Raw genomic sequence first — 234,488 nt, 5'->3', positions numbered from 1 at the left:
TGAGCAAGTCCCACCTGGCTAGTCCCAACCCCAGCCCCCATAAACTTGTTTCAGAGCAATAGTCTTTGAGCAGGTGAGGCCCAGGACTGGTAGATAGTGTTAGCATAGGGACCTGAAGTCTTCCCACCTGCCCACCTCCTTTCCCTGGAGGGTGTCCCCCCTCCCCCATCTCCTATGTTGCTTACGGGTGTGGGTCCTTTGGGGATAGTGGGGGAAGATGCAGAGGCCTTAGGGAGGGGAAGCCTCCAGCTTGTCCCAGTGGTATTAGATGGCTGAGACCCCCTTCTTGGCCTGGGTACCCGGAACTGGAAGAAGACTCTGACAGCCGAATCTTCGTGCCTTCTCAGGCTGAGGGCCTCAGAGGCTTCTGTGTGTAAAGCAGCGTGTGGGAGCCCCTGCCAACATGTCTTGGGCCCAGTCCCCCCGGGAGAGCCCCATTGTCAGTGGGTGGTTCATGCTGTGCTCTGACCATGGCCAGAGCCTTGCCCCAGAAGGAGGACTTGAGTGTCATGGCCAAGGCACTCACATCCCCCAGCTCACAGTGGACCCTGGGACAGGTTGGCCAACAGTTAACCTGCAAAGGCCAGGGATTCCCAGGGATGAGGACGGGGGGACACAGCTATAGCCCAAACCCAGCAGGGCCCTGACAGCGTCTTCCCCAAGGAAGGGTAGTACGTGTGTTGCGCAACATGTGTATGTGGGTGCACGCATGCAAGCTTGCACACACACACTCACGCCTAGTTCAGTGGCCTGGCCCTCCAGCTGAGCCCCTGGGGAGAGGTGAGTTTTTTAAGTCCCCTTTCCTTGAGGTTGTAACATCTGGAATCAAGTGTCAGCGCCAGTACTGCTGGATGCGCCCCTCTTTCTGTAACTGTAGTTTTTATAAAGGGTCTTCATCCAGGTCAGTCATGTGTCCTCTGCCGACATGTCCTCGTCAAGACCCCAGGGCTCGCTCTTGTAATAATGGCCACACTGATCAGTCTCATCTTCTGAAGAAGAAAAGGGAAAGTGTTGCTTCATATTTCCACTAAAAATATATCTGTTGGAGAAAAAAATTAACAATAAAGATTTTTAATAGCTTGGTGTGTGAGTTGATTTCTCTCACAGAGGCGGGCACCCTGACTGGTGTCTTTGCATTGCTTGACATCTGCTTCTGGTGGCCCCAAGGAGGTCCACGGTGGTGATGAGAACACCTGAGTTCAATGGCTGGCTGAGAGCTGGATGGGAGCTAGGGGTTTGGAAGAACTCCCAGGCGTGTCCGGCCCAGCTAATGGGTGCTTAGGAGGTTGGTCCCCTGTTTGTCCTAAAGATTCTGAGTATCATCCCAGAAGGGGTGGGGTTAGTTATCTCTAGGGGCGACCTCACCCTTCCATGCTCTTGAACAGACACACTGAGCACCCCATGTGGGTTTGGAGACCATCACAGACACCCCAAAACCCTCATGTGACAGCAGTGGCCTTAGAATGCTTGTAACAAGAGTCCAAAATAATATTCTTTCAGTCTTCCTGTTGGTGCTTGGCTGTATATTCAAGTTTGGAAGCCGAAGTCATTTCTGTTTTAGGAATTTTTGCTTTGGTAGCATTTTTTAGGATTTTTCATTTCCACCCTGCACAATCCCACTTTAAGTCTTCACTGCTTGGCTGCTTACGTGGACTCCCTGTTTGGATTTCCTTTTCAAAGAGTTTCACTGGGTTCTCGATGTGATGGGGTTTATAGGATATGGGGGTGCACAATCAAAATCACCGAATCTTGATGTTGGAAGAGATGTTGGAGGTCATCTAGCAGCCCATCCAGTGGCCAAATGGCTGAGTCCCCTCTGGAACGTCTCCGAATAGAGTTTGTCCAGCCTTTGCTTGAATACTCTCTAGGACTGGGGAACTAACTGCCTCACAAGTTAACCCGTTCCTTGTCCAGGTAATTTTATATTGAGTTGGTCTGCCTTTTGCCATAACATCCCTGTCCAGAAAGGAGTTTATAGGTATTGACGGAAAAACAAAAACAAAAGATAGCTGTGTTAGCAAAAAAAATTAAATAGAGACACATGTTCAAGAGCCCAGCCCACCTTAGGTAAATTTTGTGTAGATTCCTTCTCCCGTCAGTGTTCTGAGTGACACTGTTGGTTGTAGTTAATCTAGTTAATCGGCTCTTCTAAGCTGGGCCACTGGGCAGAGGACAAGGAGCTGGCTGGCCCTGATCTTACCTGCCCAGCGCACCCCCGCCCCTCCCCAGCAGAGAGCCTGTAACAGAAACCAGGAAGGAGGAAGGTTGCTCCCAGAGCTGTCTAACCTGTCAGGTCTCTAATGAGAATTAGGTCATGTAAGATGAGAAAAGGACACTCCAGCAGGCGAAGGGAAAGCATTTGACAGCACAGGCTGGGTCTTCCAGGGTCCCTCAGCCCACACAAGCAGGCAGCATTCTGGGTTTGCTTTCCCAGGTATAGGTGTGGGTCCAGTAATGACCCCAATGGGCAGGATTGGGAGTCAGAGGCAGCTGGGGGTCAGGCTGAGCTTGGGGGAGACCTGGAACAGGCAGGGAGGGAGGCAGAGCACCCCGTCTTTTGTTGGTGTAACCCAGGCCTGGGGAAGGGGAGGCTGAGAATGAATGAAGCGCTTCTCTCTGTCCCTGCAGGTGAATAGCAGCTGTGAGTCCAGCCTTTGAACAGAGCCCTTTGTATGAGGGAAATGATCTCCTCCACGGGGCCTGGGAGTAGGAAGAGGGCAAAAATCGACTTCCGAGGAGGGGGGGCACTCCATGGTGCCCCAGGGGATCCCACCGCACCTGTCCCTCCTGAAAAGGTGGGTTCTCTCCAGCTGCTCCTGGCCATCTGCCTCTTTCCCAGAGGATGAAAGAGGCCCAAGCAAAACTGAGACCACATGTAGAAATCCCTGGGCTGTCCAATGGAGGAATTTTCTCTTCTAAGCAATGTCTGGGTGCTTGAGAGATTTGGGGAGTGATGGGAGTGTGTGACGACCAATCCTAACGAAAAGTCCTAATCAGAGGACGAGGGCAGAGAAATGCTTTCTGGATCTCTGTCACTGTATTGCCTTTACCTTTCCTGTTGATATTGGGACTATCTCCCTCATCAATGGGGTAGACTTCCCAGGCTGGTAGGAACTTCCCAGGCTTCCCAGTGGGGCCTTCCCTTCCCTGGGGCAGGGAAGTTGGGAGCTGTTGACACTGGAGCTGAACCACACCCTGCCCGCTCCACCCTGCCTGGGCCTCTTCCGGAGTGTCTAGAGAAGGTGGATTGTGTACAACAGATGGCCGCCTTGTTGGCACACCTGGGAGAACCCAGCCACACCCTCCACAGCCCAGGAGATGACTTCAGACCAGAGTCTGAGTCTCTGAGGTTTTCTGCCTCCCGCCCTTGGCCTTGACTGTGTTCTTCTGTAGAAGGAGGTGCATTTTCACAAACATCTTTTTATACAGGTGTCTCCCATGTCTGGAAACGCTGGTAGTGTAGTGCTACGGCTGCTAACCAAAGGGTTGGCAGTTTGAATCCACCAGGCGCTCCTTGGAAACTCTATGGGGCAGTTCTACTCTGTCCTATAGGGTCGCTATGAGTCGGAATCGACTCGACAGCACTGGGTTTTTGGTTTTTGGTCTCCCATGTCTGAGACGTGGTTAAGCTTTTCTCTGCCCAGTTTTAATAGCATAACTAATGAGCTACTTGTGTACAAGCTCTACCTCTTCATACACGTCATCCTCAGAAATGTATGAAATATTTTATTGTCCCTGTTTTGCAGTTAAGGACAGAGGGGTTAAATAGTTTGCTAAGGGTCAGCAAGTTTCAGCTAGAATTTGAACCAAGGTTGTCTGACCCCAGAGTCCATTCTTCTAACCACTTCCACTTTTGACAGGGGTGGGCGGAGTGGGGGATTAATCCTGCAGTCACTAAGCCACCCAGTAGAAGGCCAGTGACACAGAGGCCCCTTCACCCCAGTCCCTCATTTGGCTGATCTGTCAAAGCCGAGACCACTCAATGTTTGAGCCTGTTCTCCAAGGCTGCCCATGTCTGGCTGTTGTCGTTAGGTGTCATAGAGTCGATTCGGAATCATAGCAACCCCATGTGACAGAGTAGAGTTTCCTTGGCTGTAATCCTTAGAGGAACAGATCACCAGGTCTTTCTCCCTCAGAGCCTCTGGGTGGGTTTGAACTGCCAACCTTTCGGTTAGCAGCTGAGTTCTTAACCATTGTACCACCAGGGCTCCTTTTGTAATGGTTAGTCTTGAAAATCCTTTGGGGCAGTTCTACTCTGTCACATGGGATTGCTATCAGTTGAGATTGACTCAAGGGCACGTAACAACAATACTTTCTTTACAGAATTAGGCCTTTCTTCCAAGGCACCAGTGGGTGGGTTTGAACCCCCAACATTTCATTGCCGAGTGCTTAACTGTCTCGCTACCCGGGCTCCTTTGTCTGGCTATAGTAGGTTGTTGACAAGTATTTGTCACTTAAGTCCTGTGCTGGGCCCTTATTCCAGTCCTCATCTCCAGGTTGCTCTCAGCCTCTTTACAAAACTGTCTCCCACCAATTTACATTCCTGGTCCGGTACCCCTGCACCTCCCCTGAACACCAATCCTGACTCCCGCTCCTCACCCTTCATGCCCCTCTGATGCCCACCCAAGCACACCTGACAGTTCCCTTCCAGGCTAGGCTAGTGTCTAGGACTGCTATAACAGAAGTACCACAAGTGGATGGCTTCGGCGAAGAGAAATTTATTCTCTCAGTTCTAGGAGGCCAGAAATCCGAATTCAGGGCACCAGCTACAGGTGAAAGCTTTCTCACTCTGTCAGCTCTGGAGGAAGGTCCTTGTCATCAATCTTCCCTGGTCTAGGACCTTCTCAGTAAAAGGACCCTGGGTCCAAAGGATGAGCTCTGCTCCTGGCACTACTTTCTTAGTGGCATGAGTTCCCCCTGTTTCTCTGCTTGCTTCTCTCTTTTATATCTTGAAAGAGATTGATTTAAGACACAACCTAATCTTGTAGTTTGAGTCCTGCCTCATTAACATAAATGCCACTAATCCCACCTCATTAACATCATAGAGGTAGTATTTACAGCACATTGGAAAATCACATCGGATGACAAAATGCTGGACAATCACACAATACTGGGAATCATAGACTAGCCACATTTTTTGGGAAGGACACAATTCAATCCAAAACAGCTGGTTTTTCTAGAATAAGTTCCTCTTCCACTTTACTCCTGCCTACACCTCTTGTCAGCATCTGGCAGTCACACCTGTCCCCAAGTGAGGTCAGCAAAAGCACAGAATCTGGGGCCTAAAGTCCAGGGTCAGAGCCCCGCCTCACTACTGAGACCTCTGTGCCCTTGGGCAGGACTCAGCCTTACTTTTCTCATCTGTAAAATGGGAATAATAATAAAACCTTTGATAAACTACACAAAAATGTTTTGAATCCAATAAAGCCCTAAAGCAAATATTCTCTCTCAACCTCAGTTTATACTTTGTACTCTCACAGTATAAATCTGTCTATCCCCATGGGTGGGGACGGGGGAGACATGAAGGTTTAGAGCCAGAACTCTGGAGTCAGATTGGCAACCCAGACTGAAGCCTAGATCTGCCTCTCAGCAGCTGTGTGACTTGGGGCAAATTATCTAACTTACTGAAACATGGAAGACATAAGAGCATCTACTCCATGGGTAGTTGTGAAAATTAATGAGATAATGCGTATGACAAGCTGAGCACAATGACTGCACACAGTAGGTGGTCAGAACATATGGTCATCCTTAAGCCATTGTGATGGGTGTCCCCAGGCCCCATCCTCTCTGCTGATAAGTCATTCAGAGCAATGGCCTGTCTGCAGCTCTTTGGGTGTGGTGAGGAGCACAGCCCCAGGTCCAATTAGGTGCTTATTAAATGCTTCTTTGATGAAGATGAAAGAGCTGAGATGATCCCTTGATAGAAGCCAAGGCAAGGCTGCCGCCTGCTCCCCACCTCCACCTCTGAGCCTGTCCCTCAGCTAAGCAGCTTTGCCGTGGGGGAAGGGTGTTCATTGGAGCAGGGTCCCTCAGCCTTCTTCCCCAGAACCTTCCAAGGGGAGGGAAGGCCCCCAGATGGATTTTGTCAGGCTGGGCGGTAGGGAGGGGCCACGGCAGAGCCTGGGGGTGGGAGTCCTGTCTTCCCCGGGCCCTCCTGCTTGCCTGGTGCTTAGACTCCAAATAGAATCAGAGCCAGCCAGGGAAGGGGATAAAATTAAATCCTTGATCATGATCAAGTGTTCAAAAAATAATCACAGCCAGTGACTCCTTCCCACTGCAGCCTGCTCTGCCTCACAGCAAACAGGAGGAGGAGGAGGAGAAGGGAGCTGCTGTGCCAGAGTGCCCAGCACCCCTCCCTCCCCGCCTACCCTCCCCTCATTGTGCTGGTCCCAGGCTAGAACCAGAGGGTTCCCGCTACTCCAGTCCCACCCTGGGATGGAAAGGCGAGGGAGGTGGAGGCTCACAGAGGGTGAAGACTCATATGGGGAGTCTCATGGAGCTGGAACAAAGCCCCTGTCTGCCTTGTGGGGTGGCTGCTAAGTTGCGGGGGGGACCTTGCCCAAGGAGGCAGGTCCTAGACTCTGGGCTCGATGGGGAATTGCACAGACCTGGGTTCGAATGCAGATTCTATAATAGTGGGCAAGTCACTCAATGTCACTGAGCCTGTTTCTTAATCTGGAACAGGGGAATAATAACGGCACCTCCCTTGTTGGTTGTTGTCTGGATTCAATGTCTGAGGGCCAGAATTGGCAGGCCAAGGGTGAGAGGGTGTGGAGGAGGGTTGTGGAGGGAGCAGCCTGCTTCAGTTCAAGCAATACAGGATGTATACAGGTTTCAGTGGAGCTTCCAGACTAAGACTAGGAAGAAAGCCCTGGCAATCTACTTCTAAAAGTTAGCCAGTGAAAACCCTCAATCAAACAAACTATTGTCTGACATAGTGCTGGAAGATGAGCCACTAGGTCAGAAGTCACTCAAGATACACAGTGGCCACAACAATGGACTCAAGCATACCAACAATCGTGAAGATAGCACAGAACTGGGCAAGATTTCATTCTGTTTTACATGGGGTCACCATGAGTCAGAGCCAACTGTACAGTAGCTAGCAACAACAACATTGTCTGGAGAGAATTTCAAAACAATAAAACCGAGAAAAGGTCTGGTTTGCTTTTTATTATCTCCGTGCACCTGCCAATCCTAGCCACAGGTTAAGGGCGGACTGCTGTGGGATGCCCCCAACCTTTAACCTCCCCTTTAGGCAGGAAGCCAGGCTGCTGCCTCCCCTCACAGTCCCACCTGCTGCTTCTGAGCAGAGAGTAGATCACAGAGGTGGGCTGGGGCCTGAGAGAAAGCCCAGTGTGGGAGGCCCAGCTCCCTACAGCTCCAGCTTAAGGGGGGACACAGTGGTTGGAAAGCCCGCCTCCCATGGCAATGGGTGCTGCCAGACCCCAGACCTGGCTCTGATATGCCTAAGTGCCACCGTCTGCAGAATGGGGAGTGGCCATATCTCCCCACTTTAGGGCACAGGCTGCTCCCTGGGCCCAATCTTGGAAGGGGCCGACCTGCCTAGGGGCAGCCCCTGAGGGAGATGTGAGGCTCTTGTGTCTGGGCAGGGCTGAGCTTGGGATTCCAGGAGGCCTATGGTGCTGCCAGGAATGAGGACTGAGGTGTACCTTGGCCAACAAGCTAAGGAAGCTGAGAGGAAATAATGAGGAGGTAAAAATAGCCCTTTGTTGACCATATGCTGGCACATCCTTGAGTGTCCTTGTGTGAAAGAATACCGACCACCCTGAGAAGAAAGCCAGCAAGGCCCAGGCCTGTTGAGGGGAACTAGGGCTACATGGGGAAGGGACCTGGCTGAAGCACCCCATCTGGAAGCAGAGGGGTCCTAGGGCCTGGGTGTGGTGGCCTCACCTTCTGCTGTTTCCACAGACCTTTCCACCCCCAGCAGTGCCCAAGGCAGCCTCCCCAGGTGGCCTCAGCTGGGCTGAACTGGCCTGAGGTGGCCACTCCCGGTGAGGCCACTTTGCTATCTGAGAAAGCCTGTCCCCAGACCCAGCCCAGGGGAGGTCTATGGCAGGCCAGCAGGGGTGTGGCTGTCCTTACCCACCGCTCACTTCTTACCCACACTGCTCCTGCCTAGCGTGCCCCATTGGGAATTTGTCTGGGAGGGGGGTGGGAAACAGGTGGTCTGGCATCCCAGGGGAAGCTGCTCCCCCAGCCTGTGGGCCACGGTGGTCTGTGGACTTTCCTTTGACTGAATTCCCACACCCCATCTGGAATAGCTGCGGCTGCACCTTGGGAGAGGCAGTGTGGACTCTGGCCCCTCAGGGTTTCTATCCAGAACCTTCTTATCTCTCACAGATCCACCCATCTCATGTTCACATTGTCTCAAAAGTGAGCCCTGAGTCATCTGGCTGGCACCTAAGTCTTCTCTGGACTCCCCAAGAATTAACCTGGCCTGGGCAAATCGGACCTACTATGAGCCAGTCTAGGGAGCAGAGGTGAGAAGACACACCCTGCCCTACGGTCCCTGAGGCTGAAGAAGAGACTGACTTAAAAACAGCCACCAACAATGCAGTGCTTGTGGGAAAGGAAAACGCTCATCACATGAGGGGTTGTCAAGACCTGGGCTCGTATGAGGGGGCTGAGGGGTGTCCCTCAAGGCTGCTGCACCTGCCCATGGTGGGCATCATTTTCCCTGCCTTGTCATGTGAGTTGTCAGGGAGGCCAGGGCAGTGGGGGGAGTGCCTGTGGTTCATGATGGGGGAAGGGGCACTGGCTCCTGGCTCTTCCCCAGCAGCCAGAGGACAGGACAGGCTGGAGGACCCCAGGAAGCTCTTCAGAACCGCACAGGAGGAGACAATGGTTGGAGGGTGATTTGTTGGGACAAGCCCTGGAAGTCAGGCTAGAGCCTGACTTGAGCCAACACCCCCACCATGGCCACCCCCCAGCCTGACCTGGTGAAATTCCTGCTGACGCTGTTCAGATGGGCAGCTGCCAAATCGAGTTTGGGCTTGCTCTTTCCACCCCCTCCACAGACTGCACAATCTATTCAGGGCTCTAAACACTTGTCCCTGGGGAGAGATGAGGGGAGAGAAAAGGGTGTCCTAGTTCTCCAGGGGGTTCATCCTGGCCCTCTGAGTGGGTGCTGGGGGATGAGCTAGTACTCCTCTGTGGAGGGGACTGAAAGGCTTAGGAGATTAAGCTCTTACAGGTCATTAGGCAGAAGAGGAGGATGAGGTGGGGTAGGGGGCATTGCAGAGAGTGAGCACTGGACGAGGAGCCAGGGGTCTGAGTTCTCTAGCCCACCCTGCCACTAACCTTGAGTAAGTCCACTAACATGGGGTCTGACCATTCCATGTGTCTCACCACCTTCCACGTGCATATGCCCATGCAGACAATTGTGTTGAGGAGTTCAGGTGAAGAAGGTTGGTGAGGGATGAGGTGGCAGCTGGAAGGGCAGAGAGATCAAGGCCCACTTATCCGTGCCCACCTGTCCCTCAGTCTGACTTGTGTGGCCCAGATATGGCTGCTAGACAAGATGCAGCCAATATTCCAGGCCCCATGTTTCATGAATCACCTCCCTCAGGAAGTCAATTCCCCTTCTGGAAAACAGGGGTAGTGGCAGTATGGGAGTCATTAGTGCTGTTCCCTAAATATTTCCAGCTCTTTACTTTCTGGGCAGAGTCCCCAGGTGGTGCAAATGGTTAACACACTCAACTGCTAACTCAGGTTCACCCAGAAGCACACCAGAAGAAAGTCCTGGCCATCTACTTCCCAAAAAATCAGCCACTGAAAACTTTATGGAGCATAGTTCTACTCTGACAACATGGGGTCGCCATGGGTTGGAATAGACTTGACAGCAGCTGGTGGTGGTTGCAGTGTTCCAGCGGTGGTTGCCCTGTCAGCCTGGACCCTGTCAGAGCCCCCAGCCAGTCCATAAGTGAGGAAGAAACTGTGTTGTTTGATGCCCTGAGGGTCTGTTGTTTCTGCAGCATGAGCCTCTTCTGACCGCACGGGTTGGACCAGTGATGTCTCAAGCCTGTGAAGTCGTGGCATTGAGACCCTTGCTGTATCAGAGAACCATCTGCTCGGCCATAGCTCAAGGGCTTCTCTGCAAGGTTGGTGCTTGCTTTTCTGGTACCTGAGGCAACAACACAGGAAAGCCTGCCCAGTCCCCACCCTGATCCCCCACAAGGCAGCGGCTGACCATTACACCTAGGATAAAATCTTAGCTCCTTACTGTACACCTTATTGTTACACCACAACAAAAATCCTCACAACTGGGCCAATAAGCAGCAGCATGATAAACAGAGCAAAGACTGAAGTTGTCAAGGATTTCATTTTACTTGGATCAAGAATCAACACCCACGGCAACAGCAGTCAAGAATCAAGTGTTGTATTGCGTTGGTCAAATCTGCTGCAAGAGACCTTTTTAAGTGTTAAAAAGCAAAGATGTCACCTTGATGACTAAGGTGAGCCTGACCCAAGTCGTGCTATTTTCAATTGCCTGATATACATGTGAAAGCTGAACAATGAAAAAGGAAGACCGAAGAAGAATTGATGCATTTGAATTATGGTGTTGCCGAAAAATATTGAATATAGTATGGACTGCCAGAAGAACCCCCACGTGTCCGTCAGTTTGTCATACTGTGGGGGCTTGCATGTTGCTGTGATGCTGGAAGCTATGCCACCGGTATTCAGGTACCAGCAGGGTCCCCCATGGAGGACAGGTTTCAGCTAAGCTTCCAGACTAAGACAGACTAGGAAGGACCCAACACTCTACTTCTGAAAAGTATTAGCCAGTGAAAACCTTATGAATAGCAGTGGAGCATTGTCTGATATAGTGCTGGAAGATGAGCCCCCCACATTGAAAGGCACTCAAAAGATGACTGGGGAAGAGCTGCCTCCTCAAAGTAGAGTCAACCTTAATGACATGGATGGAGTAAAGCCTTTGGGACCTTCATTTGCTGATGTGGCACAAGTCAAAATGAGAAGAAACAGCTTCAAACATCCATTAATAATCAGAACCTGGAATGTATGAATCTAGGAAAATTAGAAATCATCAAAAATGAAATGGAACTCATAAACATCGATATCCTAGGCATTTGTGAACTGAAATGGACTGGTATTGGCCATTTTGAATTGGACAATCATATAGCCTACTATGCTGGGAATGATAACTTGAAAAGAGGAATGGCGTTGCATTCATCGTCAAAAAGAACATTTCAAGATCTATCCTGAAGTACAACGCTGTCAGTGATAGGATAATATCCATACACCTACAAGGAAGACGAGTTAATACGACTATTATTCAAATATACACACCAACCACTAGGGCCAAAGACGAAGAAAGAGAAGATTTTTATCAGCTGCTGGAGTCTGAAATTGATCGAAGATGCAGTCAAGATGCATTGATAATTACTGGCGATTTTAATGCGAAAGTTGGAAACAAAGAAGAAGGATCAGTAGTTGGAAAATATGGCCTTGGTGATAGAAACAATGCTGGAGATCAAATGATAGAATTTTGCAAGACCAATGACTTCTTCACTGCAAATACCTTCTTTCACCAACATAAACGGCGGCTATACACATGGACCTCGCCAGATGGAGCACACAGAAATCAAATTGGACTACATCTGTGTAGACAGACGATGGAAAAGCTCAATATCATCAGTCAGAACAAGGCCAGGGGCCAACTGTGGAACAGACCATCAATTGCTCATATGCATGTTCAAGCTGAAACTAAGAAAATCAGAGCAAGCCCACAAGAGGCAAAGTATGACCTTGAGTACATCCCACCTGAATTTAGAGAACATCTGAAGAATAGATTTGACGCAGTGAACACTAGTGACTGAAGACCAGATGAGTTGTGGAATGACATCAAGGACATCATCCATGAAGAAAGCAAGAGGTCATTGAAAAGACAGGAAAGAAAGAAAAGACCAAGATGGATGTCGAAGGAGACTCTGAAACTTGCTCTCAAACGTCGAGCAGCTAAAGCAAAAGGAAGAATTGATGAAATAAAAGAACTGAACAGAAGATTTCAAAGGGCGGCTCAAGAAGACAAAGTAAAGTATTTTAATGATATGTGCCAAGAGCTGGAAATGGAAAACCAAAAGGGAAGAACAGGCTCAGTGTTTATCAAGTTGAAAGAACTGAAGAAAAAATTCGAGCCTCGAGTTGCAATAGTGAAGGATTCTATGGGGAAAATATTAAATGACGCAGAAAGCATCAAAAGAAGATGGAAGGAATACACAGAGTCATTATACCAAAGAGAATTGGTCGATGTTCAACCATTTCAAGAGGTGGCATATGATCAGGAACCGATGGTACTGGAGGAAGAAGTCCAAGCTGCTCTGAAGGCCCCACTGGCGAAAAACAAGGCTCCAGGAATTGACGGAATATCAATTGAGATGTTTCAACAAATGGATGCAGTGCTGGAGGTGCTCACTCGCCTATGCCAAGAAATATGGAAGACAGCTTCCTGCCCAACTGACTGGAAGAGATCCATATTTACGCCTAGTCCCAAGAAAGGTGATCCAACTGAATGTGGAAATTATAGAACAATATCATTAATATCACACGCAAGCAAAATTTTGCTGAAGATCATTCAAAAATGGCTGCAGCAGTATATCGACAGGGAACTGCCAGAAATTCAGGCCAGTTTCAGAAGAGGACGTGGAACCAGGGATATCATTGCTGATGTCAGATGGATCCTGGCTGAAAGCAGAGAGTACCAGAAGGATGTTTACCTGTGTTTTATTGACTGTGCAAAGGCATTTGACTGTGTGGATCATAACAATTTATGGATAACATTGGGAAGAATGGGAATTCCAGAACACTTAATTGTGCTCATGAGGAACCTTTACATAGATCAAGAGGCAGTTGTTCAGACAGAACAAGGGGATACTGATTAGTTTAAAGTCAGGAATACACCAGGGTTGTATTCTTTCACCATACCTATTCAATCTGTATGCTGAGTAAATAATCTGAGAAGCTGTACTACATGAAGAAGAACGGGGCATCAGGATTGGAGGAAGACTCATTAACAACCTGCATTATGCAGATGACACAACCTTGCTTGCTGAAAGTGAAGAGGACTTGAAGCACGTACTAATGAAGATCAAAGACCACTGCCTTCAGTATGGATTGCACCTCAACATAAAGAACAGAAAGTCCTCACAACTGGACCAATGAGCAACTTCATGATAAACAGAGAAAAGATTGAAGTTGTCAAGGATTTCATTTTACTTGGATCCACAATCAACATCCGTGGAAGCAGCAGTCAAGAAATCAAAAGATGCATTGCATTGGGTAAATCTGCTGCAAAGGACTTCTTTAAAGTGATGAAGAGCAAAGATGTCACCTTGAAGACTAAGGTGCGCCTGACCCAAGCCATGGTATTTTCAATTGCATCATATGCATGTGAAAGCTGGGCAATGAATAAGGAAGACCGAAGAAGAATTGATGCCTTTGAATTGTGGTGTTGGTGAAGAATATTAAATATACCATGGACTGCCAGAAGGATGAATAAATGAATAAATGAATAAATCTGTCTTGGAAGAAGTAGAACCAGAATGCTCCTTAGAAGCAAGGATGGCGAGACTGTGTCTTACATACTTTGGACATGTTGTCAGGAGGGATCAGTATCTGGAGAAGGACATCATGCTTGGCAAAGTACTGGGTCAGTGGAAAAGAGGAAGACCCTCAACGAGGTGGATTGACACGGTGGCTGCAACAATGGGCTCAAGGATAACAACGATTGTAATGATGGCGCAGGACCAGGCAGTGTTTTGTTGTGTTGTGCATAGGGTCACTATGAGTCGGAGCTGACTCGACGGCACCTAACAACAACAACAACAACAAAGCCAGAAGAACAAAATAATTCTGTTTTGTAAGAAGTACAGCCAGAGTGCCCCTTAGAAACAAGGATGGTGAGACTTTGTGTCACTTATTTTGGACCTATTATCAGGAAGGACCAATCCCTGGGAAAGGACATCCTGCTTGGTAGAGGGTCAGTGAAAAAGAGGAAGACACTCAAGGAGATGGATTGACACAGTGGCTTTAATAATTGGCTCAAACATACCTACTATTATAAGGATGGTGCAGGACCAGGCAACGTTTCCTTTCTGCTATACATGGGGTCACTATAAGTCAGAACCAACTTGACAGCACCTAATAACAACTATCGTGCATGGCCCAAGGCCCAAATGACCTGGATCCTGCTAATCTCAGCTTCATCTCCTACCTCTCCCTCCCTGCCACTGGCCTCCTTTTGTTCCCTGAACATGCCAAACTCATTCCCACCTTGAGGCCTTTGCACTGTCTGTTTCCTCTGCCTAGAATGCTCTCACTATATGCCTAAATCCTTCTCCATTTCATTTTCAGACATCAGCTCAAATGTCACCTCCTCAAAGAATCTTCACTGACTTCCCCTATTTTCGTTTCCACCCCATCACTCTATACTCCATTTTCCTGTTTATTGAAATTATGACTATTATTAATTGAAATTACTTTGAAATTACCTTATTTATTAATATCTTTGTTTTTGCCTTGGTCCTCCCACTGGAATGTAAGCTGATTGGGAGCAGAGACCTCGTCTGGCTTCTTCATGGCTGTGTCTCCAGAACCTGACACACTGTGGGCTCTCGGTAAAGACGTGTTAGATGGATGAAGAAACTTGACCTTGAACGACTCCTCTGCTGTGCCCCTACGTGACCCAGAGGTACAGAGACCCTATTTTCAGAACCAAAATTGTGCTGACAAAAAGGAAACCTGGGGCCAAGGAGAAGAGTGTGCCCCTTCTGTTTCAGAGGCTGAGAGCCTCAGGTGAAGTTTTAGTGAGCCTGGCACCTGTGTAATGACCCATGCCCAAGCCCTGCTGGGCCTGTCTTGATCCCAGATTGATTCTGAGCCAATGAAGGGGCTTGGGGACTTGTATTGTCAGGCCTGTGGTTTGCAGGCAGCAGAATCCCAATTCTAACTGGCTCACACAGCTGGGGAAACTCACAGAATTAAGGTGATTGCTGCAAGAAACAGGCCTTCAGGCACTGGAACTGGGGACTCTGTGCTTTCACTCTCTTCCTTCAGATCTGTTTTCACCTCTGCTTGTGTCTGCATTGCTTTGCCTGTTGGCCTCATCATTTCCTGTCACAGGCTGGCCTTCCTCTCCTGTGGTAGAATACAATTCCTGGCAACTTCTGTGGAAAGAAAGCTTCTTTGCCCCAGTGCCCCAAACAATCCCTGCCTGGGTGGTGTGCTGCCCACTGGACCAATCACAGTTGCTGGGAATTTAGCCATATTCCCTCATGGCTAGGGTGGGACAGGCTATTGAGAGTGACAAGCCACACAGAGGGAGAGTGGTGGTGCCTAAAGGGAAGGATGCTATGTGGTCAGAGACAAGATGTCTACCATGGGATTCTGGTCCTGACCAAGTCCCAGAATGAGAAATTCACAGTAACACCAACCCTGGGTCTCAGTCAGCTTCCCGTGGGGCTGGGGACCCTCCCATTGAGATTAAAACCAGAGTTTCCTTCTTCCTCATGTTTTCCTGTTTTTGCCATCTTAGAGCAGCACCATGGTCCACACACACACACACACACACAAAGACACAGTATTCAATGAAGGCTGGAAAATGCTGCACACTGTACTCTTTCTTTTGGGGAGTAACACTATATTAAAGGTTCTGAGAAGTCCTGCAATAAAGACATCTATCATTAGCCATCTAGTGCTGCTATAACAGAAATACCACAAGTGGATGGCTTTAACAAAGAGAAATCTATTCTCCCACAGTCTAGGAGGCTAAAAGTCCAAATTCAGGGCATCCTCTCTAAGGGCAGGCTTTCTCTCTGTCAGTTCTGGGGGAAGGTCCTTATTATCGGTCTTCCCTTAGTCTAGGAGTTTCTCAGCACAGGGACCCCAGGTCCAAAGGACATGCTTTGCTCCTGGCACTGCTTTCTTGGTGGTAGGAGGTCCCGGAGTCTCTCTGCTACCTCAATCTTAAAAGAGATTGATTTAAGACACAATCTAATCTTATAGATTGGGTCCTGCCTCATTAGCATAACTGCTGCTAATCTCACCTCACATCATACCCATTGCTAACCAAGCCCGTTGCCGTCAAGTCGATTCTGATTCATAGCGACCCTATAGGACAGAGTTGAACTGCCCCATATGGTTTCCAGGGAGCTCCTGGTGAATTTGAATTGCGAACTTTTTGGTTAGCTGCTGTAGTTCTTAACCACTACACCATCAGGGTTTTCTATTGACATCATAGAGGCACGATTTATAACAGGTAGGAAAATCACATCAGGTGACAAAACGATGGACAATCACACAATACTGGGATTCATGGACTAGCCAAGTTGACAGACTTTTTTTGGGGGGGGGGGGATACAATTCAGTCCATGACAACATCCTTTTCATTTAGCTTTTCCCTAAACTTTTTGTTTTTTAAACATTGCCACGGACCAACCTGTGAGAACTGCCTGCTGCAAGGGAAGAGCACTGGATAGAAAATGAGAAGTCCTGGTCGAAGTCCGAGCTCTGCCTATTGCTGGTGGTTTGACTTCTCTCATGAAAGGGGTGGTAATACTAACTGTCCCTCCCCATAGGGCTGATGTAAGTGTGGAATGAGAAGGTGTATTTGATAAATGCTGAAAAGCACTACGCAGATAGATGCCTGACAACTACAACTACAGTCGCCTGGAAAACAATATATACCCTGTGTTATGGGTTGAATTGTGTCCCCTCAAAATACGTATTAGAATCCCAACCCCTATACCTGTGGATGTAATCTAATCTAATGTAATCAATCAATCAGTTGAGGTCATACCAGTGCCTGGTATATCCTAAACCTTATCACTTCTGACTTATATAAAGAACAACATTGGGTAGATGTTCTTCAGAATACCTGCCTGCTTTAGTCAGTCAGGAGCCCTGGTGGCACAGTGATTAAGAGCTTAGCTGCTAACCAAAACACCAGCAGTTTGAATCCACCAGCTGCTCCCTGGAAACCCTGTGGGGCAGTTCTACTGTGTCCTATAGGGTCACTATGAGTCGAAATTGACTCGGTGGCAATGGGTTTTTTATATACACAGAGGGAAGATAAACTCTGTCTGATGACAGCTACTGGAAACTGAAATAGACAAAGAAGGACCTCCCCCTAGAACCACACCCCGAATTCGGACTTCTAGTCTCCTGAACTGTGAGCACATACTTTTCTGTTCTTTAAAGCCACCCGCTTGTGGTGTTTCTGTTACAGCAGCGCAAGTAAACTAAGAACCCTGTTTACCTCATGAGGTAGGTAACCCTCAGTTATAGGATTATGGGGATGACAAAGAGGAAGCAAATGATGAAGCCAGGCTCGGCAGAGCCAGGGGACTTATTAGAGATGAGGGCAGAGACAGGGAGGAATTCCAGCCTCAGTGCCATGGAGAATGAAAGCTGAGGGGCCAGGAGGACCGAGGCGACACTGGTGGACAGGGAGGAGCCTGGAGCGGAGGGAGGTGCTGAAGAGCCATTACGACTGCTGCTGAAGCCTCTCTGGTGCCTCCCCCAGCCTCCCTTGTCCCACCTGCCTCTCCTCCAGTTACCTGGTGGGCTCTACCCAGGAAAGGAGGCCCATTCTCCTTAGTAGGCATTCTCCATCTCACAAGTCCAATTCCCTGTCCGAAAGCACGTGGACTGTGGCCTGCTGGAAGAGAGAGCGAGCCCATAATATTGCTAATTGTCCCTATACCAGATCTGCAATTAATATGGCATGGGAACAAAGAGCAAATGTACGAATAGCACATAATTAGACTTAAACTGCACCCTCGGCAGAGCTGTGCCACCAAGCTCTGCTGTTTATGCTCCTTTTCAAATTAGCAAAGACGAGCAAATTAACACGTTTCCCCCTTCACCCAGCTTGAAGAGGAGCCATAGGGGTGGGGGACAGGGGGGCCCCCTGCTGGGATCCAGTCCAGGGCCAGGCACCCAGGCCTGGCCTTCGGAGTTGTGGTCAGGATGAGGGTGCCGAAGGGCCTCTTAGCTTCCAGCCACAGGAGTGAGGAATTCAGACCTTTCTGGAAGCCCTGATACCCGCCCAAGGTGGCACAGAGGCTGGTAATGGTGCTTATGGATGCTTTGTGCTCTGCAGCATGGCGTGACTCACCCAGGTGGGCCTATTATGGGCCCTGAGGCAGGTCTGGGCTGGGTTTGGAGTATCCATACTCCATGCTGCAACCTCACCACCTCCATCTTGTAGAGGAGGTCAAGTCCAGACCCCTGGCAGCAGACCCCTGGACAAGGGCACCTCTTCCTTCTGCCTCCCTCAGCCCGCTGGCCAGCTGGCCTCGTGTCTCTGAGGCTTGGGCACAGGCTCTGGTGCCCACCCAGCTGTACTTGTCTCCTTTCACTGGCGGACGCCCTGTTGCAGGCCAAAGGCTGCTGTGAGCTTTATAAGCAGTGACCTTGGCCCAGCACGGGTGCCAGGCAGAGCCCCTCCCTGACCCCTCATGTGCATGGAGCCCCTTTCCTTTGGCCTGTCCATCCACCTTTTCCTCCAGCTCCCTGGCCTTGCTGAAGCCCCCTGGAGGGGCTGAGCCTCCAGCTGGCAGCTCAGACGCACTCACCTAGCCATTTATCAGGGTCCTAACTAGGCCTGTGTTGGCAGGGGGCCAGGGCGGGAGCAGATTAATGCACTACCCTCCTTGGTTGGCCTTCCCTCCCTCCCTCCAGGCTGCAGGATGTCCCCACCTCTCCTGGCCTGGGTGCAGGGTGCGAGGCCTGTCTTGCTCCAACGCTTCCTTGCAATTTGCCTCCCTACCCTTTCCAGGCCACTGGAAGCCTCCCCCTGGCTCCTACTAAGCCAACACCAGAAGCAAGGCTCATTGAGAATTTCTCTGGCCCTATCTGGCTCTAGAAGATTGTCTTCCTCGGACAGCAGCCTCCTCATTTGCATCCCCTAAATCAATGCCCTCAGGTGATCAAAGCGCAAAGCACAACTGCTTCAATGGGGCTGCTGAACCAGGGGACTGAGAGAAGGGAGAGAAGGCAAGGATCACCCCCCTACTTCCTGCTGCCCCTGGAAACCCAAGGGGAGCTGGAAACAGGAGGCCCTTGGAGGCACCGGCAGTGGGGCACCACAGGGCAGGAGCAGAAGTTCCTCCCGAGGTGAGTGGTCCCTTCTCCCAGCTTCTGCTGCAGGCTGGACAGAGAATGGGGCAGGCCAGTCCTCGGCCAGCAAAGTTTGCTGGGATGCACTGGGGCCCTGGGCCAAGGCCATGGAAGGGGAAGCTCTGGGAGGAAGGCTCCTAGTTTGGCTTTCTAGTGAGTTCAAGGACTGTGTCCTCAAAACCCCAAAACCAAACCCATTGCCATCCAGTTGATTCTGACTCATAACAACCTTATAAGACAGAGTAGAACTGCCCCATAGGGTTTCCAAGGTTGTAATCTTTACAGAAGCAGACTGCCACATCTTTCTCCTGCAGAGCTGCTGGTGGATTCAAACTGCCGATCTTTTGGTTAGCAGCCCAGCACTTAACCACTGTGTCACCAGGTTCTTAAAGAATCAGCAGGATTTAGGCAGATGGAGGAGGAGGGTTAGTCATCAGCCCTGACCATGCTATGCCTTTATAGGGATGACCCACATGGTCCTAGCTATAACAATAAAACGATAGCCACCATTTATTGAGCACTCAAGTTGTGCCCCACCACCTGTCTGTCAGTTTGCCCTACTATGTTGCTGTGATCCTGGAAGCTATGCATGCTATCAGGGTTTCAAATACCAGCAAGGTTCACCCATGGTGGACAGGCTTCAGTCAAGCTTCCAGACTGAGACAGACTAGGAAGAAAGGCCTGGCTATCTACTTCTGCAAATTAGCCAATGAAAACCTTATGGATCACAATAGAACATGGTCCGACTCACTTGCTTTGGGCATGTTATCAGGAAAGATCAAGTGCTGGAGGAGGACACCATGTTTGATGAAGCAGAGGGAAAGTAAGGGTAAGAGAGACCCTCGGTGAGATGATTGGTACAACAGCCACAATGATGAACTCAAACATGCTGGTGATTATGAAGATGATGCAGGGCTGGGCAGCGTTTCGTTCTTCGTCCTGTTGTACATAAGGTCACCATGAGTTGGAGTCTACTTGACAACAGCTATCTATCCACCCATCCATCCATCTATCCATCCATCCAGGAGCGCTGGTGGTGCAACAGTTAAGCGCTTGACTGCTAACCAAAAGGTCGGCGGTTTCAACACACCCTGCAGCTCCTCAGGGGGAAAAAGCCTAGTAATCTGCTTCCATAAAGATTAAAGATTTACACCCTAGGAAATCCTATGGGACAGTTCTAATCTGTCATGTGGGGTCGCTGTGAGTTGGAACGCAATAGGCTTGACAGCACATAACTACTACATCTGTCTTTCTATCCAATCCATCCTTCCTTCCTTCCTTCCTTCCTTCCTTCCTTCCTTCCTTCCTTCCTTCCTTCCTTCCTTCCTTCCTTCCTTCCTTCCTTCCTTCCTTCCTTCCTTCCTTCCTTCCTTCCTTCCTTCCTTCCTTCCTTCCTTCCTTCCTTCCTTCCTTCCTTCCTTCCTTCCTTCCTTCCTTCCTTCCTTCCTTCCTTCCTTCCTTCCTTCCTTCCTTCCTTCCTTCCTTCCTATCTATCATGTATCTAATCTACCTACCTACCTATCTATCTATCTATCACGATGTGCCAGGCACAGTGCTAAGCAGATTCCACACATTATTACATTTAATCCACATGGCAACCCTATGAGACATGTGTCATTATTATCTCCATTTCATAGATGGGGAAACAGTGAGGAATACCCTCTTTGTCAGGAGTGGCAGAGTCAGGGTTAAATGAGAGAAGGCTCAAAGAAGGGTTAAAAATCAAAAAACCAAACCCATTGCCATCTAGTTGATCCCAACTCATAGTGACCCTGTAGGACAGAGTAGAGCTGTCCCATATAGTTTCCAAGGAGTGCCTGGTGGATTCAAACTACTGACCAAAAGGTCAGCAGCCATTGCTCTTAACCACTATGCCACCAGGGTTTCCCAAGAAGGGTTAGTGACCTGAAAAGTGCTGTGCGAAGGGGAGGGTGTTCGAGGGCCTGATCCTGTCTGGGATGATGGGGCAGCCTTAGCGAGCCCCACCCTTACAAAGAAGGTGCCTTCTGGGGACCCTTTGGTATGAGATGAGGGTTTCTGGCTCTTGTTCAGGGCACTTGCTTCCCCTCATTGCTCCATCCTCATATTTTGACTCAATTGCAACCACCCAGTATAACGTGAGCTCTCAGAGCTGGAGGTGGTATCTGACAGGGAAAATGCCAATGTGGAGACCAGCCAAGCTCTTCTTCCACCTTGATGCCTCTCTGAATTCTTATGGCTTTGCAGAAATTTTCAGAGCAATTTTTAGGAGACACAGTAAGGTCATGGGTAGGTACTTCAGACCCATGAACCCAGAGAAATCTGGGTTCAAATCCTGACTACCACTTAGCTGTTTGACCTTGGGTAAATTACTTAACCTCTCTCAGCCCCAGCATCCTCCTCTCTCAAAGAAGGATAATGATTGTATTCATTGCATGGGATTGCAGCCAAATATTGCATGAGATGGAATCAGACACCGCATGTAGAATGCTTCATTCAGGGCTGTGGCTGTTCTGTGCCCGCGAGTTGATTCTGATTCATAGCAATCCTCTAGGTCAGAGTGGAACTGCCCCATGGGGTTTTCTAGGCTGTAATCTTCACGGGAGCAGATTGCCAGGTCTTTTCTCCTGTTCATTCAGGGCTGGCCCACAGCCAACACTCAATATGTGAGCCATGCTTGTTATTTCTTTATCTCTGGGGGCTGATTAATCCCTGCTATGCAGATGAGGAGGAAAAAAAAAAAAAAAGAGGGAGAGAGAGATCCCCAAACCATTAAATGAATTGCAGTCTTGAAAGGACCAGAAATTCTGAAGACTGGCTCTTGATTTTTATCGGAGGCTGCTGACTGAGGGAATGTCAAGGTCGGGGAAGAAGTACAAAGAAGCCTGAGGAACTGCCTCTGAGGCCTGGCTCTGCTACGTCTAAGCTGGACGGCCTTGACTAGTCCCTCAACTCCTCTGAACTCCTGTTTCCCATCAGTTAAATGGGGGTACATGAAAACTCCTGCCCACGAGGTTGTTGCTGCGAGGTCCAAGCAGGTAGAGGTGCCCTTTGAAAAGGGGAGTGTGCTGAACAAATGCCAACTCTGAAGTGTGATCTGAAAGGAGAAAGTAAATCATCTCCTTAGATTCTTCAAAGTGCTCCATCATCATCACCACCATTAGTGGAGCATCTACTATGGGACCTGGTGGCGCAGTAGCTAAGAGCTTGGCTGCTAACCAAAAGGTCGGCAGTTCGAATCCACCAGCTGCTTCTTGGAAACCCTATGGGGCAGTTCTACTCTGTTCTATAGAGTTGCTCTGAGTTGGAATCGACGTGACAGCAGTGGGTTTTTTGTTTACTACATGGCAGTGCTACACCCTTTACACGCATTTTCTCATTTCATCCTGACAATAATCTAAAGGGAGGTATTATGATTATTATACCTATTTGACAGATGAGGAAAGTAAAACTTAGGGTAATGAGATTGATTTTTTTTCTGCTAGCAACTACAGCCTAGCTCCATCTGAATCAAGATCATATTAGTAAGGCCTACCTCCTTTTTTAAAATATACACTTGAATATAGAAAAATTGCACAGAAAGCACAGAGAGTTCTGTATATCTCCTCTGCTTCCTGTGCACAATTTCTCCTATTATTAACATCTTGCATTAATGTGGTACATCTGTTACAACTGAACAAATCTTGATACATTATTATCAACTAAAGTCCATAGTTTACATCAGGGTTTACTCTTGGTGTCCTACAGTCATATGGGTTTTTGACAAATGCATAATGCCATGTGTCCACCATTATAGTATCGTGCAGAACAGTTCCACTGTCCGTAAAATGTCCTGTGCTTCGCATACTCGTCCCTCCCCACTCCCCCAATCCCCTAATAACCACTGATTTTTTTTTACTGTCCCTATAGCTTTGCCTTTTCCAGAATGTCATGTAATTGGAATCATACTAAGGTTGTTTTTAAAACCACTTTACCCCACTACCTCCCTTCAGTCCAGGAAATATGATGGAGCTATAGATAGAACCGGAAAACCTGGTGGCGCAGTGGTTAAGAGCTCACCTGCTAACCAAGAGGTTGGCCGTACGAATCCACCAGGGGTTCCCTGGAAGCCCTGTGAGGCACTTCTACTCTGTCCTATAGGGTCGCTATGAGTCAGAATTGACTCGATGGCAACAGGTGTGGGTGAGTGTGGATAGAATCCAGCTCTCCTAACTCTAAATTTGGCACTGTTTCCACCGTGCCCACACCTACGCTGCCCATCTCTTGGCTGGCCATGTCTCCTCTGCAGTGCTGGGGAGCTGTGCCTGTTTCTACCCTAGCCTTTCCCTCCTCTCTTGCTCCTTCCTGGAAACCCAGCTCAGTCCTTTTCATCTGGGTGTTGTGTGTGGACAGGTCACATCACGTTTGGCTTATGCATCCTCAGAGGGTAGGGACCCCATTTGTTGTGTGTGGTGGGTAGTGCATGGGGGTGTTGTATAATCCCCGCCGTGCCCTCCCCATGTCACCCCCTCCCCTCCACCACACACAGAAGTGAGTGGCTAATGTACCCCCTCAGCTGCCCATCCAAAGAGGGGAAAAGGATGTGCTGTGTGTTACCTTTGGTTTTGCAGTGAATGAGAATTTAAGTCAGAACCCCCAATCTTGTTCCACCTTTAGGGGTGCAGAAGTGAGCTGCCTGGCTTCTGCGGAAAGATGAGATTTTCCTTCCTTGGAGATGTTCACCAGCCGGAGATAGCTGATGCTTCATGTGTGGGAATCCAAGAGCTCTTTTGCAAATAGAGAGCCACAGAAATTGTGAGAGAGAGTCCAAAACAAATCCACAGATCCACCTTGATTCCCAGAGACCACAGGAATGCCCCTTCCTAAGTCAGGGTCTCTGTCACTGCCAGAGTAACATAAAGCTTCCGGGCACAGACAATAATGAATAATAATAGCTAATGTGGCTATCATTGCTGATGTCAGACAGATTCTGGCCGAAAGCAGAGAATACCAGAAGGATATTTACCTGTGTTTTATTGCCTATGTAAAGCCATTTGACTGGGCGGATCATAACAAATTATGGATAACATTGCGAAGAATGGGCATTTCAGAACTCTTGTGCTCATGTGGAACCTGTACATAGATCAACAGTCATTCGAACAGAACAAGGGAATACTGCGTGATTTAAAGTCAGGAAATGTGTGCATCAGGGTTGTATCCTTTCACCATATCTATTCAGTCTGTATGCTGAGCAAATAACCCAAGAAACTGGACTCTGTGAAGAAGAACGGGGCATCAAGATTGGAGGAAGACTCATTAACAACCTGCATTATGCTGATGACACAACCTTCCTTGCTGAAAGTGAAGAGGACTTGAAGCACTTACTGATGAAGATCAAAGCCCACACGGCCTTTAGTATGGATTGCACCTCAACATGAAGAAAACAAAAATCCTCACAACTGGATGGATAAGTGACATCATGATAAACGGAGAAAAAATTGAAGTTGTTAAGGATTTTATTTTACTTGGATCAAGAATCAAAACTCATGGTAGCAGCAGTCAAGAAATCAAAAGACGCATTGCGTTAGGTAAATTTGCTGCAAAAGACCTCTTTAAAGCGTTGAAAAGCAAAGATGTCACCTTGAAGACTAGGGTGTGCCTGACCCAAGCCATGGTGTTATCAGTCGCCTCATATACATGTGAAAACTGAACAGTGAATAAGGAAGACCGGAAAAGAATTGATGCTTTTGAATCGTAGTGTTGGCGAAGAATATTGAATATACCACGGACTGCCAAAAAAATGAATAAATCTGTCTGGGAAGAAGTACAACCAGAATGCTCCTGAGAAGTAAGGATGGTGAGGCTTTGTCTTACATACTTTGGACATGTTATTAGGAGAGATCAGTCTCTGGAGAAGGACATCAAGCATGGTAAAGTAGAGGATCAGTGAAAAAGAGGAAGACCCTCAAGGAGATGGATTGACACAGTGGCTACTGCGATGGGCTCAAGCATAACAACGACTGTGAGGATGACACAGGACCTGGCAGTGTTTCCTTCTGTTGTACACAGGGTTGCTATAAGTTGGAACTAACTTCATGGCACCTAACAACAACAACGTTGGCTAGCGCTTGCTTACAATGACAGGCGCTGTGTGTTCCCTGCTTTGAGTGCATTGGCTCATTTGTTCCTCACCCAGCGAGGAGGGCACTGACTTTACCTTCATTTTACCAGTGGAGGTACTGCTATCAGAGAGGTTAAGCACAGCATTGGAAAGTGGCAGGACCGGCAAAAATACAAAGAAGCTCACCGCAGCATGCTTTGTAACAGCAGAAGACTGAAAACAACCCATCCATAGATAAACAGACAGGCAGACAGACAAAGAGCTGCTGTCGAGTCACTCCAACTCATGGCAACCTTACGTACAACAGAATGTAACATTGCTCAGTCCCGCATCATCTTCACAATTGCCAGCATGTTCAAGTCCATAGTTACAGCTATGGTGCCAGTTCATTTCAGCAAGGGTCTCCCATGCACTTGCTGGCCGTCATGATGTCCTCCTCCAGCGATTTACCCCTCCTAATGTTGTCTATGTCCAAAGCAAGAGAATCGGAGCATGTTCTGTTCTGTTGTGATCCATAAGGTTTTCATTGGCTAATTTTTGGAAGATTGCCAGGCCTTTCTTTCTAACCTGTCTTAGTTTGGAAGCTCCACTAAAACCTGTCCACCATGGGTGACCCTGCTGGTATTTGAAATACCAGTGGCATAGCTTCCAGCATCATAGCAAACGTGCAAGTCAGCATAGTATGACAAACTAATACATGGTGGTAGAACCCATAAATAGGGGGAAATATCCATCAATAGGGGACTGATTAAATAAAGCCTGGTATCTCCACAACTGGAATGCTATTGTGTAAAGGATGAAAACGATGTATAGTACGATGGAGTGAACTTCAGAACATTTTGTTAAGTGAAAAAAGCAAGATGTGAATAGTAGGTGTAATATGCTGCCTTTTATCTAAGTAAGGAAGAGGAATATGTAAAAATATTTGCTTGTATTAAAAACAAAAACAACAGTACAGGAAACATCCTAAACGTCCACCAATGGATGAATGGATAAACAAGATGTGGTCCATCCATACAATGGAATATTACTCAGCCATAAAGGGAGAAATGAAGTCCCGATACGTGCTACAACATAGATGAGTCTCAAAAACATTATGCTGAGTGAAGGAAGCCGGACACAAAAAGTCCCATATTGTATGATTCCATTTATCCAGAATAAGTAAACCCATAGAGACAGAAAGCAGGTTGGTGGTTGCCAGGGGGTGGGGGAGGGAGGAATGGAGAGCAACTGCTTAATAGGTACAGGGTTTTCTTTTGGGGTGATGACAATGTTTTGAAACTAGATAGAGTCGGTAGTTGTCCACTATTATAAATATATTAAATGCCACTGAATTATACCCTTTAAAACAGTAAATTTAATGTCATGTGGATTTCACCTCAACTTAAAAAAATGAGGGAAAAAAACCACACAATGGAAGAATAAGCTGAAACAAATAAAAATGATAACCTATAAGGACAGAGAGAAAATAGGAAAGGGCACAGGGATGGTACTAGACTTCTCTGAGCACTTTGTTTTCTAGATTTACTTTGGAAGCATACAAATATTTAATGTCATTATAAAATTAAATTGAAATTTTTCAAAAAGGAAGTGGATACAGGTAGGTTTGAACCCAGGTCTGTCCATCATCCTTTTTGTTGTTGTTACCTGCCATTACGTTGGCCCCGACTCATGGCGACTCCATGCACAAAAGAATGAGACACTGCCTGGTCCTGCACCATCCCCATGATTGGTTGTAGATTAGACCGTTGTGATCCACAGGGTTTTCATTGGCTGATTTTCAGAAGTAGATCTCCAGGCCTTTCTTCCTAGTCCATCTTTTTCTGGAAGGTCCAATGAAATCTGTTTAGCATCATAGCAACATGCAGATGGGTGGTAGCTGCACATGAGGCACCTTGGCCAGGAATCCAACCCAGGTCTACCACATGGAAGGTGAGAATTCTACCACTGAGCCACCGCATTTGCCTCCTATTAATTATCCCTTCTAAATACCCTGGTGGCATAGTGGTTAAGAGCTGTGGCTGCTAAGCAAAAGGTCAGCAGTTCGAATCCACCAGGCACTCCTTAGAAACCCTATGGGGCAGTTCTACTCTGTCCTATATAGTCGCTATGAGTTGGAATCGACTCGATGGCAATGTTTTTTTTTTTGTTGTTGTTGTTGTCGTTAATAGTCATGGAGTGACCTGGTCTGGCCACCAGAAAACAGAAACGGGGCCAGACCTTGTACCTTTTGGGGCTCCAGGGCTGTGGTTTTAGTACTTTAAAAATTCATTGCTGTCGAGTTGATTTGGACTCATAGTGACCCTATAGGACAGAGTAGAACTGACCCATAGGGTTTCCAAGGCTGTAATCTTTACAAAAAACAACCTGCCACATATGCCTCCCGAGCAGCGCCTGGTGGGTTCAAACCAACCTTTTAGTCAGCAGCAGAGCACTTTAACCATTGTGCCACCAGGGCTCCTTAAGTACTTTACAAAAATGAAAAAGGATCAAACCTGTTGCCCCCGGGTCATTTCTGACTCATAGCAATCCTAAAGGACAGAGTAGAACTGCCCCACAGGGTTTCCAAGGAGCACCTGGTGGATTTGAACTGCCAAACTCACGGTTAGCAGCCATAGCTCTTAACCACTACACCACCAGGGTTTCTTTAGTACTTTAAGGAGTTTCTTATCAGCTACTTTCATCAACAGTCTCATAACATTCTCCCACGGCAGTCCTAAAGTGGGTCTTACCCCAAGCGCATGGTTAGGAGAGCGTCTGTAATGACTGCTTACCTGCCTCCGGCTCAGTTCCATGAGCACTTAGTGCACACTGTGCAAAACGGTAATAACACGCCCACCTGAGAGCGGCTCCACATGGTTGGCAAAGAGCTTTTCAGCACGCAATCTCATTTCATCCTCGGCAACTCTGGAACTGGGAAATCGTGTCCCAGAGGAGGAACTCGAAGCTGGGTGAGAACAGTCTCCCATGACCTGGTACAGCCACAGAACGGCAAGCCGGGGCTTGAAACCCCATCTCCTGACATTGGTGGGGCAGGCTGGCTCCAAAGCATTGGATCCCGTGTGGGGCCTTTTTGATGTCTGGGGGGTACTTTCACACACAAGGCAAAGGCATATTTGGAGCTCCCATGGACATGACATTGCATTTCAGGTTTCCTTCTTTCTAGCAATGATCTCTTGAGCAAAATTTACATTGTTCTCGCTTATAGGAACAGGCAAATGCATGGAGACCACAGTTTATTAGCGGTTACCAGGAGTGCAAGGGAGGGGGAAAGGAGAGCCATTGCTTAGGGGGCACTGAGTTTCTGCCAATCGTGCTGGAATCCTTTGGAAAAGGATAGCGGTGACGGTTGCGCCACATGATGAATGTAATCAATGTCACTGAACTGTGCGTGTAAAAACTGCTCAATTGGCAGCGGTTTTGTTACATGTATTTTTTAACTACCAGAAAAAAGTACAAAAGCAAAAAAAAAAAAAAAATCATCGCTCTCATCTGTAAAACAGGGACTATAAGAAGTTCCGGCTGCTGGAGGCATAAATGATAGATCATGTATTTAACACAGCTGTTGTTGTTAGTTGCCATCGAGTTGATTCTGACTCATGGTGACCCCATGTGCACAGGGTAGAACTGCTCCATGGAGTTTTTAAGGCTGTGACTTCTCAGAAGCAGATTGCCAGGCCTGTCTTCTGAGGCACCTCTGGATAGGTTCGAACTGCCAACATTTTGGCTAGTAGTAGAACACTTAACAATTTGTGCCACCCAAACAAAAGAAAACAAAACCCCAAACCCATTGCTGTCGAGTCGATTCTGACTCATTGTGACCTAGAACTGGTCCACGGGGCTTCCAAGGCTGAAATCTTTACAGAAGCAGCCTGTTACATCTTTTTCCTGCAGAGCAGCTATTGGGTTCAAACTGCTTACCTTGTGGTTAGCAGCTGAGCTCTTTAACCACTGCGCCACCTAGGCACTCCTATTTAGCACACTACAGAGGTTGCTGTTATAAGACCCACCCTCAAAAGGTGCAGCGTTCTGAAAAATCTCCTTGTGTCCTTCCCACCTACTGCCTCAGCTCGGTTGATATGTGTTCAAAAATTCCATCTTCCTTGCCCAATGGACAAAGCCACCTCCTGTCCCGTGTCTGTGTTCTCCTAAGTGAGCTGACACTCCTCAGCGCCTAGTTCAGCTCCTTGAAGAAGCTAACCACGGCATGAAGTCCAGATCGATCCCCACCTCAGGGCCATCTTGAGGATTAACTACTGCGTCACATACAGACCTTTGAAAAGTGCCAATATGGCCGAGGCTGTTGTCAGGAGGATGGCATCCTCAGTTCCCCAGCTTCCCTCGCTTCCAGGATGCTGCAGCTGAGCTCTGCAGCTGGGCGAACTCTCAAGGGGGCAAAATCACAGCGTGTGCAGGTTGCATGGAGCGCGCCAGCCAGCTGTCTGCCCCACCTGCAGCTGAACCTTTTTGATCTCTTTGTTTCCTTAAGGGACAGCCAGGCTGAGGAGATAAGGGGATTCAGATTTCAGACACCAAGGTTTTATTTGTGCTTTTAATAGAACCGAATATATTTCAATTTTCTCTCTGGACTCAAAATACAGTTCTGAGATTATACCTTCCTGATTTTATGTTTTGTAAATCTAGAAGGTCCATGAAAACCTACAGGGAACACTGTTTTTCCATCTAGGTATGATCTCTATAAGAGACTAACTAACATAGCAGTTCATTTAGTTCATCACCGAACATTTACTGAGTACGTAGTAGGTGTTCAATAAATGCATTTGGCTGCTAACCAAAAGGTTGGGGATTCGTACCCACCCAGTGGCTCTGTGAGATAAAGACCTGGCAATCCGCTCCCATGGGGTAGTTTTACTTTGTCACATGGGGTTGCTTTGAGTCAGAATCAACTCGAGTCACCTAACAACTACACTATGTATTCACCAGTATAGCAGAAGCTCAGAAGGCTACTAGCCCTGAGAGAAAAAGAGAAACCACCATATATTCGGCACCTACAGTATACCAGGCTCTGTGAGGCACTTTAATGCCTCATGTAATTATCACTAGTCTAGGAAGTAGGTGTCAGTATCCCATTTCACAGATGAAGAAATTCAGAAAGTTCCATAACTTGTCCAAGGTCATTTGTAGTATTGGGAGCCGTAATTCTAGTTTAGTCCTGTCTGATGGTCCTTTCCACTAGAACACAGTGGGGAGAAAAAGGTGCACACGTGGAATAGTTAGCACAAGGCAGCAGATTAGAAAGCCTGCGCTGTGAGGTATAAGAGTTGGTGGGTATCAGTGCAGGAGGGCCTGCTAGTCAGGACTTTCTGAAGGAGGTAGCCCAGGGATGAGCCTTAAGGACTTAAGGCTCAGAGGAGGGGTGAGGGTGGATGTGCTATGATGCTGGCCCTGGGTAGGAGAACTAGAGCTAAGATGGAGGTGAAACCTTAGGTCCTGAGGTTACCTGGGTGGGGCCCGGGGCTGACAGCTTGGGAGCTCTGCGGAGCTGTCTGAACCAGAGAGAGGCTGCCAGCAGCCAATGGTTTATGTGTCAGGGAGGGACAGTAGCAACACTCAGGGAGGGTGACTCCCACATCCTTGGCTGGAAGGAGTGGTGGGACACAGTCTAGAGATGGCAGGGACCTCAGGTGAAGTCCAACCAAGGACATTCTAGTGTCCGGCCAGCATGGAGAGTTGAAGGACAGAGGTTATCTTGGGGGACAAAGGACAGAGAGGGGCATAGTCAATTATACGACTGCTTTGAAACTCCCCTTGGGTCACATCACATAACTACTTCCTATTGCTTGCCAGCTCAAGTCCAAATACCTCATCCTATCATTTAAGGAACCTCACAATCTGGCCTCAATCTACCTTTTTGGGATCCTTGCCCACTACTCTTCTAAATAAGTCCTCTCCCCTACCAAAGGAGTGACTCATTCTCCTCACAGCCTCCAAGGCTGCCCACTCCTCTCCACTGACCCCCACCCCCAAGCTCTCCCGAGAGCCCACCAGCCAGCTGAGCTCTTACTGCAAACGTAGCCCTTGGCACTTGGCAGTGAGTCACCTTTGATATTTTCCAGCACAGTGGCATAATTAACATTTTATTGTTATTTAACTTTTTGCTGTAGGTGTCTCATCTCCCTAATGAGATGTCCTCCACGGCTGATTCTTCTTTTTACAGTAGTCGTCTCAATTGGGGAAGTCATATGTCTCTCTGACTTAGTTTCTTCATCTGCAAAATGGAGCCAATAACATGGTCTCATGTGGCACAGTGCCCGGCACACAGAGTTTATCTGTTAGCCAGTCCTTTCCTCTAGTGTGGGGCTGTGGCCCCTGCCAGGGTTCGAGATCACCAGCTGAGAGAAGGGGGTGCCCCAGAACGGAAGAAAAGGAGAGGACCCCATATTTCTGCAGGGATCCATCAGAAGGGCCCTCCTTCATCTAGTTGGATCTCCTCATTTCTAAGGGCCGTGAGCATCACACTTAAGATTGGTTAGAAAGACAGTACCTTTAAAAAGCCAGAATCGGATTTCTTAAGCAAATGGAGAAATCTTCGAGTTGCAAATTGAGGACGGACGCCTGGGAACACGCAACCCCCTCCCGGGCTGGTACCACCGCGGCACGTGCTGCGCAGCCCTTAACTGTTTAGCCTGTCACGCTGCCCTCTTCCCCTTGAACATCTTGCACCACCCCGAGTGTTACCTCTTATCACCTCCACTAGGCACAAGAGGACACCGAGAATCTGGGAGGCAAGGACTTGCTGGAAGTCAGACAGGGTGCTGGCGCTCAAGGGCCCTGGGCTGCATAGCGCTGCCCTGGGGTGGGGCTGGGGAAGAAGTCCTTCACATGAGAGAAGCGAAACTTGGGCTCCAAGGTGCCACTCGCTTGGCCTCTGGAGCCTGGGAACGCGCCTGGGGACGAGGAGTGGTGCACTCCGGCTGCGCGGGGTCAGGGCGTACACAGATCGCGGGGAGCCAACCTCCGGCGCATCCCCCGCGGGCGCGCGCGCTCTCCTGGTTCTGCCAGCCGGTTCGGAGGCGCGAGTTCCCCGGCCTGTCGCGCGCCCGCGCCCCCCACGCGCCTCGCACCGCCCTCCGCGCGCTCCCGGGCCCACCGAGCGCACGCGCCCGTCCCCGCCGCGCCCGCGCCCCTGCGCCCCGCCCGCGCCTCGCGCCGCCTCCCGCGCGCTCCCGGGCCCGCCGCGCGTCTCTCGCTCCCCGCCCCTCCCGCCGCACCCCGCCCCCGGCCGGGTACCCTCGCCGGACCCGAGAGAGAGCGGCGCCGCCATCTTAGTTGCTGCCGCTGCCTCCAGCGAAGCGCTGCCTGCGCGGCGGAGGAGGGAGGGCGCCCGCGGCCGGAGCGCGCGGCCCAGCGTCACGGCGGCGGCGGCTCCTCCTCGGACCCCGGTGCTCGCCGCAGCGCCAAGCAGCCGGCCTCGGGGCGCGATAGCCCCGCTCTGCGCCCCGCGTGCGTCTCTGCCGCTCCCGCCTCGGGCCGGCCGAGGCGCAGGGAGCCCGAGCGATGCTGCGCCGCTCCTCGCCCGCGCGGGCCCCGGCTGCCTGGCTGCTGCTGGCCGGGCTGCTGTGCGGAGGCGGGGTCTGGGCCTCACGAGGTAAGCTGTCGGGTCGGGGCGCGGGGTCTCTGGTCGGGGCGCGGGGGTCCCGGTCAGGGCGCGGGGGTCCCGGTCGGGGCGCAGGAGGCCGCGGGCGCGCGCTGCACCGCCTCGGGAAAGCCGGGTTCGGTCCCGGGCGGCGCACCAAGGCTTGGGCCGCCCCTTTTGCGGCCCCGGGAGGTGGCCGTGCGGGATCGTGGGGGCGTGCGGACGGGCCGAGGGGTCCTCTGCAGCGCACGAACTCGGAGATGCACCCCGGGGTGCGATGCTCGGTACGTGCGTTGTGTGCTGAGAGGTGCAGCGGGGCGGTGGGGGCACGCACAGTTTTTGTGTGTGCTTACATAAGAACCCACTCCTCCGCATCCTTTCCCAAGACCCCGAGTCCCGGCTGCTGCGCGGCGGACACTGCACCGTTTCCCCTGGCCATCTCCCCCCAGGGGCCTTTAAACGTCTGTTTCCAAACGAACAGTGGCGGCAACTTCTTGCTCCCCTCGCCCCTCCTTGCACCCTGAGGTCAAATTGTGTGTGTTGGAAATCTCCGTCTCCCCCGCCCTCGACGCCTTGGTGCAGTTTTTCTGACGGTAATTAGATCGTGCAGGAGCTTAGCTGGCCTCAACAGAAACGAGAAACGAATCCCCGCGGTGATTTCTTAGGGTTGTAGGACCGACATTATTTTGTAGTTACATGGCAAAAAAGATTCCTTGGTGAATTGATTACTTATTTTACCTTCACGACTTGACCGTTTAAACGTTACATGATTTCTGATATTGATTGATCTTGCCAACCACAAGCTTACGCATTGCAGATACAGGCTTCTGAATGGATCTTGGAATCGTAAACATTTTCCTTGGCCTTAGGAGCAAAGTAATCTAGGTGTAGTCTATAGAGTATTTGAATCTAGTCTTATGATTTTTTTTTTTTAATGAAGTGTGTGTGTGTGGGGGGGAGTTTTGACAGAAGTCTCGATGAGCCCGTCAGCATTTCAATTTAGCAATTTAAAATTCTCTTTTCTCCTCTTTGGCACGACATTGTTGAGCCAAGTATGGTGTCCACAAATTAAAGGGCAGAAGAGGCAAAATGCACCTTTTGTTCCATATTCTTTTCTTAACATGGAGGATGATAAGCTTTGAAACTTCATTCATATCTTTGTAAAATCCTGTTGACTGTGTGGGATTCAGATCTCATTCACTAAGTATCTAATTGTGCTCAATTTACAATTTGCTTTTTAAAAGTTACATCAAGCTAAATTAGAAATGTTCTCTCAGATGTGAGATGGAGATCTGAAAGTCTGTATAGCCAAAAAAAAAAAAAACACACCAAAAAACAAAAACCCACAGTATGTGTCAAAGTTTTGCTTGTCTTGGGGAAAACCCACCCATCTTTTAGTATGTGCTTGGTTTTGTATTTTGGAAACAGTTCAAGTATATTTAGTTTAGTCGATGATAACATTTCATGTTAAAATCCTTGTTTTCTTAAGTTTGTCCATTCAGTCACATTTGCTATTCATTATTGAATTACTTTGTGCACTTAAATAGCATGAATTTCAACTATAAATACTTTCATTATGCTGAACTGAGAAATCTTACGTGAAAGATGCGTTTGAGTATTGAGTCCTTCGTAATTTCCTAACTTTCTCTAAGCTTTTCTTGGTGCAGTTATAGTACTTCAGGATTCTTAGACTTCAAAATAAAAACACATTTTAAACATCACTTATTCTGTTGCATTTGTTTTTCAGCTTGCAAATTAGAATATGTCTCACTAATATTACATGAGATGCTAATAAAGTGATAACATTTTGAATAAAAAATGAATTTTTTATTTAAATAATACCATTTGTGGAGATATTTTGTATGGGCTCATTTTAAGTGATGATTGTTTCAACTAATATTTGAATTTTTTTTATTGCTGCAAAGAAGTATGCCATTATGAACTGCTCTTCATACTCCAGTTACCTCTTATAATTATTAATGGGATAAAAATCACATACAAACTGCTGGAGAGAATGATAGACTTTGCGACATAAATTGTATTTTGGCTCTTAAGTAGTTGTTTTATGGAGAACCCCAAATTTCCCTTTAGTAGTTCTGATAGTACCAAAACCAAAAAACCCGCTGCTGTCGAGTTGCGTCCAACTCATGGCGACCCTATAGGACCCTATAGGACCGAGGAGAACTGCCCCGTAGGGTTTCCAAGGCTGTAAATCTTTACGGAAGCAGATTGCATGCACATCTTTCTCCCAAGGAGCTGCTGGTGGGTTTGAACCACTGACCTTTTGGTTAGCAGCTAGTGCTTTAACTACTGTGTCACCAGGGCTGTAATAGTAGTAGTAGTTCTCAAAAAACAAAGGTCAAGTAAAGCAAACTGTTTGGAGAGAGAGGCTTGGCATGTGTTCGTCCCTGATGGCCTTCTCTTTAGGCTGCCTGCTTTTTCTTCATTGAGTTAATGATCAGGAAATAGAAGTTCAAGTACAGGAAATAGGAACCTGCCCTTCCCTGCTCCAGTTTTTCTTTTTCCCACATGCTTTGTTACTTACGTTTTGTCTCCCCTTACTAGAACAGACCTCTCAAGGTGGAAGGGTTTTGGTCTGTTTTGTATACAGGTGTATCCTATCAGCCCAGCTGTCTTAGTTATCTAGTGCTGCTGTAACAGAAATACCACAAGCGGGTGGCTTTGACAAACAGAAATTTCTTTTCTTACAGTGTAGGAGGCTGGAAGTGTGAATTTCAGGGCACCAGGTCTAGGGGAAGGCTCTCTCTCTTTTTCCCTCTACTGTGGGAGAAGGTCCTTGTCTGTTTTCAGTTTCTGTTCCCAGGTTCCTTGTGGATCATGTGATATGTATCTTCCCCTCCATGCTTGCTTGCTTAATCTGCTTTTTTGTATCTCAAAAAAACAGATTGATTTAAAAGACACCCTACACTAATACTTCCACATTAGCACAACAAAGAAAACTCATTCCCAAATGGGATTATAACCACAGGGATAGGGTTCAGGATTTACACCACCTATTTCTGGGGGACACAGTTTATAACACCAGCCATGCCAGGCACACAGTATTTGCTGTGTGATTGAATGAATGGATGGCTATAACTGTGTTTCAGTTTAGGCAACATAGTATTTTTACATCCTAAAATTCACCTGACAGATAAATGTTAGATACTAAAAAACCATTACGGGCCTAGAGTATTAACAAACTTCACCTCTGCAGCACGGATATGGGACTTCATCAGTAGATAATTTCCCAAGACTCCATTCTATTGATTGCAATGTTGGGGGATTTTAGATCATAAAAATCTGTATCTTTAAAGACTATAGCTCTGTGGGTACCATTCTGGGTCCATTAAAAAAAAAAAAAAAAAACTTGTAATTCCCAGTTTTCTTGGAAAATGGTTCCTTGTCACCTTGTTTTCCAGAGGCAACCTTGAGGAAAAAGCCATTTGAATATAGACTTCAGTATTACACTTAATCTAGCCTTTTTATTGCTGAAAATAAATATCATTTTACATAAGAGCTATAACCCCCAAGAAGCAATAAAATATTACAAATTCTGCATATATTCCAGGTCAAGAACTGTAAAAATCGAGGAACTGAAACTGTCAGTTAACTGGAAATCGTCTTTTGACTGCATGATTCTGTTAGGAGAAAAAGCCTAAAACCAGTTTCATAGGAATTCTTTTTCCTTCTTTCTCTTTTTTTTTAAATTGTACTTTAGATGAAGGTTTACAGAACAAACTAGTTTCTCATTAAACAGTACATGTATAATTTTATGACATTGGTTAACAACCCCACGACACGTCAACACTCTCCCATCTCGACCTTGGGTTCCCTATTACCAGCTTTCTTGACCCCTCCTGCCTTCTAGTTCTTGGCCCCTCCTACCTTCTAGTCCTTGCCCCTGGACTGTTGTGCCCCTTTAATTTTGTTTTGTTTTATGGGCCTGTCTAATCTTTGGCTGAAGGTGAACCTCAAGAGTGACTTCATTACTGAGCTAAAAGGGTGTTCTGGGGCCATACTCTCAGGGTTTCTCCAGTCTCTTGTCAGGCCAGTAAGTCTGGTCTTTCATTGTGAGTTAGAATTTTGTTCTAGGTTTTTCCTCCAGCTTTGTCCAGGACTTTCTCTTGTGATCCCTGTGAGAGCAGTCAGTGGTGATAACCGGGGACCATCTAGTTGTACTGGACTCAGTCTGGTGGAGGCTGTGGTAGATGTGGTCCATTAGTTCTTTGGACTAATCTTTCCCTTTATCTTTAGTTTTCTTCATTCTCCCTTGCTCCTGAAGGGGCAAGACCAGTGGAGTATCTTAGATGGCTGCTCATGGGAGGAATTATTATACAAAATGAAGGTTTAGGATCTCATGTCATGTATTATCTGTGTTAGTACTACTTAATTATTGAGCCACTCCCCCCAAAAAAACCTCAACTAATATTTCAGTTTCAGATATGAGGAATATGAGCAGTAAATGAAATTTATATAAAATATGATGAAATTTTTTTTTTTACACTGAAGTTAGGAATACTGTAATTTCATGACACTAGTCTCAGGACTTGGTTAAGTTTTATTGAATAAATTCTCAATGTTTAAAAGGAGGATCTTGAGATATACGGTAAGATCTTAAAACATGAAAAAAAGATTGAATTGTTTTTATTATTGCCTTTTTAAGACAGGAAAATGTAATTTTCGAGTAGAGTTCATTTATAAGGTTTGACGCAAAACAAACCCATTGCTATCAAGTCGGTTCTGACTCCTGGGGACCCCATGTGATAGAGAGTAGAACTGTGCTTCATGGTTTTCTTGACTGTAATCTTTATGGAAACAGAGCTGCAGGATGGGTTTGAACCCACCAACCTTGAGGCTAGTAGGTGAGCACAAAGTTTTCGAGCCACCAGGGCTGCCTGAAAGAAAATAGATCTGATTGTTCTGAAAATCATCGATCGATTTGATTGGAGCAGAGTTGTTTGAAGAAATGAGCCTTGATAAATAAATTTAAAATGTTGATTTGCTGTAAAGTAGATTTTAGTGGAACTTCAAGAGTGTGGATTCAAGATGGTGGAACTGATTTATGCAACGCATGTTTTTGCACAGTTACACACACTCAGAAGTGCCATTTTGATTCCAGAAGAGGCTCTTCATAGGCCAGAGAGGGGAGCACTCAAACGCTGACGGTTTCTCTTCACTGTGTGTCAATTAAAATTTTTCACAATATCTGCTGCTGAGGCTTTTTTTATTTTTAAAGATTCTTGGCAAAGTAACTAAATTTAGAACATTTAAAAAATCTAAACATATCTGAAAGTTAACTTCCTTGCATTCCAGAACCCCAGTAAGAGGTTCTGTGGTAGCATGGTAAAGGAAGACTCGTATTTTTCTTTTTTACCTTTTTGGTCAAATTTGAATATTACCTTTCAGCCTTCTGCCTTGGACCAGCCTGATTCTCTTGTGACAACATCTTCTATTGAGTTGGCCACTTTTCAAGTCTACCTTGAACTCGTTGTTTAGGACAAAGGAAAATATCCACTCTTTTTTTTTAAAAGAAAAAATAAAAATTTTATTGAAATATAATTCACATACCAAAAAATTCACCCTATCGCAGTATACAATTCAGTGGCTTTTAGTATATTCACAAGGTTGTGTAACCACGACCACTATCTAGTTCTGGAGCATTTTTATCACTCCAAAAAGAAACCACATACCCATTAGTACTCAGTCCTATTTCCAGCTCCCCCAGCCCTAGGCAACTACTCATCTGCTTTCTGTCCCTATGGGTTTGCCAGTTTTGTACATTTCATGTAGGTGGTATCATACGCTTTGAGGCCTTTTTTGACTGACTTCTTTCTCCTAGCGTAATGTTTTCAAGGCTCATCCGTGTTTTAGCATTTATCAGTATTTCATTTGAATGTACATGTTTCGTGGCTGAATAATATTCCTTTGTATGGATATACCCCATGTTAGGGGTTGAACTGTGTCCCCCCCAAAATAGATGTTTTAAATTGTAACCTCTGTGCCTTTGGTTATAATCCCATTTGGGAACGGGTTGTCTCTGTTAGATTAATGAGACAGGGTTAGCATAGGGTCTGTCTTGAGTCAATCTCTTTTGAGATATTGCTGTTTAGGTGCCATGGAGTCAGTTCCAACTTGTAGCGACCTCATGTACAACAGAACAAAACACTGTCCGGTCCTGTGCCATCCTCACAATCTTGCTATGTTTGAACCCACTGTTGTAGCCACTGTGTCGGTCCATCTTGTTGACGGTTGTCATAGTCATCTAGTGCTCCTATAACAGAAATACCACAAGTGGATGGCTTTAGCAAAGAGAAATTTATTCTCTCACAGTCCAGTAGGCTACAAGTCCGAATTCAGGGCACTGGCTCCAGGGGAAGGCTTTCTCTGTCAGCTCTGGGGGAAGGTCCTTGTCATCAGTGTTCCCTCGGTCTGGGAGCATCTCAGCACAGGAACCTCAGGTCCAAAGGATGCACTCTGCTCCCGGTGCTGCCTTCTTGGTGTTATCAGGTCCCCCTGTCTCTCTGCTTGCTTCTCTCTTTTATATCTCGAAGAGATTGGCTTAAGACACTATCTAATCTTGTATATCTCATCAGTGTAACTGCCACTAATCCATCTCATTTCATCATAGTGATAGGATTTACAACACATAGGGAAATCACACAAAATGGACAATCACACAATGTTGGGACTCATGGCCCAGCTAATTTGACACATATTTTGGGGGGACACAGTTCAATCCATGACAAGGGTCTTCCTCTTTTTTGCTGACTCTTTACTTTACCAAGCATGATGTCCTTCTTCAGGGACTGATCCCTGCTGATAACACGTCCAAAGTACATGTTTTGAGATATAAGATAAACAAGTAAGCGGACAAGCAGAGATGAGGGAAGAGAGCTGCCAGGCCACATGAAGATAGCCCAGAAGCCAGTGACAAGGACCTTTCTCCACAGCCAACAGAGAGAGAAAGCCTTCCCCTATAACCGGCACCCTGAATTCAGACTTTAGCCTCCTACTAGCTGTGAGAAAATAGTAAGTTTCTGTTTGTGTATTTGTGTTACGCGGCACTAGATAACTGAGACACCCCGTTTTGTTTATTCACTCATTAGTTAATGGTCATTTGGGTTGCTTCCACTAGTGACTGTTATGAATAATGCTGCCGTGAACATTTGTGTGCAAGTCTTTGTGTGGGCATATGTCTTCAATTCTCTTGTGTTTCTATACCTAGGAGTGGATTTGCTGGGTCATGTGGTAACTCTGTGTTTAACCTTTTGTGGAACTGCCAGGTTGTTTTCCAAAGTCACTGCACCATTCTACATCTACTCTTGACCACCATAATCACCCATGGGAGCATCTTTCTAATCAGATAATGGGAGTCCCTGCGTGGTGCAAATGATTAAGCACTTAATTACTAGCCAAAAGGTCGATGATTGGAACCCACTCAGAGACGCCTCATAATACAAGCCTGGCGATCTGCTTCTGAAAGGTCCCAGCTTTGAATACCCTATGGAGCAGTTTTACTCTGCACACTTGGAGTCGTCGTGAGTCCAGATCAACTTGATGGCAACTAACAACAACATATTTCACAGTTGTCTAGCAGTTTTCTCATTAGAGTTTTAAGTTGCTGATTTTTTTCCTGTTCTAGAGGCAACTGACGTTTGATTCAACCAATTTCTTCCTTCGCATTATCTCCTATATTATTTCTATCCAGGATCTCAGACTTAGAGCTGAAAGGAACTTTGAAAGGGCTGCTTTCTACTCAAGTAGACTTCCCTGAAAAACAGTTGTTTCTTCACACCATCCCTGACAAGTGATTGCACAACCTCTGTTTGAACTTTTCTAGTGCTGGGGCACTTGCTAGCTCACGAAGCAACCCTTTTCTTAAAAACAGTAAGTTGAGACTTTGAGCTGTTTTTCCTGGAAACCCTGGTGGTGTAGTGCGTAAGTGCTGTGGCTGCTAACCAAAAGGTCAGCAGTTCAGATCCACCAGGCGCTCCTTGGAAACTATATGGGGCAGTTCTACTCTGTCCTGTAGGGTCACTATGAGTCGGAATCTACTGGACGGCAATGAGTCCTTAGGTTAGGATTGAACTTCATCAGTCCTTCCAAATCTTTCTGGGCATCTAGCCCCGCATCTTAGTTTTTTACCACCACTGAGAGGGTGGAGGTCCCTGGGCACTGCAGGTGGTTTGCACTCGACTGCTAACCTAAAGGTTGGCAGTTTAAACCTACCCAGCAGTGTTGCAGAAGAAGGGCCTGGCAATCTGCTTCCGTAAAGGTTGAAAAACCCATTGCTGTTGAGTCAATCCCAACTCATAGCAACCCTGTAGGATAGAGTAGAACTGCCTCATGGGGTCCCAAGGCTGTAAAGCTTTACGGAAGCAGACTCATGTCTTTTCTCCCACAGAGCAGCTGGTGGGTTCAAACTGCTGACCTTTTGGGTAGCAGCCAAGCACTTAACCATTGCACCACCAGGGCTCCTCTCCATAAAGATTACAGCCAAGAAAACCTTATGGAGTGCAGGTCTCCTCTTAACACATGGGGTTGCCATGAATCAGAATTGACTGGAAGGCAGTGGGTTGGGTTTTGAGATAAGCTGAGAACATTCATGGTTGGAATCTGAGGGATGAACAGGCTGTAACCTCAGTGGTGGGGACAACCTCCCAGACAGAGTAAGTATCTACGCTTAACTTTATGAAAGGAACTGGAAAAAATACTAGACCCTTTAACGCCAAGTAGTTTAGAACATGACATTTCCTTCTTCATTAAATTTTTGTTACGCTAATTGGCTAAAAATGTGCTTTGCTATTTTGTCTAGTCCTTTGATTTTATTTTTTAATTAACTTTGTTATTTACCTGATCTTCAATCATACTGTAAAACCTTAGAAATACATCTTTAGATTCAAATGAATTTTAAAACTCAGTACAAATGAATGTCATGTTTATTTAACACTTAAAGTGTAACGAAGACATATTTGCCCTGAGCTCTTCCTAATATTAAAAAAAATTTTTTTTTGTATAACATACAGTACTTTCATTTTAAGGACCACTTAGAAAAAATGAAATGTCATGAATGTAAGTTGAAGAAATGTGAAATTTTAGAATGATTTGCATGAGGTTGCCTATTAAGTGGCTTTTAAAGAACTTAATTTATTACATCTGAAATGCAGAATCCAGTTCCGTTTGATTTTGCATATTTCAAATGATGAGCATTGACGGGATTGGCTGTGTAGTTCACAGGGCCAGGTACAAAATGGAAATATGGGGCTCCTTGTTCAAATGTATTGAATATTTCAAGATGGCAACAGAGCATTAAGCCAAGCTGGTTCTGAATATTGATACATTTCTATGACAGAAGGTTGATAGAATACCGGCTAGCCCCGAGAGTTTGGGTAGACTCGTCTGCCCTCAGGGTCGCCTTTTAGATGAACTAGCTGGCACACAGCCCTCCTTAGAGGTACCACCTGCTGATGCCCTATCTGCTGCTGGAGATCCCACCTTTTATCGTCTCTGGCCTAAGGGTGGAGTCTGTGCTCACGTCTATTACTGTATCAAACCAAAACCAAACCTGCTGCCATTGAGTCGATTCTGACTCATAGTGACCCTATAGGACACAGCAGAACTGTCCCATAGGGTTTCCAAGGATTCGAACTGCCAGCCTTTTGGTTAGCAGCTGTAGCTCTTAACTGCTGTGCCTCCAAGGGTTTCCTTACTATCCCTAGCAACTAGCAAGAAGAGTGGACTAAGGTACCTGGGTGATGGAAATGGTTAAGTACTGGACTGTTAACTGAAAGGTTGGCAGTTCGAACTCACCCAAAGGTGCCTTGGAAGGCAGGCCTGGTGATCTGCTTCTGAAAGCTCACAGCCTTTGAAGCAGTTCTACTGTCCATAAGATTAGTTGACTGGACAGCAACTAACAACAACGACATACTAAATTCACAGTGACGTTTGTTAAATGAACAGAGGACAATGAAAGCAAGCTGAGGCTAATTGAGCAATAGGGTCCTTTATGAGTTAGGGGATTAAAGCCTTTGCGTGAAGCAGATTGTGTTAACTTTTAAAACACCTTGACTAATTTATGCCAGTTTCCTGTTACTTAAGGTAGTAGTAACAAGGATAACAGAAATAATTAAAATTCTTGGGTAATTCCTAATCCTTTTTTTTTTTTTGCCATGCATTTCAGACCTTAGTATTTAGTAAGTCACAAAATGCACTGATTTGAATTTAATTTTCTGTTTAGGCCTCCCTCACTTAGGGCTAAAATCAGAAAGGATCAGTGGGATGACTGAAAGGTGGGCAGCTGCTGTTCTCAGTAAATACGTGAGCACCTCCATTCCTGGTGCTGTGCCAACGGTAGGGGGCCTTGATAGTCCTCAGACTGCATCCTAAAGCATTGACTTAGCCATCTTCCTGACCTTGCTTTTGAATTGTTCGTAAATACTCATTAACATCTGTTCATGATCCCTGTATCAAGCATTTTCATCTGGCAGGGGTTTAAAAAAATCCAAGGCCAAGTATACGAGAGCCCGTTCTTTTTTTTTTTTTTTTCGTTAATAGTATTTCATTGTGTTTTCAGTGAAAGTTCACCCATAAATTAGGTTCCCATTTGACAATTCCTGTAGGAGTTGTTCAGTGACATTAGTTACATTTTTTCACAATGTATCAACATTGTCATTAATTGTGTTCTGGTTCTGTTTCCGGGACCCCCCCCCCGCCCCGTCTTCTCATTTTTGCTTTGGCTTTGGAGTAATTGTTGACTAAGAACCTTTTCATGCTTAACAAAGAGAGGCATCTTCTAAACATTATCCAAGAAGACCTAGTGGCACAGACGGTTAAGCGCGTGGCTGCTAACTGAAAGGCTGGTGGTTCAGACCCACCCAGTGGCTGTTGGGGAGAGAGACCTGGTGATCTGCTTCCGTAAAGATTACAGCCAAGGAAGTCCTATGGGGCAGTTCTGCTTTGTCACATGGGGTCACTATGAGTTGGAATCAGCTCGATGGCACCTGACAGCAGCAACAACAGTTTTCCAAAACTTTAGAATAGAAAATAAATAAGAATAGAAAATAAATACTAATATACTTTTTAATCTGAAATCTGACATTGTTAAGCCTCTTCTAAACTGCATTTCATTTTACTGGGATCCACAATCACAATGCTGGTGGAAGCAGCAGTCAAGAAATCAAATGACATTGGGCATTGGGCAAATCTGCTACAAAACCAAAAACAAAACAAAACCCAAACCCATTGCCCTTATAGGACAGAGTAGAACTGCTCCATGGGGTTTCCAAGGAGTGGCTGGTGAATTCGAACTGCTGACCTTTTAGTTAGCAGCTGAGTTCTTAACCACTGTGCCACCAGGGGTCCACTTTAAAGTGTTCAAAAGCAAAGATGTCACTTTGAGGACCAAGGTGCCCCTGACCCAAGCCATGGTATTTTCAGTTGCCTCATATGCATGAGAAAACTGGGAAATGGATAAGGAAGACTGAAGAAGAATTGATATATTTGAATTATGGTGTTGGTGAAGAATATTGAATATACCAAAAGAATGAACAAATCTGTCTTGGAAGAAATACTGCCAGAATGCTCCTTGGAAGCGAGGATGGTGAGACTTTGTCTTACTTACTTTGGGCATGTTATCAGGAGGGACCAGTCCCTGGAGAAGGACATTATGTTTGGTAAAGTAGAGGGTCAGCAAAAAAGAGGAAGACTCTCAATGAGATGGATTGACACAGTGGCTGCAAAGATGGGCTCAAGCATGCAGTGATTGTAAGGGTGGCACAGGACTGGGCAGTGTTTCGTCCTGTTGTACACAGGGTTGCTATGAGCCGGAACTGACTTGCCTGCACCTAACAACAACAACAAACTGGCACATGTACCACTTGTATAGTTTCAGAACGTAGCTTTTTTCCCCCCTTAAACGGTGATTTCAACCAGTACTATTAGTATTTCCTTGAATGAAATAGTGTTTTAGATAGGTCATTAATGCTAGTGATTAATACATGTTTGCTTATTCAATTGAGAAAGCTTACTACATTTTTTTCCTAGAACTATCCTGTCTGAGTATTCTTAGAAGGTTTGAGATACTTATCACCACTTAAACAAAGTAATGCTTATGACAAGAGGGTCTGACCAAACTCTCTGTCTTTGTTGCATTTGTGTTCCTTCACATTAAGCATGTCTTTGAGGTCCTTGGGTGGCACAAATGGTTTTCACTCAACTACTAACCTAAAGGTTAACAATTTGAACCCACCCAGCAGTGCTAAGAAGAAAGACCTGGCAATTGGCTTCTGTAAAGATTACAGCCCAGAAAACCCCATGGAGCAGTTTTACTGTGCACAGATAGGGTTGCCACAAGTTGGAATCAACTCGACGGCAGTGGGTTTGGTGTTTTGTGTTTTTTTAGACTGTTGTTAGGGTCATAGGACTAAGAGAAGTGACCCAAGGAGAAAGCAGAGAGGGACACGGGGAGTGTGTTAAATGAGAGATTCCAGGTGGGTGTGTGTGGCAGTTGAGACTTGAGGGAGATCGGTGGAAATGTGAGGACCAAGGCCAGGCATTTGAGTTGGTAATGAAGAGGTTGTTGATGATTTTAGGGATACGCTGTGCAGAGTAGCTTGGGGAGGAGCAGACTGCAGAGACTGAGGAGTGAAATCATCTGGGGCTGAGTATGGAAAATGGCAAAATGTCAAGTGGGCAAGAGTCCTGAGGGCTGGTCAGGGCTGTTCAGAGCATCTACCGGAGGGAGCCCAGGCTGGGTGGTGGGCGTGGGATGTGGCTGTTGGCCACGTGCTGTGATTTCGCAGGGAGGCTCTGGGAGGCGTCGGGGCCACAGTGACAGCATGGGGCCAGGGGTCCAAGCCCTTGGGGAGAACTAAGTATGGGGTTCTTTTTACCCCTCAGCTTGGGTTGCATGTGCCAGCTCTCCCCCTGCCTTATCTTGCTGTGTTTTCATGATTGTTTCCTGGGATGTAGAGCCATCTCTGGTTCCCAGATGATCAACAATGGCAACTCATATTATTGATCAAGAGTTGAAGTTGAACTCAAATTGGATTTTCCTATAGAAACATTGTTATAACCTGTTTATGTCCCAAAGGTAACCCGTAGTAACCCATACCAAAACAAAACAATTAAAAAAAAACCATTGCTGTGGAGTTGATTTCGACTCATAGTGACCCTATAGGACAGAGTAGAACTGCCCCATAGAGTTTCCAAGGAGCACCTGGTGGATTCAAACTGTTGACCTTTTGGTTAGCAGCCGTAGCTGAACCACTACACCACCAGGGTTTCCACAGTAACCCATAGCAAGTGGAAATAGGGCAAATTTGCAGTAAAACACACTCCACTATTGAAGAATACGGCATGAGGATGGGAGGAAGACTCATAACCTACGATATACAGATGACACAGCCTTGCTTGCTGAAAGCGAAGAGGACTTGAAGCATTTACTGATGAAAATCAAAGACTATAGCCTTCAGTATGGATTACACTTAAACATAAAGAAAATAAAGTCCTCACAACTGGGCCAATAAGCAACATCATGATAAACAGAAAATATTGAAGTTGTCAAGGATTCCACTTTACTTGGATCCACAATTGAGGCCTATGGAAGCAGCAGTCAGGAAATCAAACACCATATTGCATTGGGCAGATCTGCTGCAAGAGGCCTCTTTAAAGTGTTAAAAAGCAAAGATGTCATCTTGAGGACTAAGGTGCACTTGACCCAAGCTTGGTATTTTCAGTTGCCTCATATGCATGTGAAAGCTGGACAGTGAATAAGGAAGACCAAAAAAGAATTGATGCATTTGGATTATGGTGTTGGCAAAGAATATTGAATATACCACAGACTGCCAAAAGAAAGAACAAATCTGACTTGGAAGAAGTACAGCCAGAATGTTCCTTAGAAGTGAGGATGGTGAGACTTTGCCTCACTTACTTTGGACAGTCTCTGGAGACCAGAGGGACCAGTCTCTGGAGAAAGACATCATGCTTAGTAAAGCAGACAGTCAGAGAAAGAGAGGATGACTCTCAACGAGATGGATTGACACAGTGGCTGCAACAGTGGGCTCAAACATAGCAATGATTGTGAGGATGGCGCAGGACCAGGCAGTTTTTCATTCTGTTGTATATAGGGTCACTATGAGTTGGAGCCAACTTGATGGCACCTAACAAAAACAATGTGATAAGTTGATCTCTAAGGTAGAGATTAACCCATGTGCTCCATGGGTTAATAGGTGCGATGTGGAAAAAGGGGTCTCTTGGTCACCTAAGTTGGGGAAACGCAGTTAAACAGGTTTCGTAACTGCAGGACTTCTCAAAGCCTTTAGTGTGCTAACATGTGCTGAGGAATTCCTGGGTGGGTATAAACAACATTTACCCAACTCACTCAACCATGGAATCTTTTTTCCTGGAGCATCTTGTGGCACCAGTGTTCCAGAGAACACACTGAGGGAATGCTGCTCTTACTGAAAGAAAAAAAAAAAAAGAGTTAAAATGACCTAAAATACTGCCTCTTGGAAATCATTTGTCTTAACACTTTCATGTATTATCTGTATAGATGTTTCCCTTGTAAAAATTTATCTACATAGTCAGAGTTTTTAAAAAAAATTCAAAAAACCAAATGAGATCATACTGTATAGGGTGTCCTGTAACTTTCATGTAATGCCATTCATTCAGCAAACATTTGTACCAGGTATGGTGTGTGTAGCAACCCATTAGGGATCTGTTGTCCTGTGTTGTCGAGTTGATTTTGATGAGCAGTGCCCCATAGGACAGAGTAGAACTGCCCCACAGGATTTCCAAGGCTTTATAGGGGAAACCCTGGTGGTATAGTGGTTAACTGCTAACCAAAGGGTTGGCAGTTCAGATCCACCAGGCACTCCTTGGAAACTCTATGGGGCAGTGCTAGTCTGTCCTGTAGGGTTACTATGAGTCAGAATCAACTCGATGGCACTGGGTTTTGGCTTAATCTTTATAGGAGTATATTGCGAGGTCTTTTCTCCTGTGGAGCCGCAGGTGGGCTTGAACCCCAACCTTTCTGTTAGTGGCCAAGTGCCTAACTGTTGCGCAACCAGGGCTCCCTACGGGGATCTACCGTAATCTACTTAGCAAGTCCTTTAGGGCAGCAGCTCCCAAACTGGTTGTAACTCCTGTGCTCTCAAGAATTACTGAGGACCCCAAGAGAGTTAGTGCTTATGTGGGTCATATCTATCAATCTTTATTAGAAGTTAAAGCTGAGAACCTATTAAAAATTTAATTATTAATTTATTTAAAATAGTAATAAACTCATTGCATGCTACCTTAAATAACATATTTTATGAAAAAATGAGTAGATTTTTCCAAACAAAAAACTAGTAAGCAGAGTGACATCGTTTTACATCTTTGCAAATCTCTTTAATGGATTTGCAAAGATGTAAAACATTTAGCAACACCCTGAATGCTGGATTCTGCTTTCAGGATGTTGCTATATGTTGTTTGGTTGAAGATGTGAAGAAAATTTAGCCTCACACAGATGTGTAGTTGGAAAAGGAAGCGCCTCATGGATTCCCTGAAAGGGTCCTGGGGGTTCCCAGGGTTGCTCAGACCACACTTTGATTACTGCTGCTCTGGGGCGGCAGTTGGTCTCAATACCATTGGGGGATGTGTCATAAGTAATTCGTTTCTAAATAATCGTTGGAGTAGCAAAGGAAAGCTCGCAAATGATTTACTTAAAAATGTAATGGAAATTAGAGTGAATCTGACTTATCCCCACAATTCTCTCCCTCATCTGCACTGTCGCTGGCTTAGAGGGAGAGATACAGCTCTCAGGTCTGGGATTGCCTATGATGTCCAGCAAACACCGCTGTCCCCCAGTGAGGGGGCTTTACAGATGGGCAGTTAGTATTGACCCATGGTGTGTGTGGAATCAGGAGTTCTGTGTGCTTGAGGGTTGTTACTTGGGCTTCCTTTTTATTTTTACTGTTGGACATGTTTTAAATAAGGGGAGGGCAAGGATGGGTGAAAAAAGTAGAAGTAAATAGTAAAATGAGATTTATTTGGGCTTATTCTTTGGTATGTACTTTTTCACCTTATTAATCTTCTTAGAATGAGATCTAGAAAAAAAATCATGGCTAATGTTTTTAAAAAGTTTCAATACTTAAAAAAGGATAGTCCCACCTTTTTTTTTTTTGTTGTTGCAAGGTGGCCTTTTTGAGATCTTTAAGTGGCTGACTTTGTTGTAAAATGGTTCTAGAACTACCATGATAGAAGGAATTTATGCTGCTGTTTGCTTTATTTTCCTGAAAAATCTTTTGGGGTTCTGTCAGAATCTGGCTTTGCCCCTGGAATATGTTTTGCGTGAGCGTGCACCTACCCTTGTCTGTCTTGGTAGAGAAAGGTTGAAGAGCGCTGTTCTAGGGCATTTTGTTTGTTTGCTTGGGCATTACCCTTGATTACCAGTAGTTCAGTTCTTGACTATAGTCCATAAATCCAGTTTCCCCTTGAGAGGACACGTAATCCTTCCTCCTCTTTTATGACAGAGTCCTTTATTTTTAAAATCTGGCAACTCATTTTCCTACTTCAGTAATCTCTGATTATTTGTACATTATTGCATTATGATGTTAAACATTGTTTTAACCCTCATATTGAAAAAGTCTGATAATCTATTGGAAATCTAAGCTTCATAATTATATAGGGAGAATTCTAGAAATGGAAAGGACTTCAGAAATCCTTTAGCTCAGTTAGTCCATCTTAGAGAAGAGGCAGCAGTGAAGTTGTTACTGCTGGTAGCTCTGCTGTTTGTGTAGCTCAGAAAATGAAAGGTGGGAAGAAGTCCAAGAGAGTGTCTTTAACTCCTTTTTTTTTTTGTAGTAAATATTATCTGGAAAACGTAAATTTGGATGACTTGTTACCTACCTTTTCGTGTGCAGTTGAGTCAGAAAAGTACATTATAAATGCAAAATTGGAGTTGAGTTTTAAAAAATTCTGAAGAAAGCACATTTTATTAAAATTTATTTTTAGTTTTGAAGTGCTTTTTTATCTGAACATCTCAGAGAAATTTACACAATATGCTCAAATCATAGTTACAGAGTTGACAAGAGCCTTAGAAATTATCTAGAGCAATGTTTGACGTCTGAATCCTCTCTCTTGACAATGGTTAGACAGTCTCTGCTGGAACTTGTCTAATCAGGTGGCTCCTTTCATTCTGGAAGGCGGCCTTCTTTGTCAGAAAGTTCTTTGTCCTAGTTCTATCACTGGGTCCTCACAGAGTAAGTTTTGGCCCTGTGGGGGTATACTGGACTAGTTAAAGCATGGACTCTGGAGCTAAACTGTTTGTGTTCAAATCCCCGCTCTGCTACTCACTAGCTGTGTGATCTGGATGGGTTACTTCATCTCTCTGTGCCTCAGTTTCTTCATCTGTGAAATGAAGATAATAAGACTATCTACTTCATAGGGTCGTTATGAGGATTAAACAAATTTTGTAAAGTTTTAGAACACTTTATAGTAAGCATTATGTGCCTGCTGTTTTATTAACTCAGTTCCTTATAACTTTTTAAAAGGATTTAAAGAGTTAGTTACCTTGTCATCCCTTCTGCCCAAACCAGCCTTTTGCATTTCAAAGCTAAGAATCCTCTGTTCCTTCCATATTCTTCATGTGTCCTTATTTCCAAAATCTCTGCCAGCCAGCCTGATTTCTTTCTTCTTGGCTTCCTCCGAGGTGTGCCTATTGCCTTTCAGATAGGGCAGGAGGTCTGGTAGAGTCCCCCATGGGAATGTGGAGTTAGAGTGATGTGGGGCAAGTGCTCCCTGTTTTAGCACTTCAGCAGCTTTGTCACACCAATTCTATTTAACCCAACCCCAAGTCTTTCTGTCCCCTCCACATACTGATTCTTAACCATGCTTCTCATCTTTGAACTTGGTGTTTTCATCCTCAGTGAAAGTCTACTCATTATCTTCATTACACTCTGTCTTGCTGCATTTGGCCTTCCATTCCATTCTGTCAAGTAATTTTGACATTTTGAATTATGACAAATTTTGAATTCCGACTGCATAGTCCATCAAATGTGCTGTTCATTCTAGCTTTGTGTAACTCTCAAATTTGAAGTGACTGTAGAAGAGACCAACCAAGTATGGAGCCCTTTGAAAGGTTACCAGAGACTTTGTTCCGTGTTCCCACAGGTTCATTTCCCATTGACACCTATTGTAAATCCACCCATGTTTATTCTTATCCAGTTCACCATTTACCATCTTGGTCTTAACCCAAAGGAAATCCAGAGAGGCCTTGCAAAATGCCTTGCCAGTTCAGTGCACCATTTTTAGAGTTTCAAGTGAGTAAAAATTTTTATTATTGTTGTTGTTGTTGTTAGGTGCTGTCGAGTCGGTTCCGACTCATAGTGACCCTATGCACAACAGAACAAAACACTGCCTGGTCCTGAGCCATCCTTACAATTGTTGTTATACTTGAGCTCATTGTTGCAGCCACTGTGTCAATCCACCTCATTGAGGGTCTTCCTCTTTTCCGCTGACCCTGTACTCTGCCAAGCATGATGTCCTTCTCCAGGGACTGATCCCTCCTAACAACATGTCCAAAGTATGTAAGATGCAGTCTTGCCATCCTTGCCTCTAAGGAGCATTCTGGCTGTACTTCTTTCAAGACAGATTTGTTCATTCCTTTCGCAGTCCACGGTATATTCAATATTCTTTGCCAATACCACAATTCAAAGGCGTCAACTCTTCTTCGGCCTTCCTTATTCATTGTCCAGCTTTCACATGCATATGATGCGATTGAAAATACCATGGCTTGGGTCAGGCACACCTTAGTCTTCACGGTGACGTATTTGTTCTTCAACACTTTAAAGAGGTCCTTTGCAGCAGATTTGCCCAATGCAGTGCGTCTTTTGATTTCTTGACCGCTGCTTCCATGGCTGTTGATTGTGGATCCAAGTAAAATGAAATCCTTGACGACTTCAATCTTTTCTCTGTTTATCATAATGTTGCTCATTGGTCCCATTGTTAGGAATTTTGTTTTGTACTTTCGATGAAGGTTTATAGAAGAAACTAGTTTCTCATTAAACAGTTAGTACGCTTACTGTTTTATGACATTGGTTAACAATCCCACAACACGTTAACTCTCCCTTCTTGACCTTGGGTTCTGTATTACCAGCTTTCCTGTCCCCTTCTGCCTTCTCATCCTTGTCCCTGGGCTGGTGTGCCCCTGTAGTCTTGTTTTGTTTTATGGGCCTGTCTAATCTTTGACTGAACGGTGAACCTTGGGAGTGACTTTATTACTGAGCCAAAAGGGTGTCTGGGGGCTATATTCTCAGGTTTTCTCCAGTCTCTGTCAGGCCAGTAAGTCTGATCTTTTTTTGTGAGTTAGAATTTTGTTCTTCATTTTTCTCCAGCTCTGTCTGGGACCCTCTATTGTGATCCCTGTCAGAGCAGTCGGTGGTAGACAGGCACCATCTAGCTCTACTGGACTTGGTCTGGTGGAGGCCATGGTAGATGTGGTCCACTAGTCCTTTGAACTGATCTTTCCTCAACTGAGTAAAATTTTTAACGTGGTGCTTGGCACTTAATCATAGCTGCTGTTTTTCTTCCAGCTTTCCCAATAACCATCTCAGAAGAGAAAATATTTAAATAACCTGTTCTGATGAATAATGCCACCTGCTCTTTGTGATTGCTTTTCCTTCTCTAAAGGCACCAAAAACCAGTGTAGAATTTGCCCATGACTAGTGTCAAGCTCCCTGATCCATAATTTACAATATCCATCTTCTTCTCTTTTTAAAAATACCAATATTTATATGCTTAGCAGACCCCTTAAAGATCACCCATAGTGAAGGTTAGCAGTACTGTCTATAAGTTTTCTCAGTGCCCTGGGTTTTAAAACACCTGAAATAACTTAGGGGAATTTTGTCCTTGTCTTTTTTCTCCATGTCCTCACCAACCTTGGGTTTTAGTTCTCTCATCATTGTGTTGATTCTGCTCTTTCTGATAAAAAATAAATGTGCTTCTTGAGAGACTCAGTGACAAAATAAGATTGAGCTATTTTACTTTCTGCATTTATTGTAAAAACATTCTAACATTTATTTTCTAAATAATGTAAGAATTCTGCTTTAAAACATTTATCTTGCTATTGTTAGTATTGTAGGAAGGTAAGTAAGGCGCAAAAGTAGGGACTCAAGGACAGAATCTTGATTTTTTTTTCTGGCTATATCATGGATTTACTAGATAATTCTAGTCAATTTACGACATGTCTTAGTTATCTAGTGCTACTATAACAGAAATACCACAAGTGGATGGCTTCAACAAAGAGATATTTATTCTCTCACAGTCCAGTAGGCTACAAGTTCAAATTCAGGGCGTCAGCTCCAGGGGAAGGCTTTCTCTCTCTGTTGGCTCTGGAAGAAGGATCTTGTTATCAGTCTTCCCTTGGTCTAGGAGCTTCTCCATGCAGGAACCTCCAGTCCAAAGGACACGCTGTGCTCCTGGCACTGCTTTCTTTGCGGTATGAGGTCCCCATGTCTCTCTCCTCACTTCTCTCTTTTATGTCTCAAAAGATATTGGTTTAAGATACTATGTAATCTTGTAGATCTCATCAATATAACTGCCACTAATCCATTTCATTACATCATAGTGATAGGATTTACAACACATAGGGAAATCACATCAGGTGACAGAATGGTAGACAGTCATACAATAGTGGGAATCATGACCTAGCCAAGTTGACAGATATTTTTGGGGGACACAATTCAATCCATGACACAAGGGGACTTTGGGGAGCCACTGCTAAGAACTTTGCGTTCATAATGAATGTCAGCAGGTCTTGAGTAGTGTTTTTTGACCTGTTTTGAAACTATATGTGATGAAGTTTTCCATTGTATGTGAAGGTCAGGAGACTAAAAAAAACACATGCACACACACAGAACTAGGAAATTACCATTGGGCTATTATGTTACCATTCAGGACAGCGCCCTGTCCTATTTTAATTCAAGACAAATGTGATAATGATAAGAAATAAAAGGGCAAACCTGGCCTGAATTTTCTGATAACGTTACAAAATAGGAAATTTAAGGCAATCATGGCTTGGAGTTTGTTGCATAACTGGATTTCTGATTGACTTGCGTTGTCAGAATTAATTGATAAACGAATGCGTACAAACCAGTCGATTTGAAGTGTTCTAATAGTGGTTTGTCATGTTGAGGACGAAGGTGCACCTGACCCAAGCCATGGTATTTTCAGTCGCCTCATATTCATACAAAAGCTGGACAATGAAGACCAAAGAAGATTTGATGCCTTTGAATTATGTTGTTGGTGAAGAATGTTGAATATATCATGGACTGCCAGAAGAACAAACAAATCTGTCTTGGAAGAAATACAGCCAGAATGCTCCTTAGAAGCGAGGATGGCAAGACTTTGTCTCATGTATTTTAGACATGTTATCAGGAGGGACCAGTCCCCGGAGAAGGACATTATGCTTGGTAAAGTAGAGGGTCAGCAAAAAAGAGGAAGACCCTCAACAAAATGGATTGACACGGTGGCTGCAATGATGGGCTCAAACATAGCAACGATTGTGAGGACGGTGAAGGGCCGGGTAGTGTTTCGTTCTGTTGTACATATGGTTGCTATGAGTCGAAGCTGACTGGACGGCACCCAACAGCAACAACAAAAACAACAATAGTGGTTTGGCAGTGGATCGGTTCCTGCTGTGCTATGTATTTAATTCTATACAAACTGCATAAAAAAAAAAAAAAAATTCTGAATGATTTTCCAGGGCCGGCTTTTTGATGAAGGTAGCCAGACACATGTAAGAGATGAACCAAGAGACACTAAATGACTCTGTTGAAGAAGTGCTTTCCTCTATTTTGCCTGATGCCTGCATTTCTTACCTTAGTTTCTACTTTTATATTAAATAATGGGAGTTGGTAAAATGACACGACAGTGTTTTATCACATTGGTTAACAATCCCAAGGGGAGGAGAGAGAATCAAGATTATTAGCCCAAGGCTGATTGCTATGAGGTAGAGGTCAGACATACTTCCACCCTCTAACCTTTTTACCAATGTTGATACCAACCATCCCTCCCACAGCAGCTTACTTCTCTGCTGGGTTTGATGATTCATTGCAATGACCACACAGAACTCAGACTATACTTACAGTTACGGGATTTATTAAGAAGTAACAGGCTACAGATCAGGATCAGGAGTGACTCAGGATATAGTTCTTTGGTCAGGACAGCTTCTTGGCGATGCACACAGGTAGGCCTCTCTCGGCTCTTGGCCCCTCGGTCCCTCAGGCTCTTGGCCTGGCCTCTGCCTTTCTTGGGCAAGTGTTACAAAGCTCTTAAAAAACCCATTCCTGTTGAGTTGATTCTGACTCATAGTGACCCTATAGGACCGAGTAGACCTGCCCCTGTAGCGTTTCTAAGGAGCAACTAGAGGATTCGAACTGCCAAACTTTTGGTTAGCAGCCAGGCCCTTAAGCACTGTGCCACCAGGACCCTACAAAACTCTTAAGCTCTGCCAGTAAGTGCCCAAAGGCACCCCACTCGCTGTTAAGCCTCAGCCAGTAATCCTCAGCCTGAAGCCACTCAGCTCTCTTGCTCCATGGGCCAGGAAGCCCACTGTGCTATCTCACACCAGTCTCCTGGTTCTGCTGCCATTTCTCTGCTGCTGCCTCTCACTGTCTCTCTCCATCTCCTGAGTCTAGGGGGTTCTCAGCTCAGGGACCCTGGGTGCAAAGGACGCGCCCTGCTCCCGGCTCTTCTTCTTGATGGTAGTGAGGTCCCCTCTTTCCACTTCTGGGATTGGATCTCTTTAATCCTAGCAGGATGGCAAAACCAACCAACCCCCTTATTAGGGTTCCTTACACCTTATTTGCATGGTCCCACTCCTGCAATGGTTCCATGCACCTTATTTGCATTCTTAACAGGCTTTCCAATCCCTTGGTGGGTCACAAACACTTTATGTGCATAGTCACTCACACCCAATTATTGTGTGGGAGTCACAAAGACTGTAGTCAGAAGGGCCATGTTAGGTAATTCACTGAACCGCAGTGTTCTTTTCAGAATGCAAATGTGGGTATCTTAAGTCATTGTCATTCATTAGTACTCAACTCAGATTGGTTTCTCAGATTAGCTGGCCTAAAGTCTTAGCAGGAGGTGAAGAAATGGAAAGTTGGAGCAGATAAGTTTTTTTTTAATTAAAAAAAATGTTTTTTTCATCAGAACACATACAGGAAAACATACACCAATTCAACAATTTCTACAATACAATTCAGTGGCATTGATTATATTCTTCAGGCTGTCACCATTAACTCACTGTCCCCTAAACTTCTTATCTAACCTTTCAAGTTGTTGTTGTCAAATGACCCCATATAGATAATAATTCAAAAGAGCACAATGCTCAAGGTAGACATTCTTTACTAATTAAGCTAAGCTGGTTTCAAGAGCTCTGGTGGTGCAGCATTTAAGTATTCAGCTGCTAAGCAAAAGAATGGTCGTTCGAACCCACCGGCAACTCCGTGGGAGAGGAGACCTGGCTATCTGCTTTCATAAAGATTACAGCCTAAGAAATTCTGTGGGTTTCCTATAGAGTCGTTTATGAGTTGAAATTGACTTGATGGCAGTGGGTTTGGTTTTTGATATAGCATTGTTTGGTTTAAAGATGACTTCAGGGATAATAATTTCAGTTAAAGGTTTAAAGATTACTTCAGGGGATAATTTCACTTGAAGGTTTAAAGATTAGCTCAGGGCAGTAGTTTTGGAGAGGGAGTCATCCAGCCTCAGTGACTCCAGAAGACCTGGATTCTGTGAGAATTTGAAATTCTTTTCCACATTTCTCCCCCTTTTGATCAAAGTTCTTTCATAGAATCTTTGATCAAATTGTTCAGTAACGGTAGCTGGGCACCATCCAGTTCTTCTGGTCTCATGGCAAAGGAGGCAGTTGTTCATGGAGGCAATCAGACAAACATTCCTCTTCCTTCTCTGATTCCTGAGTCTTCCTCTGCTGCTCCAGGCAAATAGAGACCAATTGTTACACCTTGGATGGCTGTGGAGCAGATAATTTTTGATTTGATGCTGAAGAAGAGGCCAAGAAAATCTGGAAGTTTATACTGATGGGGTGTAGGGGGCATATAGATAGGAAACCCTGGTCTGTGGGGGGAAGAACTAGAAACAGAAAGGCAGTGTGGTCACACTGAAGATAAACATCATGCGTTACTATGCCTGTGAGAAGTTCTTTGAATTACACTTTGGAGAATTAATAGCCATGCATGAGCTGATTTTTACTTGAGGGCCCTGGTACTAAAACAAAAGCAAGGGCCAGTGGCCGTAGCTGGTACCAGTTAGGGCTAAGTATTCTAGAAGAGCAAAGTCAAAGACACGTCTCTCCCAGAGTAGCTGTCTAAGTGGGAGAAAGCACCCAGACAGCAAAAAATGGTCTAGGAGAGTAAAAGTGAAAATTGATGAGTCAGCTGATACCCGCACTCCTCTCAGAGAGTGCTCTCTAGTACATGGGCCTCTGTTCACAAGCCTCCGACTCCGTCGGGGAGTGCGTCAGAATCTCCTAGCAAATGTTCCAAACCAGACCTGCTGGAGCCCCACACCCGGCTGCCTGTCTCACATTCCGGGGTGGGGCTAGGCGGTGGTTTGACAAGGATGTCTAGAGGATTCAGCCTTGTACCCTGGTTAGGGACTGTTGCCGTAGTTGGTGAATTGAGGTGTATTTGCTCTCTGGGGGTTCAATCTCCTCTGTCAGGATACTGAATTCTGAAATAATTCTATTCAGTGTTCACAAATGAACAGCCACCTGAGGAAAACTCATAGGCCCCTGGAACCTGACCCCAGCGCCGGTCTACACTGGTCAGAGGAGACCCCAAGTTCCCGTGGGTGGCTGGCCTACAATGGAGCTTTTCTTCCAGGCACCCATCTTCATACATCACCTCTGGGGGATTCTGGGATCCAGGCCAGGCACTTCCTCTGTTCCCAGGGACACTGTAGCCAAGGGCACAACTCTCGGCTCCAGTGCTGCTGTGGGGGAGGGTATCGCTCACCAGGACCCAAGAGGAATCCTGTGACCCTGAGAGCTTCCATCGGAGCTTCCCCCATGTTACAGCCAAGAAGCTGAGGGGGCCCCCTTATTTCCTGAAGTTTAAGGACTGCCTTCCCGGCCCACCTGGCCTGTCACCTTGGGACCTCTAAAAAGTCGTGCAAAAGGTTTCGCAGTTAGAAATTTCGTGTGTTGCAACTGGACGTGAGGGTCCAGTACTGGAGCAGCTGCCACATCACATTTGTGACATTAAAGAGAGGCTCTCAGTTAATATGTGTGATAGTTGTTTATGAATATAGGCTTTACTATTAGATTTGCTAGTTAACTGTCCGGATTGTTAATTTTATGGGGCCAATCTTAACATTAAGGAGCCCTGGTGGCGCAACGGTCAAGCACTTGGCTGCTAACTGGAAAGCTGGCAGTTCGAACCCACCCAGCAGCTCCACAGAAGAAGGTGATCTGCTCCCGTAAACCTTATAGCTTAGAAAACCCTATTGGGAAATTCTCTTCTGTCACTTGGGATCACTGTGAGTCAAAATCGATTCCACAGCACCGAACAAGCAACAACAGTCTTAACATTGAGTAAAGAAGAATTTGATTAGAAAATTAATAGACTTCTGCACTTCACGCTAGTGAAATGCTTTTAGTTGCTGACTAGAAGAGTTTGTGAATGTGGTATTAAGGTACTTTGGGATATGTAAATATAACCTTTTATGAAAATCTGCACGGTGGAAAAATGAGGTAATGGATTACCGAAGGTTAGATCTTTTAAATAGATGCATTTAAAAATTGTTGGAAACTTCTTTAAGAGGTACACATTTCCTGATAAATAGTGAATAAAATATGTTGAATGCTCTTGCTGGCTTAGGGTCAGTTATTATACTGTGCTGTAGGGACTTGTCTTAGTTTCCTGGTGCTGTTGTAATAGAAATAACCACAAGTAGGTAGCTTTAAAAAGCAGATTTATTTTGTTACAGTTGAGGAGGCCAGAAGTCCGAATTCAGGGCACTGGCTACAGGGGAAGGCTCTGTCTGGGTTGACACTGGGGGAAGATCCTTGTCTCTTTCAGCTTCTGTAACCCCTGTGTTATGCGGCGCTGACTTATGCTGGTACAGAATGCGCGGCGGTATATGACTGTGGGCGTATGTGCCCAGACCGAGTTCGGGTGACGTGTGTGAGCCTATTCCTGTGACCAGCTGTAGGGGTGCCACTGGGCGTGTCCATCCCCTCCTTGGCAAGTTGCGTGTGTGTGGAGCGAAGACACCCCTCCTTGGTGTTCCTCAGGTGGCATCTATCTTCCCCCCATTTGTGCTTGCTTCTTTGGCTAATTTGCTTTTTCATAACTCAGAAGTGATTAGGTTTAGGACACACCTTACACTTACATAACCTCATTAAGGTAACAAAGAAAATGCTATGTTTTAGGATACCAGTGCATATTGTGTTGTTACTGTTAGGTGCCTTCAAGTCGATTTAGACTCACAGTGACTCCACCTGACAGAGTAGAACTGCCCCATGGGGTTGTCTAGGCTATAAACTATATGGGAGAAGATTGCCAGGTCTTTGTCCTGCAGAGCTACTAGGTGAGTTCAGACCACCAGTTCTTTTTTTTTTAATATATAATAATTTTTATTGAGCTTTAAGTGAACGTTTACAAATCAAGTCAGTCTGTCACATATAAGCTTATATACACCTTACTCCTTACTCCCACTTACTCTCCCCCTAATGAGTCAGCCCTTCCAGTCTCTCCTTTCGTGACAATTTTGCCAGTTTCTAACCTTCTCTACCCTCCCATCTCCCTTCCAGACAGGAGATGCCAACACAGTCTCAAGTGTCCACCTGATACAAGTAGCTCACTCTTCATCATCATCTCTCTCCTACCCATTGTCCAGTCCCTTCCATGTCTGATGAGTTGTCTTCGGGAATGGTTCCTGTCCTGGGCCAACAGAAGGTTTGGGGACCATGACCGCCGGGATTCCTCTAGTCTCAGTCAGACCATTAAGTCTGGTCTTTTTATGAGAATTTGGGGTCTGCATCCCACTGATCTCCTGCTCCCTCAGGGGTTCTCTGTTGTGCTCCCTGTCAGGGCAGTCATCGGTTGTGGCCAGACACCATCTAGTTCTTCTGGTCTCAGGATGATGTAAGTCTCTGGTTCATGTGGCCCTTTCTGTCTCTTGGGCTCATAGTTATTGTGTGACCTTGGTGTTCTTCATTCTCCTTTGATCCAGGTGGGTTGTCAGGCCACCAGTTCTTTGGTTAGCAGCTGAGCGCTCAACTGTTGCACCACCAGGACTCCTTAACATAATTTGGGGGGGACACAGGTCACTTCAGAACAGTGGTACGTGCACAGGGCAAATCTGCTCAGATTCCTAAAGAGAATATACCTGGCGCTTGTTTTAAAGAAAAAAAAAAAAAAAAACCTGATTCCTTCATTCTGCCCATCCATCCATTCATCTTCCTTTTCATCTTTCTCATAATAGTGGAGAAAAAATGTTAAGTAACATAACCTCTTGGGTAGTGTAATAAAGATGCCCATCTATAAAATTAAGTAGAGAATCAATGTTGGGAGGCAGCCCTCGTGGAGGGTTTTTGTTTGTTTATTCTCAGTAAAAAGCATCTTTTTGTCTTTATCGCTTGTGCCTCTCAGCGTTACTGAAAGCATACACTGTCATTTTAGCTTCAAATTTACTTCCTCGTTACTTACAGCTTATCTGTGTCACTAGCTATAAGCCCTCTAAAAAAACGCAGCAGTGTTGCACCTTATTTGAATTTCTTCTCTGACAGAAAAGTCTCCGTGAACCGTTAAGATACTGCTGCTAGAGACCACCAGATACGAAGTAAAATTTTGGTACCATGAGCATACAAGAAATGTAGTTTTACAACTTGATTTCTAGTTACCTTGAGGTGCTGCACGAAGAGGGTCAGTTAATAAGAGACTTCACTGTATGTTTTTTCTAGATACCTTTGTTGTGTTGGTGGTAGATGGTAACAAAACACTTGTCATTTCAGTAATCTTCACGTGTACATTTCGGCGACATTAAATATGATTACCGTGTTGTTCAGCCATCACCATTCACTGTGTGTTTTAGAACAGTGATTTTTGCCTGCACTGGTTTCTGCAGGTGTCTGAAGCACCTGAATCTCCTGCCAAGTGTTGTGTGTTTGTGCATTGTTTTCCTGGGAGGAGGTTCGTGGCTTTCATTAGATTTCTCAGAAGATCTTGTGATCTAAAAATGTTGTGAATGTTGCTTTAGAAGGTCCTTATCCTTTATGCCAAACCAGTACCAAACCCACTGCCACTGAGTCAATTCTGGCTCATAGTGACCCTTTAAAACAAATCTTCAATTATTTATCTTTTAGATTTGAGGATGCTGTATTTAAGCTGGAACCCTGGTGGCATAGTGGTTAAGTGTTCAGCTGCTAACCAATAGATCAGCAGTTCGAATCCACCAGCCCCTCCTTGGAAACTTTATGGGGCAGTTCTACTGTGTTCTGCATGGCCACGATGAGTTGGAATCGACTTGAGGGGAATAGGTTCGGTTTTTATTTTTGGTTATATTTAAGCCAGATGTAATAGCAAAAACATTAACTCCACTCAGTCTTTTTTTTTTTTTTTAGTTCTAATTTTTATAAAAGCACATTGTGATGATCACACCCTATTTTCTCAAAACAGCATTGTTATTGGGGTTGTATCTTGCCTAATCACATAGCTAATTGCTTTAGAAAACCAGTCTTAATGGTAAGCAAACTCAGGCATATATCATGCCTAGCTTGCAGTCGGTACACAATGAATACATGTTGTATTTGATATTGAAAATACAAAACTTGAATAAACTCAAACCAGTAGAACTTTCGGATCAAAACAGAAGTTAATTAAAATATATATTGACCAAAATTAAAAAGTAACAATGATTGGCAAAGTTGTGGAAACACCTAAAGCAATTATTGTTTAAGGGTAAGCAACGATTTTAAGTTTGTCTTTCATAGCCGTGGAATTCAGGTTGGAAAACACAAATTTAACTATACAGAAATGTATATTAGATTAAATTATTTGATATAATGAGATAAGTATTATGGATATTTGAATAGTAAATAATTGTGAATTTTTTACGTGATAATGACATGGTTGGTTTTAAAAAGACTCGTTTTAGAGAGGTACAGTATTTATGGAAGAAATTACATGATGTCTGGGATTTGTTTCAAAATAATTGAAATTGGGGGAGGGAACGGGAATGCATAAGTCAAACAAGATTAGCCACCTGTAACAGTAATTCTAGTGGTTGTGTGATGGGTATGTGGGTTCATTATTCTGTCTACATTTGCATATGTTATAAAATTTACATTAAGAAAAAGTAACTTGTTTGGGATTTGGAAGAATAACTAGAAGGCTCCTTTTAAGCTTTAAAAAGTTGGATTTGTACAAAGTGTGGTATTGTTCCCTAAGAATTACTTTACCAGTATTTTAACATATATAACATAACCTCCATACATGGTCCCTCCGCCTTTCTTTCCTTCTTCCCATCCATCTACTCTGTGGTACTGTTGATTCACCAGTGTTTCCTAGCACCTAGAAGACTACTTGGGCTCAGTAAAGGTGGATGGATGGATGGGAAGAAGGAAAGGAAGGGAGAAGGAAAAAAGAAAAAAAAGACAGAAACCCGTTCCCTGGCTTCTCCTCAGCCCTGTTGACCCTTCCTGGCTTTCAGTCCAGGAGGGCGTGGCTGCCCCATCAGCCGTCTGCAGTAGGAGCCTCCTAAACTGCAGCCTTCATTCAGCCTTGACCCCTCCTTTCTCATCGTGGCCTGCAGAGGGTTCTTCTGAGAACACAGGGCAAGCCTCTCCCCTTCTTCTGTTCCCTCAGTGGCTTCCCTTTGCATTTAGAGTGCAATTCAGAGTTCATTGAAGGGCCTCCAAGGCTCGGTGGCAGCTTACTCTTGCTTGCTTTTTCCGTCTCATCTGTGGATGTCCCCCCTACATTCATTTTGTTTCCTGCCAGCCTGAAAAATCATCAGTTTCTGAGCTTGGTTGAGGACCAGCCAACACCTGAGCGACAGCTCTCCCTGGTGGGGGGGTTGGGTAGTGCATGCCTTCACCAAGGGGCCCATTCCAGTGAGAGCATCCCACCTTCCAGGCAGATAACCATTCTCACTTTTCAGAAAATGTCAGTACTTATGCATAGTGTGGTATGTGATAGTACATGCTAGGCAAATGCTTGTAAGTGAAAAGTGAATAAATACAAGAAAGGTTTCACCCAGCCATTAAAAAGAGTAGTTGCTTGTTTAAGGACTTATTTTACCCTAAAATGGGAATTTTACTTAAAAATTAGCTTTACATTGATATAATGCACATAAATGATAAAATTGGATGTTTTGATGTGGAGAACATTAGTTTTCCTTAAAGAGGTGGCTCTAAGCCTGGTTCCCAAAGTAGGGGGGCGGGTTGCCTCCCAAGGAATATTGAACAATGTCCGGAGACATTTTTGGTTGTCACAATGCTGGGGGGGGGGAGGGGAATGGGCGTGCTACTGATGTCTGCTGGGTAGAATCCTGAGATACCGCTAAGCCTGCAGTGCACAGGAGAGTCCCCACAGCAAAAAAATATACCTAGCCCAGAATATCAGTAATGCTGAGGTTGAGAAACTCAGATCTAAATAATAACTAATATAGACAGGCTTTTCAAACACTTCAGAATTAAATTTATTTGGGATTGTAATGAAGGTGCCTTTAAACTTGTGCTCACAAAATTTGCCTGGAAATTCTTTGGAAATCTTCAGAAAAAAAAATTATTCTTAGAATAATTAAAAAAATATGTTTTACAAAGTCGGAGGAAACTGGTGCTGTATTAGCCAAAACTATTTCTAGGAGTAACCTCAGCTGCAAAGGAGAGTTAGTGTGTATAAATATCATGCTGTGTTACTTTGGTTAGTGAAAAAGTTTCCTCTTTTGTTAAAGTGCCAGGGTTTTTTTTTTTTTTTAAACTATGAGAGTATCTCTCTGCTATAACACTGGTTCTCTCTTTTCTTTTGCTAAATACAAGGGATAAAATAAGGTCTCAGTGGAGCCTGAAAACTGTGGGGATTTCCTTTAGCTGTAGGGTGTGTATTTAGGAAGATGGTGATGTTAAGGTCGTCATGGGAATGAGTCCTTAAGCCTCCTGAGTCTCCTTAACTCTGGTTTTCTGCCCTCAGAGTTATTTCTAAAACACAGCTCCTGTTTATGATTAATTAATCACCAGTATTTACTGAGCATCTGTGTGGCAGACATATAGCGGGCCCTTCATTTATCCTACTACTTAGAGTCCTCACCACAAGCCGGTGAGGTGGGGACCGTTTCCCAGGTTACAGTCGCAGAAACAGGTGTAGGTGGTTAAATGATGTGTTGCATCACAAAGCCAGTCAGACAGAAGCACCATTTGTATACTCTGTCTGATTTCAGGGTCCCTGCCTTTTCTGCCATACCACACCAAGTGTTTCAAATTTGCAGCGGCTTCCCATTCTCGACAGAATTAAGAATACTTCTTGGTGTGGCTTAAAAAAGGGATGCTTACCATGTGCCCCAAGTTACAGGTCAGGCCCCCTTTCCAGCTGTACCTCCTTATACCTTTGCAGCAATAAATCGTGGTCTTGCTAGTCCCAGAATGGGCCATATGCTTTTTTTTTTTTTAAATAATTTTTACCGTGCTTTAAGTGAAAGTTTACAAATCAAGTCAGTCTCTCACATAAAAACTTATATACACCTTGCTACACACTCCCAATTACTCTCTCTCTAATGAAACAGCCTGTTCTCTCCCTCCACTCTCTCTTTTTGTGTCCGTTTCGCTAGCTTCTAACCCCCTCCACCCTCTCATCTCCCCTCCAGGCAGGAGATGCCAACATACTCTCAAGTGTCTACCTGATCCAAGAAGCTCACTCCTCACCAGCATCCCTCTCCAACCCATTGTCCAGTCCAATCCATGTCTCAAGAGTTGGCTTCGGGAATGGTTCCTGTCCTGGGGCAACAGAAGGTCTGGAGGCAGTGACCACTGGGGCCCTTCCAGTCTCAGTCAGACCATTAAGTCTTGTCTTTTTATGACAATTTGAGGTCTGCATCCCACTGCTCTGCTGCTTCCTCAGAGGTTCTCTGTTGTGTTCCCTGTCAGAGCAGTCATCGGTTGTAGCCAGGCACCATCTAGTTATTCTGCTCTCAGGGTGATGTAGTCTTTCCTTCATGTGGCCCTTTCTGTCTCTTGGGCTCGTAATTACCTTGTGTCCTTGGTGTTCTTCTCCTTTGATCCAGGTGGGTTGAGACCAATTGATGCATCTTAGATGGCTGCTTGCTAACGTTTAAGACCCCAGACGCCACGCTTCAAAGTGGGATGCAGAATGTTTTCTTAATAGATTTTATTATGCCAATTGACTTAGATGTCCCCTGAAATCATGGTCCCCAAACCCCTGCCCCTGTTACACTGGCCTTTGAAGCATTCAGTTTATTCAGGAAACTTCTTTGCTTTTGGTTTAGTACAGTTGTGCAGACCTCCCCTGTATTGTGTGTTGTCTTTCCCTTCACCTAAAGTAGTTCTTATCTACCAACTAGTTAGTGAATACCCCTTTCCCACCCTCCCACCCTCTCACCTCCTGTAACCACAAAAGAATGTTTTCTTCTCAGTTTAAACTATTTCTCAAGTCCTTATAATAGTGGTCTTGTACAATATTTTCCTTTTGCAACTGACTAATTTTACTGAGCATAATGCCTTCCAGGTTCTTCCATGTTATGAAAGGTTTCACAGATTCTTCACGGTTCTTTATCAATGTGTAGTATTCCACTGTGTGAATATACCATAATTTATTTATTCATTCATTTGTTGATGGGCACCATGGTTGCTTCCATCTTTTTGCTGTTGTAAACAGTGCTGCAATAAACATGGGTGTGCATATATCTGTTTGTGTAAAGGCTCTTGTTTCTCTAGGATATATTCCGAGGAATGGGATTGCTGGATCGTATGGTAGTTCTATTTCTAGCTTTTTAAGGAACGCCAGATCGGTTTCCAAAGTGGTTGTACCATTTTACATTCCCACCAGCAGTGTGTAAGTGTTTCATTCTCTGCACAGCCTCTCCAACATTTATTATTTTGTGTTTTTTGGATTAATGCCAGCCTTGGAGTGAGATGAAATCTCATTGTAATTTTGATCTGCATTTATCTAATGGCTAATGATCGTGAACATTTCCTCATGTATCTGTTAGCTACCTGAATGTCTTTTTCAGTCAAATGTCTATTCATATCTTTTGCCCATTTTTTAATAGGCTTATTTGTCTTTTTGTAGTTGAGTTTTTGCAGCATCACATAGATTTTAGAGATCAGATGCTGACCGGAAATGTCATGGCTAAAAACTTTTTCCCAGTCTGTAGGTAGTCTTTTTACTCTCTTGGTGAAGTCTTTGGATGAGCATAGGTGTTTGATTTTTAGGAGCTCTCAGTTATCTAGTTTTTCTTCTGCATTCTTAATAATGTTTTGTATACTGTTTGTGCCATGTATTAGGGCTCCTAACGTCCCTATTTTTCTCTCCATGATCTTTATCGTTTTAGATTTTATATTTAGGTCTTTGATCCATTATGAGCTCGTTTCTGTGCGTGGAGTGAGGTATGGGTCTTGTTTCATTTTTTTGCAGATGGATATCCAATTACGTCAGTACCATTTGTTAAAAAGACTGCCTTTTCCGCATTTAACTGTTTTGGTGCCTTTGTCAAATATCAGCTGCTCATATGTGGATGGATTTATGTCTGAATTCTCAATTCTGTTCCATTGGTCTATGTATCTGTTGTACCAGTACCAGGCTGTTTTGACTACTGTGGCGGTATAATAGGTTCTAAAATCAGATAAAGTAAGGCCTCCCACTTTGTTCTTCTTTTTCAGTAATGCCTTATTTATCCGGGGCCTCTTTCCCTTCCATATGAAGTTGGTGATTTGTTTCTCCATCTCATTAAAGAATGTCATTGGGATTTGGATTGGAATTGCATTAAATGTATAGATCACTTTTGGTAGAATAGACATTTTTGTAATGTTAAGTCTTCCTATCCATGAGCAAGGTACGTTTTTCCACTTATGTAAATCTCTTTTGGTTTCTTGCAGAAGTGTTACTTTTATACCTTTGTACTTTATGTCTTGTTTTTATTCTGTTTAAAGTACTTCGTCACGCTCAAGAAAACCTCAGTTACCCTTCTAAGAACACCCTCATGCGGTACTTCTGGTGGTCCCTAGAGCTGTTCTCATATACTTCCGGACCTCTCTTCCAGACACATGGTAGAATTGTGCTTCCCCTCCCGTTGAATTTGAGTGGGGCCGGGTGACAGTTCTGGCCAGTGAGTTATGATCCAGAGTGACTGGTGTCCCTTCTGAGTGGATGGCATTGCTCACTGGGAAATGCTCTCACTCTTTGTCTTTGGCATGAGGAATGGCTGCTCTGTCAATCTGGTCCCTGTGTGACTCCAGTGAGCCAGTCCCCCTCCAGCCCACGATGGACATGAGTCAGGAGTAAGATACAAACCTTTGATGCAGGAAATTCATTTGGAATGTAGACAGTTGTTGATATGTTTGTGTTCTCTGATAGGTTGTGACTTGAGCTCCCAACAGCCCAGTGCCTTGCAGCGTGCCTTATCATTTGTCAGAACAAACTAAAAGTTAGTAGCTATTTGAAGCTAAAAGAATTCTTGGCATTAAGTTGGTTTGAAAGGCCAGGAATGTCTTATTCCAGTATAAGACTTTATGGCCAGGAGAGGACTTAGAGAGTCCATGAGATTATATACCTTCTTATATTTTGGTTTTGGACCTATATGAATATTTTACTGATTCCATTTTTTTTTTTCTTGAGAAAAAACATAGTCAACTTGATATTTTAAGCTTGTATAGTTTAAAACACTCAATGAGTATCATCTTTTAGCAAAGGGCCAGGTAACACGGATTACATTCTTCTCCTTTAGTAACCCAAACCAAACCCATTGCTGTGGTGTCAATTCCAACTCATAGTCACCCTATAGGACAGAATAGAACTACCCCATAGGTTTCCAAGGCTGTAATCTTTACGGAGGCAGACTGCCACATCTTTCTCCCATGGAGCAGCTGTGAGTTCGAACCACTGACCTTTTGCTTAGCAGGGAAGCAGTTAACCACTGCACCACAGGGATAAAGATTTAGGTTCTTAATCGAAGCCTGGTAGCTTGGAGCATGCAATGAAAGGTGCTTATTGCCACCTAGAGGCCAAAACAAAACAAAACAAACCCAAACCTGTTGGTGTCCAGTTATTCCGACTCATTGTGACCCTATCTTTTGATGGACCAAGGTTAAAAATTCAATCTGCAAACGATACATGTAACGTCATCTGGGATTTACCAGGCATATAAAATTCAGTTTTAGAAACTGATTTTAATTAAAAAAACAAAAAACAAACCCACTGCTGTCAAGTCGATTCCAACTCATAGCGACCCTATAGGACAGAGTAGAACTACCTGATAGAGTTTCCAAGGAGTGCGTGGCAGATTTGAATTGCCGACCTCTTGGTTAGCAGCTGTAGCACGTAACCACTACGCCACTAGGTTTTCCCAACTTGTAGGTGAATAAATCTGAAGGGAACTGTTTGTGGTACTGGATTGCCATCAAGGCTACAATAGCCTCAGAGTTAGCCTGCAAGCTCCGGAGCCAACCTGCCGGGTCCTGTGTGACCTGGGTAAGGGCCCAACCTGTCTTTAGCCCACAGACTTCAGTTGTGCTAGGAGACACAAGTTTATACTTAACACTGAAGTTGACCGTTGTATTCTTTTAATCTTGTTATTTAAATCCGTGACAATTTCTAATGATCAAAATCTACCATCACAACAAAAAAAAAACTAATCATATCCTAAAGTCATAGATGTGTATCCTAGATATAGGATCACTGGTAGTGCAGTGAGTAAAGCATTCGACTGCTAACCAAAAGGTCGTAGGTTCGAACTTACCAGCTGCTCTGCGGGAGAAAGATGTAGCCATTTGTTTCCATAAAGATTATAACCTTGCAGACCCTACGGGGCAGTTCTGTTCTGTCCGATAGGGTCGCTGTGAATCGGAACTGACTCCGCTGCAGTGGGTTTCATTTTTTTTTAAATCCCAGATACATCCTCCACTTACAGAAGGTCTGGTTGCCAGCTTTGCTATTCCATTATTTTAAGTGAATGATACACCATTTAAAATTTAGTAGATCTTTGAGTCTGGTTAGGGTTTATGGTTTTTATGGGCTGGAGTGTGACAAAATGAGACAGGTATAGACCCTCAACATAGACAACACTTTCCTGGACTTCTAGTTGGTAGTTTCTGTCTTTATTTGGGATTTTTTTTTTTTTTTTAATGACTACAGAAACATCAGTCACGTTGTTTCTATAAATGTTTTATAATGCAAATTGAATGTGATGAAATATTAAAAATACCATTCATTAAATATTCAAAATTTCAGTCTTTGGAACTAACCAGACCTCTTCAATCTACTGCCAGCTTAAAGAAGCAATTTAGAAATTCTGAATTATAAAATGAGAATGCTGGGGAAAAAATAAAATGGCTGGGATTATGGCTATAAAATTCCTTTTCTCCTTGAGCCATCAGCCATTTTTAGCTGCAGGCCTTTCCATTAGGGTAGCAGAAATAAAATGGTATTTTAAAACTCCATTACATCTGTAACTCCCGGCAGTATTCCAGCCAGAATAATAGCATGGTTTATTTAAAAAGATACCTGGGATGGATGCTGAGTTTTAGCAGTGAGGTAAAGAGTTCAGCCTGATCGCCAATGAAATTATCTTTTGTGTTCAGTGGAACCATCTGAGAATAAAGGCTGAATGAACAAAGGGTTTGTAAGGCTCAGGCAGCCAGCTCCACCGGTTAACATGTCACTGTTTATCGTGGTCATGGGGAGTTTCTAAAGGGGAGGGACAGGTATGCCACGAGGACCTGGATTCTCCTCTTTACCACCTCTCCTGTCCCAGGAGGGGAGAAGATGTGTTTCAGAGGCACTTTTAATTTTTGATCTCTGTGCTCGGGGTTTGATTTCATGGTAGGTTCTTCCATAATCTAACCATAACTTACCTTTTCCAGACATCTCTCTCAGTGTTTTGGTTCACCCACAGTGTGCCTCTGGATTTTCTAGCCTCCTGGTTTGGAGCATCTACCTGCCACAAATAAACAAAAATCAAAACACCTTCCCAGTGTCTAAAGTCCCATGTCATGCCCGTCTTTCAGTTCTGAACTCAAAAGCTGCCTTCTCTGTGGGAGAATTTCATATTCGTACTATGTGTTGTCGTAAAGGAGCCCTGGTGGTACAGTGGTTAAGTGCTTGGCTGCTAACTGAAAGGTCAGCCTTTCTAACCAACTAGCTACTCCGCGGAGAAAGATATGGCAGTCTGTTTCCATAAAGATTATAACCTTAGAATACCAATGGGGCAGTTCTCCTCTGCCCCATAGGGTCACTATGAGTCAGAATTGACTTGATGGCAATGGGTTTCTTTGTTTTAATGTTGTTGATATTAGCTGCCATCTAGTCAGCCACTGACTCTTGGCGACCCCCCTGCACAGTGGAACAAAACTCTGCCCAGTGCTGCTCCATCCCCATGGTCAGTTGCAGATGGGACCTTTGTGATCCACAGGGTTTTTACTGGCTGAATTTTAGAAGCAGATCTCCATGCCTTTCTTCATAGTCTTAGTCTGGAAGTTCCACTGAAACCTGTTCAGCAGCATAGCAACCCACAAGCCTTCAATGACGGACAGGTGGTGTCTGTACACGAGGAGCATTGGTCGGGAATCAAACCCAAGTCTGCCACGTTGCAGGCGAGAATTCTACCACTGAACCATCAATGCCTCTTGTACTATATAAGGTTCTTTATGTACTCATTCATTTACCAAATAGATTTGAGCAATTATGTGCCAAGCACAGTTCTAGGTATTGGGAATTAACCGAGAACCAAAAGGTCACACCCCCACAGAGCCTGTGTTTTCAGGTGCAAATGTGTGTGAGGGAGGAGAAATAATACCACCACATTTTGGCATTTACCAAATGCTGGGTACTGTTCTAAGTATTTTACATATTGACTGAGTTAATCACACAACAGCCTATGAGGTGGGTACTTTATTTTCTGCATTTTACAGATGAGGAAACTTTGAGGCCCAGAGAGCAAGTCATGTAGCATCCTCAAGGTCACAGGCTGGTCTGGGTAGTCCGGCTTCAGAGTTCGGGGCTCATGCCGCCTCCTTCTTTCCTCTCCTCACTGCATGTGGTGAACAGCAGAGTAGACAGGCTGCGTGATGGTAAAGAAAAGGACAGGAGCAAGGGCAGAGAGAGCAGCAGGTTGTCCTCCTTGGAGGAGTGAACCATCGAGCAGCGATCTGGAGTGAGTCTCCTGAGGCCCTTCCAGGGGCTCCGAGAGGACAAGCTGTTTTAGTGATATTAAGACATTATTTGCCTTTTCTTACCAGTGGAGTTTTCTAGAGGCTACATGCCAAGTGATGTGCAGCACATTGACTGCTGGAGCAGATGTAAAACGATTTGCAGAAATATAAAACACTGCCACTCTTCTCACTAAACTCAGGGAAAATATAGTTATTTTCATAAAAATATTTATGTTAACATATAATGGGTTTGTTTTTTAAAATGAGTGAGTAAATATTAATGTATTTCTTGGTCTTAATTTCCAATACAGTAAATACTGATAGATAACAACCCACATAAACAGAAGACCACAGCTGTTTGAGAACTGCTGTTCTGGGCGATTCCCTCTGGCTGCTGTGTGGAGCCTCAGTGTAGGAGGGCAAGAATGAAAACGGGGGTCAGTTACTTGGCTTTTGTAGTCGAGGTGAGCAGCAGAGAGGACGAAAAGTGGCTGGATCTGGATTGTTTTGAAAGTGAAGACAAGAGGGTTTGCTCTTGGCTTGCTCGTGTTTTGTGCAAATGACTGGTGAACATGTTACTAATAAGAAAGATGGCAGCTTTGCTCTGGCCTTTTTTTCCTCGCAAATGGAGGCCTTTACATGCCTCTGATTTAGGATTTTAGCTGCGAGCTCGCTGCTCCCATACTGTGCCCTGTTGGAGTAGTTGCCAGGCGAGGCCAGGTACTGCTGATCTTCACATTTTCCTCTCATTGTGTAATAGTCATTAACAGAGTAGCAAATAAGTATTATCACGTCATGGTGGTGGTTCTTAGTGTCAGGTTGGCTCTGACTTATGGCAGCCCCACATATAACAGAACGAAATGTTGCCTGGGCATGTTTGAGTCCATTACTTTGGCTGTTGTGTCAATCCAGCTCATTGAGGGTTTTCCTTGTTTTCAGTGTCCCTCACCTTGACCAAACTTGATGCCGTTTTCTGCCGATTGGTCTTTCCTGATGACACATTCAAAGTAAATGAGTAGAAATCTTGCCATCCTGCTAAGAAACATTCTGGTTATATTTCATGTCATGATAGCATTGTATTAAAGAAGGCATATTTATATTTTGTGTTAGATATGTCCAGATTGATTTACACTTACAGAAAATACCACCATATACTTGGAAATAAAAATTTCATATCACTCGTTTTAATCTTTCTGAATCAGTTTAATTGAGTATCCTGAGGTTATAATGTGAGCTGTTAACAATCTTCAGGTGTAAAAAGAAATAGAAAAGGTTTGAGCTGTGAGGCAGAGCCCAGAATATGCCAGTGGAGATAGGAAGCTCAGGGAGGGAGGGAGTATCTCTGAGTTAGTATCCAGGGGAGTTCCAGGCATGTGAGCACGGCTCCAGACAAAGCAGAATGGACAGGAGCTAGAAATTTATTTTATCATGTGAATGACCTAAGTAGATGCCAGATCAGCAGTTCTTACCTTAAGAACTTAGGTAGCAGTTCTAATGCCCAGTAGAGAAGGAGAAAAAAATTGCTTCTCCAGTGGTGTATGCTCACCCCCATGTTGAGAGCAATGGTGTCTCTGGATTTCAAGTGAGGAAATTGAGAATAAGAGATCAATGAACTTGCTCAAGGCCACACTAAAAATAGCGGGAAACTGGAATTGGATCCCAGGTCAGCCTGACTCCAGAGTGGGTATTCTTAAGCACTGTTTTAAATTAAGTTTTTTAGAACTTTGCATTTACCTTATTTTTATGCAAATAACGGGCATGTTAAATGTTTTTGTCAACCACACAGCTCCTTCATGCGTTATTTTCCTGGGTATGCTAGGTGCTTTATATGTGTGGGTGTTTTATTTATGTGGGCATGCTATTTGCAAAAATATGATAGTTTATTAATTTTACATTAAAATATCTACTTCGAACTTTTTTAAAATTTTTGTTGGTAATGTTAATTTAATAATAAGGTAATATCTGTTGTAAAAGAAATGACATATTTTTCTTTGTAACTTTTCTGTTTACAGATAATTTGAGTTTATCTATAGCCATCCATCTTTTTGTCTTTCTCTCGATTTCTAGTGCAATTTATTTCTTATTTCTGGTTGCTTCACAGGCTCAAATAATTTCTCTACTACCAACTTTAGAATTTTATCCCATTTGGGCCTTGATACCAAACTTGGCAACAAAAATACAAGACTAAATGGGAGTTTTATTTTAATCATATAAATGGACAGATATTTTTCTTAAAAAATAGTTATAAATTTAAAATAATAATTCTGACCTTGTGTATTTTGTCTTTTTTTTTTTTTTTCCCACCAACGCAGTTAACAAGCATAAGCCATGGCTTGAACCCACCTATCATGGTATCATTACAGAAAATGATAACACAGTGCTCCTTGACCCCCCGCTGATCGCCGTGGATAAAGATGCACCTATGCACTTCGCAGGTACAAACATGGTTTTTATTTACTCTTGTTAAATTTGGACTGGATGGGAAGCACTTCATAGACCCCGTTTGTATCATTTCTGAACTTTCTGAAAATGTCTTGATAGCAAAGTGTTATCTGTGGCTCCTGTGTGCCAGATTTTTTCCTATTAATTTTAATAGTTGAGACACTTGACCAGAAAAGCTGGTTCTTGTAGGTAAAAGACAAAACATTTAATTGCCTCTTTATACTCCTTGTCTTGATGGAGCCAGGTGGATGATGTCTAGATCAGTGTGTCTCACACTTGAGTGTGTACACAGATCACCTAGGGAGCTGGTTAAGATGCAGATTCACTAAGTCTGGGGGGACCTGAGACTCTGCATTTCTAACCTGCTCCCAGGTGATGCTGATGCTGCTGGTCCATGGGCTGCACCTGAGCGATGAGGCTCTAGATAATTAGGGCTTGAGATTTTGCTTGCACTGCCTAGACTTCAGGTATCTGAAAAGACTTTTTTGAAAATGTTGAGCAGTCTTTCTAGAGGAATCCTTTTGCCTTAGGTTTTACTTCCAATAAATTTTAGCCTGAGTTACTTTGTAAGATTGTAGTACCTAAGTCTTTTAATAGAGTTAAATCTCTAGGATTGCTTTGGAGATTTTCGTAATAACCATCTACTTTGCTAAATTGTAATAGTACTTTCCAGATCAAAACTGTTCTCACACTTGACATTCACATCAAACGTCCATATTTGTTTCCTTAACTGATGACTGCTGAACTCTTTATTTGCGTCAGACTTAGAATTGACATTGTAAAATTAAGTTTTAAAGAGCAGTTTTTGCCTGATAGTTTCCCAGAATAAAACTTCTCCTGTGAAATGAAGAGTGTGTTTTGTTTGCCTAGGGAGAAATAAGAAAAATTGGATTAACTTACATAAATGACATCATACATTAATTTTACTATAGCTAATCAAAGGAAATGAGTGTGGGGTTATTTCTGAGGAGTTACTTAAACAAATTTGTGCTTCATTATGTTCAAGTGCCACATCATATTTTCAGAAAAGTAACCTGAAAATTAGTGTGTGCTGTTCAAGTCAGTGATGGAGACAGACTTTTCCAATTAGTGTTACTTATTCAATCATTTCTGGAGAAAAACCCCATTAGATGGACTGCAGAGGAAGCCCTGCGTGCTGTGAACACACACGTACTCTATTAGTAGCTGAGGTGATTTGTGGTTTTCCCTCAGATTTGAAACCATTTTTAGCGTTGCATACTGGTTTCCTCTGTCCTAACTAGGTTTTTCAGTGTCTGTGTATGACCCCATACTTGGTTATTATGTAGTTCCTCCTTATGAGTGTGATGTTTAATGCTGTATAGATCATTATAAAGGATTATCTACGTTGTATTTTTCAGTGGACGTTTATGCCTTTCTGACGTTTCGTGCTTTTTAAGGGGTGATTGCTGTCAGGGGTTCTGTATGTACTCCCTAAGGCCTTTCTTTGTCATGTGAAGTGTCAGCTGTACACAGTCCCATAGTATTTGTGGAACCCTGTCTACTCAGGCATAACAACAATTGTGAGGATGGCACAGGACCGGGCATTGTTTCATTCTGTTGTACATAGGGTCACTATGAGTCGGAACTGACTTGACGGCACCTAAGAACAGTCTGCTACATTAAGGAGCCATGGTGGCTCAACAGTTAATAAGCGAAAGGTTGGCATCCTGAACCCATCCGGTGGCTCCTCGGGAGAAAGACCTGGCAGTCTGCTTCCCTAAAGATTACAGCCCAGGAAGCCGGATGGGGCAGTTGTACTCTGTCCTGTAGGGTCACTGTGAGTCGGTCGACTCAACAGCATGTACAACAACAGCATCTACTACGTTACTAATCATTCACAACGCTTATAAGCATTCACAGTGTTCTAGACATTATTCCAAGCGCTTTACAAATTTGTGTTTTGTGCTGGCAACAACCTCATTAGGCAAGAGTTGTTTGTGCCAGCCTCCATTTTAAAGACAAGGAAACTGAGGCACAAACATACATTATGTGTTCAGGATCATTGTGTTAGTTATCTGCTGCTATAATAGAATTATCACAAGTGGATGGCTTTAACAAGAGAAATTTATTCTCACAGTCTAGGAGGCTAGAAGTCCGAATTCAGGGTGCCAGCTCCAGGGGAAGGCTTTCTCTCTTTCTTGGTTCTGGGGGAAGGTCCTTGTGATCAATCTTCCTGGTTGAGGAGCTTCTCAGTGCAGGGACCTCTGGTCCAAAGGATGTGCCATTCTCTTGGTTCTTGTTTCTTCGTGGTGTGAGGTCCCCTGTCACTGTCTCTGCTCGTTTCTCTCTTTTATCTCAAAAGAGATTGATTTAAGACACACCCTAATCTTGTAGTTTGAGTCCTGCCTCATTAATATAACTGCCTCATTAACATCATTAAAAACAAAACAAAACTTGTTGCCATCGAGTGGATTCCGACTCATAGCAACCCTATAGGACAGAGTGGAACTACCCCAGAGGGCTTCCAAGGAATGTGTGGTGGATTCGAACTGCCGACCTTTTGGTCAGCAGCCAGACTCTTAACCACTACGCCACCAGGGTTTCCCTTAACATCATAGTGGTAGGATTTGTAACACATAGGCAAATCACATCAGATGACAAAATGGTGGACAATCACACAATACTGGGAATCATGACCTAGCCAAGTTGACACACATTTTGGGGGGACACAGTTCAATCCATAGCCGTCAAACAGCTAATATGTATGTGGCAGAGGCAGAAAGTTACAAAAGGGAGGAGGAAATGAAGTGTGCACATTGAGGAAAAAGTCATAGCAATAAAACAGCACTTTTTTCTTTCTCATTGGATTGAATCTAACTTTATTGTGTCATTTGTCAAAACTTAATGTGTAATCATAGATTTAATAATACTTAAAAAGTTTTATGAGGTTTTTTCATTGATATGCAAAAGTTATATATTGGCTTTTTTTTTCTTTTTTTAACTGTAAAGAGAAGAATTTAGAGCTAAGCCATAGTGGTAACATGATTGTATGGCTTATATGTCATAGTAGATAGATAAGTCAGTGTTTTCCTTCTGGAAATTTTTATGAGGGAGCACAGCTACATATGTATGTGTATATATATTTTTTGAGATATAATTCACATACTATAAAATTCCCTGTTAAAGTATAAAATTCAGTGGTGTACAGTATATCCACAGGTCGTGCAACCATCACTACTGCCTAGTTCCAGAATGTTTTCGTCACTTGCCCCCGATAGCAGGCACTCCCCACTTTCTTCCCCAGCCCCTGGCAACCAGTAATCTATTTTCAGTCTCTATAAGTTTGCCTGTTCTGGACATTTCATATAAATGGAATTAAGCAGTATGTGGTCTTTTGTGTCTGGCTTCTTTGATTTAGCGTGTTTTCAAGGTTCATCCATGTTGTAGCATGTATCAGAGCTTCAGTCCTTTTTATGGCTGAGTAATATTCCACTGTATGGCTATGCCACATTTTGTTTATCGTTTCATCACTTGGTGAACATTTGAGTTGCTTCTACTTTTTTGGCATAGAATAATGCTGATCTGAACATTTGTGTACAAGTTTTTGAAAAGACAAAGGTTCTCAATTCTCTTGGGTATATGGATTTGATACTCGTGTATTCTTGACTGAAGCATGGTGCGCTTCTCTGCCCGAGGAGTGAGCAGCTGCATGGGGTGGGGAGGGGAACACCTCCCATGTCACCTTCCCTCCTTCGCTCTTCTGTTGTTGTGGTACACATCCAGCAGAACACTGCCTTCATGAGGCTGTAACAGACAGGCAGTGAGGAACACAGACCCACAGAACACCAGATAGCCCACATTTGAATCCTGGCCCTGCTGCTTATTGGCTCTATGGCCTTGGGCAAATTACTTAACCTGTCTGTGCCTCAAGTTAATCTTTTGTAAAATGGGGATAATAATGTCACATACCTCATAGGGCTTTGGGAATATTAGCGTATTTATTTGTATACGTAAAGGGCTTAGAATAGTGCCTTCTGATGCTGTTGTTATTAATAATAATAGAATCTTTAAAAAACATATTTTCACTTAACATTCTGTGAGAAATATTTTTTCATCTTTCTACGGAGTCTTCATAGTGTTCCATTTTCTCAAAGAGTTTCTTTAATAATTTTCCTGGGTAAGGTAAAGGCTGTATCTGGAACCTTATTTTGATCTTAGATTTGTTTTGTTAGTGACATTGAATTTAATTTGGCACCATGATGATGGTGGTGGTGGTGGTGGCGGCAGTGGCAGCCATCAGCGTGGCAGAGGTGGTTCTAAGGACTTTATGTGGGTTACTTTCTCTAATTCTTTTCACCAGTCTCATGTGGTAGCCACTATCCCTGTTTTCCAGATGAGGGAACTCAGAGCTCTTGCCTACCTTGTTCTCCACTGAATCCCTCATACCTAGAGCAGCGCCTGGGAAGAGTCAGCGTTCCATAAATATTTGTAGATGGAATGAGTGAGCTTGGCCAATGTCCCACAGCTCATAAAAGATAGCTATGCCTTTGACCCAGAGCTTGATTCTCCAGCCCGAATTCTTAGGCTCACTGTGTTGACTCTCATGATGTTATCGTTAAAAAACTTGAACATTCCAGCTTGTAGTCTCATCCCATTACAAGGCCTGTGTGTGGGTAGCCTGTGGAATTTCCTTGTCAGAAATAAATATATGTGTCATGTTAGAAGCTCAGTCATGGATGCTTGTGGTGAAGTGTAGGCTCGTTCGTCACTGATCAGACGTTTACCTTGAGTATACAGGGTCTAGTCCAGAGTGCTTTCTTGGGGTGAAACTAAGAGAATAAAGTCTTGGTATTCGTCACGTATTTTAGGATATTATTGTTTGTTGCTGCTGAGTCAGTTCCAACTCACGGTGACTTCATGTGTTTCAGAATAGAACTGTGCTACATAGGGTTTTTGAGGCTGTGACATTTTGGAAGCAGATCACCAGGGCTGTCTTCTGAGGTGCCTCTGGGTGGGTTCGGACAGCCAGCCTTTTGGCTAATAACCTTTTGAACCATCCGGTTAAAATGATTTTCTCTGCCCCTTCTCCTCAATCTGCTGGAATCTGGGTTGATGTGTGTAAGGCTGAGTGTGAGAAGCTTGGTGGGATGGTGGTTAAAATCCAGTTACAGGATAACAAGATATTTTCAAAATCAGTTTACTTAATCTACTTGTGGTAGGCACTAATAGTTAGAAGAGCATGACTTTTTTCAGTAAGTGATTAAAATGTAAATCAAGCTCATGGGGCAGAAAGTGTCCCTTCATTTTTGATTAGAAGATTATGTATTATATAAGCAGACATTTTTGAGATGAGATGAAATGGTATTCCCTTTTCTGTGTGATACTGCTCCAAAGCAAACTGGATCATAGATCATACTATGGCCACCTTGCAAGCAATCGTTAGCTCTGTAGTAAAGTTCAAGATTAGTAGACGAGTGTACTACTCTAGGTGAACGCTTGCTGCATAGTTAACACTTACACGTGCAATGATGCTTTGTTAAAACAACCAGCTGCACCTTTTTGAAGCCCCGCTTAGGCTTCTAACAAATGTTAAAACTTTATTTTTTTTGGATGTGTCTAGGAAACTTCTGTGCTTTTCCTTCGGTCCAGTTGTGCTGACTTCTGCTATATAACAAATGTTAAATTTTATAAGTGCAAAACACAAAACAAATTTTACATCTTGTTTACTTAGTGGAGATTTAAGGAGCCCTGGTAGCGCACCAGTTAAGTACTCAGCTGCAAACCAAAAGGTTGGCAGTTCAAACCCACCCAGAGGCTGTGCAAGCGAAAGACCTGGTGATCTGCTCTGGTGAAGATTGTGGCCTTGGAAACCCTATGGGGCAGTTCTGCTCTGTCGCAAGGGGTCGCTGTGAGTTGAAAATCGACTTGAGGGCACCCAGCAACAGCAACAACAATGGAAATTTGAAAGCTTTTGAATCATGTATACAGAACTCATTTGTTGCTGCTTTTAGAATTGTACATTCCATATTGCTCATGGAAACCCTGGTGGCATAGTGGTTAAGTGCTACGGCTGCTAACCAAGAGGTCAGCAGTTCGAATCCACCAGGTGCTCCTTGGAAATTCTATGGGGGCAGTTCTGCTCTGTCGTATAGGGTCGCTATGAGTCAGAATCAACTCGACGGCAACGGGTTTGGTTCTTGGTTTGGTATATTGCTCATATTAGAAAGCCGAGCATCTCCCCGCCACTTTTTTTAATGCTCTTCCTTTGAGTGTGGGTGGTTCTATTCAAGCATTCTTTTTCCTTACCTTCTCCGACGAGTGCAGGTATTTTACAAGATCGGTTAAACAATTATGAATAGAATCCAGAAGAAATTTCAGGGCAAGGATGGGCACTTTATTTTCACACATATTTAATTAGAATCTACTCAGAAGATCTGATAGCTTTTCTCCGTATTCTTCGCAATTCATGTGATTCATATCCCCTGAGGATGACTGATGAGTTTAACTACTCTATGTCAGTGCCCGATTTTGCATTTTTAGGATATGCAACTGGGCTGATGTTGTGTTTGCAGCAATGGAGGAAGGGGTGTGTTAGGCTTCGCCACGTGAAGTTGGCATTTTTGTATGTCAAAAATGATCAAATATTGGACTTTGCCCATGGTCCAACCTAATATAAGGCAGTAATCACTTGAGTAGCAGTTTAAAAATAAGTATCTGTATGTTAGGACAGAAGCCCGGTATTATCAGTTACTGATTAGAATGAACTCATTTTGGAAGCAGTTGTCTCTCAGGAAAGGTTCAGAATTAGTAAATATTAGACAACTATGCTAGCTCCTTTAGGAAATGTTAACAAAGCATGAACGTTGGCCCTGTTCTGAAAGCACTGATAATCTAGGTGGGAAGGCAAAACCAACATTGACAAAGAGTTACCCAGGGTGACTAGGAAGTTTATAAGTCCGTGCAAAGTAAGAGAGGCAACACATAGTATTTTCGGGAGTTTATAAGCAAGAAAAGATGATGTGGGTGAAGAAGGCGAGGAAACGATTTCACAAGGCAGAGCTTGAGCTTCCTTTTAAAAGATGGGTAGAATTTGAATAGGCAGCCAAGGTGGAGAGAAAGGTAGGAGCAGAGGTGGGAACTGGCAGGGCTTCCAGGGAGCAAGTGAATAGATCAGCTTGTACGGCGTGTGGCATGGGGAGCAGGGGTTGGGAGTCAACTTCGGGTCCAATGGTTTCTGTTGAAGAGATGAATGGAATGGGGTGTTCTCTTGCTGTGGTTTTCCAATATCGCATCCAACACTGTGTCTGCCTGGGGCCCTTGTGTGGTGTGCAGACTCCCGAGCACTATTCTCAGCTGCCTGAGTCTGTACCTCCAGGGCTGGAGCCTAAGAAGTCCTTGACAGCCAGCCAGGTTTGGAATCCACCGATAGGCCAGTTTTCTCAAAGCATAATCTTCAGCCTGTTTGCTTTAGGAGCGCTCATTAAAAATACAGATTACTGGGCTTCTCTCCAGAGCTGCTAAATCAGAATTTCTTGGGGGTAGAGCTTGAGAAACTGTGTTTTAAACAAGCTTTCCAAGTGATTCTTGGCACACTAAAATTTGAGAACTACTGCCATAATTCATGAGTTTGTGAGAGCAGAGCCTGTGTATTTAAGGAATCTTGATTAGACCCATAACTGAGCTTGCCCAGAAACTAGCCCGGACCAGAAAGCAAGGAAGCCAGCCTTCAGCACAGGTAAGGACCAGGCTGGGCATCCCAGCTGGTGAGTGTGGGCACCAAGGCTGAGCAGGGCAGAGAGAAATGGATTAGAGATGAGCGGTAGATTAGCAAGCCCAGTGCAGCGGACACTTGTTACTCAGCAGATGTCCACTTTCACTTCTTAATAGGCCCCTGGTCTCTTTCCCATTGGGTATAGGTCAGTGGTTCTACAATCCGTAACCCACCTCCCCAAACCAAGTGTGTTACGCAATCCGTGCCTCCCTCCTTGGAATTTGAATACTGAGCAGAGAGACAGAGAAGCTAAAGACTGGTGTCCCATTCCATCTCAGCAGTGGTAAGCACTGTCCAGGCTGTTTTGCTATGGGACCGTTGTGGTTTCCATTTCCTGGTCTCCTGAGCTGCCTTGGGAGGCTCTTTCCCAAGTCCCATTCTCTAGACTACCATCAGTTCTTTGAGTTCCCGATAGCTTTCCATTAAATTCCCTTTTGCCTAGGTTTGCTAGAATGGATTTCTGTTGCTTGCAACCAAAGAACCCTAACTGGTAGAGGCAGCACTAATGTCCTCAGTAAGGTGTGAAGGAAACACTTGCTGTACCTGGGCAGGGCCAGCTGAGAGCCAGGGAGACTCTTAGAACAGGATTTAGAGATACCCTTCTCATTTGTGGAAGACTTAGAAAGGAGCAGGACCAACCTGAAGTTTGGGTTTTCAAAGGAATGAATGAGGAAAGAATAAGGGTAAAGCGCTGTCAGTTGAGAACCCCGGACATGACTTTGGGTATCAAGAAATTGAATTTATCTATTTTTATATTTTGCTTTTAAAATTCTTTAGTACAGTTCTTTTGGACTATTTTAGGTGAATGAAGAAGGGAAATAGAGATAGGGGAAGGTTTGATTCACTCCTAGGCTGTCAGAGCTACAGAGGTCTCCTGGGAAACCTAGTCGGGCATTTTATTACAGAGAACAACAGGATGAAAGTAGAGTTGTAGGTGGATTTATCTAGTGGTGGTGCATAACCTGAGTTGAATGGGAAGGGGGTACAAAGAAAATAGAATCTGAGATGATTTTGAGGGGTCCTCCCTTGCAAGATCAGATGTGAGGTTACGAAGAGAGGACTGAGTCTGGGATAGCCAACCGAAAATGCAAAAGGATAGCAATGTACTGTTACATGGCCTTACAGTGATGCGACTCCATGCAATGCATGTAACTACCATGTAACTTCATGTGCGTAATTACCACATGTATATAACTAATAGAACCACATATAATGGTTAAGGAGACTGGGAAAAAGAATGAGTCAGTGACAGCTTGTGAGAATGGTGGTCTCTGGTTTAGGGGAAGAAGATAATAAATTGGATTTGGAGTATAAATCGGAGAGGAATTTTTGTTAATTTTGTTAATCTGAGGAATTATTGTTAATTTTGTTGGCCTGATAATGTTACGGTTGTTGTTAGGTGCCGTCGAGTCAGTTCCGACTCATAGTGACCCTATGTAGCACAGAACGAAGCACTACTGGGTCCTGTGCCATGCTCACAATTATTGTTATGCTTGAGGCCATTTTTGCAGCCACTGTGTCAGTCCATCTCATTGAGGGTCTTCCTTCTTTTCCCTGACCCTCTACTTTGCCAAGCATGATGTCTTTTTCCAGGGACTGATCCCTCCTGACAACATGTCCAAAGTATGTAAGACGCAGTCTCGCCATCCTTGCTTCTAAGCAGCATTCTGATTGTACTTCTTTCAGGACAGATTTATTCAATCTTTTGGCAGTCCATGGTATGTTCAATATTCTTTGCCAACACCATAATTCAAAGGCTTCAGTTCTTCTTCGGTCTTCCTTATTCATTGTCCAGCTTTCATGTGCATATAATGTGATTGAAAATACCATGGCTTGGGTCAGGCGCACTTTAGTCTTCAAGGTGACATTTTTGATTTTCAACACTTTAAAGAGGTCCTTTGCAGCAGATTTGCCCAATGCAATGCATCTTTTGATTTCTTGACTGCTGCGTCCATGGCTGTTGATTGTGGATCCAAGTAAAATGAAATCTTTGACAGCTTCAATCTTTTTCCTCTTTGTCATGGTGTTGCTTATTGGCCCAGTTGTAAGGATTTTTGTTTTCTCTGTGTTGGAGTGTAATCCATACTGAAGGCTATGGTCTTTGATCTTTATCGGTAAGTGCTTCAAGTCCTCTTCACTTTCAGGAAGTGAGGTTGTGTTATTTGCACAACGCAGGAGCCTTCCTCCAATCCTGATGCCCAGTTCTTCTTCATATAGTCCAGCTTCTCAGATTATTTGCTCAGCATACAGATTGAATAAGTATGGTGAAAGGACACACATGTGATGTACATCTTTCTTGATTTTAAACTTCACAGTATCCCCTTGTTCTGTTCAAATGACTGCCTCTTGGTCCGTGTACAGGTTCCTCATGAGCACAATTAAGTGTTCTGGAATTCCCATTCTTCTCAATGTTATCCATAATTTGTTATGATCTACACAGTTGAATGCCTTTGCATAGTCAATAAAACACAGGTAAACATCCTTCTGGTATTCTCTACTTTCAGCCAGGATCCATCTGACATCAGCAATGATATCCCTGATTCCACATCCTCTTCTGAATCCGGCCTGAGTTTCTGACAGTTCCTTGTTGATATACTGCTGCCGCCGCTTTTGAATGATCTTCAGCAAAATTTTACTTGCATGTGATATTAATGATATTATTTGATAATTCCACATTCGGTTGGATCACCTTTCTTGGGAATAGGCATAAATATGGGTCTCTTCTGGTTGGTTGGCCAGGTAGCTGCCTTCCAAATTTGTTGGCATAGAGATTGAGCACTTCCAGCACTGCATCTGTTTGTTGAAACATCTCAAGGGATACTCCATCAATTCCCAGAACCTTGTTTTTTGCCAGTGCTTTCAGTGCAGCGTGGGCTTCTTTCAGTACTATCGGTTCCTGATCACATGGTACCTCTAGAAATGGTTGAACATCAGCCAATCCTTTTTTGATATAATGACTCTTTGTATTCCTTCCATCTTTTTTTGATACTTCCTGCGTCATTAATATTTTCCCCGTGGAATCCTTCACTGTTGCAACTTGAAGCTTGAATTTTTTTTCAGTTCTTTCAGCTTGAGAAATGCAGAGTGTGTTCTCCCCTCTAGTTTTGTCTCCAGCACGTCATTACGATACTTTGTCTTCTCGAGCCGCCCTTTGAAATCTTCTGTTCCGCTCTTTTACTTCATTATTTCTTCCTTTTGCTTTAGCTACTCGATGTTCAAGAGCAAGTTTCAGAGTCTCTTCTGACATCCATTTTTGGTCCTCTTTCTTGTGTTTTAGTGACCTCTTGGTTTCTTCATGTATGATGTCCTTGATGTCATCCCACAACTTGTCTTCGGTCATCAGTGCTCAGCGCATCAAATCTATTCTTGAGATTGTCTCTAAATTCAGGTGGGATATACTCAGGGTCATACTTTGGCTCTTGTTGACTTATTTTAATTTTCTTCAGTTTCAAATTAAGCTTGCATATGAGCAATTGATTGTTCCACAGTCAGCCGCTGGCCTTGTTCTCGCTGAAGATATTGAGCTTTTCGTCATCTCCACAGATGTTGATTTGTTTCCTGTGTATTCCTTCTGGCGAGGTCCACATGTATAGTCGCCGTTTATGTTGGTGAAAAAGGTATTCGCAATGAAGAAGTCGTTGGTCTTGCAAAATTCTATCATGTGAGGAGGCCATATTTTCCAACTGCTGGTCCTTCTTCTTGGTTTCTAACTTTCACATTCCAATCACCAGTAATTATCAATGCATCCTGATTGCATGTTCTGTCAATTTCAGACTGCAGAAGTTGGTAAAGATCTTCAGTTTCTTATGGTAGTTATCTTAAAGAAAAAACTCTTATCTGTTAGAGATATCTGCTGAAGTATCTATAGATGAAACAATATGATGTCTGGGATTTGCTTTACAATACTTGAGCAAACAAACACTTCACCCTTCTCCCAAGTCTTCCCTTCTTTCTCTGTGTTTTAGTTCATTAACAGCACCATCAGCCAAAAACCAGGGAGTTACTCCAGTCTCTTTCACTCTCTCTCGTTGGTAATGAAGGCATAGCTGTTGGTGTTGTTAGGTGCCGTTGAGTTGATTCCGACTCATAGTGACCCTATGCACAACAGAACGAAACACTGTCCAGTCCTGCACCATCCACACAATCATTGTTGTGCATGAGCCCATTTTTGCTGCCACTGTGTCAGTCCATCTTGTTGAGGGTCTTCCTCTTTTTTGCTGACTCTCTATGGAGCATGATGTCCTTCTAGCATCATAAATATCTTCCTGAATCTGCCTTAGTTTTTTAGCCTCATCGTATCTCATCTAAAATACTGTAGTCGTTTTAACTTGTCCACTTGCCCCATCCTTGCTCCTGTCGAATCCATTTTTCTCATTAGAAGCAGTGTCATAGGCTGAATGGATAAAGCGACCCCGAGAAGTGGGTATGCTGGCCCTCTTAAGCAGATGTCTCCGCAGTGACCTGTCCAGTCACACAGCTGATGTGGGAAACCCAGGGCTGTCTGAGGATGAAGCCACACTGCCCCAGCTGCATCAGGCTGCCCCTTGGGAAGGCGGTCATTACAGGCAAAAGGACCCAGCCTGACTAGCAGTGGATTTATTACCACTGAGTGAAAACCCATGAAGTAGCCAACTTAAGTACTCAAAATTGGTTGGTTTATGTAGAAAAGATGCAATTACATGTTTTTGCAGCTCTTATTATGAATGGATCCAGTCTTTAGAGAGCAGCCTGGAAATATATAGTGAGTTTTAAAATAATTTATGTCCTTAACATTTGATAACCATACCTTTGAGACACTATTTCAGGTTTTTTGTTTTTGTTTTTTGTCCTTAACAAATTATAATACTGGGGTCCCTGGGTGGTGCAGACAGTTAACATTCTTGACTGCTAACCAGAAGTTTGGAAATTTGAGTTCAGCCAGAGGCGCCTCAGAAGAAAGTCCTGGTGATCTACTTTCAAAAAACCAGCCATTGAAAACCCTGGAGCACAGTTCTACTTCGACACACATGGGGTCCCCTGGGGTCAGAACTGACTCAACAAGCTGTAACACAGATACACGTTCAAAACTAAAGGAACAATTCCCATTTCTCCCTTCTGTAGTGTTTCCCATCTTAGTAAAGGGCAACTTCATCCTTAAAATTTCCCACTTAAAATCCGCTAACAGATGCTGTTGGCCTTACTTCCAGAGCACACCCAGACTCCAACCACTTCCCTCTATTCCCACTTGTACCAGCCTGGTTCGAACCGTCAGCATCTCTTGCCTATTGTTGGGCACTGTCAAGTTGATTCTGACTCACAACAACCCTATATGACAGAGTAAAACTGTCCCATATGGTTTCCTGGGCTATAATCTTTTTGGGAGCAGATCTCCAGGTCGTCTTTCTCGTGGAGCTGTTGGGTGGGTTCTAACCACAGCAGAGTGTGTAACCATTGCACCACCAGTGCTCCTTAGCTCTTATCAAATAACCTCTGTATCTGACCTTGCCCTCCTACAGACTTATTTTCCACAAAGCAGCCAGATAGATTCTTTCAGAATGGAAGCCATATCATGTTATTTCTCAGCCCAAAACCCTCCAGTCATTTCCTTCTCACTCAAGGAAAAACCACAATGCACACTGTAGTGTAAGAGATCCCACCTGTGTGGCTTCAGGCTACTTATCTGGTCACATCTACTGTTCTCTGCCTTGCTCAACTCCTCCAGTAGCACAGGCCACCCTATCACTGATCTGAGCCAAGCCCACACTTGCCCCATGGCCTTTGCACATGCTGTCCCCCCCCCCACCGCCTGAAACTTCCCCGTATGATCACCTTGCTTACTCCCTTAGCCTACTGCCATCGAGTCCATTCCGACTCATAGTGACCCTACAGGACAGAGTAGAACTACCCCATAGGGTTAGCAAGGCTGTAACCTTTACCGAAGCAGACTGTTAAATCTTTCTCCTGCGGAGCCTTTTGGTTAGCAGCCAAGTGCTTAACCACTGTGTTACCAGGACTCCCTCCTTACTTCCTTAGTGCCCTCCAATCAGTAAGGCCTTCCCCATCACTCGAAGTATAAAATTGAAATACCCCTCTGCTGTCCTACGCTCCAAGTCGTCTCTCCCTGATTTATTTTTTGCCATAGCACGTACCAGTATCGACAAACTATATATACTGTAAAATCTGTGAAAGCCAGAACCTGTGTAAGGTGGAAACCTGTCAGAGAAGAAAAACTCAAATATTTTCCACTAGTAGAGAGCGATAGAAAGGTGCTAAGACCACACCCAGTCAAAGACGGAAGATGTAAGAGACCCAGAAAGACAAGGCAGTCCCAGCGAGTTCTGGCTTTCACTGTATTTCTTTTTTTATTTGTCTGAATAAACAGACATACCAAAACATAAACTACAGTGTCAGCTCAGTGACGGTGGGGGACCTTTGTTCCCAGCCATGTCACCAGTGCCCAGGACAGTAGCTGGCACCTGGTAGATGTTTACATTTTTGTTGGATGCATAATGAATGTTCGTTGGAAAACTAGTTAAAATCATAGTAGTTTACAGTACTGTCTTCTGTTTGTGGAATTTGGAATGCCTTGTGTTTGAAATGGCCAAAAGTAAGATGTGACAAATTTGCAGCAAGTGCCTGGTGAGCTCTGGTTTCCAGATGGATGGTACAAGAATTGGTACTTGTACCAGATTTTTTATTTTTTTTTAAGCCATTGAGATGAAAGCAGAGACTTGTACAATAAACCGAATTCCCTTTCCTAATGACCCTCAGGAAACCCTGGTGGCGTAGTGGTTAAGAGCTACAGCTGCTAACTAAAAGGTCGACAGTTTGAATCCACCAGGCACCCCTTGGAAACCCTAAGGGGCAGTTCGTGGCAATGGTGTTTTAAGGGAAATAGTTTTCTGTTGCTAAGAAGGGCCAGGCCCCATATGCAGCCTGATCTCTCAAAGGAGAGATTTAGTTAGTTTACAACTATTGGCAAACAGTTCCTAGCTCCTTCTGATAATGGACTCTCTCACGGTCAGATATAATCCCAAGGGCATTGCTCCTGGTAAGTGTTCATTGGTTAAAGCAATGTCCAGCATAGGTGGCTTTACCCAGGCCAGAGACTTCACTTCAGAGGTCTAAAATCTGCCCTTATCTGTACAGTGGCCTTTGTCAGGTAAGCACACTGCAGTCACTATCAGTGATGGCAACCCAGAAGGAGCAGAACTTCCTCCTCAGGAAGCTCAGTCACAAACAGGGTTTTCTCTAAATTAAACCTGGGGCAACTTGACTTATTTTTAAGTGTATTATGCAATATCAATATGTACAGGAAGTTTTAAACATAATATAATGAGCTAGTACATTCTGCAGACGATTCGACGTATCTGGTACAGTGGACTATCCTACAACCCAGCAGTTCTACTCATAGGCATGTTTCTAGAGCAGTGGTTGGCATCCCTTTCCTATAAAAGGTCCGTTAGCACTTATTTTAGGTTTTGCATACGATACGGTCTCTGTTGCATCCACTCAGCCCTGCACTGAACTCAGCCATTGGAGTGCAGAAGAAGCTATAGAAGTGCATACATGGGCATGTCTCTGTCCCAATAAAACACTGCTGAAGGATACTGAAACTTGAATTTCACATAATTTTCTCGTGTCGTGAAATAATATTTACAAAAAGAAAAACCATTATTAGCACATGCTGTTACTGTTGGGTGCTGTTGAGTTGATTCCAACTTACGGCAACACCATGTGACAGAGTAGAACTGCCCCATTAGGTTTTCTTGGCCGTAATCTTTTACATTAGCAGCCTGGCACCTAACCATTGCACCACCATTCCTAGTTCGTGGGCTGTACGGACACAGGCACAGGCCAGCTCTAGCCCAGGGGCCCCAGTTTACTGACCCCTGCTGTGGAGCAGCACTGCCCAGTAGATCTGGCTGTGATGATGGAAATGTTCTGTATCTGCATCCTCCCATTCAGGAGTGGCTCTTGAGCACTTGAAATGTGGTTAGTGTGACTGAAGAACTGAATTTCTGATATTTTATTTTAGCATGAATTTTAATTTAAATTTAAATCCTGTGACTGTTGTTGTTAGGTGCCGTCAAGTCGGTTCCAACTCACAGCTACCCTGTGTGATAGAGTAGAACTGCCCCCCAGCGTTTTCTAGGCTGTCATTTGCCAGGTCTCCCGTGGAGTTGCTGGGTGGCTTTGAACTACCAGCCTTTCAGTTAGCAGCCAAGTACTTAACCATTGTGCCACCAGGGCTCCTTCTCGTTTGGCTAAAAAAACAAAAACCAAACCCATTGCCATTGAGTCAGTTCTGACTCATAGCGACCCTATAGGACAGAGTAGAACTGCCCCCCTAGGGTTTCCAAGGATCGGCTGGTGGATTCGAGCTGCCACCCTTTTGGTTGGCAGCTGAGCTCTCTAACCAGGGCTCTTCCCCCATGTGGCTGGTGGCTGCTGTGTTAGGCAGCTCAGTGCTAGAGGAACATCAGGGCATGTGGCAACATCAGTCATGGACAGAAGTGTTCATTTGGAGCAGTGTTCATAACAGCAAAAACTAGAATTCTGGCGTATTCACCCAGTGGAAGATAATCATAGTAATTAATAGCAAATATTCCCTGAGTACTCTCTTATTGAAACCCTGGTGGTGTAGTGGTTAAGTGCTGCAGCTGCTAACCAAAAGGTCGGCAGTTTGAATCCACCAGACGCTCCTTGGAAACTCTATGGGGCAGTTCTACGCTGTTCTGTAGGGTCGCTATGAGTCAGAATCAACTCGACGGCAGTGGGTTTGGTTTTTTGGGGGAGGGGGTACTCTCTTTATGCTAGGTAGTATTTCAAGCATGTTGCATGTATTAACTCACTGGAGTCTCACGACTGTGTAGTGGTATAAATGAGTAAACTACCTACAGATGTCAACAAGGGTGAATGAATCTTAGATACACAAGGTTGAGTGAAAAAGCAAGTCACAAAAATCACATACCATACGATAACCAGTTTTTAAACTTTAAAAACAAGCCAAATGGAATAATAGATTGTTTTAGAAATATGCAAATATTAGCTAAAACCATTAAGAAAAGCAAAGAAACTTCTTTGTTTCCTTTGCAGGGAGAGAAGGGTGCAACCTGTAAGGACAGGCACGTCTGGTGAGAGGCAGCTGGGCTCTTTTCACATTTTCTGCTCCTGTAGAGCAGTCACAGGGCAGAATCTAGGTTGACCTGTTAGAACCGTGTTTTCCTGTAGTAAAAGCCATGATCGCTGTAGCATCGCTACAGTTAGTATGTAGCCTGGTTTCAGTTCACATTTAAGCAAATGTTCTTTTAGACGAGGGAATTGTATTTGTTGCCATGGTGGGTAGTTCAGATCAGAAAAACATTGTTATTCACTTCAAGAACAAAGGGTTAAAGTCTCATTAGGGGGAGAGTAATTGGGAGTGTGTCCCAAAACCCAGTGCCATCGAGTCGACTCATAGCGACCCTGAGACAGAGTAGAGCTGCCCCAGGAGTGTGTAGCAAGGTGTATATGGGCTTTTGTGTGAGAGACTGACTTGATTTGTAAACTTCCACTTAAAGCACAATAAAAATTATATATAAAAAAAAAAAGAACGAAGGGCTAGAACCTTTTGCTCCAATTTTTTGTTTCATTAAACTTAATGGTGAGATGAATGTTACCAGAATCGGAGAGAATTTAGCATGAAAATGAAAATCCCCAAGCTGTGAAATAACAAATAGGTGTACTTATTAACTGTTATCAAAATGCTCGTTAAAAAATCCTGATGACACCTGAGGGTGTTAGGAAACATTATAGCGGCATTTCATCCACAAGTTACTGTGATTTCAAAACTATGCCTCGTTCACGGTAAGTTGGATTCAAAGTGGCATTTGGCTACCAAGGACGCACTTTCGGTACAGCAGTACCTGCAGCGGGCTACTGAGCTCTCTGTTAAATGATACGTCAAACTTTTCTATGTAATATTTGCACCTTCGTTTTTTTTTTCCTGATTGTTCCATCTTCTTTCCTGTATTACTGACATGGGTTTATCTTTTCTCCCTTTAGAGAGTTTTGAGGTGACAGTCACCAAAGAAGGTGATAAAGGGTTCTTTCTATCCCTCTTATGAATATTAACCCACTAACTTTGTTTATAAAATTGGGAATCAGCCCTTGAACAGAAGATACTGTCATGCTTTTTTGCCCCTATTTATTCTCCTATTTGTTTCTATTTTTCAGTATATTGATGGAAATTGTATGTAACCAAACCCTTGGTTAGAAATATCTGGAAATCAGACATCCATTTGAACTATATGGATAATACTGTACATTGAAAGAGAAAAGAAAGAACTTAAGTTTTAAGAGAACTTTTGCTTCTTAACAATTTCCATTAGTTTGGGATTTTGGAGGCATTCAGTCATATTTCTACATGAAATGACATTTTGTAAAGTTTCATATGCACATCAAAACATTGACCCCCATGGGCAAGAGTGGAAAAGTGGAAGCTTTTAACTCCTAATGAAGCTCGTAAGCCCACTTTGATGTAGTTAAGTTCTGAGGTGAGGCAGGTTTCTTTTTCAGGTTTGATAGGACAGTCTGAAGGAAAGTCTAGCAAACCCCTCCCCACAGTAGACACTGTCTTAACAGTAGATGCTAGCTGTTGAAATGGATGCCTGAAGAGTTGGTATTTCTACCGTTCTCATTTAGTAGTTTGTTTTGATTCCCTAATTTTAGCCAGGCTCATTGCACAGGAAGACTTGCTTCTTCTGATTTTCTTTTTTTTTCTTTTGGACAGAATGTCTGTAATTATGGTGCTGAACCTATATCTCACGCTTTTTCCTCTCTCGACACGTAACTGTGTGTTTTCGCCTTCTCTCTGGTACAAACCAAAACCACTGCCCAGTTCTCCCCAGTAGCTGGGCAGTCTCTGGGTGTTAACAAGGCCTTGGCTGTTTGCTAATGAGATCGACTTTGACCCTAGAGCCATCCTAAGTACTCCTGTGAAATGCCTGTCTATATTTTCTCTTTCTCTCTTTTGTACTCCTGCATGAATGGATGCAAAGTAAACGAGTTGCTTTGAAAGTCAGAACTCGCTTCTTTTTACTAAAGCCCCCAGAACTTACCCGTGTGAAAGCACAGCGCCCTCGCTTTGTCCACAGCCCTCCAAACCCCTGGCTGCCAAATTGTTATTTGTTTTCTCTGGGGGTTGGTGGGGGGGTGGGGAATATGCAGAAGGCCTCTGTGGCAGAAATGCTAACCTCATCTGCTTTGACTTCCCAGGTGAGATTTGTGGATTTAAAATTCATGGGCAGAATGTCCCCTTTGATGCAGTGGTAGTGGATAAAACCACTGGTGAGGGACTGATTCGCTCCAAAGAGAAACTGGACTGTGAGCTGCAGAAAGACTACACGTTCACCATCCAGGCCTACGACTGTGGGAAGGGGCCCGATGGCACCAGCGTGAAGAAGTCTCATAAGTGAGTAAGCTGGACAAAGAGCAGAAATAATTTACCAAGGAAATGTGTGTATGTGCTTGTGCGTGTGTGTATGTGAAGAAAATGGCAGTGACCTAGCTCATGTCCCCAAGACTTACTGTGTTTTTGAAAGATGAGGGAGAAAATGTTTCTCAGTTGTCCACAATTAGTCTGTAAGCTCTTTGAGGGTAGGAATCACGTCTGTTTTGTTTACCCCTGTATACAGCTCCTAGCAAGAGTCTGGCACATCTTAGGTGTTGAATTAATAATGAATGAATAATTTCATCCTATCGAGTATTCTATTAAAGAAACTAAGACCATATAAGTTGAAAAAGTCTGCTTTTTCCCGAGGAACATATTTTATTGTCACATTTATCTTGCACTGTCAATTCTAAGGGCATGACATCCGTTAGTGCTGTTGAGAATGAATTGGCCTTTGTACCCCATCCTGGGTGGTTTCATGTGCTACCTGCCAGGTGAGAACGACTGGTGGATGGAAAGAATTCTGGCCAAGACAGTAGATTTAGAATTTTAGTCTTTTCTCCACCATTTACTACCCTTTTGACCAAAAAACCAAACCCAACCCACTGCTGTCGAGTTGATTCCAACTCATAGCAACCCTATAGGACAGAGCAGAACTGCCCCGTAGGGTTTCCAAGGAGCACCTGGTGGATTCGAACTGCTGACCTTTTGGTTAGCAGCCATAGCTCTTAACCACTACACCACCAGGGTTTCAAGTCTTTTGACATTAGGCAAATGATGTATTTTGTTGAGTCTCAGTTTCTACATCTACTGAGGAAGGGAGTAGAGATGATGTCACGTAACCCCCATTGTGAGATCAAACCCAGTGGTGCTGCCCTGTGGAGACTCTTAGTGGAAGTACAGCTGGTGTGTCAGTGAATCTCTGCTCATCCTTTCCCATAGTGTGATATTACTGTTTTTCCCTGAAAAGTATCTTATATTGATCAGAGACCTTTTCTGATTCAGAAACAATCCCTGATGAGTAGTCCTTGAAACCTGTCAGCGTTTTTTATTTGTAGTCTGCTCTGATGAGGGACGAAGATGTTCACGTGCAGGGGCTTAGCGAGGGTAATGAGCACCCAGGGACAGTCTGCTTCCCTCCCCCTGCCCCCCATTTCAACATGAACAGACGTCTGTAGCGGCGGTGCATCAGAAACACCTTCCATTCTCTTGTCCAGCTGCCTCAGTCAGGCATCTTTCATGTTTGTGGTGCCTTGGAATGTCATTCTGTGCCTATCTGGTGTCTCCGGGACTTGTGACCGGGGGCAAGTCATTCCTACCCCCCGCAGTTCTGTTCATGTTTGATCATTTCAACGTACCATCATTGTTTAAGAATATGGGAAGCAAGTCAGCATCACCAGTATAAACTAGCCCTACTCAGTCCCAGACCCCCTTATTACTACTTCTAGATTAAAAGATTAAGAGCAGACCAATTGGTCCTTTTGGTTGAAGAAGAAATCATGTCAATATGATGACATCTGTCTAAAGAGTCAGTGTGGAAAGTGTGCATGTGACCCAACAGGGAGAGCCCAAGTAGCAGCTAGGGCTTGGCCTCCCCAAAGCCCTTTATTTATGAGATCAGTAATGGGGTGGCAGCCCAATAATGGGCCTAATGGTCTCACCCTATTCCCTAAGTAGTACAGAACTTGTGTTAACCCTCATCAAGCCTTCCTGTACTTTCTCTTTTTCTACCCATTCTTCCTTTGGCTCTGTTTTCTAGACTTTGCAACAAATTATCCATTTTTAACTTTATAATTAGAGAGGAGACAGATGTCTGATATAGTTTATCTCCCTTCCGCATGCTCTGATACAATGTCCCGTATATTGCTAAAGAAAATCACTTGTCTCTTATATTTGTGATTTTTTTTTATACCAGCTAGCCCATTCTTAGGACCTGGAAGAATCAACACAAATCCCTATTTTAGCCTTTTGTTATTTTCATCCTGAATTTAAAACAATGAACAGTTTGTCACTTTCATGGTATGAATTTCATGAAGCAGGCTATCTGAAGAAGGAAATTTAAAATTGGGTCAGAATTGATACCCTTTGGGTAGACACAAATAGCCTTTTATTTTTTTTCTCCCAGAGCAACTGTCCACATTCAGGTGAATGATGTGAATGAGTATGCACCTGTTTTCAAGGAGAAGTCCTACAAGGCGACAGTCATCGAGGGGAAGCAGTACGACAGCATCCTGAGAGTGGAGGCGGTGGACGCGGACTGCTCCCCCCAGTTCAGCCAGATTTGCAGCTATGAGGTTGTCACCCCAGATGTGCCATTTACTATTGACAAAGACGGTAAGAACAGAGGGGCACATTTTCCCCAGCTGGGGCTCACAGTCTTGGGGCAGACACAGCCCCTTCCAAGCCCGTCAGCTCTAAGCTCATGTTTATATACGGAGCACTTTGTAAGCACTTCAGTGAACCCCACAGATTGGAGACCAGATTTGGTGTGTGTTTGTTTCACATTTAGGTTTTCACTCTGCTCCCAACAGCCACTTCTCTGGCACCCTGAAAGTCTTGTGTTCTCTTGTGAAGCTCTCCTCTTTTTCCTTTTCCACCAAATCAAATGAAAATCTCCCATTTAACATGCTTTTATTATTTTATCTTCTCATCTTTCAGTCACCATGCACCTGAGTAAGACTGACCTTTAGTTCGATTTTTTTTCTGTTCTCCCTTAGATTTGCGTTTTCGGTCTCATCTTGAAAATGAGGGTTTGTACCTTACTGCCACTGCTAGGCCCACCTACATCCTTAGGTAATTGAACAAAATCAGCTCCTTGTAGAGCTTAACTTCTTTATAAGGTTATAGCTTCTTAATATCACACGGGGTCTCCACTGTCAACAAAGTCCAGGGTCTTTGATGGAATTGTGAACATTGCCCACATTTTATAAGAAGTCAGGCATCTGTACTCTTATTTGAGAAGCAGGCGTCTGCTCTAAGTGGGTGGGGTAGGAAATCTCTATTTCTTTAACAAAGTAAATCTTTTAGCAAGAATATTTAGTACGGCTTGTTGTAGTTAACATTTTAATAACAGAATTATTTTGCCTATTTATGTTCTTTTTTATATAAAGTATTAAATCTTAAAGTGAATATAAAACCCAGTGTGTAAAACTGTAAGAATAATTGGAGGTTGAATTATGTGAACTCATTTCTTCTGTTTAAACAATTCTTTTATTGTTGAGAATATACACAGCAGAACATACACCGATTCAACAGTTTCTACCTGCACCATTTAGTGACACTGATTACATTCTTCAAGTTGTGCAACCATTCCTACCCTCCTTTTCTGAGTTGTTCCTCCACCATTAACATAAATTCACTGCTCCCTAAGGTTCCTATCTAATCTTGCAAATTGCTGTTATCAGTTTGATTCCATATAGATTGTTCTTAAAAGAGCATAATGTTCAAGGCAGACATGTTTACTAGTTGAGCTAAATTATTGTTTGGTTTTAAGAAGACTTAGGGGATATTTTTGGCTTAAGGTTTAAAGATTATCTCAGGGCAGTAGTTTCAGGGGTTCATCCAACCTTCATGGCTCTAGGAAGTCTAGATTCTGTGGAATTTAAAATTCTGTCCTACATTTTCCCCCTTTTGATTGGGATTCTTCTATAGACTTTTTGATCAAAATGTTCAGTAATGGTAGCCAGGTTCCATCCAGTTCTTCTGGTCTTATGGCAAAGGAGGCAGTTGTTCATGGAGGCACGTTTAAAGAATTCTTAAAGATGAATTTAATGTGTGTTCAAAGCACGTGTAAACCAGGTTGAGTGTTAATTATCTCAAGCGTAAGTTTATTTCTGCGTCTGTCAGCATTTACAGGTTTACAGCACATGCATTTTATGTTTCAGCATAAGATAACCAAAGTAAAAAACAGTGTGGGTTTTTGTCTTCCCTGCTGTTTCTTTTCTCGGTAAGGATATATAAAAAACACAGAGAAGTTGAACTATGGAAAAGAACATCAGTACAAGCTGACGGTCACTGCCTATGATTGTGGAAAGAAAAGAGCCACAGAAGATGTTTTGGTAAAGATCAGCATCAAGCCCACCTGCACCCCTGGGTGGCAAGGTGAGCTGCATCCTTTTCTCTGCTCTTATACCTGATCTTAAAATTTATCAGCCGTAGAAGCCTACAATGTGAGTTTTGCTTCTTTTCCTCCACCCCAATTTGTGGGCGATACAGGATGGAACAATAGGATTGAGTATGAACCTGGCAGTGGCGCTTTGTCCCTCTTCCCCAACATCCGTCTGGAGACATGTGACGAGCCTGTTGCTTCCGTCCAGGCCACAGTGGAGCTTGAGACCAGCCATATAGGAAAAGGCTGTGACCGTGACACCTACTCTGAGAAGTCCCTTCAGCGGCTCTGCGGTAAGGAGACCCTGTGATGCTGAGCTGGTCGGTCTTTGGTGCAGGCAAGAGAGACCCTTTCCAACAGATAGGTTGGCTGAGGGGCTGACCCACTGTTCGTGTACCTTGGTGTTCATCATGATAAACTATAACAGAGGCTCTTTGCTTTTCTGAAATCACTGTTGCTGCCTTGTTGGCAAATTTTCATACTGGATGGGCTTCAGGGGAACATAAACCCCTAACACTGTTCAAAATGTTATGTGTAAGTACATTTTTCTGGGGAGATGGCCATGACTTTCATCATATCCGTATGTAGGTGTGTAAACAGTTAAGTGCTCACCTGCTAACCGAAAGGTCAGTGGTTTGAACCCACCAGCAGCTCCACAGGAGAGAAGACATGGCAATATGTTCCTGTAAAGATTACAGCCTAGGAAGCCCTATGGGGCAGTTCTGCTCTCTCACATGGGGTTGCTATGAGTTGGAATTGACTTGACAGCACCTAAGAACAACATGAGCCTCCCTCCCCTTCTCCTCCAGGACTGGGAGACACTGATTTGGAGAAAGTAAATATTCCTCCAAGGGTACATTGGGAATCTTCAAAATAGGGATCATATAAGTGCATTTTAGGTCAATGAAATGGGATGTATGTTTAAGGATTTATTTATAAAAAATAGCTAATGCAATAGCCTTTGGCAAACAGGAAGTAGAAACACAAAACTAAAGATACGCACATCAAATTTATAATCTCAACAGAAGATATCACAAACATCGTGTGGGAAAGTGGAGAGACAAAGTTCTTGTGAGTCTGACCCAAAAGATTAACTCTCTCCCTTCAGCTGTGGACGTTTTTCGGTCTGTCCCAATGAGGGAAGCCTGAGATGTGGGCTTCTCTTGTGGAAGATGCAGAGGAAGAGCGTTTTCCTTGCCTGCTGATAAAATACCAGCAACTTCAGTGGCCTCTGGATAAGCAGAAGGGTCTTTGTGTTGCAAGAGCTGCTCAGAAACAGTTCTGCAGGGAGCGTTTTCTGATCTGTCTCATAAGGAGCTTCCTGGTAGCACAGTGGTTAAACACTTGACTGCTAACCAAAAGGGTGGATGGTTTGAACCCACCAGCCACTCTGTAGGAAATCGATGTGGCAATCTGCTTCCATAAAGATTTGCTGCCTTGGAAACCCTACAGGGCAGTTCTACTCTGTCCTATAGGGTTGCTATGAGTTGGAATCAACTTGACGGCAATGGGGTTTTTTTTTTTTTAATCTCTTATCACTAGACTGGTAACAGACTTAAGCAACTGGTTCTCTGACTGAAATTTGTTGTAGGGGGAATACACAAGGGATAAAAAGTATACACTCTTGGCCCATCCTGATGGTGAATATACTAGACTGTTTTGTGGTTCTCAACCTAAGTATTTATAATAATCATGTACCCAAATAAATGTAAGTTTGGAGGTCTGGAGGATTTTCTGATTTAAACTATGCATATAATTATAATGTATTACATAAATTTTCTTTTCACAATACTTTTTATGGTACTAAATAAGCATTCTCTCAGAACAGTTTGACATTAGGAAGAAAATAAAGAATTTAATATCTGAGTATTCACTGTATGCTAGGTACTTCCACATGTGTTATTTCATTGAATCTTCCCAACTGGCCCAAGTAGTTGGTATTGAGCACCTTCTTAGGAATTAATTAAGACTAAGAAGGTTAAGTAGGTTGTCCAAGGTCAGACTTTTAGGAAGTAGCAGAGTTGGGATTCAAACTGAGGTTGTATGTTACTCGCAGGAGCAGGCTGATCTAACCAAGTCATGCTTTCCCTAAGAATGAAGAAGCCAAGGACCAGTGACTGAGAGACTTTGCAGCATCTTTATTTGTAGAAAAATGTAAAAAGAAAACATGAGCTTGGCAATACCTGATAAAAGTTATAAAATATTTTTCATGCTGCTTGACTTAATAATTCCATGTCTAGGAATTTATCCCAAGAGAAGAATCTGAAAGACATACAAAGGTATTCATCAAGGTGAGGTTTGTAATGGGGAAAAGCTAGGAATATACTCAGTGTCCACCAAGGAGATTGATTAAATAAATTATGATCTGTCTGTACAATAAAATGCTATTCAGACAATTTAAATTATGCTAGGAACCCCTGGGTGGTACAAACAGTTAATACACTTGGCTGCTAACCGAAAGGCTAGAGGTTCGAGTCCACCCAGAGGCACTTCAGAAGAAAGGCCTGGTGTGATCTACTTCTGAAAAATCAGCCACTGAAAACCCTGTGGAGCACAGTTCTACTCTGACACACATGGGGTTACTATGAGTCGAAATCAACTCGAGGGTAACTAGTTTGGCTTTTTCGTTACAGAAGACTTATCGGGATAATGTATATTTATCATGACTCCACTTTTATAAATAAATACGTTGTATCTGTATATATTCACAGAGAATATATACAGCTTTGGAAACTGTGGGGCAGTTCTACTTTGTCCTGTAGGAACCCTATGATTCGGTGTCTTAGTCATCTAGTGCTGCTATAACAGAAATACCACAAGTGGATGGCTTTAACAAAGAGAAGTTTATTCTCTCACAGTCCCAGTAGGCTAGAAGTCCAAATGCAGGGCGCTGGCTCCAGAGGAAGGCTTTCTCTCTCTGTCAGCTCTGGAGGAAGGTCCTTGTCATCAGTTTTCCCTTGGTCTGGGAGCATCTCAGTGCAGGAACCGCAGGTCCAAAGGACGCGCCCTGCTCCTGGCACTGCTTTCTTGGTGGAATGAGGTCTCCTGTCTCTTTGCTCACTGCTGTCTTTCATATCTCAGAAGAGATTGGCTTAAGACACTACCTAATCTTGTAGACCTTCTCAATATAACTGCTGCAATTCGTTTTATTGCATCACAGTGATGAAATTTACAACACGTAGGGAAATCACATCAGAAGATAAAATGGTAGACAGTCATACAATCATACAAGGGAATCATGACCCAGCCAAGTTGACAGATATTTTGAGGAGGGGGGACACAATTCAGTCCATGACAATCGGAATTGACTTGATGGCAGTAGGTTCATAGAGAAAGGACTAGACGTGTTTATACCTAATTGTTAATAGTGGATACATTTGGTTAGTAATATTTCTTCCTTTTTTTTTTTTTTCACTATCCACAGTGATTGAATTTTGGGGGGGGGTAATAAAAACAGGAGGAGAGGTAAGCTGGAGTCAGCACGTTGTGTAACTGTAAGATAAGACACTACCTTTGAGTAGTGTAAATTCTTCATGCAGTTTGTATTAAGCGTTGTTTTGTTTCAGGTGCTGCTTCTGGCACTGCTGAGCTGCTGCCCTCCCCGAGCAGCTCCCGGAACTGGACCACTGGCCTCCCCACTGACAATGGCCATGACAGCGACCAGGTCTTCGAGTTCAATGGCACGCAGGCAGTGAGGATCCCAGACGGCATCGTTTCAGTCAACCCGAAAGAGCCTTTTATGATTTCTGTGTGGATGCGGCACGGGCCTTTTGGCAGGAAGAAAGAGACCATTCTTTGCAGTTCAGACAAAACAGGTCAATAAATTTTGCTATGAGTGATGTCATACTTTTTCATACTCTAAACCTGTGCTGTCCAGCATCCCCTAAGGCTCCACACAGGCTGGTTGGTGGTGTATGTTATTCTGCATGTCATGCTGGTGCCCTTGTCCTTACAAGACAGCTTTGGTATTTGTTAGTTTTACTCCGTGGCTGTCAGGAGATCACAGGCTTTGCTTCCCATTAAAACCCAAGTGTATTTGCTTCCAAACCCTGCCTTGGCCCAGCTGGAGAGTTGATGTATGCAGATAAAATTGTGTCTTCAAAACCCATTAAAGAAATAGCTTTTATTTCTCCTTTGGGTTTTAAGTTGGTCACTTAGCAGCAGGCACTGTCTTTGCAGATATGAACCGGCACCGTTATTCACTCTACGTCCATGGTTGCCGGCTCATTTTCCTCCTCCGTCAGGATCCTTCAGAGGAGAAGAAATACAAGCCTGCAGAATTCCACTGGAAGCTGAATCAGGTGAGTGAAGGGAAATCTCACTAATTATGATCTTTTAAGGAGACTATTAACTGGGCACTGCAACCTGCAAGGTGACTAGCTGTTTATACTCCATGTGTTTGTGACTTTATGATTTGTGTGTCTCTGAGTAATGTTGTTGTTGTTAGGTGCCATCAAGTCGGTTTCGACTCATAGCAACCCCACGTACAACGGAATGAAACACTGCCTGGTCCTGTGCCATCCTCATAGTCGTTGCTATGTTTGAGCCCATTGTTGCAGCCACTGTGTCAGTCCATCTTGTTGAGGGCCTTCCCCTCTTTCTCTGACGCTCTGCTTTACAAAGCAGGATATCCTTCTCCAGGACTGGTTCATCCCGATAACCTGTCCAAAGTATGTAAGACAAAGTCTTGCCATCCTCGCTTCTGAGAAGCATTCTGGCTGTACTTTTTCCAAGACTGATTTGTCTGTTCTTCTGGCATAGTCAGTAGTCTTCGCCCACACCATAATTCAGAGGCATCAGTTCTTCTTTGGTCTTCCTTATTCATTCTAGGTAATAGGATAGCATATTAAATTCATTTAGTCCCTTTCCACTGAAGGCCTGAGTTCTTTTGGCATGTGTGTATTTTAAACATAAAATATTGGCACAAATCAATTATGTATTTTAAATTTAAAACATTGTTATAATTTATTGAAATAAGCACATTAGCTTAAAAATTGGGATTGAGACATTTGTATTTATTTATTCATTATTTAAGGCCTCGGCTCTCAAACTGTGTGCCAAGGTGCCCGGGGCACCTCAGCGGTTCAGGGACATCACAGGATTTTGTAAATTTTCAAGAAGCCAGCAGTCTGTCGGACACTACACAAACTAGTAGATGTAGGTGGTTTATGCTTTCGGCATTAGAACACACTATATGAGTCGGACTCGACTCCGTGGCAGCGGGTTTGGTTTTTATATTCCTTTTGGTGATGTCATATCTTTACAAAGCTGATTTCCCACAGTTGCTATGATTGAAAACAAGTATCATGTCAAAAATTGCTGTCATAAACAGATATATGCACACCCATGTTCATTGCAGCAGTGTTTACAATAGCAAAAAGATGGAAGCAACCCAGGTGCCCATCAACAGATGAATGGATAAATCTAGTATATTCACATAATGGAATACTACACAACAATTAAGAACAGCAATGAATCCGTGAAACACGTCGTAACACGGAGGAATCTGGAAGGCTTTATGCTGAGTGAAATTAGTCAGTTGCAAAAGGACAAACATATGAGACCATTATTATAAGACCTCAAGAAAAAGTTTAAATACAGAAGAAAATATTCTTTGATGGTTACAAGGGTAGAGAGGAAGGGGGGCGGTATTCACTAATTAGATTGTAGACAAGAACTATTTTAGGTGAAGGGAAAGACAACACACGATACAGGGGAGGTCAGCACACTTGGACTAAATCAAAAGTTAAGAAGTTGCGTGAATACAACCAAATGCTTCGAAGGCCAGAGTAGCAGAGACAGGGTCTGGGGACCATCGTTTCAGGGACATCTAGGTCAATTGGCACAACAAAATGTATTAAAACGTTCTGCATCCCACTTTGGTAAGTGGTGTCTGGGGTCTTAAATGCTCGCAAGCAGCCATCTTAGATCCATCAGTTGGCCTCAGCCCACCTGGAGCAAGGGAGAATGAAGAACACCAAAGACACAAGGTAAGCATGAGCCCAAGAGACAGAAAGAACGGGCCACATAAACCAGAGACTTCCATTAGCCTGAGACCAGAAGAACTCGATTGTGCCCAGCTACCACTGATGATTGCGTTGACAGGGAGCACAGCAGAGAATTGCTGATAAAGTAAGAGAACCGTGGCACACATACCTCAAATTCTCATAAAAAGACCAAACTTAATGGTCTGACTAAGACTGGAGGGACCCCAGAGGTCAAGGCCCCCAGACCCTCTGTTAGCCCAAGACTGGAATTGTTCCCAAAGCCAACTCTTCAGACAGGGATTGGACTGGACTATAAGACAGAAAATGATACTGGTGAGGAGTGAGCTTCTTGGCCCAAGTAGACACATGAGACAATGTGGCAGCTCCTGCCTGGAGGCAAGATGCGAAGGCAGAGGGGGATAGGAGCTGGTTGAATGGACACAGGAAATACAGGGTGGAGAGGAGGAGTGTGCTGTCACATTAGGGGAAAAGCAGCTAGGGCTACATAGCAAGGTGTTTTTGTATGAGAGATTGACTTGAGTTGTAAGCTTTCACTTGAAACACAATTAAAAAAAAATAGCTGGGTTAGAGGAAATGAGGTACCATATGGGGGTGCTGTAAACTGAGAAAACCTTCTCATTAAAATTAGGACAAATCACTTCTCTTGATTTAGGGTTGGGGGCAAGAAAGGGGGCCTTTGGCCTTAGCTCATGGGGTCAGTAAAGAAGTAACTGGTAGAATGCTCATTAGAAGTGAGGATGGCAGGACTTCATCTCACATACTTTGGACATGTTATCAGCGAGAAAGAGGGAGCCCTTCAGCGAGATGGATTGACACAGTGGCTGCCACAGTGGGCTCAAGCATAATAACAATTGTGAGGATAGTGCAGGACTGGGCAGTATTTCGTTCTGTTATACATAGGGTCGCTATGAGTTGGAACTAACTGGACAGCACCTAACAACATGGCGTCAGTGGCCAGGTGCCGACATCCTGCTATATATGCCTGTGGTTGCTACCATGTAACATGTCTGAAATAGTTAACAAGATAGGTGAAACTGTAGCAGCATAAATGAGAAAGGAAAAAACTGTCATGGTGGAAAGATAAAGTGAGCGTCCAGTTGGTAGCTTTCATCTCTTACTAATGCAATTTTTTATTTACATGAGTAATTTCTTTCTCAGACACTTTTGTGACTTTTTTTTTTTTCTTTCAAGAAACCAAAGAAAAGTATAGGTCAGATAAAAATTTTTTGCAGCATAGGTGGACATTTTAGGGACAGTTCTATTGTAAAACCCATTGCCGTTGAGTCAGTTTTGACTCACAGTGACCCTATTAGGACAGAGTAGAACTGCTCCATAGGGTTTCCAAGGAGTTGCTGGTGGATTCAAACTGCTGACCTTTTGGTTAGCAGCCAAGCCCTTAACCACTCTGCCACCAGGGCTCGTAGTTCTATTGTAATAACCATAATCTATATTTAGTTTCTCACAGCTCTTCTGATTACATTTAAAAAAAAATTGTGGAAAATTCTAGATATATACAAAAGTAGACAGAGATTAGTATAAAGAGTAATTCCGCATACCCTTCACCTAAACAAAAAAAAAACCAAATCCAGTGCCATTGAGTCGATTGCGACTCATAGCGACCCTATAGTGACCCTTCACCTAGGTTTAACAATTAACAATTCCTGTCAGTCTCATTTCATCTTTACTTCTACCCACCTTCCGCCCATTAATAATTTTCAAGCAAATCCCAGATATTATATAACATTTTATTTGTACGTATTATATATCTCTAAAAGATAAGCATGATCACATCTTTAAAAAATATCACATCTTTTCACATCTTAGAAAAATTAACAGTAATTCCTTAGTATCATCAAATATCCAGTCAATGTTCAGGTTTTAAATTAGCTCATAAATGCTTTTGTTTTTATGATTTGTTTGAATCAGGATCCAAATAAATGCCACCATTGCTGCTGCTTGATGACAAGCCTTTTGAGTTTGTTTTTTTTTTTTAATCCATAGCTTTCCTCTCTCTCTCTTCTTTGCTCCTTGCAGTTTACTTGGTGATGAAGTCAGGCTTTTTGTCCCATAGAGGTTCCCATAGTCTGGTGGTATCCCTGTGGGGCCATTTGACATGATCCATTGTCCTCTTTACATCCTGTGAAATGGTAGTGGGATCTAAAGCCTCGATCAGACCTAGATTGGTTGGTTTTGGTAAGACTGCTTCGAGGATGATGCTTTTATTCTTCCATCAGGAGTCACATATGTCTGGTTGTTCCTCTTCAGTGACTTAAAGCAGCCTTGATGTCCAGTGCCACCAGTTCTTGTGGCAGTGTCACTGGTCATTTTAGTTGTATGATTTGTGTTCTCAGGAAGGGCCCGGGGGAACAGTCATCCTTGAGTTTCTGCATGCTTTTAATAGTAAGCCTTTGTACTGAAGGCAGTTTGGATGGGTATAAAATCTCTGGTTCATATTTAAGATTTACAAGAAAGGAGAATAATTTCTGCATTGTTTTCTGGCATAAAATGTTGCTATTGAAGTCTGACAATAGCCTGAGTTTCTTTCCCTTTTAAGAAAATTGGTCCATTTGTTTGGATGTGCAAAGGATTTTTTTTCTTCTTCTTTAAAAAAAAAAATTTAGAGTCAGTTAATTTTATTACTGTCTTGGTTTTTCTGAGTCTCTTTTCCCAGACGTGCTTTACGTTCTTTCAGTACATAGTTTCAAACGTTTTATTTCAGGAAAGCTTTTATTGTTAAAGTTTTCAGTATTCCATTGGTTTGGTTTTCTTCTTTGGGGACTCCTTTCATCTTATATTGGATGTTCTTTATCTGTTTTCTGTACCGGTTGTTTTCTATTTAATTCTTTTCCTGTGTTCTGTCACCTCATTTCTGAGTTGCTATAACTGTGAGCTGTGTACCTTTATTTGTGTGTGTGTGGTTTGAATGAAAGTTTTATGAGCTGTGTTCTTTTATGCTTTGTGTCATTTTCTTAATGTCTTCTAGCATATTTTGAAATACTAGGTTATAGTTTTCAGTTCTTTCACAAGCATAACTTTCAGGCATGCTCCCGTTGTTTTCTGCCGTGGTTAAGAGCTCAGGCTGCTAACCAAAAGGTCAGGAGTTCAAATCCACAGCTGCTCCTTGGAAATTCTATGGGGCAGTTCTGCTCTGTCCTATAAGGTTGCTATGAGTAGGAATCGACCCGATGGCAATGAGTTTTTTTCCCCATTATCTTCAGGGACCTCATTTTCCTTATAAAAAGTTTCTGTGGGATTTAATTATGATCCTTTCTCTCCCCCTTACTTTTTCATGAAATTCGTTTTCCTTATACTGTCAAAAGAGAGAGTTGGGTCAGGATATCTTCTCTTGCTTTCTGGCTCTTGAGCTCCCCCTTCTGTTGTTTTCATGAGGTGTAAAAAAATATGGCTTGACATCCTCCGACAGCTCCTGGGCCTGGTCTGCCCTTTTCTCTGGACCTTTTCTTTGTCTCTAATCCCCATGTCCGGCTTTGTTTGATTCTGTTAGCATTTTCTCCTCTGTGGGCCTTTGTCCTGGAAGGGAGCTTTGGCTAGAAAGCTTTGAGGGTTCAGAGGATCCAGACTGCTTCAGTCCCTTCAAACTTTATCACAAACTTTTAGTGTTGTTGTTGGGCACTGTCAAATCAATTCCGATTCTGCCCCATGGGGTTTCCTGGCGATAATCTTTATGAAGGCAAATCACCAGGTCTTTCTCCCATAGAGGAGCTGGGTGGGTTCAAACCGCCAGCCTGCCAGTTAATAGCCAAGTGCTTAACTATTGTGCCACCAGGGCTCCTTAATTAAAGACAAAAAAAAAAAAAAAAAAAACCACCAAACTCACTGCCATTGAGTCTATTCTGACTTACAGCAACCCTGTAGGACAGAGTAGAACTGCCCCATAGAGTTTCCAAGTCGATAACATTTACAGAAGCAGAATGCTACATGTTTCTTTCGTGGAGTGGCTGGTAGGTTCAAACTGCTGACTTTTCGTTAGCACTTAATCACTACACCACCAGGGCTCCTTTGGTTCCTCAGTACTCCCCTATAAATCGGAGTGTGGAAATTCCTTCCAGATTCAGCTGCTGCCTCAAATTGGTCTGGCATTTTCCAGTGGGTACCTTTTGGCTCTTCTGGGGGTTCTCCTCTTTTCAGATCCACTAGAACCCTTCTCGCTTTTCTCCACCTTCTCCCAGACAGATGCTAACACATGAGTTTGTAGCTCTCCTGGTTTGTCCCCAGTCACTCTCATTTCAGAGTTCCTGGGGTTACTTTGCTGCCACGTCTTGGTGTAGATGCCTGTGGGTTTTGGTTTTGCTATCCTAATCACCTGCCTGATTTCAGAGAAATTAGAAAGCTCTACTGATTCTACTCCTGTCTTTTCAAAATATGCTTGTGAATTTTGACCAAATACTAATGGTGTTTAAATACGTCACTCTGCTAATCCTGTAGAAACCTGCAACTCTTTAAAAACTGGGTGTGTAATATAAATTGCTTTCTGAAAGACCTAATCTTACAGAGCTTGTTTTAAATAGAAACTTAAGCTAAATTTGAGGTTTTATCTATCTTAAAAGTGAATTCGTGTGCAGTTTCTTTATTTAGAAATACTTTATTAGTATGGGGATTATTTGCTCCTTAGAGGTTTCAGTTTTTTCTCTAATAAAGTGATCAGGACCAGCTGCTTTCCTTTTGTGGGTATTCATTTCATAATTTCTTCATTTATTTTGATGTATGTGGTCTGTTCAAGCTCTCTATTGCTCATTGGTTCAGTTTTTTGGGGGGGGCATATAAATATAAACAGGCCAAGAAGTACATTTTAAACAATATATTGTTATAGACATGTATTTAAAGTCCCCCGAGACTATGGCCCTTGGACGCCCTTCTAACTTGGAATTGAAACCATTCCTGGAGATCACCTTTTATCCAAATAATAGGCCTATAAAATAAACAGTAACACCCATGAGAAAAGTGAACTCTTAGAACAATCATCTGTATAAGACCCAAAGGTCAACATCTGCCCAAAAGGAAAGATAAGAAGGCAGGCAGGGGCAGGAAAACCAGACAAATGGAAATGGGGAACCCAGGGTGGTGATGGGGAGAGTGCTGACACATTGTGGTGATTGCAATCAGTGTCACAGAACAATTTGTGTATAAGCTTTTGAATGGGAGACTAATGATGCTTTGTCAAACTTCACCTAAAACAGAATTAAAAAAAAAAATGTATATATATATATATATGTAAAGGAATTGCACCACATGCTATTTCTTTTTCTGCCTCTCTGTTCTTGAGTGTCTACGTCTTGCTCTAAATGCCAGAAATCAGATGTCAGAGCTGAAAGGGGCCTTAGAGACTGCAAACTAGCCCCATCTTTTAACAGCACAGGAAGTATTAGCAAGATGCTCTTTTGTGATAGGAAAGGAATTCCACTTACACTTTGGCATACCATTGGAGCTGTATGTTCATACTTAGATCTTCAACTTTGAAAAAAGATAGCATGCATGGCAGTGTGCCTTATTCTGAGATCGAAGGTAGTTTTAATTTTGATCCAGAAGAGGAATGGCCAGTTGGCAGGCCAAGCTAGCCTATTAGTGGATGGGTCCCTTGCCTGTCAATATAAGAATTTTTTGTGTCACATTCTTGGCAGACGAGAATTGGGCAGCTTCCTTTCTTGGACCCCCATAATATGATGAATGAGCAGCGTGACCCAGTTTGAAATGTCCTGGAGATGGTTGTGTGTTGCCTTGGCCCTTTTTGGTGAGATGTGTTTGCACAGTATTGTTAAATTTTTTGAATCTCAATCCTTTCAGGAAGATGGATGTCCATTACAGGTGACTTGTTTTCCATGTGCAGCTGTACGGGTTTCATTTGTTCTGTCTCTGGACGAGAGGGACATTTGACCTTTCACACTCCTGACCCATCCCTTTGTCTCTCATAGGTCTGCGATGAGGAATGGCACCACTATGTCCTCAATGTGGAATTCCCAAGTGTGACTCTCTACTTGGATGGTGTTTCTCATGAGCCCTTCTCTGTGATGGAGGATTACCCACTTCATCCATCCAAGATACAGACTCAGCTCGTGGTTGGAGCTTGTTGGCAAGGTAACATCATTGACAACTTCTTTCCCTGCTTGTCAGGAATTAAATCATGTCTTTTTACTCTACTGGTGGAAACAGACTATCCCTAGGGCCTCACATCCTTCTCCCTCCTTCACTTTGTCTCTTCATTCCTTGTCCCGTGTATAGCCTTTTCGGGAACACCGTTGACACTATGCTCTAGTGTAGTTCTATTGATGTTCAGAAGGTGTGTCATAGGATTGAAATATACCCACATCTGTCCCAGGAACCTGAGAACGAGCATTGCATAGAGGGGTATATGCAATTGGGGAACTATTTTATAAATTTATGTATTTATTGAAAAGTCTACAAGGGCAAAGAGGCAACAATCAAAAGACTGTCTCTAAGGGACACAGAAACATAACTGTGCTTCAGACCTGGAGGACTTTTCCAGAGTGCTTTGAGTTTGTTAGCCTGGTGGAACGACCGTGAAGGAGCTATTGGCCTTCTGCAAGTGCTCATAAGTTTGGAGAGGATTTCATGGAAATCTCCACTGCAAAGACAATGTTACCAAGCCCTTTGGAAAAATGAGTGCAAATTGGGAGAACCCATTACCTTTCCCACGTGTGAGATGTAGAGTTTATAAGAGGGATGGATTTCAGAAAAATACAAATGGGGATCTGATGTCAGCTACCAGCACTGCAGCAGTATTTATTTTGTGCTTATTAAGTGGCAAAATGTAAAGCTGGCTATATGCTGATTACTTTACATACGTTATCTTATTTAATCCTTTTAGTAACTCTCTGAGATAGGGTTGCTATGAGACGGGATCAACTTGATGGCACACAGTCGCAACAGCTAGAAACCATTCTAATTCCAGTTTACAACTGAAGAAATTGGGGCTCAGCAAAGTAAAGTAACATATCACATGGCTGATGAGTTACAGAGTTAGGATTTGAAACTGTGAGGCCTGTGCATCCAGGGGCCCAGCTCTAAACCACCAGTCCAGGCACTTTTAACCCTCTTTGTACTGTGGATGACCCCTTGGGCATCTGAGGGAGCCGATGGACACCTTCTCAGAATAATTTCTTTTTAATCTATACAGTAAAACACGTAGGATGTCAAAGGCAATATAGTTATCAAAATACTAGAAGAATAAACGTGTGAAGTTGCAATATACAAGTAGTCCCCGACTGAAAACAGGGTTCCATTCTGACAACTCGGTCGTTAGTCGATTCTGATGTAAGTTGAATACCTATTTTTTAAGTTTCCATTATTACTGCCTTTTATTATCAGCATCTTTATAAATCCAATCTTTGAACATCTGTGAGTAAACACCTGAGAATTAATAAGACCAGCAAATTATGTTCTACATCGTTGTATGTAGTACCTATTACTGATGATAAGTTGTACCAAAAAAAATTAAGTAAATGAAAGATGGGCTTAAGTTCGGTTCATCGTAAATCAAATACGTCATAAGTCGGGGACTACCTGTTATGTGCAGATTTATTAACAAAGAGCCAGATTTAGTAGCAGGCCTGATAACTACCAAAATTTGAAAGTAATGAGGAACATAAACGATGTTTTGTGACAGTCGTAACATGATGTGAAAACGTGATTTCTATTGGTGTCAAAGTCACAGTTACTGCTGATTCTACTGTGGTTTGTTGCCTACGTTTACAACCAAAGAAAATGCTAAATTTCACAAGTTAGTGAAAATTAAAAGTGTGATTTTCCCCATCCAAATCCATGGACCCCTCAGCCTCTCCATGAGGTCCTGGACACACACTAGCCCCTTGCCTGACCATATGGACTCTGTTTTGTATCACGAGTCATGACATGGGCTTGCTAAGAGACTTTCTGAGTATTTTTTTCCCCTTATGAAAGCAATCTACCTTGAGTTAGGTTAGAAATTGATGAAAGAGCCTAATTTCTAAGACATATTTGCTTATTTTAAGAGAATTTAAATTTCAGAATTTTCCTGAGGCCTCTTTCAAATGAAAAGGAGTAAGATAGTATTCTAGGGTGAACTTCTTCAGCAGACTCTCAGGCTTAAATCTGGTGGCAATTGACCATGAGAAAATGGATGATGAGACCAGAGAATGAGGGATAAACTCTTAGGGACCTAGGAGTTTCTTAGTTGATGTTCTTAAATTTTCAATTCAAATTTGCTTCCCAAATTAAACAATAATCTCTGGATAATTAAAAAAAATAATTATGTAAGCCTAAAGGTTATTTTTACATTCTGGGAGCTTCATTGCTTTGGTTAAAATAAACCACCCTACCTTCTTTGAATTCTGTGTTTGTTACAATCTCTGCCATCAAATAGCAAAGCCTTTTCATCTTCTCAACTTTTTCTACCTTAGCCCTCTTGATATCTCATCCAGAAAAATCCACCTAAATTCCCAAACCAACCAAACAAAATTCTTTAAAGCGTGGTTAACAGGGAGGAGAGCTTTCTTCCTCTCAGTGGAAACCACTTTTGTTGCTAATTCATCACAGAGTGCCTGGGCTAAAGGTGGCACCTTCATTTCTGCGGGAGTGAAACATTATTTCTCGCAGCGTGTTAGCAAAGAATTATGCTAGGTGTGCAAGTGGCCAGTGAGCTGTGTGCTCTAGACACACCTGTGCCACCCCCTGCCCTCACCTAAGGTGTGTCCCCTCACAGCTGCAGCCCAGCAGGTACAACAGCAGGTTCGGGCAGTCTGAGCCTTGGGGCTGTGAGAGGAGAAGGACTTCTAAATCGTGATCCAGAAGATGGAGGCTCCATCCTCAGCCATTGGGAATGTGCCTCTCCAATATGGCATTGAACTTGGAACACTGGCGGGGAGCTACAGCTGGTTAGAGTCCCCTCAGTCGAGTTCCTTGACCTCTGAGTCTCCCTCCCTCTTCAGAGAAAGTGGTTAAAAATGTCTCCGCTTTTCTCTGTCACTTAGAGGTTGACATGTAGACAGATGTGAACTTGTGTTGCACTTTAAACAATACGTTCTTTTGCATGTTTACCATGTACCAGCCTTTTTTGGGCACCAACAAGAGCTACCCCACACTGTCTGTGCAAACTGTCCTCCCTACTGTGGGTCCAGGGTTTGGTGTTGGCTACAGTGGGTACATGGCGGCAGTGGTCAGCCTTCTTGGGATAGCCTGCTCAACAGCACAGGTTGTGAGATCAGTGAATTCACTAAATCAGCTTTAATTTGTCTGATTTTGAATCTTACATATTGCAGTGAGTCAAGAGTGAAAAATGAAAGTAAGTTTGTACAGGGCTATAGCTCTCAGCAAGTAATCGACATTTACCCAGTGACGTTTTCATAAGCTTTATTACTTTTGTGGTAATTAGGACAGAGGGGAAAGGGTAAAATTCCATCTCAGCCCGGTCTCCCTGGCCTTCACCCTAAGGTGAGCTGACAGAGAAACCCCGCCAACACATAGCGCCTTGGTGCATTGTAGGTGAAAGACAAAGGGATAAAGGGACCTGGGCCTTATATACCAGAGGGGTCTACATGCAGGGCTGCATAGGAAAAGGGGAAGGGGAGGAAGAGAAGGTACCCCGTGATGCAGTCTGGGCTTAAGGTGCCTGATGGCCCTGTGGCAGTTGTCCCCAGCCTTGATGGCATCAAAGGAAGAACATCCCTCCCCTTCTGGGATCTAAGATTAGGTCTTGCCAGCATGCAGCCATATAGTTATCATATACCTTACAACGGAAGGTGCCAGGGCAGGGAGGGCCTACTTCCCCTAGGGTACATTCTTCCAGTACAATAGCAGAGCACTTGACCATTGCGACACCAGGCCTCCTAAGGGTTGTGCAGACGGTGGGAGAAGAAACTGCTTTCTGCTGCCTCTGCACCTATGTTTTGGCAAGGAGGATGTGGGATGATAGAATAAAACACCAAGGCATGTGGGGAGGTAAATACACTTCTGGGAAAGGTGGTCAAGGACAAGCTTGTGTCTTGGTGGAGTCTGTCCCACAGAGGGACAAGGGGGGCGTACTTCTCTGTTTTGTGTTTGGTAGCTTCTAAACCAGTTTTCCTGGTCCACTGAAGACCCTAACCTCTTGGTGCTTTTCTATTGTCTCTGTCTTGCTTTTCTACAGAGTATTCAGGACATGAGAATGACAATGAGACTGAGCCTGTGGCTGTGACCTCTGCAGGTTGCTGGACTCCCTTCCCTACTGTTCACTCTTACGTTTCCTTTAAAGAGACATTGATTCATTCCACATTGCGCATGAAACGCCCAGGTTGCATTATGACCGCAGACACCGTTTGAGCTGCTGCCTTGTGTATCTCTGCATTGTGCTTCCCATTGCCCCGAGGGATCCCCTCCGCCCACTCGGATCCCAGCTACCATGAGGGCACGTGGCTCACTAATGCACTGCACTAATGGGATTTTTTTTTTTCTCTCATCAAATTTTACCCTGGTCCGATTGCATGAGGCTCCTTGCTGGCATCTCACAGGGCAGGTTGGGCAGCCACGTCATGGTTCTCATGGGGCTGAACCACAAGACAGGAAAGGCTTGTTTCTAGATAGTCTGTCTTGATTGCTGCTAATTTTAAATGTACGTTTCTTAGAAACGTCGACCCCTAATGAAGACATACAAGGTCTAAGGTCCTCATCAGGACATGAGACCAGCTGCTCAGAAGTCGTCTGTCGTCTTCCATCAGCTTAAGAACAAGGTTTAGTTTCACCTGTTTTAGACTCTCTGACATAGTCTGTCAAGACCAGTTTTCTGGGTTTGGGTTTTTGTTGAACATCTTCACTCCCCATTTAGGAGACAGGAAGAATGTGATTCAGCCAACTCAGAGATGGTCTGCAAGGCCTTGACGCCAGGGAACCCAGGCTCTGAAGAGCAGGAGACAATTTAAGTAGTACTTTGATGTTTCCATCATGGTTGCTTAGAATCATCTCCAAATTTGTGCACATCCCCCAAGTCTGCTTAGCTAGAAAGAGCAGCCATAGTGGGATGGCAGCTGGCTGAGAAGGAAGGGAGTGGTTGCCAAGGCTGTTAGTGGTAGGAAGTGCCCCTTCCGAACCAGGTGATGGGGCTGATGCAGCCTATCCTTGCTGGGGGTGGCTGGACACGAGGGGACACTCATGGGACCTCTTGGGTTCCAGGCGTAGGTGAGGGACCCCAATTCCTCCTTTCTCCAGGCCATATGCATGATCATCAACAGTTTAATTTCTTCATTGCGCGTCCATGTAGATCACAAGGCTAACAGGGTTTGGTATGAACTAACCCGCATGTCCATACATCCAGCTGCCACCACTGGTAACACTGCACTGAGAAGTGAATCAGGAGGCTCTGGCTGTCCCTGTAACTTCTTGCTTTTTCCCCCTGTCCCAAAGGTGGCGACCTGCACATGACCCAGTTTTTCCGAGGTAATCTGGCTGGCCTAACAATCCGTTCTGGGAAACTTGCGGATAAGAAGGTGATTGATTGTCTGTATACCTGCAAAGAGGGGCTGGACCTGCAAGTCCCCGAAGACAGCGGCAAAGGCGTGAAGGTAGTACCAGCCAGAGAGTCGATTAGCGTTTACCTACCCAGCATTAATGAACTTCATAAACCGCAATTATGGAGGTTGTCAGGACAAGGAAGTAGCCTGTGGTTGTTAGGTTTGCACTTTAGAGGTTGTTGTTAGCTGCAGTTGAGTTGGCAACAACTCGTAGCGACCCGTGTATAACAGAATGAAACATTGCCCAGTCCTGTGCCATCTTCACGATCATTGGTGTATTTGAGTCCATTGTTGTGGGTATTGTGTCAGTCCATCTCATTGAGGGTTTCCCTTGTTTTTGCCGACCCTTTACCAGCCATGATGTCTTTTTCTAGCAATTGGTCTTTCCCGATGACTTGTCCAGAGTAAGCAAGCTGAAGTTTCACCATCTTACTTCAAAGGAGCATTCTGGTTGTATTTCTTCTAAACTTTAGATATGACCATCATATAAAAGAGGGTTTCATTCACTGGAATTTTACTAGCTTTTCTTTTTCATTTTACCAATTCAAATTGATCCTAAGCTAATCCTATGAGCCATAACTATTAGCTTCCTGAAAAGGGAACCTTACTCCTCTCCTCTCTCCATTTGGCATGATTTCAGATCCAAGCAAACCCCAGTCAGTCCATGCTGACCTTGGAGGGAGACGATATTGGGGAGTTGGATAAGGCCATGCAGCACATTTCCTACCTGAACTCACGCCAGTTCCCCACTCCTGGAATCCGGAGACTCAAAATCACCAGCACAGCCAAGTATGTCCAAATTTCTAACAATAAACCTGTCTTAGTACAGTGACACCTGAGAAGAAGGCGTGTAAGAAACGGTGGACCATCCCTTATCACCACAAAGTTTGAGTGAGAGACTTGAATGCTGCCTGTGACCCGCGGTTCTGTGTCCTGAGATGCCCACTCTCTTTGCTCCCCCAGTGTGGTCTTCGAAGCCCTGACCCTTCCGTTTCCTTTTACCTGTGTTTCTTGTCGGCAGGTGTTTCAATGAGGCTCCCTGCATCTCCATCCCCCCAGTGGATGGCTACGTGATGGTTTTGCAGCCAGAGGAGCCCAAGATCAGCCTGAGTGGTGTCCACCATTTTGCTCGGGCGGCATCTGAATTTGAAAGCTCGGAGGGAGTGTTCCTCTTCCCTGAGCTTCGAATCATTAGTACCATCACAAGAGAAGTGGAGCCCGAACGGGATGGTGACGAGGACCCCACAGGTAACAGCCCTTTCAGGTGGGACTGGCTCCCGCTCCCTCCCCTTGGCTGGAGACTGGGTAATGGAAACCCCATTGCTGCCACTTACTTCCTGGGCTTCTCTTCTCAGTGGGATTTGGGGGGGGCTTTTAAGTTTGTCCTGCTATCCTTGAGCCTACTTCTGACCTGTGGGCTAGAGCTCATTGTGGGTGTGTTCCTCTTTTTCTGGCTGGATGTCAGGATCTGAGATATAGCTTGAGAAAGCTGAGGAAGTGAGACCATTGCAGGGAGATGTGGAGACATCCATGCCTCCTGCCCCTTGGTGTATACACTGGGCTCGCCTGGCCGCATCAGGCACAGGTTCCCACCATGCTGGTGGCCCATCCTCCTAAACACATAAGGTACCCCCCAATTCTCAGAAGTGGCTCTACCCTACCTCCCTCACTAGTTTTTAGTAGAGTTTTGTGAATCTGAGGATGAGTCACTGTGACCAGCCATTCTGGGCAGTGTGACCAGATTGACCAGCTGAGTGTGACCAGTGTGACCAGCCAAACTTAATGGACTGTGTGGTCAAGTGTGATCAGCCATGCTGGGCTGCATAGTCTGCTGTCTCTGGCCATTTTTGCAGTTCAAGAGTCCCTGGTGTCTGAGGAGATTGTGCATGACCTGGATACCTGTGAGGTCACCGTGGAGGGGGAGGAACTGAACCAAGAGCAGGAGAGCCTGGAAGTGGACATGACACGCCTGCAGCAGAAGGGCATTGAGATGAGCAGATCCAACCTGGGTGTGGTTTTCACAGGTGAGGAAGCGCTACTTATAGGTGAGGGGGGCCCTTTTCCCAGGTGAGGAGGGCTCTGCTCACAGGTGAGAAGGGCTGCTGTTCACAGGTGAGGGGTGCGCTGCTCACAGGTGAGGGGGGCCCTGCAGGACTGAAGGCCCAGAGCAGGCGAGACCAGGAAAGTGAGCGCTGAAATGGTCAGCCAGTTACTTCCTTCCATTTAAGAGTCTTGAGTGTGTCCCAGAGGAGAGGGGATGAGTGTTGGCTAGGCATCAACACCCGTCCTTCTGTAGTGGGAAGTGGGAGTCGGGGGCATGACCTTACAAAAGGGTGGGATTCAGGTGCATCAAGGTGCATCCCCTTCCAGAGGGAAAAATGCCCAGCACACTTTGCATTCTTGCCCGTTATTGGAAAGTCAAAATATGTGGCCTCTGGCTCGGCTGGCCCAGGTGCCTGACTCTGCCTGCTTTTGTCCATGGCCATGTCCACACCTGCATTCCTGCCTGAGGAGTCACGGGCAGCCTCTTGTCTTCCCCCCATAGGCGTGGACACCATGGCCAGCTACGAAGAGGCGCTGCACCTGCTGCGCTACCGCAACTGGCATACCAGGTCCTTGCTTGACCGCAAGTTCAAGCTCGTCTGCTCGGAGCTGAACGGCCGCTACATCAGCAATGAATTCAAAGTGGAGGTGAGTGCAGGGCTGACTGAGCATCCGGCTCTCGGCCCTAATGCTTGCAGACACCGCTCTTTAGAGCCTTCATAGTATCCCTGCTATTTAAACTTGTCCCAGGAGCGGGTTCCTCATTCAGCCTTGGGGTGCTGCAGGTTGGGCAACAGGTTATGCAGGGTAGGCTGGGGTTCTGCTTGGTGCGCCCCTCTCAGCTGCCCCAGGAAGCCTTTGGAGAGAGATGGGGAAGGGCAGGTGGCAGTTCAGTGCCAGTTGGGTAGCAACAGGGTTATGTCTTGAGAGTTCACACGTGAAGGAGACATGAGGGTGCTGTGTTAAAGAGAGTGCCCAGGACAACACACAGTACAGGGGAAGTCAGCACAACTGGACTAAACCAAAAGCTAAGAAGTTTCCTAAATACAGCCAAACACTTCGAGGGACAGAGGTGTGGGGACCATGGTTTTGGGGGACATCTCGGTCAATTGGCATGACAAAGTTTACTAAGAAAACGTTCTTCATCCCACTTTGGTGAGTGTCATCTGGGGTCTTAAAAGCTAGCAAGCAGCCATCTAAGATGCATCAATTGGTCCCAACCCACCTGGAGCAAAGGAGAATGAAGAACACCAAAGATGCAAGGAAAATATGAGCCCAAGAAATAGAAAGGGCCGCGTAAACCAGAGACCACATTATCCTGAGACCGGAAGAACTAGATGGTGCCCGATTACCACCAGTGACTGCCCTGACAGAGAACACAACAGAGAGTCCCTCATGGAGCAGGAGAAAAGTGGGGTGCAGAACTCAAATTCTAGTAAAAAGACCAGACTTAATGGTCTGACTGAGACTGGAGGGACCCCAGAGGACATGGCCCCAGACTCTCTGTTAGCCCAAAACTAAAACAATTCCCGAAGCCAATTCTTCAGACAAAGCCTAGACTGGACTGTTAGTTGTTGTTAGGTGCCGTTTAGTCGGTTCCGACTCATAGCGACCCTATGCACAACAGATTGAAACACCGCCCGGTCCTGTGCCATCTTCACAGTCGTTATGCTTGAGCTTATTGTTGTAGCCACTGTGTCAGTCCACCTCGTTGAGGGTCTTCCTCTTTTCCACTGACCCTGTACTTTGCCAAGCATGACGTCCTTCTCCAGGGACTGATCCCTCCTGACAACATGTCCAAAGTATGTAAGATGCCGTATTGCCATCCTTGCTTCTAAGAAGCGTTCTGGTTGCACTTCTTCCAAGACAGATTTGTTGGTTCTTTTGGCAGTCCATGGTGTATTCAGTATTCTTTGCCAGCACCACGGTTCAGAGGCGTCAGTTCTTCTTCGGTCTTCCTTATTCATTGTCCAGCTTTCACATGCATATGATGCGATTGAAAATACCATGGCTTGGGTCAGGAGCACCTTAGTCTTCAAGGTGACACCTTTGCTTTTCAACACTTTAAAGAGGTCCTTTGCAGCAGATTTACCCAATGCAATTTGTCTTTTGATTTCTTGACTGTTGCTTCCATAGCTTTTGATTGTGGATCCAAGTAAAAATGAAATCCTTGGCAACTTTAGTCTTTTCTCCATTTATCATGGTGTTGCTCATTGGTCCAGTCGTGAGGATTTTTGTTTTCTTTATGTTGAGGTGCAATCCATACTGAAGGCTGTGGTCTTTGATCTTCATTAGTACGTGCTTCAAGTCCTCTTCACTTTCAGCAAGCAAGGTTGTTAACGAGTCTTCCTCCAATCCTGATGCCCTGTTCTTCTTCATATAGTCTAGCTTTTTGGATTATTTGCTTAGCATACAGATTGAATAGGTATGGTGAAAGGATACAACCCTGATGCACACCTTTCCTGACTTTAAACCATTCCATATCCCCTTGTTTTGTCCAAACAACTGCCTCTTGATCTATGTAAAGCTTCCTCTTGAGCACAGTTAAGTCCTTAGACTGGACTATAAGACATAAAATGATACTGGTGAGGAGTGTGCTTCTTTCTTAGCTCAGGTAGACACATGAGACTAAATGGGCAGTTCTTGTCCGGAAGTGAGATGAGAAGGCAGAGTAGGACAGGAGCTGGTTAAATGGACATGGGAAATACAAGGTGGAGAGGAGTGTGCTGTCACATTGTAGGAGGAGCAACTACGGTCATATAACAATGTGTGTGTAAGTTTTTGTATGAGAAACTGACTTGAATTGTGAACTTTCACTTAAAGCGCAATTAAAAAAGAGTGCCCAGGGAACCAAGCACTTTGTGGGTGTGTCAGATCACTGGCCCTGTTGTGAATAAAGTTGACCTCTGGTGCAGGGTTGCTGGCATGGGGACCAGCAACAGCAGGCACACGCCTGCTGAGGATGGTCGTGGTGACTCAGGCCACAGTGGCCAGAGGGCAGCTCATCTTGTTCTGTAATTGCAGGTACTTAGCCATTCAAGGCCTCTGTGATCTGGGGGAATGACCCAGAGTTACCCCAGCAGCAGAGCACCCCTAGCTGGCCTGGAGGAATGACCCACAGTTGTCCCAGCAACCAAGCATCCCCAGCTGGTCTGGGGGAATTACCCACAGTTGTCCCAGCAACAGAGCATCCCCACAGTGACCTGAACTATGGCAGAAGACTAACTTCACAGCACTGAAGAATTGATGAGTATTTTGTTTGAGCCCAAGGGTGACTGATTTGAAAGGAAATAAGTGGTTATGGTTTGTGCTGTCTGCCACATGGCTGTGGTTTTTGGGAAAAGGGGACAATGGTCTATGCCAGGGCTTCTTGAATTTCCCCCAATCTGCTGTGGAGGGGTTTTGTATACAATGAGAATGAGTGCTTAGAAAAGCAGTGTGTTCCTGGGTTGCTGTGGCAGCATCAGCTTGTTGAAGAAGTTTCCAAATGCCCACTCTGGATTTCTGCCCTGCTGCTGTCACAGATGTTGCACAGTTTGCAGACCAGCCCTAGTTCAGGGTCCGCACTCTGAGTGATGCTGGTCTGTGTCAACGTATTGATTCCATTTTTATCCCTTGGCCAGTAGTCCTGTCTCTCTCTGCTGCAGGTGAACGTGATCCACACAGCCAACCCCGTGGAGCACGCTAGCCACATGGCCGCACAGCCGCAGTTTGTGCACCCCGAGCACCGCTCCTTCGTCGACCTGTCAGGGCACAACCTGGCCAGTCCCCATCCTTTCGCAGGTAGGGTGGAGGAGCATCTCTGCTGACACACCCTCTTGACACCTGAGCCGGGTCAGAGTGCAGGCCTCCTTCCCCTGCCTTCCCTGCCCCCAAATGCAGAAGGGCAGGGAGGACCCCGCTGGGAGAACATCACTGTCCCCAAAGCCACTCCCAAGTGGTGAGTCAGGCATGACCAGCCCATGTCACTCATGAAAAAATTAGGCACTGGCAGAGGGCACGTTGAGTTTTCCGAGGTCACAGAGCAGCCAGTGACAGAACCCAGATTTGAAACCCGGGCTGAGCATTTTCTAATGTTTCTTCCCATCTTTTGGGGATCAGACAGGCGTTCTGACAGCCCGTTTTGACCTTGTGTAGCCAAGGAGGAGTTAGATCATGTGATTAACACTCACTCCATCTCTCCCCTCGCTGCAGTTGTCCCCAGCACCGCGACTGTCGTGATCGTTGTGTGTGTCAGCTTCTTGGTTTTCATGATTATCCTGGGAGTGTTCCGGATCCGGGCCGCTCACCAGCGAACCATGAGGGATCAGGATACGGGGAAAGAGAGCGAGATGGACTGGGATGACTCTGCCTTGACCATCACCGTGAACCCTATGGAGGTAGGAGTGGATGGGCGGCCAGGAACAGAAAACCAGCCAAGGTCAGACCAGAGTCAGGCTGACCACATACAGACCCATTGTCTGGGCCCCTCCCCTGTCCACCGTGTTTACATACTTTAGCTCAGGCAATCTTTGCAGCGACTCTGTGAGGTAGGCATCCTCATTTTTCAGGTGGGTAAACTCAAGCTCATCGGTGTGTGCTGTTGAGTCGATTCCAACTCATAGTGACCCTGTAGGACAGAGTGGAACTGCCCTGAAGGGTTTCGTAGGCTGAAACCTTCATGGGAGCAGATCGCCAGGTCTTTTTTCCCGTGGAGCAGCTGGTGGGTTCAAACCACTGACCTTTCAGTTAGCAGCTGAGCACTTAACCGCTGCGCCACCATTGCTCCTTAACTCAGGGTCAGAGGTGCCTTATTCGAGGCCATACTAAGTAGTACGAGTCGAAGCATGGCTTATGCCAGACCTATTCTCCTCCACTTACTGCTCTTTCTCTCTTCATTTACCTGCCGGCCTCTGCCCACATGAGACACATTTCTTGGGTGGGGAGACCGACGCACCTTGGCACAGTTCTTCCCACGCTGACGTGTCTCCCTGGCGTGTGCACATGGGGTGGCGATCAGAGCTTCATTTTTCTTTTCTCTCTGATACGGCAACTTCCGGTGCTACACAGGCCCCTTCTCAGCACTGGGTGATTGGGGTGCGGGCGGAGGGCCAAAAAGCCGGACTTAACCTGCCATCTCTTGGTCAGACTTATGAGGACCAGCACAGCAGTGAGGAGGAGGAGGAAGAGGAGGAAGAGGAGGAGAGCGAGGAGGGCGAGGAGGATGACGACATTACCAGCGCAGAGTCAGAGAGCAGCGAGGAGGAGGAAGGGGGGCACGGGGACCAGGCGGGTGCCAGCAGGCAGCAGCAGCAGCTGGAATGGGACGACTCCACCCTCAGCTACTGACCGCAGCAGCCCTGGCTTCTCCTTGGCCCTCTTTTCCGCTTCTGAAGACTTTGCCACCCCCACCCTACTCGTCCCAAGGATCCACGATGTAAAAAGTCATTCGGCCAGTAGGTCTGCAGTTCCTCCCCAGTGCCCGTCGTCCACCCCGCTTGGTGTATAGGACTTAGACACCCCTTCCTCTGCCTGGATCTCGTCCAAGTTACGTGAGGAGCGACCCCCACGCCCTCAGCCGTCGTCTTGTTCTGCGTAGTGACCCACTGCGCTCAGACACGCACACATGGTGTCCGCAGGCCCCGTCTAGCCTGTGAGGACGGACATGGCTGCGCGCGCCTCCTGGAGCCGCACTGACGGACTTACTGACCAAGGGTAACATTGCTCACTCCGACCTGGTAACCAGTTTTGTTTTTTCTTTTTTTAAAAAAATTTTTATTTTTTCCAAACTAGTGCATGTATAAAATGGCGAAATGGGGGTTGATATGTAGATGATTAACTGACTTTTTAATATTCTGTAAATAAATTGGAATTCTATTGTGTCGGTTGTGCTAATGTAATCAAGGACTGGAATTTAAAGTGAAATTCAGATTCCTGCGTGCAGCGGAGACCCTCATGGGCTCCCTGCTCTCACCGGCCTACCCACCCCGCCAGAACAAGGAGGAACCTGTCCCCCCACCCAGGTCCCCAGGTCCCGCAGGGGTCCATGCCCTACTTGGTACAATCCAGCCTCAGGTCTCCGAGTGTGGGTGGGGCAGCCTGCTGGGGGTCCAGGCTTCGTGTCCTGCTTGGCTGGGGAGACTGGCTGGGGGGCCCTTCTGTGGAGGCTGGACATAGCCAAAAGAAAGCTCTTCTTTTTTGGGATTCTCCCTATTGCTAATTTGGTGGGGGGGGTGGGGGTGGGAGTGCGTTGCTGGGATCACCGGTCTGTTACACACTCCTTGTACAGTCATCTGAACTCTTCTTGTGCAGCCTTGTTGTTTATACTTAATGTATCTTTCTCTGCTGGTGACATAATGTATAGATGACACAAACGGACAACCATTGCCTGGACCATTTGGGCACTTGGTCTGGGGACAGCAGCAGGCCTGAGCGAGCCGGACTCAGGACGGCCGAGGAGCAGATGGGCTGCAAGGAGCCTCTCCAGACAAAAGCCACCGGCTAGATTTTCCCCGGCAGTTGTTGCCCCTCCACCCTCCCCCGGATGACCCTGCCCCAGGTGTCACACCATATCCAGTGGCAAGAAGGGAGAAGAGAGAACAGTCAGGACCTAAAACCCACAGGGCCACTTTTTTTTTTTTTCTAATTTAAATGTAAAATTTTAGATTTCTAAAACGGGGTGGAGTGGGCAGATAATTTTGAATACTGTCCTGTGATCATAACTGCTAGTTTCTCAAGAAAACGGACGGTCATCCTGTGCTCTTGTGTAGCCATCCTCCATACCCCGCCACCGTAGCTGCTGTCTAGACCACTGATAACCTAACGTGGAGAGGGGACTGTGCTCATGTGTCTGTAGCCACCATGGGTGTCGCTCTTCAGATGTGTATATTCATGCTAGGTCAGAAAGTGTATACGCTACAATAAAGTTCTGGTTCTAACCACTTGGAGCCGCTTCTTGTTTTTTAATCCTTCGTTCCCCTTGCTGTTTCTGAGTGGAGACATGACATAACAAGGCTTTTATTTCTTTTTTTAACCTGCTTTCACCTCATTCCGAGGTTTCACAGAGTGCTGGTCTTGGCCTCCATCAGCACTGTTGAACTCGCCTTCCCCGTACAGAAACAGTAAATGATTAAAAAAAAAATAGGAAATCTTCTCACCAGGCAGACAGACTACACACCCAATCCCCAAATCGCTGTGTCTGTGCAAAGGAATGCTGCCCACACCGGAGAGCACGCAGACCCGCTTCAATAAATAACAGAATATACATAGACACGGGCACTCAGCCTTCGATTTCCAACAGGCGGGGTGGAGCTGTTAATTTCAGCACACACTCTGGAAGAGTGTAGTCACTTGGTGAGTTCAGATGAGCCAGGTGTTCTGAGTGACACTGACAGATGGGGTGGGGGGGGGCAGAGCCATCCGGGGCCAGCCACCTCCTGGAGCAGGGCACTTCCTCTTGACTCTAACCATACCCACATTTAGCACCTGCCTCTTTTTTTAAGCCAGGCACTGGGCTATTGAGAGGGCAGCTACCACGGCTCTGCTGAGCCTCAGGAGGCCTTTTGAGAGGCAGTGGTGTAGCCTAGCTGGTCCCAGGCCTGCCACTAGCACATCAGGACCACCTGTGGGCTGCTAAAAACCCAGATTCCTGAGTCCCTCAACTTCAGAAGGTGGGAGAGGCCCGGGAATCTGCATTTTTGAAGCTTCTGAATCCAGATGGTTGGGAACTGCTGACCCAGCCTGGCTCTTACCCTGAGGCCTAAGGCTAAGAGCTAAGTACCATCAGAGAAAGACTCCATCAGGCCCCAGACCCCTCATGCGTCTGGTACCATTGACTCACAGCAGGTTTTCAAAAATGACAGTTCTGGAAAAAAAGCTCAGCTCCCATACCTTAATGAACCCCGCTCTCCAAGGCTGGTCCCAGGTATTGCACAGAGTACTCTCGAACCTGCTTTCCCCATGATTTGGAGCCAGGACGAGCCAAAACAAGCTCAACTTTTTTCCCCCCAACATTTTTAACACATCTGGAGTACCCACATATATTATTCTTTGTGGCAGCCGGGTCAGCTTTCCCTAGCCATGGAGGTTCAGTAAGGAGTTTGGCTGTATTTCTTATCCGCACACAAAATGGCTTTACAGCAGAGATGAGAGGATCCCCGGGCCCAAGAGTTACTTTAAAAGCGAAGTGCAGCAGGCATCCCTGAATCTCGAGGGCACCGGGTGTCCTTGGGGTGGGGGGGTGGCTACCCCGAATCACAGTCAGTGGGGGCTGGGCAGCACAGGCGGTGAGAGGAAGGCTGAGGACTGGGCGCCTCTCTGGACAGTAGGCACCAGGTGACTGCTGGAGCCGACACTCCCACAGCTGGGCAGCTCCCAGGAGGAGAGAAGTCGGGCTGGGCCCAGATCACCAGCTGGAAGACTCGGGGCTGCAACCCTCCACTGAGGGGCAGCCTGGGGGCGCCCCATGTTCCTCTCCACCAGGCTCAAAGGCTGCATTTCTTTTTATGGCTGTTTAGTCCCTTTAACATTTCAAGTCATAAATAAATAAACGCAAGTATTTCGTTCAGTGTAAACAAAAGGCAATTGTGTAGGTTCTTTCCAATGAGGTGCAGTTCAGGCCTTTGGGATGAAGGTCGTCTCTGCTCCTGACACAAGGGCTAGGAGCCACAGCGTGTGGGGCCAGAGGGCTACTGCCTGTTGTCTTTGGACACGTTGTGGGCCAGCCAGTTCACTTTGGTTTTCCAGCTCTCTCGCAGGGCTTCGTTAAACTTGACCCGGAAGTGCTTGAGTGCTTCCTCTTCCGTTTTCCCCAATGCCAGGGAGTCCTGAGGCCAAAGCATCAAAGCAGTATTAACCCAGTGCATGGCTCAGGAACGCAGCCCTACTGCCCCTCTGGATATTCTAAATTCCCTCCTAAGAGAAGTGCATGAAGGAGTCAGGCTACAGCCAGTCCCAAAGTGAAACAGGTCAGGGTGACCCACCTACAGAATAAGGATGCAAACTGCCAGGGTGTCTTGGCCCCCCAGCCCATGGGTGACAAAGCTTTGTCTTCTCCAGTGGAGACAGTAGCTCCAGGAGGAAGGGGGTGGGGGGCCAGTTTTGTTTTGCAGGAATTAGCACCAAGAGGGAATCCATCCTCACTACCCACCCCAGCTTCTCACCTGAAAAGATGCAGGAAAGAAAACTACCTAACCCAGCCCCTCATTGTATGAATGAAAAGCCCGCAGTCCAAGGAGGGTAAGTGGGTTGACCAAGGCCAAAAACATGTCTGCAGCAGGCCAAGGACTAAAGCCAGGCAGCACGAGTCCTGCTCTGGCCGCTGGCCACCAGGTGGGCACAAGGAATGCACGAGGTAGGAAAGCCCATGGGGTCCACCACACTCGGACTCTCCTGGCTCGCATCCCTTGCAGGGAAACCTTGGGAAGTCTGGCTACACCTGGCATCCCCCCTGGAGTGGTGGTCGTGATTCACCTTGAGATACTGGATGTCTTTGGAGCAGCTGAGTTCAGGCAGGCCTGCTGCTCTCATGAGGGCAAAGAGATGGAGAAAGAGCAGCCCATGGCGCCGCAGGATGGTGTATGCTCTCTCACAGTAGCCCCTGAACCTGCAGAGGTGGAGACAGAGACTGTGGCTCTGGTCCTCACGGCCACTGCCAAGCCCAGGCCGCCTGGCAACTTCCCCAGAGCACTTGTCCTTGCTCTGAAGACAGGCCATGTACACAAAGCCCCCGATTCCTCTAACTGACCCCCCATGCCACAGCCTACTACACATACGTGACCTATGGATGCCACCCCCTGCCACTGCCCCAGTAGGGCACTCAGAGCTGGGGTGGGGGTGCTCCTTGCTGAGAAGGCAGGAACATGTTCCAAATCCCTCAGTAACCCAGAATGGGGGCTGGAGTGCGGGAGGGCCAATTCCCCATCCCTGTAGCTTGTGGGGACCTCTGCTCCCTCACTGGGACACTGGGGACTGAGGGACCCCTAGTGGGTCTAAGGTGCCCTCACCTTTCAAACTTCTCACTGTTGTTTGTCTTCCCCTGCTGAATCACATGGACAAAGTCATAGGTGAGGATAAACGGGACGCGTTCACGGTTGATTCCAAACTTAGTCTTGAAATTCCCCAGAAAGTGGCCAAAATCAATGTGGAATAGCTAAGGGGAAGGAAGAGCAAAGGCTGAGGTGGCGTCAAGAAGGCGAGCCGCCAGGTGTGGAGTATCCAGGGGGCATGGTGGGGCTCAGGCTAACAGGGGACTCTGCCCAGGAATTGTGTGCAGGGCAGAATGGCCAGGGGCCACAGGCTGCCCATGTGGCAGCCGCCCACACCACCTACCTGCCCGCTTTCACGGATCATGATGTTGTCACTGTGCCGATCGCCGATGCCCAGCACATAGGTGGCCACACAGTAGCCAGCACAGGAGAGGGTAAACTCCTCGATGGCTCGGTCCAGGGCCTCCCTGGGCAGGGAAGATTGAAATCATGGCTACAACGCTTTGTAGCTCCTACCAAGAATTGTGGGCTATTCCTCTCCCCTTGAATCTGGCTGGCCTTGTGACCTGCTTTGGCCACAAATGTGGAGGAAGTGATGTTGGGAGCATTACAGAGCCTAGGGCTTAAGATACCTTGCAGTTCTTGGACACACCTGCTCATAAATGAACCCCAGGCTGGTATACCAAATGAGGACAGGCTACATGGAGAGGGACAGAGCTGACAGCCAGCACTAGCTACCGGACATAAGAGTGGGGGCATTGTAGATCCTCCAGGCCCCATCATGCCACCAGATGGCAGTAGTCGCATGAGGTGACCCCAAGCAAGACCAGCAGAAGAATCACCCAGCTAAGCCCAGCCCAAACTGCAGATTGATGAGCAATAAATGGTTAAGTCCCTAACTTTTGAATGATTGCCACACAGCAATAAATAAGTGATATGTGGAGGAACAGAGACCCCCTATCCCAACACAGACATGGGCTGCCTCTCAGCCTGAATGTCACAGCCCCTTCCTCTCACCTTTGACAGTAAGGGGCCAGTCCCTCCCAAGCCACCCCTCTTGGGAAGGATAGAGCATCTGTCCCCAGGGCCCTAAACCAACCCCGGGTTCTTGGACTTGAGCCAGTTGAGCAGGGCATCCTTGTTGAAGGCAGCTGTGGCTGCCATGTTGCTCTTGTTTAGCTGGATGTTGGCGATGGTGTCTGAGTGGAGCACTACTTCGATGAGGCCTGTGCGGTCCCCAGTGGAGAGGCAGCCATAAGGGGTCATCCTGTGCCAGTGCAGAGAGGGGAGGCAAAGGCCATGGTCAAGGCCTGTCCCTGGCGCTGCTTGGCCCCACAGACCTCGAGGTACCCAAAACCACCACAGGAGGTGCTGTTCAAGGAGCTGGGAAGGAGCCCACAACTCCAAGTCCCCTTGGAGAGTCAGCCCTGGCACCTAAGACCCCAAGGGGAGAGCTCAGCACCTTGGCTGAGCTCATGCTGGCTCAGAAGAAAAAACCATGGTGGTTGGAAGAAGACATCACTACTTCCAAAGATGAGGCAGGAAGCCAGGGACACTTGGGGTGAAGAAAACAATGGCGAGTGAGGAGACGCCAAGCCTGGAACAGCCTTCTCCACACGTCCTACTGCCACCATCGCCCCCTTCCCTGGACATGGAAATGGCCCCAGCTCTTCTTACAACAGCCCTTTCTCAGCAGGGAGAGTAACAGCTGTTTTGACAGGCAGCCCCTCAGAGGGCACAGGGCCCTAGGCCTTGTGCAGAGACAAATGGATGACAAGGGGCCCTCACCTCAGGTCCAGCCCCTCCTGCTTCCACAGAACATCCATGAGCTGGATCATCTGCAGAGTCAGCATGTCCTGGCGGAGGTCTGTCCAGCCAGCCACAGGAAGGAAAAACACAAATTTCTGGAGGGCTCTGCACTCCAAGCCACGTCCAGGCCCTGAAGTCCCGGGTCTGTCTTCTCAGCTCTCCCCGTAGGAGTTACTCACAGGCATCCCCCAGGTCAGTACAGGCATGGAGGGGGGAAGGCCTCAGCGGGGTCCCTCCCAGGCCCTGCCCGCTCACCATCCCCGTTCTTGAAGATGATGCCCACGCTGCCCTCACTGCCAGCCTCCTCATTGCTGTACATGATCCATAAGGGCTTCATCTTGGAGTCCATGAAGGTGCACTGCTCCACGCTGCTGGGCCAGAGATCGGTCAGTGGGCAGCCGAGGGGCCAAGGGCAGTCAGGCAGAGGCCCTGGTGGGGCATGGGCAGGCTTACCAGACATCAGCCAGCAGGGTGCTAGGGTCGAGCGGGGACTGCAGGTGGGAGAGAGCCTCCAGGTAGGTCTCCTGACGCATGCACATGTGCATCATCTCCTTGGCTTGGGGCTTGGTGGTCTTCTGGGAGCTCAGCTGGACAAAGTCGTTCAGGGCCTTCAGTTTGCTCAGTGCTTCCCCCTGGCCAGAGAACGGGAGGTTGGGAGGAACAGGCTGGGAGGGTTTGAGCTCTGGGCCTCGCTAGCCTGAGTGATTCAAAGGGGCCCAGCTTAGGGAGGGGTGCAGAGGTTGGAGCCTCACCTGCTTCATTAGCACCTTCATGTGGTGGGTGCTGCCCCTGCAATAGGCCTCCATGATGAGGCCGAAGCGCAGGGCCACCGCTGGAACGTGCATCTCAGAGCTGAAGGGAGAGGAGAGGCTTGAGTCCCTGGCAGGGCCAGCCCCTGGGACCCAGGTGGTCAGGACACCCAGGCCTGCAGAAACTCGGGGTCAGAGGACCAGAGGCCCCTCTCCCGCCATGGCCTTCCCGCCCTGGGGGACACAGAGGCTGGGGGGAGTTGGGCTACCGGAGATGCCAGAAGAGGAAGTGACCAATCTTGCGGTTGGCCAGTGCCCGGTCCAGCAGGAACTTGGTCAGCTCACAGTCGAGGTAGGACTCATACTTGAGTACCTGCACCAGCTGCAGCAGGTACTGGAAAAGCTCATCGTCCCTGCGAAGAAGGGAGGCTACTGGGGCCACTGCAGATAGAGGGCCCACAGTGGGCGGAGGCAAGGCAGGAGCAAGAGGCAGCCTTCACTTCAGCAGGTCCCAAGAGGCTCAGTGGCCCCTAGCAGTGGCCTCTTGTGGGCAGCTGGGGCAAAGCCTCCTTCCAGCTCCAATGCCCAGCAGTCCCCAGCAGCCTGCAGAACTCACGTGAGTTTGCGCAGGGACTTGATGGCGAAGGAGCCCACGTGGCGGTCTGGGAAGCTGAAGTCCAGCAGCTCCAGGGCACTCAGGACAGGCAGCTCGGGCCACGAGCACAGCAGGTAGAGCATCTGGGGGAGGGGGAGGGGCTCAGGGTGATGGAGTAGGGGGGCTGTCAGGGGTGGAGGCCATGGGGAGGAGGCTACCAGGGGAGGGGGCCACCAGGCTGACTAGGCTCTGCCCGCCCCCACCCCCTGCCCACCTGGGCCACATCCTCATGCTTGTTCCACTTGGTGACCAGCAGCAGCCGGGCCAGCGCCTCGGGGAAGCGCTCCTGGACCTCATGGCGCATCTTCCACACCAGGTCCTTCTCATGCTCGTACAGCTCCCCCGAGCCGCGCCGCTCCAGGATTTCCCGCAGCTGCAGCTGCTGAGGGGCGCAGGGGGTGAGGGCCGCCCCCACCCACTCTTCTCCCTGCCCCGCACCTCACACCCAGCTCACCTCCTCCTCTGTGAAGCGCCCGTGCTCCACATGCCGCCCCAGCTCCAGGATCTGCAACACAACCACCAGCCCTGCTCTCAGTAATGCCCCCCACTGGCCACCCCTGGGCCAGCCCCGAGCAGGGCTTTCAGATTCTGGGGCACAGTTTCCAAGTTCAGCACTGCTGACGTTTCAGGCCAGATGATTCTATCGCGGGGTTTCCTGTGCCTTGTAGGAAGTTTAGCACCATCCCGCTCTCCACCCACTAGATGCCAGTAGCACCACTTTCCACACTAAACCAAAAACCAAACCCGTTGTGTCAATTTCGACTCATAGCGACCTTACAGGATAGAGTACAACTGCCCCATAGAGTTTCCAAGGAACACCAGGTGGATTCGAACTGCCGACCTTTTGGTTAGCAGTTGTAGCTCTTAACCACTATGCCACCAGGGTTTCCCCTTCCACAGTAGTTAACAACAAAAAAGGTCTCCAGACATTGCCCAATATCCCATCATTGTTAGGTGCTGTCCAGTCAATTTCGACTCATAGCGACCTCGTGTGACAGAGTAGAACTGCCCCATAGAGTTTTCTTGACTGTAATCTTTACAGGGCGTCCTGGTGGTGCAGTGGTTTAAGGGCTCAGCTGCTAACCAAAAGTTCAAATACACCAGGCGCTCCTTGGAAACCCTATGGGGCAGTTCTACTCTGTTCTATAGGGTCGCTATGAGTCGGAATTGACTCGACGGCAACAAGTTATTTGTTTAATCTTTATGGGTGCAGACTGTCAGGTCTTTCTCCTGAGGAGCCGAGGGGTGGGTTCTTATGGCCAACCTTTCCGTCAGCAGTCGAGTGCTTAATCATTGTACCACCAGGCACTGGAGGGGTGGTCAATATTGCCCGGGTTGAGAACCTCTGCTCTAAGGCAAGTGAAGATTCCAGAAAGTCAGGGACACCCCCACTGTGCATAGTGACCCCCCTGACCCCCCCGACAAGCGCTGGGCAACTCATGGGGTGGCAGAGACCTTGCTTTGGGAAGCACCTGAGGCAGGGCCCTGAAAGTTCCCCTTTGACCCCATAGGCTCCGGGCAGGGCAGGTCCTGGTATGGGGGTCCAACCCAGCCGAGGTCCTGCTCCAAACTGACCTTGTCCAGGGCAGGGTAGTACACGGGATGGGGGGCCACCTCAGGGAGGCAGATGACCAGGGCAGCAGCACTCTCTGTGTTGGGGTTACTCCGCACAGTCCCTGTGGGGTTTAGCAGTTCCCCTTTCTCGTCTGAACACAGAGACAGATGGAGTCAGGTGCATGGGGAACACCACCACCAGTGGGGCTCCCCATGCCCCTGAAGCCTCTGTTCCCAGCCTCGCAGACCTGGTACAAAGGGCCACATGAAGAGGCAGTGCTCCCCGGTCTTGAGCTGGTCTTTATAATCAAACAGCATGAGGTTGGCCCAGGCGATGGGGCAGTCCTGGGGAGGACAAAGCAGGTCAGGGTCAGAAGGGACTCAATTTGCTCATCTGCAAAATGGGACCAGCCTCCAGGCCAAGCTTCCCCTGTCCTCACCCAGACATCCCAAGGTGATGTGCGAGAAGACTCAGACCCCAGCTGAAGTCTCCCAACCAGACCTCGGAGGAGGCCCTGCTTAGATAGGGGGAACCCAGTGTTTTCTCCTCCCTATCAGAATCTCAGTGAGAAAGGCCAGCTGCCTTACTGCGCCCTCTGCTCCCAGTGGCACCTCCCCCCTTGGCTTCTTGAGAAACCCCCAAACCAACCACATCAGCTCCCAGAGAGCTGGCCCTACTCAGCTCTCCGTGAGTCAGCAGGACTGGTGGGACTCAGGATCCCACCACCACCTGCTCCTGATGGTGTGACTTAGGCCTTCTGCTCCCCAAGAGGACAGCAGCTTTGTCCCTCCCACCTCAAGAAGCTGCCTCCAGACTCCCACAGGACCAAAGGCCCAGATAGTCCAAGTAGCCTGCTCACAGCCCAGCCAGCAGAGCCTTTGCAAGGGAGGGGTGGAGGCTAGACAGGGAGGGGTGAGGCTGGGAGGCTGGGGTCTGCAGGTCTGCCCCAGAGCCCCCATCCAGACTGGGAGAATGGAGAGAAGCCCAGCTCAGGGGCAAGACTGGGCCCAGCAGGAGGTACACTGGCCCTCGGGGGTATGGACCCCAGTCTGACCCACCGCCTTCTTGGACTTCTTCTTGGTGGAGCGAGCCTTCTTGGCCTTCTCGATCACTGCATAAAGTGCAAGGCAGAGCCGGGCCATGCGGGGCAGGTCACAGATGCTGATGTCGAACTCCAGCCGCTGGTTCCACACGGGCCCCGAGCACACGCTCACCTCTGAGCTGGACACCATCTTGCACAGCATCTCGTTGCCATGGAAAAGCCCGGCCTGCACCACCAGCTGTGGGAGGCGCCAGGGCATGGGTGAGCCGACAGCACGGGTGAGAGGGCATCACGGGTGAGCGGGCAGCCCAGATCCAACCAGATGGAGGCCCGGGGCAGAGGCCCAGCCCCTCTCCCTCCCAGGCCTCCCCACCCCATTTAACAGCTCGAATCTCCTCCTCCTTGTTGTTAGTTGCCATTGAATCAATTCTGACTCATGGCAACCCCATATGTGTAGAGTAGAACCGTGCTCCATAGGGTTTTCAATGGCTGTGACTGTTCAGAAGCAGATTGCCAGGTCTATCTTCTGTGGCACTGCTGGGTGGATCCAAATTGCCAATCTTTAGGTTAGCAGCAGAGTGCTTAAACCATTATGCCACCAGGGTTCCTTTTCTTCTCCTTAAATGCCCTCATTTAAGTGGGGATGAGTCCCACTGCCATGTGGAACAAGGTGGTATGGCAGAGGGAGGGCCAGGCTGCCTGCATGGGACAAGGCCCAGTGGCCATGGGTGGGGGAAGCACCTGGTCTCAGCTCCCCCACTGGCTCTGTGGGACCCCAGGACATGTCTCTTCCCCTGCTCTGGGCTTCAGTTTCCCCACATGTGCGTGGGAGCTCCAAGAGTCCTTCTAGCTCCAACGTCCCAGGGCCCCCTTCATTTCTTGGGATTTTTTATGAGTCCCCATGAGCTGGGAAGTCCCCACCCTGCCTCCCCCACTCCCACTGCCCCATGCCAAAGTCTGTTGCCTGCCAGCCCATCTGATCCAATCCACCGTGATTCTACTGGGGGAGCCCAGACCTGCCTGCTTATAAAAGTCCTCCATCAAAAAATGCTCATGGGTATGACACTCAATCCCTCTGGACTCACAAGTGGGACAATAAGCCCTGCACCTCACAGGGCTGTTCTGAGGACAGACTGGGTCAGGAGTGTCACATATTTGGAAGAGAAAACAGCACAGCTCCAGTCCCCATACTGTCCTTGCAGCAGAGGTGGACCCTGGCCTGATCTCTGGCTCCCCGGGGTGAGACAGTGATAGCCACACATACCTGCAAGCCCCGCCTTCACCAGCTCCTTCCATGCCTTCTGGCACCCACCCCCAGCCAGACTCTGCGGTTCCTGCATCTTGGAGTTGGGCCTGGTCCCCGCCACCTCCACCAAGCTGAATACCCAGAACTCGCCCCAAGTTTCTGTGAATTGGTCTCTCAGGCCAGCCAGCCTGCCCCCAACCCGGCTTCCTGTTTTGAAGCAGCTCACAAACCACCCCGGGCAGGGATGCTGGGTAATGTGGTCAGGTGGCTTTCGTGTGATCCCCCTTCTTCCTCTGCCACCCCTCCAGCCACAGCCGCCTGTTTGTGCAAACGCCCCTGGCTCCCCACCTGCCCCCAGAGCCCCTACCTTCATGCGCTCGTCGGCATTCACTTTGCTGCCCTGGATCAGCTCGATGCAAAATGGCTGCTCCAGAGACCACAGGGACGCAGAGGAGGGCTGGGGAGGAGAGAAGTAGGGCTGGTGACGGCCCAGGCAGTGGAAGAATCCAGAATGCTGTCATTGGGCTCACTCCCCTGGCCGCCACTTGGAGTGGGGCGAGAGTGTTGCAGGTTTGTGGCAAAGCTCAAACAGGGGCCCACAACACCATCCTTTACCAGAAAAGCTGCCGGGCAGATGACCCAGGGGCCCACCCTGCCTGAGATCTACAGGCCATCGAGTTCTGCCGAGAGTGTGGGGAGCTGCTGGCCATGGGGCAGGGCAACAGGGCAGCCAGCCTGTGCCCCCAAGGACATTAGTCTGTGAGCCTCCCAGGGTCAAACCCCAACTCTCCACACTGACCAGCCATGAGGCTGGGGGCCCTGGACCGACAGCTACCCCGGGGCGCTGCCCAACAGGCTCTAGGCTTGGCCAACAGGCAGGAAGAGGGATAGAGGGGAGAGTTGTGGAGGGCGCTGGCTCACCTTCTTCACAGGAATGGGGGGTGGCTTGGTGCGCAGCTTCTGGACCTGGGCAGCGGGGTTGCTCTGCTCGTCCCGCATGGCCAGGATGGAGGAGGAGTGCACCATGGTCAGGTGAGGGGTCAGCCCACTGTGCAGGCAGCTGCAGATGTACTGAGGGGGGCAGTACGAGCTGATGATGGGCACCTCCTAACCACTCGTTGGACAACAGGCTCCCTGGGAACACCGCCCCCCCTCTGTAGACCACCACCAAACCCAGGCCTCTTGGGGTCCCCAACCACCTCCTCAGGATGGAGTATCTCCTTGTGCTCACAGAGAGGTCCAACCCAGCAGGGAATGCTTTAGCCGAGACCCCCAAAGGTCTGGCTCAGGAGGCTGAAGGGGGCCCGAGGACCAGCTCTCCTCACTCTAAGGCCTAGCCCAGGGCTATAGGGAGCACAGATACGGGGCCCCCCAGGCCTCACCTGGAACTGGCAGAGGGGGTAGCTGCCGTAGAGGTACTCGTACTTCCCGTTCACCTGCAGTGCATAGTCCTCCGGCCGCTCCATCAGCTGCTGCCGGAACACAGTGGCCTTCTTCCGGAGGGCACAGGCCATCAGTGCCAGGGGCATGTCCTTGGTGGACACCTGGAAGGTGAAGCTCTCCTGGGAGGAGGACAGTGGGTCAGCCCTCTGCCCTGCGGAGGTCCCATGGCATTCTGGGGCACAGAGGGCCTTAGTTGTCTAAAGCAGGAACCCCCCACCCCGGAAGGTGAGCTCCATGAGGGTCTCAGGTGTCCACTGCCAAGGGCATTTGGCTGACGCTCAGGAAGTATTGATTGAATGAATGAACAGATCAATAACCTAATGCCACTGTTATACTGCATTCTGTTATACTGAGACCACCAGTGGGACTGATCCAACTCGCCTGGTGGATGTCTGGCTGAGCCTTCACGCGCACAGACGCCTTGTAAATACCATCTGGTACTACTGGAGGGAAGTGAACTTGGGGGATCATGGGGAAGCACCCCCAGCAGAAGCCACAGCAACGTCTAGGCTGGGATGGGGGGCGAGGCTCACCTCACTGCCCTCAAACTTGACATTGACCAGGAGGACCCGGTTGGGGACGCGCAGGGTGCCAGCACCCCAGCCCCGAGCTACGGGCTCCAGCTGCAGGGGAAAGCTGTACTGCAGCCAGGCCTCCCAGCCCAGCTGCTGCCGGTGCGCAGCCGCCTCCTCGCAGAACTGGCGCATCTTGGTGCGAAAGTCATTCACCTCCGGGTCTCGCAAGGAGTCGAACTCATGGAGGCCTGAGAGGTGGGAAAGGGCTGTTCAGCATGGGATGCCTGGAAGGCCCACTCCGGTCGATGGGATCCACCCACAGGGGCACCTTTGCCAATGACGAGGCTGATCTGTGAGTTGATGAGCTTCTTCACACGGTCGCCCTCGCGGGCCACCAGGCGCAGGACCGGCAGGAAGGGCTGGATGTCGCAGAGTCGACGCTGCTCATCCTCCAGCTCCTGCTGTTCTGCCGTCTGGTTGACGCAGGTAAACACATAGGCCTCGGGATCGCTGAGCATGTGGAAGAAGGGCTCATACTGGGCACGGTGCCACAACACCTGGGAGGGACAGGCACCAGTCAGCTCCTCCAGCCAAGACCACAGAGAGCTGGGAGGAGCGAGACTCGGGCTCCCACTCCTCATGGCCCAACAAGAGGGCAAAGGCAAGACTCCAAGACTGGCGCCCTCTCCAGAGCCCTTGAGCACTGACTACATGGTGCCCAGGATTCTCTGTTACTGCTCTTCTCAGAATATACAGGGTACACGCTGGGGTCTGGGGCTGAGTGCTATGTCCCAAGGTCGCCCTGAAGTCACCCTGGGAGACAGCAGCTAGAACATGGCCTTTAGACACCCCCCCAGCTAATCATTCTGGGGTTCGTTCCCTTGGCCATTAGACAAACTCACCTGAGTTCTAAATGTTGGCAACTAAATCAGAAAGGGAGTCCCTACGTAGTACAAAGGGTTAATGCACTCAGCTGCTAACCAAAAGGTTGACGGTTCAAGCCCACCCACCCAGAGAGGCCTTGGAAGAAAGGTGATCTACTTCCAAAAATCAGTCATTGAAAACCCTGTGGAGCACGGTTCTACTGTGACACACATGAAGTCGTTATGAGTTGGATTTGACTCGGTGGCAATGGTTTTTCTTTTAAGTCAGAAAAGTTTAACACACTGAATGGGCCAAATAAAACACATCTATAGAGTGTGTTCAGCTCCACAGTGTCCCCCCAAAGTGAGGTCTCCCTAGGAACTCTCCAAGGAGAAGCAGCCCAAGAGTCAAGCTTTAGTACAAAGATGTTCAGCACAGAGGAGGAAACAGCCATCGCCCATCAACACTACGGGCCAGAATCTGGGATTCCTATACATATGGGCATGGAGGGGTCCAAGGTACATCGCTAAACTGAAAAAAATCCCCAGTTGTAGAACAGCAGATATAATTCAAACCCACTTTCATAAAAAACAACAATAAACATATTTATTAACATAGACCAGAGTTCAGCGAACTACATTGTGTGGGCCAAATCTGGCTCACCAGCTGTTTTTGTAAAGAACGTTTTATTGGAACACAGCCACACCCATTTGTTACATATTGTTGACGGCCGCTCCTGTGCTACAACAGCAGAGCTGAGGAGTTTCAACAGATACTCTATGGCTAGCAAAGTTTCAAATATTTACTCTCTGACCTTTTACAGAAAAAAGTTTGCTGACTTGTAGTATAGATAAACATATAAAGAAATTAAAGCTAATTGGTTCACGCCTTCTGTGGGGTGAGGCTGTAGGGGCTGACATCTATGTTTTATATTTTCGTAGTGTTTGAACCTGAATAACAAGCATGCATAGCTTCTATAAGCAAAAAAATAAGATTAACTTTAAAATGATATTTATATAAAATAACAATGAAGAAAGATGTTATAATGTTAACTCAGAAAAAAAAAAAGGAAATAAAAGTTCATAATAATCAGAACGATCACTGTTATGCAGGAAAAAAACAACACATTCTATATAGAAAACAGGAAATAGCCAAAGTGTTAACTGTGGTTTTCTCATATGGCTGGATTTCAGGTAATTTTTTTCTTCTACTTTTCCTAAATTTTAATGGGTCTATATTGCTTTTTTTTGGGGGGGGGGGGAGGTGGTAAATATAATGTAACAAAATATTTGCCGTTTCAACATTCTTCACATATACAAGTCAGCGACATTAATTACGTTTATCACGTTGTTCAACCATTACCATGTCCATATTACTTTCATAACAGAAAAACGTAGACTTAATTTTCAAAGAAATCCTCCGAAGGGAAGATAAAACTCAAGGATGTCCATGGCCTCTCCTTTTTCTTTCTTGTTCCCAATTATCACTTTTAAAATTCTGAGAGATGGTTTCACCCTTTGGCAGCCCAAGGCAAGAACCATGAAACTCCATACTTTGTAGACAGGATAAGCCCTTTGAATGTAACATGACCAAAGTGGGGGAAAAAAAAAAACAGCCTGTTGCTGTCCAGTTGATTCCAACTCATAGGACTGAGCAGAACTGCCCCATAGAGTTTCCAAGGAGCGGCTGGTGGATTTGAACTGCCGACCTTTTGGTTAGCAGCTATAGCACTTAACCACTACACCACCAGGGTTTCCAGTACTGTGCTAATATCTACCAAATACATCCAGATGTTTCATCCTTTACTCAGTAATTCACCCTGAAAATTATTCAACAAAAACTGCTTCCGAAGATATTTACTAAGGGGTCAGTGCTGAAGACAAAGATTAATAAAATTCTTAAGCGGTCATGGATGGAGTGTGGTCCCAACAATGGCACAATGGGATGCAAGTCGCCACTGAAACCAGCACCTTGAAACTTCTGCTGTGACCTAGCTAGGATAAACACACTGTTAAAGTGGGGAAGCGGAATTTGGAATGATATATAGAATGTAACTGCAAGTTTTTAAACAATTCTCGGGTATTAATTGTATCTTTTAAAATTCTTATCTGAGGCTCCCAAATCTGATAAACTATGCATGTGAGTGGGAGAGTCTGTCTGTCTCTCTGAATGCTAAATTCTGAGGACGTGGCTTAAGGTCGAGGTCATACCTGCTTGATGGTACTGAGGTTGGCATTGCGGGACACAGGGAAGTTCAAATAGACACCCGTGGGCAGCAAGAAGTCAACCGCCACGCTCTGGTTCTCCTCCTTGGTCCAGAATTCCATAGGGCAGTCAACCCCGGGGGGCATCCTGTTCTACCTCTCAGGCGCCAGTTGCCCTGAAGAGGAAGCAAAGACAGAGTAAGTGACCCAGGTGATCTGGGCAAGTCAGAAATCCATGACAGCTGGAGGCTCAGGGCTGGGACCTAGCCCACAGACACACAAAGCTGCCTCCCTCTGGGCCTCTTCCTGCCCAGGGGGGGTTGTGGCTCCCACTGCCCCAGGCCACAGTCTCAGCTGTGCTGCTCCTCATCACATAGGGAACAGTGTCGCAAACCCTCACTGCAGTGCACCAAAACCAAGACACCAACAGACTCATGCCAATCCTTTTTTCCCAGGAACACACACATCTAGGAGGCCTGGCCATGGCCACCAGCTCGCAAAGCCAGGGGACATCAGGAACACTGGGCAGACAACCCAGGGCATTAGAAGGACTGGAAGGTAGCAGTTCTTTGACACTTAATAGCCAGAAACCAAATGACTTAAAAACAGCTTTGGGTATATACCCAAGAGACTAGAAAGCAGTGACACCAACAGACACATGTACAGCAGTGTTCATTGCAGCGCTTATCACAACAGCCACATGGTGGAAACAACCCAAATGTCCATCAGCTGAGGGATGGATAAACAAAAGTGGTATATACATACAATGGGATACTACTCCATCATAAAGAGAAATGAAGTCCTGATACCTGCTACAACAGGGATGAACCTTGAAAACATCATACTGAGCGAAGTCAGTTGCAAAAGGACAAATACTGTATGATCTCATTTATATGAAATAAGCAAATAGGTAGAAACCAAAGATTATTAGTGGTTACCAGGGGTGGGTTGGAGAGGGAAAGGGGGAGTTCTTGCTTAGGGGGCATTGAGTTGATGTTAATGATGGTGGAATGATTTGGAAAAGGATATTATATTCAACTAGAAGAATGTGATCAATGTTACTTAATTATACATGGAGAAATTGTTGATGTATGTTTTGTTGTGTATATTTTCAACACAATAAAAAAGAGAGAAAAAGGAAAAAAAATGCCTTTGGGCAGCAAACAATTTTTTGCAACATCTCAGCCATATCAAAGTATAAACAAATCCATGTACCATCTCCAGTAAGTGACAAAATGTTACAGACACAATTAAAGGACCTTGTCTACCCCTCATCGGAGCCCTAGTGGCAAAGTGGTTAAGCACTGATGGTGGGTCCCCCCACACTCTAGGTTACCATCACCTGGAATCTGGTTGTTGATCATTTCCATGCATGTTTTTAGACTTTTAGTATACAGATATGTATCCACAAGCAATCCCTAATACATTTACATGTTTTAAAACCCTGTATGAATCTTAAGTTTTCTACCTTGTTTTTGCCACTCAACACTGTTCTTCAGATTCATCCACACTGATAACGTGTAGCTCTAGTTCATTCATTTGAACTCACGTATGATATTTCACTGTGTAAATAAACCACAAGTTATTTATCTCTCTCTTGTTGAATGACTACATCTGGGGAAAGAGATGAGGGAGGTCAATATCAGTCAGAACAAGGCCAGGGGCCGACAGTGGGACAGACCATCGATTGCCCGTATGCAAGTTCAATTTGAAGCTGAAGAAAATTAAAACAAGCCCACAAGAGCCAAAGTATGACCTTCAGTATATCCCACCTCAATTTAGAGACCATTTCAAGAACAGATTTGATATCCTGAACACTAATGACCAAAGACCAGATGAGTAGTGGGATGACATCAAGGACATCATACATGAAGAAAGCAAAAGGTCATTAAAAAGACAGGAAAGAAAGAAAACACCAAAATGGATATCAGAAGAGATTCTGAAACTTACTCTTGAACACAGAGTAGCTAAAGCAAAAGAAAGAAATGATGAAGTAAAAGAGCTGAACAGATTTCAAAGGGCGGCTTGAGAAGACAAAGTATTGTAAGGAAATGTGCAAAGACCTGGAGTTAGAAAACCAAAAGGGAAAAACATGCTCAGCATTCCTCAAGCTGAAAGAGCTGAAGGAAAAATTCAAGCCTTGAGATGCAATACTGAAGGATTCTATGGGCAAAATATTGAACGACACAGGAAGCATCAAAAGAAGATGGAAGGAATACACAGAGTCACCGTATCAAAAAGAATTGTTCGACATCCAACCATTTCACGAGGTAGCATAGGATCAAGAACCGATGGTATTGAAGGAAGAAGTCTAAGCTGCACTGAACGCACTGGTGAGAAACAAGGCTCCAGGAATCAACAGAATACCAACTGAGGTGTTTCAGCAAATGGATGCAATGCTGGAAGCACTCACTCATCTGTGCCGAGAAATCTTGAAGACAGCTACCTCCTGAAATGGTTGGATGTCGAACAATTCTTTTTGGTACAGTGACTCTGTGTATTCCTTCCATCTTCTTTTGATGCTTCCTGTGTCGTTCAATATTTTGCCCATAGAATCCTTCAGTACTGCATCTCAAGGCTTGAATTTTTCTTCAGCTCCTTCAGCTTGAGGAATGCTGAGGATGTTTTTCCCTTTTGGTTTTCTAACTCCAGGTCTTTGCGCCTGGAGTTGCACCTACCAGAAAAGATCCATATTTGTGCCCATTTTAAAGAAAGGTGATCCAACGGAATGCAAAAATTATTGACAGTATCATACACAAGTAAAATTTTGCTGAAGATAATTAAAAAATGGTTGCAGCAGTACCTCCACAAGAAACTGCAGAAATTCAGAAAAGTATGTGGAATAAGGGATGTCATTACTGATGTCAGATGAATCATGGCTGAAAACAGAGAATATCAGAAAAATGTTTAGACTATGCAAATGCATTTGACTATGTGGATCATAACAAATTACAGAAAACATTGTGAAGAATGGAAATTCCAGAATTGTGGTGCTCCTGAAAAACCTATACATACATAGGCCAAGAGGCAATTGTTCAAACAGAACAAGAAAGGTGGGCATCAGGGTTGTATCCTTTCACCATACTTATTCAATCTGTTTACTGAGCAAATAATCCAAGAAGTTGGACTATATGAAAAAGAAGGGGGCATCAGGATTAGAGGAAGACTCATTAACAACCTGCGTTATGCAGATGACACAACCTCAGTTGCTTAAAGTGAAGAGGACTTGAAGCACTTACTGATGAAGTATGGATTACACCTCAACATAAAGAAAACAGAAATCTTCACAACTGGACCAATAAGCAACATCATGATAAATGGAGAAAATACTGAAGTTGTCAAGAATTTCATTTTACTTGGATCCATAATCAATGACCATAGAAGCAGCAGTCAAGAAATCAAACGTCATATTGCATTGGGCAAATGTGCTGCAAAAGACCTCCTTCAAGTGTTAAAAAGCAAAGCTGTCACTTTAAGGACTAACGTGTGCCTCACCCAAGCAATGGTGTTTTTAATCACCTCGTTATGCATGAGAAACCTGGACAATGAAGAAGGAAGACCAAAGAAGAATTGATGCATTTCAATTACAGTGTTGGCGAGCAATATTGAATATATCATGGACTGCCAGAAGAACAAACAAATATGTCTTGGAAGAAGTACAGCCAGAATGCTTCTTAGAAATGAGGATGGCGAGACTCTCTCACGTACTTTGGACATGTTATCAGGAGAGACCAGTTCTTAGAGGACATCACGCTTGGTAGAGGGTCAGCAAAAAAGAGGAAGACACTTAATGAGATGGACTGACACAGTGGCTGTAACAATGGCCTCAAACATAGTAACGATGGTGATGGCGCAGGACCGGTCCGTGTTTGCTCTGCTATAGGCAGAGTCTCCGTGAGTTGGAACCCACTTGACTGCACCTAACAACAACTTGTTGAGGAACCTCAAGGCATGCTTCTAATTTCTTTTTGTTACCACAAACAGTGCTGCAATGTATATTCTTACACTCCTTGAGTTCATGTGAGAGTCAAGTTCAGCACTGTCCAACAGAAATATGTGAACCACATACACAATGTCATGACAATGAAAAAGGAAGACGTAAGAGGAATTGATGCATTCAAACTGTGATGCTGGCAAAGAATACTGACTTCCAGAAGAATGGACTGGCACAAGAATGAACAAATCAGTCTTAGAAGAAATACAACCAGAATGTTCCTTAAAAGCGAGACTTTGCTGGCTTATTTTCCACATGTCATCAGGAAAGACCAATCACTAGAGAAGGGCACCATGGTTATTAAAGCAGAGGGTCGGCAAAAATGAGGGAACCCCTCAATGAGATGGACTGACACAAGCGCCACAACAAGGGACTCAAACTTACCAATGATTATAAAGATGGCACAGGACCAGGCAACGTCTAGGTCTGTTACAGACAAGGTCACCATGAGTCGGAGGCGACTCAAGGGCAAATAACAACAATGCTAAAAAAAGCAAAAAGACAGGTAAAATTAATTTTCATAATATACTTTATTTAACCCAATATGTCCAAAATGTGGTAATTATAGACATGTAATCAATATAGAAAAATCACAAAAAAGAAAGGGTTTGGTCTGGCCAGACTCAGAAAGAGGAACCCAGCTAGGATGTGGTTTTACAATCAGAGGAAGTGAATGCCTGCAATGGCGACACGGTTGTGCTGGGTGATGTGCGGGTCCCGCTGCTCAGGGCCAAGGGCAAGCCTCGGCCCAGCTGGTGGAGCCAGCAAAGCAACTCCTCTCTTACACTAAACATTTCCTTTCGACTCTTTTTTAAAAGTCATTTAAATCTAGGAGAATGTGACCTTAGGATAAAGAAAAAAAAAATCATAAAACAGAAAGGCAAAAATTGATAAATTCAACTACATTGACACTGAAAACTTCTATCCATCAAAAGACGCCATAAACAAAGTGAAAAGATAACCCAGACTAGGAGATGATACTTCCAAGAAAGGGACTAAATCTAGAATACACAAAGAAATCCCACACACCAATAAGAAAAAGACAGCCCGTGGGAAAACGGGCAAAGATTACAAGCAGGCAATTTGCAGGAGATAAATGTTTACAGATAGTAAAGGAAATGCAAATAAAACAACAGGAGACCATTTATTTCATACCAATATTAGCAAGAATGAAAAAGTTTGACAATTCTAAGTGCTGACGAAGATACGGAGATTTTAACACTATACAACAGTGGTATGCTTGTTAATTGGTGCTACCATCTGGGAAGACAACCTGGCAATATTTAATGATGTGAATAACCTATGATATGGGGACAGTGGTGATTCAGAGGTAGAATTCTCACCTTCTATGTGGGAGACCTGGGTTCCATTCCCAGCCAACACACTTCACGCACAGCTACCATCCGTCAGTGGAGTCTTGCGTGTTGTTATGATGCTGAGCAGGTTTCAGCAGAGCTTCCAGACTAAGACCAACCAGGAAGAAAGGCCTGGCAAACTATTTCCGAAAATCAGCCAGTGAAAACCCTATGAATCCTAACAGTTCGATATGCAACCCATCATGGGGATGGCGCAGGACTGGGCAGCATTCCATTCTGTTGTGCGTGGTGTCGCCATAATTGGGGCAGCTAACAACATATGACCTACGACCAATCCATTTAGAGGTATATACCCTAGCCCTTTGCTGTCCAACATGGTAGCCACCATCAACATGTGTTTCTTCAGCACTTGAAAAGTGGCTACTGTGACTGAGGCAGTAAGTTTTTCAAATGCTCTCGTTTTAATTCAAAAACTGATACCCGATCCAGTTATTAGAAAACTTTTGAGTGTGTTTGAAACAACCTGGGTCTGTAAGCCTACTTTTTCACTTGTAAATGGTATGAAATTTACCTATAAATCAAGTATTTCTGATGAAAATTTAGCATCTGAATAGCAATGTACTGTAAGTGTTAAACACACACCAGATTTCAAAGAGTTAATGCAAAAAAGAATGTGACAATATTTATCTCTTGCAAATTGCCTGCTTTTAATAGTTGCCGTTCTCCCATGGGCTGTCTTTTTCTTACTGGTCTGTAGGATTTCCTGATGTATTGAGATTTAATTCCTTTATTGGAAATATCTTCTAGTCTGTGTTATCCTTTCACTTTATGGTATCTTTTGATGAACAGAAGTTTTCAATGTTGCTGCAGTCAAATTTATCAATCTTTGTCTTTCTGTTTTATGATTGTTTTTTCTTTATCCTAAGGTCACATTCTCCTAGATTTAAATGACTTTTAAAAAAGAGTCGAAAGGAAATGTTTAGTGTAAGAGAGGAGTTGCTTTGCTGGCTCCACCAGCTGGGCCTGGGCCTCGCTCTTGGCTCCGAGCAGTGGGACCCACATATCACCTGGCACGACCATGTCGCCATTGCTGGCATTCGCTTCCTCTGATTGTAAAACCACATCCTACTGGGTTCCTCTTTCTGAGGCTGGTCAGGTCAAAGGCCTTTTTGATTCGAAGCTCGAGGGACAGTCAGAAATACGAGAGAACCCACTTACAATCCCATATATGATTTGGCCAAGCTTGAAAAGTCAGGGGGCACCTTTGAGCACCCAACCCTATGAGCCAGAGATGGCATGAGCTCCCAGGGGCTCTTGCCAAAGGGCCTGGGCTCTGAGAAGTGCACGCTAACTTCCCTATCCCTTGTTGTTGTTGCTGGCAGCTGCCATCAAGTCGGCCTGCACTCGAGGCAACTCCATACACAACGGACAGGGCTGCTGTCCAGTCCCGCACCATCCCGATGCCTGGTTGCCTGCTGGACTGTTGTGATCCGTAGGGTTTTCACTGGCTGATTTGGGGGAGTAGACAACCAGGATTTACTTCCTAGTCTTCCTTAGTCTGGAAGCTCCACTAAAACCTCTTCAGCATCACAGCAACACACAAGCCTCCATCGACAGACAGGTGGTGGCTGCATACGAAGTGCATTGCTGGGAATCGAAAGGGAAAAATTTTATCACCGAACCACCACTGCCCCCTCCCCCTGTCCCTGAGCACTCTGGAAATGAAGCCTTCAACTACACTCACCCATCTGGATGCAGGGAAATACTTTCATACCAAAAAACTCTCACTCCTAAGAGAGGAAGACACAGCACGGTGTGGGAGGGACGTAATCAAATGCCAGAGACAGTCACTAATGAATGAGACAGGGGACAGGACAAAGCAGGACCTCCTTCCCTCTCTATGGGCCTAGGACCTTCCTCTGAATGATGTCCAGACCCACTGATCTCCAACAGGTAAAGGACACAGAGGTCAGCTAATCCAGGGATGTTCAAACTACCCCAAGAGTGCAAAGTGGTACAACCACTTTGCAAACCTCTTTGGCAGTATCTACTAAAGCTGAGCATGTGTCTGCCCTAAAAAAAAAACAAAACCGAACTCATTGCCCTGGAGTCGATTCCGACTCATAGTAACCCTACAGGACAGAGCAGAGCTGCCCCATAGGGTTTCCAAGGAGCGTCTGGTGGATTTGAACTGCCAACCTTTTGGTTAGCAGCTGGAGCCCTTAACCACTATGCCACCAGGGTTTCCCTTGGATCCAGCAATTACACCCAACAGAAATGTGAGCCCTTGTGCACCAAATGACATGTAGAAGACTATCTGTGGCATCACTGTTCTTAATAGTCCCAAACTGAAAACTTCCCAAATGTTCATCAACAGTAGAATAAAAAGTAAATTGTGGTATTATCTCCCAATGGAATATTATATAGCAATGAGCGTGAACAATCTATAGATCTGTTGTTGTTAGCTGTCGTCAAGTCAGCTCCAAATCATGGTGACTCCATGTACAACAGAAAGAAACCATGGCTGGTCCTACATCATTGTGGGATAAAGGACCTAGTCTTATCCCAAGTAAGGTGGACTTTGTCCTTAGCCCCGGAGAAATAAGCTTTGGAGTAATTAGGGTGCCTTGGTCTGGGACTTCCATGCTATACCCGAAGGTTTGTGCTGGCCAGTATGGGCTGGCCATATCAGAAACAATTCACGTTGGAGGCTAATATCAACTAGCCTCAGGAGGTATGATTTAACTTATCAAGCAGGACTGGCTGATAAAAGCCCTGAATACAGAGGTGCAGAGCTTCCTGGCTGGTGAAAACATCTGCTCTTAGGAGGTAGCACCTCCCTTGAGACATGGAAGCTCTGCACTAGAAACCCTTCCAGACCTCACCCTATGCGTCTCTTCATTTGTATCCTTTTTGGCTCTAACAAATCTGTAGTTTAAGTCTGGTATACTCTCCAGAAATTCTGTGAGACACTCTAGAGAATTATTCAACCCAAAGGAGTAGTAGGAGCCAGAGGTCAGAAAGTAAGGGCGTGGTGTGGACTCCCAAGGTTCCATCTGGCACCCTGAAGGGGTGGTGTGAAACCAGCTCTGAATTTGTGGCCAGCAAGTCAGAAAGTTGGGGTGTTGTGTGGACTCCCCAAACTTACGGTTGGCATCTGCCTGTTTGACAGTCTGAAGGATGTCGTCCTTTTAACTTGTGATCTCTGACCTAGCTCTGGGTGGCGAGGGGCAGAAAGAGAGAGTGCCACGGGGGCAGCTGGTGATGAGGATGGAGAAGCAGGAATGTGAGGACTGGAGCAATCTCCACATTTTGGAATTTGGATTCATCCTGATCCTACTGCACAGCCATCTTCACGAACATTGGCACGCTCGAGTCCATTGTTGTGGCCACTGTGCATTTTGAGTGTCTTCCAACCTAGGAGGCTCATCTTCCAGCATTATATTAGATAATTCTGTTGTGATCCATAGGGTTTTCACTGGCTAGTTTTTAGAATTAGATCTCACCAGGCCTTTTTTCCTAGTCTATCTTAGTCTGGAAGCTTTGCTAAAACCTGTCCACCATGGGTGCCCCCACTGGTATTTGAAATACCAGTGGCAGAGCTTCTGGCATCATGCCAACACGCAAGCTACCACCGTACAACAAGCTGACAGGTGGTGGGATCTACAGATAGAAACTACAGTATAGATGAAACATAAAAGGGAAGCCACACACAGAAGAATATGTGCTACATGATTCCAATTATATAAAGAACAAAAACAGGCAGAACTGATCTATGTTGGCAGAAGAAGGGACAGTGGTGACCCCAAGGGGGGCGGCGTTTAGCGAGTGGAAAGGAGTACAAGGAGGCTTCAGAATGCCAGAACCACTTGGAACCTGTGGACTTTTTACAAACTGATCACACCCAAGTCCTTTCAAATGGGCTGACTTTACTCCTGGCTGCAGGGGTGAGCCTGAGATCCGGGCCCAGCCAATCTGAGCCCTGAATTCCGTGGCCAATGGGATTGGACTAGCTGTGGGACTGGACTTAGACCGGCCAATCACTGTACAGCATCTCCCTGACTACAGTGATTCCAAGATGGGCACATGAGCAAGTCAATCCAGTGAGTTTTGACACTTGGACTTCTCCAGGAACTTTTTCCTGGGGCAGCAGAAAAGACAGAATATCTGCCTATAGCTACCAACGAGCACCTGCTGCCCTAAAGGATGGAACCTGAGGAGACCCATCCAGAGGAAAAGCAGAGCTCAGAGTGAGAGTACAGCATCTCCATTAGCCAATAAATCCCTCTTTTTTTTTTTTTTTTTACTTAGAGCAGTTTGAGTTGGGGTTTTTGCTTCTTGCATGTGAAAGTATCTATTTCAAATAATACAGAGCACATTCCATTTTTGGAAGCTTCTAGTAGTTAGAACCGCCACCCAGCTGTCAGTTTGTTGTCCTGTGGTGGCTTGTGTGTTACGGTGATACTGGAAGTATGCCACCAGTATTTCAAATGCCAGCAGAATCACCCATGGTGGGCAGGTTTCAGCAGAGCTTCTAAACTAAGACAGACTAGGAAGAAGGGCCTGGCAATCTACTACCAAAAATTACCCAATGACCCTATGGATCACAACAGACTATTGTCAAATCACCAACAATCACGAAGATGGCTCAGGGGCCGGCAACATTTCATTCTGTCATACAGGCATACCTCATTTTATTGCACTTGACTAATACTGGGTTTGTTACAAATTGAAGGTATGTGGCAACCCCGCGTTGAGCAAATCTATCAGTGCCATTTTTCCAACAGGAAGCACTCACTTCATGTCTCTGTGTCCCATCTTGGTGATTCTCACAATATTTCAAACTTTTTCATTATTATGGTGATCTGAGATCAGTGATCTTTGATGTTACTATAATTGTTTTGGGGTGCCACAAACTGCACTGATACAAGACAGTGAGCTTAGTCAATAAATGCTGTGTGTGTTCTGACTGCTCCACCGAAGCCCAATCCCCCGTCTCTCCCCCTCTCCTCAGGTCTCCCTATTCCCTGAGACACGACAATATTGGAATTAGGCCAATTAATAACCCTACAATGGCCTCTAAGTGTTCAAGTGCAAGGAAGAGGTACATGTCTCTCACTTTAAATCAAAAGCTAGAAATGATTAAGCTTAGTGAGGAAGGTATGCCAAAAGCTGAGACAGGATGAAAGCTAGGCCTCTTGCACCAGTTAGCCAAGTTGTGAATACAAAGGAAAAGTTCTTGAAGAAAATGAAAAGTGCTACTCCAGTGAACACACGAATCATAAGAAAGTGAAACAGCCTTATTGCTGACATGGAGAAAGCTTCAGTGGTCTGGATAGAAGATCAAACCAGCTACAACATTCCCTTAAGACAAAGCCTAATCCAAAGCGAAGCCCTAACTCTCTTCAATTTTCTGAAGGTTGAGAGAGGTGAGGAAGCTGTAGAAGAAAAATTTGAAGCTAGCAGAGGTTGGTTCTTGAGGTTTAAGGAAAGAAGCCATCTCCATAACAAAAGAGTGCAAGTGCTGGTGTAGAAGCTGCAGCAAGGTATCCAGATCTAGCTAAGATAAGTGAGGAAGGCGGCCACACTAAACAATAGATTTTCAATGTAGATGAAACAGCCTTATATTGGAAGAAGATGCCATCTAGGACTTTCATAGCTAGAGAGGAGAAGTCAATGCCTGACTCGGAAGCTTCAAAGGGCAGGCTGGCTCTCTTGTTAGGGGCTAATGGAAATGGTGACTTTAAGTTGAAGCCACACTCATTTACCATTCCAAAAATCCTAGGGCCCTTTGGAATTATGCTAAATCTACTCTACCTAAAAAAAAAAAAAAAAAAAAAATTTTTTTTTTTTTTTTTTTTAAATGGAGCAAGAAAGGCTGGATGACAGCACATCTGTTTACAATGGGGCTTACTGAATATTTTAAGCCCACTGTTGAGGCCTACTGCTCAGGAAAAAAGATTCCTTTCAAAATATTACTGCTCATTGACAATGTACCTGGTCACCCAAGAGCTATGATGGAGATATACAAGGAGATTTATATTGTTTTCATGCCTGCTAACAACACATGATCCATTCTGCAGCCCACCGATCAAAGAGTAATTTCAACTTTCATGTTTTATTATTTAAGAAATACATTTCATAAGGCTATAGCTACCACAGACAGTGATTCCTCTGATGGATCTGGGCAAAGTAAATTGAAAACCTTCTGGAAAGGATTCACCATTCTAGATGCCATTAAGAACATTTGTGATTCATGGGAGAAGGTCAAAATATAGATGTTAACTGGAGTTTGGAAGAAGTTGATTCCAACTCTCATGGATGACTTTGATCAGTTCAAGACTTCAGTGGAGGAAGTAACTGCAGATGTGGTGGAAACAGCAAGAGAACTACAAACAGAAATGGAGTCTGAAGATGTGAGTGAATTGCTGCAATTTCATGATAAAGCTTTAACGGATGAGGAACTGCTTCTTATGGATGAGCAAAGAAAGTGGTTTCTTGAGATGGAATCTACTCCTGGTGAAGAGGCTGTGAACATCATTGAAATGACAACAAAGGATTTAGGATACTGCATAAACTTAGTTGATAAATCAGCAGCAAAGTTTGAGAGGATTGACTCCAATTTTGAAAGAAGTTCTACTGTGGATAAAATGCTATCAAACAGCACAGCATGCTACAGAGAAATCTTTCATGAAAGGAAAAGTTAATCAATGCAGCAAATTTCATTGTTGTCTTATTTTAAGAAATGCCATAGCCACCCCAGCCTTCAGCAACCACCACCCTGATCAGTCAGCAGTCATCAACATCGAGGCAAGACCCTTCACCAGCAAAAAGATTACAATGTGCTCAAGGTTCAGATGATGGTTAGCATTTTTTAGCAATAAAGTATTTTTTAATTAAAGTATGTATATCATGCTGTTGCATACTTCATAGACTACGGTATAGTGCAAACCTAACTTTTATATGCAGTGAGAAATAAAAAAACTTGGCGTGACTCATTTTATTGTGATGTCCGCTTTATTGCAGTGGTCTGAAACCGAACCTGCAATATCTCCAAGGTATGACTGTACATAGGGTTTCTGTGGGTTGCTAACTCAAGGGCAACTACCAACAACAGTAGTTAGAAAGTTCTTTTCTTGGAAGCTGACTTGCCTCTAACAGTCAATCCCTGGCCTTTGTGTTGTCACCTAGAGGAACCCAGAGGAGGCCACCATGATTGCTCTTCTGCTGGATGGTGGCTCCATTATGTCAGTACCTCTGACTCTTCTCCCTACAACATGGTGTTTAGATCTTCTGCCAAAGTTTGGAGTTCAGAGATAACAAGATGATTCAGTTGGGGCCAACATGTCAAGCTATAGAGGGATGTTCTGGGCACTAAGATCCTATTTGCTTAGTCTAAAAGTTTACGGTCTCTCCCACCCCTACCCCAGATAGTTTTTTGGTGCTTTTGTTAGCTATTGGCCCTCCATGAGCTTTTCACAGTAAGTCAGGTTCTCTCAGCCTGTATAAAAACATCAATTTCCTGAATCTCATTGCAGAATTCATAATTATTCTTGGTAATTTCATCTCATGGACATAATTGACACTCATATACTACAGGATTTAATATTCTATATATATCACCCTAGCCTGCAATATATTTGTTTCAATTAATATTTATGGAGCTCAACTAAGCGCCAGGTATGATATGAAGTGCTGGAAACACTGTGGTAAAGGAGACAAAAGGGTCCTTGCCTTCAAGGAGCTCACAAACAGAGGGGAGACAAGTAAGTAGGTAGGATGATTACAGAGTCCCTGGGTAACGCAAATAGTTAACTTAATGCACTTGGCTACTAACCGAAAGGTTGGCGGTTCAAGTCTACCCAGAGGTGCCTCAGAAGAAAGGCCTGGTGATCTACTTCCAAAAAATTGGTTATTGAAGACCCTATGAAGCACAGTTCTACTCTGATACACATGGGGTGGCTATGAGTCAGAGTTGACTTGATGGCAACTGGTGTGGTATTGGGCACAGTGAAGGAAACGTGGGAATGCGATGGAGAATAACTGAGAGTGGATGCTCCATATGTGGAGGTCAGCCAAGACTTGAGGACCAGAGTGAGCCAGTCACACAGAGCGCCCTGGACAGCAAAGAGCAAGGTGGGAAAGAGCCACTGTGGCTGCAGCATATGGTGAGGTGTGGGGTGATAGGAGATGGGATTGAAGATATCAGCTGGGACCAGGTCCTATAGAGCCTTTAGAACAGGGAGGGTACCCAGATCTCATTCTAGAGTGATGGACAGCCCTGGGGGGGGGGCGGGGGAGGAAGATTGAGGCAAAGTAGTGATGGGATATGATTTGCATCCAAAAAGATGCTACTGGCTACTATGTAGAAGGAGAAGAGAAGCTAGGATGGAAATGGGGAAAGTGTGAGGAGGCTGGTACAGGGGTTTGATGACAGTGGTTTGATCCAGGAGGAGATGGAGCTGAAGAAAGAACAGAATCAAGATATAACTAGGTGATCTGATGGATCAGATGGGGGCAAATGACCAAAAGGGAGGAAACAAGGATGAGAGCCAGTTTTGGCGCTGGGGCAATTGGATGGGTGGTGCCAATGCTCAAAGTCAGGGAAGTAAAGGGGAGAGGGGGGTTTTGGGGGGACAAAACAGCAAGAAGTCTACTGCAGACACACTGAATTTAAGATGCCTACTAGAATCCAAGTGAAGACAACCAAGGGGCAAAGTTCCCAGGTCAGTGCTCAGCGGGGAGGTCTACCGGGTCACAGAGATATAATTTGGAGTCATTAGACTACTGACAGGATGTGGAGTTGTGGGGACAGCTGAGATGGCCTAGGGACAGAGGGTAAGTGAGGGCTGAACCACCCCCAAGATCCTGGATGTATTACCCAAAGATGAACCATAAGTAATCCCTCCCTGTTCCAAGTCACCCAGAATCTTGAGGCATAACTACCTATCCACATCTAAGTCATTAATAAAAATGCCAAAGGAAACAGAGCAAGAAAGAGCTCAATTCCTCCCCTTCCATCTCCCTGGCCAGGACGTTCCACAGCTGTGCACAGTAAAAAGGATTGTAGGATCAAACCATCCTAGAAAAAAAAAAAAAAAAAGTACAGGTTGTTCTTTAATGCTCCCAGTTAGGTGCACTTTATTTACCCTAAGGTTGAAGAACACTTTATGTGTGTTTTGGGTGGGTGGGTGGGTGGGTGAGGGAGTCCTGGACTGCCAGCAGAGAGGACTTTCCCCAAAGACTTTCAATAAAGTATGTGTGCTACCATCCTTCCCAGCCAGCACGAGAGAATGCTTCAACACGCTCTAATTTATTTCTGCAAGTGGATGGTTGTCTCAGAGTCCTAGTGTTGCTGTAACAGAAATACAAATGGGTGGTTTTCAGGAACAGACATTTATTTTATCACAGTTTAGGAGGCTAGAAGTCTGAATGTAGGCCACTGGCTCTAGGGGAATGTCCTCTCTATGTGCTCTGGGGAAAATCCTTGTTTGAGCTTCTACAACCCCAGTGTTTCTTGATTCCTTGGTGATTTCTACATGGCATCTATGTTCCCCCATTTGTGGTTGCTTGCTTCTCTCTGTGTCTAATCTGCTCTTTTTATATTTCAAAAGTCATAAGGTTTAAGACACACCCTACACTGATATGGCCTCATTAACATAACAAAGAAAACTCTATTACCAAATGGGGTTACCTTCACAGGTCTAGGGGTTAGGAGTCTATTTTGGGGGGAAATTTCAATCTGTAACAGATGGGAAGTAGGGGAGTGTATCCCAGGGCCACAAACTCTTCCTCTGGTCTGGGAGTGAAGTTGTGGCCTACCCCACAGCCCCTGTGGCCTAGCCAACCTGCTGATTGGCTGCCTGTCCCAAGCTTAGGACTCTGAAGAATCCATCTCATTCCTTTGGAACTCCACCACTTTGGGGCTCTGAGCTGCCTTCTCTCAAGCCTGTCAGGCTTCTACATGTTTCCAGTGACCTCGCAAATGGTTCCTCTGACCAGGGACAGCTTCTCAGCCTTCGTCAATGTAAAGACAGGCTCTTCGGTCCCACAGTCACATGCCCTGAGGAAAGGCTTCCAAAGGGAACACATGAGTCACTCCAGGCAGGCTCTGCACCAGGGACAGGCAGCAGGAAAAGAGGGGAATTTGCGTTCCACTTATCTGCATTATAAACATCCTTCTCCCTGGTATCCTATTGCAGGTTGAATTGTGTCCCCTAAAAAGACATGTTGAAGTCCTAACCCCCAATTCCTGTGACTATGAACTCGTTTAGAAATATGGTCTTGGAAGACATTGTCAGTTAAGTTAACATGAGGTCATACTACAGTACGGTGGGCCCTAATCCAGTGAGTGATGGCCTTATAAAAGAAGAGAGGAGAGACACAGAGAGAGACATAGAGGGAAGATGGTCCTGTGAAGACAGAGACAGAGATTGGAGTGATGCACCTTGTAGCCAAGAAACGCCAAGGACTGCCAGGAACCACCAGAACATAGGAGACATAAGGAGGGATTGTCCCTTGGTGCCTTCAGAGGGAGCGTGGTCCTGCTGACACTTTGATTTTGGACCTCTAGCCTCCAGAAATGAGAGACAATAACTATCTGTTACTTTAAGCCACCCAGTTTGTGGTACTTTGTTACAGCAGCCCTGGGAGACTAATACACTCCATGAGGGTGACCTGTGCAAAATACAGCATGCACCTTCAGATGTTACTCTACAGCAGTAGGCTGAAGTTCCTCTGGGCCAGCCCTACAAGTGTGTGTTCATACAGACTATGGCTCACTATCATGCTCTTAGCCCTACAGACAAAACATCTGTTCAACACCTAGATTTCAGAGCCAAAAGCTGTAATCCATTTAGCCCAAGAGAAAGAACCTCAGTCACAGAAACTTCTACACTGTGGTTACGCTCAACAGTCCATGTATCTACCATAATCCCAGGCCTGGGAAGATGCAAGACCAGCAGCCACCATGACAGATGCAGAAAGGTCACCACGTAGCAGTGTCCATGGTGTAGGTTCAGGAACGCCACCCAGGCTGGCCTTTCATGCCTTGCTCAACAAAGCAGGGTCCTGATTGGTCCTCTTGACCTGCGTTTTGTTTTCAGGTACTTTTCAGCCTCAAGAAGTGTTTTGTTTCCCAGCATTCTCTCTTGGAGAATGAAATTGGCACGTTTCTGGTTGCCCAACCAATGTGGAAAGTGAGCGTGAGTGGGCACTGAGCCCAATGGCACTTGGCCCACAGGGCCTACTTCCCAACGAATCTTCAGCTGGAGCAGTGGAGACTGGGCAAGGATACCAGGAACCCCCAGCCTGCTCTGGCTGCTGGGAACACCCCAAATATCCTACATCTTTACATCTGCCTGGAGTGCCTCAGGAACAAGGCCACCCCTCCTCAGTCTGGAAGATCTCAGCCCCCAAGTCCTGCTCATTCATTCATTCATTCAGCAAACACTTATCTGTGCTCCTTCTGTGTGCCAATCAGGGAACGGGACAGGTACCATCCCTGCTCTTATAGAGTTTTTAGTCTAATGGGAGAAGACAAACAATAAAAAGAAAACAAATTAATAAACAAGATGATTTCAAAGAGAAAGAACTGGGATGTAGTTCCTCAAAAAGTTAAACGTAGAATTTAACACGACTCAGCAATTCCACTCCTAGGTATATACCCAAAAGACTTAAAGCAGGGACTCAAACAGATCTTTGTACACCAATGTTCACTGCAGCATTACTCACAAGAGCCAAAAGTGTCCAACAATAGATGAATAAACAAACAAAATGTGATACACAGATACGATGGAATGTTATTCAGCCATAAGAAGGAATGAAGTTCTGATATATACTACGACATGGATGAATCTTAAAAACAATATGCTGAGTGACATAAGCCAGTCACAAAAGGACAACTATTGTATGATTCTGCTTACATGAAACATCTAGAACAGGCAAATGCACAGAGACAGAAATTAGATTAGAGGTTACCACAGACTGGGGAGGAAGGGAATGGGCGTTACTGCTTAATGGGGACAGAGTTTCTGCTTGGGGTGATGAAAAGTTTTGGAACTACACTGTGGTGAAGGTTGCATGATATTGTCAATATAATTAATGCCACTGCATTGTATACTCAGAAGTGGCTAAAGTGGCAATTTTGATGTTATATATATATTTTACCACAATAAAATTGAAGGAAGAAAAGTTGGGATGCAATAAAAAGATACTTGCAAGAGCAGTCTCCTTCAGATGATGGGTCAGGGAAGTGCTCTCAGGTAAGATCATGGGAGGGAAATCTCCAGAAGCCCAGGAACCAAGCAAGCAGGACATCCTGAAGACCAAGGCTAGGACTGACAGAGGAGTTTGCCTGGAGGGCTGAAGGTACACCCCGAGTGCCCACCACAATAGAAAGAGGTCAGAAGGGTGAAGGATGGGCATGGATGAAGTAACAAAGTATTGTGAAATCATGTAAAAGGCGTTCCAAGGTCCACTAGGAAGGTAAGATGAGGACAGGAACTGCTTCACACCCTACCATGACCCAGTAATTCCATCCTTATGTATATAACCAAAAGAACTGAACCCAGGGACTCAAATACCTGTACACCAATGTTCATTGCAGCATTATTCACAACCGTCAAAAGGTGGAAACAACCCAAGTGTCCATCAATAGATGAATGAATTAACAAGATATGGTCTCTCCTTACAATGGAATATTACTCGCTTCTCTCTCCTTCATTTTGACTGGTGTTTCCCTTGAGGTGATATGAATCAATAGGATATGAATTTTTAATTTGAATATTTAAAAAGGAAAAAACATAACAAAAAACTTCATTGGGAAAAATCAAGACAGAAACAAAAGAATGAGAGACATAGGCCTCTGGAAATTCTGTTTTATATGGAAAACAAACATTTCTGACCCCTTCTGCTGCCACCAGAAAAAAATAAGTCAACTACCCTGAAGAAAATTCTATCCCAGCCATGTTCTATGATGTCTGCTCATGGCACAACCAGGGAGGTCTCAGCCTGCAGCCAGTTGGAACCCTGGCTGCCATGGTGAGATCCCTCAAGAGCTGCCATAACATCTCAAAATCCAGAGAAAGATCCATGGTCTCACACGTGTCAATTCTAAGACCTTGGGAACTCCCCCTAAGGAAGTAATTCAACGGTAAAAAAAGCAATATGAATACATCTTCATAGTGGTATTGTTCGTGACAGTGAAAAATCAAAAATAACGAGGAGATGGCTAAGTAAATGTTTGTATGTTAACGCAATGGAAATGAATGCAGTCATTAAAATACTCGTGTGGATACTGCATAACGCTATAAATATTTCCCACACTAAATGGAAAAAAAATACACATACGTTTATCATTATGACTTATGCCTATGGATAAAACATTTCAGAAAACACAGCAAAAAAAAAAAAGATTATATTATGGATGGATATGGGTGTCGTAATAATGATATTTAATGTTAATGGCTATGAAAGTTATATAGCACTTGATTAAAAAAATTAATTAGAAGTAAAACTAAAAACACTCCTAGAAGAAAATAACAGTCTCCTGACCCCTACCTCTACACACATACCAGCCCCAAACAATTTCAGTTGTTTCTCTGGGTATTTATCTCTGTATTTCTAAATAATAGGTTTACACTCATATTTCTTTGTTTTCTACTTTTAACTTTTTACCTTAGAGAATAAGATAGAGCTTCCCTATCTATACATGTTTACATGCAGGTATCCTCTCCCCCATTTTCTAAATACAGTAGTCCCCCCTTAACAGCAGAGGATACGTTTCAAGACCCCCAGTGGACACCTGAAAACACGGATAGTACCGAACCCTATATTACTATGTTTTTAACTATACGTACATGCCTACGGTAAAGCTTAATTTATAAATTAGACACAGTAAGAGATTAACAACAACAATAATAAAATAGAACAATTATTAAGTAAAATAAGGGTTACTTGAACACAAGCACTGTGACACCATGACAGCTGATCTGATAACCAAGACGGCTACTAAGTAACTGATGGGCGGATAGTGTATACAGCGTGGATATGCCGGACTAAGGGATGATTCACCCCCAGGGCGGGACAGCAAGGGACACTGCTAGATTCATCATGTTACTCAGAAGGGCATGCAATTTAACACTTACGAATTGTTTATTTATGGAATTTCCCATTTAATATTTTTAGACCATGGAAAGCAGAACCACAAACAAAGGGAGACTACTGTATAGCTATGTGACAATTTCTTGCTATATAAATCTTCACTGCTTATTATTATGACTATGCAAATATTGCTGAAAGCTAAGTCACATAGTATACTATGATTATATTTCCTTTCTTGTTCAACTTTTTATTTTTCCTGTAGTTGACAGTTGCCTCATTTTTTTACTTGCTTTGTTTTCAATATATTGATCACTAATTCTTCCTCAACTCCCCACCCACTGCCTCAACTCCCCAACAGAGCTATAAAACTCATCACGATACAGCAAATATGTTAGATAACCAATCAGTTCCATTTTCTTCTTGGAGATATTTCTCCTGAGGCCCTCTACCATCTTGCTCGCAACTGGGTTGACTGCTATCTAGGTCAGCTGCACAGCTGTGGTACTGGTTTCACCAACATTACGAAAATTCCATTCACCTCTCTCTGGATCAGTCAGGGTTCTTGGTTGCAAGTATAGAGGCCAACTCTGGCTGACTAAACAGGGAAGGAGCTGATAGATTATCTGACATATTTGTTGTATTTTGATGAGTTTTACAGTTCTGTTGGAGAGTTTCAGAAAGATATAGTGATCAATACATTGAAACAAAGCAAATTAAAGAAGGCAACTATCAACTTGAGGAAAAAAAAAGTTCAACAAGAAAGGAAAAATAATCATAGTACACTCTGGGGTCCATGATGCAGAACCACATCTGATGACAAAACAGCTGTTGTTGCCACCAATCACTGGGTACCACAGTGTGCATAAGGAAGCTGTCCTTGCATACATCACTGCTGTCACCACCACAGCCATGGCTAGAGCACACTCTTCATCCCTTTCTTTTGTGTCACTGGCTTGTATGTCAAAAAGTGCCACAGGTTAATCTCATCAACAGATCCTGGGCCATAGACTTGGTCCTGACTACAAAGGAGGCTCAGAAGTGAGTACTTCTTATTTTCCATTGGGAGGAGGTAGTTTTTCTTTCTCCCCACTCCCAAGACACAAAGTAATCTAATAGCTGAAACACAAAAAGTCATTTGGCAGCTGAGCAGCCAGAACAAGGGACACTTGCCCATTGTACTACTTGTTCTTCTTTATTGATTTATTCCCTCATTTTTGGTGGAGCACATCCTCCAGTAGCCTTCTTGAAAAGAAATATGAAGGAGGGTGATATTTCTTAAAATTCACATGTCTTAGAAAAGTACCTGTACTCTCTTACTTGAATGATAGTGAATACAGAATTCTGGATTGGGAATTAATTTCCCTTGGAAGATGGAAAGCATCTCTCCATTGTCTTCTAGTTTCTAGTGTCACTTTTGAAAAGCCTGATGCCATTCTGTTTACCACTCTTTATGTGGCCTCTTTTCTCTCTGGTGGCTTTTATCAGACAGCTGGGCAGGAGTCCCTGGATGGTGCAAACAGTTAATGCACTCAGCTGCTAACCCAGAGGTTGGAGGTTTGAGTCTACCCAAAGGTGCCTCAGAAGAAAGACCCGGCAATCTACTTCCAAAAAAATCAGACATTGAAAACCCTATGCAGCACAATTCTACCCTGACACAAATGAGTTTGCCATAAGCCAGAAGGGACTTGACAGAACTTTTTTTTTTCCTAATCCAGTATGGGAAACCCTGGTGGCACAGTGGTTAAGAGCTATGACCACTAGCCAAAAAGTCAGCAGTTTGAATCCACCAGGCACTCCTTGGAATCCATATGGGGCTGTTCTATTCTGTCCTATAGGGTCACTATGAATCAGAATTGACTCGGCGGCAACAGGTTTGGTTTTGTTTTTTTTTTTTTCCCCTAATCCAGTATGACCTAATCTTAACTTGATTACATCTGCAAAGACGCTATTCCAAATAAGTTCTCATTCACAGGTTCTGGGTGGACACGAATCTTGGGGGGCAGGGAATACTATTCAACCCACTACAGAAGTTTTGAAAGACATACAGAAAATGAGGTTGGCATTACAGGGAGGGGGAAGCCTTAAAGGAGCTACAGCTCCTTCCCCTTCCATTCTGAAGAGATGGCTGTCGCTCAAGAAGCTCGCTCACCATCCCCGGCTACCTCAGGACCCCAGACAGGGGCATTTAGCCCAATGCCAGTCATTCTTTGGTCTCAGTTTCTTCATTCGCACGATGAGATGACTGTATTCATCTTCTAAGCCTTATACCCTAGAAGCTCCAAAGAGTATTTTATTCCCGATAATGTGATGGCCAACTCTCTGGGGCTGTGGGGGGGGGGGGAATGTCCCTATCTAAGGACGTTTTGAGAAGAAACACCAAATTAGGAAAAATAAATTCACTTTCTTTTGAAGAATATTTTACTTTTTCTTTCCCAAAATAGGCCAACCCAACTCCACCATGACTGTAGTGAGTCAAATGCCAAATCCTGCTGCTCAAGAATGGGCTCCTGACAGCAAAACCACACCTTTTCCCAGGCAGCATCCCTCCTTTGGGAACCTAGCTGAAGTCTAGTTATCTTCTCCCTTTGCCAGCTCCTAGCACAAATTTGGGTCATTCTCTCCCTTGAGGCATTCTAGTCCATGGAGAAGCTCTCCTTGGCGAGACAGGGAGGGCAGATTTGGTTCACATTCTTAATCGATCTGCAAAATAATGTTTCTTCTTCCTCCCATCCCCACACTTACCCCCCTATCCCCAGCCTACCTCCCTGGGATGGTCCAAGAAAGAGCAGAAGCAAAGGCCCTTCTGTCTGATAGATTAGAGATGCTTTAGAATCAATGAGTGTCATTCCGCCCTTGCCTCACTCTGGGCTCCTTACGTGCCTGAAAAAGAGAGAGAGAAATTTAAAAAGGGACAGAAGATACTTGCAAGATCTATCCATGTGGTATCAAATCGGTAACAGCTACTTGAAAGATTAGATCGGAAACTCAGGGGGCAGTGAGTTTATGTTAATGAGGGAGGAACAATTTGGAAAAGGAGGGTAAGAATGGTTGCACAACTAGAAGAATGTAATCAATGTCACTGAATTGTACAGGTAGAAATGGTTGTACTCGTGTAGGTTTTGCCGCGTATATTCTTAACAACAACAACAAACATAATATAGATTATTAAAAAGAGAGAGAAAGAGAATCTCAAACCTTCTCTCACAAGATTTTAGCCCAAAAACAACTGCTTCACCTCATTTCCCTTTTTGCAAACCAGTCACATTCAGCTTGGTCTGCCTTTCTCACCATCTGCATCCATGCCACCCCCAGCTCCCTTTGGGGTTAGTGAGCAAAACACAGGAACATCTCCAGGGCCTGAAACAAGAATACGCTGAGGACTGAGATCAGTTCTAGAGCTGTTTGTTGGTTTTGTTTGGTTTGGTTTTTGAAAGCAAAGTGACCTGAGCCAGGCCTGGGTTCGAATTCCATTCAATGGCTGCTAGAAGCAGGTTTGTGAGCTTGAGACAGTGCAATTTCCCACAGGAATCTAACTTCAAGGCTCAAATCGCATCAAAAAGGAAAATCCATCACTGCTCGGCTGGAGATGAAAAGGAAAGCCGACCTTGTGGAGGGCGAATGGGGAGGAGGCCGCCCACTCACTGGATCTATGGTGATTCGCACCCTCCTCCGCCCCCTGGAAATAATCTGACCCCTGGGAGAGAAAGACGCCTGAGCTCCGGAAGCCCGGTTGCCTGAATTCCAGCAGTAGGGCCTCTACCCCACCCCGCCACCCTGTGGCCCGGGGCGTCGCTATCTCCACGGGGTGGGAAGTCCTGCCTGGAACCCACCAGGCAGGGCTGGGAAAGGCTCCTAACAGGTAGGAAAGGGAGACTATTGCTGGACCCGCTGAAAAAGGTGTCTATTCCGGGAACACATTCCCCAAGGACCAAGTGGGAATTCTCCTTGCCGCCAGCCCAGCCCCTGGAAAGAGGACCCCCGGTTCCAAGAGCCCAGGAACGTGGGCTGGGACGGTCTCTTCACCCAGCATCCGGGGAGAAGCGCCAGGACTTCCTGAGGCAGAGAAATGGGAGGCCAGAGCCCACAGCTGACCAACATAGAAAAGGCCAATACTGGAGTTAACAAGAGGATCGATAATCCCAGCTCGGTAACAGGGAACTGAGACACGGTAGTAGAGAAAGAGACAAGGGGAGATAAAGCAACAAGGATGATCCAGCCGAGAGAAGAAGAGTTAGAGAAGGCAGCGAAGAGAACTGGTTCTCAGGAATTCAGGTCAGGAAATAATGAGCCAGGAGAGAATGCACAAGAGGGCGGCCAGGGAGAAGACGCTTCCCCCGAGGAAGGTCAGTCTTCGGCCAGGACCTCAGGACCTAGTCTGCAGCCGCTAAGCCCTCAGGTTCATGCGCGACCCTCGGGACGCGCAGCTCACAGGATGCTCCTCGCGCGCCTCCTGAATGGGGGCAGGGGGAGGGGAGGACGCGCACGGCCACTGCTCCGTCCCTGACAAGTAAACAGCTCGCCCCAGACAAGCGCGTCCTCGAACGGGGCCCAGCGGAGGGCCCTGATCTTCCCATCAAGGGCGGCAGCGGAGACACCCCGGGTCTCCGTCCTCCCGGGGCAGAAACGGGGCTCCATCAGACCAGGGGCGAGGCAGAGCATCACGCAGCCCCACCAGAGAAGCAGAACGCGAGCCCGACTCTGCCCCTGCCGGGGTCCTGTTCTCCCCCACCCCCCACGCCCCGGACCGCGATCGCCTCCACCACCCACGCCCGCCCCGCCCCAGAGAGACAAAGCCTGGAGCCTGGCGGGCGGGCACGCCGGGGGGCACTGGGACCCCGCAGACGCCCGCGCAGGTGGGTTCCGTACCGGTGTCGGGGGCTCGGGGGCGGGGCCCAGTCTCCCTGGTGACGACTGCCCAGGGGACGCTGCAGGCAGGTCCCGGAGTGACAGGAGAGAGCGAGCCTCCCGGCAGTGGCGCGGGGCCCGCAGGGGCCTGAGGGCAGCCTGCGAGCGCCGTTTAGGCTAGCAGCGCATCCGCCGAGAGGCGCGGCCCGGGGCGGGGCCGGACAGCAGGCCGGGGGGGCGGGGCGTCCCCGGGGGCGGGGCGGGGCGTCCCCGGGGGCGGGGCGGGGCGGGGCGTCGATGGCCCCTCGGGTGGGGCCAGTGGTCTGCTGGGCGGGGCCCCAACGGGGCGGGGTTCGGCCGGCACGGCGCCGCGCGGGCACCGTCAACAAGTTCTCACACCCACTAGAGGCGACACGCCAAGCCGCGAGAGGGCCTGGGGTGCGGAGGGAACGGCTGAAAATTCTCCCCGAGCCCTGCTGCTCCCGGCTGGGAGGCCGGAGGCGGGGCTGGCTGGGTCGCTCCCCTAGCCTCCGCCAGACCAGACCGCTCTCGGGCGCAGACCCTTGGTCTCGATCTTGCCCTGGAACAGGGGTAGATAGAAAGTGACATTTGCACAGTGAATGAGGTCTGGTCGTCTGCCAAACCGCTCCGTGCTCCCCAGGAATCACCAGAAAGGGCGGGTACCGGACCCAGGTCACGGATTCGGAGCCTGGGTTACCCGAGGAAGTGGCCCAGTCGGACTCTGGGCTCCAAATCCCGCGTGCTGGTTGTTCCCCAGCCGCGGAGCTTTCCTTTCCATCGGGAGATCCCTTAGTGTAAGAATTATAAAATAAATGCTCTTACCGGGGACTTCCGCCAATGCATCTATTCGGTGCAATGAGCCCAGGGCGTGCTGGCCTCTGACCCCGGCAATAACGCAACAACCACTGCGGGGCACCTGACACCCGGCTCTGGGGCTTAGCCATGCCTCACACCGCGAGGTAGGTGCTGCGCACAGGGCGAGGACTCTTACCCTCCCAGACGCACTCACACGCGGACACACACGTGCACTCGGACAGAATTACATACACAGGCACGGACGTCCACACACAATTCTCACAGCCTCTAAGCGGCGGTTAGCATTGGAACCAGTTTGGTTTGACACCAAACCCATCCGCTTCTCCTGATGCCCGGCCACGTCCTTTAGTTTACCACCTGGTCCACAGCCCTGGATTTAAACCTTTGCCACAGTGGAGTTCAAGAGAGAAGGTAGGGGGTTTCAGGATCAGAATCACCGGCTCTGGGTGGGGCACACGAGGGTCGGGGGAGGTGTTTGTTTTAACTGCTCGGAGCTCACAGCTTCCGTTTGGATCGGCTTCCAGGGTCCGAAGAATCTCCCTCTGCCCCAGGATCACCCTGCGCGGACCCGCATGCATGAGAGGAGGGCATGGTGGAGAAAAACCCAGCTAGAAGCTCGGGGCGGGGGAGTTCTTCAGAAGCCCGGGAAGAGAGGAGGGGGCCTTGGCACCTGGAGCCCCCAGCCAGAAGGGCAGGCTTATTATATACACTGACACACATCCTCATACACACTCAGTCACAATTATGTAACTGACACCCCCCACACACACACCTGTACTCACACACGGAGACCAGACACATTCACACACAGATGAACTCGCCCACATTCACACACCCACAGTGAGAAGAGGGGCTGGGCACTTGGCAGACAATCCCCGGAGAAGGCGGAGCCCTGGCCTTAGACCATCCCTGAGACATCTTCTCTCGGGTACTTCTTCCACCTCTGCTTTCCCTCCTCTTGCCCTGGCTCAGAGCTTGCCTAGGAGCCAGGCAGCAGAACGCACACCAAAGGCAGGGTGGGGAAGGACTTACTGGGGTGGGAGAAGCCTGATCCCAGGCAGCACCTCCCCTGACCCACAGGGCAGGGTTTCCAAGGTTGAGAAAGAGACTTTTCAAGGGGTTCCTCTCCTCCCACCCCCAGCCTTTTCCTTGGTGCCTTCTCCCCGGGGGGCCAGTCTGCAATGGTCCCTTTGCTTGGAGACTTCCCTTTCTCTCCAGCACTTCTGATTGAACATCAAGCTCAAAAACAAGGTCCCCATCAGCAATGGAACCCAGTGACCCTGCTGGGGTTCAAATTGGGGGTATCAAGCAACAGTTTCTCTGGAACCACAAAATGCCAGCCCTGAACGTCCTGCCGGTATTACCATGATGTCCTGGAACTGCATTGACAAATTCTGGAAAGATACATAATTGTTGTGGGGAGAATTAAATGAGTGAATATAGGTACGTAAATACGTAAAGTCTTTAGGGCAGTGCCTGGCACCTATAGTAAATGCTCAGTAAGTGTTTGCTCCCACAGATGGGAAATGGGCACAAAGAGGCCAGGTCACTTGCCCAAGGTCACACAGATACTTAGTGGTTTAGGAAAAAACAGTCTCCTGATTCCTTGTTCAGGGCTGGGTACCTTCAGTCAGTCTTTTCTGAAACTAGATGAGGGTATAAACAAATCGGTTCCGTGGATAAATAAATTAGTTCCACCACTGTTAAAATTCAGAGTAAATAGAGAAATTAGATCCTCACCCCACTGCTGATTATAAAGCTGATCGTCTTTATAAGTCCCCAAGCATAAGGCGGTAAACCAGTGTGTCTTTGTTCCCACCCATTAGAGCCCTCGTTACATTTGATAAGCACTAGGGTAATGGACTTGAAGACAACCAGTTTAGTTTTAGTTTATAAGAGGGAGGTTTACTTGCTCCATTAGTCATATCTCTGGCTCACCCCCAACACAATTCCAGGTAGTCTCTCTATGATGAAATGTGAGCCTCACCCAGCTGCCCACCAATATCTCATCCACCATTATTCATTCTCCCTAGAATTCTGCCCTGATAGCACAATGGCTGAGCACTCAGCTGCTAACCAAAGGGTCAGAGATTCGAATCCACCAGCAACTCCGCGGGAGAAAAGACCTGGCAATCCGCTCCCCTAAAGATTACAGCCTAGGAAACCCTATGGGACAGTTGTACTCTGTCTTACACTGTCATCATGATTTGTAATCGATGCAATGGCACACAGCAATTTTCTACTCAAAGTTGGTACTCCAAATTTCTATATCTGGTTCAGATAAGAAGCTGAGTGGGGACAAGACTAGGAAGGCTAAAGTCAGAAAAAAAATAAGATGCAACTAACAAAAAAACAACTACAACAGAACAGTTTAGCATTTGTTTGCAATTCTACTAGAAAAAATGGAAGGACTCTGGAGAATAATCTTTCTCCTTGATGGGGAGAGATAGTTTCCATATTTGCTCAAACGATCCCCCTGGCCTTTGTTCCCTTGATATTTTTACTCTCAAAGCAGGAGTATGAGGGAGGCGAATGACGTGAGTGTCTGGGCCCTGTTCTCCTGCCTTCCTTACATATTTTCATTCATCTTTGAGACTGTCACACCCAGTGAACTCAAAAAGTGGCTCATCTGTAGTTAAGAAGCAAAGTTAATTAGAGTCTGGAGCTTCCGGCTTTCTTTCGACAATTCCCCATGCTCAGCACAAAAGTCTGCCTTAATTGAGGCTTTGGGAGCTTGTGACCTGGGGGACAGGGAGTGGGCAGAGAGAAAAATGAGGCTTGTGTTTGAGTTGCTCATTCTTTCAGGTGTCAACCAAAAATGGTTCACGTTGCAGGGAATCTCTCAGTGAGAGGAGGGACTGCAAGTTCAGGAGTTAGGCTTGGTTTTGGATGAGTTTCCTAACCCCTCTACCTCATCTGTAAAAGGGACCAGCACACAGCACATGGCACTGACCTTGGATAGTGCCATGGATTGAATTATGTCCCCTCAAAAATGTGTGTATCAATTTGCCTGGGCCATGATTCCCAGCATTGCGTGGTGGTCCTCCATTTTGTGATTGTAATTTTTATGTTAAAGAGGATTAGGGTGGGATTGTAACACCCTTACTAAGGTCACATCCCTGATCCAATGTAAATGGAATTTCCCTGGGGTATGACCTGTACCATCTTTTATCTCTCAAGAGATAAAAGGAAAGGGAAGCAAGCAGAGAGTGGGGACCTCCATACCACCAAGAAAGCAGTGCCTGGAGCAGAGCACTTCCTTTGGACCCCGGTCCCTGTGCAGAGAAGCTCCTAGTCTGGGGGAAGATTGATAAGAAGGCCGACAGAGAGAGAAAGTCTTCCCCTGGAGCTGATGCCCTGAATTTGGACTTTTAGCTTACCTTACTGTGAAGAAATAAATTTCTCTTTGTTAAAGCCATCCACTTGTGGTATTTCTGTTATAGCAGTACTAGATGACTAAGATGGTAATAAAAAATAAACAAACCTGTTGCCATCAAGTTGATTCCTACTCACTGCAATCCTATAGGACAGAGTAGAATTGCCCCATATGGTTTCCAAGGCTGTAAATCTTTATGGAAGCTGACTGCCACATATATTTCCCCCCGCAGAGCAGCTGTTGGGTTCAAACTCACCTGACCTTTTGGGTTAGCAGCCAAGCACTTAACCACTGTACCACCAGGGCTCCTTCTTTGGACAGTAGAGGTCATGATTAAAGGGACAGTACATTTAGAGGAGACTTTTAGGCTTGGAAACCCATTGCCATTGAGTGGATTCTGACTCATGGCAACCCCATGCGTTGCAAAGTAGAACTGCACTCCATAGGGTTTTCATGGCTGTGACCTTTTGGAAGCAGATCACCAGGCCTTTCTTCCCAGCCCATCTTAGCCTGGAAGCTCCACTGAAACCAGTTCAGCATCATAGCAACATGCAAGCCTCCACAGACAGAAGAGTGGTAGCTGTACAAGAGGTACACGAATCAACCAGGTCTCCTGCATGGAAGGTGAGGATTCTGAACCATCACTGCATTTATTGAGTTCCCACTTGGGGGCCAGTGACTGGGCTGAGATCAAGGCAGGAAGGGTGCCTCCCCTGGAGAATGTACAGGTGGGTGGGCTCGAACCACCAACCTTTTGGTTAGTAGTCTGGCGCCTAACCACTTTTGCCACCCAAGGACTCCTTGTCCCTAGAGGGGAGCATTGATTGATACAGCACGTTCCCTCACCACTTTCTGTGAGTCTCAGGTTGCCCGTTTGAGGATGTGATCCTTGTGGGACGACATGATGTCTTAGACTTCATTTTAAGATTCGCGGTAGGAAAAGAAGACATTCCTGTGTTTGTAGAAAAGATCAGTTTCGAATATTTACTGCGAGAAAATGAGGATAAGGGCATAAATAGGGTGCCTGAAACAACAGGGCATTTTGTGAGTCACACATCAAGGCTCATGAAAGATACGCTGGGGGACTGGAGCAACTGATCTAGAATCTCCTTGCGAAATCTCTGTGTTTGAGAAGCTGCTGAGGGTAAGAAAATTAAACTAAGGGCTAGGAAATAATAGTAATAATAATAAAAAGTTGGCTCCAAATTTGAAGAAGGTGAAAGAATGAATCCAACAATATTAACCACTTACTGTTGTGTCGATTCCAACTCATGGCGACCCCATGTGTGTCAGAGTAGAACTGTGCTCCACAGGGCTTCAATGGCTGATTTTTCGGAAGTCAGTTGCCAGGGTTTTCTTCCGAGGTGCTTTTGGGTGGACACAAACCTCCAACCTTTTCGTTAGCAGCTAAGCATGTTAACTGTTTGTACCATCCAGGGACTTCCTGGCAATATTAGACTAAACATAATCACAGAGCTGAGCCTTAAAGATCATTTAGTTAAGACAAGGCAGGTGAGTTGTCTGAGTCACACACAGTTAGCTACATAGCAGTAAGTTCCAGTCTTTTAAATATCGGTACCTGAGAGATACTAAAACTAGTAACAATATTGACAGCAGCAGCAGGAGCAGCTGGCAGCTATATGACACATACTATACATCAGACATTCAACCATTTCAGAAGGTAGCATACGATCGACAACCAATAGTACTCAAGGAAGAAGTCCAAGCTGCACTGAAGGCACTGGTGAAAAACAAGGCTCCTGGCATTGACAGAATATCAATTGAGATGTTTCAGCAAATGGATGCACCGCTGGAAGTGCTCGCTCATCTGAGCCAAGGCCAACTGACTGGAATAGATCCGTATTTGTGCCCATCGCAAAGAAAGGTGATCCAACAGAATGCAGAAATTAATGGAACAATATCATTAATATCACACACAAGTAAAATTTTGCTGAAGATCATTCAAAAGCAGTTGCAGCAGTACATCGACAGGGAATTGCTGGAAATTCAGGCCGGATTCAGAAGAGGACATGGAAAAAGGCATATCATCGCTGATGTCAGATGGATCTTGGCTGAAAGCAGAGAACACCAGAAAGATGTTCACCTGTGTTTATTGACTATGCAAAGGCATTCGACTGTGTGGGTCATAACAAATTATGGAAAATATTGCCAAGAATGGGAATTCTGGAACACTTTATTGTGCTCATGAGGAACCTGTACATAGACTAAGAGGCAGTCATTCGAACAGAACAAGGGAATGCTGCATGGTTTAAAATCAGGAAAGGTGTGCGTCAGGGTTGTATCCTTTCACCATACCCATTCAATCTGTATAAGCAAATAATCCAAGAAGCTGGACTATATGAAGAAGAATGGGGCATCAGGATTGGAGGAAGACTGATCTACAATCTGCGTTATGCAGATGATACAACCTTGCTTGCTGAAAGTGAAGAGGACTTGAAGCACTTACTGATGAAGATGAAAGACCACAGCCTTTAGTATGGATTACACCTCAATACAAAGAAAACGAAAATCTTCACAACTGGACCAATAAGCAACATCATAATAAACGGAGAAAAGATTGAAGTTGACAAGGATTTCATTTTACTTGGATCTACATTCAATGCCCATGGAAGCAGCAGTGAAGAAATCAGATGACGCATTGCATTGGGCAAATCTGCTGCAAAAGACCTCTTTTCAAGTGTTAAAAAGCAAAGATGTCACTTTAAGGACTAAGGTGTGCCTGACCCAAGCCATGGTGTTTTCAATCGCCTCATATGCATGTGGGATCCCTGGTGGCATAGTGGTTAAGTGCTATGGCTGCTAACCAAAAGGTCAGCAGTTCAAATCCACCACGTGCTCCTTGGAAACTCTATGGGGCAGCTCTACTCTGTCCTATAGGGTCATTCTCTGAGTGAGAATTGACTCAATGGCAATGGGTTTTTTTTTCTTTCATATGCATGTGAAAGGTGGACAATGAATAAGGAAGACCAAAGAAGAATTCACACCTTTGAATTATGGTGTTGGTGAAGAATATTGAATATACCATGGACTGCCAGATGAAGGAACAAATCCATCTTGGAAGAAGTACAGCCAGAATGCTCATTACAAGCAAGGATGCGAAACTTTGTCTCAGATACTTCAGACTTGTTATCATGAGGAGTCAGTCCCTGGAGAAGGACATCATGCTTGGTAAAGTAGAGGGTTAGCAAAAAAGAGGAGGACCTTTTATGAGATGGATTGACACAGTGGCTACAACAATGGAGTCAAGCGTAACAGCAATTGTGAGGATGGCGCAGGACTGGGCAGTGTTTTGTTCTGTTGTACATAGGGTCACTATGAGTCAAAACTGACTTGACGGCACCTAATGACAACAACATACGTCAGTCATTGTACCCAATCTTAACATTCTTCATGAAGGTTTTAAAACATGGCAGCAAATTCTTTGACATTCCTTCCATTGAGATTTGGGATCTGTGTCTCCTCTCTTTAAATCTGGATGAGTTTGTGACTACCTTGGCCTGACCAAAAAAGTATGGCAAAAGTGATGCTAAGTGACCTTGAGAGGTTAGATCATAAAAGGCCAAGTAACTTCTGCTTTGGTTTAGGAACACTCACTCTTGAAGGTTTGGGTATCAAGAAAGAAGTCTGACATCCTGAAGCCGCCAAGCTGTGGGAAAGCCCAAGACATAAAGAGAGGCCATACACGTAGGTATTCTGGCTGACAGTCCCACCTGCGCCCAACCTTCGAGTCATCCCCACCCTGGCACTAGATGTTAGTGAAGAAACCTCCAGATGATCCCACCCCTAGCTGTTCAAGCCCTTTCAGAATCTTCCCAGCTGACACCTAGACATCATGGACTATAGACAAACTTTCTCTGAATCCTTGACCCACAGAATCTGTGAACATAAGAAAATAGTTATTGCATTACATTTCTGAGTCTGAGGTGGTTTATTATACAGTTATACCAAAAAACCAAACCCATTGCCATTGAGTAGGGTCACTATTGAGTAGAATTGCCTCATAGAGCTTCCAAGGAGTGGCTGGTGGATTCGAACTGCCAATCTTTTGGTTAGCAGCGGAGCTCTTAACCACTGCGCCAGTAGGGCTCCCATACAGCTATAAACAAACAGATAAAATCCAAACCCGTTGCGGTCGAGCCGATCCCAACTCATAGCAACCCTATAGGACAGAGTAGAACTGCCCCATAGAGTTTCCAAGGAGCGCCTGGTGGATTTGAACTGCTGGCCTTTGGTTAGCAGCCGTAGCACTTAACCACTATGGCACCAGGGTTTCCTATACAGCTATAGATAACTGGAATTTCATTATTTCATTAAATCTTCAAAACAACTCCACAAGGCAGTTACTATCATCATCTCCATGAGGCAATGTAGGCTGAAGACTGACCCAAAGCCACACAGTTAGGACATGGCAGAGCAGGGCTCAGATCCCACCTCTAACCTCCCTGGGTGGTGCAAATGGTTAACAGGCTCCCCTGCTAACTGAAAGGTTGGAGGTTTGAGTCCACCCAGAGGTACCTTGGAAGAAAGGACTGGTGATCTACTGCCAAAAAATCAGGTACTGAAAACCCTAGGGAGCACAGTTCTACTCTGACACACATGGAGTCACCAGGAGTCAGAGTTGGCTTGACAGCAACTATTTTTTTTTTTCTAACTGCTTCTAACAATGAATCAACCAACTACTATTATGGCACAAGGCTCATTTTTTAAAAACATGCTGTATCTGCATTTTAGCAAGGTCCGATCCTATCGCTGAAGTCAGCCTCATGAGAAATGAGGGGTCTTCAGTGACTCCTGTTACATGGTAGAAATCAGCACAAGAGTGTCCCACATTGCAGCAGGGTTGGTCGGTGTGACCCAAAGAAAATGGCAGACATGAGGGTGTGTCACCTCCAAGATTAGGTATGAAAGACTGCAGCTTCAGCCATGAGCTCTCTCACACTGTCTTGTGGTGGCCATGTCATGAGGACACTCAAGCGCCCCTGTGGAGAGAGGCCCAGATTTTGACTAATTGAGGTGTCTGGCCAACAGCCAGCCATGGTAACTGAGGACTGTTAACAATATCTTGGAAGGTATCTTCAGCCCCAACACTTGCAGCCCCAGCTGATGACTGCAACCTCACGAAAGACTCTGAGCCAGAACCACCCAGCTAAGCTACTCCCAGATGCCTGACCCACAAAAACAGTGAGAAGAAATGTTTATTGTTTAAGTTGTGGGATGATTTGTTACAGAGCAATAGGTTACTAATATACCACTCAGGGATGCCGTCCTTCTCCCTGTGTGCCCTGGCACCTGCCCCACGCCTGATCGAGCAGAGGCTCAATCAATACTGTGATTAAATCAACGGCCAGTATAACCAAAAACCCTCCCCTGTATTTGTATGGGTCAGACATGTTTCTAAAGAAGAGGTAATATGTTCAGTGAAAGAAGCCAGACAAAAGATCGCATATTATATGATTCCATTTTTATGAAATGGCCAGAATAGGCAAATCCATAGAGACAGGAAGTAGATTAGTGGTTGCCTAGGGCTTAGGGAGGGGTAGAAATGGGGAGCAGTGGAGAGTGGCAGCTAATGGGTAGAAGGTTTTTTTTTTTCCCGAGTGATGAAAACGTTCTAAAATTAATGGTGGTGATGGCTACACAACTCTGTGAATATACTAAAACCCATTGAATCGTACACTTTAAATGGGTGAGTTGTGAATTATATCTCAATAGAGCTGTTATATTAAGAGGAAGGAGGAGGAATAGAAGAAGAGGTAGATCACTGGTCCCAAGTGGGGAGTGGCACTCAGGGAGGCTGGCCACCTGGAGTTTGAGAAAGCTTTGAGATACTTGAAATGCAAGGTGCCTTGCTGCTGTCTGGGCCAGAGGAGGTGGGTGCTGAGGTCTGCTCACCATTGCTCAGGGCCAGCCCCATCCACTTGGCACAGGTGGGAGGGGTTTGCTTCCTAATCATCCAGGGAGACCCTGCCTGTTCTCATAGCCACCCGGAACCCCCCAACATGTGGATCCTGGTACACGGCCCTGCCTTCCTTCTCATTCTCTGTAGAAGAGGAGCCCACCCTCTCATGCCGATGTATATACTCCAGCCCCCCCAGGGCTTTTCCACCAGCCCAGCCAACGCCCTTCACATAGAAGTGGAACCACAGACCCACGGCTGTGGCTGTCCCAACAGCCTTCCTCCTTTGTGAATGAGCTAATTCTACAGTGGTTTTTGTTGTTAGGTGTCGTTGAGTTGGCTCCAACTCATAGTAATTCTATATACAGCAGAAGGAAACACTAGCTGGTCCTGTGCCACCCTCACAGTCTTTGCTATGCTTGAGCCCATCGTTGCAGCCACCGTCAGTCCACCTCACTGAGGGTCTTCCGCTCTTTCACCCACCTTCTGCTTTACCAAGCATGATGTTCTTCTCCAGGAATTTGTCCCTTCTGATAGCATGTCCAAAGTACGTGAGATGAAGTCTCACCATCCTTGCTTCTAAGGAGCATTCTGGCAGTACTTCTTGCAAGACAGATTTGTTCTTCTGGCAGTCGATGGTATTTTCAATATTCTTTGCCAATACCATAATTCTATGGTGGACACAGACCAAATGATGCAGGAAAGTCAGTCCTTGCTGAACACCACCAAAAAGGAGCACTAAATTTAGGACAAGGGAAAGGATTTAACTGGCAGGGAGTGAATTTGCACATCTTAGCTGAGAGGTAGCCAAAGCTGAACAGCTTCAAACTGGACTTTGAACCGGTGTGTTGGCACGCGTCTTACAGGAGCTTCTGGCCCTCCCTGGCCTCTGGTGTCAGAGACAGAGCCCCACTGCTGAGGTAGGGATGGAACCACAGCCTTCCATCGAGCAGAGTCTGGGGGCGAACTTGGGGGAGGCCAGGAAGTCCCCAAAATTACACTAAAAAAGGTTCCTGAGGAAGCCTTTTTCTGCAGAGAAAGTCCATGATTTTTAGCAGATTTTCAAAGGGATTTAATATGTGAAAGGGGTTCTTGGGTAGGTGGATCATGGAGTTTTTTTCTTCCTTTGACAAACCTGTATTTACAGACTTTATCACTCACTTGTATCGCTTTTATACAACTAGAAATATATAGGGTATGGCATAGAAACATTGATAAAACATACATAAAGCATAGATATTAAAAACATCCACATGTATAATCTAGAAGATTCTAGCCTATAATACTCAGAAGATGTAGGCCACCCCAATCTTAAGACACCCAAATAATATCTTCTAAAACTGCAAATTCCACTTCTCTTCTGCCTTGGCCCTAATCTAAGAACACCACACACACACACACACACACACATATATTCAGGGCAGCAATGGAGATGGGTTTCCCCTTTCAAGGCTGTTTGCACCCGTTCTCCTGGGGTCTACTCTGCAGCCACACTCCTGCCTGCCTGCCTGCCCTGACCCCTTACTTGCCACTCAGCCCTTGGGCCCTCCTTCTTCACCCAGCAATGGGCTTACATGCCTGCCTCCCCTCCTTGTGAGACACCAGAACTGCAGACAACCCTCAAACGGTTGGGCCAAAGGGAGAAAAATCTTGGGGACCACGCTTAGAGCTCCAGACACCTCATCCCATTGCCCTGTTCAGCCTCTCCTCGCCAGGGGCCCGGGACTGCCTCCTTCCACTCCCAAAGCAGGACTCCAGGCCACTTTTGCCCCTGGGAGCCTCTGGGGGTACATTCTGACTCTGACCCAGAACAAGAACCTCTTGATCATTTACCAGGCTCATATTTGGGGGGAACATGGGCAGCGCCCATCTCAGAGCACCTCCGTAAGGCCACACGATTCTAGGCCCCATACGTTCATTTCTCATTTGATCATCACAACAAGCCCCTAAGTCAGGCATTCTGTTTTACAAATGAGGGAAGCGGGCGGGGCTCAGGGGGGTATAGCTGCACAGCTAGCAAATGGGAGAGGCAAGATTTAAACCCAGGTTGACTCTGGAGTCCTGCTCTTACAAGTGTATCACACTGCCTCTCCTGGGTTAATGCAGAGTGATCAGAGCTGGGCCACTGGCCCAGAGGAGACCCAAGTCCTGTTGCCTTGATCATGTCGTTTGCCAGCTCTAAGATTCCTCTCAGAAGGCCCAAGAGACGGATGTGGAGACCATTGAGGTTTCAAAGGGCAGGCACTGCTTCCTTTGGATACAGGGGAGAATGGCTCACAAAGACCACCCCAGCCTCCCTGGGGCTGGCGACTGGGGTCAGCCAACCACCAGAAGCTGCATTATCCTAAGCGCTCTCACTGCTCAAGAGACCAGAAGCTAAGTCCACCAGCGAAGGAACACCAAGTACAGGGAAGGCTGCCCAGGAACCCAGCAGAGTCCCGGGGTGGGGGGTTGAGAAGAAGCTAGGAAGGCCCTTCCCCAGAGCCCACTGACTCCCAGAGGCCTCCCCTCAGCCTCCTACCCAGATCCAGACCCCCAGACCCCCACTAATGCTTCCTCCCAAGAAATGAGCGCCCTCACTTGGAGGAAGTGCAGAACAGTGGTTAAGAGTAGGCTCTGCCACTTTCTAGCTGGGTGGACTAAGGTAAGTTACTTAACCTTTCTGTGTCTGTTTCCCCATCCATAAAACAGGAATCTCAAGAGTATTTATCACAAAAACCAAAACCAAACTAGTTGCTGTTGAGTCAATTCCGACTCACGGCAACTCCATATGTGCAGAGTAGAACTCAACTCCATAGGGTTTTCAAGGCTGTGACCTTTCAGAAGCAGATTGCCAGGTCTTTCTTCTGAGGGATCTCTGGGTGGATTCATTCCCTTAACTTTTAGGTTAGTTTCCGAGCACTTAACCGTTTGGGCCACCCAGGGACTCCAATACTTAACACATAGGGTTGTAATAAGAATAAATTAACTTAGTATTTCCAAGTGCCCAGGGGGTGCTACAAGAATCTTTGCTATTATTATTAGTCAAAGAAATAGCAAGCTAGCATAATGAAGCTGGCAATTCTGAGCTGGCTAATGGCAAAGCTCTTAAGTATAATGTAGCTGATCAGACTCACAGAAAACAAGCCTAGTCTGAAATGTCCCCCTACTAGAGCTCATTGTGGTCGTTCTCAAAGTGAGGGGCTTGGTAGTTTAGATGGGAGTCCTAAGCTGAATCTCGCCTCTGGCCCGGGTTCTCTGATTTCTTGTGCCTTACCCAGCCTCCACCTGGCAGACTCAGTGGATTAACTGTGTATCCATTTCCTCTCTGTAAAAATGGCATGGTGGGGGCATCTGACCTCCTCTAACTTCATGAGGAGAATCACCATCAGCATCAAGAGCCCAAGGCTGACTGCTGGGAACCCGAAAAGAAAAAAAAAAACCATTTCCATCGAGTGGATTCTGACTTATAGTGACCCTATAGGACAGAGTAGAGCTGCCCCAGAGGGTTTCCAAGGAGCGGCTGGTGGATTCAAACTGCTGACCTTTTGGTTAGCAGCCAAGCTGTTAACCACTACGCCACCTGGAGGTCAAATATACCTCCACCCTCCAACTTTTTTACCAATTCCTACACCAGCCATCCCTCCCGTGTCACTCTACTCCTTTGCTGGGTTCAATAATTCATTGCAATGGCCACACAGAATTCTCAGACAATACTCACGATTATGGGGTTTATTAGGGGAGTACTAGGTTACAATTCAGGATCAGGAACAACTCAGGGTACAGCTCTTTGATCAGTACAGCCTCTTCTCAGCTGTGCCCACAGGCAAGCCTCTGTCTGGCCTCTGACCTCTACCCTGCTTAGGCAAGTGTTACAAAGCTCTTAAGCTCTGCCAACAAGTGCCCGGGGGCACCCTACTTCACCAGTAAGCCTCCGTCCAAAGGCACTCAGCTCTCTCGCTCTGTGGGTTGGCATACTCACTGTTAACCACCTCGCTCCATAGGCTGGGAAGCCCACTGTGCCATCTTGGGCAGGTCTCCTGGTTCTGCTGCCACTGTTTTTCTGCCACTGCTTCTCAGCATCTCGTGCTGTCTCTGGTGTTGTAGCTCTGTCTCCTGTGTCTAGGAGGTTCTCGGAGCAGGGTTGAAAGGTTGCACTCTGTTCCTGTCTCTTCTTCTTGGTGGTAGTGAGGTCGCCCCCTTTCCACATCTGGGATGGTTCATTTTAAGGCTAGTGGAATGGCAAAACTGACCAAAACCCCTATTTGGGTTCCATATACCTTATTTGCATGGTCCCACCCCAACAAGGGTACCATGCACCTAATTTATAGTATTAGCAAGCTGTCCAATCCCCTTGGTGGGCCATGAGTGCCTTCTTTGCATAGTCCCGCCCAATCTTTGGTGGGAGTTACAAGACCATGGCTAGAAAGACCATATAAAAGCGACCCATCACACCACACTCTCCAATTAACATCCTGACCAATGTCCTCAGCACACCAGCCACTCAGGATGCCAGGACGACAGGCCCTTTGGGCTCTGCATGCTAACAGGTGTTGGCTGTGCTTGTCCCCAAATCTGTCTGTGCCAGTTGCCCATCTCTGTAATTACCTAAGGTCGTTATTCACGGATTCCGTACTTTCAAATTCCCCTCTTTGCTAAAATTTGTCTCTAATTCCAAAACCAACACTCACGATGCCTCTGCAGGCATTTGTGGACACGCATGTGCTCACAGCAGCAAAAAAACAGTCACCCAATGTGCACATTGCCAGCTGGGCTCAACAAGGCCACTCACTCTCTGCCTTCTTGTTTCAGCTCTCAGGCTGTAAACAAGTGTCCTTTTCGCAATTTATTTAGTGCCACATTTTTCCATTTTCATGCTTCTTGTTGGTGATTTTGCTGTTTAAAATGGCCCTTCAGCATAGTGCTAGAGTGCTGTCTAGTGTTCCTATGTGCAATAAGGCTGTGACGTGCCTTAAGGAGAAAATAGGTGTGCTAGATAAGCTTTGCTTAGGCGTGAGTTATAATTCTGTAGGCTGTGAATGAATCAATAACATATACTAAAAAAATAATACTATCGATTAAGCAAGGTGTCTTTAAACAGAAGCACACATAAGATAACCAAAAAACTTGTTGCCGTCAAGTCAATTCCCACTCATAGCGATGCTAAGGACAGAGTAAAGGTAATATATTGATCAGCTCACGAAAATGTTGTGACCAGAGACTTGCAGAAATCTAACCCCGTATTTGCCCTAGGAGCAATGGTTCAGTATTCATTAAGTGAATGTTTGCGGTGACATTATAAAACATAACTACCATGAGTAATAAGAATTGGCTATATTTTTATATTATATCAGTGGATGAAATAGCATGAAAGGAAAGATCTGATTCCGTGAAAACTAAGCTGAATGCTTTAGACACTCATTAAAGATAGATTGGGGAAAATCAAAACCAAACCCATTGCGGTCGAGTCAATTCTGACTCATAGTGACCCTATAGGACAGAGTAGAACTGCCCCATAGAGTTTCCAAGGAGGGCCCGGTGGAATCGAACCGCCGAATCGAACTGCCGACCTCTTGGTTAGCAGCCATAGCACTTAACCACTATGCCACCAGGGTTTCCATAGATTGGGTAAGACAACTGTAAAAGATGGGGGAAGGGTTAAAAATCTAGAAGGATTCAGAAGGCTTCATCAGTGTCTTTAAATTCTTGATGTTTAGTTAAAGAATAAACTAAATCAGGAAACTGTAGAGTATACAAGTGTGCCTTATACAAGAACAATGGACCTATGCAAACAAAAGAAAGGCCATTGGCATTACATCTGTAGATCAGTGAACAAAGGTACATTTATATGTTTTCAGTTAAAATAAAATATTTATGTTTGAGGTATAGTATTTTTTTTTTTTTTAGTATATTTATAATTCTCTTCTTAAACCGAAGTTTTAGTTACTCAACCAACAAATCACATGGGATAAAAGGGGCCCTATTAAATAATGCGGAGTCATTGGGCAGTACAGTTAATGAACTGGGCTGCTAACTGAAAGGTTGGATGCTTGAGTCCACCCAGAGGCGCCTCAGAAGAAAGGCCTGGCAATCTAACTCCAAAGAGTCAACTATTGACAACTCTATGGAGCACAGTTCTACACACCTGAGATTACCATGAATTGGAATCAACTCAAAAGCAACTGGTCTTATTAAACTACGTATTTCTTGTCACAACTGTGTCTTATCACTCTTCCTACTATTTGCTCTAACCTACACTTTTTCAAACTAGGGTTGGAGACACTGTGCTGGGAGTAGCGGAAGCCACAAAAAAAACACAGACATCTTCTCAGAGCATCTGTTTGACTCGGCAATTAGGGGAAAACATTCTCTATAGTAAAATAAACATAAGTATATCATGGAATAGAATGTAAAATTTACGTTAGTGTTAAAAATAAAACTTGAGGCTTCAAAGCAAGGTCATGCTTGGGGTGGGCTGTGCAGGCTGGGGTCACACATCCCATCTCCTCTGGCTGAGGAGTGGGTGGGAAAGTCGGAGAAGCACAGCTCCATTGAGGCCAAGGTCACTGCCAGCCATTTGGCTATCTCCCAGCCACCATGACCTCCACCCCATGTGCACGTAGCACAAGGCTCATGGGACATCTGCCTCCAGAACAGGGGGATCCAGGCTAGGAGCACCCACCTCGCTGCTGCAGCTCCCAGGCCAGGGACCAACCCAGAGTCCACTGCCATGGCCAAGGCCACTTGAGGGCAGATCTCCCAGTGAGCAGCTCTATCCTTCTAGTCCAGGCCCAGGGAGTGAGTCTAGAGGCAGCTCATGTCTGAATCTAATATCACCTCCCGGGGAAGGTAGGAAATAACCCAGACAAGATTTTGTTCCCAACAATCCTCAACTCTGGTGCCTGTTGTTAATTGCTGTCGAGTTGATTCCAACTCATGGTGACCCCGCGTGTGCAGAGTTGAACTGCTCCATAGAGTTTTCAAGGCTGTCACCTTTCAGAAGCAGATCAGCAGGTCTGTCTTCCCAGGCGCCTCTGGCTTGTAATCCAGCACTTGCTTAACCCTTTGTGCCACTCAGGGACTCCACCTGGTCCCTTAAGCACCTTCAGACATCGAGAGGTTAGAAAAAGCTGAATATATCCAAGAGAAACAGGTGGATAACAAACGGAAAAGCAACTCTAAACTTTTATCTGTAAAATGGGGATATTGATACATGCCCTGTGCATTCCCTAAGAGTCATTCATGGGAGGGTCAAATAAGATAATGGATTTATAAGCCTTATCACAACATGTCAGTTTGTCCTACTGTGGGGGCTTGCATGTTGCTGTGATGCTGGAAGCTATGCCACCGGTATGCAGATGCCTACAGGTTCACCCATGGTGGAAAGGTTTCAGCTGAGCTTCCAGACTAAGACAGACTAGGAAGAAGGACCTGGCAGTCTACTTCTGAAAAGAATTAGCCCATGAAAACCTTATGAATAGCAGTGGAACATTGTCTGATATAGTGCGGGAAGATGAGCCCCCCCAGGTTGGAAGGCACTTAAAGATGACTGGGGAAGAGCTGCCTCCTCAAAGTAGAGTCGACCTTAATGACGTGGATGGAGTAAAGCTTTCGGGACCTTCATCTGCTGACGTGGCACTACTCAAAATGAGAAGAAACAGCTGCGAACATCCATTAATAATTGGAACATGGAATGTACAAAGTATGAATCTAGGAAAATTGGAAACCATCAAAAATGAAATGGAATCCATAAAGATCGATATCCTAGGCATTAGTGAGCTGAAATGGGCTGGTACTGGTCATTTTGAATCAGACAATCATATGGTCTACTATGCCAGGAGTGACAACTTGGAAGGAAGAAATGATGAAGTAAAAGAGCTGAATGGAAGATTTCAAAGGGTGGCTCGAGAAGACAAAGTAAAATATTTTTTCTTAATTTTTATTGTGCTTTAAGTGAAAGTTTACAAATCAAGTCAGTCTCTCACACAAAAACTTATATACACCTTGCTACATACTCCCAATTGCTCTTCCCCGATGAGACATCCCCAAAGTAAAATATTACAATGACATGTGCAAAGAGCTGGAGATAGAAAACCAAAAATAAAGAACACACTCAGCATTTCTCAAGCTGAAAGAACTGAGGAGAAAATTCAAGCCTCGAGTTGCAATAGTCAAAGATTCCGTGGGGAAAATATTAAATGATGTGGGAAGCATCAAAAGAAGATGGAAGGAATACACAGAGTCATTACACCAAAAAGAATTGGTTGACGTTCAACCATTTCAGGAGGTAACATATGATCAGGGACCAATGGTACTCAAGAAAGAAGTCCAAGTGGCACTGAAGGCATTGGTGAAAAACAAGGCTCCAGGAATTGACGGAATATCACTTGAGAGATTTCACCAAACGGATGCAGAGCTGAAAGTGCTCACTCGTCTATGCTAAGACATTTGGAAGACAGCTACCAGGCCAACTGACGGGAAGAGATCCATATTTATGCCTATTTGCAAGAAAGGTGATCCCACCAAATGTGGAAATTATGGAACAGTATCATTAATATCACACGCAAGTAAAATTTTGCTAAAGATTATTCAAAAGCGGCTGCAGCAGTGTATCTACAGGAAACTGCCAGAAATTCAGGCTGGATTCAGAAGAGAACGTGGAACCAGAGATATCATTGCTGATGTCAGATGGATCCTGGCTGAAAGCAGAGAATGTAAGAAAGATGTTTCCCTGTGTTTTATTGACTATGCAAAGGCATTCGACTGTGTGGGCCATAACAAATTATGGATAACATTGTGAAGAATGGGAATTCCAGAACACTTAATTGTGCTCATGAGGAACTTGTACATAGAGCAAGAGACAGTTGTTCAGACAGAACAAGGGGATACTGTGTGGTTTAAAATCAGGAAAGGTGTGTGTCAGGGCTTTATCCTTTCACCGTACCTATTCAATCTGTATGCTGAGCAAATAATTCAAGAAGCTGGACTGTATAAAGAAGAACAGGGCGTCAAGGTTGGAGAAAGACTCATTAACAACCTGCATTATGCAGATGACACAACCTCGCTTGTTGAAAGTGAAGAGGACTTGAGGCACTTACTGAGGAAGATCAAAGACCACAGCCTTCAGTATGGATTACACCTCAACATAAAGAAAGAAAAAAAACAACAACCTCACAACTGGACCAATAAGCAACATCATAATAAACAGAGAAAAGACTGACGTTGTCAAGGGTTTCATTTTACTTGAATCCACAATTAACATCCATGGAAGCAGCAGTCAAGAAATCAAAAGATGCATTGCATTGGGCAAATCTGCTGTGAAAGACCTCTTTAAAGAGTTGGAAAGCAAAGATGTCACCTTGGAGACTTAGGTGCACCTGACTCAAGCCATGGTATTTTCAATTGCATCATATGCATGCAAAAACTGGACAATGAATAAGGGAGATGGAGGAAGAATTGACACCTTTGAATTGTGGTGTTGGTGAAGAATATTGAATGGACTGTCAAAGAACAGACAAACCTGCCTTGGGAGAAGTACAACCAGAATGCTCCTTAGAAGCAAGGATGGCGAGACTGTGTCTTACATAGTTGGGACATGTTATCAGGAGGGATCAGTCCCTGGAGAAGGACATCATTCTTGGTGAAATTCAGGTTGTCAGAAAAGAAGAAGACCCTCAATGGTTTGACACAGTGGGTGCAACAATGGGCTCAAGCAGAACAACAATTGTGAGCATGGTGAAGGACTGCGCAGTGTTTCGTTTTGTAGTACATAGGATCGCTATAAGTCGGAACCAACTCGACGGCACCTAAAAACAACAACATCACAGCATGCAAACCTCAATGACTCATGGCAAGGATACCTGTTATTTAAGATCCACTTGCTGCCACAGTGTGGGACCTCAAAAAACTCATTCATCCAATCACAAAAATAGCTTATTGAGTGCCCACGACCTGCTAAAGGTTTTTCATTATTTCTAATCTTCAGGATATCGGTCAGTTTGTCATACTGTGTTATGTGTGTTGCTGTGATGCTAGAAGCTATGCCACTGGTATTTCAAATACACACAGGGTTGTCTTAGTCATCTAGTGCTGCTGTAACAGAAATACCACAAGTGGATGGCTTTAACAAAGAGAAGTTTATTCTCTCACAGTCCAGTAGGTTATAAGTCCAAATTTAGGGCATCGGCTCCAGGGGAAGGCTTTCTTTCTCTGTTGGCTCTGGAGGAAGGTCTTTGTGATGCATCTGTCTTCCCTTGGTCTGGGAGCATCTCAGCGCAGGAACTTCAGGTCCAAAGGATGTGCTCTGCTCCCAGCGCTGCTTTCTTGGTGGTATGAGGTCCCTCTGTCTGTCTGCTGGTTTCTCTCTTTTGTACCCCAAAAGAGACTGGCTGAGGACACTATTTACTCTTGTAGACCTCATTAGTATAACTGCCACTAATCCATCTTATTACATCATAGGGATAGGATTTACAACGCACAGGGAAATCACATCAGAAAATAAAATGGTAGACAATCTTACAAGGGAATCATGACCTAGTGAACCGTTTTAGGGGATACAATTCAATCCATGACAAGGGTCATCTGTGGTGGACAGGTTTTAGAGAAGCGTCTAGCCTAAGAAAGACTAGGAAGAAAGGGCTGGCTATCTATTTCCGAAAATCAGCTAATGAAAATCTTGTGGATCACAACAAAATATTGTCTGATCAGTACTGGAAGATGAACCCCCTAGGTTGGAAGGCACTCAAAATATACAGTGGCTGCGACAATGGACTCGAGCACACCGATGATCTTGAAGACGGTGCAAGACCAGGCAACATTTCCCTCTGTTGCACCTGAGGTCGCCATGATCAATGGCAGCTAACAAAAACAAATTTTCACAACAATCCAGTAAAAGAGTACTGTTATCTCAATTTTCAGATGAGAATCTGAAGGCTCAAAGAGGTTAAGCAACTTGTCGTGGTCACCTAGCTGGTAAAGTGTCAAGGCCAAGATTTGAACTTCCATCTGTCTAATTCTAAAGCCCTTGCTTTGGCCGCTAACATCAAGCTTCCATTCTATTCATTTGCAATACACAATGCCTTGCACAGCATTTCCCATTGGAAATGTGAAGTCACACACATTTTAAAGAAGCTCCCATATATTAGATCTGTTGCATTTAATTTAAAAATAGCCCACATATATCATCACTGGTTTCCAAATGACAGCAGATGGGCTATATTATTCAAATATTCATCACACCATACAATAAGGAAAAAATATTCATGACTGATGATCTGGGTCCTGGACTCAGGAACCTTAAGAAACAGCAGGGGTGGTCTTGTTCATTCTTTCGTTGGCTTCTACCACAAGAAATGTTTCAATGGAATTTTCTGAGGGACAGGTGAGGGGAAACAGTGGCTTTCTGGTATTTTTTCTCCTAGAAGAAATGTCTCACAAAGCAGATTATTTGAGACAGAGATCCTGGTTCCATTAACTTCCTTCTCAGACACGTCAGGCCACCAATAAAGAGGAAAATGCATGCATTAAGCACCTCATGTGTGCTTGATTTATGCACCTTCAGTTAACAATATGTAAGGATCACTTGAGATGAAAGTGGAGGCCACTGGGCTCTGTTGTTTTTAGTTGCTGTTGAGTCCATTCTGACTCATGGCGACCCCACATGTGGAGAATAGAACTGCTTCATAGGGTTTTCAAGGTTGTGACCTTTTAGAAGCAGATCACCAGGCCTATCTTCAAGGCACCTCTGGGTGGTTTTGAACAGCCATCCTTTCAGCTAGCAGTCAAGAGCTTAACCATTTGCACAAGGGCTGCAAAAGCAGATGCAAAGGGCAGTAGATGAAACTGGTGCCAACACCCCTGTGGTCCTGTCCCTGAAATCTGTGGGGCATCCATAGAGCTGCCTCAGCTTCCCAAGCTGCACTAAGGAACATCTGGATGTAGAGAGTAGGAAAGTCACCATGATGAATTCTGAACTCAAAATTAACCATTGTTATTCTTACTGTAAACAGGTAAACATCCTGTTTACCTGTGTTTTATTGACTATGCAAAGGCATTCAACTGTGTGGATCATAACAAACTATGGATAACATTGCAAAGAATGGGAATTCCAGAACACTTAACTGTGCTCATGAGGAACTTTTACATAGATTAAGAGGTGGTTGTTTGGACAGAACAACGGGGTACTGATTGGTTTAAAGTCAGGAAAGGTGTGCGCCAGGGTTATATTCTTTCACCATACCTATTCAATCTGTATGCTGAGCAAATAATACGAAAAGCTGGACTACATGAAGAAGAAAGGGGCATCAGGATTGGAGGAAGACTCATTAACAACCTGCGTTATGCAGATGACACAACCTTGCTTGCTGAAAGTGAAGAGGACTTGAAGCACTTACTAATGAAGATCAGAGACCACGGCCTTCAGTATGGATTGCACCTCAACATAAAGAAAACAAAAATCCTCACAACTGGACCAATGAGCAACATCATGATAAACGGAGAAAAGATTGAAGTTGTCAAGGATTTCATTTTACTGGGGTCCACAATCAACAGCCATGGAAGCAGCAGTCAAGAAATCAAAAGACGCGTTGCATTGGGTAAATCTGCTGCAAAGGACCTCTTCAAAGTGTTGAAGGGCAAAGATGTCACCCTGAAGACTAAGGTGCACCTGACCTGAGCCATGGTATTTTCAATCGCATCATATGCATGTGAAAGCTGGACAATGAATAAGGAAGGCCAAAGAAGAGTTGACACCTTTGAATTGTGGTGTTGGCGAAGAATATTGAATACACCATGGACTGCCAAAAGAACGAACAAATCTGTCTTGAAAGAAGTACAGCCAGAATGCTCCTTAGAGACAAGGATGGCGAGACTGTGTCTTACATACTTTGGACATGTTGTCAGGAGGGATCAGTCCCTGGAGAAGGACATCGTGCTTGGCAGAGTACAGGGTCAGCAGAAAAGAGGAAGACCCTCAACAAGGTGGATTGACACAGTGGCTGCAACAATGAGCTCAAGCATAACAAAGATTGTAAGGATGGTGCAGGACCGGGCAGTATTTCATTCTGTTGTGCATAGGGTCGCAACTGACTCAACGGTACCTAACAACAAGAACAACAACAACATTCTTACTGTTGGCGAAGCTGGTTCAGACCTTGGCTGCTAACCAAAAGGTCGGCAGTTCCAATCCACTAGCAGCTCCTTGAAAACCCTATGGGGCAGTTCTACTCTGTCCCTCTGTCCTATAGGGTCACTATGAGTTGAAATCGACTCAATGGCAGTGGGTTTGTTTGTTTGTTTTGTTGTTGCTGTTAGGTGCCCTCAAGTCAGTTCGGACTTATAGCAGTCACTGTGTACAACAGAACTAAATTTTGCCCAGTCTTTTGCCATCCTTACAATCATTGCTATGTTTGAGCCCATTGTTGCAACCACTGTGTCAATCCATCTCATTGAGGGTCTTCCTCTTTTTCACTGACCCTCTATCTTACCAAGTATCTTAGTTTCCTAGTGCTGCTATAACAGATGGATGGCTTTAACAAAGAAAAGTTTATTTCTCATAGTAAAGTAGGCTAAAAGTTCAAATTCAGTGTGTCAGCTCCAGGGAAAGGCTTTCTCTCTCTGCCAGCCTTCTCATCAGTCTTACCCTGGACTAGGAGCTTCTCCGCACAGGGACCCCAGGTCCAGAGGATGCGCTTTGCTCCTGGTGCTGCTTTCTTGGTCCTATGAGGTTCCCAATTCTCTGCTTGCTTCCCTTTCCTTGTTATCTCTTGAGAGATAAAAGGTGATGCAGGCCACACCCTGGGGAAACTCCCTTTACATTGGATCAGGGATGTGACCTGGGTAAGAGTGTTACAATCCCACCCTAATCCTCTTTAACATAAAATTATAACCACAAAATGGAAGACAACTACACAATACTGGGAATCATGGTCTAACCAAGTTGGCACATATTTTGGGGGGACACAATTCAATTCATGACACCAAGCATGATGTCCTTCTCCAGGGACTGGTCCCTTTTGAACCATTAGTAAGTCTTTATGCCCGATTTCCCCCAAGGCAGAGACTATAGGACTGCAGTGAGCCAGGAAGCCAGGGTCCGGAAAAACAGAATTCCCTGTAGCTCATCAGGGCCCCTCTTTATCTGATCAGGGAGGTCAGCATCTCCATGTCAAAGGTTCTTTTGCTTTCCCCAGGGAGGCTCAAGCCAGACAGCCAAGGAAGAGGTGCATTTCTGCAGAGAAAGGTTATCAGTTCACCTTCTAGATGTACCTTACCTTTTTGACAGAAAAGTCTATCTTTATGCTTAACCCAAATCCCATTAGCCAGGTAAAACCATTTCTCCTTGTTGAAACAAGATCAATCTTGAGGGTGTTGGCATTAAAATAATGGTAATAATTTACCGAAAATTTATAAAAGCTAGTAAAAAAAAGAGGTTATACAACTATAAAGCTAATATTTACTGAAAATCAACTACGTACTAGGTGATGTTATTGTCTAATTTATTTCATTTAATCCTTAAGAAAATCATAGGAATGGGTCCTATTAGCTCCATTTTACAGATGAGGACACCAAGGATCAGAGAAGTTAAGTACCCTACTCAAGATTACAGAGCAGGAAGTGGGGAAGCTGAGGTTAGAATCTGAATCCATCCGAGCATATAACTCTTGCATTGAACTGCAGCAACCTTATGCTACACATACAGCTTCCAATCAGAAAAAAGAATTCTCAACCTCACCAGCAATAAAAGAAAGAAATTTAAGATATTACCTTTTGGTATGAGACCACTATTATAAGAACTCAGGAAAAGGTTTAAACACAGAAGAAAACATTCTTTGATGGTTACGAGGGTGGGGAGAGAGGGAGCAGGGTAGTCACTAACTAGACAGTAGATAAGAATTATCTTAGGTGAAGGGAAGGACAACACACAATACAGGGGATGTCAGTACAACTGGACTAAACCAAAAGCTAACAAGTTTCCTGAATACAATCAAACACTTTGAGGGACAGAGTAGCAAGGGCTGGGGTCTGGGGACCATGATTTTAGGGGACTCTAGGTCAATTGGCATAACAAAGTTCATTAAGAAAACGTTCTGCATCCCACTTTGTGAATGGTGTCTGGGGTCTTAAAAGCCAGCAAGCGACCATCTAAGATGCATCAACTGGTCCCAACCCATCTGGAGCAAAGTAGAATGAAGAACACCAAAGACACAAGGAAAATAGGAGCCCAGGAGACAGAAAGGGCCACATAAACCAGAGACTCCATCAGCCTGAGACTGGAAGAACTAGATGGTACCCAGCTACCGCCAATTACTGCCCTGACAGAGAACACAACAGAGAGTCCCCGAAGGAGCAGGAGAAAAGTGGGGTGCAGAACTCAAATTCTAGTAAGAAGACCAGACTTAACGGTCTAACTGAGACTGGAGGAACCCTGGAAGACATGGCCCCTTGGACTCTCTGTTAGCCCAGAACTGAAACCATTCCGGAAACCAACTCTTCAGACAAATATTAGACTGGGCTATAAGACATAAAACGATGGTCGTGAAGAGACCGCTTCTTAGCTCAAGTAGACACATGAGATTACATAGGCAGTTCTTGTCCGGAGACAAGATGAGAAAGCAAAAAGGGACAGGAGTTGGCTGAATGGACACGGAAAATCTGGGGTGGAGAGGGGGAGTGTGCTGTCACATTACAGGGAGAACAACTAGGGTCACATTATAATGCGTGTATAAATTTTTGCATGAGAAAATAACTTGAACTGTAAACTTTCACTTAAAGCACAATAAAAATAAATAATTAATTAAAAAAAAAAAAAGACATTAACTTTTGGGCCTATTAGTAAAATGTTTCTTTCAATATGACTTAGTGCTGACAAGGGTGTCATTGAAACCATTATGTATCACTAGGTTTCCAAATGGCAGCAGATGGTAAACTGGTCTAGAAAACCAGTTAGTTTCAAGAGCCATAAAAATGTTCAACGGCTTTGATGTAATAATTCCTGAATACAGAAAAGCCATATGCCCCAAATGTCAATCACAGGGTTTTGAGAGGGGTATGTGTGTGTGTGTTTGCGCTTGGAAGCAACATAAATGGCCCACAATGGAGGAAGCTTGAGAAAATGATGGTACTCCTATTTTAGGGAACTTATAAAAAAAAAAAAAATTTATACTACTGCCATGGAGCTCCGGTGGCGCAATCATTAAGCGCTGGGTTGCTGACCAAAAGGTCAGCAGTTCAAATCCTCCAGCCACTCCTTGGAAACCCTATGGTGGCAGTTCTACTCTGTCCTATAGGGTCACTATGAGTTGGAATCGACATGACAGCAGTGTTTTTGTTGTTGTTGTTGTACTGCTGCCACTATGGTCTCTGGGTGATGCAAACAGTTTGCATTTGGCTACTAACCTAAAGGTTGGAGGTTTGAGCCTACCCAGGGTGCCGTGGCAAAAAAGACCTGGCAATTTGCTTTCCTAAAGATTACAGCCAAGAAAACCCTATGAAACCGTTCTAACCTGCAACACATGGGATCACCATGAGTCAGAACTTGATGGCAATGGGTTTTGGTTTGGTTTGGTTTTATACTGCCACTGAAAAGGATGACTAGGTTATGAAGCAACATGGAAAAATGCTAGTGAATCAATGTTAAGTGAAAAAGCAAACCGCGATCATGCATGCCTACTAGTTACAACTAAATTAAAAATGCCTGTAAAAAATTGAGAGGGTACCCAAATGGGCAGCAGCTGTGTTGGTACAGTGGGATGATAACAAACCACTTATGGGGCACCTACTGTATACCAGCTCCTTTACAGGCACTGTGTGTCCTGCTGTGTGCCTGGCCCCTTATACTTGGTCATATACGAACTCCTAAGACTAATGGGGTAGGGATTGTTATTCCAATGCCACAGGAGGGGACTCTGGCCCAGAAGGGCTAAAGAATGTGCCCAAGGTCACCCAGCAGATAAAGAGCAGTTAAGATTAAAGCCAAGTCCGGGCTGGCTCCAAAGATGGTGATTTTCCTCCATGTGGCAATCCCCCCATCATCACCCACACCCCGCCTCGCCCTGCCCAGCCCTGCCCTGCCCAGCCCCACCCTGCCCTGCACAAAGGACTTTTCAATTCACAGGACCATGATCTTGCTTCCCTATTGATAAGAAAGTGTTCCTCCCAGATTTCACAGCCAAAGCAAAGCAATGCCCCACCACCAAGACTAGGCAGGAGGGGAACGGCTGGGGCAACCCCCCCCCGCCCCCTGCCAGCACCTTCTCAGTTCAGGTCTCAGTGATAGACTCCTAGGGGCTTCCATGACTGGAGACTTCCCCAAACCCCTCTCACCACCACCAGCCCCATCCCAGGAAAGCCTCCAGGTTCAGTGAGACAGTTATGGCCTCCAGGTGGTGCGGCCCCAGCAGCAAGCGAGGTCCTGACTCCACCTCTCTTGGGGGCTCAGAGGAAACATAAGGGGCTGTGAGGTCTCAGACAGAGGCTGGGGAGGGGCCCGGGCAGGGTCAGGAAGGGAAAGGGAAGAGGAAGAGAGGCCTGGGTAGTTCTCTGAGAGGAAGAAGAACTTACCCTGCAGGCGCCTCCTTCGGCTCGGGATCCCAGAGGGAGGGTGTGGGGGGAGGCTGCAATGATTGCAGCTGACGCTAAATGTGGCTGATGGCCCACAAAGTAGGGGAAGCAGCAGGCTAAGTACCCTCTCAAGGGGCTGCCTTGGTTTCCCAAACTGCATTAAGCAGCAACTGGGTGTAGAGAGTGGAACAGTCATTCCAATATAGTGCTGCACTAGGGATAGTGGGACAGCAGAGACCCCCCGGGGACTCTGAAATCCTTGTTCAGGTCCCCAGGGGAAAGTGGCAGAACAGGCCCGGACGAAGGGAAAGTTTGGCTCTCTGCAAAGACATCGGAGCTTAGCACCTTCCCTAGAAAATAGGTAAAGAAGAGCATTCCTGCCCATTTGCTATGGGTTGAATGGTGCTCCCCCCTCAAATATATGTCCAAGTCCTAACCCCCAGAACCTGTGGACTGGACCTCTAGAAACAGGGTCTTTGTAGAGCCATTAAGTTAAAGATCTCCAGACGAGATCATTCTGGATTATCTGAGTGGGCCCTAAATCCAATGACAAGTGCCTTTATAAGAGACAGAAGACACAGAGGAGGCAGCCAGGTGAAGGTGCAGCCATGAGTCCAGGAATGCTGGAACCACCAGAAGCAGGAAGAGACAAGGAAGGACCCATCCATAGAGCCTTCAGTGGGAGCATGGCCCTACCAACACCTTGATTTTGGACTTCTGCCCTCCAGAACCAAGAGAGAACAGGATTCTGTTGTTTTAACTCACCTAGTTTGTGACACTTTGTCACAAGAGCCCTAGGAAATGAATACACCACCCTGCCAAGACGCAAAATTCCAATTCGGGCAGCTCAGCTTGATTCCTTTCTTCCAAACCTCCTTCTATGCACCCCCACCCCAGCTGCCACTCTGCCAGCGCCTTCCTCAAGTGGGAGCAACCCCCTCAATGTGAGTGAAGCAGAAGCTAACCAAAATACCGCTTTAGAAACTCCACATCCATCACTCCCATCCGTTCTCTGCTCACAAAGGAGGCAGCCCGGGAAAGTACCCTGGCAGGTACAGCCCTGAGCCCTGTCCTAGGCTGGAAGTTGTCAGGCCTGGGCAGGGAAGGGGCTCACCTGCTCCTCCAGCAGTGCAGGTGAAAGGAGAACTTTCACTGGAAGCCAACCCTGGGCACCAGGTACTCTGCTGGCCCAGGGAAGAGAAGGCAGGTCTCACTTGAGTGTAACCCCCAGAAAGTTAAAATGTTTGGCTACAAAGAAAGAGAGAATGAGGAGGGAGGCTCTTGGGGGATTTTTTTCCACCTTGAAACTGCCAGTATTTCTGATATGATTACGGGGGATTTCCGTTAACCAAATGAAATAAAATTCCGCTTTAGTGTTAACTGCAAGGAGAGTTTTGCAACCTTTGCCACTTAAGAAACACTGTTGTCTTAGCTATCTAGTGCTGCACAAGTGGCTGGCTTTAACAAACAGGAATTTTTCTCACAGTCTAGAAGTACAAATACAGAGCACCAGCTCTAGAGGAAGGCCTCCTCTCTCTGCCCGCTCTGGAGGAAGGTCCTTGTCTCTTCAGCTTCTGCTTCCTGGTTCCTTGAAGATCTCCATGTGTCTTGGCATCTATCTTACTCCATGTCTCCTCTGCTTCTTGCTTAAAATCTCTTTTATATCTCAAAGGAGATATAAACATAACAAAGACAACCCATTTCCAAATGGGATTATAACCATAGGCATAAACTCGTTATGGTTGAGTCAATTCCAACTCATAGTGACCCTATAAGACAGAGTAGAACTGCCCCACAGGGTTTCCAAGGTAGGCTGGTGGATTCAAACTGCCAAACCTTTTGGTCAGCAGCCAAGCTCTTAACCACTGTGCCACCAGAGCTCCAAACCACAGGCATAGAGGTTAGGATTTACAACACATATTTTGGGGGACATAATTCAATCCATAACAACTGTCATTAGCACAATGATGACAGTGTCTCCCTCCACTCCCAAACAAGCCAGATTCCAGCCATCTTATGGTCAGTGGACAGTCGCCACCCTCCGTGGGACCCATCCGACCAGGCACTGCCCAGCCACCCTCCTCCAGCATTTCCCTTCTGGATCTTTCCCTCCAACAGCTTTGCTGGGAAACATGTTTGTCGCCTGGGGAGTGGCCGAAGCATCCCTTCTGGCTGAAAGAGCTTTTCTAAGGTCCCACACTAAGAAAACATATGGTGGGGCCCCAAACCTCACCACCAGACCCACAGAGGCAGCTGGCCTCCAGGGAGGGAACTGCTGTCTAAACAAAAAGAGTTTTGAAAAACAACCCAGCCGAAGGGGAATTGCTTCATAAGTTGCACATTCACTTCTCCCTCTAACTCTGCAATTGAAGAAAAACAAGGTGAAGCAGGAACCGGCCCCTCCCAACCCCAAGCTCACCCCCTACCCCCCACTGCCATGAACTCCCTCCACATCACAGCGCCAGGTCCCCGGAGGCTGACAATTTGTGATTTGCCTGTGTCCTGTGCGCGCTGTCTGTTGCGGGCACCCTCCCTGTCTGCCTGCCTTGTTCTCAGCCCAGCCCCCGGCCTCCAAGCAGGACTCAATGAATACTTGCTACCTGTAGGAAAGCAAGAGAGAGGCCTGGAGTCCACAGCATAAGGCGGTGCACTGGGAGCCCTTCCTGGGCATGGGACGGAGGTTGCAGAAACACAACTTGTCCTGCTCAAGGGGAAATCAATAAGGCCAGGAGTGCCTCTGGGACACCTGCCCTCATTCGGAAAATATCTACATTCTCAGCATGGCCCGCACTCTCTAGACATGGGCAGAGGTGATGGGAGGAGTGGGGCGCAGAAGGAGGTGAACTGGTTGTCTCTGGAGGGAGGCCAGCCAACTGGGTTTTAAAAGCACTGCCCCACCCCCACTAGGGTGTCTTCTGTCCCTTCCAGGAGATGCTCATGAAAGCACCAAAAGGGAATCAACCCTAGGATGTGGCTGAGCAGTCCTCTTGGGGGCCTCAGTGGTGGAATCCTGATATCAAGAAATCAAAAGCAGGGGCAGGAATATTAAGGGGCCGGAGAGATCAGAAGAGGAAGCTCAGTTTGTATCTCCTGTTTTGTTACAGCCCCATAAGTCAGGAGAATCTTCAATCTCACTCATCACCACAATCAAACTCGACACACTGCTCAGAATACTAGCTGTCAATCAAACCCTGCACAGAACCCCGGACCATCAATTGCAGTATCCGGGTTTTTACCTGGGAGAATCAAAGGGGAGTATGTTAGAGGCTGCGCTCTGACAAAAAACCAAAAAGCCAAACCCACTGCCGTCGAGCGACTCTGACTCATACCGACCCTATAGGACAGAGTAGAACTGCCCCATGTGGTTTCCAAGGAGCCCCTGGTGGATTCGAACTGTTGACCTTTTGGTTAGCAGCCCTATCTCTTAACCACTAGGGCACCAGGGTTTCCGTGCTCTGACAGGAGACCCCCACTCTCCCAGCCCCCATCCAAGAGACTTATTAGGAAACGTCCTCTACAAGCTACAACCCCTGGAGATTTACCACTTTGCAGTCTGAAAGAGCTGGGGTTCAAATCCTAGATCGGCTACTTAGACATTGCATACGTCTGGCTAGTGACAACTTCTCTAAGCCTTAGTTTCCTCAACTATAAAATAGCGACAAATCAGTTAGCTCCTTCCATTGTGTAACTGAAAACAGGTATGTAAAATCGATCCATTATTTGGGAGGAAAGTCCCTACGGCCCCATTTAATCGATAAGAACACCAAGAGCCCATTAGATGTCCAGGAGCTGGATGTCAGCTGCAGAATTAGCCTGGGTTACAAAGTCCCTTGGGAGCAGCGACTTTTCCCTTGAAGAATCCTGAAGCAGGAAGGACCCCTCCACCCACACATCCACAAGCGACTGTGCGCGACACAACACGTCAGAGGGTGCAGCCCAGCAGCACTCCAAGTGGAGGAACTCCGCTTTATAGAGTCTGGAGGAATCCAAGACCCGTAGGTCCCTCCTTCCAAGGAGCCGGTGAACGAGGTGCATGCCGTTCAGTCGACTGAGGGCCCGAGCGCTCCATCCGCAAACTGGGCACCCAAGGCTGCTGCCCAAAGACCCTGCACATAGGACGTCAGTGCTCCCCCAGGGCGACTCCAGTCCTCCTCCCCCCCCCCCCCCCCCCCGGCCAGGGACGCGCCTTCCGTGGCCTCGCAACAGTTCTTTCCTGGCTCTCTGGACCTCCATCTCCCGGTCAGGGCAGAGAGCGGTGCTCCCACCCTGGCCCCCACGAAAGGTTATCCCTGTACCCCTCTCCGCGATTTCAAAGGCGGCGGCGGGGAGGAGGAAGCCTAAATAAAAACAGGAAACTCGTTTTAAAAAAACGAAAGAAAGAAAGCTTCATTCAGGCTGAATTACGGGTAAGTGTATTTAAAAAAAAGAGTCCGGAAATGCAAAGCTGGAGGCGGTTTTGCCGCGGTAACCCGGGCTCAGTTGCAGATCCGGGGGCTGGTGTCGCCTGCGCCGCTGCAGAGAACACGCGGTGACAGCGCGGCCCCCAAAGGCCGCCCAGGCGGGAACCAAGGAGGAGACAGGGGCTGCAGGCCGCGCACCGGCCAGGATGGCACGGGACACCTCGACCCCGGCTCCCTTGCAGTCGGGCACCGGGAGGGCGCGCGGGGCCGGGCGCAGGGGAGCTGTGTGCGCCGGTTCCCCCTCGGCCTCGGGTGGAGCAAGGGGGCGGCCCCGTTGCAGGGGGCGCAGCCCTGACCCCGCGCCCTGCGCCCCGCCAGGGCCTCACGGTCCCACCTGCCAGGGCACCGGGAGGACGCGCTAGTCCTGGGCGCAGACAGCTCCGCGCTTCCCGGACCTGGGCGGGCTCGCCAAGAGTTGCACCGCAGGCGGGTCCCCAGTCCGGCCGGGGAGGCCCCAGGTCTCTTGTGAGCCTCTCGCCCAGAGGCACAGAGGGTACACAGGGAGCGGCCCGGGATCCCGAGCACAGCCCCAGCCGCAGTCCCGGCGGCCCGGCCCGGGGCGCACCCGTCTCCGGGGTCGTTGGAAGTAGGGAGGGAGCACAGGGTAAGGGCGCACAGGGCTGTGTGCACGGCCTGCCTCCGGGCTCGGGGACACATCCGCGAGCCAGACCGCCCAATCTCCCAGCCCAGATCCTCCTTCCCCACCTCCCCAGACGCAGCCAAAGGCGAGCGCTTACCGGTCCCGGCGCGGCTTGGTGGGGTTGCGGCTCGGCCCGCGGCCGCTCGGAGCAAGGGTGCCGCGGGCGAGTGAGCCTCGAGGGAGGGGGGCGGGGCTGGTGGGGGTGCCCCGCCTGCTGACAGCCGCACACCCCACTTCCCACTTTGTTTCCTTTTTACTAGCAACAGGAAAAACAACCGCTCCTCTTGCCGCCTCGCCCGCCCCCACCCCCTCTGTGGCTGGAAGGGTATCTAGCAGGTGTCTTTCGGGAAGCTCTGCACCTCGCCCGTCTTCAAAACAAATTTTCTTTTTATACCAAGGAAAACAACAACCAAGTATAGGTCCTAAAAAACCCAACCCAGGTCCTAGGAGCCCATAAAACCCCAGCCTTTCACACTCACACACCAAAGAATTTTCCCAGAGGCCAAGAAATGTCGGAGGGCGGGGAAGAGGGCGGGGATGACAGTGACTGGAGCTCAAGGCACCGGAGGGAGCGAGGTTACCCGGCGTGAGGGAGGTGAAGGACTCCAGACTTAGGTGAGTAACAAGCATGCCGGTGAAGGCCTGGCCGCTCAGATGACAATTGATGACAATCGTGGCTTCAAATCTTTCTCGGATGAGGTAGGGGATGAGCCTGTCAATTGTTTAGTCAAACAACTGCTTAATCAATCTACCCTAGGCAACCTGGCCTGGGAGGTAAAGCAGCTATTATCGTCCCCCTGGACCTATGAGAAAACCGAGGCTTCTGAGGGGCTTGGGCCCAGCCGTGGCCCAGGAGGTTGCTGAGGGGGGAAGTGTAGAAGCTGTTCCATTTTTAACCAGGAAAGAGGAGAGGGTTTGGGCAAGGCTAAGCCAGGTGCCGAATGGTCCCAGTTTTCTACAATCCTGGTGGCAACTTCTGGACTCTCAACTGAATGCCTGTGATCTGTACCACAGGTCCCTTTGGGGAGAAATGTTGATGTTGGGTCTGTCCCAGGAATGAATACTAACATCTTTCCCAGAAGAGCACCTGAGACTCACAGCCTCACTCCTAGCCCAGGCTCAGAATGACTGAGCCTTGGCAGAACGCTCCAGCCACCTCCAGAGAGATCCTGCCTGAAGCCAGCAGAGAAATGCACATCTCACAGAGAAAGTCTGATGGTGGGGTGAGCATGCTTCCCTCACACCTGTTCCCAGACCTGATCCCGCTGGGTCACAGTTTTAAACAGATGAAGAATACTTTTGCATCTTCCAAAAGAACTCTTCCTTGAGTGTATACGGTAAAACCTGTGAAAGCCAGAATCTGTGCAAAGCAGAAATCTATCAGAGAAGGAAAACTCAAATATTTTCCACGAACAGAGAGCAATAGAAAAGTGGTAAGACTGCACCCTGTCAAAGGCAGGAAATTTGCAATATCTGGAAAAACAAGGCAGTCCCGTTGAATTCTGGCTCTCACAGTTTTCACTGTATTTTTATTGTGGTAAAAATATGGACACCAAATATATTCGCCAATTACAAGAGCTTCCAAATTACATTAATTATATTTTTCTTGTTGTACCATGATTCTTGCTATTCTTTTCCAAAATATTTCACCACTATTAATACACAGGTAGTCCCCAACTTATGATGTGTTCAAACTAGGACAATGTTCTGCTGCTATTCATAAGGTTTTTGCAGGCCAATTTTTTCAGAAGTAGGTCCTTCTTCCTCGTCTGTCTTAGTCTGGAAGCCAGAACACTTAATTGTGCTCATGCAGAACCTGTACATAGAGCAAGAGGCAGTCGTTTGAACAGAACAAGGGGATACTGCATGGTTTAAAATCAGGAAAGATGTGTGTCAGGGTTGTATCCTTTCACCATGCCTATTCAATCTGTACGCTGAGCAAATAATCTGAGAAGCCGGACTATACCACATGGCATCAGGATTGGAGGAAGACTCATTAACAACCTGCGTTATGCAGATGACACAATCTTGCTTGCTGAAAGTGAAGAGGACTTGAAGCACTTACTGGTGAAGATCAAAGACTACAGCCTTCAGTATGGATCACACCCTAACATAAGGAAAACAAAAACCCTTACAAACTGGACCAATAAGCAACATCGTGATAAATGGAGAAAAGGCTGAAGTTATCAAGGACTTCATTTTTCTTGGATCCACAATCAACCCCCACGGAAGCAGCAAAGAAATCAAACAATGCATTGTGTTGGGCAAATCCACGCAAAAAACCTCTTTAAAGTGTTGAAAAGCAAAGATGTCACTTTGAGGATTAAGGTGTGCCTGACCCAAGCCATAACTTCATATGTTTGTGAAAGCTGGACAATGAATAAAGAAGACCAAAGAAGAATTGATGCATTTGAATTGTGGTGTTGGCAAAGAATATTGAATATAGCATGGACTGCCAGAAAAATCAACAAATCTGTCTTGAAAGAAGTACAGCCAGAATGCTCCTTAGAAGCAAGACTTCGTCTCATGTACTTTGGACATGTTACCAGGAGGGACCAGTACCTAGAGAAGGACATCATCTTCAGTAAAGTAGAGGATCAGCGAAAGAGTAGAAGACCCTCAAGGGGATGGATTGACACAGTGACTGCAACAGTGGGCTCAAACAGAGCAATGATTGTGAGGATGGCACAGGGCCAGGCAGTGTTTGTTCTATTGTACACAGTGTCGCTATGAGTTGGAACCCACTCAACGGCACCTAACAACAACAACAGCGCTTACGACCATTTTTTATGATCTGTGTATTTTTTTATGTATGTATGTATTCGAGCCTTGGTGGCACCGTGGTTAAGAGCCTGGCTGCTAACCAAAAGGTCGGCAGTTCAAACCCACCAGCCACTCCTTGGAAACTCTCTGCAGCGGTTCTACTCTGTCCTGTAGGGTCACTATGAGTCGGAATCAACTCGACGACAGTGGGTTTTTTATGTATGTATTAAAATGTATCTGTAAATGCATATGTAATGTTTTCAACCCCTAAAGACAAATAAAGGTGGGATTTATAAAAACACTGATAATAAAAGACAATAATAATGAAAACTAAAAAAAAATAAGGCATTCAGCTACCTCAGAATGGAACCTTGGAATGGAAAACCAGGTAAGTTGGGGACTACCTGTAAACTCAATACCTTTCAAACAAAAACTCCCCATTGCCCTCTCCCTCCCACCCCTGGTAACCATTAAGAATCTTTGGTTTCTGTTTATTTGCTTATTTTGTATAAGTGAGATCATATAGTATTTGTCCTTTTGCAACTGACTTACTTCACTCAGATGTGTTCAAGGTTCATCCATGTTGTGGCATGCACCAGGGCTTCGTTTCTCTTTATGGCTATGAAATAGTCCATTGTATGTATGGGCCATGTTTTGTTTATTCCAGCTGTGCTTTTTAACATGCAAGATGCTTCCAGGGGGAATGGAGGGACACTAAATGCCATGATATGCATCTTACGTTGTTATCCCTGATTCCCACAAAAGCCCAGTAAGGAAATTGTTACCATTCCCACTTTAGAGATGAGAAAACTGAGGCTCAGGAAGGATGAGCCATTCTCCCAGGGCCACACGGTCAGGAAGAGTCTGATTCCAGATTCTAGCTCCTTTTACCATGCCACCCTGCTTCTTCTTATGCCCCCTGTACAAAGAAGTTGCACTTTCTTGAAAACCTGATATGCTTTTTTGGTGAGACCACAACTATAGCACTATCAGTTTCCCGCTTTTTCTTGGGGTGCCAGGAAGCTTAAGCTAAATTTAACCTTCAAATAAAGTCATCCTCGTCCCTCAAGTTCCTGGTAGAATTGCCTTTTGCTTTCCTGTATACGGTTTCTGATCTTTCTTTCTCACTTTATTTTTAACTGTCTGTTTTGAAGGAAGAGGCCTCCAGTTCCCTTTGAATTGTAAATAAAATGAACCACTTAAGGTGGAGAATTCATGACACTAACGGAAAAGAAAAACACCAAGCACCTGAGCTGTAAGAAAGGCAACGCGTAATACTCACACGAGCTCAATGGCCTCAACTCCTGCTCTGGAAACTTGTCCTGACTGAGAAATGCTCTGGCCCCCCTTTCTGGAAGGGACCCAGCGCAGTAGGCAGGCTGGTCAGGGAGCACACACAGGCCTCCAGTTCTACTTCCTTCTGTCTGTGCAGCTATCTCCTGCCAGAACGTCCCCCTCCGAAACCTCTGCAGTTTCTCCCGGATGCAGAAAGCATCTTTGTTCAACCTAATGCAGCTTTACCAGCTACACCCACACATGCCCACAAGCAGGGTTATGTCAGAGCAGCTGGAGCCAAGCGAAGCGCTGCGGTGCAGGGGTGCTCCAGTCCCCCTCCCCTCCACGAGGGGCTCCAGAAACCTGCCTCTGTGCCACATCTAGTCAGGGAGCTGCTCTGCTGTGGTCCTTCCTTTCCAGGCAGGGCAGAAATGACCCAGCTCAAGCCCTTGCCCTTTGGCTTTAGCCAGAAAAAGTTTGGAGAGGCTTAGCAGTTAAGAGCACCCTTCCTGGAGCCAAATTGCCCAGCACTGTCACTATGGAGCTGTGTGATCTTAGGCAAGTGACTTAACCTCTCTGTGCCTCCTTTCCTCATCTGTAAAATGGGAATGCTCATCATAGCTCTCAATTCTGAGAACCGTTGTTAGGATTAAATGAGCAAATACATGTAAAATGCGTGTTACTGTCTCCTGATGCTCCATTTCCACACCAACACGGAGTTTACCCCAGAAAATGGTAGTTCATATTAGTCTAGAATGGTGTCTTTGTGCTTTGTGGGGCCGGATGTTTCTGCTACAGAACAGTGTTTTTCAACAGTAGGCTGTGGCATGTTAGCACGCTGGGAATGAATTCAGTGAGTCAAGTTTAAAAAATGGAACAGGATAGAAAATACCAGAGTGTATTCCATGTACTCAGGGCTGGCATTCCTTCCTAAAACTTTGATTCTATTCACAGAGAGGTGTGTGTGGTGAGTGTATATTGCATTTCTCACTATAGGTCTCAGTCAACGCAACTGTAAAGCCACTGCCCTGGATGACGTAATGGTGATGGCAATGAGAGGCCAGAAAGGACAGGTTAGATCATTAGCCAAGGCCACATGGCTGGAAATGGTCAAGTCCAGGTGTGAACCCTGGAAAGTCTGACTCATAAGAACTCAGACTCAGAGGGGTGCTGAGAAGGGGCCAGGTGGGAGTACCAAGGACAAAGGAAGGGGGGTCCTAGGCCTTGCAGCCCCCACCCACCTGGGCTGTGCCCTGTCTGCTGGGGAATGGAATGACTCAGAGGTGTAGGGTCTATGGGATTCCTCAGGAGAGGGAACGGTGCTCCAGCACTTGATCCAGTGCCTGAGTTGGACCAAAGATTCCAAAATGACCCAGTGCGGGACAGCTCCGAGGCAGCCCAGGTGAACTATGTCTGGGTCCAACTGAATGGAGGCTCCAAACTGAAATCCAGTCCTCATTTTTGTAAAACACGCACACTCAAAACTCAGGCTACCAGTTACCAGTTGCTGTCAAATCGACTCTGACCCATGGCGACCCCAGGTGTATCACAGTAGAACTGTGCTCCACAGGGATTTCAAAGGCTGATTTTCAGAAGTAGGTTGCCAGGTCTTTCTTCCAATCTGCCTCTGGGTAGATTCGGACCTCCAACCTTTTGGTTATCATTTGAGCATGTTAACTAACTGTTTGTGGCAACCAGGGACTGCAAACTCAGGCTACTTGGGTTCAAACTCCAGCCCCACCACCTAGTAGCTGTGTGACCTAGGTGAGTCACTGTAGCCTCAGTTTCCTGACCTGAAGCAGAAGAGTAATAGAAGTTCCACCTGCCCCAGGGCTGCTGGAAGCCATAGTCCTGCTCCTGGCGCAAAGCAGATGCTCAGGAAAGACCACTTGGCTTTTTAAAAATCCTCTAATGCCCTCCTTGCCCAAGGCATGGGGGGAACATGGAAGGGGGTTGTGAGGGAAGTGGGGAGCAGCAGGGTTTGGGGTTAGGAGCCTGAAGTTAACCTCATGCCTTCCATACACTGTGGGTGACCCAGGGCTTGGCAACACTGATTTATTTCAGCAAGTATGTAACCTGCATAGCAGCCGGAGTGTCAGTTACAGTGCTAGGCTGGTGGGGGGGGCGGTGGGGGAGCAGCACTGTACAAGCCAAAGCCCCACCCTCCCCCTCCTGGAGCTTATACTCTAGTGAGGAAGAGAAACTATGAACAATAAAAATAAGATACAATATCATAAAGTAGTCAGTGCTGCAAAGAAATATAAAGCAGGTTAAGAGGGGAGAGATGGGGAGGGGGGATGGAGTCAGGGAAGGTTTGGAGGGGAGAGGGAGGGAATGGGATGGAGTCAATGAAGGCCCGGCTGAGGTCAGGACATTTGGGCAGAACAATGAGCTGGATGAGGTGAGGGAGGAGCCATGCAGACACCTGAGGGAAGAGCATTTTAGGCAGAGAGAACAGCCAGTGCAAAGCATGTTGGAATGGCAGCAAGGAGGCTGGGGGAGGTGAGGGTGGAGTGAGATGGCTAAAAGGGTGATGAGAAGCAGAGGAAGGGTTCTGAACTGAGCTGGGAGTGGTGGGCTACAATTTACTTGTTAAAAAAGTCTATTACATATCTATTTCCTTGTTATATCAGCTGAAATGGCCTAGATGCAAGAATACCCCAGTAGCAACAAGCACATCTAGAGCCCAGATCCTGGCTTCTAACACCTTCCTCCTCAATAAAAAGAACCAGGGCTCCTTGGAGGAATGGGTGGTTCTAGGACTGGGGTAGGAAATATGTAAGATGAACCTGGACAAGGATGAGAAGGCAGGAGGCGACAGGAAAAACTCGTAATAAGGAAACCAAGGTCGAGAAGGGAGAGTGTTGACATGGCGTGGAGTTGGCAACCAATGTCACAAAACAATACGTGTACTAGTTGTTTAATGAGAAGCTAGTTTGTTCTGTAAACCTTCACCTAAAGTAGAATTTAAAAAAAAAAAAAGATAAGCCTGGAGCATTGTATAGTGCTAGAAAGTAAGGAAGTACACAAAAAACAAAACAACATGAAACACAATAATTGGGGGTATGTCAAAGGGACACAGGGACCAACGGAAAGAGCTCCGTTGGCCGAAACTGGAACAATGTGAGCAACAAAACAAAGTATCCCTAGCTTTTAACAATGGATTATCTAACACAATAACAAATGCACAAACAGCAAAAGACAAAATAAATACATGGGACTTCATAAAAATTAAAAACTTCCATTCATTAAAAGACTTTATCAAAAAGTGAAAAGACAAGTCACAGACTAGGAGAATATCTTTGGAAACCATATATCTGATAAGAATCTAATAACCAAAATATATACAAAACTTCAACAATTTAACAAAAAAAAAAGACAACCCAATCATAAAATAGGAAAAGGCCTTGAATAGACATTTCACCAAAGAGGACATTCAGATGGCCACCAAACACATGAAAAGATGCTCAACACCATTAGCCATCCAAAACCAAAACCAAACCCACTGCCGTGGAGTCGATTCGGACTCATAGCGACCCTATAGGACAGAGCAGAACTGCCCAATAGAGTTTCCAAGGAGTGCCTGGTGGACTCAAATTGCCAAGCTCTTGGTTAGCAGCCATAGCACTTAACCACTATGCCACCAGGGTTTCCCATTAGCTGTCAGAGAGAGGTAAATCAAAACCACAATGTGATATCATTTCACTCCCACTAGGATGGCTAAGCCTGGAGCCCTGGTAGTACATTGGTTAAGCACTTGACTGCTAACTGAAAGGTCAGCGATTTCAACCCACCAGAGACTCCACGGGAGAAAGATGTGACAGTCTGCTTCTGTAAAGAGTTACAGCCTTGGGAGGCCTATGGCTTAGTTTTACTCTGGCCTATAGGGTCACCATGAGCTGAATCAACTTGATGACAACAGGCTTGGTGTTTTTTCTTTCTTTCTTTTTTCTGAGGAGGCTGAGATTTAAAAACAAACCAAAACAGAAAATGACAAATGTTGGCGAGGACGTGGGGGAAATTGGAAGCCTTATCCATTGCTGGTGAGAATGCAAAATGGTACAGCCCTTGTGGAAAACAGTGTGGCGGTTCCTCAAAAAACTAAAAATAGAACTACCATATGACCAAATTTCAGAGTCTCTTCTGACACCCATTTTGGTCTTTTCTTTCTTTCCTGTCTTTTTAATGACCTCTTGCTTTCTCCATGTAGAACATCGTTGATGTCATCCCATAACTCTTCCGGTCTTCAGTCATTAGTGTGCGATGTGTCAAATCTGTTCTTGTGATGGTATCTAAATGCGGGTGGGATACGCTCAAGGTCGTATTTTGGCTCTCATGGACTTGTTTTAATTTTCTTCAGCTTCAACTTGAACTTGCATATGAGCAATTGATGGTCTGTTCCACAGTTGGCCCCTGGCCTTGTTCTGAATGATGACATTGAGCTTTTCCAATATTTCTTGCCACAGATGTAGTTGACTTGAGTTCTGTGTTTTCCAACGGGTGATGTTGAAAAAGTTATTTGCAATGAATAAGTCGTTGGTCTTGCAAAATTCTATCATGCAATATCCGGCATTGTTTCTATCACCAAGGCCATATTTTACAACTTTGGCATGCAAGTAAAATTTTGCTGAAGATAATTCAGAAATGGTTGGAGCAATACATTGACAGGCAACTGCCAGAAATTCAAGGTGGATTCAGAAGAGGATGTAGAACAAAGGATATCATTGCTGATGTCAGATGAATCTTGGCTGAAAGCAGAGAATACCAGAAAGATATTTACCTGTGTTTAATTGACTATGCAAAGGCTTTCGACTAGGTGGATCATAGCAAATTATGGATAACATTTTGAAGAATGGGAATTCCAGAACAGTTAATTGTGCTCATGAGAAACCTGTACATAAACAAAGAGGCAGTCCTTCAAACAAAACAAGGGGATACTGCGTGGTTTGAAGTCAGGAAAGGTATGTATCAAGGTTGTATCCTTTCATCATACTTATTCAGTCTGTATGCTGAGCAAATGATCTGAGAAGGTGGACTATATGAAGAAGATCGGGGGATCAGTACTGGAGGAACACTCAGTGTTAACAACCTGCGATATGCAGATGACACAACCTTGCTTGCTGAAAGCAAAGAGAACTTGAAGCACTTACTGACAAAGATCAAAGACTACAGCCTTCAGTATGGACTACAGCTCGACATAAAGAAAACAAAAATCTTCATAACTGCACAAATAAGCAACATCATGATAAACAGAGAAAAGATTGAAGATGTCAAGGATTTCATTTTACTTGGATCCACAGTCAACACCCATGGAAGCAGCAGTCAAGAAATCAGATGACACACTGCACTGGGCAAATCTGCTACAAAAGACCTCTTCAAAGTATTAAAAACCAAAGATGCCACTTTGAGGGCTAAGGTGTGCCTGACCCAAGCCATGGTGTTTTCAAAAGCCTCGTATACATGTAAAAGCTGAACAATGAATAAGAAGGACTGAAGAAGAATTGATGCCTTTCAGTTATGGTGTTGGTGAAGAATATTGACTATACCATGAACTGCCAGAAGAACAAACAAGCCTGTTTTGGAACAAGTACAGCCAGAATGCTTCTTGGAAGCAGGTATGGCAAGACTTCACCTCATATACTTTGGACATATTATCAGGAGGAACCAGTTCCTGGAGGAGAACATCATGCTTAGTAAGGTAGAGGATTAGTGAAAAAGAGGAAGATCCTCAGTGAGCTGGATTGACACAGTGACTGCAAAAATGGGCTCAAACATAACAATAATTGTGAGGATGGTGCAGGATGGGGCAGTATTTTGTTCTGTTGTACATAACATTTCTATGAGTCAAAACAGACTTGACAGCACCTAACACCAACAACCATATGACCCAGCCATTCCACTTCTAGCTATATACCCAAAAGATGTGAAACCAGATACTCAAACAGACTTGGACACCACCGTTCATTGCTGCACTATTCACAATAGCCCAAAAGTGGAAACACTCTAAATGCCCGTAACAGATGAATGGGCCAACAAAATGTGATAATGCATATAATGGTATACTACTCAGCCAGCAGAAGAAATGAAGTCTTGATACATACTACAATATGGTTGGAGTTTAAAGACATTATGCTGAGTGAAATCAGTCGATCACAAAAGGACAAATATTGTATGACCTCACTTACTTAAAAAAAAAAAAAAAGAAAGAAAAAGCAAATGTATAGAGACCAATGTTTATTAGTGGTTACCAGGGGTGGGAGGGAGGGGGAAAAGGGGAGGTAGTTGACTTTTATACTGAATTTTGGTTTACGGTGATGGAAAAATCTCATTGGTTAAGGGCAGGGTTACACAGCTGATTATTGTAATTCCTGTCAATAAGTTGTATACCTGTAAAAAGTTGAATTGGCAAAAGTTGTGTGATAGATATATTTACAACAATGACAATAAAATAAAATAAAATAAAAGTAGCTGCTGTGGCTGCTTATGTACAACCAAACACCTCATGTGATTTGGTTCCTTGGTTTGGAGGTTTAGGGTCATGATTTCATGGGACATCCCAGTTTTTTGGCCTAATAACATGTTCAGTGCTTCTGCTCTACCTCCTGTTCTGTTGTGTAGTGTGCGGGGTCTTAAAAGCTTGCACGGCACAACAATTGGTCTCTACCGGCCTGGAGCAACAGGAAAAACAGTCAGGAATAGGAGAAGGAAATGGAATGTGTGGCTAATTGCCTCCACGAACAACTGCCTCCTTTGCCATGAGACCAGAAGAACTAGATGGTGCCCAGCTACAATTACTGAATATTTTTATCAAAGATTCATAGAAGAGTCTTGATCAAAAGGGGGAAATGCAGAAGAGAATTTCAAATTTTCATGGACTCTATATTTTCTGGAGGCATGGAGGCTGAATGAACCCCTGAAACTATTGCTCTGAGATCATCTTTAAACCTTAAGCCAAAAATATCCCCCTAAGTCTCCTTAAAACCAAACAATAGTTTAGCTTCACCAGTAAAAAAAGTCTGCCTTGGGCATTATGCTCTTTTAAGAACTATCTATTTGGGATCAAATTGACAACAGCAACTTGAAAGATTAGATAGGGACCTTAGGGGGAAGTGAGTTGGTGTTAATGGAGGAGGAACAACTCAGAAAAGGAGGATGAGAATGGTTGCACAATTTGATGAATGTAACCAATATCACTGGATTGTACATGCAGAGGCTGTTGAACTAGTGTTTGTCTTGCTGTGTATATTCTCAGCAAAAACAACAAAATAAATTAAATTAAAAAAAAGTATCATTTGATTACAGCCCAAAATATAAAATTGTGAGTCTACACTGATATAAATAATCGGGAAGAATAAATAAATCTCCTGTGCAGAATAATTTAAAATCATTTGGTATCTATTTTGCTCTCAAGAAAGGGGACTCTAACTCCCCCTCCTTAAGAATGGGCTACACCTAGTGACTTCCTTTCAAAGAGTACAGTATGGAAAGGGGAGGCAACTTTACAGAGGAGATCCCCTACCTCAGCCAGGTCAAGGTCAAGGTCATCTTAAGTCATGTTGATAGCATGTAGCAATTGATGTGATGAGGAGGGCACCTTACTTCTGCGGTCTTTCTCCCAGGGACCCATAACCCCAGTCTAATCATAATAAAAACATAAGAGAAATGATGGACAGTCTACAAAATATCTCACCAGTATTCCTTAAAACTGTGAAGGTTATCAAAAACAAAGAAAGTCCCAAGAACAGTCACAGGAGCATGACAACTCAATGTACTGTGGTATCCTGGCTGAGATCCTGGAACAGAAATAGGACATTAGATTAAAACTAAGGAAATCTCAATAAAGTACGGACTTTAGCTAATAAGGTAACAACATCAGTTCCTTAGTTGTCCAGCTCAGTGGTAGAATTCTCAACCTCCATGTGGAAGACCGGGGGTTTGATTCCCAGCCAAAGCACCTCAAGTGCAGCCACCACTGTGGGTCGGTGGAAGCTTGTGTGTTGCCGTGATAATGAACAGGTTTCAGCAGAGATTCCAGACCAAGATGGTCTAGGAAGAAAAGCCTGGCAATCTACTCCCAAAAACCAATGAAAACCCTATAGATCACCAGAGTCTGATCCAGCTGGTCACGGGGATGACCCAGTGCCTGGCGACATTTCATTTCATTGTACGTGGGGTTGCCACGAGTCAGGGGCTGACTTGATGCCAGCTAAAAAGAACTACAAGTTGTGACAAATGTACAATAATAACGTAAGATGTTAACGATAGGGGGAACTGGGTTTGAAGTATATGGCCTCATTCAATATGGCCTGCATTTCAATCCAGGGAAATGCAGGATGGCAAGAGCAACAGTGCCCAGACCAAGGCCGTGAAAATGGTGGAAATGTATGAAGGTATATGCCAACTTCTTGTTCCAGGGACTTTCCTCCATGCATCCATGTGGCTATAGGGTAGCCTCCTATCAGATATGCTTGCCCAACATGACCTTGACCCCTGCCCAAGTTGATTGGACTAGGGTTGTCACCTGACCCAAACTAAGCCAATCAGTCACTTCCCCAGGAAAATGGAATTAGAAACAAGAGAGGTGAGTTAGTGACTCTTTAGGTAACTATAGCTTGGGAGTTGTAACGGTAAGCTGGGGAGCTGTGGGGGTCTTAAGCCCATCATATAGACTAAAGAAATTAGAGATCCTGATATGCAGAGAGAGATTGAGAGAGAATCATGAAACATGACAGACAGGAAGAGAAGAACATAGACAAGAGTCAGAGATTTCAGGCAACTTCCCAGCTCCTGATTCCTGCATTTTTTTGAGATCCACCACCTTCTTCATTCTGTGAAAGCCTTCTACCACTTCTATCTTATTTGCATTTTCTGTTTAAACCTTCTTGAGTGGCTTTCTGTTTGAAACCAAACAAATTCCAACTGGTACAGAAACTGTTGTCAGGAGAAACTGTTTTTCAAAGAAAGTATGAAACTAACTGCATTGAGAAGGAGGGAGAAGCAATGAGGATTCATTCCTTCAGTTCTGGATGGGACACTGGCGGTTCTTGTTACGTGGTAACAAATCAGTTCAACAATGGGACTAAGAGCACATGCCAACGGAGGCTGAAGCTTAGAAAATTTTGGAGCAAAATGCCCAGGATATCAGTGTTATGGACTGAATTGTATCCCCCAAAATTGTGTGTCAATTTGGCTAAGCCATGATGCCCAGTATTGTGTGATTGTCCACCATTTTGTCATCTGATGTAATTTTCCTATGTGCTGTAATTCCTACTTCTATGACGTTAATAAGGCAGGATTACAGGCAGTTATGTTAATGAGGCAGGACTCAATCTACAAGATTAGGTTGTATTTTAAGTCATTCTTTTTTGAGATATAAAAGAGAGAAGCAAGCAGAGAGACAGGGGGAACCTCATATCACCACAGCCAGGAGAATAATGTGTCGTTTGGATCCAGGGTCCCTGTGCTGAGAATCTCCTCCACCAGGGGAAGATTGATGGCAAGGACTTTCTTCCAGGGCTGACAGAGAGACAAAGCCTTCACCTCGAGCTGGCACTCTGAGTTCAGACTTCTAACCTACTAGACCATGAAAGAATAAATTTCTCTTTGTTAAAACCGTCCACTTGTGGTATTTCTGTTATAGCAGCGCTAGATAATTAGATAAGACAATCAGTATGTGAGCCACTTCTAGCAGTCTTCGGCAGGTGCTACGGATACGCTTCAGTTCATTTGCGCTCAAGATTGGGGGCGGAAAAAACAGAGGAAATATTTAATTCTACTAAGGGAAATTCTTTCCTCTTATAGCCAGTGACTACCAAGGGACAGGTAATTATGTACCTGTTGCAAAGTAGCAGCCACATTCTCTGCCACAGCCTGTTTCTAAAACCAAAGTTGACACACAATAGAAAAGCCTATAAGCTTAGCAACTGCAATGGGGATATCTGGGAAGAACCACAGAAGTGAACAACCCTTAATCTTTGGTACCTCTAAAATACCTCTTCTTATCAGACATACATGATGCTGCCTCCCGTTGTCAAGTGTCATGAGGGCAGGCAGGGGTAGAATTCCAAGAGAAATTAGAGAAAAAAATGCCTTCTGCCACCCTGAGCAACCCTTAGGCTGAAAGTAGAAACTGGCTACCATGCTGGTTGCTAAGAAACCCAAACCCTGGGCCGTGGTTCAGTCTAAGGCTGAGTATTCAAATGGACAAGATTTCATGGCACTGGTTATTGGCAAATGGCAGGCCCCAAAATAAAACTGACAAGCAACCAACTAGGGTCTTATGAGAGTTAAAATTCCAAGAAACCCTCAAGTCTGGCAAATTGGGGCTTGTGACATCTCATCCTCTTTGATGATTCCTGGGCCCAAGTACCAGCACCAAGAAGCTGGCTGCTCATAGGGAAAAAAGCCTTCTTAAGGTCCTTCTCACTTGAGAAAACTTGAAAGACTCTAGACAAGGGATCCTTTCCTGGTGAGCAGAACCTGAGATAACCATGTTTGCCAACCAAGGAGCTCACTGCACAGCCAAGGAAATCAACCAGCCATTCATTGTTCCTAGTGTTTAATTTACTCTACCCTTCCAGAAGACCATGGCATGCGTTTTGTATGGAGCTCGCATCTTTTGCTCTATAGATCAAATATGGCAGGAGAGGTTAAATGGATCACTTAGTCTATCTCTTGAGGGGGATCCTGGGAAGAAACAGAGGGGGATATATACCAGCTGGAGATGGTGGGCTCTGAGAAAGGAGGCCCTGGATGCAATACTTCAACATGACTTGGGTTGCCTCTTGTTTGACAGGGGGAGAGGTATTTGTGGTTGACTTTGTTTTATGACAGGACTGGGTTAAGTAGGGACAACCGGAATGGGGCTATTTGGGAAAAGCCACAGGAGGTGAGCAAGGGTATGTGTGCTGGGCAACCCCAGAATGGAATGCACTAGAGAGGACCCTATTGGCTTTTAGGCTGTTAGTATGTCTGCCCATCTCCCCTTTTCTGGGAACCCTCCTGTCTTAGTCATCTAGTGCTGCCACAACAGAAATACCACAAGTGGATGGCTTTAACAAAGAAGTTTATTCTCTCACAGTCTGGTAGGCTAGAAGTCCAAATTCAGGCTTCAGCTCCAGGGGAAGTGTTTTTCTGTCTGCTGGCTCTGGAGGAAGGTCCTTGTCCTCAATCTTCCCCTGGTTGAGGATCTTCTCATGTGCGGGGAACCTGGGTCCAAAGGACGCGCTCTGCTCCTGGTGCTGCTTTCTTGGTGGTAGGAGGTCCCCTACTCTCCACTTGCTTCCCTTTCTTTTTTATCTCTTGAGAGATGAAAGGGGGTACAGGCCACACCCCAGAGAAACTCCTTTTATATTGGATCAGGGAGGTGACCTGAGTAAGGGTGGTGTTACATCCCACCCTAATCCTCTTAATATAAAATTACAATCACAACATGGAGGACAACCACACAATACTGGGAATCATGGCCTAAGCAAGTTGATACACACACTTTTGGGTGGACATAATTCAATCCAGGATACCTCCTTTACATAACAATGAGGACAGATGCTCAGCAGACAAACTTGACCACTAGCTGCAACTAACTGGACCAGAAGAAGGGTCTGATCCAAGACAGGCCAGCCAACCCCTCCCCAGGAATGTGGACTTAGGCCAGGCAATAGTTCTCTTTGTGTGAATGGACTCAGGACACATCAAATTGGCTGCTGTGATGTGGGTGGGCAAGTGGGGACAGGCAAGCAGAAGGGAGATAGGGAAGGACTGCCTGGTCCCAGTACTACTCCAAGGCTGGGCTACATCTCTGGCTTCTGTGAGAGCACCCTGCACCCTTGCTATGAAGTCCCCTTTCCTGCTTGAGCTAACATGAACTGGCTTCTCATACTGAAATCATTTTTGGGCTCAGACAGGGTCCCTGCTAGGGCACTGGCTGAGACTGGCTTGAGAACAAGACGGAGACCCAGTCATCCGAATGGAGCTGACCCAGGCAGCCTCTCTCCACCTTGCCCTTCATGCAGCACCATAGCAGGGACTTTCGGCTCCAGAACATGCCAGGCTATCTCTCTGACTCTGGACCTTTGCACACACTGTTCCTTTTGCCTGGAGTTCACTACCCCAACTTTCCTTCTGTCTGTCCCTCAATTTATTTGCCCATCAAACACTGATCGGCAGCCTTAGGGCTCAGCACAGAGGTACCTATATGGTGCCCTTGCCCAAAGGGGCCCCCTCTTTACTCTAGCCCTAGGCCACCCCCACCCTGTCTACTCAGCTGCTTCGGTGGCTGAGGTCTTACATCAGATGCTCAGAGACCTGGGTCAGCCAGGCTGACTAACTGGTCAGAGTGACCCCTCTGCCCTACCTGGAAAAATATGGGTTTGGCCTGGAAAACAGGCAGTTTTCAGCGTGGGGATGGGAATTTAGGAACCCCCTGCTCCTCCCACAGGGCTGGACACTTGCCCACCTCCACCCCCAGCCTCCACGAGCTTCCTCCTTCCACTCTGAGCTGGAGATCATGGAGTCCAAAGCTTGGCAGACACCTGGACACACCTAGCACAGCCATTTCCCCAGCCTCACAAAGCCCCCTTGAACCCCTCTGACCCCAGGCTTCCTTCCCAGGCAGGCTCCTGCCTTCAACGCCCTGCTACTCCCTGTAATGAAAGCGCGATGGTGCAAAATTCGTTGGGGAGAAAAACAGGAAGTGGAGCTGAGAGCAAGGCTGCAGAAGCGCTAGCTACCCAAGCGCTTGTGGCAGCCCCCTCCCACCCACAGCCTTACAGGAAAGTGGTGAGGGGGCTGCCCCAGCCCAGCTGCGGGGGCGGGGCGGGACGAGGGGAGAGTCCAGCAGGTATGGCTTGGCCAGGAGGGGCTTTAATTTTAGACCAAACCTCACATCTGTGGCCTGTGTTTTACATCTTATTGCACCTTCTTACAACAACTCAGAAAAAGGTTAGTATTATTGTTAGCTGTGGTCAAGTCGATTCCACCTCATAGCGACCCCGTGTGTTACACAGTAGAACTGCCCCATAGGGTTTTCCAGGCTGTAATCTTTATGGAAGCAGATCTCCAGGTCTTTTTCTCACACTGAGATAATGGATGGGTTCCATCCGCCAACCTTTCAGTTAGCAGCCAAGTGCTTAATTCTTGCGCCATCAGGGCCCCTAAGGTAAGTATAACGACCCCATTTTACAGATGAGCAAACCCACTCAGAGAAGTGACTTGGCCAAGGTCACACGGCCTTTCCCACGGCTGGGTCATGGCTCCTTGATTCTTTCTCAGACTTTGATTTCTATTTGTGGTCTGTTTTTGTTTTAGGCCTGTGAGCTCACAGTAGGGGGTGGGGAGGGCAGGAGGAGCCAAGGCTGTTTCTGGTTTCATCATCTCGGCCCATCTGATTGGGTAGTAAGAAGGGAAGCAGAGGCTGGTGCTGAGGGCCCATCCTGTGAGGTTCTGGTTTCTGCCCTGTCTGAGCTGAGCTGGGGGTAACTGAGTGCCCTAATCTCTTTGCTAATGAAGAGGAGACTGAGGGCCAGGGAGGCTCACCAGCCAATCAGCAGCAAAGGGAGGCCACTAACTCCCCAAAAAACAAAATCAAATGTTTATAACATTGACTAGGCTGAGAACCCAGGGCTTCCACTGAGTTCGGGACTCTTCTCCGTCCCAGGCCTGGAACTTGGGGTAACCCCAATCCTATAGATTTATCCCTGAAAGGCAATTAAAGGCTCGTTCAGGCATCATTAAAATGAGACCCGGGGAAGAGGGGCCTCAAGATGACCTAAAGGGAGTGAGAAAATGGAGGTGTGGAGAGAAGCCCCTGAAAACCCCCAGCCTACCCAGGCCCAAGCCCCCACCTGGAGTTTCCGGGTCATGAAGTCCTGCTCACTCATGAAGACCATGGCAGGCAAACCCAGGCTTCTGGGCCCTCCCACCCTTGTGCTACCCTGGACTTCTGGGAGTTCCCACCCCCATGCCTACCCCTGCCCAAGAGCCTTCGGGTATCCGAGGCCTGGGAGGTGACACTACTCTAATTGCCCAGGCTTCTCCCAGGCCTGATGCCCAGGTCTCCCCCCACCACCACACCCACACCTCCATCCTGACTGCTGCCTCTGATGCTGAAGGCCAGATTGTTTATCCCAGCTGCCTCTGGGCATCCCCCCAACTTTCCACAGAGCCTTCAGACTCAGCACATCACAAACCCAGCTCTGGGCCCACAGGGCTGGCCACCTCTCAGGTCTCCCTCACCCAGTCACTGAGGTTGACACAGCGGTGTGGTGCGGCCGTCACTCACCTGCCCCAATCTCCCTCCATGGCTGGAGGAGGGGGTAGCTTTCCCAGAAGCCCGAGGGGCTGCTGGAACTGCAGCAGGAGCCAGGCTGGGAATCAGCAGTTCCTCCACTGCTCTGATTGAGGGGTGGGCTCTTCACCACCAGCTGCCTCTGCTCCTGCTCACGCTGGGCACGAGGGCTGCAGAACAGGACGAAAAAGAGGGTCCCAGTCTTCAGCATCAAGGACATTCCCTCCTCCCTCTGCCCTCTTTGGGTAGCAGTCCCACCCCCACCCTGGCACTGAGCAGCACTCAGGGGTTAGCAGGGAAAGTGGACCTGATGTGGGAGATCTGGCCTCCTTTCTTCCGTTGCAGAGATGCCACTTCTGGTCCCCAGCCACTTCGGTAATAAAAGAGAACTATAATAATGAGTTAATGAACCCTGGTGGCCCAACGGTTAAGCACTTGGCTGCTAACCGAAAGGCTGGCAGTTCTAAACCACTCAGTGGCTCCGTGGGAGAAAAACTTGGTGATCTGCTCGAGTAAAGCTTACAGCCTAGAAAACCCTTTGGGGCAGTTCTATTCTTAACACATGGGGTCGCCATGAGTCAAAATTGACCCAAGGGCACCTAACAATATAATAATAAATTAATATATGTAAAGTGCTTAGAACAGTGCCTGATCGTTGGCGAGGGTGCCAATACTGTGCATATTTATTATTATTATTATCTAATTTAATTCTTACAACAACCTGTTAGGTCCGTATTACGCTCCTGTTTTACAAGCGATGACTTTGAAGCAGACGGTTGAAGCCATTTACAAAACATTAAGTGGCTGAACAGGGATTTCAACCTAAGTCTGTCCAAAGCTTGTGCTCTGAGGCACTGTGCATTGAAGTTCCCAACAGGAGGACTGGATGACAAAGAGGCGGAGACGGAGTCCATGTAGGAAGCCTTGCCCATGCCTGGTCCAACTTCCCTCCACGACCCTGCATCTGCTGGCTCTCTTGACAGCTGGGCTTGCCAATTCGGCTTCCAGGGAAGCACGACGCGCCATCTGGTGGCGATGAGGAGAAACGCACCACTTTCCTCCCGCACATCACGGAGTTCGAGCTGGCTCTCAGCTGCACATCTGGCTGAAGTTCACCCCGATTTCCACCAAACCAGCGATATTAGAACGTGGAATTCACTGTCCTTCCTGCCCAGCTTCCTCCAGGGACGGGGAAATGCATGTCAAACCTTGCGTTGCTGTGTTTGGGCTGCTGATGATTGGGGGACGGCAGAACTCATTTAGCCCATATGGTGCCACAGAAAATATTTTTACGTTCCCCCCAAACTGTCCATTCCTTTCTTAATTCCTGCACTGCAGGTGGCAGATGATTCCAGGGCCACTTTCCCCTTGGCTTGATGCTGGGTGGAACACTCTGCCTCTTACCTTCACATCTCACTCTCCCAGCTCTGGCAGCTCTGTGCAGGGGTGCCCAGCCCATGTCCCCTCTTGGGCTGGCCTCCCAGCATCTCCCCCCGGGTCACTGGACCACCCCTCCAACTGAATCTATCCAAACCTACGCCCCACCCAGCCTGCCTTCCTCCTGGGCATCCTTCCTGCTTCAGTGAAAGTCGACACCAAGGCAGAAGCCCCAGTCACATTTCACTTCCCTCCCCACCCCCTCAGGCAGGTGTCACTGCTCTTTGAGCCCATCAAGGCACAGGGGCTCCAGGCTTCACCCATTCATTCAACACGTGTTTATCAAGTGCCACGCATGCATGGTCCCACCCACTGAAGATACAGCAGCAACCAAGACAGTGAGGGCCCCACCCTTGAGGACATTGTAATGGAGGCAGGGGGGAAACTCACAGAAATAAACAAGAAACAACAATACATTCATAATACATTGCAGAATAAGTTGGGAGAAGACTAAAGCAGGATGGGGGTCCAGGTGCTAGACCCTAGCGCCTACCAAACAGGCTCAGGCTCCAGCACCCTAGTCAGGCCACTGCTGCCCTTACCCACATGCCACCTTCCAACACTCAGCTCTGGGCTGCTGACTCCTGCAAGGGCACCCCCCCACCCCAGGCTCTGATTCCCCCACCATGTCGCCCTCTGTGTGCATTCTCTCCTCACCCTTCTGGGGCTCCAGCACCCCCCTTTACCCAGGGAGATGCCTGCACACAGGGCCCCACCTAATGTCTTTGGACTGAATTGTTAAAGAAGGGAAGGGAAGAAGGGAAAAGAAAAGAGAAGAAGAATGGAAGGGGAAGAGCTTGAAAAGAAGTCCCTTAATATTTTGAAAAACTCCAAGCCTTCCTTGAAATTGAGAGAGTAATACAATGAGTACTATATGCCCCAAAGAAAGGCCTTTTAGGAGGGGGAAAGCAGCCTGTGTTAAAGTCCATGAGGAGATGGTCCAGGAGAAAGGAAGACAAGAAAGGAGCAGAAGAGACAGGCTTGTCCGGCTCCTTGGGCAGGAGGAGGTGGAGCCTGGTGGGCAGGCAGAGGGCCGGCCGTGGATGGGTGTGTGGACAGTCTAGCCATGGTGACAGGCAGGAAGGCAGGGCACAGTGGGGGTGTGGTCGAGTATTCACAGAGAGACCTGTCTGCCTGGTTGTGGGGTTTTGTCCAAACACTTTGGTCTGCGTGGGTCTGCATCTCCATCACACCTCTGTCTCTCTTCCTGGCTCCCTCTCCAGTGGAGCAGCTGTGGGTTCCGATACCCTGCATGGTTCCCTGGCCCCCCTCAACCGTGGGAGCAGGCGCTTATGGCTCCCCCAGTGTCCCGGGTCAGGGCCTAGACGCGTGTGAAGCTGGGCTGCCGGAGGCCTCCTTCTCCAACGCTGAGAGGAGGGGACGTGCCCACCACATCCCGACAGCACTTGCGATGGTCAGCCTTTACATTTCAGTCATTCTAATAGATGTGTAAGGAGCCCTGGTGGCGCACCCGTTAGACCCTTGGCTGTTAACCAAAAGGCTGGTGGTTTGAATCCACCAGCCGTTCTGTAGGAGAAAAGACCTGGCAATCTCCTCCCGTAAAGATTGTTGTTGTTGTTAGGTGCCATTGAGTCGGTTCCGATTCATAGCGACCCCATGCACAACAGAACCAAACACTGCCTGGTAGTGTGCCATCCTCACAACCATTATGATGCTTGAGCCCATTGCTGCAGCCACTATGTCAATCCATCTCCTTGAGGGTCTTCCTCTTTTTCACTGATCCTCTATTTTACCAAGCGTGATGTCTTTCTCCGGGGACTGATCTCTCCTGACAAGATGTCCAAAGAATATGAAACCTAGTCTCGCCATCCTTGCTTCTGAGGAGCATTCTGGCTGTACTTCTTCCAAGAGAGATTGTTTGTTCTTTTGACAGTGCGTGGTATATTGAATATTCTTCATCAACACCATAATTCAAAGGTGCCAATTCTTCTTTGGTCTTCCTTATTCATTGTCCAGCTTTTCATGCATATGAGGAGACTGAAAATACCATGGCTTGGGTCGGGTGCACCTTAGCCTTCAAGGTGACATCTTTGCTTTTTAACGCTTTAAAGAGGTCTTTTGAAGCAGATTTGCCCAATGCAACGCATCTTTTGATTTCTTGACTGCTGCTTCCACGGCTGTTGATTGTGGATCCAAGTAAAATGAAATCCTTGACAAACTCAATCTTTTCTCTGTTTATCATGATGTTGCTCATTGGTCCAGTTGTGAGGATTTTTGTTTTCTTTATGTTGACGTATAATCCATACTGAAGGCTGTGGTCTTCGATCTTCATCAGTAAAGGCTTCAAGTTCTCTTCACTTTCAGCAAGCAAGATTGTGTCATCTGCATAACGCAGGTTGTTCATGAGTCTTCCTCCGATCCTGAAGCCTCGTTCTTCATATAGTCCAGCTTTTCAGATAATTTGTTCAGCATACAGATTAAGTAAGTACAGTGAAAGGATACAACCCTGACACGCACCTTTCCTGACTTTAAATCATGCAGTATCCCCTTGTTCTGTTCAAATGACTGCCTTTTGTGCCTGTATTACAGGCTCCTCCCAAGCACAATTAAGTGTTCTGGAATTCCCATTCTTCGAAATGTTATCCATAGTTTGTTATGATCCACACAGTAAATGCCTTTGCATAGTCAATAAAGCACAGGTAAACAGATTTCTGGTATTCTCTGCTTTCAGCCAGGATCCATCTGACATCAGCAATGATGTCCCTGGTTCCATGTCCTTTTCTGAATCCGGCCTGAATTTCTGGAAGTTCCCTGTCAATATACTGCTACAGCTGTTTTTGAATGATCTTCTGCATAATTTTACTTGGGTGTGACGTTAGCGATATTGTTCAAGAGTTTCCGCATTCAGTGGGATCGCCTTTCTTTGGAATAGGCATAAATATGGATCACTTCCAGTCGGTTGGTCAGGTAGCTGTTTTCCAAATTTCTTGGCACTTCCAGCCTTGCATCCGATTGCTGAAAAATCTCAATTGGTATTCCATCAATTCCTGGAGGCTTATTTTTTGCCAATGCCTTCAGTGCAGCTTGGACTTCTACCTTCAGTACCATCGGTTCCTGATCATATGCTACCTCCTGAAATTGTTGAACGTCAACCAATTCTTTTTGATATAGTGACTCTATATATTCCTTCCATCTTCTTTTGAAGCTTCCTGCGTTGTTTAATATTTTCCCCATAGAATCTTTCCAAAATTGCAACTCCAGGCTCAAATTTTATCTTCAGTTCTTTCAGCATGAAAAATGCCGCACGTGTTCTTCCCTTTTGGTTTTCTATCTCCAGGTCTTTGCACATGTCATTATAATACTTTACTTTGTCTTCTTGAGACACCCTTTGAAATCTTCTGTTCAGCTCTTTTATTTCATAATTTCTTCTATTTGCTTTATCTCGATTTTTAACAGCAAGTTTCAGATTCTCTTCTGACATAATTTTGGTCTTTTCTTTCTTTTTAATGACCTCTTGCTTTCTTCATGTATGATGCCCTTGATGTCATCCCACAACTCATTTAGTTTTCTGTCATTAGTGTTCAGTACATCAAATCCATTCTTGAGGTGGTCTCCGAATTGAGGTGAGGTATACTCAAGGTGGTATTTTGGCTCTCGTGGTCTTCTTCTAATTATCTTCAGCTTCAACTTGTACCTGCATATGAGCAATTAATGGTCTGTTCCACAGTCAGCCCCTGGCCTTGTTCTGACTGAGGATATTGAGCTTTTCCATTGTCTTTTTACACAGATGCAGTCGATTTGATTCCTGTTTATTCCATCTGGTGAGGTCCACGTGTATAGTCGCTGTTTATGTTGTTGAAAAAGGGTACTTGCAATTAAGAAGTCATTGGTCTTGCAAAATTCTTTCATGTGATCTCCAGCACGATTTCTATCACCAAGGCCATATTTTCAACTACAGATCCTTCTTCTTTGTTTCCGCCTTTCACATTCTAATCACCAGTAATTATCAATGCATCCTGATTGCATGTTCAATCAATTTCAGAATTCAGAAGTTGGTAAAAATCGTCAATTTCTTCATCTTTGGCCGTAATGGTTGATGTGTAAATTTGAATAAATTCATATTAACTGGCCTTCCTTTTAGGCGTATGGATATTATCCTATCACTGACAGCATTGTTCTTGAGGACGGATCTTGAGATGCTCTTTTTGACGATGAACACACGCCATTCCTGTTCAATTTGTCATTCCTGGCATAGTAGACCATATGATTGCTCAATTCAAAATGGCCAATACCAGTCCATTTCAGCTCATTAATGTCTAAGATATTGATGTTTATGTGTTCCACTTCACTACAGCCTAGGAAGCCCAATGGCGCAGTTCTATCCTGTCATATAGTGTCACTATGAGTCAAAATTGACTTGATGGCACCTAACAACAAGAATTATGTGGTGATGTTTCATTGTGGTTTTAATTAGCATTTACCTATAACTAAAGATGTTGGGCACATTTTCATGTGCTTATTGACCATTTTTATTTCTTCTTTTGTGAAGTATCTGTTCAAAACTTTTGTTCATTTTTTATTGGGTTGTTTGCTTCTTATTACTGACTTGTAAGAGTTATGTATATATTTTGAATACAAGTCCTTCATTAAATACACATATTGCAAATATTTTCTTCCAGTCTGTGTCTTGTCTTTTTGTTTTGTTAAAATGTCTTTCAAAAAACCAGAAGTTTTAAATTTTGATAAAGTCCAAGTATTTTTTTTCTTTTATGGTTCATGCTGTTTGTGTCCTAAGAAGTCTCTGCCTATCCTACAATCTCTAAAGTTTTCTCCTTTGATTTTTCTTCTAGAAGTTTTATAGTTTTAGCTTTTACATTTTTTACAAGGTGTGGCATGAGGGTTAAGATTCATTTCTTTCCCATATGGATATCCAGTTGTACCAGCATAATATTATTTTTCATTTTCTCTTCTAATCCTCATAGAAAGTTTACTGTAGGTTCCATTTTTATTCCTATTTTTCAGAGGAAGAAACTGGCGACGTGGTGACAGTGTTACGATTTTACTGTAGGACATTGTTTCTCAAAAACCAGTACTTTGATAATAATGCAAATTGGATTTTTTCCTAAAAAATTCAAGATTTATTATTATTATTATTATTATTACTGTTAAAGACATTTAGCCTCCTGAGGAGAAACCAAAGTGAACAAGGAAGAAACCTGTAGTAAAAGAGACAGGCTTGTACGGGCTTTCTGTGGGCAATCTGACATCTAACAAAATTTCAAATGCACGTGAAGTATATCCTACCATCCCATTTCTAGGAGTCTTACAGAAACACCAGCAGCAATGCATAAAGATATCTGCACAAAGATATTCATCATGACATACTTGCAAAATCAAGAAATTAGGGGGAAAATGACATTAATCAGGGAATGGAGATAAGTAAATTTATTTGCTTTGCTCATTGCTGTACCTCTAGAGTCAAGAACAGTGCCTGCAACAGATGAATAGATAAACAAAATGTGGTGTAGCCTTACAATGGAGCATTATTCAGCCATAAAAAGAAATGAAGTACTGATGCGTGCTACAACACGGATGAATCGTGAAAACATTACGCTGAGTGGAAGAAGTCAGACAGAAAAGACCACATGTTGTATAACTGCATTCATATGCAATGTTCAGATGAGGCAAATCTGCACACAGACACAGAAAGCAGACGAATGGCTGGCAGGGGCTGGGGGAGGAGGAAGTGAGAGTGACTGCTAATGGGCACCGGGGTTCTTTTGTGGTGATGAAAATGTCCCAGAATTAGACAGGGAGGATGGTTGCACAACTCTGAATATACTAAAAACCACTGAATTGTACACTTTAAAAGGGTGACTATGACGGTACATGAATTAAAGCTCAATGAAGATGTTATGAAAACATAGAACAATTGTTCTTGGCATATCATGTTGTTGTTAGCTGACTTTGAGTCAGCCCATGATTCGTGGCAACTCCATGCACACTGGAATGAAACACTGCCCAGTTCTACACCATCCACATTATGCATTTTGGTTTGGGATGTTGTGATAGGGTTTTCATTGGCTGATTTTCAGAAGTAGATTGTAGGGCCCTGTAAACATTTGGTGAACAGATGCAACCATACATGCATAAATGAATGAGTGGTGGTACATCTACATTCTAAATGGCTCCCTCCTTCTTTCATTCCACCATATGTCTGTCAGTTTGTCTTACTTTGGTGGCTTGCCTGTTACTGTGATGCTGGAAGCTAAGCCACCAGTATTTCAAATACTAGCAGGGTTACCCATGGTGGACAGGTTTCAGTAGAGCTTCCAGAGTAAGACAGATTAGGAAGAAGGATCTGGTGGTCTGCTTACTGAAAAAACTGGTCAGTGAAAACTTTATGAATAGCAGTGGAACGTTGTCGGATACAGTCCTGGAAGATGAGCCCCTCAGGTTGCAAGCCACACAAAATACAGTTAGGGAAGGGCTACCTCCTCAAAGTAGGATTGACCTTAATGACAGGGATGGAAGTAAAGGCTTTGGGACCTTCATTTGCTGATGTGGGATGACTCAAAATGAGAAGAAGCAGCTGTAAACATCCATTAATAATCAGAACATGGAATGTATGAAGTACGAATCTAGGAAAATTGGAAGTTGTCAAAAATGAAATGGAACTCATAAACATTGACATCCTAGGCATTTCAAGATCCATCCTGAAGTACAACACTGTCAGTGATAGGATAATATCCATACAGCTACAAGGAAGACCAGTTAATACGATTATTATTCAAATTTTTGCACCAACCACTAATGCCAAAGATAAGGAAATTGAAAATTTTACCAACTTCTGCAGTAAAATTGATCAAATGTGCAATCAAGATGCATTGATAATTACTGGTGATTGGAATTCAAAAGTTGGAAACAAGAAGGATCTGTAGTTGAAAAATATGGCCTTGGTGATAGAAATCGTGTCAGAGATCGCATGATAGAGTTTTGTAAGACCAATGACTTTTTCATTGCACATACCTTTTTTCTGCAAAATAAGTGGCGACTATACACATGGACCTCACCTGATGGAAAACACAGGAATCAAATTTGCTACACCTGTGGAAAGAAACGATGGAAAAGCTCAATATCATCGGTCAGAACAAGGCCAGAGCCTGACTGTGGAACAATCAATTGCTCATATGGAAGTTCAAATTGAAGTTGAAGAAAATTAGAAGGCCACGAGAGCCAAAATGCCACCTTGAGTATACCCCACCTGAATTTGGAGATCATCTCAAGAATGGATTTGATGCATTGAACAGTAATGACTGAAGACCAGACAAGTTGTGGGATGGCATCAAGGACATCATACATGAAGAAAGCAAAAGTGTATTAAAAAGACAGGAAAGAAAGAAAAGACCAAAATGTTTGCCCAAAGAGAACCTGAAACTCATTCTTAAATGTAGAGTAGCTAAAGCGAATAGAAGAAATGATGAAGTAAAGGAGCAGAAAAGGAGATTTCAAAAGGCGGCTGGAGAAGACAAAGTAAAATATTATAATGACATGTGCAAAGACCTGGAGTTAGAAAACCAAAAGGGAAGAACACGCTTGGCATTTTTCAATCTGAAAGAACTGAAGATAAAATTCGAGCCTTGAGTTGCAGTTTTGAAGGATTTTATGGGGAAAATATTAAATGACACAGGAAGCATCAAAAGAAGATGGAAGGAATAGGCACAGTCATTGTACTAAAAAGAATTTCAAGATCTACCCTGAAGGACAACGCCAACAGTGATTAGATAATAGCCATTCACCCACAAGGAAGACTCTTATTCAAATACCAGAAAGAATTGGTGGACATTTAACCATTTCAGGAGGTAGCATATGATCAAGAACCAATGGTACTAAGGAAGAAGCCCAAGCTGCACTGATGGCATTGGCTAAAAACAAGGCTCCAGGAATTGACAGAATACCAGTTGAAATGTTTCAAGAAACGAATGCAGCACTGGAGATGCTCACTCGTCTATGCCAAGAATTGTGGAAGACAGCTACCTGGCCAACTGACTGGAAGAGATCCATATTTGTGCCCATTCCAAAGAAAGGTGATCCAACAGAATGCAGAAATTATTGAACAATATCATTAATATCACACACAAGTAAAATTTTGCTGAAGATAATTAAAAAATGGTTGCAGCAGTACATCGACAGGGAACTGCCAGAAAATCAAGCCTGATTCAGAAGAAGACGTGGAATGAGGCATATCATTGGTGATGTCAAATGGATCATAGCTGAAAGTAGAGAATACCAGAAAGATGTTTACTTGTGTTTTACTGACTATGCAAAAGCATTCGACTGTGTGGATCATAACAAATTACGGATAACGTTGCAAAGAGTGGGAGTTCCAGAACTTTTGATTGTGCTCATGAGGAACCTGTACATGGGCCAAGAGGCAGTCATTTAAACAGAACAAGTGGATACTGCAAGGTTTAAAATGAAGAAAGAGGTACATCAAATTTGTGTCCTTTCACCATAGTTATTAAATCTGTATGCTGAGCTAATAATCTGAGAAGCTGAACTGTATGACAAAGAACAGGGCATCGAAATTGGAGGAAGACACATTATTATCAGCCTGCAATATGCAGATGACACAACTTTGCTTGCTGAAAGTGAAGAGGGCTTGAAGCACTTACTGATGAAGATCAAAGACTACAGCCGTCAGCCTCAACATAAAGAAAACAAAAATCCTCACAGCTGGACCAATTAGCAACATCATGATAAACAGAGAAAATATTCAAGTTGTCAAAGATCTCATTTTACTCGGATAAACAATCAACACCCATGGAAACAGCAGTCAAGAAATCAAAAGATGCATTGCACTGGGCAAATCTGCTGAAAAAGACTTCTTTAAAGTGTTAGAAAGCAAAGATGTCACCTTGAAGACTAAGGTGTTCCACGGTGTTTTCAATCCTCTTATATGCATGTGAAAGGTGGACAATAAATAAGGAAGACTGAAAAAAAAAAATGATGTCTTTGAATTATGGCATTGGCGACGAATATTGAATATACAATGGATTGGCAAAAAAATGAACAAATCTGCCTTGGAAGAAGTACAGCCAGAATGCTCCTTAGAAGGGAGGATGGTGACACTTTTTGGATCATTTACTTTGGTTATGTTATCAGGATGGGCCAGTCTCTAGACAAGGACGTCATGCTTGGTAAAGTAGAGGGTCAGCGAAAGAAGGAGATGGATTGACACAGTGGCTGCAAGGATGGGGTCAAGAATAACAATGATTGTGAGGAAGGTGCAGGACTGGATGGTGTTTCATTCTGTTGTACATGGTATTGCTATGAGTTGGAACCGATTCCGACTCATAGCAACCCCATGTACTACAGAACAATAACATTCTGAGAGTAAGAGGGTCACTGAAGGACTTCAAGCAGGCAGTCATTTTTTCATGCAACAAATGTTTATGGAGCATCTACAATGAGCCAGGCACTGGAGATTTAGGGGTGAGGAAGGTATGCCTGCATGGGGCTTTTATTCTAGCATCTAGAAAAATTTCTCCAGCTGCAGGGTGGGGCATGGAGACCAGGTAGAAAGGCAGGAAGCTGGAGTCTCATAAAGCTCCCAGACTTGCCCTGCAAATCCCAAAGCTTTTCAAAATGAGCCAGCGAAAGCCTTATCGATCACGGCGGTGTGATTTACAACCCATCATGGAGATGGTACAGGACCAGGCAATGTTTTGTTCTATCATACTTGAAGTCGCCATGATCTTCATGATCTTTAGTATGCTTGAGCCTGTTGTTGTGGCCACTGTATATTTTGAGTGCCTTCCAAGTCAGGGGGTTGATCATCCAGCACTGTATCAGACCCTATTCTGTTGTAATCTAGTGTTTTCACTGGCTAATTTTTGGAAGTAGACTGCCAAGCTTTTCTTCCTAGTCTATCTTAGTCTGGAAACTCCACTGGAACCTGTCTATCATGGGTGATCCTGCTAGCCATTGAGATATTGATGGCATAGCTTCTAGCATCAGAGCAACATGCAAGCCATCACAGTATGACAAACTAACACTACTTTGGTACATTTGTCACAACTAATGAACTAACACTGGTCCATTACTATTAACTGAATTCCATAATAAGGTTTTGTTTTTACATCAGATAATTTTTTTAACTTTTATTGTGCTTTAAGTGAAAGTTTACAAATCAAGTCAGTCTCTCATACAAAAATTTATATACACCTTACTATATATTCCTAGTTACTCTCCCCCAATGAGACAGCACACTCCTTCTTTCCACCCTCTATTTTTGTGCCCATTCAGTCAGCTTCTGTCCCCTTCTGCCTTCTCATCTCCCCTCCAGACAGGAGCTGCCCATATAGTCTCATGTGTCTACTTGATCCAAGCAGCTCACTCCTCACCAGTATCATTTTCTGTCTTACAGTCCAGTCCAATCCCTATCTGAAGAGTTGGCTTTGGGAATGGTTCCTGTCTTGGGCTAACAGAAGGTCTGGGGACCATGACCTCTGGGGTCCTTCTTGTCTCTGTCAGACCATTAAGTCTGGTCTTTCTGTGAGAACTTGAGGTCTACACCCCACTACTCTCCTGCCCCCTCAGGGAGTCTCTGTTTTACTCCCTGTCAGGGCGGCCATCGGCTGTAGCCGGGTACCATCTAGTTCTTCTGGTCTCAGGTTGATGTAGTTTCTAGTTTATGTGGCCCTTTCTGTCTCTTGGAAACCCTGGTGACGTAGTGGTTAAGTGCTATAGCTGCTAACCAAAAGGTTAGCAGTTCGTATCCACCAGGCTCTCCTTGGAGACTCTAAGGGGCAGTTCTACCCTGTCCTATAGGGTCACTATGAGTGGAAATTTACTCGACGGCACTGGGTTTGGCTTTTTAGTTGCTGTCTCTTGGGCTCATAATTACTTTGTGGCTTTGGTGTTCTTCATTCTCCTTTGCTCCAGGTGGGTTAAGACCAATTGATGCATCTTAGATGGCCGCTTGCTAGCATTTAAGACCCCAGATGCCACTCTCCAAAGTGGGATGCAGAAGTTTTCTTAACAGATTTTATTATGCCAAATGACTTAGATGTCCCCTGAGACCATGGTCCCTGAACCCCAGTCCCTGCCACACTGGCCTTAGAAGCATTTGGTTTATTCAGGAAACTTCTTTGCTTTTGGTTTAGTCCAGTTATGCTGACCTCTCCTGTATTGTGTGTTGTCTTTGCCTTCACCTAAAATAGTTCTTGTCTACTATCTAATTAGTGAAAACCCTTCTCCCTCCCTCCCTCCCCACTCTTGTAACCATCAAAGAATATTTTCTTCTCTGTTTAAACTATTTCTTGAGTTCTTATAATAGTGGTCTTGTATAATATTTGTCCTTTTGCAGATGACTAATTTCACTCAGCATAATGCCTTCCAGATTCCTGCATGTTCTGAAATGTTTCATGGATTCATCATTGTTCTTTATCAATGTGTAGTATTCCATTGTGTGAATATACCATAATTTATTTATCCACTCATCTGTTGATGGGCACCTTGGTTGCTTTCATCTTTTTGCTATTGTAAACAGTGCTGCAATGAACATGGGTGTATATATATCTGTTCGTGTGATGGCTTTTATTTCTCTAGGATGTATTCCAAGGAGTGGGCTTGCTGGCTCATATGGTAGTTCTTCATCACCACAGCAACACGCAAGCCCCCAGAGTACGACAAACTGGGTGTTGCTGTGATGCTGGAAGCTCTGCCACCGGTATTCAGATACCATCAGGGGCACCCATGGAGGACAGGTTTCAGCTGAGCTTCCAGACTAAGGCAGACTAGGAAGAAGGACCTGGCAGTCTACTTCTAAAAAGCATTAGCCAGTGAAAACCTTATGAATAGCAGTGGAACACTGTCTGATATAGTGCTGGAAGATGAGCCCACCAGGTTGGAAGGCACTCAAAAGATGACTGGGGAAGAGCTGCCTCCTCAAAGTAGAGTCAACCTTAATGACGTGGATGGAGTAAAACTTTCAGGACCTTCATTTGCTGATCTGGCATGACTCAGTGAGAAGAAACAGCTGCAAACATCCATTAATAATCAGAACCTGGAATGTATGAAGTATGAATCTAGGAAAATTGGAAATCGTCAAAAATGAAACGGAACACAGAAACATTGATATCCTAGGCATTAGTGAGCTGAATGGACTGGTATTGGCCATTTTGAATCGGACAATTACATAGCCTACTATGCTGAGAACGAACCTTGAAGAGGAACGGTGTTGCATTCATCGTCAAAAAAAAGTTTCAAGATCTATCCTGAAGTACAAGGCTGTCAGTGATAGGATAATATCCATATGCCTAAAAGGAAGAGCAGTTAATACGACTATTATTCAAATTTACGCACCAACCACTAGGGCCAAAGATGAAGAAATAGAAGACGTTTATTAGCTGCTGCACTCTGAAATTGATTGAATGTGTAATCAAGATGCATTGATAATTACTGGTGGTTGGAATCCAAAAGTTGGAAACAAATAAGAAGGATCAGTAGTTGGAAAATATGGCCTTGGTGATAGAAACAATGCTGGAGATCGAATGATAGAATTTTGCAAAACCAACAACTTCTTCATTGCAAATACCTTCTTTCACCAACATAAAGGGCGACTATACACACGGACCTTGCCAGATGGAACACACAGAGATCAAAATGACTAGATCAAATTGTAGAGAGATGATGGAAAAGTTCAATATCATCGTCAGAACAAGGCCAGGGGCCGACTGTGGAACAGACCATCAATTGCTTATATGCAAGTTCAAGCTGAAGCTGAAGAAAATCAGAGCAAGTCCACGAGAGCCAAAATATGACCTTGAATATATCCCACCTGAATTTAGAGACCATCTGAAGAATAGATTTTACGCATTGAACACTAGTGACTGAAGACCAGATGAGTTGTGGAATGACATCAAAGACATCATATATGAAGAAAGCAAGAGGTCATTGAAAAGAAAGAAAAGACCAAGATGGATGTCAGAGGAGATTCTGAAACTTGCTCTTGAACGTCAAGCAGCTAAAGCAAAAGGGAGAATTGATGAAGTAAAAGAACCAAAGAGAAGATTTCAAAGGGCGGCTCGAGAAGACAAAGTAAAGTATTATAATGATATGTGCAAACAGCTGGAGTTAGAAAATCAAAAGGGAAGAAACACGCTCGGCGTTTCTCAAGCTGAAAGAACTGAAGAAAAAATTCAAGCCTCAAGTTGCAATAGTGAAGGATTCTCTGGGGAAAATATTAAACAACGCAGGAAGCATCAAAAGATGATGGAAGGAATACACAGAGTCATTATACCAAAAAGAATTAGTTGATGTTCGACCATTTCAAGAGATGGCATATGATCAGGAACCGATGGTACTGAAGGAAGAAGTCCAAGCTGCTCTGAAGGCACTGGCGAAAAACAAGACTCCAGGAATTGATGGAATATCAATTGAGATGTTTCAACAAACAGATGCAGCACTGGAGGTGCTCACTCATCTATCTATGCCAAGAAATCTGGATGACAGCTTCCTGGCCAACCGACTGGAAGAGATCCATATTTATGCCTAGTCCCAAGAAGGGTGATCCAATTGAACGTGGAAATTATAGAACAATATCATTAATATCACATGCAAGCAAAATTTTGCTGAAGATCATTCAAAAATGGCTGCAGCAGTATATCGACAGGGAACTGCCAGAAATTCAGGCTGGTTTAGGAAGAGGACATGGAACCAGGGATATCATTGCTGATGTTAGATGGATCCTGGCTGAAAGCAAAGAATGCCAGAAGGAATTTTACCTGTATTTTATTGACTATGCAAAGGCATTCGACTGTGTGGGTCATAACAAATTATGGATAACATTGTGAAGAATGGGAATTCCAGAACACTTAATTGTGCTCATGAGGAACCTTTACGTAGACCAAGAGGCAGTTGTTTGGACAGAACAAAGGGATGCTGATCGGTTTAAAGTCAGGAAAGGTGTGCACTAGTGTTGTATTCTTTCACCGTACCTATTCAGTCTGTATGATGAGCAAATAATCCGAAAAGCTGGACTACAGGAAGAAGAAAGGGGCATCAGGATTGGAGGAAGACTCATTAAGAACCTGCGTTATGCAGATGACACAACCTTGCTTGCTGAAAGTGAAGAGGACTTGAAGCACTTACTAATGAAGATCAAAGACCACAGCCCTCAGTATGGATTGCACCTCAACATAAAGAAAACAAAAATTTTCACAACTGGACCAATGAGCAACATCATGATAAACGGAGAAAAGATTGAAGTTGTCAAGGATTTCATTTTACTTGGATCCACAATCAACAGCCGTGGAAGCAGCAGTCAAGAAATCAAAAGATGCATTGCATTGGGTAAATCTGCTGCAAAGGACCTCTTTAAAGTGTTGAAAAGCAAAGATGTCACCTTGAAGACTAAGGTGTGCCTGACCCAAGCCATGGTATTTTCATATGCATCATATGCATGTGAAAGCTGGGCAATGAATAAGGAAGACCGAAGAAGAGTTGACGCCTTTGAATTGTGGTGTTGGTGAAGAATATCGAATGTACCACGGACTGCCAAAAGAACAAACAAATCTGTCTTGAAAGAAGTGCAGCCAGAATGCTCCTTAGAGGCAAGAATGGTGAGACTGCGTCTTACATACTTTGGACATGTTGTCAGGAGGGATCAGTCCCTGGAGAAGAACATTATACTTGGCAGAGTACAGGGTCAACGGAAAAGAAGAAGGCTCTCAATGAGGTGGATTGACCCAGCGGCTGCAACAATGAGCTCAAGCATAACAACGATTGTAAGGGTGGCTCAGGACCAGGCAGTGTTTTGTTCTGTTGTGCATAGGGCTGCTATGAGTCGGAACCAACTCGATGGCACCTAACAATAACAACAACAACATGGTAGTTCTATTTGTAGCTTCTTAAGGAAGCGTCAAATAGATTTCCAAAGTGGTTGTACCATTTTACATTACTCTCAGCACTGTATAAGTGTTCCAGTCTCTCTACAACTTCTCCAACATTTATTATTTTGTGTTTTTTCGATTAATGCCAGCCTTGTTAGGGTGAGATGGAATCTCATTGTAGTTTTGATTTGCATTTCTCTAATGGCTAATGACCGTGAGCATTTCCTCATGTATCTGTTAGCTACCCGAATGTCTTCTTTAGTGAAGTGCCTGTTCATATCCTTTGCCCATTTTTTAATTGGGTCATTTGTCTTTTTGCTGTTGAGTTTTTGCAGTATCATGTAGATTTTGAGATCAGACTCTGATTGGCAACGTCATAGCTAAAAAATTTTTCCCGATCTGTAGGTAATCTTTTTTACTCTTTTGGTGAAGTCTTTGGATGACCACAGGTGTTTGATTTTTAGGAGCTCCCAGTTATCTAGTTTCTCTTCTGATGTTGGTGCATTTTTAGTAATGTTTTGTATACTATTTATGCCATGTACTAGGGCTCCTAGTGTTGTCCCTGTTTTTTCTTCCATGATCTTTATTGTTTTAAATTTTATATTTAGGTCTTTGATCCATTTTGAGTTGGTGTTTTTGCATGGTGTGAGGTATGGGTCTTGTTTCATTTTTTGCAGATGGATATCCAGTTATGCCAGCACCATTTGTTAAAGAGACTGTCTTTTCCCCATTTAACTGACTTTGGGGCTTTGTCAAATATCAATCGCTCATATGTGGATGGATTTGTGTCTGGATTCTCAATTCTGTTCCAATGGTCTATATATCTATTGTTGTAACAGTACTAGGCTGTTTTGACTACTGTGGCTGTATAATAGGTTCTAAAATCAAGTAGTGTGAGGCCTCTCACTTTGTTCTTCTATAATGCTTTACTTATCTGGGGCCTCTTTCCCTTCCATATGAAGTTGGTGATTTGTTTCTCCATCTCATTAAAAAATATTGGTGGAATTTGGATTGGAATTGCATTGTACCTATAGATCGCTTTTGGTAGAATAGACATTTTTACAATGTTGAGTCTTCCTATCCATGAGCAAGGTAAGTTTTTCCACTTATGTAGGTCTCTTTTGGTTTCTTGCAGTAGTGTCTTGTAGTTTTCTTTGTATAGGTCTTTTGCGTCTCTGGTAAGATTTATTCCTAAGTATTTTATCTTCTTGGGAGCTACTGTAAATTATATTGATTTGGTGATTTTCTCTTCGATATTCTTTCTGTTGGTGTAGAGGGATCCAACGGATTTTTGTATGTTTATTTTGTATCCTGATACTCTGCTGAACTCTTCTATTAGTTTCAGTAGTTTTCTTGAGGATTCCTTGGGGTTTTCTGTGTATAGGATCATGTCATCTGCAAATAAAGATACTTTTACTTCTTCCTTGCCAATCTGGATGCCCTTTATTTCTTTATCTAGCCTAATTGCTCTGGCTAGGACCTCCAGCACAAAGTTGAATAAGAGTGGTGATAAAGGGCATCCTTGTCTGGTTCTCATTCTCAAGGGGAATGCTTTCAGACTCTTTCCATTTAGGATGATCTTGGCTATTGGCTTTGGATAAATGCCCTTTATTATGTTGAGGGGCTTTCTTTTCCTATTTTGCTGACAGTTTTTATCATGAATGGGTGTTGGACTTTGTCAAATGCCTTTTCTGCATCAATTGATAAAATCATGTAGTTCTTGTCTTTTGTTTTATTTATATGATGGATTACATTAATTGTTTTCCTAATGTTGAACCATCCCTGCAAACCTGGTATGAATCCCACTTGGTCGTGGTGAATTATTTTTTTGATATGTTGTTGAATTCTGTTGGTTAGAATTTTGTTGAGGATTTTTGCATCTAAGTTCTTGAGGGATATAGGTCTGTAATTTTATTTTTTTGTGGTGTCTTTGTCTGGTTTTGGTATCAGGCATATGCTGGGTTCATAAAATGAGTTTGGGAGTATTCCATTCTTTTTTATGCTCTGAAATACCTTTAGTAGTAGTGGTGTTAGCTCTTCTCTGAAAGTTTCGTAGAACTCTCCAGTGAAGCCATCCGGGCGAGGGTTTTTTTTGTTGTTGTTGTTGGGAGTTTTTAAATTACTTTTTCAATCTCTTCCTTTACAGGTTTATTTAGTTGTTCTACCTCTGTGTTAGTTTAGGTAGGTAGTGTGCTTCTAGAAATTAATGCATTTCTTCTAGGTTTTCAAATTTTTTAGAGTACAATTTTTCATAGTAATCTGATACGATTGTTTTAATTTCAGTTGAGTCTGTTGTGATATCGCCCATCTCATTTCTTGTTCCAATTATTTGCTTCCTCTCCTGATTTTCTTTTGTCAGTTTGGCCAGTGGTTTATCTATTTTGTTAATTTTTCAAAGAACCAGCTTTTGATCTTGTTAACTCTTTCAGTTGTTTTTCTTTTTCATTTAATTCTGCTCTAATTTTTATTATTTGTTTTTTTCTGGTGCCTGAGGGTTTCTTTTATTGCTCCCTTTCTATTTGTTCAAGTTGTCCACAATTCCTTGATTTTGGCCCTTTCTTCTTTTTGGATGTGTGCATTTATTGATATAAATTGACCTCTGAGCCCTGCTTTTGCTGTGTCCCAAAGGTTCTGATAGGAAGTGTTTTCATTCTCATTGGATTCTATGAATTTCTTTATTCCATCCTTAATGTCTTCTATAACCCAGTTGTTTTGAGTTTGTTCAGTTTCCGAGTATTTGATTTCTTTTCTGATTTTTCTGTTATTGATTTCTACTTTTATGGCCTTACGGTCAGAGAAAATGCTTTGTAATATATTGATGTTTTAGATTCTGCTAAGGCTTGCTTTATGACCTAATATGTGGTCTATTCTAGAGACTGTTCCATGTGCACTGGAAAAGAAAGTATACTTGGCTGTTGGGTGGAATGTTTCTGTATATGTCTATGAGGTCAAGTTGGTTGATTGTGGCATTTAGATCTTCTGTGTCTTTACTGAGTTTCTTTGTGGATGTTCTGTCCTTCACCGAGTGGTGTGTTGAAGTCTCCTACTATAATTGTGGAGCTGCCTATCTCACTTTTCAATGCTGGTAGAGATTTTTTTTTTTATGTATCTTGAAGCACTGTCACTGGGTGCATAAATACTTAATATGGTTATATCCTAGTGGTATATTGTCCCTTTAATCATTATATAGTGTCCTTCTTATCCCTTGTGGTGAATTTAACTTTAAATCTATTTTGTCAGAAATTAATATGGCCACTCCTGCTCTTTTTTGATTGTTGTTTGCTTGATATATTTTTTCCTTCCTTTGAGTTTTAGTTTGTTTGTGTCCCTAAGTCTAAAGCGTGTCTCTTGTAGGCAGTATATAGACGGATCGTGCTTTTTTATCCATTCTGCCACTCTCTGTCTCTTTATTGGTGCCTTTAAATCCATTTACATTCAGCGTAATTATGGATAGGTTGCATGGGATAATATTTAAAATACATACCAACTGCGTGCATTCCTAGTTGATTTTGTGGGGAAAATATAAGTGCAATGAAATGAGTTTAAAAGCAACTTCAGGCTGCTTTCTGTTTATTCAGCACGGAAACAGAAAACCGGAACCTGCTAACTTGGTCTCTTTCTGTATATGCTCAGTTGTGCCAGGGGGCACTTGGGGACACTTGTTCCAAGCCCTTCTGTAAAGTCTTCAGCAAATGCAGTTGGTATTTGGCAGGTTTGGATGAAGGGGCCAAATAAAAACAGAAATGCTGTTGTTGTTGGGTGCCACCGCATTGATTCCAATTCGTAGTGACCCCATGAGACAGAGTAGAATTGCCCCGTGGGGCTGTCTAGGCTGTAATCTTTCCAGAAGCAGATCACCAGATCTTTTCTCCCAGGGAGCTGTTGATGGGCTTGAACTGCCGACCTTTCAGATAGCCCAGTGCTTAAACAAATAGTTACTATTTATAAACTCAAATGGAGAACTCCGGTCTCTCAGTCCGACCACAGTGAATTTGGAAACTGCAAGTTGGTGACAAGCTGTCTGTGTTTCTGAAAAAAAGAAAACCAAATCACTAGACAAGATAACAGCTCAGCAAACTGCTCAGCAGCTGGGGGCTTAACTCAAGGTCATAGGAGGCCCTCGCCAGTGAAGACGGCTCAGCATAGACTTGGCCATGAAATCAGCCTGAGGAAACCACGTGCTTACTCTCACCCCGTTATTCTTTCTACTCTTATGTCTACAGCCACTTGGCAGGGGAAAACTATGCACCTCTTAACCAGGAAGTTCCCACATGAGCACACTTAAGTTCTAGAATTCCTATTCTTTGCAATATTATCTGTATTTTGTTATGATC

The 234,488-nt window shown here is 45.4% G+C and overlaps 2 protein-coding genes and 1 long non-coding RNA gene across 12 annotated transcripts; 1 reads left to right on the top strand and 2 right to left on the bottom strand.

Moving 5' to 3' along the window:
* Positions 1–19,915: 19,915 nt before the first annotated feature.
* LOC126072542 (uncharacterized) lies at positions 19,916–29,894 on the bottom strand. The gene is made up of 3 exons (XR_007516528.1): positions 26,885–29,894; positions 23,734–23,903; positions 19,916–20,097 (listed from the first exon to the last, which is right to left on the bottom strand). It is a non-coding gene; the product is annotated as an uncharacterized LOC126072542 (long non-coding RNA).
* A 2,609-nt stretch (positions 29,895–32,503) lies between these two features.
* Positions 32,504–123,385, top strand: CLSTN1 (calsyntenin 1). Of its 4 annotated transcripts, XM_049877859.1 has the most exons (19): positions 32,504–32,846; positions 73,536–73,658; positions 91,424–91,453; positions 92,636–92,831; positions 94,936–95,144; positions 96,762–96,911; positions 97,026–97,211; positions 100,485–100,733; positions 101,098–101,219; positions 108,857–109,019; positions 113,065–113,121; positions 114,315–114,472; positions 115,062–115,210; positions 115,443–115,669; positions 116,275–116,445; positions 116,967–117,112; positions 120,112–120,247; positions 120,659–120,843; positions 121,592–123,385. In XM_049877859.1, exons 1-19 carry the CDS (start codon positions 32,756–32,758, stop codon positions 121,790–121,792), a joined length of 2,949 nt encoding a protein of 982 aa, XP_049733816.1. In that variant the 5' UTR covers positions 32,504–32,755; the 3' UTR covers positions 121,793–123,385. The 4 variants fall into 4 exon arrangements, with proteins under 4 accessions (XP_049733816.1, XP_049733817.1, XP_049733820.1 ...); XM_049877860.1 differs by lacking the exon at positions 91,424–91,453 and having other exon boundaries at positions 32,505–32,846; XM_049877863.1 differs by lacking the exon at positions 113,065–113,121 and having other exon boundaries at positions 32,505–32,846.
* A 51-nt stretch (positions 123,386–123,436) lies between these two features.
* Positions 123,437–201,318, bottom strand: PIK3CD (phosphatidylinositol-4,5-bisphosphate 3-kinase catalytic subunit delta). Of its 7 annotated transcripts, none has more exons than XM_049877855.1 (25): positions 199,583–201,318; positions 160,686–160,804; positions 142,890–142,989; positions 138,518–138,687; positions 135,772–136,000; positions 135,462–135,691; positions 134,868–135,047; positions 134,407–134,556; positions 133,853–133,942; positions 132,256–132,477; positions 131,445–131,541; positions 131,218–131,348; positions 130,097–130,147; positions 129,857–130,024; positions 129,604–129,725; positions 129,257–129,400; positions 128,991–129,090; positions 128,692–128,870; positions 128,494–128,606; positions 128,218–128,296; positions 127,529–127,696; positions 126,773–126,896; positions 126,448–126,593; positions 125,915–126,047; positions 123,437–125,268 (listed from the first exon to the last, which is right to left on the bottom strand). In XM_049877855.1, the coding sequence occupies exons 4-25, from the start codon at positions 138,656–138,658 to the stop codon at positions 125,131–125,133; spliced, it is 3,135 nt and encodes a 1,044-aa protein (XP_049733812.1). In that variant the 5' UTR covers positions 138,659–138,687; positions 142,890–142,989; positions 160,686–160,804; positions 199,583–201,318; the 3' UTR covers positions 123,437–125,130. The 7 variants fall into 7 exon arrangements, with proteins under 7 accessions (XP_049733812.1, XP_049733809.1, XP_049733814.1 ...); XM_049877852.1 differs by lacking the exon at positions 199,583–201,318 and adding an exon at positions 195,635–195,738; XM_049877857.1 differs by lacking the exon at positions 199,583–201,318 and adding an exon at positions 195,635–195,738 and having other exon boundaries at positions 129,857–130,021.
* Positions 201,319–234,488: the final 33,170 nt, after the last annotated feature.

The sequence above is a fragment of the Elephas maximus genome, chromosome 3 (assembly GCF_024166365.1).
Source record: "Elephas maximus indicus isolate mEleMax1 chromosome 3, mEleMax1 primary haplotype, whole genome shotgun sequence".
Taxonomy (NCBI): Eukaryota; Metazoa; Chordata; class Mammalia; order Proboscidea; family Elephantidae; genus Elephas; species Elephas maximus.
The sequence above is the reverse complement of the archived record's forward strand: the minus strand, read 5'-3'. Positions and strand labels throughout refer to the sequence as shown.

Coding starts and splice junctions, on each gene's coding strand:
- CLSTN1 (XM_049877859.1), top strand. CDS start 32,756: ATGCTGCGCCGCTCCTCGCCCGCGCGGGCCCCGGCTGCCTGGCTGCTG. Junction 91,454..92,635: donor GGTGACAGTCACCAAAGAAG/GTGATAAAGGGT, acceptor TTGACTTCCCAG/GTGAGATTTGTGGATTTAAA. Junction 109,020..113,064: donor GGTTGGAGCTTGTTGGCAAG/GTAACATCATTG, acceptor GCTTTTCTACAG/AGTATTCAGGACATGAGAAT.
- PIK3CD (XM_049877855.1), bottom strand. CDS start 138,658: ATGCCCCCCGGGGTTGACTGCCCTATGGAATTCTGGACCAAGGAGGAG. Junction 129,726..129,856: donor AGCATGAGGATGTGGCCCAG/GTGGGCAGGGGG, acceptor CCCCTCCCCCAG/ATGCTCTACCTGCTGTGCTC. Junction 128,297..128,493: donor CATCTTCAAGAACGGGGATG/GTGAGCGGGCAG, acceptor CTGGCTGGACAG/ACCTCCGCCAGGACATGCTG.